The sequence below is a fragment of the Schistocerca americana genome, chromosome X, assembly GCF_021461395.2.
Source record: "Schistocerca americana isolate TAMUIC-IGC-003095 chromosome X, iqSchAmer2.1, whole genome shotgun sequence".
Classification (NCBI taxonomy): domain Eukaryota; kingdom Metazoa; phylum Arthropoda; class Insecta; order Orthoptera; family Acrididae; genus Schistocerca; species Schistocerca americana.
In genome coordinates this window covers 165,000,613-165,288,970 of record NC_060130.1, presented here as the reverse complement: position 1 = coordinate 165,288,970, position 288,358 = coordinate 165,000,613, and the positions used below count along the sequence as shown (strand labels likewise).

The 288,358-nt window shown below is 43.0% G+C and overlaps 1 protein-coding gene across 5 annotated transcripts; it reads left to right on the top strand.

The window, feature by feature from the left end:
- The first annotated feature begins 112,267 nt into the window (after positions 1 to 112,267).
- Positions 112,268 to 252,059, top strand: LOC124554669. Of its 5 annotated transcripts, XM_047128290.1 has the most exons (6): positions 112,268 to 112,480; positions 118,907 to 119,039; positions 136,283 to 136,455; positions 195,464 to 195,582; positions 251,725 to 251,812; positions 251,925 to 252,059. In XM_047128290.1, exons 2-5 carry the CDS (start codon positions 118,907 to 118,909, stop codon positions 251,747 to 251,749), a joined length of 450 nt encoding a protein of 149 aa, XP_046984246.1. In that variant the 5' UTR covers positions 112,268 to 112,480; the 3' UTR covers positions 251,750 to 251,812; positions 251,925 to 252,059. The 5 variants fall into 5 exon arrangements, 4 of the variants coding, with proteins under 4 accessions (XP_046984246.1, XP_046984244.1, XP_046984245.1 ...); XM_047128288.1 differs by lacking the exons at positions 251,725 to 251,812; positions 251,925 to 252,059 and adding an exon at positions 219,881 to 220,591; XM_047128289.1 differs by lacking the exons at positions 251,725 to 251,812; positions 251,925 to 252,059 and adding an exon at positions 195,694 to 196,320.
- The last annotated feature ends 36,299 nt before the right edge of the window (positions 252,060 to 288,358 follow it).

Genomic DNA, 288,358 nt, shown 5'->3' with positions numbered 1-288,358 from the left:
AAGCCTCTGTTTTTTGTGGAACACCTGGAGGATAAGTTTGGGGAAGTGGCGGGGTTGTCTAAAATGAGGAATGGGTCCATCCTCCTCAAGACGTCCTCCCCAGCCCAGTCACGAGCGTTGCTCTTGTGCGATAAGCTGGGTGACGTCCCTGTTACCGTCACTCCCCACAGTAGCTTAAATATGGTCCAGGGGATTATTTATCATCGTGACCTCTTGTTACAATCCGATGACGAGCTGAGAGCCGACTTGGAACGACGTGGCGTCCATTTTGTCCGTCGTGTGCATAGAGGGCCCAAGGCTAACAGGGTGGCCACCGGTGCCTTTATCTTGGCCTTCGAGGGTGATGTCTTGCCTGAGAAGGTCAAGGTAATGGTTTACCGTTGCGACGTGAAGCCATACGTCCCTCCCCCGATGCGGTGCTTCCAGTGCTGGAAGTTTGGGCATATGTCCTCCCGTTGCCCATCCAGCGCTACATGTCGAGATTGCGGACGCCCCTCTCATCCCGATTCTCCATGTGCGCCCCCGCCTGTATGTGTCAACTGTGGGGAGCACCACTCTCCATGCTCGCCGGATTGCCACGTTCTTCATAAGGAGCGGAAGATCATGGAATTTAAGACCCTGGACCGGCTTACTTATCGAGAGGCAAAACTGAAATATGAAACGTTGTATCCTGCTTCCCTTCGACCATCTTATGCTGCAGCCACGTTATCGTCGCCCACGCGAGCGACGGTTGTCGCCTCATCTGTGCCGCCTTCAGTGGGCCCTCGGGGTCGTGTATCTCTGTCTGCCCCCCCTCGTGCCTGGGGGCAAGCCTTCCTCTGTTGCCCCCTTAGCAGTTGGGGGCAAACCCTCCTCTGTCGCTCCCCCCAAGCTTACTTCGGAGTGACATCTGCTCCACAACCGGGAGGCTCGATTCCTCCCCCTCCTTCTCCGGCGGCGTTGCTTCCGCCGGTTCCTCTCTCGCGGAAGGGGTCCCTTGGGGCTCACCCTTCCTCCGTTTCTTCTCCTTCCCAGCCAGATGTCAGCCAGTGGCTGAAGGTTCCGCCACCTGCTGGTCGTAGGGCTTCTGCGTCGTCGTCAGCCTCCGACGCTCCTTCAGAGAAGCTCTCCCAGCCCTCTCACCCTAAGGGCAGACGCGAGAAGAAGGAACGGAATGTGTCCAAGAAGAAGGACGTTCCGGCGGTTTCAGCACCGCCTGCTGTCCATAGTCCTGGCTCCGGGGATGAGGTGGAGATCCTCGCCTCTGCCGCGGATCTCGCCCTCACGGAACCCTTGGGGGCCTCTCCTATGGACTCAGCTGACTCTCCCCCGGTGGCGGCAGTTGGCTCTGAAGCGCTGTCTGCCTCTTAGTCGCCTTCACGCCCTCCCAGTCCCTTCCTGCTTCCATTCTCCAGTGGAACTGCAGCGGTTATTTCCGCCACCTGCCTGAGCTCCGGATGCTTCTGCGTGATTCCCCTGTTCTCTGCATTGCTGTGCAGGAAACCTGGTTTCCAGCACTGCGGACCCCCGCCCTTCGCGGTTATCGGGGATACTATAAGAACCGTGCTGCCTGTCAACGAGCGTCAGGTGGGGTTTGCCTCTTTGTTCACCACTCTGTCTGTAGCTCGCCAGTACCCCTTCAGACGCCTTTAGAGGCAGTTGCTGCCAGGGTTGAGCTCTCGCCGGCTATTACTATTTGCTCTGTTTACATTTCTCCAGATGGGGAGCTCCCCCGACATGTCTTGGCTGCGCTGCTGGCTCAACTCCCGCCACCGTTGCTGCTTCTGGGTGATTTCAATGCCCATAACTCTCTATGGGGTGGGACTGTCTCAGATGACCGCGGTCGGGCCGTGGAGCATGTGTTGGCTCAGCTCGACCTTAGCCTCTTGAACACCGGTGCTCCCACGCATTTCAGTGTGGCCCATGGCTCGTTCTCGGCCATAGATCTCTCTATTTGCAGCCCTGGACTTGTCCCATCCCTCCACTGGAGAGTGCATCCTGACCTGTGTGGTAGTGACCATTTTCCCATCTATTTGTCACTACCCCAGTGTCATTCTTCTGGGCGCCTGCCCCGCTGGGCTCTCCACAGGGCTGACTGGCCAGCTTTTACTTCCGCTGCAACCATTGAGTCTCCCCCACAGGGTGACATTGACGAGGTGGTCCGTGTTTTAACCACGTCCATCATTTCAGCGGCCGAGGCTTCCATCCCCCGTTCTTCTGGCCTCCCTCGGAGGAAGGCTGTCCCCTGGTGGTCGCCGGAGATTGCTGAGGCTATTCGCGACCGTAGGCGGGCTCTCCACTGTCATAGGCGGCACCCGTCTCTGGAGACCCTCATCGCCTTTAAGAGGCTCCGTGCCTTCGCCCGTCGTCTTATTGCATGGCGTAAGCAGGAGTGCTGGGAGAGGTACGTCTCATCCCTGGGCTCCCGTGTCTCCCCCTCGCTCGTGTGGTCCCGGATCCGGCGGATTTATGGATCCCAGACCCCTATGGGTGTCCCTGGGCTCTTCTTGGATGGCGCTGTCTGCACGGACGCTGCCGCCATTGCTGAACGGCTAGCCGCGCACTTTGCTCAGAGCTCTGCGACTGCATCCTATCCCCCCGCCTTTCGCTCTGTAAAGGAGCGAGCCGAGCGGACGCCGTTCTCATTCCACACGCGTCATTCTGAACAATACAACGTTCCTTTCAGCGAGAGGGAATTCCTCGCTGCCCTCGCCGATTGCCCTGATACAGCACCAGGCCCAGACTGCATCGACGCGCAGATGCTGAAGCATCTCTCCAGGGACTGCCAGAGACACATTCTTGCGATATTTAATCGCATTTGGAGCGAAGGCGTGTTCCCGTCGCAATGGCGAGAGGGTGTTATTGTCCCCATCCTGAAGCCCGGTGTGGACCCACTGGCGGTGGACAGCTATCGTCCCATTACCCTCACCAACGTTTTGTGCAAATTGCTCGAACGTATGGTGGGGCGGCGTCTGTGTTGGGTCCTTGAGTCGCGCGGTCTCCTCGCTCCATCCCAGGGTGGCTTCCGTCGGGGCCGGTCTGCAGTGGACAATTTGGTGCAGCTGGAATCTGCTGTCCGTATGGCTTTTGCCCGACGTCAGCATCTTGTTGCTGTATTTTTCGATCTGCGGAAGGCGTATGACACTACATGGAGGCATCACATCCTCGCCACGTTGCATGGGTGGGGTCTTCATGGTCGGCTCCCGGCTTTTCTTCAAAGCTTTTTATTGCGCCGCTCTTTCCGGGTGCAAGTCGGTGCCACCACTAGTTCCTCTTACATACAGGAAAATGGGGTCCCGCAGGGCTCGGTGTTGAGCGTCTCCTTATTTTTAGTGGCCATTAATGGTTTGGCTGCAGCATTGGGGTCGTCGGTGTCTCCTTCTTTGTATGCCGACGACTTCTGCATCTCATTTAGCTCCACGACTACGGGAGTCGCCGAACGCAGGCTGCAAGTCGCCGTTCGCAAGGCAGCATCATGGGCTCTGACTCATGGTTTTCAGTTCTCTGCTGCCAAGACTCGGGTTATGCACTTCTGCAGGCGTCGGACGGTCCACCCTCATCCTGAACTTTACCTCGACGGCCACCTGCTTGAAGTGGTGGACACTTGCCGCTTCTTGGGACTCGTGTTTGATGCCCGGCTCACATGGGTTCCTCATATTACTCAGCTGAAGCAAAAATGCTGGCGGCACCTCAACGCCCTCCGCTGCCTTAGCCACACGTCTTGGGGTGCGGATCGCTGCACGCTTCTGCGATTGTACAGGGCCCTTGTGCAGTCTCGGCTTGATTATGGGAGCCTGGCCTATGGGTCTGCATCACCCTCAGTGTTGAAGTTGTTAGACCCCATACACCACTGTGGGGTCCGGCTTGCAACTGGCGCTTTTCGTACGAGCCCCGTGGATAGTCTACTGGTGGAGGCCGGGGTTCCCCCGCTGCGGATTCGCCGCCATCGACTGCTCGCCGACTATGCTGTCCACGTGCATTGCTCGCCAGGCCATCCCAATCGTCGCCTGCTTTTCCCTGACATGGACCTCCATCTGCCCGAACGGCGACCTCGGTCTGGGCTTTCCGTCGCTGTCCGTGTTCAGTCCCTGCTGTCGGAATTGGGTTCATTCCCTCTTCCGCCTCCCTTCCGGGTCTGTGCACCTATGCCTCCCTGGTGTTTGTCCCGGCCGTCCATCCGTCTGGACCTGGAACAGGGACCCAAGGACTTGGTTCCGCCTGTGGCCCTCCGTCGCCGTTTTCTTGCTCTCCTCGCCTCATTTTCGGACTGTGAGACTGTCTACACTGATGGTTCCCTGGTTGATGGTCGCACTGCCTACTCTTTTGCTGATGGTGCCCATGTTGAGCAGCGCTCCTTGCCGGCTGGCAGCAGTATTTTTACTGCAGAGCTGGTGGCCATATTGTGCGCTCTTGAGCATATGCGTTTCTGCTCAGGTCGGTCTGTCGTCATCTGCAGTGACTCCCTGAGCAGCCTTCAGGCCATCGACCGCTGCTATCCCTCCTCTCCTCTGGTGTCCTCCATTCAGGAGTCTGTTTCCGCCATTGCCCGTTCTGGTCGTTCGGTGGTCCTGGTTTGGACGCCCGGTCATGTTGGCATCCCAGGGAACGAACGTGTAGACAGGCTGGCCAAAGGGGCGATAGACGCCCCAGCTTTGGAGATCGGCCTTACGGCTCGCGACCAGCAGCTGGTGTTGCGCCGTAAGGTACTTGGGATGTGGGCTGCTGAGTGGCGTGGCGTGACAGCCCCGAATAAACTACGGGCTGTCAAGGGGACGACCGATGTGTGGCGTTCCTCCCTGCGAGCTTCTCGCAGGGACTCGGTAGTCTTGTGTCGGTTGCACATCGGCCATACCTACCTGACGCACGGCCATCTGTTACGTCAGGAGGATCCCCCCTTGTGTCAGTGTGGGTCCCGGCTGACGGTCGGCCACATTTTGCTGGAGTGTCCTCGACTGCGCACACTCCGGCAATCTTTTAATCTCCCGGGCACTTTGGCTTTGGTTTTATCCGACGATGCCTCCATGGCTGATACCGTTTTAAATTTTATCCGTGGTAGTCCGTTTTATGGTTCGATTTAGGGAGGTCCTGCGCCTTTCCCTTTCTGTGTCTATTGTCCTTGTGTCTGTTGCTGTTCTGGTGTGCCGTGAGATGGTTGACTCTTTCCCATTTTTGATCTCGTGGTCAGTCAACCAGTCTCCGGCCATCTTCCTTTCTTCTGTTTCTTTCTGTCTGGTGTTCCTCTGTCCTGTTCTTGTCTGTAGTGTTTGTTGCTGCATTTGTGTGCTTTTAGCGCCTGGGGGGACGTCTCCTCCCCCTTTGGTTTTTATCTGCTTCGTCGATTTTCGGCTCGCCTGATTTTGGAATGGGGGACTGATGACCTTCGCTGTTTAGTCCCCCTTAAACATACCAACAACCACCACCACCACTGCTGGCGCCCGATCAACCGGCCGATTGCTGGTGGCAGGAGCTGCTCCTGACCAACCCACGGATCAGGATCTTCTGCCTTCGGCTGAATGCCATTCCATGCTGTCGGTCGCAAGCTCTGAGCAGTCGTTGAGTTGACAGAGACCTTGGTCACATTCTTCCATTTTCTGTTCACCCTATGTCCATTATCCACAGGAATATCCGCGGTATTCGAGCCAATCGAGATGAATTGTCGATCCTCTTACGATCCTACTCGCCGGTCATCTTCTGTCATCAGGAAACAAAGCTGCATCCCCATGACAGCTTTGGTCTCCCTCATTTTCAGTCCATCCGATATGATCTCCCCTCTGTTGAAGGCACTCCAGCACATGGAGGACTCATGATTCTTCTCCATGAAACTCTCCATTATCACCCAATCCATTTAAACACTTCCTTCCAAGCTTTCGCCGTCCGTCTTTCCCTTTCCAGATACACGTTCTTCGTACTGTATACATTCCATCGTCCACACCAATGGCACGAGCTGATCTCCTTCATCTTCTTTGTCAGCTTCCACCCCCATATTTGCTGGTTGGGGACTTCAATGCCCACCACCCGCTTTGGGGATCTCCACATCCTTGTCCACGTGGCTCACTATTGCTAGACGTCTTCCAGCAAGCAGATCTAGTTTGCCTTAACACTGGGGTCCCTACATTTTTGTCTGCCTCCACGACAAGTTTATCTTATTTACTGTTCCGCTAGCTCGGCACTTCGGATGGTTCGCCCTTGATGATACACACTCGAGTGACCACTTTCCGTGTGTCCTTAGACTGCAGCCTCAACTGCCCTACATGCGCCCGCGACGCTGGAAGTTTGCCCAAGCTGATTGGACACTTTTTTCGTCTCTAGCGACATTCGATGACCGTCACTTTCCCAGCGTCGACGATGAGGTGTCACGTTACCGACGTTATTCTTACACCTGCGGAACATTCAATACCACGCACCTCCGAATTGCCCCGGCGCCCCCCAGTTCCTTGGTGGAACGAGGCATGCCGTGATGCAGTACGTGAGCGGCGACGTGCTCTCCGCGTTTTCCGCCACCATCCTACTTTGGCCAACTGTATCCGCTATAAGCAGTTCCGAGCGCGATGCCGTCGTGTCATCCGCGATAGCAAGAAGGCAAGCTGGAAATTCTTTATTAGCTCATTTAACACCTTCACTCCCTCCTCGGAAGTTTGGAGTCGGCTTCGACGGTTCTCAGGCGCGCCTAGTTTCTCCCCGGTCTCTGGGCTCACTGTCGCGCATGACACATTAGTGGACCCAGTCGCAATTTCTGACTCGTTGGGTCAGCACTTTGCTGAGATTTCGAGTTCTTCAAATCACCCGCCAGCGTTTCTCCCGAAGAAACGTGCAGCGGAAGTGCGACCTCTTGCTTTCTCCTCTCAAAATCGCGAAAGCTACAATACTGTTTTCTCCATGCGGGAACTACAACATGCACTCTCTTCTTCACGCTCCTCCGCCCCAGGACCGGATGGTATCCACGTCCAAATGTTGCTGCATTTATCAACCCATAGTCTGCGTTACCTCCTTCGCCTTTATAATCTAATTTGGACCGACAGTACTTCTCTCAGACGATGTCGGGAAGCTATCGTCGTTCCTGTTCCGAAACCTGGTAAGGACAAACATCTCCCCTCTAGCTATCGCCCCATTTGTCACGAGTAGTGTCTGTAAGGTTTTGGAGCGTATGGTGAATTACCGTTTAGCTTGGTGGCTGGAATCCCGCAGTCTTTTAACATTTGCCCAAGGCGGATTCCGAGAGCATCGTTCTGCAGTTAACCATCTTGTTGCTCTCTCCACTTATATCATAAACAATTTTCTTCGGAAACGGCAAACAGTAGCAATATTTTTTGATCTGGAGAGAGCATACGATACCTGAGGACAGGCATCCTCCACACACTATTATCTTGGGGCTTTCGAGGTCGGCTGCCCCTTTTTCTTCGCGAATTTATGGCAGAACGCATATTTAGGGTGCGGGTGAACACTACTCTCTCCCGTACTTTCTCCCAAGAAAACGGGGTACCCCAGGGCTCCGTGCTGATTGTTGTACTGTTTGCCATTGCCATAAATCCAATTATGGATTGTCTCCTTCCTGATGTCTCGGGCTCCCTCTTTGTGGACGATTTTGCGATCTACTACAGCTCTCAACGGACCAGTCTTCTTGAACGACGTCTTCAAGGATGTCTCGATCGCCTACACTCTTGGCGCATCGAAACCGGCTTCCGTTTTTCTCCCAGTAAGACCGTTTGTGTTAATTTTTGGCGACGTAAGGAGTTTCTTCCGCCCTCCTTACATCTAGGTCCTGTCAACCTTCCGTTTTCCGACGTCGCTAAATTCTTGGGTCTTATGTTTGACAGAAAACTGTGCTGGTCCTCCCACGTTTCCTATCTTTCGGCTCGCTGTCTGCGATCCCTTAACACCCTCCGTGTCCTGAATGGTACCTCCTGGGGAGCGGACCGAGTGGTCCTTCTCCGCCTCTATCGCGCCTTAGTGCGCTCGAAATTGGATTATGGAAGCATAGTCTACTCCTCTGCTCGGCCATCTATTCTTCGGCGTCTCGACTCTATCCACCACCGTGGATTACGTTTAGTGTCTGGAGCTTTTTACACCAGCTCTGTGGAAAGCCTTTATGCTGAGACTGCTGAACCTCCGCTATCCAATCGGCGGGCAGTCCTGAGTCGTTATGCTAGCCATCTGTCTTCCATGCCTGCTAATCCAGCCCATGACCTTTTTTTCGATGCCTCCTTTGATGTAGGGTATGCAGGCCGCCCCTCCTCCCTACCACCACCGGGAGTCCGCTTCCGTCAACTGCTCCATTCTCTTTCCTTCCGCTTTCCTAAAACCTTCTTGACAACTTGGGGTACAGCACCGCCTTGGCTCCGTCCCCGGATCTGCCTGCTCCGTGACCTTTGTCGATTTCCCAAGGATGGTACCCCTTCACTTGTTTATCGCCGGGCATTTGCTGCTCTATGTGCACAAATGACGGACGCCACATTTATTTACACCGACGGCTCGAAAACATCGTTAGGTGTAGGGAGTGCCTATATTGTTGGCGACACCCCAAATCACTTTCGGCTTCCCGACCAGTGTTCGGTTTATACTGCGGAGCTTTACGCTGTTCTCCAGGCTGTCCACTACATCCGCCGCCATCAGCGGATACAGTATGTTATCTGCTCAGATTCTCTCAGCTCTCTCCACAGTCTCCAAGCTCTTTATCCTGTGCACCCTCTGGTCCACCAGATTCAGGACTGTCTGCGCTTGCTCCACCTGGGGGGCATCTCGGTGGCGTTCCTCTGGCTCCCGGGACACGTTGGTATCTGTGCAAATGAGGCGGCCGATATTGCAGCCAAGGCTGCAGTCTCTCTTCCTCGGCCAGCTATTCAATCGATTCCCTTCGCCGATCTACAGAGCGTTTTATGTCGACGTGTTGTTCATTTATGGCACACGCATTGGTGGACACTTACCCATAATAAATTGTGGGACGTGAAAGCTCTTCCTTGTGCTTAGACCTCTTCCTCCCGAACGCGTCGTCGGGAGGAGGTAATTTTAACTAGACTCCGGATAGGGCACTGTCTTTTTGGCCATCGCCATATTTTAAGCGGCGATCCTCTCCCACTCTGTCCCCACTGCTCTCAGCTGTGGACGGTAAGACACCTTTTAATTGAGTGCCCCTATTTTAATCCGTTACGCTCCCGTCTACAGCTATCGCCTGATATATCGTCGATTTTAGCGGATGACACGCGCTCAGCCGACAGCATTCTCAAGTTTATTAGTGCCAGTGAAATGACGTCAGTCATTTGAAGCTTTTTTTGGGGACATCCAACCCCTTTCTGTAGTGGATTTTTAAGCCTTCCTTCTGCTTTTAGTTTCTCCAATTTTATTATTTTCGTTCCCATTGCTGCTGGTTTTCAATTTCGGTTTTTTACTGTTTTATAAATCACGGACCGGGCGCTAATGACCATAGCAGTTTTGCGCCCTAAAACCAAAACAAAAAAAATACCTCATAAAGTTGAGGGTATGGTTTACTGGTGTGACGTAAATCACTACATACTGTGTGTGTGTGTGTGTGTGTGTGTGTGTGTGTGTGTGTGTGTGTGTGTGTGTGTGTGTGTGTGCGTGTGTTTGGGGGAGGGGAGGGGAGGAGAGGATGGGGTTGCGGCGGCTTCAAGTGAGCGAAATCTGGCCACATGTCAGGTAGGTCTACGAATGAGCCGAAATGGAAAGATAGTAGACGACCACTTCATGTGTATTCCCTCTGTGTACATTCCTGCACCATTTACTGAGAGGATCACTCCCTAACTCTGATCACCGATCTTTCATCTGACAGGAAGAAAATGAGACTTAATAGTTGAAGATGGTGAAACGTTTAACATTCGGGAAGTCACGAACATGTCCAATCGCCATCTTCCTTTCCAAATGACAGCCATCTACTCCCAAAAAGTAGCATCTGCACCACCTCTCCCCTTGTCTCCCATCCAAACGATAGCCCCTGGCCCTACTGCCCAAACAACAAAAATCCCGCGCCCTAACGACAGCCATGAGCTGTAAGAGGCGCAGACATCAGGCCGCAGAATGGGCCACTCCTCATTTCCACCAGGCTTGTATCAGGATACGCCTCCAACAGAAACCAAATTTCAGAGGAGGAGGAGGAGCAAGAAGAAACAAAGAAAAGGTTGACCAGTCTCTGCTGCTCTGACTGCTCTGGGCTCCCATTGCAATTGAAATGGTGCAGGTTGATGAGGCAAAAGATGGTGCTAACCCAAACCAAATCATGATCAAAAATTCCATCCTCTCCACACTTCCCTTATACCCACACAGTAACATAGTCACATGGAGTTGTAATAACTATTATACCACCTTGTTGAAATGAAACGTTGATCTTGCTTTATCCAGCAGTTCGAGCGGTTCTTCAGGAAACCAGATTTTCTGTAACATAAGCACCCATTTTACGTGATCATAGAGCCTATTATAACACAGAACTGACCCTGAAAGTGTCTAGTGGAGTGTGTACAGTTGTCCTTGAGATACCTGTGGATGGAACTCGCCCTCAAGCCAGATCTGGCTAAAAATAGCAAAGAGAGGGTGCTTTAATGTTGTGTGTTCTAACTTTTGATCAAATATTCTGTTAAGCCTCGGAGCTGTATTTCGGAGCATTGTAAGTACGTCGAAGAGTTCCATACACTGTGTGTTGAAAGACAGTGTGACAGAATACCCACATTCAGCGGAGACAGAAGGCGTTGTCCTACTTGTCGAGCATCTGTTTTAAAGCAAGAAAAATGTCACGGGAAGTGGGTAGCTACAGACCAATCTGTTGTATCACAGGCAGTTGCAAATGTCAGCGAATGGCAAGCCAATGACTGTGCTGGTTCCCTTGAGACTAAGGCTCTATACTCTCACACTGTGAATTTCAGGAGGGCTGGTCAACTAGTCATCACCTACTCCGCATCGGGCCTACTAGCCGAAATGAGTAAAGCTTCCATGGCTCTCGTGATTTTCATCCAAAATTTTCTTACAGGAAAGCAGTTTCACAAGGCTCTTTCCTGAGCGTGACTTACTGATAGCAGTAAAGCGACTGGAACAGGCAGTGAGAAATCTATAGACCCACCATCCTGCGTTGACGACTTCAGCATGTCCTACAGTTCCTCCGACGCGAGAGCTTTCGAGCGAAATCTACACAGCTACTGAGTACAGCAGAAACCAGTAGCTAAATGCAGAGGACGCACAGTTAGTGGACCCCCCAGGGGGTCCACAACCCTTTTGTGGACACGTGCGTAGCGAGCACGGGACCCCGAGCTAATGTGGCCCTCCTTCCTTTCCGGGCTGCATACCTTCTCTTCCCTTTCCGCATCCCTCCCCGTCCCCCATCTTCGCCCCCCCCCCTCACCTCTGTCTCTTTCCTTCCCTTTCTCCCCCTCTGGGAGTATGGTTTGTGCCTACGTCCGGAGACGGACGCTCGAAACTGTTCCAAATTCCTTGCTTTTACACTTGCAAGTCCTCGTCCTTCCTCTGTCCTTCCCTTTTCCTTCCCTCTTCTCCTTGCCCTTTTCTCCGCTGCGGCGTTTGAGACCCCCCTTTTCTTTCCTTTCCCTTTCTCTTTTTTCCTCCCTGTGCGTGTCTGAAGGCCGACCCACGCACTTCCATGCGTAGCCGGTGACGGGGTAACGCGTAATTCCCCGCCCCGGGTAGACAGGTAGGACACGTACGTACCCCCTGGTAACGGCCAGGCCCAGGGAGGGGTGATTACCCGAGCTGATACCTTCCGAAAGTGCCAATTGGTCCCTCCGTCCGTTTGTCGGGAGGTGTGACCTGAGGTGTGAACGATCACCTAAGGCGGGTGTGCCCTCGGTGAGGGCCCCCACAAGGGAGGAGCGCGCCATCGGAGACGCCGGTAATCATGGGGGATTCTTCCGCAATGGTTTCCTCACCTTCCACTATGTCTGCTCACAAACGTAAGTTCACTGAGTCTCAGCCACAGACGGTTCTTCCATCGTTGCCACAGTTCCTTGTTGTTTCTCGGTCTGACGAAGGTCACGACTTTTCCACGGTCAACCCTTTCATTATTCAGAAAGGTGTCGACGCAATTGCGGGTCCTGTAAAGTCTTGTTCCAGATTACGGAATGGTACCCTGTTGTTAGAAACACACAGTGCCCTCCAGGCTCAAAAATTGCTGCGTACTTCTCTGCTCCACACCTTCCCTGTCCGGGTGGAACCGCACCGTACCTTAAATTCCTCGCGTGGAGTCGTTTATACACGCTCCCTCGATGGATTGTCTGACGAAGAAATTCAGCACTACCTGTCTGACCAGGGCGTCACCGCTGTTCATCGGGTTACGAAAAGGGTTGACTCGAACATCATTCCAACCTGCACTGTCTTCTTGACATTTGACAAAGTTCAACTCCCATCAAAAATCAAAGCAGGCTATGAGATAATTTCCGTTCGCCCGTATGTCCCAAACCCTACGCGTTGCTATCGATGTCACCGGTTCAATCACACCAGCCAGTCCTGTTCCAATCCGGCCAAATGTGTTGTGTGGCAAGGATGCCCATGAGGGTGCTTGTCCACCTCCATCCCCTCACTGCATCAACTGTATGGGTGACCACGCTGCTTCCTCTCGAGATTGCCCCGTTTTTAAGGATGAAAAGCTCATCCAGAAAATAAGAGTGAAGGAAAAGGTGTCGACCTTTGCTGCTCGAAAGTTACTCGCCAGTCGACAGTCCACCGTGCCTCAGAAAGGAAAATACAGCACTGCCCTTGCTTCTCCTCGGCCAACAAAGGAGGCGGCCACGCAGACTTGCGACCTCACATTTAGTACCACGGTCGTCAGATCGGCCAGCGCAAAGATCGCCCGTTCAACCTCACCACTTTCGCCTGCCCACTCTATGGCTCACCCTTCGTCGGGTTCTGCTAAATCTCGAGCCCAAAAGTCAGACGCCAAGTCTTCGAAAAAAGAGCATTCTCGTGAAGAGTTTTTACGTACTGCAACTTCACAACCATCGGTTCCTCCTTCATCTAAACATCATACCTCCAAGAAGGCTACAAAGAAACACAGTTCCTCTCCTTCTCCGCCAAGGCGTGTCCCAACTACAGCACCACCAGGCGGAAATCGCCCTCGGCAATCTTCTGTGTCGCCGAGGCGCACTGCTGGTGGCCGGTCAACTGGCCGATCGTTGGTGGCAGGAGCTGCTCCTGACCAACCTATGGATCAGGATCTTCTGCCTTCGACTGAATGCCATTCCATGCTGTCGGTCGCAAGCTCTGAGCAGTCGTTGACAGCACCCTTGGTCACGTTTCTCCATTTTCTGTTCACCCTATGTCCATTATCCACTGGAATATCCGCGGCATTCGCGCCAATCGGGATGAGTTGTCGATCCTCTTACGATCCTACTCGCCGGTCATCTTCTGTCTTCAGGAAACAAAGCTGCGTCCCCATGACCACTTTGTTCTCTCTCATTTTCAGTCCGTCCGATATGACCTCCCCTCTGTTGAAGGCACTCCAGCCCATGGAGGACTCGTGATCCTGCTCCATGATACTCTCCATTATCACCCAATCCCCTTAAACTGTTCCTTCCAAGCTGTCGCCGTCCGTCTTTCCCTTTCTGGATACACGTTCTCTCTATGTACGGTATACATTCCATCGTCTACACCACTGGCACGAGCTGATCTCCTTCATCTTCTTGATCAGCTTCCACCCCCCTATTTGCTGGTTGGGGACTTCAATGCCCACCACCCGCTTTGGGGATCTCCACATCCTTGTCCACGTGGCTCACTATTGCTAGACGTCTTCCACCTAGCGGATCTAGTCTGCCTCAACACTGGGGTCCCCACATTTTTGTCTGCCTCCACGGCAAATTTCTCATTTGGACCTTGCGGTCGGTACTGTTCCGCTAGCTCGGCGCTTCGAATGGTTCGCCCTTGATGATACACACTCGAGTGACCACTTTCCATGTGTTCTTCGACTGCAGCCTCAACTGCCATATATGCGCTCGCGACGCTGGAAGTTTGCCCAAGCCGATTGGACACTTTTTTCGTCTCTAGCGACATTCGATGACCGTCGCTTTCCCAGCGTCGACGATGAGGTCACACATTTTACCGACATTATTCTCACAGCTGCGGAACGTTCAATACCACGCACCTCCGAATTGCCCTGGCGCCCCCCAGTTCCTTGGTGGAACGAGGCATGCCGTGACGCAATACGTGAGCGGCGACGTGCTCTTCGCATTTTCCGTCACCATCCAACTTTGGCCAACTGTATCCGATATAAGCAGCTCCGTGCGCGATGCCGTCGCGTCATCCGCGATAGCAAGAAGGCAAGCTGGCAATTCTTTATTAGCTCATTTAACACCTTCACTCCCTCCTCGGAAGTTTGGAGTCGGCTTCGACGGCTCTCAGGCGCGCCTAGTTTCTCCCCGGTCTCTGGGCTCACTGTCGCGCATGATACCTTAGTGGACCCCGTCGCAATTTCTAACTCATTGGGTCAGCACTTTGCTGAGATTTCGAGCTCTTCAAATTACCCGCCAGCGTTTCTCCCGAAGAAACGTGCAGCGGAAGTGCGACATCTTGCTTTCTCCTCTCAAAATCGCGAAAGCTACAATACTGTTTTCTCCATGCGCGAACTCCAACATGCACTCTCTTCTTCTCGCTCCTCCGCCCCCAGGACCGGATGGTATCCATGTCCAAATGTTGCTGCATTTATCAACCCATAGCCTGCGTTACCTCCTTCGCCTTTATAATCGAATTTGGACCGACAGTACCTTTCCCAGGCGATGGCGGGAAGCTATTGTCGTCCCCGTTCCGAAACCTGGAATGGACAAACATCTCCCCTCTAGCTATCGCCCAATTTCTCTCACGAGTAGTGTCTGTAAGGTTTTGGAGCGTATGGTGAATTACCGTTTAGCTTGGTGGCTGGAATCTCGCAGTCTTTTAACACCAGCCCAATGCGGATTCCGACAACATCGTTCTGCCGTTGACCATCTTGTTGCTCTCTCCACTTATATCATGAACAATTTCCTCCGGAAACGCCAAACGGTAGCAATATTTTTTGATCTGGAGAGAGCATACGATACCTGTTGGAGGACAGGCATCCTCCGCACACTGTTCTCTTGGGGCTTTCGAGGCCGGCTGCCCCTTTTTCTTCGCGAATTTATGGCAGAGCGCACATTTAGGGTGTGGGTGAACACTACTCTCTCCCGTACTTTCTCCCAAGAAAACGGGGTACCCCAGGGCTCCGTGCTGAGTGTTGTACTGTTTGCCAACGCCATTAATCCAATTATGGATTGTCTCTTTCCTGATGTCTCGGGCTCCCTCTTTGTGGACGATTTTGCGATCTACTACAGCTCTCAACGGACCAGCCTTCTTGAAAGACGTCTTCAAGGATGTCTCGATCGCCTCCACTCGTGGAGCATCGAAACCGGCTTCCGTTTCTCACCCAGTAAGACCGTTTGTGTTAATTTTTGGCGACGTAAGGAGTTTCTTCCGCCCTCCTTACATCTAGGTCCTGTCAACCTTCCGTTTTCCGACGTCGCTAAATTCTTGGGTCTTATGTTTGACAGAAAACTGTGCTGGTCCTCCCACGTTTCCTATCTTTCGGCTCGCTGTCTGCGTTCCCTTAACGCCCTCCGTGTCCTGAATGGCACCTTTTGGGGAGCGGACCGAGTGGTCCTTCTCCGCCTCTATCGCGCCTTAGTGCGCTCGAAATTGGATTATGGAAGCATAGTCTACTCCTCTGCTCGGCCGTCTATTCTTCGGCGTCTCGACTCTATCCACCACCGTGGATTACGTTTAGTGTCTGGAGCTTTTTACACCAGCCCTGTGGAAAGCCTTTATGCTGAGACTGCTGAAACTCCGCTATCCAATCGGCGGGCAGTCCTTCTGAGTCGTTATGCTAGCCATCTGTCTTCCATGCCTGCTAATCCAGCCCATGACCTTTTTTTCGACGCCTCCTTTGATGTCGGGTATGCAGGCCGCTCCTCCTCCCTACTACCCCCGGGAGTCTGCTTCCGTCAACTGCTTCATTCTCTTTCCTTCCGCTTTCCTAAAACCTTCTTGACAACTTGGGGTACAGCACCGCCTTGGCTCCGTCCCCGGATCGACTTGCTCAGAGACCTATGTCAATTTCCCAAGGATGGTACCCCTACACTTGCTGCTCTATGTGCACAAATGACGGAAGCTACATTTATTTACACCGATGGCTCGAAAACATCGTTAGGTGTAGGGAGTGCCTATATTGTTGGCGACACCCCAAATCACTTTCGGCTTCCCGACCAGTGTTCGGTTTATACTGCGGAGCTTTACGCTATTCTCCAGGCTGTCCACTACATCCGCCGCCATCAGCGGATACAGTACGTAATCTGCTCAGATTCTCTCAGCTCTCTCCTAAGTCTCCAAGCTCTTTACCCTGTGCACCCTCTGGTCCACCGGATTCAGGACTGTCTGCGCTTGCTCCACCAGGGGGGCGTCTCAGTGGCGTTCCTCTGGCTCCCGGGACACGCTGGTATCTGTGGAAATGAGGCGGCCGATATAGCGGCCAAGGCTGCAGTCTCTCTTCCTCGGCCAGCTATTCAGTCTCTTCCGTTTACCGATCTACGGAGCGGTTTATGTCGCCAAGTTGCTCATTTATGGCATGCGCATTGGTCAACACTTCCCCATAATAAATTGCGGGAAGTGAAAGCCCTTCCTTGCGCATGGACCTCTTCCTCCCGAACGCGTCGTCGGGAGGAGGTAATTTTAGCTAGACTCCGGATAGGGCACTGTCTTTTTAGTCATCGACATCTTTTAAGCGGTGATCCTCCCCCATTCTGTCCCCACTGCTCTCAGCCGTGGACGGTCAGACACCTTTTAATTGAATGCCCCTATTTTAATCCGTTGCGCTCCCGTCTACAGCTATCGCCTGGTCTATCGTCGATTTTAGCAGATGACACGCGCTCAGCTGACCGCGTTCTACAGTTTATTAGTGACAGTGAAATGACGTCAGTCATTTGAAGCCTTTTTTTTGGGGGACAACCACCCCCTTTCTATAGTGGATTTTTAAGCATTCCTTCTGCCTTTAGTTTCTCAAATTTTATGACTTTGTTCCCATTGCTGCTGATTTTAAATTTCGTTTTTTTCCTGTTTTCTACGTCACGGGCTGGGCGCTAATGACCATAGAAGTTTTGCGCCCTAAAACCACAAACAAACAAAAAAAAAAAGAAGTTAGTGGAGTAGCAATTGACCCTCAAAATAAGAAAATGTAACGTATTGAGCATAAATAGACAAAGCCCGATTATTGTACGATTATACGATTGCGGAACAATCAGTTGCTGCAGTTACATCTATAAATATCTATTAATATAGGTATTGAGCGTTTTAAAATGGAACGACTACTTAAAATATTTCACAGATGTGGCAGATGCCAGACTGAGGTGCATTCGAAGAATCCTCAGGAAATGTAACCCATCCACCACGGTCGTAGCTTAAAAAAAGGCTCGTTGGACCAGTACTTGAATATTGCTCGTCAGTTTGGGATCAGCACCATATGGGACCCAATGAGGAAACAAAGAAGCTGCACAGAATAACAGGGTTCGTTATAAATGCATTTAGTAAGTGCGTAAGCCTCTCGGATATGCTCGGCCCATTCTAGTGACTGACGCTACAAGCATCACCGTCGGTATACTGTTAAAGTTCTGAGAGGGTATTTCCGTAATAGTAGTAGACTAATACTTTTCTGCCTCCTACACACACCTCGCGAAGAGACCATGAATGTGAGGTGAGATATTAAAGCTCACACAGGGTCTTACAAAGATCGTTCTTTCTGCGAACCATTCGCGACTGGAACAGCAGGAGGGTAAATTGACAGTGGTAAGCAAAATAACTTTCGCCATACCGTAAGGTGGCCTGCAGAATAGACGTACAATGTGGTTATAATTAAACTTTCGCTACTTAAGAGCCTCCAAGGAAAATCGAGAGGTCGTAGGATAACAACTTCATAAGGACATGAAGATAAATAACGAAAAGAACATTAAAAGAAATGTTTAATTTCCACACGAGAGGGTAACGTTAGTTAATTGTGTGCCATGTTTATTGCTAAATGCGACGGCCACGCATCCACGACAGCATGGGGCAGCACTAGAGATACCATTTAACAATTGTTCGCAGCAGTTTCCGCACGGTGGTCTAACTGACCTGACACAGCACGTGCACTGCTTGCAGATCGCCCATTGCGCCCGGCGTTCTCAGCTATGCCAACAGCAGCCCCCAGCAGGTCTGGGGGTTAGAACAGGCCCGAGGTATTCCAGCCTGTCCTAAGAGGCGACTAAAATCTGACCAGAAATCCTTGTCTTCCTTCCACTTCACTGACCCCTACTATATCTAGATTGAGCCTTTGCATTTCCCTTTTCAGATTTTCTAGTTTTCCTACCACGTTCAAAAAAAATGGCTCTGAGCACTATGGGACTCAACATCTGTGGTCATCAGTCCCCTAGAACTTAGAACTACGTAAACCTAACTAACCTAAGGACATCACACACATCCATGCCCGAGGCAGCATTCGAACCTGCGACCGTAGCAGTCGCGCGGTTCCGGACTGAGCGCCTAGAACCGCTAGACCACCGCGGCCGGCACCACGTTCAAGCTTCTGACATTCCACGCCCCGACTCGTAGAACGTTATCCTTTCGTTGATTATTCAATCTTTTTCTCATGGTAACCTCCCCCTTGGCAGTCCCCTCCCGGAGATCCGAATGGGGGACTATGGAGAGATCATCTTGACACTTCTTCAATTACAGGCCACATGTCCTGTGGATACACGTTACGTGTCTTTAATGCAGTGGTTTCCATTGCCTTCTGCATCCTCATGTCGTTGATCATTGCTGATTCTTCCGCCTTTAGGGGCAATTTCCCACCCCTAGGACAAGAGTGCCCTGAACCTCTATCCGCTCCTCCGCCCTCTTTGACAAGGCAGTTGGCAGAATGAGGCTGACTTATTATGCCGGAAGTCTTCGGCCGCCAATGCTGATTGTTTATCAAAATTTAGGCAGTGGCGGGGCTCAAACCCGGGACCGAAGACGTATTTGTTTATGAATCAAAGACGCTACCCATAGACCACCAGGTATTCCGGCCTGTCCTAAGAGGCGACTAAAAGGAGTCACATTTCGGCCTTTGTGATGGTCCCCTGTCGCGTTTGACCTCCATCTTGCTAAACTTTCCCGAAGAGCGAGCCAACTGGAGAAGGGCGCCTTACGCCGTGCACCATGTCCATCGTGAGTTGAGATCTTTAGACCACTTAATCCTCGTCGCAATTTAGTCCCACTCATTCTCCATCTCCTGGACGAAGACACCTTTCTGGGTGCGTTTTCCACCAAGTTATATGCCGTATCGCTTTCTCTGCCGACGATGACTATGGACTTCTTAGCACTACATATCCAGCATAGTAGCCAGTCCATTGTGCTGGGACCACCATGTACCCTGTTAGTTGTAGCCCCCTGACAACACAGGGATCGCTCTGATGATGCCTGCGCCTTGAACACCCACTACGTATGCCATGGAGTAGATGCCCATCTCCCTGGGGCATCAGGACTCCTGGAAATGGCGATCCTGCCAGGTGGCCTTGCTGAGAGTGCGTGGCTCCCATGGGGAAGGCAGTCTAATTTCAGTGCTAATAAATACAGCCCCAAATCGTTTCCCTCCCTGGCCACACCATGGTAGGATCGTCAGGATAAGGATGGCAGTGCAGCTTACTCGCAAGCCACAGTTTTTTGTGAAGCAGTTGGAGGACAACTGTGGGGAGGTGGGGGGGGGGGCTTGTCCAAAAAGCGCTCTGGGTCAGTCTTGATCATAACAGCATCCTCAGCCCAGTCACGGGCATTACTCGCTTGAGACAAGTTGGGGGATATTTCTGTTACCATCACGCCCCAAAAGAGCTTAAATATGGACCAGGATATAATATTCCCAGACATTATTTTGTAGTCTGACGACGTGCTGCGCACAAATTTAGAGGAGCAAGGTGTTCATTTCGTCTGGCGCGTCCATTGGGGTCAGAGGGACAATCATATTGCCACCAGTGCCTTAATCTTTGCCTGTGAGGGTGACACATTGCCCAAGAAAGTCAAGGTGATGGTCTACTGCTGTGACGTCAAACCATGTATCCCTCCCCCGACGCAGTGCCTTAAGTGCTGGAAGTTTGGCCATATGTCTTCCTGCTGTACTTCCAGCATCAAATGTCGAGATTGTGGACGTCCATCACATTCCAGTACTCAATGTGCCCCGCCTCCCATCTGTGTCAACTGCGGACAGCATCATTCACCTTGTGCACCAGATGGCAGGATTTTCCAGAAAGAGAGGAAAATCATGGGATATAAGACCCTGGACCGACTGACCTACACTTAGGCTAAGAGTAAATGTGAGCGCCTACATCCTGTGGCTATGACCTTTTACACTGCAGCTACATGAACAGTTGTCGCCCCATCAGTTCATTGCAATCATGTCCCCTCTGTCAGGAGCCTACACCTGCCTAATTGACGATGCGGGGCACATGCCTCACTGTTGCTCCCGTGCCACCTGCCACGAGAGCACTATTCCCCCCCCCCCCAAACCATTGGGATAGGTCACCATACCTGAGCTGGAGAAGCATAAGTCTTCTTTGGCTCCTCTCGCTAGGAGGGTCCCTTGGGTCACTCCCTTCCCAGGTTTCTCGTAGTGGGAAAGAAGACACCTGCCAGAGCCTAAAGAGCTCAAAATCAGCTGGTCATAGGGCTTCATGCTCATCCTCAGTCCCAAAGACTGATTCAGTGAAATCCTCGCAGCCTGAGAAACCCAAGGAGCAGCGAGAGAAATCCAAAAAGAAGGTTCCCAAGACCAAGGGAATTGGGGTTGCACCCACACCACCGCTACCTACAAGCTCCGCACCTGCAGATGAGGTGGAGATTCTGGCGTCCACTGAGGACATAGATCTGGATAGAGCCTGTTCAGGAAATAAGTCGGTAGCCCTAGGTGACCCTGAAGTGTAAACTGCCTCATTGAATGTTCCGTGCCTTCCCAGTCTGACGATGGCGTCATCCTCCAGTGGAATTGCTGTGGTTTTTTCCACCGCCTGTCTGAGCTATGGCAACTGTTAAGCTTTACACCTGCCCTCTGCATTGCGTCTAGGAAACCTTGTTCCCTGCAGTGCGGAACCCTGCCCTCTGTGGCTATAAGGGATATTAAAGGAACTGTAGCGACTATAATAGTGCGTCAGATGGGGTTTGAGTTGGTGTCCTAAACGGTGTCTGTAGTGACACTGTGCCCCTTCAAACCACTTTTGAAGCTGTAGCTGTGAGAATAAGGACGAGGAAGGAAATAACTGTCTGCAATGTATATCTTCCTCCAGATGGTGCAGTACCCCTGAATGTATTAGCTGCACTGATTGGTCAACCACCTAAACCTTTCCTACTTTTCAGAGCTTTTAACGCCCATAACCCTATGTGTTATGGCACTGTGCTTACTGGCCGAGGCAGAGATGTCGAAAATTTACTGTCACAACTCGACCTCTGTCTCTTAAATACTTGGGCCGCTACACATTTCAGTGTGGCTCATGGTAGTTGCTCGGCCTTTGATTTATCAATTTGCAGCGCAGGACTTGTTCCATCTATCCACAGGAGAGCACTTGACATGTGTGGTAGGGACCACTTCCCCATCTTCCTGTCACTGCTCTGGCGTCAGGCCCACGGTCACCTGGCCAGATAGGCTTTAAACAAGGCTTCTGTCACCGTTAAATCTCCACCACACAGTAACATCGATGGAAAAGTTGAGCAGGTAACAACACCAACAATCGTTTCTGTAGCAAAAACACGACCCCTCGCTCTTTAGGGTTCCCCATGGCGAAAGGCAGTCCCTTGGTTGTCGCCAAAAGTCGCTGAAGCAATTAAGGAGCGTCGGCGAGCTGTACAGCTGCAGAAGTGGCACCCTTCCCTGCAGCACTTCATAGCCTTTCAACGGCATCGTGCCCGCGTTCGCCGACTTACCAAACGATGGAAGCAGGAGTGTTGGGAGAGATAAATGTCGACCGCTGGGTGCCATACGTCGCCTCCCTAAGTCTGGCCAAAGATCAAACGTGTTCTCGGGTACCAGACCCCAACAGGTGTTCCCAGTGTCACTGTAATGGCGTGTTACCTACCGACGCAAATGCGATTGCCGAGCACTTTTATGAACAGTATGCTAGAGCCTCTGTGTCAGAATTAAGCCCCTGCCTTTCGCACTCTCAAACGGCGGCTGGGAGGGGAAAGTCTTCGTTCACAACACGCCACAGTGAATCCTATAACGCCCCATTTACAGAGTGGGAACTCCTAAGTGCCCCTGCTCATTGTCCCGACACAGCTCCTGGGACAGATCGGATCCAGTCAGGTGATTTAACATCTCTCATCTGACTACAAGCGACATCTCCTCGTCATCTTCAACCGGATCTGGTGTGATGGCGTCTTTCCATCCCAATGGTGGGGGAGTACCATCATTCCGGTGCTCAAACACGGTAAAAACCCGCTTGATGTGGGTACCTATCAGCATATAAGCCTCTCCAACTTTCTTTGTAAGCTGCTGGAATGTATGGTGTGTCGGCCTTTGGGTTGGGTCCTGGAGTCACGTGGCCTACTGGCCCCACTGAGTCTACCATCAGACAGCCTTTTCCAGACGGCAACACCTGATTGCCATCTATTTTGACTTGCATAAAGCATACGACACGACTTTGCGACATATCCTTGCCACAGTGTATGAGTGGGGCCTCCAGGGACTACTCCCGATTTTTATCCAAAACTTCCTGTCGCTCCATACTTTCCGTGTCCAAGTTGGTGACTCCCATGGTTCCATCCATATCCAGGAGAATAGTCCCGCAGGTCTCTGTATTGAGTGGGTCTCTTTTTAGTGTCCATTAACGGTCTAGTGGCATCTGTCAGGCTCTCCATCTCACCTTCTCCGTATGCAGACGACTTCTGCACTTCGTACTGCTGCTCCAGTACTGTTACTCAGTGGCGCCTCCTGAGAGCCATTCAGTCCAGTTTTCAGCCGCGAAGTCGTGTGTCATGCACTTCTGTCAGTGTTGTGCCATTCATCCGGAACCCGCACTTTACTTTCATGACAGTCCACTCACTGTAGTGGAGACATATCAGTTCCTAGGACTGGTTTTTGACCCTCGATTGACTTGGCTCCCTCATCTTCGTCAGCTTAAGCAGAAGTGCTGGCAGCACCTCAATGCCCTCTGTTGCCTGAGCAACACCAATTGGGGTGCAGATTGCTCTAAGCTGCTGCAGCTCTACAGAGCCCTTGTCCAATCCCGAATTGTCTATGGGACTGTGGTTTGTGGTTCGGCAGCGCCTTCAGCATTGCATTTACTCGACCTTGTGCACCACTCAGGGGTTAGATTAGTGACAGGAGCTTTTAGGACGAGTGTGGTGACCAGCGTACTGGTGGAGGCTGGTGTCCCTCCACTACAGATCAGACGTGCGCAACTGCTCGCCAGTTACGCAGCACGCATTCATAGTTCCCCTTAGCATCCGAATTACCGTCTGCTTTTCCCACCCACGGCAGTCCATCTCCCGCATGGGCTGCCTAGATTGAGGCTAACGATTGTGGTTCGCGTGTGGTCCCCTATCTCCTAACTGGAGTCCTTCCCTTTACCACCTCTACTTGCGGTCAATTCACGTACGCCTCCATGGTGTACGCCTCGGCCGCAGCTTCGTCTGGACATTTTGCATGGCCCTACGGACTCTGTTAACCCCGCCGCTCTCCGCTGTCACTTCCTCTCGATTGTTGACGTGTTACGGGGCTCTGACATTATTTACACCGAAAGCTCGATGGCTGATCGTCACGTAGGCTTCGCATATGTTCATGGAGGACATATGAGCAGCACTCCTTGCCAGTTAGCTGCAGTGTTTTCACTGCAGAACTGGCGGCCATATCTCGTGCTCTTCAGTACATCCGCTCATGCCGTGGCGAGGCATTTCTCCCGTGTACTGACTCATTGAGCAGCCTACAAGCTATCGACCAGTGCTACCCTCGCCACCCTCTGATAGCGTACATTCAGGAGTCCATCTATGCCCTGGGACAGTCCTGCCGTTTAATGGTGTTTGTGTAGACCCCACGACACGTCGGAATCCCCGGCAACGGACTTGCCGACAGGCTGGCCGTACATGCGACACATAAACCGCTTCTGGAGATAGGCATCTCCGAAGCTGACCTGCATTCTGTCTTACACCGAAGGGTTTTCCGGCTTTGGGAGACGGAGTGGCATAACAGCACGCACAACAAACTGCGTGTCATTAAGGAGACTATGAATGTGTGGAAGTCCTCCATGCTAGCGTCTCGTGTGGAGTCAGTTGTCCTCTGTCGGCTCCGCATTGGCCATACGTGGCTATCGCATGGTTACCTACTCCATTGCGAGGACCCATCACAGTGTCGCTGTGGCTCCCAAATGACACTGTTCACCTCTTGTTGGACTGCCCACTTTTAGCGGCTCTGTGGCAGCCCAGAGCTTCTCCCATCTATCCACTGGAGAGCACATGACGATCTATGTGGTAGTGACCACTTCCCCAACTTCCGGTCACTGCCTTGGCGTCAAGACCACAGGCGCCTGCTCAGGCTGGCTTTAAACAAGGCGGACTGGGAAACTTTCACCTCTTGTCACCGTTGAATCTCCCCCACACGGTAACATCAATGTGATGTTTGAGCAGGTGATTACAACTACCGTTTCTGCGGCAGAAAATGCGATCCCCCGCTGTTTATGGTGCCCTTGGCGGAAGGCAGTCCCTTGGTGGTCGCCCGAAGTCGCTGAAACAATTAAGGAGCTTCGCGCGAGCTCTACAGCGACATAAGCGGCACCCTTCTCTAATACACCTCATAGCCTTTTAACGGCTCCGTGCCCGCGTTCGCCATGTTATCAAACGACGAAAGCAGGAATGTTGGGAGATATATCTCTCATTTGGGGCCATACGTCACCTTTCCAAGTTGGGTCAAGATCAAATGTGTTCTCGGGTACTAGACCCTAACACATATTCCTGGTGTTAACATAAATGGTGTTATCTAGCGACGCAATCGCGATTGCCAAACACTTTGCTGAAAACTATGCTCGAGCCTCTGTATCTGAGAATTACCCCTCAGCCTTTGACACTCTCAAACGGCGGCTGGAAGGAAAGTGATTTCTTTCACTACATGCCACAGTGAATCCTTTAACGCCCCATTTACACAGTGGGAACTCGTCAGTGCCCTGGCACATTGCCCCGACACAGCTCCTGGGACACACCTAATCCACAGTCAGATGATTAATCATCTCTCATCTGACTATAAGCGACATCTTGTCATCTTCAGCCGGATGTGGGCAATATATTCAATTGTCTTTAATTCATTCTGTAAATTGTCTGAAGAAAGCGGAATATTGTGCTCGGTGTAGACACAAATCCCGGGTGATCAAAAAGTCGGTATAAATTTGAAAACTGAATAAATCACGGAATAATGTAGATAGAGAGGTACAAATTGATATACATGCTTGGAATGATATGGGGTTTTGTTAGAACCAAAAAAATACAAAAGTTCAAAAAATGTCCGACAGATGGCGCTTCATCTGATCAGAATAGCAATAATTAGCATAACAAAGTAAGACAAAGCAAAGACGATGATCTTTACAGGAAATGCTCAATATGTCCACCATCATTCCTAAACAATAGCTGTAGTCGAGGAATAATGTTATGAACAGCACTGTAAAGCATGTCTGGACTTATGGTGAGGCATTAGCGTCTGATGTTGTCTTTCAGCATCCCTAGAGGTGTCGGTCGATCACGATACACTTGCGACTTCAGGTAACCTCAAAGCCAATAATCGCACGGACTGAGGTCTGGGGACCTGGGAGGCGTGACGAAAGTGGCGGCTGAGCACACGATCATCACTGAACGACGAGAGCAAGAGATCTGTCGGACATTTTGTGAACTTTTTTTGGTTCTAATAAAATCCCATGTCATTCCATGCATGTCAATTTTTACCTCTCTATCTACATTATTCCATGGTTTATTAAGTTTTCAAATTTATACTGACTTTTTGATCACCCGGTATATTGCCCAAAATAATGGTTACGACCCAAATATCGTGAAACAGATCTATAACAAGAAAAAACACAAACATTACAACCTTAACTACACTAGGTTCCGTTGATAAAGATCACTCCATTAATTTTATTTCCATCCCGTTTATGGGCTAAGCCTTTTACAAAGTAGGGCGCATCATAGAGAGTCGTGGCTTTAAAGTAGCCTATTCCACTAACAGCAGCCTTAAAACGCATCTAATCAACTCTAACACTAACAATAAATTGTCACGATCAGGTGTTTACAAAATTACTCGTAGGGATGGTGTTCATTGCACTTTTAATGACAGTGAACTGCATTTTAATGGAATCATTCTCAGTTTCAATGAGTCAGTTAAGATCCATGTGTCATTTGATCGAAAGCCTGAATTACCACCGCACTTGGATACTCTAAAGGGCGCTTAATGCTTTAAATGTTTTTAAGTGTCTTGAGGGAGAGCTCTGGTGTGCCGGCCTGTGCTGCCTACAATAGTCTTAAGAATCATTTGTCAGGTCTTACCTACATTATTGGTGTATCGATTACGGTTCAGCCAACCACCATATCTGTACAATAGAAAAGCAGTACAACATAAGGAAATACGCATCAGACTGGCCACACGTTATTATTATCAAAGTGCTATCTGTACCCTTTGTGTCGGTACCAAGATGCTTCCCTTTTTCTCTCCAACGGCAGCTCCCGAAAGTACATGTCTTCAAAGTTAAATCGGCCAAAGAATCTTTACCTCCATCTTCACAGACGCTCCAGAAGAGCGACTATTCCTGAAGCGCCTGTGAGCCACAATGCGCTTGATGTTGACCGATTCCTTCGGAATCTCCTGTTTGGCGAGTTACCACATGTTTTCTATGGAGTTAATGTCTGGTGAATTTCCTAGGCAATTTTTTCAGCCAAGAATGCAGTAACAATTCTGGCCTTGTAGCACGGTAATAGCCAGGGAAACATTCATTGAGCTTACTTGTTGTTTCACTGTCTTCTTCTATGAGCAAAATATTAGAATTAACAGTAGAAAATCATTAATGATGAACTGTACTTTTCAGAAATGTTATACTTACTCCAGCGTGCAAAAGACGTATTTAGCTGTTTTCTAGCTCAATGCAGTCGTTTGTTTTTAATAGCGTTGGTGAGGCGTGGTTTTTTTACGCCGACGACCCATCAGATTCTCTTCGACCGATTCCCTCTGGCCTGTAGTTCTCGAAACTTTTCTACTCTTCCCGTTCATCATCGTAGTCAAACGCGCAAAACCCATTTTACGATTTTTGAGGCAGACGTCCCTCATTTTCCGATCTGTACGTGACGTGGTGATCATTTTCCTGCCATATTTTCCTGAATTATTTATGTTGAGAGGTTTTTGTCAATTTTAATTTGGTTGACGACAGACCTTGAAACCCCAACAATAGTTGTTATATCCATCCAGGAATGTCTGGAGTGCAGTAACAACGTTTACTTTTTATCTACATTTCTTGGAGAAATTTCGGAAGCCTTGCCCGTTCTAGAAGGAAGCAAATTTATCACGTCGAATAGTTAACAAAAATTTAAATCCATAGACAAAACTTAGCGAAAGTATTGTAATAAGAAGTATTACTTTGTTAGCTACGAAAACTAGTGAAAAACAAATAGACGATTTCAAAAACAATACAGCAAACCGTACATTCTAACGAAATGAGAGGAGATATCACATTATTGACAAATGACTCCAACGTTGCCGCTTGTCAAAACTAATAATAGTAACAGTAACAATATCAAAATAAAATAACCCTTTCATAATCATCTTGTTTCGTTCAAACTGCTGTTTTAAATTACAAATTAAATTCAGCACTCGCACTAATAGGCCACCTACTACTCCTGGTTTGATACAGATCTTCAGAATAAATTTTAAATTACTATCGTCCAAGAAGTTAAATGAAGCAAATTCTGATACGTTCTGGCAGATTAAAACTGTGTGCCCGACCGAGACTCGAACTCGGGACCTTTGCCTTTCGCGGGCAAGTGCTCTACCATCTGAGCTACCGAAGCACGACTCACGTCCGGTACTCACAACTTTACTTCCGCCAGTATCTCGTCTCCTACCTTCCAAACTTTACAGAAGCTCTCCTGGAGAGCGAAAGGCAAAGGTCCCGAGTTCGAGTCTCGGTCGGGCACACAGTTTTAATCTGGCAGGAAGTTTCATATCAGCGCACACTCCGCTGCAGAGTGAAAATTTCATTCTGAAAGCAAATTCTGTTTATCAGCGTACATTCTTTTGTATTTTGAACGAGTACCGAAATGACATTGGTTTACATATACTTATTCTAGTAAGGGGACTGCATTGGGTGTTACATTGTCAGTGTCCAAATGATTAACCCACCAACAGAAATTATATATTTGACATAGTTCTTTGTGATCCTCGCCAGTCACAAGATGATGAAATGTGTCCATTGGATTGTATTCCTCATGTGCTCACTCTCATATTGCCCTGCAAAGCGTCCAAAGCGTCCAAAGAACCTACACAGCAGAGAACCTTTTCCTGGATACTGATCCCGATTTTTTTTTTTCTTTACGGAAGTAGGGTAAACATGCCATTGTCGAAATTCGCGGTAACTAGGCGAAGGAGCCATAGCAAAGTAGGCTTGTGACTGGAATTAAATGACGTCGCGCAAGATTAGCATGTGGTCAGTTTAATCAATACTGAGATAAAACGGATTATCAAACAGTGGCGGGCTTCCAATAGGCCAAAAGAATGAATCAAGATCAATGTTTCTCGGTGTCGTTTAGGGCATATTCGCTACACCAACGCCTTGCTCCTAAGTGGTTTAAGTCATATCTACAGAATAGGAAGCAAAAAGTTTCTTTATATGGTTTAAATGGTTTAAGAAAGTTTCCCACTTCATCTAACTGGGGTGATATTACATTAGGTGTTCCATAGGGTTCGATCATGGGTCCCCCTTCTGTTCTTGATATATGTGAATCACCTCCCTTCTTATCTGAAACTAGAAGCTAAACTGACACTGTTTGCGGATGATACAGGCATTATTATTAATAATCCAGGGAAAGAAACTGCCATGGAAAATGATATAAATACCATCTTTGGAAAAGTTATTGATTGGTTTTCTACGAATGGGCTCGGTCTGAAGTTTGGAAAAACACAGTACATCCAATTTTCTACTGCAAGGAGTACAGTTTGTTCAATAAATATAACACATCAACAAAAGTCGATAGCCAGGGTAGAGCATACTAAGCTTTTGGGTGCACATATAGATGAGAATCTTAATTCCAAAATTCATTTTTTAGAACTCCTAAAGAGACTAGGTTCGGCTGCTTTTTCTATCAGAATAATTGCTAATTTTGATGATATAGAAATTAGCAAGCTAACATACTTTGCATACGTTTACTATCTGATGTCATACGGAATATTATTTTGGGGTAACTAAACACTTAGGCAAAAAGTATTCACTACTCAAAAAGGAAGTGATTGCAATAATGTGTGGGGCTCAAGGCCGCACATCTTGTAGGCATCTCTTTAAAAGGTTAGGAACTCTTACAAGAGCCAGTAGATTTACTCAGTAATGAAATTTGTTCTCAACAACGTGGACCAGTTTAAAAGCAGTAACATTCACGATTATAATACCAGAAGAAAGATAGACTACTATCCTCTACTTAACCTATCTTTGACACAGAAAGAGATAAAATACGCTGCTGTAATACTTTTCGATAAGTTACCAGGTGAAATAAAATGTCTGACAAACATCAGTAACAGTTTTAAAATTAAATTGAAACTATATCTGATAACTCCTATACCATAGATGAATTTTTGAATAGGAGTAGATAAATCTATAACTATGAGATGTATTTTGTGCTACCTAAGGGCATGGGGTGACAAAGACTTTAAGCTTTCTTAAAAATCCTTCATGTTTGCATTTCTTATGCACTTCACACATTCCACATCATAACGGTTACCGTGAGATTGATCAGTGGAACAAGTAACTAACGAACTAACTATATTACGAATATCCCCAAGAATGTGGCGTCAGTAAACAGTGAGCCATATTTTAAATGTGTTATTTGTAGGCTGAACTGAGGACATTATTTCCTCTATATTGAGCGATGATTGTACGAGTGTAGTACGGATTTTAAAAGATTGTGATGAATCAGTGCTCGAACAAAGCAGATCATCGACTGAGTAGCTCGCGCCTTCCTGTCTTTAATAACAGTAGTGAGCCATAAACTTGAGTGCGGACAGTTTCAGTGCTTTTATCCAAGTAAACTTCATTTCACGAAGTGTATCCAAGTAAACTTCATTTCACGAAGTAATGGTTTTTTTTGGGACTACTAAAATGCTGTGTGGACTTGGGCTTGGCCATTTACGGTCAAGTATAATTATTTATATTTATATTTTAATTTTTATGTACTACTTACTCTAAATTATTTATGACGTTAATTATCGAGAAACTAAACATTTTGTGTGTTTTAGGCTCACTCAGGCAAATTTTTAATCTGAGACAGTACGAAACCGATGGCTATCGGCATTCCCGGGTATAATCTCGCTGCAGAGATTTTACGAGGGAGGGCAGCCCTTCACATCCTCCAAAACAATGAAATCATATTTTGTATCAAAACTAATAAAATAGTTCATTGTAGAATTCCTTATTAGTAAGGAAACACCTCAGTGATCAGTACATAAAATGCGGACATTAATATTAACTAAACAGCTGATACAGTTAATTGAACCCTCAAATTTCATCACCTTGTCATTTGTATTTGGTTACTTTGTTCATTCAAACTGCTATAAAATACGTTTACTTTGTGGCGAATTCGTCATAAGTTACAAGAGAAAGTCAGAATGTGAAATTGTAACAGCACTAAAATAGATTAACGTAAACTAAAATATCTTCTTTCACTCAAGATGGCGTCATGCGTGTATTTCGCTAAGAAAATATAAGTTTTTAGTATGTTTATCACTGATATACTCCATAATATAAATGTTCTGACTGGTTTTTTGTGACAGTGAAGGGACATTTAGCAAAGCAAAATGTTGTTGAATTCTCTGTTCCAGGAGACATCTCATCAACACTTACGGACTTCAACAATGCAGCCAGCAGCGCCTAAAACTTCAACAACACAGCGGAGTTCATACCTACCATCCTCACTCCTCGAGTCTGCTTCAGAACGGTACTGCCAGTGTGATGAGATGTGGAAATCACTGCCGCTGAGTGATTCAGTGAAGAAATCACTCTGCCAGTGCAGTTCAATGTGGAAATCACTCTCACAGGATGATCCCTCTAAGTGTTCGCTATCCTCTCGTGGTGAGCCCACAAAGTGGTCACTGTCATCGCAGGCGGATCCCACAAAGTGGTCACTGTCATCGCAGGCGGATCCCACAAAGTGGTCACTGTCATCGCAGGCGGATCCCACAAAGTGGTCACTGTCATCGCAGGCGGATCCCACAAAGTGGTCACTGTCATCGCAGGCGGATCCCACAAAGTGGTCACTGTCATCGCAGGCGGATCCCACAAAGTGGTCACTGTCATCGCAGGCGGATCCCACAAAGTGGTCACTGTCGTCGAAGGGCAGTACAACAAAGTGGTCACTGTCGTCGAAGGGCAGTAGCACGAAGCGGTTGCATTCGACGCAGGATGACCCGTCGAAGTGGTTGCAGTCGATGCAGGATGACCCATCAAAGTGGTCAGTGTCGTCGTTGGCTAGTAGCACAAAACGGTCGCAGTCGATGCAGGGCGACCACTCGAAGTGGTCACATTCAACACAGGCCGACCCGTCGAAGTGTTCGGTGTCGTCACTGGCCAGTAGCACAAAGCGGTCACAGTCGATGCAGGGCGACCACTCGAAGCGGTCACAGTTGATGCAGGGCAACCACTCGAAGCGGAGCCACAGCATCAAACCAGTACCACATGTATCACTGCCACGGGTTCCAAATTCGAGTCTGCAGTCACAGACATCTGGACACAACACAGGTCTGAAACCAAAGCACAGTATTGTAGCTATACACCGCAGTGTTGCAACGACGACGACGACTGTGAGAACAGAGTACAAAGTGCAGGCCGTCACAGGACACCCAACCTCAAAGATTTCACCACAGCGACGGATGTAGCTGCTGCAGCATCTGTCAATTTTCAACGGTAACGAGTATGTTTGTATTGTTTACTAACTAATATTTCGGCTGTTTCTTCATGTTGTGTGTGTGTGTGTGTGTGTGTGTGTGTGTGTGTGTGTGTGTGTGTGTGTGTGTGTGTGTGTGTGTGAGAGAGAGAGAGAGAGCAGTTTGTTCCTTTCAGAGTTTGAAGGACGGAATCCGATCCATGGGAAACGTTAGATGGTGTGTATTGGCCTAAACTGAATTTTGTGATTAAACTTTCATAGTGTAGTCTAGAAAGTTTACCTTTAATATCAGAGCTAACTTGTTAAGGCAAATGTTATCACATATCATGTGACCTCTGTAGGCATGTCTGAATTACATTAAGAAAGATACATTTTGCTCCATAACTCCATGGTTATGAGAGCCTCAAGGATTTATAAAACACAAAACAAGAATACTTCGGACACACTTAAAAGAAAGTGTTAAACCAATTTTTGATCCACAACGCTGTCCGAGGTGGCCAAGCTGTTCTAGGCTCTACAGTCTGGAACAGCGCGACCGCTACGGTGCAGGTTCTAATCCTGCTTCGGGCATGGATGCGTTTGATGTCCTTAGGTTAGTTAAGTTTAAGTAGTTCTAAGTTCTAGGGGACTGATGACCTCAGATGTTAAGTCCCATAGTGCTCAGAGCCATTTGAACCATTTGATCCACAAGTGCTAAACCAAATCTTTGGGTGTGCGTATATATCAAAACTACCTTAAACATATTTTCGTTTACAAGGTAATAACCAACTTACCATAAGATGAGTAGCTGCGTAACTCACTGAGGTGTATGCTGTAATTCTTAATCTATTGGACTACGCATCATAAAATTTATAAGCATTTTGAACATTAGTTTACACTAAAAACATTGCAGCTCTCAAGAAACGCAAAAATCCGTTGTTAAAACACTCATGTTATGTCATTAATCATATGTTTTAATTGGTTCCTCTAACAAATTGATCAAGAGTATGAGGTTGTTACTAATAATTTCTTTAGGCTCGTCTTACAAACTAAGTATGCACCAAACCTGTCACCGAATTTGTTCATTTTCGTATAGTTGTAGTACGTTCTTCACTGTAGAAAATGCTGCTCTGAGACGATGTGCTTCAAGCATTTCCGAGAAGTAGAGATACAATATTTTACTAGCCTGTCGAATATCAGATGTGAACAGCTATCGAGCAGTAGCGTTTGGGTAACGGGCTGAGGTAGCAGCTTAGAATCCAAATGGCACTGCTTTAAAATTTCATAGTTTGCCCTTTTTACCTTAGAATCCTCCTCCAAACACTTCTGTCTCTAATATGACTGGCGATTTATTGACAAGAAGCAATAACAACGGTGGTGGTAGACGAGGATCAAAATGTAATGTGTTGATACATGCGAAGAAAGAGTTCAGAAGGTCATGTGACGTGTAAGGAGTATTAAGACACTGGCACCAAATTTCGCCGAAATTCTTCCCAAAGCTAACGTGGATATGTCACATGATAGGAAGGTCATCAAACTACTTCTTACCTGCATTTCACCCCTCTTTTGACTTCTGCGATTGAGGTCAGAACAGAGATGCCCAGCGTTGAAATCACGCTGTGTTGCTGTGGGTGGCCGAAGAAAATTTTTCAAACAGCCACTCAGAAGCGACACTAAAAGGCCTTAGGAGGTGGCATGAAAGTCGACAAACCAAACCATCCATTCTCTGTGGCGTTGGTTCCCACCAATTTCGTGGCAGAAAACGACAGTTCACAGTGCGATGAGCAATAGAACATTCTTGACAACCTATGACGCTGCTTATAACCCCTGGACGATTCTAACCTTTATAAGTATTTCGTGGGACTGCACATCCATTTAACATGATCTAACCCCTTTAGAGTGCACTGCGATCGCTGTTTTTACTCTCTTGGAAACTCTAGGAACCGTTCAACATTCCACGAAATACGAAAGTGATCTGAAGCAGCAGAGGAGGTATTTGTTTTCTCATCACTCCTATTCCGCGTGCTCCTGTGGCATTACAGAGCGAGGTGGCGCAGTGGTTTGCACACTGAACTCGCATTCGGGAGCACGACGGTTCAGTCCCGCGTCCGGCCATCCTGATTTAGGTTTTCCGTGATTTCCCTAAATCGGTTCAGGCAAATGCCGGGATGGCTCTTTGCAAGGGCACGACCGACTTCCTTACCCATTCTTTCCTGACCCGATGAGACAGATGACCTCGCTGTTTGGTTTCTTCCACCAAATTAACCAACGAACCAGTCAAATGTTCACAGGGTGCGCGATGTTGACACATGTGTGAATGGTATTGCAAAGGATCCTTCTAGGAGCCCTAGTTCGGCAAAACCCTCCGTTGCACCCACCCGCCTTCGCTGAACACCCTAAAAACGTATCTGTACAGAAAGAACCCACAAGAGTACAGTGTGTCTGCGGACAGGCTACGTTACTGCTTTCATCGCAACACTGTTGCTCTTATACCTGATAGGTCATCCGGAATAGGAAACTGTGGAAGGCATAGCTAGTCCGCAAGCACCTAAGATGTCGTCATGGATCCTGTCGGTACAGATATATTTTTAAAATTATCAATAAAAGGTGGGCGGATTCTTTTCTTTTGCTTGTGCCGTTTTTCCTGCGGATACGCAGGGTCGGCATGATTAATCGGATGTGGCAATGTTAGTTGAAAGGGTGGCCGGATGCACTCCCTGCTGCCACCCAGTATCTCCCGGGAAGGGATTAGTGTACCCAAACTGTCTGCGACTAGTGTAAGCCATGGAATAGTGCGAAAGTGTTCAGATGTATGCGAGCCATGAGGCGGGACGGCACACCTGCCCTCGTCGTTAATCCGCCGGGCGGATTCGATCCTAGTCCCGGAAGGAGTCATGGAAGGAGCGCGTTAGCGTGCTCGGCTAACCTGGAGGGTCAAAAGGTGGGTGGATGCCACCGAGGATTTTATCAAACTGATGGGTCTTGGAGGAGCTCTTCGCAGCTCTTCCGTATTCCTCCGTGTTTCCGCCGCAGGACGACACAAAAATAGCAGTGCTGAAAAAGCATAACAAGCCTTAGCTGTTTCGTATCCCGTTAAAATTTCGTTGAACGGTTTCTAACGGTCCTGTGTGTTCACAATCTGTACGCAAGAGTAAAAATTGAATTCAGGCTTCGCGTCAACGGGCACGATCACATTCGATGGTAATGCGGCACCACAGTGGCCTTACAGAAGGGTTGAAATGGCCGAGGGAGGCCGTGCCAAAGGTTGTGAATAAAGTCTTCCTGTTGGCCATCGCAATGCGAACTGTCTTTCCCGACCGCGATGTGTGTGGCAATCAGCGGACCAGGGAAAGAAGTGGTTACACTGACACCCTTTATGCCACCAACTACGGTCTTCCCGTGCCGATTCTGAACGGCGGTATGTCTGGAATGTTTCCCTGGCCCACACACAAACTCGTGATTTAAACGCTGGGCGTCGCGGTTCTGACCACCATCGCACAGCGTCAAAATAATAGGTGAAATGAAATGGGGTGTGACGACACTTCAGATTGTGTGTAAGGTCTTCGATGGCATTGGCAGGATTGTGGTGAAATTTGGTGCCAGTATAAGTTCACCTTACATGCCACATAATCTTCTGCGTCGTGGCCTTCTTTCATACGTCTCGACACATTGCTGCTTGAAGCGTTATCGTGCCGGACGGTGGCGTCACAGACGCCACGCGAACTTATCAAAGCACAACCAGAAGGAAAACGCACGCAGATGGCGGCTAAGCTCTGTGGAGTTTCTCCTGTACATCCACTCCCCTCTGGAAAGCAGTGACGAGGCGACCCTTCTCGCACTAGCGCTTGTGGGAAACAGAACTACAGAGGACGGCTTGCGTGGGCCACCTGGTGTATTGGGTTCAGTACAATGCCCGACCCACCCACTGTGACAATATCACCTCGCTTAGTCAAACCTGCGTAAAATCCTAGTACATCTTCAATCACCAGACTCATTACCTGGCGTTCTGGTCTTAGTTAATTTTGTACTTGTAGCGAGATATGTCTATCAACGAATTCTGTATTTCTTGACTACTTCGGAGTCTTACCTTTGTCTTATGCGGATATGTTACACCCTGTCTACACTCTGCATAACCCTCAGGCCCATGCCTTTCTAACTGAATCAACAGGTGAAACTTATTTTTCTCATTTACCGAAAAGTTGTCGAAAGATGAGTCTCACCTGCGTAGTGTAGAACAATAACCACTACCAGCCACCGTAGGTGGTTTTTTTTTTTTTTTTTTGTTTAACAAACGACCAGTTTTGGGCTTGTGTCCACATTCACATAGTGAGATTTTCACTCTGCAGCGAAGCGTGCGGTGATACGAAACTTCCTGGCACATTAAAACTGTGTGCCGGACCGAGAATCGAACTCGGAACCTTTGCCTTTCGCGGCCAAGTGCTCTACCAACTGAGCTACCCAAGCACGACTCACGCCCCGTCCTCAAAGCTTTACTTCTGCCAGTACCTCGTCTCCTACCTTCCAAACTTTACAGAAGCTCTCCTGTGAACCTTGCAGAACTAGCACTCCCGAAAGAAAGGATACTGCGGAGACATGGCTTAGCCACAGCCTAGGGGATGTTTCCAGAATGATTTTGGAAGGTAGGAGACGAAGTACTGGCGGAACTAAAGCTGTGAGGACGTGGCGTGAGTCGAGCTTGGGTAGCTCAGTTGGTAAAGCACTTGTCCGCGAAAGGCAAAGGTCCCGATTTAGTCTCGGTCCGGCACACAGTTTTAATCTGACAGCAAGTTTCACATTCACATAGTTTACATCCATTGTCACGGTACCATATTCAGTGCTGGAGGTCACTGTTTAAGTCAAAAACAAATAATGTGATGTCTAGATGCACACAGCTGAAACATTTGGAAGTGGCTAAGCGACAGGAGTTGTAAAATATTACAGTACTTAGATGTAGCTGATATATCAATATTATTTCCACAAGACAGGTCGCGTAGCCACCTCCAAGTGTTACATTTGTGTCTGCTTGGTCATCATGATATCGATTGCTTTTGTTTAAACACTGATCTCCAACACGAGTATGGGAATTTTTACATGAATGTAAACCACCTGAACATGAGCACAACCCAGAAACCTGTCGTGTTCTACATAAAATCGCCTTCTGTTGTTACTGGCAGCAGTTACTATTCTGCACCCTATAAAGGAGTAATCGGAGTTCAGCTGCATCCGTTATGGGCAAAATAGTCTGAAGCCCATTCCTATCATTCTCTGCCGCTTTCCATCTTTCTTTACCATCCTCTCTCCCGAAAATGTCCAGACCTTTCACAGCCCTATCTACCTCAACCTTTAAGCATCTGTTTTTCCCTTTTAGTCCTCACTATCTACCCAGCAGAAACACTGAAGGGACTCACTTACTTGCCCAATTCTCACACCCTGCGGTCAAACCTAAAAAACCTAACGTGCTTAACATCGTATCCCAGAGTTGGGGGATAAGGCGGGCGTCATCCCCAAGTACTGTTATCCAAGATGACTGCCATGTTGTCATAAAAGATCACGGCCTGTAGACTCGGCAACAGCGCATGGCGGCCGTGACGTCCGCTGATGATGCGAGTACTGTTAGCCAATATGGCGGCTTTTGGCGGGGAAGTACCATCACCCTGCCACGCCCCACCAGTGGGAAGCTAAAATTCCATCAGGCCAATGCAACACACCACAGCTACCTCCACTAACGTAAGAAAATGGCGGGAAAGGCCACTAGGACTATCTCCACTCACCTAAGCCACCTGACCACCTCTTCCTAGGAACTGGCGAGGAAAAGGACTCAGCCTGTGCTGGACATGTGTTTATTTACACACGTAGTACCACCATCATATGTGTTCACCATGGGGTCCAGAGTCCAACTGACCTAGTACACACTACTGCCAATAGAGGGCGCCATCGTCGCCCCCATGACGTAATCCAAGATGGCAGTCTTGGGGGGGGGGGGGGAGAGGGGGGAGATGGCAGGAAACACTCAGCCTGTTCTGGGCTGCTGGAGAGAGGAGTGTACATTCATTTTTAGAACAATTTATTTAGGGACGGATTTGACATAGCACATTTATTACACTGATACAAAACACTTGGCCTGACATGCTTGGTGTCACATTACACTGTCTGCAGACCTACAAACTACTCGACAAATAATGCAGTTCACTGATGTGCAGACAAAAAACTTCTAAATTGTTGGCCGCTGTGGCCGAGCGGGTCTAGGCGCTTTAGTCCAGAAGCATGGTGCTACTATAGCTGCGGGTTCGAATCCTGCCTTGGGCATGGATATGTGTGATGTTCTCAGGTTAGTTAGGTTTAAGTAGTTCTAAGTTCTAGCGTACTGATGACCTCAGATGTTAAGTCCCATAAAGATTAGAGCCATTTGAACTATCTGAAATCCTAAATTATCAAAATAACGCACGTAAACCAATCTGCAGACACGCTCACTTTTCGTGAACAGTCCAAATAATACGTAACCAGCCTACAGATCAGCTTGCAAATAATGCAACAGACACACAAACAAGATGTAAAAAGGCTCCAACGTGCACACGCTCTGCCCACCACCCCCTGTCCACTGGACTGCACAGGACGTTACCCCATACACTCCAAGAAGTTGGGATACACCGGCAGATGTGGCAGTCAGCTGCCAAGCTACGCACAGGTGCCCGTTCGGGTCTCGCAAGCATGAGGTGGTGGCATCCCTTTCAGAATTGACACGTGGGAAATTCCTATCAAAATGTGTGTTCACCTAGGCACCGTTCCTGACACGATTATGCATAGTGGCAGTGAAGGTCTAGCACCGAGAGAGATATTTGCATATCAGCTAAAAGGTTCAGAATGCTGTACTGACATCACAGGTCATACTATAGCGATCCTAATTGGATAGTCCGTTCATCACTGAATTTACCCAAACTGCAGCCGGTGTGAGAGCACCATCAACCATTGTTTTCTGCATATGAGACTCAGCGGCAAAAAAATATTTTTACTGATCGCCATATTAACTGACAGTTAAACCCTGAAAAAGAGCACTATGTATTGTCAAATACGGAAAGACTCTTACTAAATTACACTGCTCCGCCACTGAGGATGGGAGCAAAGACCTAATTGCCGAGTGACACACCCTCACAAACGCTGCAGCATTCCGTTCCATTGCTTCCCAGAATAGCACGGGCTGCTTTCTCTTCCTTGCAGTCCTAATGGGACATTCGAGATGAGTCTAGCCATGGATACGTGCTTGCCTGCCCAACGTGGCTGACGCATAGCCACGAAACGCTCGCGTGTACCTACACACCATCGCAAGCGCATCTAAAAAAGGTTCTCAAAGTTATATTCATGTCACATGACTATTAAAATAAGAACCAACTCGACAGCTCGCAAATTGTATAGTGTCCCAGAAATAGTTAACGTGCGCTTTTCTCGGAGCTTTCGTGATGTCTCAGCTTGTCTGCATGGAAATTGTTGCCCTAACAGAACCTGTTTATGGAAATAGCGCAGAATAACGTCGAATGCATTCTTCCTAGCGGTCCTAATGTGGCACCCTATTCGCGTCTTACCTTTCCTGCATTCAACGTACGCAAACGTTCTCACTGCTATGTAGAGACTCCTGTATCCCAACACAAAGCATGCCATGTGAATGGAGCATTATGATTGACTCGAATTTACCCGCCGAATTACTGATGGCGCCGGTGTGGAAGACATATCCACCTTTTCTTTCTTTCCGCAGACGAGACTTTCAGTGACAAACTATTTTTCACAGATTGCATTATTGTACCGACAAACCCTGCAAAGTGCCCCTCCATATTGTTAAATATGGAAAGACTCTCAATTTCACTGCTATCCCACTGAGGTCAGGAGCCTTAATATTAAAATGTGAAACTGATATCCAACCCAGAAATAAATCACCGCGTACCGCATTGGTGTAGTAAACATAAAATTTGTATCCTTCACTATACAAAATCACCCCTTCTACACCATTCATACATATACGGTGAAGACAGACCGCATAAGCACATGCACCAATGGTATACCTGCGGCACTAGATATTTCCTGTGAGATCGTGTAGTCATCCACTCCCAAAGCGTGACTGGAGCGCCCTCAGTGGATCAAAGTCACTCTCAGAACTGTTATGCAAAGACGGTCTCGTTTCCCCTCGGCACAAACGCCTTATTGTTTCTGGACCCGAACTGCTCGCTTGCTTGTTAGTCTTTATACACACATCTCCAGACTCTGGGGTCACAAGAACACATGTATTTTCACATGGTTTGCCATAATATTATACCATTTATGCGATACATCTCGATATCAAGCACATTGCAATATCCTATCGATCGCTCACGCAACATAACTCCGAAGATATAAACTGGAAATTATTTATCTACAAACCCGAACTTTAGCGAGGTGGAGTGTGCTGTAAACCACTGAGTAACTAGAAACTTCTCCTGTCTGTGAAGACCTTTACATGAGAACTCGAAAGAGAAAAAAAACAGAGGAAACAAATTTCCACTCGAGAATGATTTCGGTGATGTAACTAATTCCAAATCATTCTTATAATTTAGAAAGTGAATTAAGGTGTTTCTCATGTCTAAAGAACCAGCAAATGCCTCTTCCATCTGTCTTTCACCTGCTAGATGCACACACAATGTACGTTCTCTCAGCTAAATAAAGACGTGAAATGTGAAGAGTCAACCTAAGTATTTAGGTGAGAGGGAAAAACGGCCCAGCGCAAACACGTCCATTTTGAATCTTGTCAAATTTCCACTTGATCACGAAAGCTGTCAGACATATTAAGTATTAGTTCGCTATTCGGCCGTCCAGAGGAATACACAGTTAAGTCAACTACATTCCTGCATTGTAACAGGCCTCTCCATTTAGACAGTCCCTGCCGTTAGCGGGAAACATGAATCATTCCCACCACATGCCACGCATAGTCAGAATCATCCTACGAAATTGGTCTCATATTTGACCGCTATACTTGCATTTAAATGTTAGGATTGCGGTTTCAGCTGAATGACATTCGACAGTGAGCGAAGTATCGGAAATACGCCCTCCTGACGGCTATGTCTCTGGAAACAGAAATATCTGTACCATTCTTATGATTTAACATATGCCTCCCTTCGCCATCGCAGTATTCCACGTCAAATCTATACCTTCCTTACGACTGGACGTAGTCGTTTCCTTTTCACATGTCCGAACGCAAATACATACATTATGAGCCAGATACTCGAGGCGAACCTATCACACATCCCATACTACTAAGTATAATACTTCGTCAATAAGCGATTGCCGCCGATACCAAATAATACTGACCGAAAATCAGCAATGGGTGGACATGTCTAATAAGTTTTCTTGCGAGTGGTACCACTATGTCATAGAGGCGTAATAGTCTTACAAACAGCGAGATGTTAGAAAGCAACCATATTGCAATCACAAGCGGTCTAGGTTCTACAGGTGCGTAAAAGTATGCGTGCTAAGTTATACCCACTTCACAAATCGAGGTACGACATTACCTCTGAGTGTGGTGGTTTTTTGTTCAGACAAATAATATATCAGTGAATATAGATGGTGATCACTGGGGTATATAGTATCAGACCAACAGTGCACTTACACGTCGCTGACGGTGCAACCTTGTAATAAAATTACCCAATTCAGAAAGTGATTCAGCTAAGGAACGTGGTATGAAACCGGTATTTGCAACTCCCTCATGCCACTGCCACTAGATGTTTCTGCAGCATTTGTAACGCATTCTGTCTCGATGCCATGTCAGAGGTTCGGTCGGGTTCCCTGAGCTGGGGACTCGGAAGCGCCACTAGTCGTCAATACAGTAAGCTCTGAGCGTGCTTAAACAACCACCATAAGGCGTGACGGTGGAACGTTGTATGGTACAGAGCCTGGGGCTCTTGGCTTAACTGCCTGGGTCACGAGGATGGTATAAACCTCTATAAAAAGACCCTCAATCTCAAGATGTGCTGCACCCCGTGGAGATGCATGGCTGTTTAGGTAGAACAGTTGCTAGCGGGCGACCTTCGGGGAACCAGCGCGCCCCCCCCCCCCCCCACCCGGTTGTATTAGGCTTACCCAGGCAAGTGGGGCTCTGTCTGGGTGGACATTCCTTTCCCTAGCTGCTCGTGTGACCACCATGAAAAGAAATACGAATAGTGTGCAAGCACGAGTCTCTAAGAAAGGAAAGTTCAATGCTTTAAAGTATGACCCCCAATCGTTCCCTTCCCTGCCCACACCAGGGGAGGAACGGCGGTCTAAATTACCTGGTGAGACGTATTCTCCTCGATTTCTGGTTTGCAGTGGAACAGATGGGGACTCATTTCTGACTACAATGCCTCAGTTTTTTGTGGAAAATTTAGAGGACAAGTTTGTAGAAGTTGAGGGCATGTCTAAAATGAGGTCTGGAGCAGTCCTCATACAGACAGCATCCCCAACAGTCACGGGAATTGTATGCTTGTGAGAGGCTCGGTGATGTTGCAGTCTCCATTACGCCTTATAAGAGCCTCAATATGGTTCAGGGACTTATTTTTCATTGTGACCTGTTGTTGCAGTCTGATGACGAGCTCCGTGCAAATCTGGAACGCTGTGGAGTCCACTTAGTACGATGTGTCTTCAGGGGACCTAAAGATAGTAGGGTCGTCACCAGCGCCTTCATCTTGGCTTTAAAGGGTTACACCCTGCCCGAGAAGGACAAGGTGGTGATACATCGATGTGATGTTAAGCCTTACATCCCTCCTCCCATGCGCTGCTTTAAGTCCTGGAGGTTTGGGCATATGTTATCGAGATGTGACGCCAACCCTACCTGTCAGGATTGTGGACGTACCTCCCACCCCAATGTTCCATGTTCACCGCCCCCTGTTTGTGTTAACTGCGGACAGAAACATTCACCTTGCTTGTCAAACAGCGCGGTTTATCAAAAAGAATGGAAGATTATGGAGTACAAGACCTTGGACAGGCTCACTTACACAGAGGCTAAGCGCCAGTAGGACCGACTTCACCCAGTTCGCTTTTCATCGCCGTATGCTGCAGCAGCTTCGATGTCGCCGTCCCTGGCGATGTGTCCCCAAGCTCAGCCGCTTTTTGTGGGCCCTCCAGCCTGGTCATCTATTCCTTCTATTCCTGCCCCCCCCCCCTCCGGTAGTTGTGGAACACACTCTTCCATTGCTCCCCCCCATTTCCAACACCGGGAGTAACAATCCCTCCTCCTTTAGGGACTTCAGTCCCCACCTCTGAGCCTGAGAAGTGCCCACCTCCTCTGGCTCCCCTCACACAGAAGAGATCGCTTGGTGCCCTCCCTTCCATGGTTACTGCCCCTCCAGATGTCAGCCAGTGGCTGAAAAAGCCACCACCAGAGGACTGTAGGGCTTCCAGTTCCTCCTTGGTCCATGAGACTGGGTCAGAAAAGCCCACCCAGCCTGATAAACCGAAGGACAAATGGGACCCTACCAAAAAGAAAAAGCAAAAGGACATAGAGACAGAAAGAGTTCACCACTGCACCTGAAGATGATATGGAGCATCTAGCGTCCACTCAGAAGCTAGATGTTGCTCAACCCACAGCTCCTATGGAAGTTGATCAGGCTACTTCGCAATTGGTGGTGGTGAGCACTTCTAAGGCGTGACCTATTCCCCCCCCCCCCCCCCGCCCCTCCCCAGGTTCTTTCATGTCTTCAGTCAGATACCATTATCCTTCAATGGATTTGCCATGGTTTTTTCCACCACCTTGCTGAGCTGAAACAGCTTTTGTGCTGCTTCCCTACCACTTGTCTGGCCCTACAGGAAACCTGGTTTCCTGTTGAGTGGACCCCATCCCTCTGTGGCTACCAGGGTTTTTATAAGAACTGCATAGAATAAGACAGTGTGTCTGTGTTTGTTCTTGCCATTGTTCCTAGTGCCCCAGTGCCACTTCACACGGCTCTTGAGGCTGTGGCTGTTAGTCTGAGCAAGAATGGAGCTTACCATCTGTTCCCTCTACCTTTCCCTGGATGAGGTTGTCCCTCTTGCTGACTTAGCTGCCTTGTTCGCCCAGCTCCCCCTGCCATTCTTCCTTTTGGGGGGGACTTGAATGCCCACCACCCTTTATGGGGTGGTGCCCAGATCTCGGGCCAGGGTAGAAATGTTGAGGCTCTCTTGGCACAGCAGGACATTTGCCTTCTTAACACTTATGCTCCCACATATTTTAGCTTGACTCATGGCACACACTCGGCCATTGACCTCTCTCTAAGTAGCCCAGGTCTTCTTCCATACCTCAGTTGGAGGGTCCACGACGACCTCTGTGGTAGCGACCACTTTCCTATCTTGGTTTCTCTTCTTCAATCCCAACACACTGACCAGGTGCCACGATGGTCTCTTTGTGGAGCTGATTGGGCAGCCTACACCTCAGATACTATGGCCATTGCTCTGCTTCCTGGTGACATTGATTTTGCCGTGGACGAGGTCACTATGGCCATTGTCTCTGCTGCTGAGGCAACTGTCCCCTGTTCAAGTACCCTAAGGCGTAAGTCAGTCCCTTGGTGGACACCAGAGATTGCAGAAGCTATCCAGGACTGCCAGCGAGCCCTGCAACAACACCGGCGTCATCCTTCCCTAGATAATTTGGTTGCCTTTAAACGGCTGCGACCCTGGGCTAGGCGGTTAATCCGGCAGAGCAAACAGGACTGCTGGGAACGATATGTTGCCACCTTAGGTTCTCCCACCTCCCCATCTCAGGTGCGGTCGCGGGTTTGACGAATTTTTGGCTTTCGCCCTCATGGGTCTGTCCCTTGCCTTTCTCTTCGGGTACACTTTGTACTGACCCAGTCGCCATCGCCGAACAGCAGAGTACTTCGCTCGTATTTCCGCGACAGCAGGCTACAGCACAGAATTCCGCGCTATTAAAGAGCAGGCTGAGTGTACACAGTTGTCGTTTCGCACACACCGCTGGGAATGATACAACGCCCCGTTCAGTGAATGGGAGTTCCAAAGTGCCTTTACAGCTTGCCCCGATACCTCTCCAGGTCCAGACCGAATTCACAACCAGTTTCTTCGCCATCTCTTGGAGCAGTCAGGGTGAATTACTCGCCCTGTTTAACCGTATCTGGACAGAGGGCGTTTTCTCAACTCATTGGCAGGATAGTGTTACCATTCTGGTGCTGAAACCTGGTGCAGATTCGCTGTTGGTTGATAGCTATCGCCCTATCAGCCTTACCAACGTTATGTGCAAACTCCTTGAACGGATGGTGAGTCGGTGCCTCATGTGGATCCTTGAAGCTCGGGCCTCCTAGCCCAGCAACAGGGGGGGGCTTCCGTCAGAGCCGCTCAGCGATCGACAATTTAGTCTCGCTAGAGTCAGCTATACAACATCTAGTTGCTGTTTTCTTAAATCTTCGGAAGGCATACGATACCACCTGGCGTCGTCATATCCTTGCTACGCTGCACGAATGGGGCTTACAGGGTCCACTTCCGATTTTTCTACGGAATTTTCTCTCCAATCGCTCCTTTCTGGTTTGAATTGGCACATATTTTAGCTCTGTTCATATTCAGGAGAATGGTGTCCCACAGGGCTCGGTTCTCAGTGTTCCCCTCATTTTGGTGGCGATTAATGGTCTTGTGGCTGCAGTGGGCTCATCGGTCTGTTCCTCTCTATATGCCGATGATTTTTGTCTTTATTACAGTTCCCCAAGCATCAGTGTCGCTGAACGGCGGCTGCAGGGAGTTATCTTTAAGTCACATTTTTCGGCATCCAACCATGGTTTTCAGTTCTCGGCCTCCAAGAGCCGAGTGATGCATTCCTGTTGTCGTCGCACGGTCCACCTCCATCCAGAGCTCTACCTTGCCAATGAACTCCTTCGTACTGAGGAGACGGATCGCTTCCTTGGCATGCTGTTCGATGCTCAGCTCACTTGGACACCTCATCTTCGCGAACTTAAACAACGGTGCTGGCGGCACCTCAACATCCTTCGCCACCTCAGCCACACCATTTGGGGGGGCTGCACGAACAACACTACTACAGCTCTAGAAGGCCTTAGTCCAGTCCCGTCTAGACTACGGGAGCATGGTATACAACTCAGGAGCACCTTCAATGTTGCAGATCCCTGACCTGATTCTCCATTGTGGCGTCAGACTGGTGACAGGTGCCTTCAGCACTAGTCGAGTGACTAGCCTTCTTGTAGAAGCTGGAATCCCACCCCTACGATCACGCCGACAACAGTTGCTTGTGTCATACATCGTCTGCGTCCATGCCTCGCCCGACCACCCAAACCGCAGGCTCCTTTCTCCTCCTTATGCGCTCCCCTCCCCACGACGGCGGTCCAAGTCGGGTCTCCTGATCGCGGTCCACGTTCATTCCCTCCTCGCGTCACTAGTCCTTTCCCCTTCCTCCATCCTTCGTCCCTCCCTCGCTTGCGGCTTTTCTTGGATTTGTCCTGCGACTCCAAGTCCTCTGCTCCACCTGCCAGTCTTCGACAATTATTCCTGGCTCTTCTTGCCTCATTTCGCGATGCAGATGTAGTCTACACCGATGGTTCTGTGGTCGATGGACGTACTGGGTTTGCTTTCATCCACAGCGTCTATGTTGAGCAGCATTCCCTGCCTTGTGGGAGCGGTGTTTTCACTGCAGAGCTGGTTGCTCTTTATCGTGCACTCGCTCACCTTTCCTCCTGCCCTGGGAAGTCATTTGTCATATGCAGTAACTCCCTGAGTAGATTGCAAGCACTCAACCAGTTTTTTTGTTGGGACCCTTTGGTGCGCGGTATTAAAGATGCTGCTTTTGCTCTCGCCGAGTGTGGTCGTTCAGCGACGTCTGTGTGGACCCTGGGCCACATCGGCATTCCAGTTAATGACCGTATCGATTGGTTGGCCAAGCAGGCCACCACTTCGCCACCCCTGTAGCTTGGTCTCGTGGAAAGAGACCTCTGGTCAGCCCTACATTGCAATGTCCGTGATGTCTGGAGCACTGAATGATCTGTCTTGAACACGCCAAATAAGCTCTGCATGGTCAAGTCGTCCACGACCGTACAGAACTCATCCTTGAGGCGCACGCGTAGGGACTCAGTTGTTCTCAGCTGTCTCCAAATTGGACATAGGTGTTTGACCCACAGCTATCTCCTTCGTCGTGAGAACCCGCCCAAGTGTCACTGTGATGCAGGGCTGACAGTGGTCCATCTTCTGGTAGACTGCCCCCTTTTAGCCCCCTTGCGGCAGTCCTTTAGTTTACCAGCTGCACTTCCTTTAATTCTAGGTGATGATGTCTCTGTTGCTGACTCAGTTTTACGTTTTATCCATGCAGCTGAGTTTTATCACTTGCTCTAGTTTGGGTGCTCTCGCATGATTTCTCAGGCTACACCCACTCCAGCGACTTTTGTGACATGGATACCAAAATAGTGTCTTTAATGGTAAAAAGTTGTGTTGGTACCTCTATAAACGCTTTCCAGCTAGAGGATCTTCATTTGTAGTTGAGAGATTGACCTTTTACCTGATCCATCAACCACTATAGTCTGTTCTACTCTAGTCAACTATTTGCCCTGCTCCTTTTAAGTGTCCTCTATTTTGTGTTACTGCGGTGTTCATTTTAGCTCTGTACCCCTTGGTGTTCCCTCCCTCTGGGTGTAGAGGTTACGCTTTTACTGTATAGGCCTTTTACAAATGTCTGTTTGGAAATGGGGGCTGATGACCTCGATTTTAGCCCCCATCAAACCCCAAAACCAACCAACCAACCAACACAACTAGAAATTTTGTCTAAGTCATCTTGTATCCTCCTACAGTCCCTCAACGACACCTTCCCGTGCACCACAGCATCACCACCAAACAGTTCTAGATTGCTGCTGACCCTATTTGTCAGATCCTTCATAGGTATAGAAACAAATAGTACTGTCTCACTTCCCTTGGGCACTTACGACGATACTCCTCTCTCTGAACACTCGCAGTAGAGGACAACGTACTGGGTTGCATTATTTAACAGATGCCGAGTGCACATCGGCTTTCTTTCCGCTATCTTCCTACGGGGCTACATAAAGTGCCTAACGTTGGAGTTCCCGATAAAGCCCCTGCACAAGTATGCCTTCTCTGCATCTGCTGTAGGAACGTCTACCTGTCCACTCAGAGCGAACAGGATGAAGACGTGCATACTTCTTACGAGCCTCAGTGTAGGTTAGATGATCAAGGGACTTCTGCTCCTGTATTAAAACGAACAGGGGGGTGGGAAGGGGAGGCCCGACTGCTAGTCTCCACACGCCCCCCCCCCCCTCTCTCTCGAGCGACGCGAACGATTTAGCACCCGCCACGCGCCCTGCTGCGAGGGCAGACCACCACGTTGAATACAGTTGATGACTTGGCATCTTAGGTGTGCCATGCAACGGACCGGATTTTCAGACACCGCTACACCCTGAGGCTGACAGTAACCAGAAGTGCATTGCGCTGTTAAAGAACTGTTTCCCACTTCTCCTGCATCCGCACACAGTATTCACACACCCCATATATGCTAGCAAGATTAACTGAATAAGTAAACTATAAAAGCAGATGGAAACCTAGATACATGATTTGCTACCCATCTGACGTGCCAGCAGTGGACGTTGACGCTGTAATGAGGTGTGGGGCTGGCTATTCGAAAGAAATGACTACTGCGCTAAGGACTACCTGAACGTACAATTCATTGAAGAAAACTGTGGAGGAACTTCATACTGTGTTCAGCAGGTGCGTTTGACATAACTGAACATATCTTCATTCCTTACCCGCAAGAATTTGTTAGGATAATACAGTTTAAACTTAGATGTGTTCTCTTCACTCAGTAGTTTCACGATGATTTAAAGAAAGTAAAAAGTGGGGTGAGTGGCCACAATAGATAAAATTCCTCTGCACCCCGTTTGGTGCGTCCTTAAAGTCATGTCATACATTCTAAGCAACAATTTGCTTCGTTTACTTTAAGATAATTTATACTACATACAGGACCACCAGTTAGTGTGGATGGTGTTAGTCCTGTAGTGTTATTTGATGGATGTAAGAACATAATTGTGAGGTGGATCATATGTTGGTTTTCTACAACTTGGCGATAGAGCAGTGTATCAGTTGACTTTAGGTAAATGCGATCTCTGTATTTTATCGGTAATAGACTCTGTGATCTCAAGACCTTCGTTCTATTGTCTGCCACTGGAGTCCATTAAGTATCTCTGTGGTGCTTTCGCCCTTACTAAATGAACCTGCAACAATACGCACTTCTCTTCCTTGGTTTTTTCCCTACTTTTTCTTTTAAACAACGTTGGGGCTCACTGTTCTTTCTCAAGTGCTCAACGAACACTGTACCCCAAGCTACTGCAGCACCTACTTCCTTCCTTGTCCTGATATCCCGTCTGCTAATATACACCCTTCTCTTTCTCGTGGTGACGCCCATTGTTGAGCTAGCTATTTCCTTAGGTCTTTCGTCAACTTCTTCAGTCATTTACCTTAAATCACTTTTTGGCTGAAGTAATTTTGGCCCATTTGTGGACTGCACCTCCATTTTCAAATTTTTTCTGTAGTGTAGACCAACTGGCGATGAACGCCTTAAATGGCGCCTACTGCCTATTGTGTTGACGGCCCACTGTGCAAAATATCTGCATAGCCTTATATACGCACCTAAAAGCCAGTGCGTTAGCTAGTCCGATGCAATGAAGCCGTTATATATCCCGGCAGAGCCCCTTGACAACTCTTCGATCAACACTTCTAGTGCCTTAGCTAATAGCTCCTCAGTGTAGCGAAGAGTACATACCTATCTTCTGTGGAATCAGGACTCGTGATAACGGCCATCGCGCCAGATGGCCTTTGCTTCGGCTGGATGCCACCTATGGAGGCATCCCTAGATTTGAGTAGGTGGAATCAGGGTAGACATTTCGAAAGTGAAACGTACTTGATAGCACCAACATAATGGCCGTTCTCATTTTGCAGATTTCGAGATTCCAACGCAGGTAGTTAAAATCCTCCTGCTTTCCATACCCTAGCTAACCTATGGCAAGAGGGACAAGCCATGCGATTTGGAGCGAAATACTTTACTCAGTACCAGGTCTGCATCAGAACAGATTGTGATAAGTTTGCGACGACGAAACCGATACCTATTAAGGCTACCTCTTCTCCACAATCCCAAGCCCTTCGGACATGTGAACGGCTAAGTGACATACCAGTAATAACTGCTCCACATGGTGCAAGGAGCTGTCTCTCAGGGACCTGATACTTAGGCAGATGAGGAGCTACGTGCCAGTCTCGAGCAGAGAGGTGTACGTTTCGTCTGATACGTACCAAAAAGGCTCAAAACTAACAGTACGCGCATACAAGCGCTTTCATCGTAACTTCAGAAGGAAATGATCTCATATAAGACGTTTGTCATAGAGTACAGGTGTGACGTGAAACTTTATGCCCCGCCGCTCAAGCACTGTTTCCGACGTTTACGCTTTGCTACATTAGTCGCTCCACGATCTTTCCGACCGCGCCCACTTCGTGGTGACCCTGTGACTTCCAGACCGGCTCAGCCGCCGGCCAGTCCCATGGCGGACTAGACACTGCAACAACTGTGCAAATCATCGTAGGGCATGGCAAGGTCTCCTTCGCCGGCCACCCTCCTCACGTTTAAGCGACTGCATGCTAAGACTCACTGAATGCGGTACAAAGGAATGCTGGGAACTTTCTCTTCTCTCTGGGAATGTTTGCTTGTTCATCCCAGGTGTGGGCCAAGCTCTGTCTTCTGAACCACCAACGATCTAAAACTATTCCGCATCTTGTACTTCAGGGTGGTCTTTGTACCGATGTATCAGTTCTTGATGAACACCTTGCAACCCATTTCGCTACAATGTCAGCGCCCTCTACTTACCTGGCTACCTTTGTAAGGAAGAAATGACACGCTAGTCGTCCCCAAAGTTTCATCCGTCACCAAACTGAATTATGCACAGTGATTCGGCTACCCCTAGCACTGGGTTCTATTGCAGCCCACACCACCTTCAAATACCACACACAAGATTTGATATTCCCAGGCTCGTTATGCTCAAACTGTTAATCCTACAGAAAAAAGACAGGGCCATTTTGTATGAAATATAAAGTAACTGAATTTCCTCATTGCAGTCTCTTTTGACCTACGTAAGGATTATGACGCCCCCTTGAAATAGTCACATTCTATTGCCCTCCATGGCAAGGTTTTCCAAGGGTCCCTAACGATTTTTATTCGTAAATTTTTATCCATTCAGTTGTTCCAGCTTAGAGTTGGTGCTGCACTCGGCTCTCCATGTGTCGGCGAGAGAGATTCCCACAGAGCTCTGTGGTGTCACTCTCTCATCGCCATAAGTGAGCTAGTGACTTCTCCCCAGCCCCTGGTCACTACTGGGATGTATGTTAAGGACTGCACTTGTTACAGACTGCACTCAGTAACCTAGACTGAACGCCGGCTCCAAGACACCAACCACCAAGGGTCTCTGCTTGTACCCTTTCCTGCTTTCCAGGTCCCTCCTAAAAAAACTCGGATCTTGCATTTCTGCCATCGTATCACATGCAACTCTGCTTGGGTACCTAGAACTTCGACATTGTTCCACAAACCACTTTTTGGTATCCTTTTTCATAAAAAGTTGATTTAGCTGCCCCATACTCGTCAACAAAGGACAAATTGCATGTGGAGGCCTAACGCTCTGCTTCCTTGTTCGCTATTCCTGGAGTGTGGATCATGTTATTCTTCTCTTTACCACGCTCTGGTCTCGTCCTGACAGGATTATGAGTGTCAGGTGTATGGCTCGATGACAACTTCAACTCTGAAATTGTTAGACCCAGTCCATCACTCTAGATACCTACCTACTGGTGCTTTCTGGACTGGCAACTTCCCTCTTCAGTTCCTACGATACTTTCATGTTGGTCTGTCGCTGTTTGGTCCCCTCCCTCGAACCAACCAACCTCTTGGTTTCCTGTACAGTAGGCATTTAACACAATTCCTGGTCGTCCAGCGTATACCATTCTTTTTGCATACGAGAGCCATCAGTCCCTGCTATCTGCCCTAGAGTGGGATTACTAGTTGAGCTGCGCCTTACAGCCATCGGCCAGGACCACCGCCTCTCCTCCTTTACTCTCCGTGTTTTCTTGGGCATCTCTATTTGATTGGTACCAAAGCCACGAATTAGGACCGATATATTTAAAGGTCCTAAAGTTCCAGTCGCCCCCCTATGACATTGTCATGTGTTGTGCTCAGTTGAGGATTTTTGAGTGCTAGCATCTTGTACACAGACCACTTCAAAACCGTGGGCAAGATGGGATGTGTTTTTATATCTCCCGCCCGTCAGAAAAACATTCGTTGCCAGGAACATGTACTCTTTATGGGCGATTTTACAATCGTTAAGTGCTGTTCATTTTATTTAACGGAAATTCCTTGACCGCATTTTATTACATAGTGACTCAATGAGCCATATCCTGGCCATGTACTGATGTTACTCTTGTCACCCTGTGACCTGTGATGTTCATGACCACCTCTCTGAACTTTGAGGCAATTACCGGATTTGTGGGTTCTGTAAGACCTCTCTGTCAGAGGGAACAACTCATGGGCTCCTATAAAATCCGCATTGTCAGAGACAACCGCTGCACAGCGATCTTCATTCTGTTCCTCCCAGAAGGTATCCATCTTACGTCGCCTTCACATCTGTCATAGCAGTGTAAGCCCTAGATCTATCTTGTGTAGGGAGGGACCCGCCCCCACATTATGGCTGTGGAGCCTTATACACAGTAGCTCATATCCTGGTGGAATGGCCGCCTTATCTACCCCTCCATGCTAAGCATGGTCTTCCAAATTCTTTGCCTCTAATATTCACATATGATCCATGGACGGTTGAACTGGTTCACTGCTTTCTTCCTGAAAGTGGTTTTCATTATGTTACAGATCGTTTTTAGCTAATTTTGGGGCAAGGGCAGGGTGACTGCGGTAGGGGTGTCTCTCTCTTTATGCTGGATGTGGGGAGCCTGACTCTACTTTGTTGACACCTCACGCTTTCATCCTATTTTTTGTTTTTAGCTGTAGTTCATCTCACATTCTCCCCCACACCATCTCTCACTTTAGGAGTAGCACTCTGTTGAATAGTTGCTAAAGAGCAACACATTGATTATGAAGGATCAAGGGTGGGACAGCTGTGGGTGGGACGACTACCGTTGCATGTACGTCCTAGGGACCCCCACTTGGTGCCTCACCTATTTCTCTCATCTCGTTTTCATCATTTGTGGTCATACTGTTGCCAGTTACGTCTTAAGCATTCTCACTTCCACTGTTCTGAATCTCCCCAGTAGAAGGCATTCTTTTCTGCAACTGCCTTCGCCTTTCATCAGGTTAGCAGTGGTCAGAATTGGGGTAGTGTTTCTCTCGCCATGATAGAGACTTGCGCAGATTCCTCGTCTGCTCCGACCTATGTATCGGCCTGACCCATCATCTACTTCTGTTCATTTCCCATCTTTGACATCAGTGCCGCCTTCAGTGCGTATATTTTACCGCCAGAGGTGGTGGTGACTGGTCATTCTTTCATGAGTACATGTGTGGCGAGCACAGGGCCCTGAGCTATTTCAGCCTTCCCACCCCCCTTCCCACCCCCCTTCCCACCCCCCTGTTCGTGTTAATACAGGAGCAGAAGTCCCTTGATCATCTAACCTCCACTGAGGCTCGTAAGAGGTATGCACGTCTTCATCCTGTGTCAATGAGATCTAGCTATGCTGTAGTTAAATTTTCACCTGTTCCTCCCCTTCCTTAAGTCAGTCCCAAACTCCACTCCTCCCTCCTTCCCTGCAGTTCCCACACCCTCCCCTCCGGGTGCCGCTCCCCCTTGCCAGCTGGAGAAGTGTCCCTCTTCAGCATCTCTGTCAAGGACGCCCCTACAGGGATCCTCTCCCCTGCCCGGGGCACCTTCAAACTCACACGACGACCACGAGAACCAAGCTCAGTGGGCCCCAAGGTCGCCCACGCTTTTTCTGTTCCAAATCTTGCCACAGCTGGCTACTTTTTGCAGCACAGCCCTCCTCGATCTCGAAGAAGAAGAAGAAGAAACGTAAGTCCTGGGACAAGGAGCCTTTGGTATTGCCAGTGGTCCCATCCCCACCTTCGCAGCCTGACTCTGACCTGCTGTTAATGGATGTTGTCGCCTCCTCCTTGTCGGTGATGGATGGTGACTGATCGACATGACTGGCTTTAGCCTATTCACCCCTATTTGAATCGTTTTGTGGTTATCCAGTGGAATTGTAATGGATACTACCATCACCTTCCAGAGTTGAAAACCCTTATTTCGTTGTACTCTGCAGCTTGTGTGGTTCTACAGGAATCTCATTTTACTGATCACTCACCGACCTTCTATGGGTTCTGTGCTTTCTGTCGAAATCGGACTGGCCCGACTGTAGGCCTCAGGCGACTTTTGTACGTTGGTCTGTACACACATTGCTAGCAAATGGATTCATCTTCAAACTACATTGGAATCGGTTGGTATTAGGTTCCACCTGAACTCTGAGGTCACGCTTTGCAATCTTTATCTCCCTCCTGACAGGACTGTCTCATCTGCGTCCTTAACTGCCCTTCTTCAGCAACTTCCTCCTTCCTCCTCCCTTCTTCCTTCTCAGGGATTTTAATGATCATCCCTTGTGGGGCAATGCATTTCCATCTAGTCCACGTCTTCTCGTAAACCAGTTTCTTTCAGACCACGACTTGTGCCTTCTTAATGATGGCTCCCCTACTCATTTCAGTGCCAGTCATGGTACCTTTTCAGCTATTGATCTTTCTCTCTCTTCCCTCCCTCCTCCCTTCATTACACTGGTCGCCACATGACGACCTTTGCGATAGTGACCAATCCCCGTTGATTCTCACTCCCTTCCCGCTTCCCAATGGACATCTTACCTAGTTGGTCTTTCCAACGTGCCAGTTGGCCTCTATATACTGCACTGGTCGATTTTTGTCCCTCATTGTCAGGTTGTATTGATGACGTGCTACGTGTCGTGTCTGATGAGATTGTTCGCGCTGCTAGCCATGCTATCCCACCCTCATGTGGACCATTTCGCCGCCGGCAAGTCCCGTGGTGGAGTATGGCCATTGCCATTGCTATCTGCGATCGCTGTGGAGCTTTGCAACACCTTATGAGACACCCATCCTCTGCCAAACTTATTAGCTTTAAACGCCTTCACGCCAAGGCCCGTTACTTAATCAAACGTAACAAACTGGTGTGTTGGGAACGCTTTGTTTCTTATCTCGGTTCTACTGTCCCTGTTACGGGTATGGGCTACACTTCACTCTCTTCAAGGTTGCTATTGTCAGTCTATCCTCCTGGGCCTTGCCCTGCCAGATGGCCTTTTTGTGGTCCAGTTGATTCTTGCGGAACATCTTTCAAACCATTTTGCAACAGCATCATCCTTCTATCTGGCTGCTTTTCTTCACCAGAAACAGCTAGCCAATCTTCTGCCTTATGTTTCACCCCCTGTCAGTCAGAATCTTAAAACGAACCTTTTACTGAGTGGCAACTCCTTTTTGCACATTCTTTTTCTCATGATATGGTCCCTGGCCCAGACTCAATAATGAATTCTTTAAACATCTCAGTGCTCCACAACGACAATATCTTCTTCGGGTGCTTAACAGTATTTGGCTCCAGGCTGACTTCCCTTCTCAATGGTTCCCATCCTTAAGCGTGGTAAGAACCCCCTGTTTGTCGAAAGCTATCGGCCAATTAAGTCTGATAAACGTTGTTTGCTAGTTACTTGAATGGATGGTAACCCGTTGGCTCAATTGGGTCCTCAGATCTCGGGATCTATTGTCCCCTTACCAGTGTGGCTTCCAAGAGGGACAATCTCCAATCATTTACTTCACTTGGAATCCGCAGTTCGGCAGGCTTTTTCCCAGTGCCGTCATTTGGTTGCAGCATTTTTCGACCTACACAAGGCCTATGACATGGCTTAATGCCATAATGTTACTTACCCTTCATGGGTGGGGTCTTCGGGGCCCACTCCCGATTTTTATCCACCAGGTCCTGTTCCATTGGTCGTTCAGGGTTCGGGTTGGTACTGTTTCTGGTTCTCCATGGACCCAGGAGAACGGCATCCCACAGGGTTCTGTATTGAGTCTACTTTTACTGATTGCTATAGATGGACTTCTTGCCTCCGTCGGTTCTTTGGTCACCCCTGCTCTGTATGTGGATGATTTGTGCATTTGGGTTAGTTCCTCTTCGATGGCCTCTGCAGAGCGGCAGCTCTAGGGTGCTATATGGCATGCCTCTGCGTGTACCCTCTCACATGGGTGTCAATTCTCTCCTTTAAAATCGCGGGTGGTCCACTTCTGTCACTGTACTATGGCCCACCCCGATCTAGAGCTCTACCTCGATGCATAACGATTACCTGTGGTCCCACAGTTTAATTTCCTGGGTCTTCGTTTCGACAACAAGCTCACTTGGGTGCCCCACATCAGACTTCTGAAGATAGGATGTTTCTGTAAACTCAGTGTCCTTCGCTTCCTTGCCCACACCTCTTGGGGTGCTGGTTGTTCCACTCCTCTCCACCTTTACCGGGCTCTAGTGCTGCCTCGTTTGGACTATGGTTGTCAAGTTTGTTTGGCTGCTCCTTCCACATTGCACGTGCTGGATCCAGTCCACCATCATGGTATCAGTTTGGCCACCGGTGCCTTCCCTACTAGCCCTGTTGATAGTCTCCTGGTTGAAGCTGGGATCCCCCTCCCCCCTTTCTGTTCGGCGGCCCCAACTTCTAGTTTCTTATGCAATCGCTGTCCATTCCTCTCCCACTCATCCTTCCTATTCTATCCTGTTCCCAGACCAAAGACGTTGCCCACGTGATTCCCACCCCCAGGCGGGTTTACTTGTTGGGCTCTGCCTTGCGTCGCTTCGCCATGATTTTCAGCTTCCTTTTTGTCCTGTCTCCTACGTTCCCTCCCCAACAGCCCCCCCCTCCCCTTGGTTATTTCCTCGGCCCCAGATTTGGGTGGATCTCTTGCAGTGGTCTGAAAAATTCCATTCACCTGATATTCTGTGGTTTTTCCCACTGAATTTTATGGGAGTTTCGGGATGCTGTTTTTTTATACCAATGGCTCTAAATCTGTTTTCATGTGTGATAGGCCTTCACGTCCTCCGTTGGCATGGAAAATCATCTTCTACCAACTGCATGTGGGGTGTCTACTGTGGAATTGATGCCAATTTACTAGTCCCTTACTTTTATTAAACAGTCCTAACTCAACCACATTTTGTTATGTACGGACTCAATGAGTGGTCTTCAGGCTGTTGCCTGGTGTCTCTCGCGGCATCCCTTGGTCCCCGCGCTCCTTGACTGTCTCACTGATCATCATGATGCTGCTTGTTGTGTTGACTTCCTTTGGGTCCCTGGCCATGTGGGTATCCCAGGCAATGAGCTTGCTGATCGTTTGGCTGGAGGAGCAGTCACTTGCTCCCCTTCTGTCACCCCTCCTGCAGCGGATTTACGGCTTCATATCAAACTCCACTTTGCACAATCATGGGCCAACTCCTGGGAGGCTACATCCCTGTCTAATAAATTTGGTGAGATTAAGTGTGGCGTTCTTCCTTCACCCTCTCCCGAAAGGACTCGACCACCCTGTGTCATATCGGCATCGGCCATAGCAGGCTGACCTATGGTTTTCTTTTGTGTAATGAGCCACCCCCACTTTGTGGTTGTGGAGCCTTCCAGTCAGTAGCCCACATTTTGATGGAATGCCCCCTTCTTTTGGCTCTGTGTACTAAGTACAGACTTCCCCATACTTTACCCTTAATGTTGGCAGACGATTCCTGGATGGTTGACCTGGTTCTGTTTCCTCTGTGAAAGTGGTTTTTATTTTCAGTTCTAAGGTTTTTAATCTCCCTCTGGAGTAGGGGCAGGGTAATGACGGTTGGGGTGTCTCCCACTGTTTGGAGATTCCTGACTCCCCTCCCTGGACAAGATCCTCTGTTTTTTATCGCTTTCTTCATTCGGTTAGCTTCGTTTTACAATACGCTCTTCTACATTCTAGCTGTTGGACGCTTTTGAATAGCAGGTGGTCTTGGTTGTAATGCATCAGAGGTCGGATATTTCCTGCCTCTGGCATAGCCTTGGGCTTGCCCACCTGCTGACTTCCCTCCTTTTGTTTTCACCATTGACAATATGACTGCAATTTTACTTCTTTAGACTTTTACCTTTTATCGTTATGGCTCTTCTGAGATGTAAATCCTTTCTAATGGACCACCTTTGAAACAAGAGACTGATGACCTTGCTGTTTCGCCCCTTCAACCTCAATCAACCAACAGTGGTCGTTTCTGTATTGCACAAGGGTGTCTAGATGCCTCTGATCAGATAGCGCAGTATCTTACCATCTCGACGCTGCGGCTCATTCCGATTCACTCTCAGCTAGTTTTCATGCTGCAAACTGATGGAGTGTGGTGGCTTATGGCAGTACTGCAGACAACTACCACTAAGAGATGGAAAAACTTAGAGGCCATCCTGGTGCATTCGTTGTAATTAAAACCTAACTAACAAAAGGACATCACACACATCCATGCCAGAGGCAGGATTCGAACCTGCAACAGTAGCAGCCGCCAGATTCCGTACTGAAGCGCCTAGAACCGCTCCGTCACAGAGGCCGGCCGATTAAAACAGGGTTCTTCAGAAAGTGATCGCCCATAAACATTTAAAAACAGAGTTTTTCATCAACTGTGTAATTACTTTAATGTGTGCGTGTGCGAAGAGTGAAATATATATGTAAACGTATTATATGTGCGTGAAGGGCATCGAATACTTCCGAACAATCAGTTTTAAGATTGTACTTCATCCTTAACGGGTCGTAATATAGTAATATATATGCAGACGATTGTGCTGTTGAACATGTAGAACGTAATTTGACACTAATGTACACCTTGTCTACAGTGCCAATAACGCTACCATCGCAGCAGCTGCAGGTGACGCCGCTGCTCTTACAGTATGTAGCCATGTTCGTCTTGAGAGGTCGAGCTGTGATCACACCCTTTCCTCCAATTGGAAACATCGACTAACGCCATGAAACGGATGGTCGGCAGCCGCACAGCAGCTACCAATCTGAGGCTGGACTGGAGCTATTGCACTAATGTATTAAAAAATAGAATGTATGATGCAAAAAATACGAAATTTTAAAATGTGATTATATAAGGCTCCGGCTTTTCATATCAAGAGGAAAAGCAGACTGTTCACTGCAGAATATTTGGTCTAAGAGTGACAGCTTTATGAAAATTTTGTTCTTCAATTTTAGTTAAGCTAGTTTGTGTTTTAAAAACTTCACTGATTTAGATATTTTTATCGACTTTTATAACTGTTACTTCATAATATAAATTAAGCTAAGAAATATTTCATTGCAGGCAATGTATTTTATTATAGCTAGGCGGATTTTTAATGCCAATAAAACAGCTTAAAGACCTAGTTAAGTTGATTTGTATGAACCTGTTCTGGTGGTACATCACCTCACAGTAATGTATCTTGGTGCTAGGAAAGGAAACGTTGGGTTCTGGTGACGATGGCGTAATAGTGGGCAGCTGCCATGTAGCAGTCCTTCCTTCCTGTGGTTCTTGTCGCTGTTATTCTAAATCACTGACAGTTTCCCAGTAATTCCTGTTAATCTCATTAGACAAAAATCAATTATCAACTGCATACTCACAAGAGGCTTCAGGCTAATGACTAAAATTGTTCATCCATTAGACGACAATGTGTATCAAAGTGCGTTATTCCACAGCACAGTAGTACTAAGAGGCAAGTGAGAATCTGTCGTTTAGGTTACTCAGGTCTGTCCGAAATAAGAAATATTCACATATTCATATTTCGAAATCTGTGATGCAGTATTAAGAGTGGTTCCAATTAATCAGTAAGCTGTCGCCTTCCATAAGCACTCACGCCTACATCATCTACCTTTTATGAAGTTAGTCATATTTGCAGGCTGTCTAAAGTGTTATTTCCATCAACGGTGATACATATTAAACATAAACTGCCAGTAATATTTCCAAATATAGGCACTTTACAACAAAAGCCTAAACCATTGTTCCATTTACACTCTCGGCGTGCAAAAGTTCGTTACCTGTAGACAATCTTAGTTTTGAAAAATCTCTGGTTGGTGAAACACACGCTTGGAAAAACTTGCTGCTTCAGTCTCTGGATCTGGTGAGTTTTAGTTGCTAACAGAGCCAAAACAGTGCTACTAAAATTTGCCCTTACTACTGTGTACAGTACAAAGAGCTCACTAAAGAAGGGAGAAAGGCTCCATCGACGACACCCGTTCTCCTACCCCACATGTACAGATTATGGCAGGATTCTTGACAAAAATTTTACGCCCTTTGATATAAAAATATTATTCTGGAGGAGATGGGTGACTTGCTGTTGTCATGGTACCTTCACAATTTAACAGCAGTGGTTTTTTTTAAATCTCGATTAGAGCCCTCAAAGTAATAGTGCTGATATAGGCATTTCAGACGACTGAAAATTCCAGTTTGTGTCCATCAGGTATGTGACGTATTAGTACATGACACAAAAATAAGCCCTCGTTCACACAGATGCTAATAATTTGTTAAACAGGAAATGCAGGAGTACTTGTGTTACACATCGTGTCGCGACCCCTCTGCGGGTCTGGGGGTTAGAATAGGCCCCAGGTCTTCCTGCCTGTTGTAAGAGGCGAGTAAAAGGAGTCCATCCCACTCAAGAGGGTAGTTAGTGCCGGCGTCCGGAGACGGACGGTCCCACGACCTATATTTGTGGTCTTTTTGGTTTTTTACTTCTCATTTCTTCCTTCTTTGGTTGGTTCCTTTCTTTGTTCTTCTCCATCTCACTGTCTTCCTTACTCTTTCCCTTGCCGCCTTTCCCTTGCCGCCTTTCCCTTGCCGCCTTTCCCTTGCCGCCTTTCCCTTGCCGCCTTTCCCTTGCCGCCTTTCCCTTGCCGCCTTTCCCTTGCCGCCTTTCCCTTGCCGCCTGCTTCAGCGTTTGAGTCAGTCTGTCCTCTCTCTCTTCCTTTTCCTCTTCTTCCTTCCTCCCTGTGCGCGCCTGAAGGCCGACACACGCGTTCGCACGCGAAGCCAGTGACGTGTAATTCCCCGTCCTGGGTAGACAAGTAAGGCACGCACGTACCCCCTGGTAAAGGCCAGGACCAGGGAGGGGTGATTGCCTGAGCTGATACCTTCTGACCATGCCGATTGGTCCCTCCGTCTGTTTCTTGGGAGGTGTGACCTGAGGTGTAAACATTCACCTAAGGCGGGAGTGCCCTCTGAGAGGGTCCCCATGAGGAAGGAGCGCGCCATCGGAGACGCTGGCAATCATGAGGGATTCCTCCGCAATGGATTTCTCTTCTTCTCTCTCGACTTCTGCCCACAAACGGAAACTTGACCAGCCCCCAGTGACAAAAGTACTACCGCCTACCCCACAGTTCCTCGTCATTCCTCGATCTGAGGACGGAAAGGGTTTTTCCTCTGTCAACCCATTCGTTATCCAGAAGGGCGTAGATGCCATAGCCGGTACTGTTAAGTCTTGTACGAGGTTGCGTAATGGTACCTTGTTACTCGAAACTGAGAGCGCCTTTCAGGCACAGAAACTGCTTCGAGCCACACTCCTGTACACGTTCCCTGTCCGGTTGGAGGCTCCCCGCACTTTGAATTCGTCTCGTGGTGTGGTCTATACTCGATCACTTGACAGATTAACTGACGAGGAGATTAAGTCTTTCCTCGCTGAGCAGGGCGTGACGGCTGTCCATAGGGTCATGAAAAATGTCAACAATGACCTTGTACCGACCCGGACACTTTTTTTGACCTTTGAAAGTGTTAAGCTGCCATCGCGCATCAAAGCGGGCTACCAGGTTATTTCTGTTCGCCCCTATGTCCCGACACCTACGCGCTGCTACCAGTGTCAGCGTTTCAATCACACTCGATAGTCTTGTTCCAATGCGGCTAAATGTGTCACTTGTGGCAGGGATGCCGATGAGGGTGACTGTCCACCTCCGTCTCCTCCTTGTGTGAACTGTCAGGGTGACCATGCAGCATCCTCCCGCGACTGTCCCGTCTATAAGGAAGAACGCTGTATCCAAGAAATTCGGGTCAAAGAGAAAGTGTCCACCTCGGCTGCTCGCAAGCTATTGGCTAGTAGGAAGGCCACGCTGCTCCCAGCGGGGAAATACAGTACCGTCCTTGCCTCTCCTCGGACTACCAGGGAGGTGGCAACCCAGACATGCGATCTAACCTTCAGCACCACGGTCGTCCGTTCGGCCGGTTCTAAGATCGCGCGGTCGACGTCTCCTCTTCCTCCCATCACCCCACAGACACCAGCCCCTTCATCAGCTTCTGCTAAGACGAAGACCCAGAAGTCAGATGTACGGGCCTTCAAGAAGGAACCGTCCCGTGCAGACTTCCTATGTACCTCGACCTCCCAGCCATCGACCGGTACTTCCACCAAACTACCTTCCAAGAAGGCACATAGGAAGCACAGTTCTCCTTCTCCGCCACGGCGCATTTCTTCTCCTGCGCCACCCAGCGGTTGCCGCCCCAGACCGTCATCCGTTTCGCCTGGCCGCACCGCTGGTAGCCGAACATCTGGCCGTTCACCGGCGGAGGAAGCTCCCCCATCCCGGCCATCTTACCAAGATGGCCGATGAACCTATAGAACCAATGAACGATGACTGTCCACCTACTGATAGCGGCGGCAGTGCTCGCTCGAAGCCAGGCCCTCAGCGGCCTTCGAGGTGACCCCTTCTTTCATCTTCCTTTTCTTCTTACGATGGCACTTATTCACTGGAATATTCGCAGCATTCGCTCCAACTGTGAGGACTTACAGTTGCTGCCCCGCTTGCACCGTCCGTTCGTCGTAGCCCTCCAGGAAACGAAGCTACGCCCATGCGATCAAATTGCCTTGGCACACTACACCTCTGTGCGTTTTGACCTACCCTCTGTGGTAGGTATTCCGGCTCATGGAGGGGCTATGTTGCTGGTCCGGGATGATATTTACTACGATCCCAGCACGTTGCACACCGGCCTGCAGGCAGTTGTCATCCGAATTACTTTCCCCACTTTTACATTTTCCATTTGTACCGTTTACACTCCATCGTCGTCTGCCGTTACCAGGGCAGACATGATTCAACTTATTGCTCAGCTACCTGCACCATTTTTGTTAACTGGAGACTTGCCCACCATCCCCTTTGGGGCTCTCCGGCATCCTGCCCAAGGGGCTCCCTGTTAGAAGACCTTTTCAACCAGCTCAATCTTGTCTGCCTCAATACTGGCGACCCTACTTTTCTTTCGGACACATCTCACACCTATTCCCATTTAGACCTCTCTATATGTACTACCCAACTTGCACGCCGGTTTGAGTGGTATGCCCTTTCTGATACATATTCGAGCGACCACTTCCCGTGTGTTATCCATCTCCTGCAGCATACCCCCTCTCTGTGCTCATCTAGTTGGAACATCTCCAAAGAAGACTGGGGGCTCTTCTCTTCCAGGGCGACCTTTGAGGATCAAACCTTCACAAGCTGCGATCGTCAGGTCGCACACCTCACGGAAGTCATTCTCACTGCTGCTGAATATTCCATCCCTCACACCACTTCTTCTCCACGTCGCGTACCGGTCCCCTGGTGGACTGCAGCATGTAGAGACGCTTTACGTGCTCGTCGACCTGCTTTACGGACCTTTAAACGCCACCCTACAGTGGCGAATTGTATCACTTACAAACGATTACGTGCGCAGTGCCGTCTTATTATTAAAGAAAGCAAGAAAGCCAGCTGGGCTGCTCTAAGCACCTTCAACAGTTTTACTCCTTCTGTTATCTGGGGGTAGCCTGCGTCGTCTATCTGGCACTAAGGTCCACTCAACAGTTTGTGGCTTGACGGTCGCGAATGACGTCCTTTTGGCCCCTGAGGATGTCTCCAATGCCTTCGGCCGCTTTTTCGCAGAGGTTTCGAGCTCTGCTCATTACCACCCTGCCTTCCTCCCCCGAAAACAGGCAGAGGAGGCTAGGCCACCTAACTTCCGCTCCTCGAATCGTGAAAGTTATAATGCCCCATTCACCATGCGGGAACTCGAAAACGCACTTGGCCGGTCACGGTCCTCCGCTCCAGGGCCTGATTCTATTCATATTCAGATGCTGAAGAACCTTTCTCCTGCGGGTAAAGGTTTTCTTCTTCGTACTTACAATCGCATCTGGATTGAGGGACATGTTCCCGCATGCTGGCGCGAGTCTATTGTAGTCCCGACCCCTAAGCCGGGGAAGGACAAGCACTTGCCTTCCAGTTATCGACCCATCTCGCTTACCAGCTGTGTCTGTAAGGTGATGGAGCGAATGGTTCACTCTCGTTTGGTTTGGCTGCCCGAATCTCGGCGCCTACTTACCAATGTACAATGTGGATTTCGTAGGCCCCGCTCTGCTGTTGACCATCTGGTTACCTTGTCAACCTTCATTATGAATAACTTCTTGCGGAAGCGCCCGACCGCGGCTGTGTTCTTTGATTTGGAGAAGGCTTACAACACCTGTTGGAGGGCGGGCATTCTCCGCACCATGCATACATGGGGCCTTCGCGGTCGCCTCCCTCTTTCTATTCGTTCCTTTTTAATGGATCTACAGTTCAGGTTACGTGTGGGTTCTGTCCTGTCAGACACCTTTCGCCAGGAGAATGGGGTGCCACAGGGCTCAGCTTTGAGCGTCGCTCTCTTCGCCATAGCGATCAATCCAATAATGGATTGCCTCCCAGCTGATGTATCAGGCACCCTTTTCGTGGACGATTTCACCATCTATTGCAGCGCGCAGCGTACGTGTTTCCTGGAGCGCTGTCTTCAGCGTTCTCTTGACCGTCTTTACTTCTGGAGTGTCGCCAATGGCATCCGTTTTTCTGCCGAGAAGACGGTCTGTGTTAACTTCTGGGGCTACAAAGTGTTTCTCCCACCGTCCTTACGACTCGGTCCCGTTGCTCTCCCATTCGTGGAGACAACAAAATTTTTAGGTCTTACACTTGACAGGAAACTTAGCTGGTCTCCACATGTGTCATATTTGGCTGCCCGTTGTACCCGTTCTCTAAATGTCCTCCTTGTTCTCAGTGGTATGTCGTGGGGAGCGGATCGAACCGTCCTACTTCGCCTTTATCGGTCGATCGTCCGCTCCAAGCTGGATTACGGGAGCTTTGTATACTCCTCTGCACACCCATCCATCTTACGCCGCCTCAACTCCATACAACATCGGGGTTTACGACTTGCGATCGGAGCGTTTTATACTAGTCCCGTTGAGTCTTCATGCTGACGCTGGTGAATTGCCACTCACCTACCTGCGCGATATACTGCTTTGTCGGTATGCCTGTCGGCTACTGGCAATGCCCAACCACCCATCTTATCGTTCCTTTTTTGACGACTCTCTCGACCGTCAATACGGGTTGTACGTCTCTGCCCTGCTACCCCCTGGAGTTCGTTTTCGTCGCCTCCTTCAACACCTTAATTTTTCACTCCCTGCAACCTTTCGAGTGGGCGAGAGCCACACGCCACCTTGGCTCCAGGCTCAGGTTCGCGTTCACCTTGACCTCAGCTCGCTCCCAAAGGTTACCCCCGGTTCGGTCTACCACTCCCATTTTGTCGAACTTCGTTCGAAGTTCATTAATATGACCTTCATTAATACAGATGGCTCTAAGACAAATGACGGGGTCGGGTGTTCTTCTACTGTCGGGGCACAAAGTTTCAAATACCGGCTCCATGGCCATTGTTCGGTCTTCACAGCTGAGCTCTTTGCCCTCTACCAGGCTGTTCTTTACATCTGCCGCCACAGACATTCTGCTTATGTCATCTGCTCCGATTCCCTGAGCGCCATCCAGAGCCTCAGTGATCCGTACCCGGTTCACGCTTTCGTGCACCGGTTCCAACGCTCTCTTCAGCAGCTGGTGGACGTCGGTTCTCCGGTTAGCTTTATGTGGGTTCCTGGCCATGTCGGTATCCCTGGGAACGAAGCTGCAGATGCCTCCGACAGTTTTTTGTTGTCCCTTCGTAGCAGGGTCATTTGTCGGCGCATTTTATCGCTGTGGCATGCTGAATGGGCTGCACTTACAGACAACAAGCTTCGGGCCTTGAAACCTCTTCCCGCGGCTTGGACGTCCTCCTCACGCCCTTCTCGGCGGGAGGAGGTAGTTTTGGCCCGGTTACGAATTGGACACTGCCGGTTCAGCCATCGCCATCTGCTGACGGCTACGCCGGCGCCGTTCTGCCCATGTGGGCAATTGCTGACGGTCCGCCACATTTTTAACGTCCTGTCCGGATTTTAACACACTGCGTCTTGATCTTGGCCTGCCATGTACTCTAGATGCCATTTTAGTGGATGACCCACGAGCAGCTGCTCGCGTTCTTCATTTTATCAATTTGACAACCCTCTCTAAGGACATTTGATTATGCTGTTTTTTAATCCTATGCCTGTCAGTCTGTCTTTTATCGTGTTTTCCGTTTCGTTGCTGTTTTAAACTTGTGACTCGTGGTGCATTCCTAACCTAGTCTGGGCGCTAATGACCGTTGAAGTTGTGCGCCCTAAAACCACAAAAAAAATCGTGTTGCGACAAAAGGGACTTCACACAACTCAATTTATATTGTGTATTTTACGATCACATGTTTGCTTTACAGTGTCGAAAATTAACTGATCACTGACAGGACCACGACAGATAGTACAGATATAAAACTTCACTACTGCATTATTGCTGAGCCGACAATACGAGCCGGCCGCTGTGGCTGAGCTGTTCTAGGCGCTTCAGTCCGGAATCGCGCTGCTGCTACGATCGCAGGTTCGAATCCTGGCGTGGATGTGTGTGATGTCCTTAGGTTAGTTGGGTTTAAGTAGTTCTAAGTCTAGGGGACTGATGACCTCAGTTGTCAAGACCCGCAGTGCTTAGAGCTATTTGATTTTTTTGCCAATACGACCTTTGAGTTTACTTGGTATCAGGTTATACATCAATCGAGACACCGCCCACATGCGGCGCTCTGGTCTCCAGTACAAGAAATATCACTGTAGATCTAAATTACAGTGCCAGAGAAAGTGAAGCACCCAGAAGATATGATCAGATGCCAATGTAACTTTGCAGGCGTATATACCGTTGGCAAATATGTAAATGATTATACAGAACAGCCACCAGAATGCATTTGTGCTGTTAGTGTTAGTTCAAGAGCTGGTACGGTAGGTAAGTGGTGTGAGCAGTCAGATAAGTGATCACTGTGAACGCCAGTAAGATTCTGCGTACATTTCAGAGGCAGCGTTATCGGCACCAGAAAGTCTCTAACGGGCCTCACACTGGCTCCTTGGCTGGGCAGTCGAATGGTGCAATATCTAGATCTGTGCGGTATTCGGCTGTGACTGTGGCCAGATTTTGGACTGCATGGGGCAGTAGTACTCGTCATTAAGGTTCCTATTCGTTAAGAATGATCACAACAGAAGTTGCCGTATTTTGCACAAAGCGCGTCGTAACAGCTTACATCTGTGCTTGCCATCCAAGAGTAAGTAATGGACACCTTACATTATTACCTGTCATCCCGCATCATAGGTCGAAGATAAGCAGCAGCCATATTAAACAGTTAATACACATGCGTAGGCTGCCATTAACATCACGAGAAAGGCTACGCTTGGAGTGGTGCTATGACCAGGAAGCACACTGCGGCTGAATTGCGTCGCATTGTGTTCAGCGAGGAATGTTGTTTCTGCACTACAATGGTTGACCGTCGTGGGCGAGGTGTGGCGACGACCGGGTTGAGAAATCCCATTCTTCAAATGTTATGGGGAAGCCCATCGAGTGGGGGAGCTATTTGGCATGACTTCAGGTTATGGCTGGTAGTGACTGACGGAACTTTGATGGCACCAACTATACGTGAAGTACATCCTGCGTCCACATGTGTGAATTATTAAACTATATGAACAAAAACCGTAAATTAGTTACAAACTACAGCGTGCACACGCTTTATTCAACATGTAAGCGTCATTACAGGTATTCGGATTTAGGTAGACTTGTTCGATAGGCTGGCGATGATGTGGCGCAGATGAACAGCAAAATTCTACATGACCCGCTGAAGTGTCGAAACATCGATACTGTCGATGACCTCCTGAATGGCTGTTTTCAGATCAGCAATGGTTTTAGTGTTAGTGCTGTGCACCTTGTCTTTATTAAAGCCTCACAAAAAGGAGTCGAATGTGTTCAGATCCGGAGAATATTGCGGGCGAGCCACAATGTGGTCCCCAAAGTGCTCCTCCAGGATATCACACTCTCCTGCTTCTATGGGATCGAGCTACGTCTTGCATGAACCACACATTGTCGAAATAAGGGTCACTATGGATAATGGGGATGAAATCAACTTAAAAGACCACCACGTACCATTCGTTAGTCACCGTGCCATCAAGGAATATCACACCGATTATTCCGTGATTGGACATTGCACACCACACAGTCGCCGGTTGAGGGTGAAGAGACTTATCCATCGCGAAATACGGATTCTCTGTCTCCCAGCTACACCAATTATTGACAAACCGATCCAAATGAAAGTGGACTTCGTTGCTAAACCAAACCATACTAACTCCCATAATAGCCCACGACCAACCGTGCAGTTTGAATGTCCTAATGCAAACCGTTCAGATGTTATGACGATTTTATTTCATATAGTTCAATATTCGTCACCCTGTATTACCCTCGTGCTACAGTATAATGCTGCCATTTTTTCACAGGAAAATGCTCCTCCATCCAAGGCACGTGCCTCTCTGAACTGTGCATGTGTTGACATACTCATGTGCCCAGAAAGATACCCAAATATGTCCCTGATAGAACATGTGAGAGACCAGCATGGACGTAAACTCCATCCCTTTCATTGCGTTTCCTCCTTTCGTTCCGCGTACTTTTTTTTACGACCATGTATATGCAATAGAACAGCAGATCCCTTTAATAAATCCTCTAGAAGAGCATGTGAATGAGACCCAGCAAATAATTACTGACGTCTTGTGGATTTTTCTGTAGTTTTGGCATTTTTTTGTCTTACGTTTAAGCCCATGTTGAATTGATTTACACTCGACTTACGTACTTTAAAGGCATTCGACAGGAACACCTAGAGCACCGGTGTGTGACGTCTGATACTACGGCACTCGGATCCGCTAGTGTGTTGTACGCGAGCTCTATAACTTCATTCTCAATAGTGGTGTCCCAACAAAGTCATTGTTACTCTTAGCAGTAATAAAACTACCCTATGACTAAAATATACCTTGGCTATTTGAATTACTCAAAATACTCGTAATTTTCATATCAATTTACTCTTTCAGTTAGTCTTGTCAAGTCAGTAACATGTCAAGCGATAGCTGACCAACGCGGAAGTCCGGACTATAAGCCATATTTGGTTGGTTGGTTTGGGGAGCAAAGGGACCAAATTAGGAACAGGAATAACGCAGTTACCGAGAACCACAAAAATGTAGCAGTGGCTTTATAGAGTGCGTTAAGGGTATGTTCGTCATTCATTTATCTTGTGAATTTTAACGAAGGAAATATTTAAATATGCGTCAGTTAAAATTTCTTTACTTCATCCGCAATGCGTTTTGCCCATTACGTTATAATAATAAAAGCCTGATACTTTGCTGTTATCTGTGCTACATACAGAGCATGTTACAATTACAGTGATAGTGTTTGGTAGCCGTGAATAGAAAAATTCGTACGCTCTCATGAATCAGTACTATCCCTAAAAGAGAACCGCCCTAATACAGACACAAAAACACGGATCCGACTCCAAAACATGAATGTACACAGTGAACTTCGTAAGCTACGAACAAAATAAAGTTCCGAAGCAAGACAGGCTACTGTGCAGGAAGCCATATGCAGTGACAGGAATCCTGGGCTCAAAAATCCATTGCGAGCGAAACAAATGAATATTTTCAGTCCACATTCTATTCCAGCTTCTTACAATAAGCAGTCGTCTAAGAAGCAGTTTCAAAACGTGCAACAAGAAACGCAAAATGCTGACAATGTTTACGATATGTCATCCTCAAGCAAAACTGGCATTCAATCTATAAATATTCAAAGAACAAGTATCATCTACTCGTTATGAGTACAATAAATCCGCTGCTGATGCACTGTCAAAAGCAAAAAGTGCCTATGTTGACGAGCTTTTAGATGTCCAGTATGCTTACAACAGGGAGAACCCGAAGTGACAACAGAATCATCAAGCCAAGTGTGGTGTTGAGATTACATGCAGCGCCTGCGCAGTGTGTTATTAATTTAGCCGCCGACGTTTCATTTGAACGATGCCTCTAAGCTACCAGAAATTTCACATGAGAATTACGAAGTTGTAAGGCAATGACACAGATTGGGCAGACGATTCTAGAGTTCTCAGAGACTATCCATACCCCGCTGATTCATGACATCAAACTGCCACTGCATTGGGTTATATCCCAAACTTTATTTCTGCCAGCGACGAAAGTACACAACAGTGGATGAGTAGCATCAACACCCCTGCACCCCACGTGTCACACAGACCCATTATATGCCACTTAAGCACAGCAACATGCCCTGTGCGTGCATCTTTCTGCCAACGACTTAATTTCTTTCACAGCCGACTGTCACCCCGTTGTGGAGGCAAGAATCAAGTGTTACAGGCTACCACATCACTCACGTCCACTCCCTTCCCCTACCCACCACACCCACTGTGGATGCGTCTCAATTTATGACAATGAACGTAGATTTCTACCAACAGAGTGATACTGTAATAATGGTACAAACTTTCGGCGATGATGGAGAAAGGTAAATGTGACAATCTGAGGGTAAAGGACCCTGGTCCTGAAACGTCAGAGTCGAAAGTTATAAGCGAAAGTAGCTCTGATACCTTTGACATTGGACGTCTTTCACTGCAATCTCTTTGCTTTTCTTATTTTAGGAGGAGGTAGTACGAACCGAAACAAGAAAAAATTGTCTAAAGTGCATACCGTAAGAGCTATTGAAGACTTGTTTAGTGGAAGAGGTGTTTCACAGTATCAAGGATGAAAAAGTACTCATTGCCCTGACTTTAGAGCCTATTGTTACTGGCCCATTCTTAGGTGTCAGAAAGATTTTCGCTTATAAATTTCGACTGTCGTTTATGGACTAGGGTCCCTTACCTCAATTTGATACACTTACTCTTATCCATCATTTCTGAAAGTTTGTACCATCATCACGGAATCACTGTGTAGGTAAAAATAAGTTATGAGGCACCCACCGTGGATGTGGGGGGCGGGGAGGGAGGGGGGGGGGGAGGGGGGGAAATAGGGAATAGGCTTGAACACGATGGTGTAGTAGATCATAACACTTGTTTCACGCCTCTACAACGGGGTGATAGATAGCTGCGAAAGAAATTAAGTTGTTGGCACAAAGATAAAAGCAGAGAGCATTTCACTGCGATTGTCATCTAATGGGTCTGTGTTGAGTGAGGTACAGAGGTGTTGGTGCTGCTCACCCGAAGTTCAGCAATTCTTTCACAGGCAAACATTGTCTGCGTTATACTCTCAAGTAGTAGTAGTAGTAGTAGTAGTAGTGGTGGTGGTGGTGGTGGTGGTGGTGGTGGTGGTGGTGGGCTGGCTTTAAGAATGAGCTGCATACGGACAGTCTTGGCAAATTCTCCAGCCGACTTCCCACCTATGCTGTCTCCTTATAACTCGATAATTCGCGTCTGAATGTTTTGGTAAGTTAGAGGCATCGTTCATGTGAAAATGTCAAGATGTATTCGAGGAGTTCTGGCCCAAAGTATGTCATCAGTATCATAATCGATGAATCAAGAGTTTTCCACATACCCCCACCCCTGAACACACTACCAAAGACCAATTTTCACATGTATAAAATGGCGGGACATTCAAATGTTGGTGGGAAATTCCAAATTGACCAATTGAGCTGTTGTGGAAGTAGGGTTATTGTTGTCCTAAGTAAAACGGCGGGGGGAGGGGGGAGATTCAAGAAGATGCATTGTCACGCTGCTTGACTTGTAGTGCTAGGACAGAGTGTCTCGGACTTCGAATACTGGTGCAGTGTTGCTATGACGTCAGAATAGATGGCAGACCTGGAACAGTAGGGGGAGGAAATCCAAAAAAAATTTAATCTGATACGGTAGCAGGTATACGAAAACAGTAAGAACACAAAGGCTAGGGGGAAGGGATGAAAGTGGAAGCCACCTGATAGAATTTCCCACAGAGCATAATGTAATCATCGCCCGCACCTTGCTTAAGAATTACGAAAGAATATTATATATTTGGAACAGAGTTTTCGAAACCAGATTTCAAATTATAAGACATTTCCCGGTGCAGACGCAGACCTACAATAATTTATTGGTTACGAGCTGCAGTTTACAACTAAAGAGACAGTAAACGGTACAAATTAAGGAGATGGAACTTGAGTAAGTGTAGACCCACAGTTTTTCGATAATATTAAAGTTACCATAATGCAACGACCGTAATGCACGACAGAGGAAGGAATCCGCTAGAATACGAATGGATATCTTTGAGAGAAGAAGTGGTGAATGCAGCAGAGTATGTGAACGGGAAAAATATGCAGTAGAAATCGTTACATAAAACGTGGTATATTGAATTTGACAAGAGGGAAAAATATAAAAATGCAGGCCATGGGAAATAGAAATGTCTAAACATGAGATTGACAGTAAGTCCAAAATTGCTTCGCAATTTTGAACTTGGAAAACATAGGAGAATGAAAATGGGAAAGAAGAAAGAAAACTTTGCTCAAAGGAGAAGCAACTGTCAAGAACTCATTTGGCAAGCCAGAACTGAGCAAATAAGAGAAGGCTAGAAAGTGGAAGGAATATGTAGAGAGGAGAGGGGGAGGGGTTGTACAAACTAACATAAGCACAATGTTAGATTCCTGTGAAATGTCTGGACACGCAAGGCAATACTGATCCTACCACTTAGCTAAGTAGACACACTGAAGAACTGAGAAACTGTGTTTACAGCATTTGCATGTTTAGAGAAAGATTTTGACAATCTTAATTAAAACATTCTTTGAAGCTCTGGAGATGTCATCGATAAAACACAGGGCCACAAGATTATCTACAACTTGTACAGAAACCAAACTGCATTTCTAAGACTTCAATGACTTGAAAGGGAAGCAGTAATTGAGAAGGCAGAAAGAGAGAGGATATAAAATGAAGACGGTGAATAGCAAGAAAAGCGTTCTGAAAAAGAAAATTTGTTCACATCGAATATAAACTCTAATGGTTGCATACCCTTTTACTAAGGTATTTGTGTGGAGTGCGGTATTTGTATGGAGTGCAGCCTTGTAGGTAAGTGAAACGTGGACGATGAACAGTTCTGTCGAGAAGACAATGGACGCTTTCAAAACGTGGTGATCAATAAGAATGCTGAAGATTAGATATGAGGATCGTGTAACTAAAGAAGAGATACGGAATTAGAGGAAGAGGAAATTACGGAAAGACTTTGACTACAAGAGGGGTAAGTTGACAGGACATATTATGAGGCGTCAAAGAGTGAGGACAAAGGGTAGTATTCTGATAATAATCTGCTGTTGAAATGCTGTTCTACTATTTTATCTATTAATGTAAGCAGTGAATTTACTCTTCCATGCACTCCTCCACAAAAGATTTAAACCAAAACTGAAATCAGCTGAACACCAAATCTTTCAACCACTGTCTGACAACTACTGCATTCACTTTCAACTATCACTGGCTAGACACACACACACACACACACACACACACACACACACACACACACAAGAACAGAAATAAACAAACATTAGTTTTCAGCATATAATTCTTTAGGTTGGCAACATGTACATAAACAAACCAAACAGGAAGGGACATGAAGTGAACACACTGTAGTTACGACTTCAAATCAGTGTTTTCGGTAAAATGTCTACAGCTAGTGACAGAAGAAAAAAGAGCGAACACGAAAATGTGCTTATGTTCCATAATCTAAGTTTTAGTTCAACCTCCAGCAGGTGAGGGGAAACGCAGATGTCCGCCAAAAACTCGATTCACTGTAAGTAATCAGTTATTCACGTAAAAAAAAGATGTGAACTGTTTTATAATCTGCAAGTATCACATACCAAAACAAAACTGAATCATTCCAGATTCCACCGAAGATGCCTTAAAGTAAAAGGCGAAACGCGTCTTGAATCAATAAAGTGCACTAGATAAATAAAACCTTTGTTACTTACCAAAGGAAATAATCAATAGCTGTAGATACTTAGCAAATTACATCTTATGACATACCAGCAAATTAGTTTCGGTTTAACTTCTCATTCCACATGTTATTAAATGCTATTTAAAAAAATTCATCCATCCCTTCTGAAAAACTGTAGTTACATTATGGGAGGAAGGATATGCTCCCATTTTATCGATGGCAATCTAAATGGTGCAATGTATGCTGATTTCCTACGTAATGTTCTACTGATGTTACTACAAGATGTTTCACTGCATGACAGAATGGCGATGTACTTCCGGCATGATGGATGTCCGGCACATAGCTCGCGTGCGGTTGAAGCGGTATTGAATAGCATATTTCATGACAGGTGGATTGGTTGTCGAAGCCCGCACGTTCAACGGATCTGACGTCCCCGGATTTCTTTCTGTGGGGAAAGTTGAAGGATATTTGCTATCGTGATCCCCTGACAACATGCGTCAGCGCATTGTCAATGCATGTGCGAACATTAGGGAAGGCGAACTACTCGCTGTTGAGAGGAATGTCATTACACGTACTGCGAAATGCACTGAGATTGACGGACAGCATTTTGAGCATTTATTGCATTAATGTGGTATTTACAGGTAATCACGCTGTAACAGCATCCGTTCTCAGAAATAAGTTCACATGTATCACATTGGAACAACCGAAATAAAGTGTTCAAACGTACCTTCGTTCTGTATTCTAATTTAAAAAACCTACCTGTTACCAACTGTTCGTCTAAAATTGTGAGCCGTATGTTTGTGACTATACAATGCCACAAGTGTTTTTTTAAAAAAATTTTAATGTCATAAAATTGTTTAATGCCCGATGAACTTGTAAATAACAGAAAATATACATCGTTTATTATGAAGCAACATCTTATCTTAAATTTGTGCCTTTCAAGAATCAACAGCTGTATCATCATCATCGTCGTCATCATCTTCCAGATCAAACAACGGTGCACCATTTGTACACATACCATGGCACTTTCCGCAAACCATTGAACATATTATTCCTGCTTTTCGGAACCCACATCGTCCCCCACACCCAGTAGAACACCGGAAAAAGATGTCTTTCAGTATAGCTTCAGGTGCTATGTGTCTTTGGTAGTCAGTAAATGGAGCGATCCGTCCTCCCTTCGCTTCCATCCCCATTCACTCGGCAGTAGGGGGCTACTGAGCCACTGTTGTATCTGTAAGCAACCAAACATCAGTAAGTAACAAGAAATGCTATTGTAAAAATTACTGTATAAAAAGACAATTAACAAAATTAATTTACCTGTAAATAGACTATAAAAGAGTGCTGGTGTGCAGCTCCTATAGTTGGCAGTAGTGAGGCAAGGTCTGGTTTTGGCTTCGTTGACGCCTTTAAGAATGCTTCATATCGGGGCTTATTTAAATCTTGCTGATATTCATTTGCTTGATACGTTTCAAGAAAAATTTTCTCACCAGCCTCTGCTGTAATATTTAACACGTTCGCTGCGGCTGACGCTTATAAGCGTTTCCGCGATCAACACGCCAGAGCGGCTGACGCTCATAAGCGTTTCCGCGATCAACACGCCAGAGCGGCTGACGCTCATAAGCGTTGCCGCGATCAGCAAGCCAGTGCGGGTAACACTTATAAGCGGTGCGCTCGCTAGCTGAGTTCTCACTAGGGGAGGTCGCCAACTGGGACACGCCGATTTCGTCCGAATTGTTTCTAGAAAGAGGTGGGACTCCACATAACGTGCCCGAAATATTTCGCCTGAGTTGGCCATAGGAAAGGAGAACATGCTCTCGAAAGTTGTTCCGATAGCACTATAGGAGGCTATACCCTATTTAGCGCTCTGTTCGTCGTTATTGGCGTAGAGTAATGGTCAAGCGCATTGCTCACGAAACAGGCGACTTGGGATCAATCCCAGGTCCGTCCTGATTTTTTTTTTCTCATTTTTATTTTACTTCGTATCTTCAGAGTGTTCGGTTATTTACGGTAGATGTATATTTCTATCGTCAAGTCAAAAATCTAATTAAAAGATTACAAAGTGCCCCTGAATAACTCCAACAACAGCGAGAGGTATCATCAAGAGAAGATGCAATTAAAATACATTCGACCGTGCTGCATCAATTCAGTGCTCTTGTGGACACCCCTATGATCTAGTACGCTTGGTTTGCATCCAAACTATTAGAGGAAACACCTTAGTTTTAAAACTTGAATTAAGTGTGCTTTCCAATGAAGCATGTTGCAGAGAAATGTAACTGCTCAAACAATGCCTTCATAAAATGTGCCTAGAGTGAAACATATATGTTTCACATGTTTCTATGATATGTCACCATAAAAATGGCAAAACTTCTACTGTCGTAATGAATAAAAAGTAGCGCACGTAATCACAAGAATCTTTAAAATCTTTATTTTCATTAAAACTTTCGCCTAGTTATATAAATATACTACTTGAATGTATTTAAATTCTACGGTAAATAGTTGAAAAATCTGACGAAACCAAGGAAAATAAGAATGAAAACAATTGAAAAAAAATTAGGAAGCACCTGGGATTGATTCCAGGTCGACTATTTCGTGAGCAATGCGCTTGACCATAACGCTACGCCGTCAACATGTTCGCTGCGGCTGACGCATATAAGCGGCGCGTTCACTAGCAGAGTTCTCAGTTTAGTTTGTTCGGCTGTGCACTCGTGTTAGTTCAAGTAACCAACGACATATCACGTAACGTGTTCCTGTCTGCAGTTGTGTGTTTTCGTTTTTTGTCGTCTGTGTTGTGCATTGTTTGCAATGGCGGCGAATGAACCGACACCGGGGCCTTCGAACGCGAAAAAGTGTAGGAAGAGTGACCAATATACTGACCATGAGTTACTACGTGTGTTAGAAGATAGTGATGTAGAGTTCAGAGAGGACGAACCAGATGAGGGTGACTGGCATTTGGAGACTGCAGAAACAGACCACAGTGATGACAGTGTGGAAGCAGAACTGTCCAGTATGTTTCGTGACAGTTCGGAATCGGACGATACGGGCGACGATGATGAGGAAATCGCCGACGATAAAGAACCAGCGCTCGCAGAGGTAAGCAAACCAGGTGTTACGTGGCATGAAGAACCACATGGGATGCAGTATCACCCGTTTACGAAAGCAGAATGTTTGCTGATGAAGCCTGCTGGCAATACGCCAATGGATTTCTTTAGGCTACTGGTTACAGATGACATACTGCAGCTCATAGTTGACGAAACAAATGATAACGCACGGAATATATTTGCGAGCGCAAATACACAAGAGGGCTCTAGAATTAGTAATTGGAAACCCGTAAGTATAGAAGAAATACTTGTCTTCCTGGGGATTTCATTACATATGGGTAATGTCAAATGTGCCCGACTACAAGACTACTGGAAGAGGGATCCGCTGTTCGAAAATAAAGGAATAACGATGAGTATGAGCAGAGACAGATATTTGCTTATCTTACGCGCATTGCATTTTGCAAAAAATCCAGTCAGGCGAACCGAAACCAAATGATCGACTGTATGAGATACGCCCTATATTGAATTATTTCAACAACAAAATGTGTAATGTGTATTATCCAGGTAGGGATCTCTCTTTAGATGAATCAATGATTCTTTGGAGGGGACGATTGTCATTTAGACAATACATAAAAAACAAAAGAAATAAGTATGGCATCAAATTGTACATGCTAAATAACCCAGACGGCTTCATCAATAAATGCGCTGTGTACACGGGGATGCGTGGTGATATGGGGGGAAAAGGGCATGCTGAAAAGATAGTATTGCATTTGTTAGAAGAGAAGGTGAATGTTGGCCATCACAATTACGTGGACAATTTTTACAACAGCTTTGCCTTAGCTAAAACCCTGTTGAATGCAAAAACACATTGCACCGGGACACTAAGGGTAAATAGGAAAAATACCCCTAAAGACGTGGTATGCGCCAAGCTGGGGAAAGGGGACACCATAGCACGATATTCGGACGGGGTAATGATCGGCAAATGGAAGGATAGACGAGAGGTCTCCTATATTTCCACAGAATACCCCAATACAATGGAACGTGTGCAGAATGCACGCCAGCAAATAGTCGCGAAACCACTGCCAATTATCAGATATAATAGTTGTATGTCTGGGACCGATAGGCAGGACCAGATGTTGTCTTATTATTTATGTGAACGAAAGACAATCCGCTGGCCAAAGAAACTATTCTTCCATGTAGTTGACATGCTAATGTTCAATGCACATTACCTATATAATAAATACTCAGGGCATAATATGACTTTGTATGATTATAGAATACAAATAATAAAGGGACTACTTCCACCAATGGACGTTACAAAAGGTGTGCGTAACAAATGTAAAGACACACATGTTGTGCAAAAGCGGGACGCAACGGAAGGGACGAAGCAAGTTATGCGGAAGCGACGTAAAACGTGCGCGGCACGGGGCAAGCGTACGGATACACCATACGTGTGTATAACGTGTCCAAACCAACCTGGATTCTGTTTGAACTGCTGCACAATTACACATCCATAATGTAATGGGACGTCGTATCTACAGAGGAAGATCTGTTTGTGTTTGATTTGTAAAGTGTTTGTTTTATTTGATAGCCATGTAAATATAGTTACATTGGTTGCTCAGAATATGATGTTTCTGTACAGTACCGTATGTGGACTTATTTGTGGTTTGCTATAAAAACATCACCTCTACACCTTGAAAACTTATTTGTTACTAGCTGCAGTGCCCGGCGTTGCCCGGGTGTGTATTCATTCCTGTCTTATTTTAGTCCATCTGCTTCTTCTCTCTCTGTCCATCGCCTCCTGTTCTATCGCTATCTATTTTCCATTCATCTCAGTTCCGTTTTCACACAGGTCAATCTTCATGACATAATATTTCCTGTACTATGTGTCCCACAAGAATATAATTTTCCATGTTCCCCGGGAAGAATATTAGGAAACTGCAAAATGAGGTGCGAATGGAGTTGGTATTACAGACGTAATACATTACAACCACATGCATAGTGGGACGGATTTTCGTGCGTTTCATAGTTTTGACGTCATATCTCCTGTACTACGTGTCATACTATGATATAATTTCAAAGCTACATTTAGTGGTATATATGCATATCCTCTGCAAAATTCTTCGCGAATAGCTTTAGTAGTAATGACATAATAAATAGAAATCACAAACCTGATGTTGCGGTTATTCAAGAACAGAATTGTTTATGACGTCATATCTCCTGAACTATATATCGTAAGTAGTTTTTGCTACCATAGCAAATGATTCATTACCTTAGAGAAGATTTGTACCAAATTTGATTGAAATCGGTGTACTAGTTTAGGAGCAGATGTGGAATATCGTCACATGATGCGGCCGTTTTTGACGAATTACATTGTTCATGACGTCATATCTCCTGACGTATGTGTCGTATGTGGTTCTTACCCCTACAGTGATAGTTTTCCGATAATAGGAATATGTGTACCACGTTTCGTTGAAATCGGTCCAGTAGGAGGAGATGTGGAACATACATACATACATACACATACAGTCATTTTTATAATATGTATATATTTGTGATTGGGTTTCCATAGCACCACATTGCAGACGAGTCCTGTTTCTTTTTCTTCGTTTTATAAATCTTTTGGTGTTTTCCGACTAATTCTTTTTCAATGGAGTGGGTTTGTCACTTGTGTGAATTGCATTTTCTGTCCAGTTAGCAATACAATAAATAAATAAGGGGCTTTGTTAGAATTGTTTGCAATAAATGCATGTAACGCTTATAAGCGACAGACAGCAGGCAGCATTTATCACATGATCGGCATGCAGCTAAAGTGTACTTGTATTTCTATATCTAGCACCTCTTCCGCAGACGTTATATTCGTTGCCAATATTACGTTCGTGCACAACATGAATTTGTCGCAAAACTAGACATTAGTCTTGCGATCAAAATTTAGGCGTGTTCATAATTTGTATTCAGCCAGGTATGGATTACGAAATATAAATTCCAGCAGTATCTTATTATAACTTGAAACTGCTGACTTCCCTTGCAGAACAAAGTTTTATTCATCCATAAGAATTATGAAAAGATACAGTGGCGAGCTAAGTCGGTAACTATGTAAAGTTATTTCCTCGAAATAAAAATCATAGAAGGCCGTGCGGCTGCAAAGAGAAGTGATTGCAGCGCTCCTGGCAGCTAGCCCCGAACTGTTTTGACTGAGTGGAACGCTGCGCCTCTGGTAGCCAGCGTACGAACTCCAAACGAATCAGCTGGCGGCATCTAGTTTATTCGCCACAAACTTACAGGTTTCGCAGGGCTATGATTTCAGCTCTCAGCGCACGTGCGCTTACAAGCGTCCGCCTCGCGCGTTAGCGGCTCGCACTGGCGACCGCAGCGAACGTGTTAATAATCAATAACGCGTTTCGTGCTCTTACCACACCATCACATAAACTGCAACAGGTGATGACGTAATTATTCCATGAACCTTTTGATTCGTGAACCTATCTAAACCATTAAATGGCAGAATAAATAAGAGTGAGGCACAAACATACCTTATAAAGGTAGAGGGAACCACTCAACTAGCATAACACTGAAGTTGTTTTGCCTACTTACATAACAGAACGGGACAGAAAATGCCGTGTGTACATTGAAGTGCGAGCCATTCTCATGGTATTTTTCTTGTGTGCATGTGTGCTCTTTTATTTAAGAAATATTCCAAATTGTCTATGAAAAATATAATAAAACTTGTGTGAATTGTAAATTCAGATTAATGATATCAGCCAGTGGCTGAAACGAATCGGAGGAATTGTATTTTCATATGCTTTAGAAAAGGAGAGGAGTGAAGCTTCTCTCAATAAACTGAATCTCCCCTCTTGTCTCCATTAAACTGAGCAGACGTATTTTGTATAAGTATATAGGTAGTAGATATACATTGACACGCCAAAGAAACTGGTATAGGCAAGCATTTTAAAATACAGAGACATGCAAACAGGTAGAAGACGGCGCTGAGGTCTGCAGTAGTGAAACAAATCGGTTGTCACCCCACTCTCCATTGTTGCCAGATGTATCCAAGATGGCGGCTGTGACCTCATTTAAGGTGGCGGAATTTGGCGGGAAGACAGATCAACTGGGCTACTGCCACTAACCTAATCCCCCTCCCCTCCCCTCCTCCAGAAAAATCGCGGGAAGCTCAAATTCCAAGAGGATAATGCGTCACACCTCTACTAAACTAAGAAAATCGCAGGAAGATAGATCACTTTGGCTACCCCCACTAACCTAAGTCACCCGACCGCCACCTCTTCCTAGGAACTGGCGCCAACTTTAATTTTTGGCAGTAAGAAAAGTCAGTTCGCATAGCTCTCCTAAGCTAAGAAACCATCGCGAAAGAAACGACACTTGGACTAACATGAGTCACTCTACTGCCACCTCCTAATAGGGATTCGTGGGAAAAGGACACAGCATGCACTAGACTGCTGGTGAGAGGAAGCAGTGTACTTTATTTACATTTGGACAATTTATTTAGGGGTGGAGTATATTTATCACAGTGATACAGAACATACGCTTTGACATTCCACACAGCATACAGACCTCCAAACTACTACTAAAAAACTCATGTATAATGCTCTGTCAAAATAGCACATTGCACAGTGTACAGACATGCAAACCACTCATAAATAACGCAATACATTTCCGTCCAGAGAGTCAAACAACTCGTAGACTGTCAAAATAATAATCCATCTAAAAGACTCTGCACACATTCTTGCTAATCATCAACTGTCAAAATCATGCACCAGTCTTTATATAAACAATTTGAGCCACTACCAGCATCCAGTGTGCCCACAATGAGGTCCAGAGCCCAACTGCCCTAGTACGCAATACCACCACCAAAGGGCACTGTTGTCCATTCTGTGACGTACCCCAAGATGGCGGTCTGGGGTGGGGGACGATGGTGGGAAAAGGAACCTGCCTGTGCTGGACATGAGTCTTTATTTTGCAAGCAGTCTCTCCACCACTAGATCTAGAGTATAACTGACCTAGTACACAGAACTGCCATTAGAGGGTGCTGCCATCCCTCCTGTGACATAGTCCAAGATGGTGGCTCTGGAGGGGAAAATGGCACGAAAATGACTTAGCCTTCACTGTGCTGCTGGGAAGAGTAAGGAAGGAGTGTACTCTATGTATTTTGGAAATTTTTTTTTAGCAATGGAGTATATTTATCAAGCTGATACAAAACACACGCTCTGACATTCTTGGCATCACACCACACGCCCACAGATCTGTAAACTACTTCTAAATAATGCTGTGCAGACACGCAAATAATTCCTAATTTACCAAAATAATTTCAGTACAGACATGCAGACGTCTCCTAAACATTACAGTATACTGATGCGCAAAACCAAAATCGTAAACTGTCCAAATAGTTCATAGCATGGCCTACAGACCTGCTCGCAAAATAATGCAACAGATAGGCAATCAATGTGTGCAAGCACCCTCTGCCAACCCCCTGTCCGCTGAGCCGCACATGAGGCTTCAGGCAGCCCCAGTGAAGTGATGCAGCCGTCAGCTTTCATACCGTGCACAGCTGCCCCCCAAGCATGAGGCAGCGACATCCCTTTTATACTTCATACCTGAGAAATTCCTCTCAAAGTACGTGTTCACCTAGGCACCATTGTTGACGTGAGCAGACAGGAGTGAAGACCTATTTCCAAAGTGCAGATGCTCCAAGGTGGACTGCATGTCCATGTGTTCGCCGCTGCTGGTGTGAACCTTCCCTCTACATCCCTCTCGATAGGACATGCAATCATCCTCTCTTGTCATGCCTCAATACAAACCACAGTAACGTTACAATGCAATATATACACATTTTACACAACGTAAGCCAAAGTAACTTTCCAATACAATATATACACATTTTACACAGACACAGCAGTCATCTTTTATATCTGTACAGCACCTGAAAAAATTATGGTATGCATACACTCACACCGTCTATATGTCACGATGCTCTTCAGTCCTAAGGAAGCACTGTCAGCCTTTTCTTTCATCCTACAGACGTGACAGTCAGCGGCAATAAACTATTTTACACTGATCACCATATTGCACGGACAACTAAACCTCGCAAAGGGCCATACATATCGTCAAATACAGAAAGACTCTTACTCAATTACGCTGCTCTCCCAGTGATGACAGGAGCTTGAATATTAGAGTGTGAAACCGATCTCCAACCCAGCAATATATCACTGCTTACCATGTTGATGTAGTAAACATACAATTCGTATCTTCTGCCATACAAAATCATCCCTTTTACATCGGAAAGCCATCATTGAATCGAACTCACTCTCAGAACTGTTGTGCAAATACTGGCTCATTCTCGCCCACCCACTCCGCCCCCCCCTTTGCGGTACAAACGCATTACTGTTTCTGGTATGGACCTGCCTGCATGCCCGCGTTTCTACACCCATCTCCAGACTCTGGGTTTACAAGAATATATCTAATTTCGAATGGTTCGCACACAGCAGTATCCTACCGATCGCTCACACAACATAATTCCAAAGATATACTCATAGACTGGGAATTATTTCTATACAACCCAAAACTTGACCTAGGTGGAGCATGCTCTAGACCACAGAGTAACTAGAAACAAATAGACGAAAAATGATATTTCGACCCATGAATGCCGATCTCGGTTATGTAACAGATTCTAAATCATCCCTATAATTTACAAGGTCAACTAAGATGTTTATCATGTCCAGAGAACCGGCAAATGTGTATTCCGCATGCTAGATGCACACTCCACAATCGATCTTTTCTCAAGTAAATAAAGGGGCGAAATGTGCAGAAGCAGTCAACTGAACAATTTACATGGGAGGGAATAATGGTCCAGCACAAATGCACCACCATATTCATTCTCAAATTTCCACGTGATCACGAAAGCTATCCAACACATACTAAGTATTAGTTCGCTATTCGGTAGTCTAGAGGACAATACCTTAATTCATCTACATTCCTACACTCCAACGCCAGCCGGTGTGGCCAAGTGGTTCTAGGCACTACAGTCTGGAACCGCACAACAACTACTGTTGCAGCTTCGAACCCTGCCTCGGGCATGGATCTGTGTGATGTCCTTAGCTTAGTTAGGTTTAAGTAGTTCTAAGTTCTATGGGACTGATGACCTCATAAGTTGACTCCTCCATTTCTTGTCACAAGCGGTCTTGGTTCTACAGATGCATACAAGTATCAATGTTAAAAGCTATACCCGCTTTCCAAATCTGGGTACGACATTACCTCTGAATGAGGTGGTTTTTCCAGACAAATACCGAGACGCTGATTGTAGGAATGTGTATTATCAGTCCAGCACAATGGTTACACGTAGCCCATGATTCAACCTCGTGATAAAATCACTGAATTTTGAAAGTGATTCCGCTAAGGAACATGATATGTAAGCGGTATTTGCGACTCCCTCATGCCGCCCCAGCTTGATATTTCTATAGTACTTTTAAGGTATTCTGCCTCCATATCATGTCAGAGGTTCTGTGATATATCCACTGTGTTATAGGTACTTTCCAGGTATCGATTCTAGACTGCAGAACAATACTTTCGAGTTGATATCATGGTTGATTTACGTAAAAATGCGTCGAACTCCATCCGTCTGGAGCTCCATCACGTATAAAAATCATTCCTTTATTGATCTTATTAACCATCTGCTATTTCATCATGACACTTTGAAATCTGTTACTATACATCGATAAGGAGTGCTAAGCGTCTCGATATGGGCACATCTTGAGAAATCTCATGCACTTGGATGGGTGAGGACTCGGAAGCCTCCATTCATTCACGAGACGTGGAGCATAACGTTATACTTCTGCTGCGCTAGGTGCCTAGGTGAACACGTATTTTGAGAGGAATTTCTCAGCTATCAACTATGAAAGGGATGTCGCCGCATCACGCTGGGGGGGGGGGGGGGGGGGGAGGGGGGGGCGCAGTTGTGCGTGGTTTGACAGGTGACGGCTGCGCCACTTCGCTGGGGTGCCTGAAGCCTCATGTGGACATGGCGTGGCGGAGGGTGCTTGTGCACGTTGATTTGCATTATTTTGCAAGCAGTTCTGTAGGTTATGCTATCCATTATTTGGACAGTTTACGATTTAGCGTTTGCACATCAGTGTACTGCATTATTTTGGAGAAGTCTGCATGTCTGTACTGAAATTATTTTGGTAAATTAGGAATTATTTCCGTATCTGCAGAGCATTACTTAGAAGTAGTTTACAGATCTGTGGGCTGTGTGGCATGACCCCAAGCATGTCAGAGCATGTGTTTTGTATCAGAGTGATAAATATACTCCATTGCTAAAAAAAAATTCCAAATTACATCGAGTACACTCCTTCCTTACTCTTCCCAGCAGCACAGTGCAGGCCAAGTCATTTTCACGCCATTTTCCCCCTCCATACCGCCATCTTAGATTATGTCACAGGAGGGATGACAGCACCCTCTGATGGCAGTTCTGTGTAATAGATTAGTTATACTCTAGATCTCGTGATGGAGACACTGCTTGCAAAATAAAGATTCATCTCCAGTGCAGGCAGGTTCCTTTTCCCACCATTGTCCCCCACCCCAGACCACCATCTTGGGGTATGTCACAGAACAGACGACAGTGCCTTCTGGTGGCACTGCTGTGTACTAGGTCAGATGGACTCTGGTTCTCTTGGTGAAGGCACTGTTTCCCACCACTTTTCCTCTCTATCTTTGATTACGTCACTGAATGGATGACAGCGGTCTCTGGTGGTGGTACTGTATGCTAGGTCTAGACCTCGTGGTGAAGACACTGTTTGCCGCCATCTTCGATAATGGTACTTGATTCATCAGCTGACATCAAAGCTGCTATCTTGGATTATGTCATGGAATGGACGACAGTGCCCTCTGTTGGTGGTACTGTGTACTAGGTCAGTTGGGCTCTGGACCTCGTGGCGACCACACTGGATGGTGGTAGTGGTTCAAATTGTTTAAATAACGACTGGTGCATGATTTTGACAAATAGCGATTATCATGCATTTTTGCAGAGTTTTTTAGATGGATTATTATTTTGACAATTTACGAGTTGTCTGGCTCTCTGGACGCAAACATATTGCATTATTAACGAGTGGTTTGCATGTCCGTATGCTGTGCAATACATTATTTTGACAGTTTAAAATTAGCAAGCGTGTATGTAGAACATTATACATTAGTTCTTTGGGAGTAGTTTGCAGGTCTGTATGCTGTGTGGCATGTCAGAGCATGTGTTCTGTATCACTGTGATAAATATACTCCATCCCTAAATAAATTGTGCCAAAGTAAATAAAGTACACTCCTACCTCTCTCCAGCAGTCTAGTGCAGGCTGTGTCCTATTCCCACGAGTCCCTAGGAGGAGGTGGTGCTCGGTTGACTTAGGTTAGTCCAAGTGTACTTTCTTTCGCGGCATTATCTTAGCTTAATAGAGATACGCAAATTGACCTTTTTGAAATTCAAACTTGGCGCCAGTTTCTAGGAAGAGGTGGCGGTCAGATGACTCACGTTAGTGGAGGTAGCCAAAAGTAGTGGGACAACCTTCGCATCAAGACACGCTGCATTGTTGCCAAATTTATTCAAGACGGCGGTGAAGACGTCATCCAAGATGGCGGCATGTAGACTTGGCAACAGTGCATGACGTCATCCAAGATGGCAGCTCTTGGCTGGAAAATAGGCTAATTATGCTATGTCCACTAACCTAACCTCCAGAAAAAATTGCAGGAATTTTGAATTTTGGCGGGAAAATAGACCAGTTGGACTACATCCACTAACCTAACCCTCTAGAAGGAAAAATGGCGGGAAGTTTGAATTCCAACAGGATAATGCATGCGAAAACCATACTTATCTTTATTATTATTATTATTATTGATTATCATTCATTAACATTCATTATCATTTATTATCATTTAGTATTATTTATTATTATTGACCTGCCTCCACTAGAAAAATCCCTCCAAAATTAAATTCCAGCACGATAATGGCTGCAAAACCTAACTTTTATTTATTATTATTCATTATTATTCATTATCATTTATTAACATTCATTATCATTCATTGCCATTTATTATCATTCATTATCATTTATTATTATTTATTATTATAGGCCTACCTCCACTAGAAAATTGCGCCAAATTCAAATTCCAAAACGATAACGTCTCAAAAACTGAACTTCTATTTATTATTATCATTTATTATTTATTCAAGATGTTTGATTTTCTCGGTGAGAAAGCCAATTTCCTTACATCCATAACAAAAATCTATCACAAGTTCAAATCCCAACGCCATAATTGATCACATGTACGAGCTTTCTCCGTCACTTATCTTTTTTCATTGGTATCCTATCATAATCACGTCAAATAATAAACTGCACTTATAGTAACGTGATTCACATCCTTTGATTTTGCAGATGGGAAGCGACTGAAGACTTTATTTCAAGCAGTACGGTCATCACATGTTCTCTAACACAGTCAGCACACACATCTTTGATATCGCAGTGCAGTCACCACGACGTCCGCGCTCCAACTGAATTTGTTCAAATCCTCGCCACCCCCTGGCCAGCACGCAGAGACACTGCCTACGCCTGTCACGTGAGGCGGCCGGCCACTAGTGCGGGGGGGAAGCCCAGCGTTCGCTCCCACATCGTAAACATGTTTTCGCTGGACACGTTGGAACTTGCAGAGTTTGACATCACAGTGGCCCCTTGTCCGCTCACCACATGTATTTGTCGCCTCCGCACATTTCCCACCAAAATTGTCTGCCTCGGAGCTGAATCACACAATGGTCGACCGTTCACTGCCAAAGTTGTTTTCCTCGACATGTTCAAACCTGTCGATGCCAACCACTCACCGTCCACCACGTGTCCCTGTGCGAGCGAGAACGCAGTGCTACACTTTTGGCGGCAAAAGTCTGCTCGACAGTGTAATCTGCCATAACTACTGTAAATAACAGCACGTTTGGACCGCACTAGAACGCCCGCTAATTGACTCGCTCTTGCGAGCGCGTAATAACTGTACAATCGCTGCACTGCCATCCCACTTACGTCGAACACCCTAAATACACGCAACAGACATAGCCTTCTGTTAATACCTGGAAAATCACTCTTTATTTCATACATTACGGTCATGCAGGTGTGTCCCAACTGACTTCTCCATGCTCACACAGCGAAACTCCAGAGCGCAGCTGACGTACGAGCGGCCGGTTGAGCCCGCTCCATCAGCAGCTCCCTGGCCAGATGGCATCAAGCAACCAGCAGTGCCCGCACACCCCCACGACCAGCGCGCCAGGTAGGTGGCGAGCAGCGCCTCAGGGTCCACCCACAAACGATCAGCCGTGCTCGCCTCAGAGTCTGACTATGTAAACATCTTTCCGCGCCCACGAGCACTTAACGCTGGATAGGATGGAACCTGTCGACCGCATGCTGGACAAAGGATACGTTTGGCGCCAGAGTTTGATTGACAGTGGAATCCACCATGATCGTATAATAGCGCATTTGCTCGTCGCGAGAACGCTCGCTAATTCACTCTCACCACCTCGCTATATTAAATAATTGAATTTACAATTTCATGTACTTAAGCAAACGTGTTCAACTCCCTAATTCAACCAGACCGCCACCTGCTCCTTCTAGGAACCAGCGCCAAGTTTGAAATCTGCCAGTGAACAAAGCTCACTTGCGCTTCCGCCACCAACCTAAGAAAATTGTTTCAAACTAAGGCACCAGCACTCAACCTCTCCCTACAAGCTTCTGGTAAATGGACTCACCCTGCACTAGGTCCATGGATGGAGGAACGAATTTACTTAGCCGGCCGGAGTGGCCGTGCGGTTCTAGGCGCTACAGTCTGGAACCGAGCGACAGCTGCGGTCGCAGGTTCGAATCCTGCCTTGGGCATGGATGTGTGTGATGTCCTTAGGTTAGATAGGTTTAATTAGTTCTAAGTTCTAGGCGACTGATGACCTCAGACGTTAAGTCGCATAGCCATTTCGAATTTACTTTATTTAGGAGTGGAGTATGTGTATCACACCAAGATGTCCCACACCATACAGACCTGCAAAACACTCCTACATAACTCATTTATAATGTTCTAGACACACGCTTGCTAACTGTAAACAGTTAAAAACAACTCATAGCACAGCCTACAGACATGCGAACCGCTCGAAAATAATGCAAAACATTTACGTCCAAATAGCCAAACAACCGCCAATTTTCCGCAATAATTTCAGTGCATAGGCTGATGGAAGTAGGAACGACTGTACTTTATTTATTTGCGACATATCTTTCTGAAACTTTTGCTTCTCATAGGATTCGATATGTAAGGCTGACATAAGGCAGCTTCTGAACTCCAGTAGTGCACTACACGTGGCAACACAATCACACCCACCAAGCTATTCATTCCAATCCAGACCTCTAACTCCTCTACAGATAAATTTGTCCATTTATTTGTTGACTCACTCACAGTCTGACCAGATTGCAGTTTTTGCGCAAAAACCACTCAGACTGCGCTGTGCTGCTCGGGAAAGTAAGGAAGGGCTGCACTCTATTTATCTGGAGCCCTTTTATTTAGTCGTGGAGTATATTTGTCACAAAACACTCACACTGATCTGACTGTGGTCATCTGACACAGGTCACAAACATGTAAGCAACTCCTAATTTCACCACACAGTAGCAAACAGCTCTTGAATAATGCAGTACACAATATCAGCAGACAAGCTCTGTACTCTTAAACTCTCCTAATAATGCACCGCACAGTGCACAGACATGCTCGCAAAATAGTGCAACAGACGTGCCCAAACACCCTCAGCTGCCAAACCGACCGAAAGTATCTGCTCGGCCTCCCCCAAACATGACCTCAACACAGTCGCATTCGCACCTAACACCTGAGAAATTGATATCGCCTATGCGCCTTAGATTACGCTCCAAGGCAGATCTCGCGCGCGTGCGGTCGGTGGGGAAGGGGGTTCCAGAGGCTCCAGCCAAGTTCAGCTTCCGAGCGCTCGTGACAGCCGACACATGTGAAAGCTCAATTGTTCTTCTCATGTATACCGCAGGCGTCTCAGGTCTGGACCTGCCTTCACGTCTATTGTCAGAATAGCTGATAGCTCGATGACACACACGATTAACGCGGCCGGGAAAATAATTTACTACTCGCATGCAACCGAGGTGGTGACGGAAAACCAATCACTCTGATCTGCGCGGCAGACGCATGTAATCATTGAGAACACTCTATTTATTTCGAACAACTTATTTAACCATACAGTGTACATATCACGCTATCACAAAACACCAATCACCCCAGCGAAGTGGCGCAGCCGTCACCTGTCAAACCACGCACAACTGCCCCCCCCCCCCCCCCCCAGCGTGACGCGGCGACATCCCTTTCATACTTGATACCTGAGAAATTCCTCTCAAAATACGTGTTCACCTAGGCACCTAGCGCCGCAGAAGTATAACGTTATGCTCCACGTCTCGTGAATGAATGGAGGCTTCCGAGTCCTCACCCATCCAAGTGCATGAGATTTCTCGAGATGTGCCCATATCGAGGAGCTTAGCACTCCTTATCGATGTATAGTAACAGATTTCAAAGTGTCATGATGAAATAGCAGATGGTTAATAAGATCAATAAAGGAATGATTTTTATGCGTGATGGAGCTCCAGACGGATGGAGTTCGACGCATTTTTACGTAAATCAACCATGATATCAACTAGAAAGTATTGTTCTGCAGTCTAGGATCGATATCTGGAAGGTACCTATAACACAGTGAATATATCACAGAACCTCTGACATGATATGGAATCAGAATACGTTAAAAGTACTATAGAAATATCAAGCCGTGGCAGCATGAGGGAGTCGCAAATACCGCTTACATATCATGATCCTTAGCGGAATCACTTTCAAAATTCAGTGATTTTATCACGAGGTTGCATCATGGGCTACGCGTAACCGGAGTGCTGGACTGATAATACACATTCCTACAATCAGCGTCTCGGTATTTGTCTGGAAAAACCACCTCATTCAGAGATAATGTCGTACCCCGATTTGGAAAGCGGGTATAGCTTTTAACATTGATACTTGTATGCATCTGTAGAACCAAGACCACTTGTGACAACAAAGGGAAGAGTATGTCAAGTCGTAAGAATGGTACTGATGATTCTATTTCCAGAGCTATAGCCATCAACAGGGTGTATTTCGGACACTTCGCTCATTGTCAAATGTCGTTCAGCTGAGCTTGCAATCAAAACATTTAGTTGTAAGTGCAGGGATGAAATATATATTTGAACGATTTCTTAGGATGATTGATTCTACCTGTGCATGCTCGGCCTGCAATGTCAGTGACCTGTAAGGGGGTGATTTACGTTTCCATTTAACGGTAGGTGCTCTCAGAATGGAGAGACCTGTTGGAGTGCAGGCTGTTCAAATGGCTCAGCGCACTATGGGACTTAACTTATGAGGTCATCAGTCCCCTAGAACTTAGAACTACTTAAACCTAGCTAAGCTAAGGACATCACACAGATCCATGCCCGAGGCAGGGTTCGAACCTGCAACAGTAGTTGTCGTGCGGTTCCAGACTGTAGTGCCTAGAACCACTTGGCCACACCAGCCAGCGTTGGAGTGTAGGAATGTAGATGAATTAAGGTATTGTCCTCTAGACTACCGAATAACGAACTAATACTTAGTATGTGTTGGATAGCTTTCGTGATCACGTGGAAATTTGAGAATGAATATGGTGGTGCATTTGTGCTGGACCATTATTCCCTCCCATGTAAATTGTTCAGTTGACTGCTTCTGCACATTTCGCCCCTTTATTTACTTGAGAAAAGATAGATTGTGGAGTGTGCATCTAGCATGCGGAATACACATTTGCCGGTTCTCTGGACATGATAAACATCTTAGTTGACCTTGTAAATTATAGGGATGATTTAGAATCTGTTACATAACCGAGATCGGCATTCATGGGTCGAAATATCATTTTTCGTCTATTTGTTTCTAGTTACTCTGTGGTCTAGAGCATGCCCCACCTAGCTCAAGTTTTGGGTTGTATAGAAATAATTCCCAGTCTACGAGTATATCTTTGGAATTATGTTGTGTGAGCGATCGGTAGGATACTGCTGTGTGCGAACCATTCGAAATTAGATATATTCTTGTAAACCCAGAGTCTGGAGATGGGTGTAGAAACTCGGGCATGCAGGCAGGTCCATACCAGAAACAGTAATGCGTTTGTACCGAGCAGGGGGGGGGGGGGGGCGGAGTGGGTGGACGAGAATGAGCCAGTATTTGCACAACAGTTCTGAGAGTGAGTTCGATCCATTGATGGCTTTCCGATGGAAAAGGGATGATTTTGTATGGCAGAGGATACGAATTGTATGTTTACTACATCGACATGGTATGCAGTGATATATTGCTGGGTTGGAGATCGGTTTCACACTCTAATATTCAAGCTCCTGTCCTCACTGGGAGAGCAGTGTAATTGAGTAAGAGTCTTTCTATATTTGACGATATGTATGGCACTTTGTGAGGTTTAGTTGTTCGTGCAATATGGTGATCAGTGTAAAATAGTTTATTGCCGCTGACTGTCACGTCTGTAGGAAGAAAGAAAAAGCTGACAGTGCTTCCCTAGGACTGAAGAGCATCGTGACATATAGACAGTGTGAGTGTATGCATACCATAATTTTTTCAGGTGCTGTACAGATATAAAAGATGACTGCTGTGTTTGTGTAAAATGTGTATATATTGTATTGGAAAGTTACTTTGGCTTACGTTGTGTAAAATGTGTATACATTGCATTGTAAAGTTACTGTGGTTTGTATTGAGGCATAACAAGAGAGGATGATTGCATGTCCTATCGAGAGGGATGTATAGATTCAGCACATCAATAACTGTGAGGGTATGAAAGAGATTTTTTATGAGGAAAATTACGTGCACTATAGATAGTGAGATTTGTTCCAGAAGCACAGTCGTCAAGAGGAGACATTACATGTACATCGATCGGTTTCAGACTGTAGCAGCAATCGTAATATTTAATTGTAGTTACACTGGCAAATATGTTCCTGGCTTCCCATATTCTTGTGAGTCTCGTATGTATTTGATGCTCTGTAGACAACTTGGGGGTTTAAGTGCCAATGCACTTTAGCAATCTGTGGAAAATAATTTTACTGCTGAAAGTCCTGTCTGCAGAAAGAAAGAAAAAGTGGATGGATCATAATGCTCGATTCATTCACAAGACATTCTTTATACTGGCATATAGGAGTCTCTTCATAGTGGTGTGAACGTTTGCGTATGTTGAGAGCAGGAAGGGTAATACGTGATGGACTGGGTTATTATGCGCTATTTTTGTAAACAGGTTTTGTTTTTCCAGCCATACAAGACGAGACATCAGAAAAGCTCTTACAAAAGCGACCGTTCACTATTTCTGGGACACTATACAATTTTCGAGAGGTCGACTTGGCTCTTATTTTACATAGCCATGTGATATCAGTATGGCATTTAGAACATCGTTAGATGCACTTGCGCTGCTATATAGCTATGCGTGGCGATGCGTCAGGCACACATCATGCATGGCCCTTTAGAATTGCTAGGGGGAAAGCAGCTTGTGCTATTCTGGAACGGATTTCTGCAGCGTCACTTGGCAATTAGTTCCTCGCCGGACCGCAAGTAGAGGGCAGGTTCACACCAGCAGCGGCGAACACATGGACCTGCGGCCCACTTTGGAGCATCTGCACTTTGGAAATAAGTCTTCACTCCCGTCTGCTCACGTCAACAATGGTGCCTAGGTGAACACGTATTTCGAGAGGAATTACTCAGGTACCAAGTATAAAAGGGATGTCGCAGCCTCATGCTTGGGGGGCAGCTGTGTGCGATATGACAGCTGACAGCTGCATCACTTCACTGGGGCTGCCTGAAGCCTCATGTGCGGTCTAGTGGACAGGGGGTGGAAGAGGGTGCTTGCACACGTTGATGGCCTGTCTGTTGCATTATTTTGCGAGCAGGTCTGTAGGCTATGCTATGAACTATTTGGACAGTTTACGATTTTGTGTTTGCGCATCAGTATACTGTATTGTTTAGGAGAAGTCTGCATGCCTGTACTGAAATTATTTTGGTAAATGAGGAATTATTTGCATGTCTGCAGAGCATTATTTAGAAGTAGTTTACAGATCTGTGGGCTGTGTGGTGTGACCCCAAGAATGTCAGAGCATGTGTTTTGTATCAGAGTGATAAATATACTCCATTGCTAAAAAAAAATTTCCAAAATACATCGAGTACACTCCTTCCTTACTCTTACCAGCAGCGCAGTGCACGCCAAGTCATTTTCGTGCCATTTTCCCCTCCAGAGCCACCATCTTGGATTATGTCACAGGAGGGATGGCAGCACCCTCTAATGGCAGTTCTGTGTACTAGATCAGTTATACTCTACATCTCATGGTGGAGAGACTGCTTGCAAAATAAAGATTCATGTCCAGTGCAGGCAGGTTCCTTTTCCCACCATTGTCGCCCACCCCAGACCGCCATCTTGGGGTATGTCACAGAACAGACGACAGTGCCTTCTGGTGGCAGTACTGTGTACTAGGTCAGTTAGACTATAGATCTCTTGGTGAAGACACTGTTTCCCCCGTCATCTTGGATTACGTCACTGAACAGACGACAGCTGTCTCTGGTAGTCGTACTGTGTACTAGGTCTAGATCTTGTGGTGAACACACTATTTGTCACCATCTTAGATAACGGTAGTTGCATCATCAGCTGACATCATGGCTGCCATATTGTATTACGTCACAGAATGGACAACAGCGCCCTTTGGTGGTGATATTGTGTACTAGGGCATTTGGGTTCTATACCTTGTGGTGGGCACACTGGATAGTGGTAGTGCCTCAAATTGTTTATATAGACTAGTGCATGATTTTGACTGTTGATGACTAGCAAGAATGTGTGCAGGGTCTTTGAGATGGAGTAGTATTTTGACAATTTACGAGTTGTTTGACTCTCTGGAGGGAAATGTATTGCATTATTTATGAGTGGTTTGCATGTCTGTACACTGTGCAATGTGTTATTTTGACAGAGCATTATGCATGAGTTTTTAGGAGTAGTTTGGAGGTCTGTATGCTGTGTGGCATGTCAGAGTGTATGTTCTGTATCACTGTGATAAATATACTCCATCCCTAAATAAATTGCCCAAAAGTAAATAAAGTACACTCCTTCTTCTCTTCAGCAGTCTAGTGCAGGCTGTGTCCTTTTTCCATGAATCCCTAGTAGGAGATGGCGGTCGAGTGACTTATGTTAGTCCAAGTGTCGTTTCTTTTGCGACAGTTTCTTAGCTTAGTAGAGCTATGCGAATTGACTTTTCTTAATGCCAAAATTTAAACTAGGCGCCAGTTCCTGGGAAGAGGTGGCGGTTGGATGATTTAGGTTAGTGGTGGTAGCCGAAGTGACCTATCTTCCCAATATTTTCTTAGGTTAGTAGATGTGTGATTTATTACCCTGTTGGAATTTGAACTTCACGCCAGTTTTCTGGGGGAGGGGAGGGGAGGGGGATAAGGTTAGTAGAGGTAGCCCAATTGACCTATCTTTCCGCCAAAATCTGCTATCTTGGATGACATTACAGCTGCCATCTTGGATTATGTCATGCACTGTTGCCAAGTCTATATGCCGCCATCTTGGATGACGTCATCGCCGTCATCTTGGATACATCTCTCAACAGTGGAGAGTGCGGTCATGGCCGCTTTGTTCCACTACTGTCGGCAACATCTATATAAGACAAAAAGTGTCTGGTGCAGTTGTTGGATCGGTTACTGCTGCTACAGTGGCAGGTTTTTCAAGATATAAATGAATTTTTATGCCGTGTTATAGTCAGCACACTAGTGATGGGACGCAGCATCTCTGAGGTAGGATGAAGTGGAGAATTTCCCATACGACCAATTCACGAGTGTGCCATGAATATCAGGACACGGTAAAACGTCAAATCCTCATCATCGCTGCAGGCGGAAAAAGATCCTGCAAGAACGGACCAACGACGACTGAAGAGAATCATTCCACGTGACAGAATTGCAATCCTTCAGCAAACTGCTGCTGATTTCAATGCTGGGTCATCAACAAGTGTCAGGGGAACCATTCAACAGAGCATCATTGATATGGGTTTTCAGAGCCGAAACATTTTGCCTGGTCAGAAGAGTCTCGTTTCAAATTGTATTGAGCAAATGGACGTGTACGGGTATGGAAACATCCTCATGAATCTGTGTCTGCAGGGGACTGTTCAAGCTGGTGGAGGCTCTATAATGGTATGGGGCGTGTGCAGTTGGAGTGGTATGGGACCCCTGATACATGTAGAGATGATTCTGACAGGTGACATGCATATAAGCATCCTGTCTGATCAACTGAATCAGTTCATGTCCACTGTGCATTCCGAAGGAGTTTGGGCAATTCCAGCAGGACAAGCGACACCCCACACACCCAGAATTGCTACAGAGTGACTCCAGGACACTCTTCTGAGTTTAAATACATCTGCTGGCCACCAAACTCCTCAGACATCAAAATTATTGGGCATATCTGGGATGCCTTGCAACGTGGTGTTCAGAAAGATCTCTACCGCCTCATACTCTTGCGGATTTATGGACAGCCCTGCACGATTCATGGTCTCAGTTCCCTCCAGCACTACTTCAGAAAATAATCGAGTCCACGCCACGTCGTGTTGCGGCACTTCTGCGCGCTCGAGAAGGCCTTGCACAATACTAGGCAGGTGTACCAGTTTCTTTGGCTCTTCAGAGAATATTTCATCGATAATTAAATATGTTAAAAACGGTTTAAATTCTTGTTATCATTTATAACTAAAGGCTATCCTCGCAATTATGAAGTTGTACACGAATTCCGACTCTGTAATATTTGTTTCGGTAAGGCTAGGTGGAACCACGAGCTCAGCATATCATGTCAAATAGATACAATGTACCGAATGCAAACCGCTCTCAGCCACTGATTTCATTCTGCTATATGCAAAGCGTGTCCCTGAGATCATTTGTAGATCATTTAACAAAGACTTGCAATTATTTTGAGCTAGTGCAAATTATATATGGCCCGGCCACTGTCTCCGAACTGTGAATCTGCTGCTCTCGCTTCTGTCAGATACAGGCCCCACAAAAGTGATGGTGGTGTTAAATTACTATGCCTCGTAAATGGTAAAATTTCAGGAGCTAATTTTATTCTGAAATCATTGCGTTATTTTTAGATCCGTATGAGAGGCAGTAAGAAGAATGGGTGCCACCAGCAATTATGACCGTTGCCCCTTTGCTTAATGACAAAAGAACTAACTCCGTTAAAGACTGTTATTCTGGCGACCAACGTGGGACACGATACCAAAATTAGTATGTCTAATATACGTTGTATTTTCATTCTCGTGTATCCAAACTGTGGAAAGAAAAGTCAGATATGAAGCTATTGTTGTCCAGATAAGAATCTTGATGTCAGATGGACACATAACTGAAAGGAAAATCTATTATTAGCCTGACAATAAACTGTAAAGAAAAGGTAAAGAAGCACACTAGCACAGATAGCCCTAACTTAGCGTGTTCGACAACTTCTCAAAATTCGCGTGGTTAAGTATGGCTCAGTCTTTTAAAGTTTATGAACATCTATTTATTATCTTTAAATAGTAACTTATACAAAGCATCGTTAAAACTGCAGTTGTCCAACATGTGTTGAGAATGAAAACATGATCCACTCTCTAATTTCGACCTTTGATCATTTTCAAGCACATATCTTTAATATTGGTGTCAGCTAATAGACGTAACCATGTGCAGTAGTATATTGTTTTTGTGCTGCACATGGCAAATTACATGGACAGTAATAATAAAGAACAAAATAATAAAGCCTGCATGGATCGTGTTTTCACTCTCAAAGCACGTTGAGGCCGTGAACTCGCACAACAGTGAAATTTTAGATTGTCCAACATGGCCGTATGAAGCAATACACCGATAAGATATACTGCTAGTCATTCTTCTAACTTTCAAATGAGGGTCCATTAAGTCATATTAGATTATGTAACAGTGTTGTGTTGCATATGCATTTCAGTGTTCCATGGAGTCACTGATTAGCCTTTTTTTTTAATTCGCAAAACAGTACCGAAATTCAGTGATCCATTTTTAATAATAAGACGAAGCTCGGAAAACTGGTGAAAATGGAAATGGATCCAGACACACAAAAGCAAATTCCAGTCGGTGGTGGCAGTAAAGTCCAGCCGACTAAAGAAATGACAGATTCCGGTACTGAAGTGTCAGAATCTGGCGTCGTGAATGTAAGCGATTTGTTTGAAGAAGCGGGCATACAACGGCAAATTTGCGCGGAAGTTATGCCATCGACACAACCATTAACACCACTCGATGAGTTATTAGGCGAATAACTGCGAATTTTACTCGTATTCTAAAAGAACAGTCTGAGAAAATGGAAGACAGGTTAAGAGAACGATCAGATAAAATGAAAGAAAATTTTGCTCAAATTTACAAGCAGCAGTAAGATAAAATGAAAGAAAATTTGGTACGTCAATTTTCCAAGGTACAATTGGTAAGAACTACTAACAAATTAGATACCATGGTAAAAGACATTAAAACACAGATAACTATGACATTAAATGAGGTCACAACAGAAATTTCCAATTTAACCGATACATATCGTAAAATAGCAGGTATTGTTGGTTATGGAATGATGTGAAAAAGTTAAAAACCATACACAATGAAATAGAATATAACATATCAAATCTTACCCATGCAGTCAAAATATTGTCAGTCGAGCAAACTAAGAACTATCTCAGAGCCTGACAGCTCGAGGTGAAAAATTTAGCGAGACTTTTGACGAGTGGATTTCTAAGAAAAACACAGACATTACGAAAAAGGCGGAAAAAGAGATACATGCAGCGGTCCAGCCCGTTACTGATGAACTAGTATCAGAACCAAGAACCAGAGGCGGAAATGTTCGCACAGAATTTGGTCAAATAAGACAGGTTTTACCAGGTGAATTACCATAGTGGCGCAGAGAGGTTGACAACTAGGTAACAGACCTAAACCAACAGCTAAAACAAGTAAGTAACACACCGTGTAAAACAACATACACCCCCGCACACATGACACAAACGTACGAAAATGTTCCACGGTACAATCAGCGCATTTCGATCGATTTAGGACCTAGGAGCCCATGTGCAAGATGTAGCTATGATTCTGCGGCAGCGACACCCACATTGGCAGCTGTACTTCTAAAAGACAGTATTCTGAATCATCAGGAATTCTGTGTGTATATACCTGAGAAGAAATTTTCAATCTAGTGATTTTCATTCCTAGTTTTAAAAGGAATATTTGCTAAAAAGTCCAATGATTCAATTAGCAGTCTCGTACATGCAAGACAAATCTGCGTCGTGTACAGTGGCTGCACCAGAATCCTGTTCAACATTTGAATAATTTGAACAGGCATTCTTAAACAAGTGCGTCTGAGGAAAGAAGAGGCTAATAATGCAAAACAAGGGATTCTCAGGAAGTACTTCAAAATATATTTAGGAAAAACACGCAGCCTCATACATGCAAGGCAAATCCACGTTTTGGGCAGTGGCTGCATCAGTATCCTGTTCAACATTTGAACAATTTGAACAGGCATTCTTAAACAAATGTTTGTCGTCTCATATTCAAGTGCGTTTGAGGAGAGAAGTGTATAATCCTGGGGCGTATAATGCAATTTAGGGGAGTCTCAGGAAGTACTTCGAAACTTTTTTAGGAAAAACACGCTATTGGGATAATCCAATAGTGCATAAGGATGTAATTGGAATACTAAAAAGCAAATTGCCTATTAGTATTCGAGAAAATCTCACCCACGCAACTCATTTCTACCAGTTGTAGACTCTCTTGATTTAATTCAAGAAGACGCAAAACATTTGAATGGCAATGGTGGCGCGAACACACAGCATTCCACAAGTAAACACAATAATGAACGGAATCATACTGGTAGTATACTGCAGATTACAGAACTGACAACGAGCAAAATCATCATCATAAGATTTCTGGTTGCAAAAATAATCATAACCGGAATCAGCTTGTGTATCAGAATAATAGACACACCTATAATCAACGATACTGAAGGCAACAACATAGGAAACGGGATTCAGTCGCAACCAAATTTTTGGGGGCTACAATCGACAGACTATTTTCAACCACCTCTCGACTGGCAAAACGAGCAACAACATCACACTGAACCAGTACGTTTGATTGAGACAACGGATCAGCGACCTCAACCCACGAATCAGGCCCTAAACTAGAGGTGGTCCTATCCTGCTGCGGAATGGAATGGAGACGAAACAAATAATGCAGTGACCAACATGACTGGCTGCAAAAAAAAAAAAAAAAAAAAAAAAAATGGGGGGGGGGGGGATGGACATAAGAGACGAATTATGTAACTACTCTATGTCAACTGCAGAGTGTTATGAAGACAAGTGCAGGCATCAGTAAACGCTGTAGTGGGAGATATACTAACCACCATTGTTACTGACACAGTGGCTAAATTAAATGTTCTTGCCTCACATTTTTCAGTAAAGTATGTGAGGAAAAAAAAGGTTCCGACTTTGCAGTGCAAAATTCTGTTGTCTCAGGAGCCACTTCTTTACAGAAACACAAAGGGTTGAAAAGCAGGCACAAATTGACGCGTCGTTTGAAATCGGAGGGATAGAATGAACGTTTTTCATAGTTAAGGATTCACCTGTGTCCTACATACTCGATATGCAGTTTCTACGAAGGAGCGCTGCATCAGTTGACCTCCAGAGTGGAACACGCCATTTGAATGTTCGGGGGAAAGAAATAATTTTGAATTTTATACGCACTAAGGCACACCAAGGCAAATTTTGACTGAACGTAAAACTAAAGATAAAAGCCAGCAAGGGGCTGTAGGCAGTCTGATCTTGTTGAGTATGGAAATGGCAAATGCATGACAACTGATGTAAATTCACGTTTATCTGATACACATGAAATTCTCGCTAAGACACAAGAATCTCACTAAACTGCCTGAATTATTATTACTATTAACATTATTATTATTTGTAAATGTATTTTCCCATAGACTGGGAGTCATCAGAGGTTATGTATACAAGATGAATGTCATTCCCCATGAGACTTTTGGTTGACAAGCCTATTCCAGTCTGTGGGTGAAGGAGGAGGTATTGAAACAGGCAATACGCAATATGCTAACTTGTAACATCATAGAAACTTTGATGTCATCGTACAGCAGTCCATTCTTAGCACTCACTAAATCAGGAGGACGTGTGTGTTTAGTTTTGGATGCTTGCAACATAAATAATACCATGATACCAGTAACTACCAGACCAGGAGTGCTCAAAGAATAAATTCAGGGATTCAAAGGAGTAAAATACTTATGCACAATCGATCTGCGATTGTCGTTTTGGCAGGTTGCATTATCGGAAGAATCATGAAAGAATGTTCCATTCATTTTTTCTGGACTTTTTATCGGTTCAAAGTACTACCTTTTGGATTAAATGTTAGTCTTGGGGTGTTTATTGCAGCCCTTGACACCATTTTAGAGCATGATTTGTTACACAAATTACCAGTGTAGCTTGATGATTTACTGATCACTGTGCCTACATAGGAAGAGCATATTTTACTGTTCAAAGGAGAACTTATAAAACTTTGAGAATCAGATGTCACTGCCAACCTTGACAAATCTAAATTTGCCACAGAAGAAATAAAATTCTTAGGCCATGCCATATCTTCTTCTGGTATTACACCTGATCCAGAAAAAACATTGCCACGGAAGAAATAAAATTCTTAGGCCATGCCATATCTTCTTCTGGTGTCACACCTGATCCAGAAAGAATATGTGCGATAAAATCTTTCCTCCTACTACTACAAGAAAGACAATTAAAGGGATTTTATAGCCTCACATCATTATTCAGGAAATTTATTCCTAACCAGCTGCTGAACAATCAGGAACTACTAAATTTGTTGAAGAAAAATGTTCCCTGGGAATGGTCAGAAAAATGCCAGGAAGCTTTTGATAGCATCAAGAAGGTATTAGTATTTTCCAAAATACTTCACCATCCAGACATGAGTAAGAACTTTTATACTGTGTCAGATGCTTCCAGCTCAGAACTTGGCTCATGCCTCTTTCTAATAATAGAGAATGGATGGAAGACTGAGATACATATCACTTGCTTTGTGAACTGAGTGTTGTATGAGTGTGAAAGAGCTTACTCAGAAACAGAATTAGAGGCACTTGCTGCTGTGTGGTCGTTGCATAAATTCAATTATTACATCTATGGTTATCACATAAAAGTTTTCTGTGATCACAAAGCATTGAGTTTTTTGCTAACATGTAATTTGGTTCATCAAAGCTTAAATAGAGTGTGTCTCTTCTTCCAGGAATATGATTTTGAAATTGTTTATATTCAAGGTAGTGAAAATATCATAGCTGATGCACTTTCCAGGTTATCCCAAGAGCTATCTGCATTTGCTGAACTAGTAGAAGACATAAGTGATTGGAAAATGCACTTGATAAAAGCCACAGAACACCGCAAGTAGTATTGTAAGATGTGTAAAAACATGAGTGCTTTGCAGAATGCGGACCCCAGATGGAAAAAGGTAATTCATCACTCAATATCAGCACAACCACAAGAAACAGAAACTTTATAGGTTATACAATAATGTTTTGTTCCATCATATTAATGCGAAATCTGAATTTTGGCATGTTTGTATACTACACGACATGAAGAACACCCCATTTGATACATGCTCTTGGTGTGGGGGGCATGTGCAAATATAGAACAGTAAATAAAAAATAGCATTGTATTATTATCACTCAAATATGCACAGACGTGTACACCAATTGTTGAGGCCCTACTACATCTGTGAAAGAGCTAAGTCAATAAACATATCTACCAAGATACTGCTGCACCCCATTCTGACAACTAAACCTGGGGAAATAATGGCTAATGACATTGCTCGATCAACTCCAAATCAGGAATTTGATGAAATGGACAGGATCGTTCCTATCATTAATGTTGATGGGAAGAGAAGTTTTGTAGAGTTGTTGGTCATTAAAAAGGAGAGGATTGATACCTCTATAAATGGGGTATGAACCCATTAGCTTGTTTAGCTTACCTTTTTACATTAAGGTGTATGATGCACCTCAATGTAGAGGACATGTAGAGGACATATGGCGGTACACGATTTGCTCACGAAACATTTATGCTTATACACTACAAAACAAACAAAACCAACACCTACTGTCAAAAGCTTGAAAGAAGACTGTTTCCAACGATTTGATGCGCCCAAGGCTGTTCTGTTTGACAATGCCTCAAATTTTACTGCTAAAACCTGACGAACTTTCCTGAAGGAAAATGAAATTAAACAGATTTTAAATATCCCTCTTTTATCCAGAAACAAACCTGACTGAAAGGATTTTACAAAAATTTAACCAGTTTATACCTACATATACACCTAATTGAGAAACCAAAAGGGTAGAATTTGTCACTCTCTTTGAACAGATCATGAATGGTTTGCCACACCCTTCCACAGACAAGCTTGTGTTGTGCAAAGAACACCGAAATGAATGGGTAGATGCGCTTCTCAAATACAACCAATATCTTCTCAAGACAAGATACATCAAACAATAATTTCCTTAAACGCATGTGTGCAAAAAGGAAAAATGCTTATAACAGATGGTTAGCCTGCATTGAAAAATACTGTGCAGGAGATTTGTTCTACTTAAAAGTCATCCCAAACTATATATGGATAAACTTAATAAGAAGAAATGGCAGTTACTGTACAACGATCCATTCAAGCTCGTTAAAATTCTTGTTAGCATATCCCAACTCTAACAAGATCAAAGACTTGTACCATCACTGAGATCTAAAAAGATATATCGAGTAAAGTGGTATCTTCCTAAAATAAAGAAACTTGTCAATGACAATTTATTTTGTAAATCTTACATATGTATGCAGGGTGAACATTAACAATACCGACGAACTGCATTTCCTGACTGGAAATGTAGGAAAAAAAGGTCAGATGAACATGTGTCTCGAAATGCATCACTGCCACGACAGATGGTGCTGACGAATGAAAGTTCCTCTGACTGCGTGGCATATCTTCCTTGTATGTTGCATGCTATGTGACTGAGGCAGCATACTGCAAACAGCAAAATGGCCCAGTATTCATGTAGGGAACAGCCAAGATGGTGTTTGTGCATGGCTAAGCAGATGGACCCAGTCGAGAGATAGTATGGCTATACGGAAACAAGTACCCTCACAGACACTAACGATCACACAACATTTCAAGCTCTTTGTGGGCGTTTGTGTGATCATGTGCGGAAGGCAAAGGTCCCGATTTCGAGTCTCGGTCCAGCACACAGTTTTAATCTGCCATGAAGTTTCATATCAGCGCACACTCCGCTGCAGAGTGAAAATTTAAACATCTCCCAGGCTGTGACAAAGCCATATCTCCGCAATATCTTTTCTTCCAGGAGTGCTTGTTCTGCAAGGTTTGCAGAAGAGCTTCTGTGAAGTTTGGAAGGCAGGAGACGAGGTACTGGTGGAATTGAAGCTGTTAGGACGGGTCGTGAGTAGTGCTTGGAGAGCTCAGATGGTAGAGCACTTGCCTGCAGAAGGCAAAGGTCCCAAGTGTGAGTCTCAGTCCGGCACACAGTTTTAATCTGCCGGGAAGTTTCATCTGTTCAGGTTGATCGTTTATTCCTTTACTCAGCTTTTATATTACAGTGGGCATACAGCCCTCTGACCAAACATGCCGAGGTACCATGCCGGCACACTCTGAGCCACTGAAGTCAATGAAGAAGCGTTATGTGGTTCGTGTACTTCAACATACTTGCTCATGTTCTATTTATTAACGAACGTGGAATTGTCGTAGCAGCTTAAGGACGTGTTCGGTAGTTAAAAATTTAATGCGAATTGCATACTTACTGCTTCTTAAACCGAAATAGAACATATACAAGCTATGTTGAATCGTTATTGGCTGCTTTCGAAATTCCCATACTTAACTGTTCATTGCAAATATTTCGAATTTTCCTTTCTTACTCTGCTGCTGAGTGTCTATAAAATGCCTTTGAACTCATCACTCCACGTGGGGTAGCCGCGCGGTCTGAGGCGTCTTGTCACGGTCCAGGCGACTACTCTGTCGGAGTTTCAAGTCCTCCCTCGGTCATGGGTGTGTATGTTGTTCTTAGCGTAATTTAGCCTAAATTAGATTAAGTAGTGCATAAGCTTAGGGACCGATGACCTTAGTAGTTTGGTGCCATAAGACCTTACCACAAATGTTTTTGAACTAATCACGTAAATTACGAGTTGTCTCCCAAGGGCTGTTATGAGACTGAGCATTAAGTACACACGTTAGCCAGTAATCTCCTTAACCTAACTTCCAGACCGAAAAAAAGTATTTTGAGCATCAATGGCGTGGGACTGCAGTAGTCACATATTTACTTGCCATTTTTTGTGTTCATGACAACGTTTTTATTATTTCAGCTGGTATGTGCTGGAAACAAAAGCGATGAACCGTACTGCTGCTACACTATAAATTGACAAATCAGTCGTGAACCTGACATTGAACTGAGGATTTTCATCAAATATGATGAAATGAAATGTAGTGTGGGAAGGACCTCTCGTCGGGTAGAGCGGTCACCTGTTGTAAGTCTTTTTAGTTGACGCAACATTGGCGACTTGTGTGTTGATGGGGATGCGATGATGATATAGAATTGAGGTTTATACAAATCAGATTTCCAGGTTGAGATTGAATTAACGCATTTTCTCTCTTAACCTAAGGTTAAATACTTTATGCAATCGGCCCTAACATTGTCAATTTTCGTTAAACTATGTTAGATACAAGATATGACTTGTTCCTTTTTCTACAATTTCATTGCATTTATTTGTGTATGTATGTGTATCCATGGTGTCATAGGCAAACGTAAGCCATGTGACATTCGAATTTGCTGACATTCTGGCATTTAGATTTTTCTGTTTCATACTGATAGGAACTTTGTATGACACTATTGGCTGGTGTACAGAACCTGTGTCCTAACCTTTTCCATGGAAATAAATGTAGCATGTAGAGAATTAGGCCAAGACAAAAGTATCTGACCGAAATGTTCCACACCTGAAGAACTATAGATATGTGAACATTCAGATTCAAGGAAACAAACTGTATCCTATCGTTATAGTAGATACAAAAACCTCTGCAGTAAATTGTATCCTGTAAATAATTATTACAATCTGGTCTAATAACAAAAACGGTACTAGTTCCTTACAAAAATCAAAGTGGAGTGTGTAAATGCACAGACAGTGTAAATAAGAAATGCACTTAGCCTACAGAAAAAAATGCACAGCCAAGATATTTTAATATGACAACCTCTGTTACCGAAGTGAAACAAGTCAGGCTAGCGAAATTAAAAAATGTGAATATGTATTGAAAAAGTTACACACCTCTCCTCAGATGTGATGAATAGAAACGAATGACGAACTCGAAATCACAGTACCCTGTGAATCGGTAAGATGCAGCAACTACAGACATAAATTCTACAACATTTGCACTAACGCATATGTAGTAAAACTGTGAGAGACCGCTGGTGTAACTTACACCGCCAATACTGCTTTGTGCTACAGGAACTGGTAGTTAGAGTGCGGTGTTAAGTGTCTTTTTGAATTTAAACCACTTATCTGTACTCGAGTGACAATATATACAGGGCAATACACTCATTTACATGCAGAAATTAGTTTATTTTGAAGTGAAAACACTAAATAATCAACCGCTGAAGCAACAAAACGAACTGATTTAGTTTGAAAGATGTATTTTGTGAATCCACTGGCACGAGCCTACAGATCATGATCACATCATTATTTTACCTCATAAACAGTTTGACATTGATATTTGTGTTTGCAGATTAGTGATTTACAACCATTGTCATAAAACTGACACTACTGTTTCATCTTTTAATAATCAAACTCAGATGTCGATGGAGGGATTGGTAACAATAGTGTAGTATGCTTGTGTATCACTGATTGTCAGATGTCAATCCAAACTGTGACAGCTGATCCACTCATATGCTGGCACATTCCCAATGCCAACTGCCCGACTAGAGGGTGTGCGGCTCCTCAAACGTCAAACCAATAACAAACTCGCATGAAACCAAAATGTATCACCAATTAACTGTAAAACCATCAAGCGAAAGACCATTCAAAACTCTGTACATTTCCATAAACGAAGCAAAATTGAGTGAACTGTTCACCATTTGTTATAAAGTCAAATGAAAGAGCTCTTACATTATTCAATCAAGCAATATGTATGTTTATGTAAATTACTGTTTTCCTTTGCCACATGTATAGACGTAATTGTCACTGATTTGAGTACAAAAGTAATACCAAATATTTAAAAGTAAGCATACCCCACACAACTAATAATCAAACATTGCAATGAAAAAACAAATTTTTAACTCAACTCAAATTAATGAACATTTTCCAAAAGAAGCCTTCAAGATACGTCTAAAATAGCTTCAAGTTCTCAATAGGGCACTGAAGCATTACATCGAGAACATAATCTCTTTTCATGTATGACCCCCTTTATTTGAATTGTCGAATTTTTGTTCTAATTAATTATGTTACAATAACACTGTAGATGGAGTCAAAGTGTCATGAAAAACACGGCATTTGGAGCCTTGAAACTGTTACAGTAAACTATTTCCACCACCTGCTTGCCCATTATAATTTTAAATTTTTCTTTGTTTACTTCTCTGATTTTTATGTACAATTAAAATATCTATAACATCTTTTGGCCATCTCATCAGAAAAGTTAAACCATATAATATGCACAAAAAATAAAAAATAAAAGATAAAAAATGTTCAAATGTGTATGAAATCTTATGGGACTTAACTGCTAAGGTCATCAGTCCCTAAGCTTATGCACTACATAACCTAAATTATCCTAAGGACAAACACACACATCCATGCCCATGGGAGGACTCGAACCTCCACTGGGATCAGCCGCACAGTCAATGACTGCAGCGCCTTAGACTGCTCAGCTAATCCCGCACAGCAATAAAAGATCAATGCTGGAATCTTAGAATAATATAAGAAGTGACTGCCAACAATATTCTCTTAAATTTTCTGTTTTACTGATTCATATTGTCGAATTAGTTCCAATTAATAACAATGACATGATAGGAAACTGTCCCATGCAGAAATATTTAGACACACATAAGGGTTTGAAAACTTGTATAAACTAGTGGAAATTAATCAGACTTTCATGTATAAATTTTATCTGCATATGAACATAGCACCAATATGTCTACACTGACTGACAGTTTACTGAAGCACACTTGCAAATTTGTCTAGCACTTCGTCTCATATACATATGGCCATAAGATCCAGAAATTTGAAGCATAACTTGAAGCATGTCATCTCTTTTATGTATGGATTACTTCAAAGTATTTTTCTGTGTGAATGTGCTCTTTTATCAAAAACTATTTTACATTGCCTACAAAAAATATAATTAAAGTGTATGAACTGTAAATTCATATCAATGATATTAGGAGAAATCAGCCTATGGCTGAAAGGAATCAGAGGAATTGTATTTTCATATGCTTTAGGAAAATCGAGGAATGAAACTCCTCTCAACAAACTGAACATCCTCACTTTTCTCCCTCAAACTGAGCTGACTTATTTTATGTGTCTCCATAGTGGATATAGATTTCATTTATAATTAAATATCCTAAATACTGTTATATTCTTGTTGCAATTTATAATTAAAACTTCTCCCTGCAATTATTGGTTGTACACAAATTATGATTTTGTAATATTTGTTTCAGAAAAGCTAGCTGGAACTGCGAGCTCAGCAGATCATGCCAAAGAGACACAATGTGCTGAATGTAATTCTCTTCAGCCATTAATTCCTTTCTGGTATAAGCAAATCATGTCCCTCAGATTATTTGCAGATCATTTAACAGTGACTTGCGATTATTTTGAGCAAGCACAAGTTACCTATGATCTGACCACTGTCTCTGAACTGTGAATCTGTCGATCTAGCTTCTGTCAGATACAGGCTCCACAAAAGTGTGAAGCCACTGATACGAGTAAATACCAATTTGACTTTTACTAATTTCACTACGTTATACAAATACCAGAGACTAAAAAAAAACGCGTCAAATTATCTCTACAATTCATGAGTTTATAATGCCGTGCCGATGTTTTTCAACAGATAAAGGGACTCACATAAATATGAAATTTACAATTAGACATTTGTCGTACACACTTAGGAAAGGAACTGGCCCTCCTTTCACATACTTCTCTTTATATCTACAGGAACAACAATACTGCACCATAGATATAACTGAAAGTAAAACTTCCAGAAGCGTATATAAAACAAGGCGAATACGTATAATATTTAAGTTTCGCTATAACCAGAAATTGTAGACAACCAGTGTCGTCCCAAAAGCACATGACTAGCCCAGTCTGATGTAGAGAACATGCGCAGTAGCACGGCATCCTTCAAGAAGGTGACTGTTTAGGAGGCTGTGGCAGAGGACTATGCTCACTCCATAGATACACATACTCTATATATTATCTTGGAGACAGTACGTCCACAGTCTAACATAAGTCACAACACTCCATCTTGTCTTTCGTTACCTGCAATGATAGTAGCGCCCCAAGCAGCCAGCAAGTGACGCTTCTGAATACAGTATCAGATGAGTGCCAATCCTAATGTTTGTATTGGCTTGTAACATAGTTTTTACAAAAGACTGTTTATATAGTGTCACAGAAATCAACAATAACTAAAAAATTGCGCCAGATTTGTCTTTATTTAGTTTCCTAAGGACCCTAGGAGATATGAAACGGTGAATTACAGAATAGGTTATTTAAGATACTTGTGTAACATACAGACGTTTACTGAATAACGTCGTTTTCCTTTAATAAAAAAAAATTGCTAGTAGACACGAGAAGACCTGACCTTTTTTAGAAAGGCATCATACATTTATCCAACAAAGCAGAGTTTTGCTCACTACACTTTCAGCCACATCAGTGAATGTGTAGCCTAGGAAACATACATGGAATATAATACCTAAACTATTCAATGAATCGAATAAGCCACCACAGCTGTAGCTTAAGGGAAAACCACACAGAAATGATAATAAATCCTCAAAAGCATAAGGCTGTTACTCAACACAGGGGAAACAAATTCCACAGTTGTTGCTAAATCTAGATTTTCTGAAACAAATATTACAAAATCATAATTCGGCAAGAATCATTAACACATTCGCTTTTCAAGCAAAAGTAATCACATTTGCAAAAATTTTCATGTATTAGAAAGTCGAGTGAAGTGTAAGAAAGGGCGAATCATTGGACTCAGTGAAAAAATTTTAACTGTCAAGAAAAGTGGCTATGATAAGAAGAACACACAACAACACAAATACATGCTTCTCTTGCTTTCGACGGAATAAGCTACAAATATGGACAAATTCGAAAGTATTTCTTCATTAATGAGTTATAGCTTATGAAATTGAATCAGTGGTATTTGGCTGTTTTTGATATATTTCATAATTCAAGCCTCTCAGTAACTTAAAAACGCTTGAAACGCACAAATATTACAACTCTTCCGTTAATTGAGTAGAAAGTAGTTATAAACAAACGTTATCCTCACGACTCTGTGACTGTCTGTTTCAGCACTGCTTGGAGCGCTAGTGTCGTTCCAGCTGTCCTAGATCTTGGAGCTATCAAACAGTAAAACAGCTTTCGCTCTAGAGAGTGTCGTGACTGTATTTATTAGACTTTGGTATGTCCAGAGTCTAACATAACACTCGCGACACTCACTGCTGTAAAAATTGTTACTGTTTGACTGCTGCAGCGAAACTAGCATTCCAAACAGCGAGAAAGGGGAACGTCAGACGCATTGTAAACATGATGTTTGTTTTGTATCCCTTTCCTACGTGATTTACGGAATATTTGAATTATTTTATTGTCTCCAAGAGTTTGTGAAATATCAGAAGACATAGATGTTTCTAAAAATGATTCTAAATTAAGCACAAGTTGGGATAAAAATCATGAATCCAGTGGCAAGCTTCAACACATTCATGGAGAAACACTTTTGACGTTGGATAATGAAAGCTGAAATACAATAAATTTAGAGCAAACAGCTTATCTTCGTCTTTCCATCTTGCAGCACGTTTTTCCTTCAGTGGCATCCTAATCTGGCTTAACAACAAGTCAAAGGCATCTGTTTTTAAATATCGGGATCCTATAGTCTTCAAAATTTGTTTATCCTTCACTTGATACTTCTGATACAGTTTCTGTTGCTGTCTGTACTTAAAATGATGGGCACTTTCCTTGCCACGTAATAGTTTTGCACGAAGTCTAGCGATCTGCACATCCTGACACTTCACATGCTTTTGCGAGACAAAAATATCTGCACTTAATGTAACGACTTCATCGTCAAAGCAGATCTTTGTTGACGATTCAGATGAATCTGGCACTGACATATGGAGAGTTTAAATGGCTGCTTCTGCGCCATATGACTATTTTACAGCTTTAGATGAATAGTCGAACCTTTGTGGAAGTATCCTCCTTGTCATCAGTTGATGTTGCTTATTTGGGATGTCAAACAGTGGGGGTTCCGCATTCCACACCAGTTAATCATTGACTGCATTCATGAACAGGATTTATTCGAAGTGTAGCGAAAAAAACTTAGCATTATATGAAAAGGTAAATAGGGTCTTTTTTCTTAAGATCTTCTCGTCTGCTATTCACTAGCCATTTTCTGCTCCTAAAACTAAACATTAATCATTAACACACACGTAGTTTGCAAGCGAATCCTGACGATATAGTTTAGTAACATGGTGGTATTTACCTCTCAGGGTCCTTAGAAAACCCACAAAAAGACAGATGAGGTATCTCCTTATTCTTATTACTGAAGTTTATAGCGCCGCAGACGCTCCCGATTGCAAAAGGAAACCTAAATAAAAACCTACTATTCACTTTCACGGTCGCGCCAAACTCAACAGATTTACTTACTGGCCACTTGGCGCGCTGCTGGCGCAGTAGGCAACGGAACTGATGCGAAGTGTCGCACCTGTTGTTCTGTATTAAAGATTTACTATGGTTACATCTCTGGTTTGTTATTGTATTGATTCGCAGCCGACAGACGTTCTGGCTGTGTATTGATCTGTGTGTACAAACATTGTTTTGTCCACTGACAAGCAGTCGGTGTATTTACTGGTAGATTGTGTGTACCTGCGTTGTTTTCCGTGATCGTTTTCTGTAATCACGGTAAAGTTGTCGATGTAATTTTTATGTTTTAATTCCTTTTGTTCATTTAAGATTTTGTTCGGGTATTTGCGCATATGAATGTAAATTTATATTTTTTCCAGAAAATTTAGATGTTCCTTTGATATCTATGTTGAAGCTCCTCCCCGGTTTGGTATATGGAGAACTTTTCACAGTCGTTACAATTGACTTTATATATACCGGCATATGTTAGGACTGGTGGTTTTGTTTTTCTATATCGGATTTTGTGTTTTGATGTTGTGTGCGGTGCAAAACACAAACTGTACAGTGGTTTTCTTAAATATAGTGTTCAGCTTGTCAGGCATGACTTCTATATATGTTTGTGGTTTGTAGGTGAATTTTTGCTTGTTGTTTGTTTCTATTGCCAGTTTTATGTCATCATGTATTATGTTGTGTGCTGGCTATGTGTATTTTTGATATAGGTGGTCGATTATAGTGGGGTTAAAGTTTGCTTGTGTATCCTATGTATTTGAGAGTTGCTAGTTCTTTTTTTATTGCGAAATTTTATAATGAAAACTTTGTTAATCTGTTCATGATGGTGTGGAATTATGCATTTTTGTGTATTCTGGGAAGGCAAGAGTGTGAATCTATGATATTGTCTGTTGTAGTGCGTTTCCTATAAATTTCGAATACATAATCGTTGTGTAGGCCTGTATTTTTATATTAAGTCTAGGAATTTAATTGCTTTGTTATTTTCTAGTTGTAGGGTGAATTTCATGTTTGTGTGTAGATTTTTAGTATACCATGGATGTGTTCTATGTCTGTGTAGCAGTGTATCATCTACATAACAAAATGATTTTCTTAATAACCATGTTTGTGGGGCTGAATAATTTTTGTCCAGAGGTATTGAGTAAAGTGTTGGCGAAGTTACCTGCAGTACTACGCCCCACTGCGACTCCATCTTTCTGATTGTATAATTTGTTGTTAAATTCTAAATAGTTCTGGTTGAGTACCAGTTTTAGTAGTTCTGTTATTTCTTGTATTCCTGAGATTGGCAATTTTCAATATTGTAGTAGGTTGTTTTCTATGATATCAATTGCTTCATTTATTGGTATGTTGATATATTCATACTTATATACATATATACATATCCAGCAATCACAGGGCCCGCAGACCACATGCTCCTTCCACAAACTGCCTGCATTCTTTTCTGTTTTGTGCACTGTTCCTCCGGGTCGACAGAAGCGTCCGATCCCACGCGTCGGCTTTGACCCGTGACGTAAGGGTGTTGTGTGTGACGTCATGACGGCGTGGAGTTTGGTTTGAGAGTGGCTGTCTCCAGTTCTGTTTTATCTTATATAGCTGTAAAATAGTCCTATGGCGCAGAAGCAGCCATTTAAACTCTCCATATGTCAGTGCCAGATTCATCTGAATCGTCAACAAAGATCTGCTTTGACGATGAAGTAGTTAGATTAAGTGCAGATATTTTTGTCTCGCAAAAGCATGTGAAGTGTCAGGATGAGCAGATCGCTAGACTTCGTGCAAAACTACTTTTCTGATCTGTTCGTTCTATCTCGTGAGATTTTTTTTTTAAATTTAAAAACACTTATTACTTATTTTAATTATCTGTTTCCTCGAATTTCTGTTTTAGTTTATTATATTTATCTTTCTGATCTGTTCGTTCTATCCCGTGAGATTTTTTTTTTTAAAGACAAAAAACACTAATCAGCTACTGAAGCATCTTTATCTTCTATGGGTTGCACCGAGCGAGGTGGCGCAGTGGTTAGCACACTGGACTCGCATTCAGGAGGACGACGGTTCAATCCCGTCTCCGGCCATCCTGATTTAGGTTTTCCGTGATTTCCCTAAATCGTTTCAGGTGAATGCCGAGATGGTTCCTTTGAAAGGGCACGGCCGATTTCCTTCCCAATCCTTCCCTAACCCGAGCTTGCGCTCCGTCTCTAATGACCTCGTTGTCGACGGGACGTTAAACAGTAACCACCACCACCTTCTATGGGTTGCAGGGGTTACGACCCCTGGGGAGGTGGGTGGATATTCATGCATGGCTGTCTTCACTTACACGTTGTAGCTACACAAGGTGTCTAAATTTGTTTATATTTAGTTTGCCCCCTACCCAAAACACCCCATTTCCCGCGCTTGTCCCGTTAGTGTCATTAGGCTTCTTGTGGAAAGTGTGTGTGTTTGTTTTTGTTTCCGCCATATTTGTGACGTCATGGGTCAAAGCAGACGGGTGGGATCGGACGCTTCCGTATTTCCGTTCCTCCGGGTGTCTTCAGCACTGCCAGGTCAACCATCCAGCATTTCCTTGGTCTTCCTGTGGGGCATCTGGTGTTTGGTTTTCACTCAGATGCTTTCTTTACCTTTCTTCCTTCTGCCATCTGGGATACAAGCTAGCCCACTGTATTCTTTTGCTCTTCTGCTTCTGTAATATTGTTGGTTGTGGCATTGAGTGGTAGACTTCCTCATTCATGCTCCTTCTCCATTTCCCTTTATGTACAATTGGTCCCCATATTTTCCTCATTGCTCTTCTTTCAAATATTAATAGTTTTTCCTTTTTCCATGTTGTCATGTTCCAGGTTTCTGAACCGTACATGCCTGCAGGGCCTATTGCTGTGTTATAGATTCTTATCTTAGTATTCACTGGTACTGATTTTGAGTTGAGTGTCTCCCTGAATGGTTACATGTGTTTCATTCCAACAGCTGTTCTCTCCTTGATATCCATTTCTATACTTTTTTTGCTGGTAAACTAAGATTTCGTGTATTTGAACTGGTAAACTCCCTTGAACCGTCTTTCTAATTGCATTAGCTCCATTTTGTCTTGATCCATCTTTAGCCCAATATTCTGTGCACTGTTGTCACTTTTTGGTACATTTATTACAATTCATGGATTGACTCACTTAGCAGTACTGTATTATCTGCACATTGGAGGCAATTGAAGTTACCACCCATTTGTACTCTAGCCTGTTCCTGTTGCCTACAATTCCCTTATTACTTTTTTTAAGATGACATTGAACAGAACATATGAGAGAATATCCCCTTGTCTGATACCTTTCTCTATCTTGAACCTTTCTGACATGATTCTTAGAAACACAGTGCTGCCCTTGATCCAACCATACAAGATTGCACAGTTCTCAGTAGCTTCTCAGGGATTCTGTAATCATGCAGTAGGCCTACATTGTTAGGCTATTCCTATAGATACTATTGTACACACGGTGAAAATCGACGAATAGGCTATGGATATATTTATCATTTTCTCAAGTGTTTTTCAGACAGTTGTCTTAGGGTGGAAATGTGATATATTGTTGACTGTTTTGGTTTAATGCCAGCTTGGTATTCCTGTATGTTGTTCTTTATGAATGGTTGTAATTTTCCAAAGTTAATGACAGACACTACCTCGTAGGTTACATTAAGCATACTGACATCTCTATAGTTTCCACAGTCCATTTTCTTTCCCCTCATGTATAATAGGCATAGGGCCTATTATGACCAAATTCCATTCTTCTGCCAGTGTCTCATTCTTTCATTTCAACTGGACCGGTTGATATATTTCTAAGTGCAAGCTCTGACCTCCCACTTTGATTAATTCTCCAATTATCAGCCCCCACCCATGAGGCCGTGTTTTTTCTGACTGTTTTGATTGTGGTCTTCACACCTTCAGTCACTTCCCACTCTTCTTCACCTTTCCTTTCTTCTGTGGTGTCTGGAGGTAGCATCTCATCTGGGTCTGGACAATTCAAGAGTTCTGAGAAGTATTAGTGCCATCTGTCTACAATTCTTTCCTTGTCATTTATGAAGTTGCTGTTCTTATCTCTAATTGGACAGGCTGGACTCTGAAGTCCATGTTTGTGATTTTTTTATGTGTTGGAAAAATTGTCTTGAATTATTTTGTGGCTTTCTGCCGCAACTTGTGCTAATATACTGCTTAGCTGTATTCTCATCTCTGTTCTCAGGATTCACTTTGTCTGCTATCTGGCATCATGAAAATGTTTCCTTTTCTGCTGATTCTCCCTGTCAGCACTCCCACATCTTCCTTCTGACAAGTCTCGTAGAACCATCCTCTCCTCTTCATTCTCATCTTTCTTCCCAAAGTATTCTCCACTACTTTTAGTACTCTGGCCCTTTATTTCTTCCACTTTTCCTGTACATTCTCTCTTGCTTCTAGATTTTCTAGGGCCTCAAAATGGTATTTGATTTATATGGCATATTGAGCTTTAATTGTACTTTCTCACAGTTTCCCAACATTCAGAGCAGGTTCTATTGTCCCTTTCTTCTTCTTCCTATACATACAGATGTACATCAGTTTAAGTCTACATACATCAAGGAAAAGGCCTGATGCACAGTCGGCCTCTCTATATGACCTGATGATGAATCTGTGACAGCAGCTTTGGTCCATCAAGGTGTAATGTATCTGATTGGCCTTTGTCTCTTGCATGGTAAATACTTATGTTATGCAAATATTTTATTCTTTGGACTCCTGTTATAATTTTATATAGACGAGAGCCTTTGTCAGTGGGCAAATACAGTTGTGGATTTATTCTGACGTATGATGAGTGTAATCTGGCTGCTATCTTAAGAGCCATGGCATGTGATGTTTCTGGTTTTTGTATAAATTTTATATATGACAAGAGTCACTTGGCTTCAGCTAATCTAATTTACCACCATTTGATGTAACAAGGCCCACTTCTTCTGAAGAAGATATTTTTATAAATTTCGAAGCCTAGGTCAAGGGCTAAATAAACCCTTGGTTTGAAACTGGTTGGCTGATTGTTTTCAATGTCTTCAAATTTATACAGTTGCTGAATTGCAGCCATGTTTAAGATTTTACTCTCAGGTTCTTTGAGACAGCTAAGTTAATCATCCACCAACCATTCTTGTCATGCAGTCTGCGCCTTTCTATAGTTCTTTTCGTGCTTTTGTGTTAAAATCTCCCAGATTATTTTGGTATTTCTAGTCTGTGTGTTCTCAGTTATGTTTTCCAGTTGGTCGTCGAACTCTTCCTCATCTGTTTTATCTTCTGTCAGGGTTTGAACAAAGATAAGTGTGATTCTGACACTTGGTTTCCAAGTACTGTATAGGATATTCTTTTGGTAACAGCTTTAAATTATTGAACCAAATTTCCTACTTTGTCATTAATCACAAAACCAGTGCCGAATTTATGTTTATCTACACAACTCTCCATTAAATAGTACATAGGCAGCTGACTCTAGGTGGATTGTTGTTATGTAGGTGCATAGCACATAAGGATACAAATTCACTGTTTACGGGTATTTTTATATCTTTGGTATTGTTGGAATTTTTTATTGTATATATATTTTTGGTAAGTGTAGTATTTATTTAACATATTGTTCAATTTTCTGATGATAAGGTATGTTGGCCTATCTACACAATTGACTGTAGGACATATAGAAATTTGAGGTGTGTGGATCTTAGGTTATCCGTGTAATGGGGGGTGTTCTTGGGTTCATGGAGATGTATTTCGTTTTCTCAAAATCGGTGAGGATGTGTTCCAGGTCTTTATTACATTTTTGTTTTTGGCAGTATGTTTGTTAGTTGAGTTTTTGTTTATTTATGTGATATTGTCACATGCAAAAAATTCTGTATTTTATTTATGTAATCATTATGTTTCATTATGACAAGGCTGTTCGCTTTATCTACTTTAATTTCTGTTGCTTGATGTGTGATTAATAAAACTCCATCAACTTATTAACATATAATAAATTTTGGCAGCACCAGCCATAAAAATGTGCTAGGTTATAAGTACATCCAAACTGTAATGTAAAAATTGTAACACAATGTATACCTAATGAAAACATACAAAAGCTATGCACCAACAACTTATATGTTTTGCAGATACCTTGAAAATTCCCATAGTAATAAGAACAGCTGAATAAAATACTATCACAGCAGTGTTAGTGGTTAAAAGTCTTTGCAACATTGCTGCAGACCCATGAGAAATAAAAATATTGGTACTGGAGAAAAATAATAGTAGTAAGATGGACTTTCCACCATATCTCCAGAGTTGTCATTGACTGTCCACTCTGTATCTCTCAGTATGAGAGAAAACTAGGAGAAGGGATGAACTACTGGCATTACGTTCTGCCGCCTTTTTATTAAATAAATAACATTTTAATTATTAAATAATTTAGGCCACATGCCCTTGATTTTCATTTTATTTATTTATTTATTTTTTGTAAATGAAACCACTCAGATTAGAAAGGTATCGTAATCATTACATGTGTGATGTGAAATGAATCTTAGCACATAATGTCTACCCTCAATTTGACCTACCTACGTGAAATTCTCAGCTGCAGAATGCTTTGTTCTAATTTTTTGCAACTATTTGGTGCTGAACTATAGCATTTTGATTTATTGGATGTTTTCACAAGAGAACTTGAATGTGTGTTTCTTCATAGCTAATAAAATATTTTTCACACACTTTTATTCTAGATGCCGAAAGTAAAGGAGAGAAAGTTATGTAATAAACAGGATACACCGCTGTTGACAACAGACAAAACGAAAAATGGAAAAAAGGAAATGGAAAGGCAGATTGAAAATAAAAAAAATAAATTACATTCATTTGGTAAGTAAAATCCATATTCTTCTCACAAGCGACTGTAGTGAGACTAATGAAAGTGGATATTAACTGTATTAGCTGTACAACGAAAAGGGAAATTGTATTCATACTGCTTATTTCAACTAGTGCTGAAGTACATTGTCCAATCACATTAATGTGCCTGAATAACCAGTTTTTGCAGCACGGATGTGCAATAAGAGTCGATGAGGTTCTGGAAAGTACATACATGGATATGGAGTCAGATGACTCCAGTGCCTTAGCCAGCTCTACTAGATTTCTTTGTTGAGGATCTGTGGCATGAACAGCCCAATCGAGATGGTCCCACAGAATTCTTAATTGGGTTTAAATCCTGGGAGTTTGATGGCAGGGGAGTAAGTAAAACTAATCCTTGCTCTCTTTGAACCATGCACGTCCACTGGCAGCTCACTGTATTCACATGCTGGTAGATGCCCTGGTGCCAAGAAGAAAACAAACTGCATGTTGGGATGGACGTGGTCTCCAAGGATAGATGTATACTTTTGTTAAAGCAATGGGCCTTCCAGGATGGCAGAGATCACCCAGGGAATGCTGTAAAAACATTCCCCACACCATGATGCTACCCCTTGTATCCTCCGACGATTGTTGGAGGACCGTAAACACCAACAGCCATAGTGTGAAATGGAGCACAAAATGTGATTAATCTGAAAAGGCCACCTGTACCCATCCAAAGGACGTACAGTAGCGATATTGGCATCTAGATTCGAGCCTCTGTAGTGAATGAGCAGCATTCAGTGTGTGTGCATGAATCAGGCTCCTATTGCAGAGATCCACACACCGCATGAATGGACATTGAGGAGAGGCTGTTGGTAGTCCCGTGGTTCATCTGGGGGGGGGGGGGGGGGGGGGGTCAGTTGCATGTCTACACCTGTACACATCTCTGCAGCAGTCATTCACCCATGTTATCTGTGGTCCATGGTGCACCACAGTTGTCTCAGCACCAGTTTTGGATATGCCAGTTTGCAATGCAAGGTATACTTTAACCGCAGTGGTACATGAACAGTTCACAAACTTAACCATTTTGGAAATGCTTCCAGCCTTGGTCAAAAAGCCAGTGTTCATGCTCTTTTGGATGACAGATAATGTGCTCTGTTTCTGCATTATGACGACGACTGCACTGTTTTCCGTGTCCCCCAGACACACTTTGTGTGGCTTCAACTGCTAGTGCTACCACCTGCTCTCAGTGAGTGGTTATTGCTTGTTGCCATCAAACATTGGTCGTGGTCACATTAATGTGACTGGACCATGTATGATATTATGTAAATGGCACATAGATTATATACATTAATGTCTTTCACATTCAGTCAGGAACACACAAACTGTGGGTCTCTCTGAGTGAGCTGCCACTCCTTCCTAACCTATACCTCTAACAGTTCCAAAGCTATAATTAATGTTTTTAACATTTTCACTCTTATTGACACTACTGAAATTTCACCTGCTGAAGAGTAAGTACTGTCCAACCATCCTGTCTGTCTGTTATTTTTGTTACTGTGTCATTCTTTTAATATGTATTGCCATAGTTAAGCTGCTACAGATACATTTTTGTTTTGTTTTCTTCATTATTATATTGCATACAAGGTGAATTCGTTTCATTTATTTATTTCATTGTCTTAACACACGTAGGCGTACTGAATTGTGATTACAAAATTTTGATGAAATAATTGACAAAAACAGAAAGTCTGTTTATTTGAAAATAACTTATAGATATAGAAAAAAAAAACTTTTATCCAAGAACACAATGAGACTAAAAGTAGTAGTATGGAAAGGCAAATAGAAAGATAGTAGAAGAACCCTTCATGAACTGAACCATATGTTCCCCTACTTTGAAAAGTTGGTGCTGGACATGGAATCTTACACTGACGTCATGATTCTTAACCTTTCTTAATATATGGCTAAAACAGTACAAGCACCCATTGCAGGCTGCCTCTCTAATGGCTTCCAGGAGAAACAAAAAGTTTTAGTTTCAATATTTCTTATAATTATTGTCCGAACTTATAAATTTCGAATGCTGACATAAGATACCCATTAAGAGGCATAATATTGCATTAAAATTTTAACACTAGAAGGCAAGTATTGAAGTTATAAACGGTGTATATTGTCTTGAGGCAATGTAACAGCACGCAAATTACTGAGATTACATTCATCCAGTATTTGTGAATGAGAGCACTTAGCCAGTTCACATCCAACAAACTTTACACCAGAAACTTTTCTCACTGTCATTCCCCACCCATCCACACGAAGAGAAAAGGATGAAAGGAGAAACAAGTGTATCACTTAAGTTTTCACAGTTTATGCAGTAAAATGTCTGTGTCAGAAGTGACATTTTAATTTTTCTTTAGTATGGAGTATTTGCAACACTTTTTACAGACAGTATATCCACTTACACCACTGAACGTACCGGCATATGGCATCTCAAACATTGACATGCATGAAAAACTATATTTTCTTAAAATGGAGTACAAACTCCCCAGACAATATTCACACAGTTTTGATTTTAACTTTTTTTTTATTAGTCTTTGGATAAATAATATGAAACTAACAACCACACAGGATTAGCCGAGCGGCCTAAGGCACTGCAGTCATGGACTGCGTGGCTGGTCCCGGCGGAGGTTCGAGTCCTCCCTCGGGCATGGGTGTGTGTGTTTGTCCTTAGGATAATTTAGGATAAGTAGTGTGTAAGCTCAGGGACTGATGACCTTAGCAGTTAAGTCCCATAAGATTTCACACTCATTTGACCATTCTTTGAAACAACTAATAAAATTACCACAGTTAGGATTTTGTATCTTCATCAATAAAGCTTTTACATGATTGACGTCAAATATTTAACACATCAACTCATTTGTAAAGTAATTGTACATTTGAAGCTGTTTTACACGTGGAGTTTGATTCTTTATAGAGTGGTATATTGCTAAACAACTCTGCATTTCTATTACCATAACATGTCAAGAATTAAATCTTGACTTGTTTTACAGTCAGTTCAAATATACAAAGCAATAAATGCTTATAGTAATATTAAGCTTCACTTCACAGATTGTAGGGGTTTTAATGCTATGTAGTGTCTCCACGTTACCTTCTTTGTGTGCCTATTTGACATAGCAGTGGTGTCAGTGTCATTGCATGGTGCCACTCACCTGCTTTGATGTCCATGGTGATCAGTGAATGTGACAATGCGATTTTTGCTGTCCTGTTACTAGGACTTTCCGTATACTCTCTTTTAGACCTTCCTCATGACATGAATGCATGGGGAGAATGGCCCATTTTACCTTTTAGGGATACATTCTGCATGTTGCCAGTCCAGTATTTTCCACATAAAACTGTCTAATACACTTAAAAATAAAGGGTCATGAAGTTTTTTGTATGTTTTTATGCTGATTAGTGCATGGAACAATAAATTAGACACCTTTTGATTGTGAGATACCATTAAATGATGCATTCAATATAGCTATTTTTACCGTTATTACAATTGAATATTTATAAGCAGTTATACATTGGATAAGCGTTACTTGAAACTAAACTAAACTCTGAATAAGACTGCTGAGCATACATCATTATTATTGCAGTTGGTATAGTGTGAAATGTATTGTCATTCTGAATTAATGTAAATGTTGTGGAATAGATAAATAATTATAGTGTTCCATACATAAATTTTGACACTCCCAGGCAAGAAGTTCTAAAACATCAAGCGCTCCACTTCAGACTGAAAGATTCATTCATGCTGGCCAGTACATAGTAACTGGCAAGATGAAGTTGTAACCTGGACGTAGCAGGAATGAAATTGTTCGTGTGATGAAATACATTCACAATCCAATTGAAAGTATCATGTGTTGTTACCTATCATATAATCCATTGTGCTAGATCAAATTTTGAAGCCTGCGTCATTGAATTTGTGAATGTCACTTATATTTTGGAGAGAAGACTGATTGGACCAGTTCCTTATATCGTGCCTGTCTCCATTCTTGGGAAGTATAGTAGATTCTTCAAGTGTACGTGTGTGTGTGTGTGTGTGTGTGGGGGGGGGGGGGGGGGGGGAGTCCTTTGTCTTGATGTACAGGCATTCTGTAAATAACTTTGTAGGTCCATACTGTAGTATTTTTCCTCTAGCTTCAATCACCTCTATTGAAACACCATCTCCTGGAAAGTACATTCACAGAGGGTGGCAAACAAAGAGGATGAGGTAATGTGAAAAAGAAGGAGGTGATAGGATGAGGGGGTGGAAACTGTTGGGTGGGGCATGTGGAACAGTAAGTTACTGTAGACTGAGGCCTGGTTTGCTATCGTATTGTTTGACCCCTTAACAATCATGTAGAACCACTTGTTAGCTTTAGTTTTCCCATTCTTGTCTTCCCAAAAATTGTTAACCCAGTCTATCATTCAATGCACTTTTAATTTGACTTCCTTCTATTAGTTCGATGGATGTAAACTTCTGAGTATTAGTCTTCTGTCTGTATGCCATTTTTGTAGTTGCCAATGGTCAACAGCAACTTCTATGTCCTTTTGGGTGTCAACTAGCCATCATAGTTTGTTTTTTTGCATCCCATTTTCTTTGTACTGCTGTTGGTTCCAGTTGTTTGTTACCAAATTCTTTAGTAAAAGATTTTCCACGTCGTTTTTTTTTTAGTATTTTTTCTATTTTAAATTAGTCTTTCCCTCACTGTGATAGCTGCCTGATTCCATTTTTTTTCTTTCTTTCATTGTACTTGCATCATGTTTTGCTGTTTACATTAGCAGGAATCTTAGGTAAATAAGTTGGTGAAGGAGGAAGCAACTTTCTGAAACTTCATACAGTCTAACAATTTTATTTAATTATTAGATGTTGTTGAAAGTACAGCTGAAGAACTGGATGCCTTTTCCTCCATTTGAGCTATCTTTATTTTCATACTGCAGCTATTCTGTCCATCCAGTAGGCTGTAAGGTATCTGATCATTCTTCCATTTCATAGTAAACTTACACAGACTGCACTATCTGCTTTCAGTTGTCCTGGTGGTCTTATCTCCATCTCTATTTCTTTCTCTGCACCTATTTCCAAGCTTCATTGCCGTCATTTGACCCTGCGATATGATAATCAGGAATCAAAACATTCATATTAAATGTATTCTGTGCCATCTCTATGATTTTTTAGGCTCATTGTTGTAAATTATCAATGTTACAGATGATGACAGTAACCATTTGTTTAGTTGTAATTTAAGTCCTATCATGAAGCAGTGTCTTTGGGGTCTGAAACGAGTCGTGTTATTTATTAACAAGTAGAAGAATCCACTGTGGGCTACTTCTGTAAAGTGTACAACAACAGATTGTGACTAGTGTTAGTGTACTCACATTAGTGTCCTCTACATTTCATGTAGAGGCCTATGCAAACCTCTTATCTGTAACCACATCTGTAACTCTTTGATGGACATTAATGGATATTAATGTTTCATGTAGCACTTCAGTGCATTCAGAACAATTTTCATATACTGAAGTCCGAATTGGCGGCTATGAAGCTTCGTTGCGAATTTATGGGTGGATGTGCTTTAGTTTCAGCATAATCAAATATAAATTGATTAATTTCTGGATGAAAGAGTGGCATAAAACATTTTTGTTTCTTGTTGATGTTAAACGACTGTTGCTGAGAAAAAATTTCATACACAGTTTTTGTAACATTTTACATATGTATGCCATAATTTAAGGCTATCCGCAGATGGGCTCGTCAGTATCCATCCACACAAGCTTTTATATGCAACGTCATTGGTCCCATAATCCAAGATGGCAGAGACTAAGGGAGCAACAACACTGCCAGCACAGTCCAGTCAATGGGAAAGTAAAACAAGCAAACACAGAAGCAGAAGGACCATCAGTGTGGCAGGAAGAGTACGGAACAGGAAGGCAGAGGGGCGAGAACAGGGGGCACCCCAGAGGCGTGAGGCGGCTACAGCTCCACCGTTGACCCATCCTTATCCCCACACCATACAATGGTCATGACACAAGGTGGAAACCACCAGGGAAAGGAGGCACAAGAAAAAAGGAAACAAAATGGAACAAAAGACCAGACCAAACATAGGGAAAAAGGAAAGGGGAAAGCTGGCCAGCATGGAGGAATGGCTGAAGGCCACCCAAGTCAATGTCGATGCCAACCAAGGAACTTCAATTCTGGAAGGAAATTCAGGTACGTAAATATGGGAAGACAAATTCATGGATCAACCTGGTATGGCCAATACGAAAACAAGAAAGGATGGAAGATCACTGCGGGCAGGAGTACCCTTAGTCACACAAAATTTATTAGATGGCGTGGGCCCCGCTCAAGAGTTTGTCCATGACAGAATGAAAAGGAATTTGATGTAATGCCAGAAATCTGCCTCCGAGGATACCCACATAGCTAGGAATCCAAAGAAGATCAACAGAGCAAGCAGCATGGTCAAGATTGACTAGAAGGTCGTAAATGGCACAGACCAAAGGGGTGACAGGGAAAACAACGGCCCATAGCCTGATGGCCATTCACTGAGTCAAACACAACAAAACTCAGCTGAGGGAGGACAGTTTAATAAAGCAGAGGTCCGGGGAACAGCCATCAGTTCCACAGTAAATACCCCACACATGGCAGGCAAGAGACGTTCTGTGCCAAAAGAAGATGTAAAGGTACATCCCACATGACCGGCAGATTTAGAGCCATTGGTGTAAAAGACAACAGCATGCCAAAACTCCCAGAAGAGTGGGCGAAACAAACAACAGAATATCATTTGAGTGATGGAGGAATTTGGACGCCAGAAGAGATCTATCCGAATCTAGTGCCAAGAAACTAACAGAGGGGGGAGAGTGTTCAGGAGAGATTGTGAGGATCATGACAAAGGGGGAAGATGGAAATTGCAGCAAAAAGAAATGAGGCAGAACCCAACCAGTAAACCCACCTGAGAGCAGGCAGTGAGCAGGTCATGTACCAAAGCCACAAAAAGAATTTAATGGGAGAGTTGAGCAGGAAAAGAGTGGATAGTAATGGCACAGGAAACCTGGAGCTGGGACCATCAAACCAAAAGAGGGGAGGATCCCAGCATCAACTGGAAGCCTACCGACAGGGCTATTGCAAAAGGCATGGAGGGCCAAAGCTGTTTCACAGAGGAAGACCACACTGCAGTTCCTTCTCTAAATCCTCGCACAAACGAAAAAATGGCTGACATCGAAATAAGTGTCCAAGGAATAGAAAAGCAACTGGAATCACTCAATAGAGGAAAGTCCACTGGACCTGATGGGATACCAATTCGATTCTACACAGAGTACGCGAAAGAACTTGCCCCCCTTCTAACAGCCGTGTACCGCAAGTCTCTAGAGGAACGGAGGGTTCCAAATGATTGGAAAAGAGCACAGGTAGTCCCAGTCTTCAAGAAGGGTCGTCGAGCAGATGCGCAAAACTATAGACCTATATCTCTGACGTCGATCTCTTGTAGAATTTTAGAACATGTTTTTTGCCCGCGTATCATGTCATTTCTGGAAACCCAGAATCTACTATGTAGGAATCAACATGGATTCCAGAAACAGCGATCGTGTGAGACCCAACTCGCTTTATTTGTTCATGAGGCCCAGAAAATATTAGATACAGGCTCCCAGGTAGATGCTATTTTTCTTGACTTCCGGAAGGCGTTCGATACAGTTCCGCACTGTCGCCTGATAAACAAAGTAAGAGCCTACGGAATATCAGACCAGCTGTGTGGCTGGATTGAAGAGTTTTTAACAAACAGAACACAGCATGTTGTTATCAATGGAGAGACGTCTACAGACGTTAAAGTAACCTCTGGCGTGCCACAGGGGAGTGTTATGGGACCATTGCTTTTCACAATATATATAAATGACCTAGTAGATAGTGTCGGAAGTTCCATGCGGCTTTTCGCGGATGATGCTGTAGTATACAGAGAAGTTGCAGCATTAGAAAATTGTAGCAAAATGCAGGAAGATCTGCAGCGGATAGGCACTTGGTGCAGGGAGTGGCAACTGACCCTTAACATAGACAAATGTAATGTATTACGAATACATAGAAAGAAGGATCCTTTATTGTATGATTATATGATAGCGGAACAAACACTGGTAGCAGTTACTTCTGTAAAATATCTGGGAGTATGCGTGCCGAACGATTTGAAGTGGAATGATCATATAAAATTAATTGTTGGGAAGGCGGGTACCAGGTTGAGATTCATTGGGAGAGTGCTTAGAAAATGTAGTCCATCAACAAAGGAGGTGGCTTACAAAACACTCGTTCAACCTATACTTGAGTATTGCTCATCAGTGTGGGATCCGTACCAGATCGGTCTGACGGAGGAGATAGAGAAGATCCAAAGAAGAGCGGCGCGTTTCGTCACAGGGTTATTTGGTAACCGTGATAGCGTTACGGAGATGTTTAATAAACTCAAGTGGCAGACTCTGCAAGAGAGGCGCTCTGCATCGCGGTGTAGCTTGCTCGCCAGGTTTCGAGAGGGTGCGTTTCTGGATGAGGTATCGAATATATTGCTTCCCCCTACTTATTACCTCCCGAGGAGATCACGAATGTAAAATTAGAGAGATTAGAGCGAGCACGGAGGCTTTCAGACAGTCGTTCTTCCCGCGAACCATACGCGACTGGAACAGGAAAGGGAGGTAATGACAGTGGCACGTAAAGTGCCCTCCGCCACACACCGTTGGGTGGCTTGCGGAGTATCAATGTAGAATGTAGATGTAGATACCACAATGGTACTGTGGAAGGGGCAGCTGAGCCGTGAACTTGACAACCAATGTCCAGATGGGACAGAACTAAGGCCTGATAAAGGCAGAGAAATGTCATACGTTCTGCACCCCAAGAGATGTGGGCCAGGAAGTGAAGGACACAGAGTTTACAGAAACAGCCATTCTTGAAAAGGTGGATATGAGGCAACCAAGTAAGTTAATTGTCAAGAAGAAGACCCAAGGTACAGAAGTGGTGAACCACAGCCAGCTGTCACGTTAGAGCTCCAGATCAGGATTGACGGTAGTACGGCAAGAGAAATGCACCACTTGCAATTTAAGGGGACATAACTGAAATCTTGTGAGAGAGTCCACAGATGGCACACTGGAGCTGTCACTCCACAGCTGAGTGGGAACTAGCCTAGATACAAAAATTATCCGCAGACAGAATTATGACAAACCGAAGTTCACTTACTATGGAATATTTTGGAATGTCTTTCTCCTGGATTAGTGGAGAGCTGATAACAGTGCCAACCCAAACTGGTAACAACTGGTGGGACAGGAACGGCCAAATAATGATTGGGATAGGGCCCTGCAGGCTCACTCATGGAGTGTAACTAAGATGTGATTGCACCAAGCAATGTCATACGCCTTATGGAGATTGAAGAAAATTGCAACAAGATGGTGGAGCAGAGAAAAAGCTCTGCCGAACTGTGATTTTCAATTGAAGCAGATGATCGATCTGAAACCATCCATCCTGACAGCCATACTGGTCAGGAGACAAACGGTCTTGCTTGCTCTGTTTAATTAAGTAATGGGCACAGTGCAAATACGTTTAAAGGTTGTAAGTCCAGCAGTCAGGCATTGCATGGCTCAGTGGCAATCATGGATAGTGATGGTTGTGCTCCACCACCGGAATCAGCCAGCGGAAAAAGGGGCCAATCGAAAGGGGGACTGCAACGCCAGTGGTGCAAATACTCATATTGGATGCGTCACTGATGACTCCATCAATACAAATTGACAAAGAGAGGGTAAAAAAGACCTGGAGGTATAAAGAGGCCAATCAGCTTGATGGAAAGCCCAGTGGGATAAGCTTGCCATCGGGAGGCGGGGAGGGCATGACAGAATCAATAGGAAGTGGTCACTACCACAGAGGTCATCGTGTGGCAATAAGTGTAGTGAAAGGAGAAGGGGTGGGGAAGTGAGCAAAAGATTAATGGCTGAGAAAGTGCCATAAGCAGCATTAATGGTACACAGATTGGGGTCCACAAAAACTGATCTATGAGGAGGCCCTGGCTGATGAAAAGGCAGACCCCCAGTTATTTGTAATATTTTTAGGTTACTTCATATATTTATTTGAGGAGAAAAATGGGTGCAGTGAAAAATCCACTTTTCCCTAATTTGGATGCCAATTTTCTATTATTTCATATTAGAGATTTATATCACTTTACTGTTATCAGAGACCAGTATACCTGAAAAATTAAAAGCCTGTTTAATATGAACATTAGTGTTCACCAAAATTTATATCCAACAGTCCAGATATTCTTATAAATTGTAGGAGTGGTGACTAATGAAGATTTATTGTACTTTGGAATTCAAAATCATTTTCCTGTTCTGCTGTCAACCGGCAACCTGTTTAGATTCTTGCACCACGTAATAAAACTCCAGTGTAATCTTAAAAAGTGACCACCTTTCCAATATGTTTAAATGAGTTGCCACCATTTCCTTTTCAGCCAACCTAAGCAAGACCCACATTACCTAGTTTCACTGTAGTTGTAAAGACCCAGTAGAATGTACAGTGACCTTCAGTAACAAGCAGGCTGTACAGAGAATAGATAGTGCCTTCACTTAGAGTGAAAACCTCACATACTTCAGTGTCAAGAGATGCTTTTGCTTTAAGAATACTTTCTTGTATTAGTTATGAAAGGTCACGAGGGGAGCATATTTTAGCTAATACACACTCTGTTGTGTACGCTGATCAGCCAGAACACAATGACCACTGTTGTTCGATCATATAAACCTATCCAGGCAATAGCAGCATCAGCTTATGAGGAATGACTGTTAGTCCGGCACACAGTGCATGTAATATCAGTGAGTGTGCTGTCCCTTTGTAGAATGGGGAAGACGTGCAATGTGTCTGGGTTTGACTGAGGAAGGATTGTGATGGCCTGGAAGCTCAGCATGAACATTGTGGAAACTGCATGACTTGTCAGGTGTTTGAGGAGTGCTGTGGTGAGTGTCTTCAATACATGGCGAAACCAAGGTGAAACCACATCCAGACGTCGTGGGGTTGGGCAGCCACTCCTCGTTACAGATGTCAGGTACCATTGGTTGGGCAGACTGATAAAACAGGACAGGCAGCAAACTGTGACACAACGGACATCAGACTTGAATGCTGGGCAGAGTACAAGTGTGTCTGAACATACACTGCACTGGGCCTCCACAGCCAGTGAGCCATGCATGTGCCAATGTTAACACCACACCATCGGCAACTATGACTGAAAAGGACACATGACCATTGGCACTGGACATTGGCGTAGTGGAAGAGCATTGCATGGTCTGACGAATCCTGATACCTTCTTCATCATGCTGATGGAAGGATATGAATCCATTGTCTTCCAGGGAACAGCTCCTTTGACACCTGTACTGTGAGACACAGACAAGCTGGTGGCAGCTCAATTATGGTCTGGGGAACATTCACGTGGGCATCCATGGGCCCAGTGAAGCTCATGCAAGGCACCATGACAGCCAAGGAGTATTGTGCACTGGTTATGGACATACACCCCTTCGTAATGATCATGTTTCCCAGAGCAACGGCATTTTTCAACAAGATAATGCGCCATGTCACAAGGCCTAGAGTGTGATGGAGTGATTCAAGGAACACAGTGGTGAGTTTCAGTTGATGTTCTGCGCCCCCCCCCCCCCCCAACTCGTCAGATCTGAACCCACCAAACACACCTGGGATTTGATTGAACTTGGCATCAGTGGTCATTGCTCTCCTCTCAGAAATTTACAGGAATTAGGTGACTTGTTTGTGCAGATGTGGTACCAACTCCCTTTCGCAACCTACCAAAGTCTTCCATGCCATGACACATCACTGCTGTTATACTGCTGTTATGTGTGCCAAAGGTGGACATACTGGCTATTAGGTAGGTGATCATAATGTTGTGGCTGATCAGTATATCATGCAACTTTTATTTTTTGAGTGAGTCATTACTATTTTCGTTAAAAACACTGCCCAGAAGTGAGTGATTACAATAATGTGTAGAGTAAGTTGGAAACACGTATCACTACCTCTCAATATGTCCTTTCTTTCACATGCTTCATTTTATAGAATTTACTGTCTGACAACAATTTAAAGGTCTACATGCACAACACCAGACACAAGAACGACACCCACCATGAATTAAAACAAATTTAATTAAAGCAAATAAGTATTAAGCTGATGCCAAAATTTCCCCCAGGGGGCTCACAAGTTTGTGTGGCACATGTGGTTCCCCGAGCTATTGCAACCCTATCTTCCTTCCCAGGCTGCATACTCTTCCCCATGCCCCTCTCTCCTTTTCCTCACTTCTTTCCCTCTCTCAGTGTCCTTGTTACATTGGCACTGCTGCCCCTTGCAGCATTTTTGGTCTTACAGCCCCTTAAAGCATTTTGTCTCCATAGTGAGCCAACTGGGCAAGGATGCCTAATGTAGATGTGTTGATGTGTAGACTTACCACATTATCCGTCTTTGCCTCAACACTGTTGTCCGTTAACACTATGTGGCCAGCACGTTAGCTAGTTTGTGTGGTGACATTGTTATGTATCCTTTTGGTTGAGCCACAGAGAGCTCACATTTCTGATACCTGAACTGTTACCTCCCCGCATATTCTTAGGCGTGGTTGCTTGTCATTTTTGAGCAGGGGAACTCATGGCAGTGTCCACTGTGCCAGACGGCCCTTGCTGTGGCTGGGTGTCACCCATGGGTAGAGCTCCTGATTGGAGTGGGTGGTATAAGGGTGGGCACTTTGTGTATGAAGCAGAATGGATCCTTTAATGCTGCTTCTTATGACCCTGCTGCCTTCTCTTCCCTGACTACCCCTCTGGGAGGAGGGCCAGGCTCACCAGCTTGGTGTGAAACCCTTTCCCCATTACATGGTCTGCACCAGGCCTGACAGGGATACTTTCATCGACACCAAGCTGTTATTTTTCATGGAAACTATCAATGACAAATTTGGCAAAGTGGACGCTCTGAGTAAGATGTGGTCAGGTTTGCCATTAATCAAAACTACTTCTGCCACACAGTCTGCAGCCCTTCATGCCTGTGACCATCTTGATGGTATTTTGGTGTCCATTACTCATCACCATTCTTTGAGTATGGTTCAGGGTGTCATTTGTCATAGGGTCCTCATCCTTCAAACTAATGAATCTCAGGACCAGTCTGGAATGGCAGGTTATTCATTTTGCTCGGCATGTTCAGAAAAGCCATAAGGACAATGCCATTGATGCCAGTACCTTTATTGTGCCATTTGAGGGGGATACCTTCATGGAGAAGGTGGAGGTTGTGATTTATAGGTGTGATGTGAAGCTGTACGTTCCTCCCTCACAACCAGAGCTTGACCTCTTGTTTATGGATGTCACCCCGTACTTGTTGATGATGGAAGGTGACCTGGCAGCATGACCAACTTAGGTCAATTCATTTGCCACTTTGATCCCAGTTTCACACTTATTCCATGGAATTGTGATGGATACTACTGTCACCCTCCAGAGTTTCAGTCCCTTATTTCCTTTTACTCCACAGTGTGTGTCATTCTTCAGAAATCTCATTTTACAGATGCTCACTCAATGACTCTTCGTGAGTTCTGTGCTTTCTTTTGGAACTGGATTGATCCTTTGAAGGCTTCCGGTGGTGTTTGCATGTTGATCTGTATGGACGTTTTTGGTACATGGATCTTGCAGGCCACCTGCACCTGCTGCCCCGACTGCCCTCCTTCAGCAACTCACACCTCCTTTCCTCCTTGGTGGGGATTTTAATGCCAATCAGCCCTTGTGGGCTTTTATATGCAACGAACTTAATTTAGAGGAGGCGATGAGTTGCAGAAAGGCATAATTAAAATTAATGCTAGAAACATTCAGCTTTGGGTGTAAGGCCTTCAACAGAAGTAGAAAACACACGCATGACCACTGTTGTCTCAGGGTGTATTTTTACATGATTTTACATTTTAATGAGTTTTTTATTCTCTGCTGTCGATCCTTGCTCCTTCCATCTGTGCAAATAGTTAAGTTTTCCTATCCCTAGCCAGAACACAGTCCAACATACTTTTCCTGCAGTGTTGCCTACTTCATGGAATCCCCCCAAATGGCCCGATGATCAAATTACCAATATCTGGCTGCAACCCATCTTCCAAAATGACCTTTATTTCTTCAGATTTTGTCAGACCATAGTCCTCACCAAGGTAATCCTGCAAAACCATATAAATCAGACACAAACCACCTTGCACTACCCATTACCCATCCATAAAATTCTGCTCTGCAATCCCAAATTCCCACATTCCAGCTCCCATATTAAAACCCTTTCCCTCCAGGAATTAGAGCAGCAGTTATGACACCACCATAAAAGTGTCCAATTTATTCATTTCAAACTCCCACCTTGGACTACCACAATCCACCACCTCTACAAGATCCCCCATTAAACCTCCCCCACATCCTCTCTTAACCCCCAAACCCTGATTGTAGGTGTATTACATTTACCAGACCCTCAGAAACTCCCTTCCCACCCTACCAAGCCCAGAGTCTAAACAGACCTGCAACACAGGCAGGCACCTGTCCTCCAAAAGCCTCAGGCCCACTGCAGTTTCAGCCCTTTCCAAAGGCCTTACCTTTTTGCCCATTCCCAAATTCATTCATGCTGAGCTTGCAGAAGTCCTTCTGGTGCCCACAGTGCCACTAACCCCATAATTCAGTCTCAATCCAAAACCAATACTGAATCCTTCTTGACTCCATTTAGTCCTCCATCTAACAATGATCCCACCCTCATTGCCCCCAACTTGCCGACATTGCCCATGTTAACTTCCCAGAATTTTCTAACCTTGAACTTTGTCTCACTATCATTCCCCAAATCTCTCAACATGAAAACCAATCTCACATCCACAGAAAGAACCATGATCCGCCATCTAAATACTGATCCAGACCTTATAATCCTCCCTAATAACAAAGGCACCATCACTGTGGTTTTGAACCATAGGGGTTATCTGGTGGAGGGACCCTGCCAGCTATCAGATACATCCACCTGGAAACCCTGCCACCATGACTATTCCTCTATTCCAGAAATCCAGTAGGATCTCCAGAACCTCTTTAAATCTTTAGGTTCATCCCACATTTCTCCCCTGAGTCTCCCTGCCCCCCCCCCTCTCCCCCACCTTGCCTGTAACCTACCCTCCTATGTAAAAGACATAAACCATTTTCTCTATGAACTCTCCACAGTTCTTGTTTTTTGACCACCTGGCACCTGCTTGTCACTGCCAATGCCACCTCCCTCTACTCTACAGTATAACAACTTCGCCTCCCCCCCCCCCCCCCCTCCCCACACTCGAGCCCCCACACCAAATGATGAAAGGAAAAAGTCTATCACTTACTAAACTCTCACCATTCATGAAGTATACCATGAGACATGATGTTTTAATTTATCGGTTCTTTACTACTGACTCTGTTGTATGACACACAATTCAGGAGATAATATGTCATAAACATTGTGATGTGTGAAGAACTAGCTTTTGCCTCAAGTGGAGCACAACTTTCCAGGTACCATATTAATGCAGTTAATCCATTGTTTCATAATGAAAGGACATAGTGACTTCCAACTAAATTTATGCATAATTTCAAACTTTTCCTAAACCTTTTCTGACTTACATGCTTAAAGGCGAATATCTAATACATTAACTCATTTGTCAAGTAATCAGACATTTAAAGCTGTTCTATACATGGGAGTCTGAGAGTTCGATTCTTTAAAGAATCAGGGGTTTACTGGTCCTTTCTAACCATCCAGAGTTCCAAACCCCTCACCGTACTGAGATTCATTGATGACATCTTCATTGTCTGAAATTAAGGTAAGGACAGCTTATCCACATTCCACCAGAATCTCAATAGCTTCTCCCTCATTTGCTTCATCTGTTCATCCTAATCCCAACAAGCCACTTTCCTCAATGTCAGCTCCATTTCAAGGATGGCTACATCAATACCTCCATCCGCATCAAACATACCAACAACCAACAGTACCTCCACTTCGGCAGCTGTCACCCATTTCACACCAAGAAGGCCCTTCCATACAGGATAGCTACCTGTAGGCATCATATCTGTTGTGACAAGCTGCCCGTCTCCAAATATATTAAGAGTCTCACTGAGGTGAGGCCCTCAAACCAAAATTACCATCCTGATCTTGTCCAGAAACTGATCTCCCGGGCCTTGTCTCCCCAGTCACCTACCATCTGCCACATATCCATTGTCATGCCACAAAGGAGCACCTCTCTTGTGACTCAGTATCACCTGGAAATCTAGAACCTGAATCATATTCTCTGCCAAAGTTTAGAGTACCTCTCATTTTACCCTGAAATGAGAAATATCTTTCCCACTATTTGCCCCACTCCTCCCACCGTAATATTCTGCACTTGTCCAACCTACCCAATATCCTTGTCTGTCCGTACTCCATTCCTGCTTACAACCCATGTCTCATGGCTCATACACCTGCAATAGACCTAGATGCGAGATCTATCCCCTTCATGCTCCTACAACCACTTTCTACAGTCCTGTTACAGGAATCTCCTACCTCATCAAAGGCAGAGCCTTCTGTGAAAACAGCTGTGTGATCTACCAATTCAGCTGCACCCACTATGCCACATTCTATACAGGCACAACTAACAAGCTTTGTCTGCACAATCTGCTTCAGTTCAACGTCTGCTTCACAGCTTGTACGATCTGGATTCTTCCCAAGAGCACCAGCTTATCTGAATTGCACAGAAGGGAAAATCTCCCTGCAACATACCCTTAATTCCTGTAACCTCCCTGGCCTCAACATATGTTAGTGCCTGTCCCCCACTTGTCTATCCCTTTCCATGCTCTCACTCCAGTACTACACACTTTACATCCCTCCCCACAGCCAGCACAGCCTTCCAACACTGACATTGTTGACCTAGCAACTCTGTCCTGTTCCCCACCGTGCCCTTGGACAGTCCCATCACAGACAGCATTAGCATATTCCCCACCTCTTTCCTGCTATCCATGCCCCATGCCTCTTCTTTACCTTCACCACCCATGCCAGCCTACATTGATACTCACCCCTGATGCAGTAACAGTCATGCCTCAGCACCTGGAGATTACTGTGTGTGTGTGTGTGTGTGTGTGTGTGTGTGTGTGTGTGTGTGTATCTGAAATCTGGGTATTTCTAGTACTCTTTTCCATTGTGCCTATCTGTGACCCAAGACCACCTCTGTGTCGTAAATAGCAGTCTATCCTTTACACATTGTTGTTATTCCCTCCTGGACTTTCATTATTTAGTAACTTAATTTGTTTCTTTTCAGAGGAGCCTAATAATAAAAGAGGATCAGAGATTCAGAGACCAGAGGGACTATGCAGCATACAGGAAATGACTGTGGAACTGAAAGAGAGAACAAAAGAAGATGAGTTGATGCGTTCGTCACGGAAGGAAACCTCATCCACAAAAATTAGAAAAACATCAAAACTTAAAAAAGAGGTTTGTTTGACAGGTATTTTAATAAATTTGTGTGTGCCATGCAGCTTATCGAATGTGTGAGTTGAGGCAGATGCAGATGTGAGAAAATGCTTTAATCCATTATGATAGGATTCACACTCCTTACACGGTTTTGTGTGTTGCAGTGGAAATCCTAATGTATTGTAGTGCACAAATCATGTTCGGTCGTAAAAGTGCGAAGTTAGAAAGAGGATTGCAGCAGTGTCAGTCACAGGCAAGCATGGGTGTTGTTCTTCATGAAATAAAATGTAGTCATTGCAGTGTCGTGAGGGGCCTGTCTGGCACTGTGTTAAATAGTTATTGCTGCAGTACTCAAGTAGCAAGGCGTCACAAGCCTTTATACGCTGGTGGCTTAAAGTATGTGCCAAAAGGTGTAGCACAGGCCAAACATGTGCAGCACAGAAAAGTATGTATACACAAACCATTTGTACTAACTTCTGTCAGTACCACAGTTCTCACACCATGGGGCTGTATCGCATGGCCACTGTAAAGGATGCTGATGAGGACCACAATTTGCATATACACTGGATGAGCCCTCCCTGGAGCTGTTCAGTCCTGGAGCCAATGCGTTTGCAGAGTAGCAGCTGCGACCACCAGCAGGTGGGCAGTGGGCCACTGCCCACTACATCACGTCAGCCACGTTCAGACACTGTGGGGAGATGAGGCAAGGAACACACTGCTGCCACTCAAGGGACCTTGCAGGGGCTACTGAGCATGAACTATTACCACTGGCAGAGGAGATTTTGTCGTGATGCCATACTCCATCAGCAATCCTGGGCTTCAATAAGACCAAAGATAGCAGAATTCCTCATCCAAGTCTCCGCCGACCTCTACTGGGGTGCAGCAAGATGCAGTGATAAATAGAATTAAGGATTTGTAGACAATTTCTCCGGCACTACCTGGTGTCCATCCACCATATCCAGCTGCCATCACCTGTATATGTGGTGTCAGAGCACTGTGTTGTCTTTTCAGCATGACGTCCAAACCTACAGCCTATGTTGTGAGTCAAGAGATTTGATTGTGTATTGTGGAGAGTGTATTTGTCATGGAGAGAGCTTGACTACCATGCTATGTTGGGAGTTAGTTTGGTTAGAAGTGAGGTATTTGTGGATGTACCAGGCTTTAGAGGTAATGGTAAACAGGATTTGTTAGTACCTGTTAGATGTAAGCAGTACAATTTCGTGCTGTATTATTCAGCACCATGTACAGTCAGTAGCAGCGTTACATTTCATATGCAAACGTTACGGGCACATGGCTAGATAAAGACAGAAATGAAAATGGTTAATGATTAAATGTAAGAATTAAGTTGTTATGCTTTGTTCTGTTGTATTTATAATTGATTGGTTTTACAACATGAGTAAAGATACAGGCAATGATATGGCACCATGAGGGACGCAAGGAGTCTCACTGACAAAGACAGTGCATACGTTGTTGGAAAAGTTAGCACATTTAACAGCAGTTAATAGAGAGATGCATGGTCTGTTGGAAGCTCAATCACCACAGTGAGGTGTAGATCTGTCAGTTGCATGTCTAGTTGCACCTTTCTCTGCTAAATCGACCAAGCATGAGCAAGCATTTGTTGGTGTTCTTAAGAATTTGGCAGAGATGGAGAAAGGTTGGACTGATGTGGCACTTTTAATCGTAATTTTGTGTCAATGGTGTGTTGGAGCAAAATACAAGTGGCATCCCTGCACATGCCTGTGTGTTATGTGTAACTGCCAGAAGTTTCATTATTATATGTCTGTTAGTTATTGTTCCATGTTTGATTGAGTAGAATGTCATGTTGCACAGTTTGTGAGTTTTTAACATGGCAGACTTAGAGGAGCAATGTGTCTGCATTAAATTTTGTTGGAAACTCAAGAAAAGCTTTACAAAAAGACACCAAATGATGCAAGAAGCCTACGATGATGAGTGCTTAAGCCGTACATAATGTTACGAGTGGTGCACATGGTTTAAAAATGGCAGGACAGAAGTTAAAGCTGACCCCATTCAGGATGCTTTTCAATGGATTTGAACAAAAAGGTGGGTACCAATCAAAGACTTACTGTCCAAGAGATTGCAGAAGAAGGTAATATTAACATTTCAGTTGGATCATGTCATGAAATCCTGACACAGCATCTCTGACTGCATTGCGTTGCTGCCAAGTTCATCCCACAGGTCACAAGGAGAAAGACCATCACCTCACAATCTGTGAAGAGCTTTTGCAGTGCACAAATGAGAGCAAGGTGTACCTTAAGAGAATCATAACCGGTGATGAGACATGGGCCTAATGTTATGATGTTGAAGCCAAGATTCAATGTTCACAGTGGATCGAGAAAGGTTCTTCAAGACCCAAAACAGCTCACCAGGTCAGATCAAATGTCAAAGCCATGCTGATAGTTTTCTTTCACTTTGGAGGATTAGTTCATCATGAATTCATGCCACAGGGACAAACTGTTAATCAGTGGTACTATTGGGACGTGTTACGATGCCTACAAGAAAATGCGAGAAGAAAACAGCCTGAAATGTGACAAGACAATTCATGGCTCTTTCATCACAATAATGCACCCTCACATTCATCCCTACAGGTGCATGACTATTTCACAGAAAATGAAATCACTGTGCTGCCTCAACCTCCATACTCTCCAGACCTGACTGGCCCCTGTGGATTTCTTTTTATTTCCAAAACTGAAAACCCCATTGAAAGGATGAAGATTTGCAATGATAGATGAGATAAAAGAAAATTTGCAGACAGTGCTTTGCTCGATCCAGCAAGTGACATACCAAGTTCCAGAATTTTTTGAACAGACCTTGTACATAAGAGTTGAGGACGATGGAGTAGTGGCTGGAGTAATATTACAGGAGGCTGAGGAAAGGGTGCTTGATGCATTTTTAAGGGGTTTACCTTCAGAGTTGTCAAAAACAGTGCAAACAGGAATTCTGGTTTATTTGCATGTAGCTGTTGGATTAGCAGTAGAATGCAAGTAAACTGATTGTTGACCAGATTAGAAGGCAGGTGTGGAGTATTTTTAGCTAATATAAGGGCGTACAGGATGTGTGGAGGCAATGTCACCAGCTACAAAACAACGGAAGTAAAGGCAGGTGTCAGTATAACAATAGCAGTAGTTTCAGTGGTAGTGGATCAGGGAAAAAACAGATGTTAAATGCTACATGGAACCCAAAGTCCATATATGGGTGTTCACAGTAAAATTAAATGCTGTGAAGGCATATACAGATATGGATTGTGCAATGGAAGGGTTAGTGGGGGAGAAGAATTGCAGGATGTTGTGAGACACAGGGCACATTTGTCATTGCCAGTAGAGATGTGGTGAAGAGAAACAGTGGAACCCACCACAGTATAGAGTATGTGGATTGGGGATGTCGACCATTGGAGTCAGTAGAAATATGTTTCTAGAAGTGGTTCTGGAAGACTGGCCCAAGACAGCATTTTCTTCACTATGGGGACATCATCAGTTCAGGAGGAAGCATTTTGGATTAAAAAACACACCTGTCATGCTTCAGAGATTGTTGGATGGGGTCCTAAGAGATTTAAAAGAGTTTCAGTGTATGTTGTAGCAGGATGAAATTTGTGAGTGACATAGAGCAACACAGACAGTGCTTAAGGGAGGTATTCTTGAGATTTAGGGCCACTAATTTCACATTGAAATGTGATTTTGTGTTAGAAGAGGTGGTGTATCTTGGTCACATAATTAGTAAAGATGAGGTAAGATAGACCCGAGGTTAGTGAAGGCCATGCATGAATTTCCTATGACTGAATTGGTGAAGGAACTGCAATCATTTCTTGGAGTTGCAAATTAGTATAGGAGTTTTGTAAAAAGATTTGTGGATATTGCCAGACCATTAACACAATTAGAAGAAATGTTCAGAGTTTGTGTGCTTTCGCATTTGAGAAACTGAAAGAAGTTTTGATGGTAAGTGCAATTTTGGTGTTTCCTAATTTCAAGGAGTTTATTCTGTCATGTGATGTGTCCAACGGTGCACTTGGTTGTGTGTTGATTCAAGAAGTTGAGTGTGTGGAACATACAGTAGCCTACGCATTGATACATATGAATACAGTGGAAAAGAATTACTCCAAAACAGAAAAAGAAATATTTAATCTTATTTATGGAATCACTTACTTTGTGTTATATCTGTGGGAGGAAGTATAGAGTCATAACGGATCATCTAGTGTTGAAATGGTTGCTGGGTTTGAAGCATCCATCTAGTAGACTGATGCAATGGCTATACAGTTGAGTGAGATATATTATGATACAGATCTGGGGAAAATTGTGGAAATGAGGGTGAATAAAGTAAAAAAAGTGATGGTGTCACAGAAAGAAGGTAATGAACTTACGGAGTGGCAAGCAGTACAGAGGATGGATGACAGTTATAAACAGTTTTGTGAGAAATTGTAGTTTTGTGTACAAGAGTGCTGCAGTGGGCCATGTTGGCCTCCTTTTACTCTGAAAGGAATTATGAAAAAATTCATTATGGGGTATCAGGTTGTAGAAATTGTGTCACCAGTAAACATCGAGATCCAGTGATCTATAAGGATGACAATTTTACATATGGCATGACTGAAACGTTTTCAGGGGAGTCCAAAGCTTATTTCAGTTTGTAACTGGGAAAAAGAAGGAAGGAAAAGGAAGATGTGGAAGACGAGCGGGTAGATGCGAATGAGCAGAGGCGAGGGGTCTCTTATGTGTTAAGACCTAGAGGATAAGAGAAGGTGTATGGTTTCTTTTGTATAAGTGTAATGTATTGTTGTAGTCCAAGCGAAATGGATTGCTACAGTGTTTTGAGGGGGAGGAAAGGGTAATAGAAATCCCTTTGCTCTTGTTTGATGTGTATCCAATCAAATGGGGACTGCTGAAGAAGTTAGTCCATGTAAAGATGCAGCAGTTGTCGTTAATTTCGGAGAATAAAAGCAGGTATGCAGAAATGAAAGAAGCAGAATTGCAGATGTGCTATGGGGGAAGATCACAGTGTGTCCAAACAGCATTGTGAGGGAAGGCCAGAACATGTGTGCAATGAAATTATTGTTGGGACAGAAAAAGAGGGATAGATTGTATGAAAGAAGTACTCAGGCATGAGTTGCACTGCCAGTGGGTTGAGACATACTGGTTGTACTCCATTTATGATAAAATAGTAGCAATAGCCAGTTCCTTGAGTAGTGCAGCAGAAAGGATAGAGAGGAACAGGAGTTGATTAGTGATAAATGAGATCTCATGTGAAGTTGTGGAACCTACCCTCTGACTACTTACCACAATCTCAGGAATGACACAAAACTGAGCATTTCTCAGCCTCAGCTGTATTGCCAGAGGAGCCTGTAGAAGTGCTATCAGACATGAATTTGACTGTCCTAAATCAGACTTAGTGACCAGAGTTAATTCATTCCGTACATAAACTTATTAACAAGCATTTGGGATGAATCTTTGTGGAGATGCTTATGGAGCCTGTAGAGTGATACAATGACATGACTAGTACCAAAAGGGGACCACGTTCACTATTGTCATACCAAGTGCCAGAGTGACACTTACAGTGTTATGCGTAGTCTTTATTTTCGTGTACAAGAAGTGAAATGATGGACAGAACCAACTACTGTTTAAATGCCAATGGACTGGATTCCTAGATCATAGGAGGCAACAGAGGAAATTGTAAATGCAGGTTAAGCTGAGTGAGGATGGGCCTGAGGAGGCAAAGAAGAAACTGTTGGAGATTAGGATAAGTAGCACATAAGAAAATAATAGTGGTTAGACTAAAACTGAGCTGAAAGCAAAATAGATCCATATAGGCCAGCTACCAGAGAACTTGTTGCTTTAGAGCGTACAAATGGAAGATTGTTTTCAGGAGATCCAAGGGGCTGGATCTTGCTGTGGGAGAGGGTAATGAAGTGCGCCAGTCGTATTTGGTCATAAATGAACTAATTTAGAAAGAGAGAAGAGGATGACAGAAGCACCAGCCACAGGCGAAGACAGATGTTGTGCTTTATGAAATATAATGTAACAATTGCAGTGTTGTGAGACGGCCCTGCCTGATACTCTGTGGAAACAGTACAGCAGTAGTCAAGCAGTAAGGTGTGAGAAGCTTTACCATACTGGCAGCTGCTGTAAGTGTTTAATGGATGTGCCAAAAGGCGTAGCACAGGCCAAACATGCAGAGCACGGATGATTATATATACTCAAGCTATTTGTACTAAAATCACTTCTGTCAGTACCACAGTTCTACTACCATGGGGCTGTGTCACCTGACCACCATATGGGATGCTGATCTAGGACCGCAGTTCACGTGTACGTCTGGGCAACCTGCCCTAAAGCTGTTTGATCATGGAATTGCTGCTGCAGCGGACCAACGCTGGCCCAGGGTAGCAGCTACAACCACCAGCACTGGTGTCGGGGGTCACTGCCAACTAAGTCACTGGTCAGTCGCCTCCTGACACTGTGGGGAGGTGAGGAACATGCTGCCACAACACGAGGGCCCTTGCTGAGGCTGCTGATAACAAAGTAGCACCGCTGGCGGAGGAGGTTGTGTCACGAAGGCAACTGTCACCTGATGCCACGCTCCATCTGTAATCCTAGGAATAAACAACACCTGAGACAGCAGAATTCCTTGGCCAAGTTGTGGAATTCTGTACTGGGCAGTGGCAGGATACACTAATGAAGAGTATTAAATGTTTGTAGACTGTTTTTCTGGCACTTTCTACAATCTTTCCAAACATAGCCAGCTACCAACACTATTTCTGTATTTATTGTTCTATTTTTATTTGAAAATCATCCAAAGGCCCCTGCAATTTTTATGTTATGTTGAGGAACCTAATCTGGAGCTCGAGACGTTTCAGTTTGAGAACAGTGATGTACCTGGAGTTTCTCATGTAGAGACAGAATGTTGTTATAGTCTCGAGAAAGAAACAAAATGTGAAGTGCATAATCTTAAAAAACATCTTTGTTAAAAATGCTCCATCTAGGAGACTGCTCTGTAGAATTTAAGAGAAAGAAAGTTCTGTGGTATTGTGCCTCTGTTTTTTTTATGTGTCTCAGATACTAATTTAAGTCATTCATCAAACATAGATAACGAACACCCCCCCCCCCCCCCCCATGCACACACACACACACACACACACACACACACACACACACACACACACACACCGTTATGAGGCAGGCACATGGCCAATGTTACATGTGGTTACAAATAGCATTGCCTACACAGCAGTGGTGCTAGTTCTGCTGTCTCCATCGCAGCAGGGTTCTTGACGTTGCTATCAATCAGTGTAGCTATTTCACTGCAAATTCTTAGTTCTGAACATACACTGGTTTTGGATTCCATTGTTTCAAAAGGAGAAATTCACATATTGGTATGGAGAAAAACAACTGTGGACAACATCTTACACATCCAGGTACCCTGTGTGGTTTCACAATTCCATCATTGTTCCTCTCGTCTTCCACTATCTAGAAGGGGCTTTCAGTAAGTAACGCAACACTTTTTTTCAAAATATTCTCTGTTTGGAAATATTAGTTTATTCAATTACCAGTTTCAGCCACAGTGACCATCTTCAGATTGATCTAAAAAAGAGAATGTGCATGTTTATGAAAAAGTACGTAATAATAGGTTATAAACATTAAAAGTTGTATCATGATTCACATAGTCTAGGAATCTAACAAACATACCAGTCTTCAAGAAGTTAACAGAGTAAGCAATTAAAATATATGACCATAATTGGCATCATCATGTAGCTTACAAACATGATAAAATGCTCAACACTCAGGACCCATAATGTTGTGTTGTCAGCACAGTGTGCTTATTACTGCAGTACAAACAATTCAGGGATCTTGGCCACTAGGTGATTTTGACTGAAAGCAGTTTACAGTGACATAATACGAAGTTAGGAATATGATCTTAAAAATTCTGCATAAAACAAAGTAGGATACGTTAAAATGCAATTATTTAAAGAGCTAGATTTTAAACATGGATCCACAGTAAAACATTAGTTCACATTATAAAAACTAGCTCTAACCAGGTATCTGCGAAGTATACAGTGCACAGTGAAGTGAAATGAAAGCAGCATATCAAAACACAATAAAAGCTGTAGGCACAGCAGGCTTATCAAATCAGAGCCAAGACAATGTGGGTGCCACAGGGCCAGGGTACAAAGCGTATTGGCAGATAAAGAGCATCATGATGTGCAAGACCTGCAATAGCTGCTCATGCAATGAAAAGGAGGTGTTGGATGTCAATTCATTTTGTTAATTCAGAAGTTTAGTAGGGTAGCCTTTCCTGTTTCCATAAATGGCTACTTCTTCCATAAGGTTTAGTAGACAGCACTTCAGCGCCGTGTGTATGACTTATATGTTGTAATATGTATAGCTACAGTATACTTGTGTGCAGTCAGGTGTTGTCCAAATGCAGTTTCATGTTGTGGATTGTGTGTTCCCTAAACCTAATATTAAAATTCCTGCCTGTCCGCCCAACATAAAACATCTCACAATCATCACAACCTTTTTTTAAATAGATTCTCTAATTTTAAAATTTAACACATATGTCGCCCATCTTGTGTCTAAACTGCAGTTTCATAGTATTATTTAGTTGAAAACTGTTTTTGATGGTTCTGTTCTTTAATTGCTTCTGTAGCTGTTCAGAAATTTTTCCATAATATGTCATCCTGACAAAATTCTTGTTTAGAAAAGGAAACGTTCAGACTAGCTGCAATAAGTTTAATATTCTTTATTATGACAGCTGTTTTGGTTTTATTTCCATTCTTAAGTAACCTGCGAATACAACATTGGCGAAATGATCTGTAGATATGGTGATTGCCCGTGCATATAATTATACGTTGGAATAGTACTTTGGTATTTACATCTATAAGTTTAATAAGTCACAGCTGCAAAATACTAACATGAATTTTTTACAGACGAATGGAAAAACTGGTAGAGGCTGACCTCGGGGAAGATCAGTTTGGATTCCGTAGAAATGTTGGAACACGTGAGGCAATACTGACCCTATGACTTATTTTAGAAGCTAGATTAAGAAAAGGCAAACCTACGTTTCTAGCATTTGTAGACTTAGAGAAAGCTTTTGACAATGTTGACTGGAATACTCTCTTTCAAATTTGGAAGGTGGCAGGGGTAAAATACAGAGACCAAAAGGCTATTTACAATTTGTACAGAAACCAGATGGCAGTTATGAGTCGAGGGACATGAAAGGGAAGCAGTGGTTGGGAAGGGAGTGAGACAGGGTTGTAGCCTATCCCCGATGTTATTCAATCTGTATATTGATCAAGCAGGAAAGGAAACAAAAGAAAAGTTCAGAGTAGGTATTAAAATCCATGGAGAAGAAATAAAAACTTTGAGGTTCGCCGATGACATTGTAATTCTGTCAGAGACAGCAAAGGACTTGGAAGAGCAGTTGAATGGGATGGACAGTGTCTTGAAAGGAGGATATAAGATGAATGTCAACAAAAGCAAAACAAGGATAATGGAATGTAGTTGAATTAAATCGGGTGATGCTGAGGGAATTAAATTAGGAAATGAGACACTTAAAGTAGTAAAGGAGTTTTGCTATTTGGGGAGCAAAATAACTGATGATGGTCGAAGTAGAGATGATATAAAATGTAGACTGGCAATGGCAAGGAGCATTTCTGAAGAAGAGAAATTTGTTAACATCGAGTATAGATTTAAGTGTCAGGAAGTCGTTTCTGAAAGTATTTGTATGGAGTGTAGCCATGTATGGAAGTGAAACATGGACGATAAATAGTTTGGACAAGAAGAGAATAGAAGCTTTCAAAATGTGGTGCTACAGAAGAATGCTGAAGATTAGATGGGTAGATCACATAACTAATGAGGAGGTATTGAACAGAATTGGGGAGAAGAGGAGTTTGTGGCACAACTTGACAAGAAGAAGGGACCGGTTGGTAGGACATGTTCTGAGGCATCAAGGGATCACAAGTTTAGCATTGGAGGGCAGCGTGGAGGGTAAAAATCGTAGAGGGAGACCAAGAGATGAATACACTAAGCAGATTCAGAAGGATGTAGGTTGCAGTAAGTACTGGGAGATGAAGAAGCTTGCACAGGATAGAGTAGCATGGAGAGCTGCATCAAACCAGTGTCAGGACTGAAGAACACAACAACAACATTTACATCTAGTTTGATTTGACATCCATATTGCAGAAATAGTAAACTGTCATTATCTAGTTCATAGAGATTAGGTGACATGTAGTAATTACAAATGCGTGGAATATATTTTGTCACCTACTTAAAAGTTCGTTTACTATAAAGTACAATTTGACATTTAACTGACAGCTCACTTACTCTGATGCTATATGTTTACAAAGTATAGTTAGCTAAGCAACTAGTCTGGACCTGTCCTTTTCAAAACAGTAATTTTGCCCAGATGACTTATTATGTAAAAATTTCTCAACGGCTAGAAAAGCAATTACAGGACACAACCATCAGATGTAGTTTTCAAATAAGTAACACTCTGAAACTGCAGCTCAGACACAGGATAGTTGACAAAAGTAAAAAAGTTTTAAATTTGGGCATCTGTAAAATACATTCCGATGTCTGTGAGAAGTTTTACGTTGGACTGACAGGCAGGTATTTTAACACAGGGTTATGGAACACACCCATGCACAAAACAATACTGCATTTGGACAACATCTGACTGCGCACAAGCATACTGTAACCAACATACACTACAATATTTCAGTCATACACACTGTGCCATTGTGCCATCTATTGAACCTTGTGGAAGAAATATGCATTTACGGGAATAGGAATTGCCACTCTACTTAACTTCTGAATGAACAAAATGAATTTACACACAAAGCCTATTTTTCATTGTTTAACAGGCTGTTATAGGTCTGTCGTATTGTAATGTTGCTACCAAGTCTCTTAGCAAAAGTAATAAATAATCTTTTAGCAAAAGTAATGTCTTTTAGCAAAAGCAATGAATCTTGTAGCCGAAGTAACAATAGTAGTTGGAAAGCCGCCATGAAGTATCGCATTAGCAGCCACAGGCAGTTAAGCCGCAATGTGGTGACGTGGGTCAGAATAACAGACACATAAGAGGATTGCAAGACAAGGCTAGCCGTGCTCAATGGAAAACTGCACTGCACAGCAGTAATGACCATAGCGGGTGGACTGATGTTGCAACACCAGTGCAAGTATATTTTTACAGGCAAAGTGACTAGGTGCTAGGTTTTAGTGACTCATATGAACCTTGGAGTAATGTAAATGTCTGAATTTTGCGGCAGGGACACTTTTCATCACCGTTGTCTGGCTGCACCACCACGATGCCAGGACTATGCAAGACGATGATACGACTGGGCATCACCAGCATGGGTATGACACCGGGTTGCACATGTCTCAGCCAGCACTAAGTTCCTCATGGGATTTCATGCCAGCCAGCTGTTGAGATTTGTGGCCGCCAGCACTGAGGTCCCTCCCCAGGACTTACTACCACAGCGCCAGACTTCTGACAGAGAGCAGCCGGTTGAATCCTGATGCCGGCAGTCTTCCCTTGCCATTGCAAAAGACTCCACTCATCATTATGCTCTGTATCTGCTTATTTGGTTTCTGCCCTGATCCTTTGCTGCCCACATTTTATTCACTCTGATTCGATGAACCCGCTGTGTGCACAGCTGTTTTCTTTGATATGCTGCTTTCAGTTCACTTCGTTGTGTACTGTATACTTTGCAGACTTTATTTGGAGCTAGCTTTTATAATCTGAATTAATATTTTACTGTGGATCCATGTTTAAAATCTGACTGACCAACTGCATTTTAATATATCCTATTTTTTTATGCAGAATGTATAAGATCACATTCATGACTTTGTATTACACAATTGTAAACTGTTTTCTGTCAGCGAGACCTAGTGCACAAGCCCCCTCAGCGGTTTGTACTGTAGCGATAAGCACATTGTGCTAACCATGCCATGACATTTTGGGTCATGAGTGTTTACTATTTTATCATGTTCTTAATCTATGGGGTGATGCCTGTTATGTGACACTATATTTTATTTGCATACTCTGTTAACTTCATGAAGACAAGTATGTTTGTTAGCTTTCCAGACTGTGTGAACTGCAATACTCCTTGTAATGTTTATAGCCTGTTATGCGCTCTCATAAACATACTCACTCTTCTTTAGATCAATCTGAAGATGATCTTTATGAGTGACGAGGGGTAATTGAATAAACAAACATTTGCAATGAGAGACTGTTGTGGTTCTTACGTAATTTTATAACTTCGGACTGCTGTCACCTTCAGAGTGACCATTTCACCCCTCAACTTTATTTTATCTGATTTTAGTTAAACTTTTAAAAATTTTGTTTACAGCATCCTTAAACATCCCATATTGTCTCATGTATTTTCAGTAACTCCTGATAGATGGCAGTGTATGAACAAGTCTTCAAGATAGCACCTGCACCAGAGGTGCATTCCAAGCAAAGAACAGTTCTTGAATTTCTGTTTGCAGCAAACCAGATGATCACAAACTTTCACAGACATTTACAGAGTGGGATGTGTGGATAAAAGCATGGCAAGTGGCTCTGTGAAGTTTCTGTCATCAACAGAACAAGGAGGAAATCTATCGGATCTCCCATGTGCAGGCTGGCCCCACCAACTGGAAGGCATGCAGTGATACAGTGTGCAGACCCTGTTACTTGAGTATGTAATAAAATGGAACACCTGCAGCCATTGTTTTGATGTTATTTATTATATAGCTACCAGTTTCAGTGATTCAGTACACTTGATGTCATTAACAAATAACAATTGTGCAACTCAGGGCTTGACATGACACCCATGTTGTTGGTGCTGACACACTTGTCCACCAGTTAGTCTATTGCAAGGTTTGTGCACACTAGGTTCTTTGAAGCCTTACTGAGGAGCATAAAGAGGAAAGAAGGAACATATGTATTGAGTTGCTTGCTCATTATGACACTAATTGTGACAATTTCTCATCAGACATTGTCACAGGCAGTGAAACATGGCTTCACCACATTGAACCTGAAACAAAACTGCAATCAATGGAGTGGCACCACACATTGTCTCCTTCAAAAAAGTAGTTAGGAACAGTACCCTCAGCTGATAGTCATGGCTACAGTCTTGTGGGATGTTGTAGGAATTATTCTGTCCAATCTCCTCTCTTGTGGTCAAATGATCAACTCCAGTGTCTACTGTGAGACTCAAGGAACTGAAGAAATGATTGCAGCATGTTTGTGGCCGCTAAAATGTGAATGCAGTTCTCCTTCTCCATGATAACGCAAGGCCACGTGCAAGTCTGAGCATCCTCATCCATCCTACTACTTGGATTTTGCATCTTCTAACTTCCATCTCTTTGGCCCACTGAAGGACTGACTCCACAGCAAGCAGTAAAGAAATGATGGGGAAGTTATTGATGCATCAAGAACATAGTTGAGATGCAGACCAGTAGAGCAAACCATGGTGGCAAACAGGCTTCCACATGAAGGTAGTGTAAGGCCGCAGAATTCGAAGGAGATTAACTTGAAAAATAGGGTTTATAGCCAAACAATTGGGGGAATAATGTGGTGTATTTAAATTGTGAATAAAACAATCCTGCCCTGAGAAAAACATGAGTCCGATCACATACTGAAGCATCTTCATACTTTGTTAGAGCTTTGCCCGTTGTGCCACAAACTGTCAATCAGTATCAGAAATGATTTTAAGTTTCAGCTCAGACTGACACCATTTGCACATGTACTTTTTCTTGCAAAAGGGAGAAGCCTGTGAGCATCCCTTATATGCGTTTTGAAGATGGAAGAAGCCCAGAATGCTTTCAAAGTAGTTGAAACTCAAGAATTTTGAAAGGAGGGTATATACATAAGACATTCAGATAGAGGTTTCGAAACTAGATTTTAAACTGCCAGACAGGACAGGTAAAGGTTCTAACCATAATTAATTGGTAATGGACTACTAATTGAAACTAAATAACTACAGAAAGGTGGGACATTGAGCAGATGATGTATGGATATATTGAAAGAACCACTAGTTAGGACTTTGGAGGATCAGGCCACGGGTGACTGAAATGTGGAAAGGAAAACAATATCAGACAGCTTAGACAGATGAAACAGTGAGGGCAGCTGATGATCAAATGCGCAATAAGACCAGACCCAGTGGAAATCCTAATGATAGATTAGATTCAGTTGACAAAAACAGATAACACAAAAATGCAGCAAATGATGCAGGCAAAAGGGGATTTAAAAAATCAACAGTGTGTGGAAAATGACAAAGGAGGAATGATGAGATGCTAAAAGCTCCAAAAGCATGCATGATGGGAAAGATAGATGCTACCCGTACAAAAATCAAAGAAATTGTATGGTGAAAGAGAAGCAATTGTATAAATATAAAGAGCTTTAATGGCAATCCAGTATTAAGCAAAGAAAGGAATGCTGAAAGGTGAAAAGAAGATAGGAGACTACAGTAAGGAAACAGGTTCAAAGAAAGTATAATGGAAATACAAAAGGAAGTAAATAAAGATGAAATATGATGATGTGAGAAAAATTTGGGGATAGATGACAATGTCTCTGAGTTATTGAGATCTGTTTGGGGTCATCAGCATCATTTCCCAGCTCCAGTTTCCCAGGTGTGGTGTAAAAGTGGTCACCATCTCCACTTGTTTTAATTGATCTTCTGTTTCTGAAGGTGTTCCCTCTTCCACATCTGATTTCACTTGATTTATTCCTGGCTGGTCTTTCCTCGTCCATTCTCATAATATTCCTGTAATGCTGCAGTCTGCATTTCTTTATTACATAGCAGTCTGGAATTTGATGGTGGCTACATTCCTGTTGACCTCATTTTTGGTCTTGTCTTTTCTAGTTATTTAGCAGTTTTCTCCCCACCAGGAGAGCTGCAACTTACATAATTAGTATTATCTATGTGCTTTTATAGTTTAATTCTTAAATTAGTAATAGTTGGATGAATGAATGTGGGCATGCTGTGTACAGATTGAAGCTGGCTGCAGTTTGCGAACAGCTGAAGACTTCTTTGGCCCATGGTCAACCGTAGGCTGGCTGCCACCTAAAGTTTAGTGGCAGTGGATAATCTGGCACATCGCGTGGGACATGTCAGATGTCACTTGGTTTACCCACGGGCTGTGCTACCTGGCATCTTGTAGTGTACCCAATACAGGAGATCTGCACTCATCGCCAAGTGAGTGGAAAGTTGTACCACATAGCATTGCTAGAGGTGCAGAGTCAATATGGGGATTGAATATCTGGTTTTGCCCCTTCACCCTGTGAGTGGACAAGTGGCCACTCCTTCTGCAGAGTTCAAGCAGGTACATGGGGAGAGCATTGCTAGTTATCAGGAGCTCCAATGTTAGACATGTTATGGAGCCCCTTAGAAAATAGTGTCCAGAGCTGGAAGTAAGTGGGGCCTCATCTGAAATGTGCAGGCAGCCCTACATGTATCTGTCGAGGGTACAGGGTGCAGTCATCTGCAAGTTCTGGATCATGTCGGCACTGGTGATGCCTGTTGCTAGAGTTCTGAGGCCATCTTCAGTCGATACTGGCAGCTGATGTAAGTTGTGAAGGCTCTAGCCTTGTTTGTGGGGTGCAAGCAGAGATTATGATTTACATTATCGTACCCAAACTGATAGGTGTCCTTCGGTTTGGAGGCAAGTGAAGGGTTTGAAACATAGGCTCCATTGATTCTGTGACGATCTGGGCTGTAGATATCTGGGCATGTGTTATGGACTGTAGAATTGTAGGACTCCCCTTCATACAGCAGGGATGCACTACACAAAGGAACCAGCAAAGCTAGCAGAGTACTTGTAGAGTGCACATGGTTTTTTCCTTATGCTAGGCCATAGTTTGAAGTCCTCTGAATGCTTACCAATTAGATTAGACAAGATTCACTTGTTGTTCCATAGACCCAAAAAATGAGATGATTTTCGTGGGTGTGGAACATGTCAGAAGTATAACATAAAACATGTGAATATAATACTTACTACCCTGATCATTTGTCAGGAGATAGTCAAAATAGGATTATACACTGCAGTAAAATGGAACAGCTAATATTTACAGAAATAACACGCTGTCAGAATGAAACATTGTTATGCACTATTAATAAATTTATCATACACAAAATACCTAATCTTGACTGTTGTGACCAAGTGTTGTCAAAACTGAAATCTAACCAATATTTTTACTGAAGCTGGCATAACAGTCTCTGTTAAGATATTCATCTATGGATAATCAATTCACAGATAGTGGAACCAGATCACATATAAAGTAAAGACACTTTGCCTATCAAAATTTTAACAGTAAATTGCCAAATCACTTGTAACAAATTTCCTGAACTCAGTATTGTCCAGGAAATTGTCACACACAGATTTTCCTGGAACCAAGATGTGGATGAAACCATAGTAGAGAGCTCCAAAGTATTTAATGGTGCGTGGAACGTATATCAATCAGACAGATTAGATGCCATAGGAAGGGGACTGTTTATTGCAATTGACAAAAAATATTGTCTACTGAGGTCAAAATTGAGTCCGACTGTGAAGTTATCTGGATGTGAGTAACCATCTGCGAAGTTACACTATGTGATCAAAAGTATCTGAACACCTGGCTGAAAATGACTTACAAGTTCGTAGCACCCTGCATCGGTAATGCTGGAATTCAGTATGGTGTTGGCCCACCCTTAGCCTTGATGACAGCTTCCTCTCTTATAGGCATATGTTCAATCAGGTGCTGGAAGGTTTTGTGGGGAATGGCAGCCCATTCTTCACAGAGTGCTGCACTGAGGAGAGGTATTGACAGTGGTCGGTGAAGCCTGGCACGGAGTTGGCATTCCAAAACATCCAAAGGTGTTCTATAGGATTCAGGACAGGACTCTGTGCAGGCCAGACCATTACAGGGATGTTATTGTCATGTAACCACTCCGCCACAGGCCATGCATTATGAACAGGTGCTCGATCATGTTGAAAGATGCAATCACTATCCCCGAATTGCTCTTCAGTAGTGGGAAGCAAGAAGGTGCTTAAAACATCAGTGTAGGCCTGTGCTGTGATAGTGCCATGCAAAATAGCGAGGGTTGCAAACCCCCTCCATGAAAAATATGACCATGCCACAACACCACTGCCTCTGAATTTCACTGTTGGCACTACACAAGCTGGCAGAAGACGGTCACCAGGCATTCGCCATAACCACAACCTGCCATCAGATCGCCACATTGTGTATCGTGATTCGTCACTCCACATAATGTTTTTCCACTGTTCAATCATCCAATGTTTATGCTCCTCACACCAAGTGAGGCGTCATTTGGCATTTACTGGTGTGATGTGTGGCGTATGAGCAACCGCTCGACCAGGAAATCAAAATTTTCTCACCTCCCACATAACTGTCATAGTACTTGCAGTGGATCCTGATGCAGTTTGGAATTCCTGTATGATGGTCTGGATAGATGTCTGCCTATTACACATTAGGACCCTCTTCAACTGTCAGTGGTCTCTGTCAGTCAACAGACAAGGTTTGCCTGTTCGTTTTTGTGCTGTATGTGCCCCTTCATGTTTCCACTTCACTATCACATTGGAAACAGTGGACCTAGGGATGTTTAAGAGTGTGGAAATCTCATGTAAAGAAGTATGACAGAAGTGACACCCAATCACCTGACCACTTTGAAAGTCCGTGAGCTCTGCAGAGTGCCCCATTCTGCTCTCTCATGGTGTCTAATGACTACTGAGATCGTTGATACGGAGTACCGGCAGTAGGTGGCAGCACAATGCACGTAATATGAAAAACGTATGTTTTTGGGGGTGTTTAGACACTTCTGATCACATAGTGTACCTGGACACAACTAACTGGCTTAGGTGAACTCAAGTTAATCCGTGGAAGTTCTTACCAGCTACTCAATTTCACTGTAAGTCATAGAATAATTCAAGGAAAGTCCATATCCAGTTCTACAGAAGTACCCAGTTCAGTCGATGTTAGCTGCAGGAGACTTAAACCTCTATAATATAGACTGGCACACTTGGATTCATTGCCGGTGGTGTGGACAGATAAAACCTCCAGAGTATAGATTGGGCACTTGGATTCATTGCAAGTGGTATGTACACATTTTCTCAAAATTATTGAGCAGCTAGTTAGACAACCCACACACAATTGAAATATTTTATACCTTGTACAAACAGACCTGACTTTATCAGCAGCGTCAATATAGAGACAGGGATTAGTGTTAATGGTGTCAGAGTGACATTGGTTACTAATGTTTATAAATCTAGGAGAGTTGTTTGCTGGAAAGAGCAGATATGCAGTTGTTAGCATGCTATTTAGACAATGAATGGACATTAGTTCCAATATGGTGAATGTAGTGGAATTACAGGCAAAGTTTAAACTGACTGTAAATCCCACTCTAGTATGTGCCTGAGTAAGTGAATGAAAAAGACCCATTGTGGTTCTATAACAAAACTGTGGAAGCAGAAATTATTGCAGTCTCCATTCGAAAAAGCATGTGGAAATGTTAATAGAAATTCATATATCTGTGAAAAGATTGATGCCCAAAGCATGCATAATCTTGCACCGTCATACCTTAGCAAAAGATCTATCTGAGAACTTGAGAAAATTCTGACCATATGTAAAATCACTAAGCAGGTGGAAAGCCTCTATCGAGTTGGGCACCTACCAGTCTGGTGTGGCAACAGAAAGCAGCAAAAGGAAAACAAGTTTTAAATTTTTCATGTACAAATTCATTCATGCAGGAGGATTGTGTGGATACCCTTGGACAGACTCCCATATGGAGCACGTAGTTGTAGGCATCTCTGACGTAAAGAAACAACTGAAGGAGTTGAAAGCAAATAATTTCCCAGGCCCATATGGAATCCCAGTTCAGTTTTACGGATCCAAATGGAATACCAGTTTGGCTTTACAGAGAACTATATGGCATTGGCCCCTTACTTGGCTTGCATTTAATGTAAATCTCTTGTTCTGTTCAAAGTTCCAAGTGACTGAAAGAAGTGCAGATGACTCCTGTATGGTGAAAGAACAGACCCTGAAAATTACAGGCTAATATTCTTAACATTGTGTTGCAACAGAATTATTAAACATATTCTATGTTCGAATATCGTAAATGCCCATGAGGTAGAAAAGCTTCCATCTGCAAATTGGCACAAATTTAGAAAGCTTGACTCATTTGAAACTGGGTGTGCCTTTTTCTCACGTTACTGTGAAATGACCTTTACATTGTTACCCATGGAGAGTGAAATGAGACGTCAGAACAACAGTAGCTTTGTTCAATTAATTTGTTTATTCTGGGCCTCAGCTATAGTACAGCAGGAACAGCTTGGTGGAGTTGCAGTTGCCTCTCACGCAAAACAATAGATGTCCAGCATTGCTGACAGTGCAAAGAGTGGGACCAAGCATGGCTTCACTCGAATGCTGCTGTCAGCGATGTCTTCAGCTGCGACCGTGATGACAGCATGGCAGCGCAGCTGACTATAACAATGATCTTCCTCCAGTGAGTGGGCAACTTCCTCATGACTCAGGGCAGGCTGTCCTATCTTTTGGTTGAAGAGCGGACCCCGTTGTGCATTCCAGGATGTCGCTCTGAGTGTTACAGGCTCGTGATGTGGACTGTGATACTGAGATGAGAATCATTTAGTACACAAATGGCTAAGTAGATATACGCTCCTGACTATGTTCGTTTAGGGCTTAAGGCACATACTCTAAACACTTCCATGGAGGCAAGTGAGGAAAGGCTTCCATCCTTCCACTAGCATATTGCAGCGTCGGCTGCTGCTGTACTGCACCCAGCTTGCTCCACTTTACAATGCCAGTTGGTTGTATTTTGTTTTGCAATGCATAACACTGTCACCCACATGTGGCAGGATCTGTTGCAACTCACTTCACGCTGATGTATTTTTTGTCCGAACACAGTTGATACGCTACAATATCCTACAGACCATAGATGAATGGCAACAGGTAGATACAATAGTATGAGATTTCCAGAAAGAGTTTGATGCAAACTATTAATGAAGGTCTGAGCATATAGAATATGTTCCTTGATATATGTGAGTGGATTGAAAACTTAGTAAGTAATGGAACCCAGTATGTTGTCCTGGATGATTAGTGTTCATAGGAGATGAAGGTATCATCAATAGTGCCCCAGGGAAGTGTGATACAACTGCTTGTGGTATCTATGTATGTAAATGATGTGATGGGTAGGGTGAACAGCTATTTGCAGTGATTTAGTGTATGGGAAAGGATCATCGCTTAGTGACTCTAGGGATGTACAGAATGACTTGGACAGAATTTCCAGCAAATATTAGCTTGCTCTAAATGTATAAAATTCAAAATGCAGATGAACAGAAAAACAATTCCTTGATGTTAGAATACAGCATTAGTGGTGTGCTGCTAGACTGTCAGTTGATTAAATATCTAAGCATAATGTGGCAAAGTGATATGAAATGGAACTAGCGTGAAAGGTTGTTGTAGGAAAGGTGAGTGTTTGGCTTCAGTGTATTGGGAGAATTTTAAGAAAGTGTAACTCATTTGTAAAGGAGACCACATATGGAACATTGGTGCAACACATTCTTCGGTACTGCCTGAGTGCTTGGTAATACCACCAGATCAGATTAAGAAAAGACATCATAACAGTTCAGAGGCATACCACTAGGTTTATTACTAGTACGTTCGATCAACACAGATGTGTTACAGGGATGCTTCATGAACTCAAATGGGAATGTCTGGAGAGAAGATGGCATTGTTTCATGAAATGCTATTCGGAAAATTTAGATAACTGGCATTTGCAGCTGACTGCGGAATGATTCTACTGCTGCAAACAAATTTCATGTAGGGACTGCAAAGACAAAAGATAATTTAGGGCTTGTACAGTGGCATATAGGCCATAGTTTTCCCCTTGATCCATTCATGAGAGGAACAGGAAAGGAAATGACTCATTGGTACAACGTACTATCCAAAACGTTTTTGACAGTACATTCATTTTATGTTCATCCATCTTCAGAGATTTACATTGATTTATGCATCATGAACACTGTCTCTATACTTTCGACATTTTACAATTACAAAATTTTGCTATGTCATTAGTAAAGAAACAATAGTTGATGACACACAAATAAGTGTAAAATCAGAAGATAGGTTTCCAGGCATCTTAATCGTTATCATGTAAAAAGTAACGCCTATAACAGCAATTGTTTGCGGGTAATTCATTATAAATTACCTTCAGTTTCAAGAGTTTCTGTGTTGTAATACATCCGCAGTGGACATGAATTATTTACTAATGTTAATACAAAAAAGAATTTAAAAAAAAAAAACAGAAAGGCAGTAGGCAATCCCAGTTAACAAACAGTTAGGAGTAATTTGCGAATTTCATCCATGGGCCAGATTCAAACCAATGGAGAGACTTGTAGGAGCTGACCATGTGAAAGACCAGTTTGGGTTCTGGAAGAATGTAGCAACACAGAAGGTAATAATGATGTTGTGACTTATCTCAGAAGATAGGCTGAAGAAAGGCAAATTTACATTTATAGCATTTGTAGAATTAGATGATTCTTTTGACAATGCTGATGAGAAAATACTTATTGAAATTCTGCAGATAATAGAGATAAAATGCAGGGAGCAAAAGATTGTAGGTTTTAAAACAATGAGGCAGCTGTTATGAGTTGAAGGATTTGCAAGGGAAGCAGTAATTGCAGAGGGATGAGACACTGTTGTAGCCTATACCAATGATATGTGATCTGTGTCTTGGAAAGAGTTGCTAAGGGGAACATCAACAAATGTAAAACAAGAGTGCAGGAATGTAGTCATATTAAAACATCCAGTTATATGGGAAATAGAGGAGGAATTAAAATTCTTAAAGTGGTGCATCAGTTTTGCTATTTGAGCAGCAAAATAACTGATGGCCAAAGTAAATGTAAATACCACTTATGGATTAGGCCTTAGGTGTGTCCAACTGACCATTTTCTGCTTACATTGTCATGGGATGTGTGATTGGTGGTTATTGCCAATAGATGAATCCTGATATTTCTTCAGTCGAGCAACTCTCCATATGGCCTCATGAGGCTGAGTGGCCCCTGTTCCAGACCTTCCTGCCTCTGAAAAAAATCTGAGGTGGTACCAGGATTAGAACTGGGATCCTTCTGCACCAAGGACAGCAACAATAGCCAATCAGCTACAGAGGCTGTTGATGGGCAAATAAGAGTAAATGGCATTAACAAGAAAAGCATTTCTGAACAAGGTAAATTTCATAACATTAGTCTTAGGAAGCCTTTCCTAAAGGTATATGTCTGAAGTCCAACTTGGTAGAAAAGTGAAACTTGTTTGATAAAGTTCACACAAAAAGACGAGCTTTTTAAATGTGATGCTACAGGAAAATGCTGAAGATTAGGTGGCTGCATCAGATAGGAGTCTCTGAAGTGAGTTGAGCAGAAAATAAATTTAACCCTTCGGTGGCACGGCTTTCATACTTCCATGAGTGGGTGCGTTGCAGCTTTTGCACCGCAATTACTTTTACATTTTTAACCTAAGGAAAAATAATCATCCCATCAGTAATAAATAGGTAAAATGCATCAATTTCTTTTTCTGTAATTTCAGCACTTGCTTTTGGACTTGGCAAACCTTTTAGAATGTTCTTGGCACTGGTTTGAGGAGAAGAAGGTAGCGGTTCACTTATTTTCTTTATCTTTTCCTACATAAAATCAGTAATCCTCTGTGTGTTATCTCCCCTCTCCAATCAGGTGGTCATGTGTTTCCTCTGTTGATTTTCGGAGTCACTGCTGTGGTTTTCTTCTTCAATAAGTTCCTCTTCTGACTCAGATTCACATGAATCTGACAGTTATTGTAATTCGTCTTCTGACAATTCACGCAGTACTTTCTCATATTCTTCAGGACATATAAGTAGACGGTGCCTTTCAAATGCCTTCATTTTCTCCATTTCCACGCTTTTATGAGACCTAATGAAACACATGTTTTTGTGAAAGTAATATATTGTAGCAAATCAATATCCAAGAGTGTAAAACTTAATGAAAATGGCATATGGGAACTTTGATTTGATTCGAATATTCATTATATACTAATATAAAAGAAAGATTGCCTTGAGGCAAAAGAAAAACACAAGTGTAGAAAATACTTACATCACAAGGCATGTAGCGGCAAAAACACTGCAAACGCAACACTCGCGTTTCAAACAACAATAGCGACCAAACTGCTGAAAGCATGAATAGCGCAAATATAGTAAGTGGTAACATCCGTTGAGAACAACAAATACGTATCTGGACGTGGACGCAACTATAACACTATCTGTGATACTAACAGAAAACTAAATCTTGCGGCTATCTGCCGCAGGCGCGCCCACCGAAGGGTTAAGGTACAATTTGACTAAAAGAAGATAATGGTTGATAAGGAACATCCTGAGGTGTCAAGAAATTGCCAGTTTGATGGGGGGAGGTGGATATGTTAATATTGTAGAGGGACTACAAGATTTGACTACATTTAGCAAATTGGAATGGATGTATGTTGCAGTAGTTACGCAAGATGAACGAGGTACACAGTCGATGGACTGAAGACCACAACAGAACCATGACAAGGCAGTCTGCTTCTTTGATACACACATTAGTCTCACTATGTCATAAATTTGTTGTGATTTATCAATGAAATGTACCCATCTTGTGAAGTCTAAAACTTTGTTATTCATGTGCAAAATAGGTGAAACTAAAATTTGTTTGTGTGTAATATAGGACATCCCTGTTGCACAAATGTTGCAAGTTTACCATTTACCTTCCTTAACCCTTTGGCTGCTGCAGCCGTGCATCCATGTAGCAGGGTGGAACGCGCCGTTGAGACCGCCTAATCCTGGTACCTGTGCTAATGGCTTTCCTCACGGACCGTTGCCTGCGGCTGAGCTCGCCTCTTGGCCAAGCACACCCTGTGCTGAATATTTCTCGAGCGAGGGCGTCCGCGGCTGTCTCGCCTTCAGAGTGTGATCACTGACACACGAAGTATTCGATACTTTTTCCGTGACTGTGAATCTGCAGATGAATTACTGGACACACATGATGTGCATTGAAACTGCTTCATCTACATCTACATTTATACTCCGCAAGCCACCCAACGGTGTGTGGCAGAGGGCACTTTACGTGCCACTGTCATTACCTCCCTTTCCTGTTCCAGTCGCGTATGGTTCGCGGGAAGAACGACTGTCTGAAAGCCTCCGTGCGCGCTCTAATCTCTCTAATTTTACATTCGTGATCTCCTCGGGAGGTATAAGTAGGGGGAAGCAATATATTCGATACCTCATCCAGAAACGCACCCTCTCGAAACCTGGCGAGCAAGCTACACCGCGATGCAGAGTGCCTCTCTTCCAGAGTCTACCACTTGAGTTTGTTAAACATCTCCGTAACGCTATCACGGTTACCAAATAACCCTGTGACGAAACGCGCCGCTCTTCTTTGGATCTTTTCTATCTCCTCCGTCAACCCGATCTGGTATGGATCCCTCACTGATGAGCAATACTCAAGTATAGGTCGAACGAGCATTTTGTAAGCCACCTCCTTTGTTGATGGACTACATTTTCTAAGCACTCTCCCAATGAATCTCAACCTGGTACCCGCCTTACCAACAATTAATTTTATATGATCATTCCACTTCAAATCGTTCGGCACGCATACTCCCAGATATTTTACAGAAGTAACTGCTACCAGTGTTTGTTCCGCTATCATATAATCATACAATAAAGGATCCTTCTTTCTATGTATTCGCAATACATTACATTTGTCTATGTTAAGGGTCAGTTGCCACTCCCTGCACCAAGTGCCTATCCGCTGCAGATCTTCCTGCATTTCGCTACAATTTTCTAATGCTGCAACTTCTCTGTATACTACAGCATCATCCGCGAAAAGCCGCATGGAACTTCTGACACTATCTACTAGGTCATTTATATATATTGTGAAAAGCAATGGTCCCATAACACTCCCCTGTGGCACGCCAGAAGTTACTTTAACGTCTGTAGACGTCTCTCCATTGATAACAACACGCTGTGTTCTGTTTGCTAAAATCTCTTCAATCCAGCCACACAGCTGGTCTGATATTCCGTAGGCTCTTACTTTATCAGGCGACAGTGCGGAACTGTATCAAACGCCTTCCGGAAGTCAAGAAAAATAGCATCTACCTGGGAGCCTGTATCTAATATTTTCTGGGTCTCATGAACAAATGAAGCGAGTTGGGTCTCACACGGTTGCTGTTTCTGGAATCCATGTTGATTCCTACAGAGTAGATTCTGGGTTTCCAGAAATGACATAATACGCGAGCAAAAAACATGTTCTGAAATTCTACAACAGATCGATGTGAGAGATATAGGCCTATAGTTTTGCGCATCTGCTCGACGACCCTTCTTGAAAACTGGAACTACCTCGTCAGGTCCAGTGGACTTTCCTCTGTTGAGTGACTCCAGTTGCTTTTCTATTCCTTGGACACTTATTTCGATGTCAGCCATTTTTTCTTTTGTGCGAGGATTTAGAGAAGGAACTGCAGTGCGGTCTTCCTCTGTGAAACAGCTTTGGAAAAAGGTGTTTAGTATTTCACCTTTACTCGTGTCATCCTCTGTTTCAATGCCATCATCATCCCGGAGTGTCTGGATATGCTGTTTCAAGCCACTTACTGATTTAACGTAAGACCAGAACTTCCTAGGATTTTCTGTCAAGTCGGTACATAGAATTTTACTTTCGAATTCACTGAACGCTTCACGCATAACCCTCCTTACGCTAACTTTGACATCGTTCAGCTTCTGTTTGTCTGAGAGGTTTTGGCTGCGTTTAAACTTGGATTGAAGCTCTCTTTGCTTGCAAAGTAGTTTCCTAACTTTGTTGTTGTACCACGATGGGTTTTTCCCGTCCCTCACAGTTTTACTTGGCACGTACCTGTCTAAAACGCATTTGACGATTGCCTTGAACTTTTTCCATAAACACTCAACATTGTCAGTGTAGGAACAGAAATTTTCGTTTTGATCTGTTAGGTAGTCAGTTAAACCTTCCTCCCTTTTTTTTATATTCCTATTAACTTCCATATTCAGGGATGCTGCAACGTCCTCATGATCACTGATTCCCTGTTCTGCACATACAGAGTCGAAAAGTTCGGGTCTGTTTGTTATCAGTAGGTCCAAGATGTTATCTCCACGAATCGGTTCTCTGTTTAATTGCTCGAGGTAATTTTCAGATAGTACACTCAGTATAATGTCACTCGATGCTCTGTCCCTGCCACCCATCCTAAACATCTGAGTGTCCCAGTCTATATCTGGTAAATTGAAATCTCCACCTAAGACTATAACATGCTGAGAAAATTTATGTGAAATGTATTCCAAATTTTCTCTCAGTTGTTCTGCCACTAATGCTGCGGAGTCGGGAGGTCGGTGAAAGGAGCCAATTATTAACCTAGCTCGGTTGTTGAGTGTAACCTCCACCCATAATAATTCACAGGAACTATCCACTTCTACTTCACTACAGGATAAACTACTACTAACAGCGACGAGCACTCCACCACCGGTTGCATGCAATCTATCCTTTCTAAACACCGTCTCTACCTTTGTAAAAATTTCGACAGAATTTATCTCTGGCTTCAGCCAGCTTTCTGTACCTATAACAATTTCAGCTTCGGTGCTTTCTATCAGTGCTTGAAGTTCCAGTACTTTAGCAACGCAGCTTCAACAGTTTACAATTACAATACCGATTGCTGCTTGGTCCCCGCATGTCCTGACTTTGCCCCACACCTGTTGAGGCTGTTGCCCTTTCTGTACTTGCCCAAGGCCATCTAACCTAAAAAAACGCCCAGTCCACGCCACACAACCCCTGCTACCCGTGTAGCCGCTTGCTGCGTGTAGTGGACTCCTGACCTATCCAGCGGAACCCGAAACCCCACCACCCTATGGCGCAAGTCGAGGAATCTGCAGCCCACACGGTCGCAGAACCATCTCAGCTTCTGATTCAGCCCCTCCACTCGGCTCTGTACCAAAGGTCTGCAGTCAGTCCTGTCGACGATGCTGCAGATGGTGAGCTCTGCTTTCATCCCGCTAGCAAGGCTGGCAGTCTTCACCAAATCAGATAGCCGCCGGAAGCCAGAGAGGATTTCCTCCGATCCATAGCGACACACATCATTGGTGCCGACACGAGTGACCACCTGCAGATGGGTGCACCCCGTACCCTTCATAGCATCCGGAAAGACCCTTTCCACATCTGGAATGACTCCCCCCCGTATGCACACGGAGTGCACATTGGTTTTCTTCCCCTCTCTTGCTGCCATATTCCTAACGGGCCCCATTACACGCCTGACATTGGAGCTCCCAACTACCAGTAAGCCCACACTCTGCGACCGCCCGGATCTTGCAGACTGAGGGGCAACCTCGGGAACAGGACAAGCAGCCATGTCCGGCCGAAGATCAGTATCAGCCTGAGACAGAGCCTGAAACCGGTTCGTCAGACAAACTGGAGAGGCCTTCCGTTCAGCCCTCCGGAATATCTGTCGCTCCCTACCACACCTTGAGACGACCTCCCACTCTACCACAGGTGTGGGATCAGCCTCAATGCGGGCAGTATCCCGGGCAACCACAGTTGTAGTCTGATCGGGGGATGCGTGGGACGAGCTGGCCATCCCCAACAAACCCCCATCCGGACCCCCACAGTGATGCCCATTGGCAACAGCCTCAAGCTGTGTGACCGAAGCCAACACTGCCTGAAGCTGGGAGCGAAGGGATGCCAACTCAGCCTGCATCCGAACACAGCAGTTGCAGTCCCTAACCATGCTAAAAACTGTTGTGCAAAGAACGTCTGAACTAATCTACAGAGAGCGCAAACAAATCGACAAAATTTAAACGGTTATTAAAATACAAGATTGCCTAGTAAATGCAGTAATGCTGCTACTTGTGCACTGCTGACACACTGCTCGGCGGCGGAAGGAGACTACGCGATTTTACACTATTCAGGTACTAAAACGCGTTGCTACAACTCTCAAATACTATAATACGCCCGAAATTTATGAATTAAACAATGCAAGTACCAAAAACACGCAAAGAAATTAAGAATTAAACTATGTAACAAATGAGTGAGGTAGGAGTATACGACTTGCTGCTGCAGCTGCTTATCCAACGGCGGCAGGGAGCACACTGACTGTGACCAACCGACACTGGCGGTTCAAAACAAAAACAGAAGACAAACGACTACGCGAATGTACACTATTCAGGTACTAAAACGCGATGCTTATGTTGCTAAGAATCACTATAATAAACTATATGTAGAATTAATTATTGTTAGCTTTGCCGTCTTAAGCTTACTTAAATTAATAAAAAGGAATTTCACACGAGACGCGTTTCACTTTTATTTTTAGCATCTTCTGTGTTTACTGTTTTTCCTGCTTCATGTTTACATCCTTTGCGCACCAATGCTTTCCCTCTCTTCATTAGCGGAGGTTGACATGAAGCAGGAAAACCAGTGAACACAGCAGATGCTTTGTAAATAAAAGCGAAACGTGTCTAGTGTGAAATTCTTCTTCATTAATTCCAGTAAGATTAAGACGGCAAAGCTAACAATACTTAATTGTTAAAGCTGCTGCGGAAGACGGCCGTGCAAACAAACGTGTTGTTTGTTTAAATCAACTATGTAGCACTATGCTTGTTTTAATTTTATGCTTAACGTATGTCATAGATTTAATGGCACCTGAGAAATGCAGTTTGTGTTTTTGAGAGCGCAGTAACACTACTGAAAAATGCTTTTAAAGTCAGAAATAATAAGTGTTGGAGTCCCTTTTACAGCTTCTGAATATATTTTCCATCCTTCTTTTTGATCCAGGCTTTGGACGGGCACTGGAGAAGTTAAAAATATATTTTGTTGTTTTTATTTTATTTTGTATACAATTTTTGTATTTTTTATATTTATTTCCTTTTTGTTGTCCTTTACTTTTAGAAAGTTATTAATGTCGCTTCTTCTCTTGTGAGTGATTATACACGGTTAATATTTTTGGTTAGTGTGATAGGCCTCAAAACATGGCACTACACGTAGTGGTATGTTGCATGCTCTACATTTGTATCTCGTTTCTCGGCGCACTTTCTGCTTCGAGCATACTGTGCATCGACGCATTAGCGTAAGTTTCTTCGAGTTTTCCATCTCAGTGACCTTTGGAAAACGCTTCCCAGTAAATCTTAGAGGATTCTCGTCTTCAGAGCGCCTTCCTCTGCCAGCTTTCCTCCGTTCTTTTGTGTAAGTTTCAACAAGCTCTCTTACCAGACACAAATGAAGGTCCGCTAGTTGCACTTTTCGTCCTGTTACTACTCTGTGCATAGCATGGGCATTTAAAATACACAGATCCAGTACGTGGAAAAAGAACTTTTTGTTCCACTTAGTTTTTTGTATTGATTGAACTGAACTCAGCGACATGTCACAGGGGTCAACAGCACCCATACTCTTGTTGTAATCTGCAACACATTGTGGTTTCCTTAATCCTTCACCTATCTTTGTGTATGTCTTTTTGATCTCCACCATTTCTGCACTGTTACAGGTGGTCAGCATCCACACTTCTCTTTTGTCACACCATTTCATGGCAAGGATTGTGTCAGTGGATATAAAATGCATTTCTGCTCGTTTTAGTTTGTTTTCTAATTTTGGCATATTGCGTCAGTTTTTGCGAACAGTACCACATGCGTTTGTTCCATGGTTATGAAGCCAAAGGAACAGGTCTGGGCTTCAATACCAATTATCGACGTAGATCGTATGTCCCATTCCTAAAAATGGTTTCATCAATGTTGCTACTATGTCACCACTTTTCCCCAGATTGTGGAAGTCAATTGCATTATTTGTGCCCGTGGAAACATTGAAATCCAGGATATAACCCGTCCGGCAGTCGCATAGCACAGATGTTTTTATTCCAAACCTACTTCTTTTGGAGGGAATGTACTGTTTGAACGATAATCGCCTTTTGAACAGCAAGAGGCTTTCGTCAATGTAGAGCTTTTGATATGGATAAAATGTGCTGCGAAATTTTGCGCGAATTTTATCAACAATATACCTTAGTTTAAATAACCTGTCTCCTTCACTGCTGACAGAGTTAAAATTAACAGAAAACTGTCCCTGGGCGTAATTTCGCCGAAAACAGGAGTGTTCAAGAGTATGTCTGTGGACCAATGGTAACTGATTTTCAGCTTTTTCGCACGAGCCATTAGCATACAAACAGCGACGAAGGAATACAGTTTCTCTAAACCCGTTTCTTTCCATCTGGACAAACGAGAATGCTCTTATTTTGGCGTATTTTCTTTCGTTGTTGGTTTCATCTGCTACAATTTTCATCAATTCTTCCGTTAAAAATACTAGGAAATATGATAAAACACTTGGATCTGGCCCTAAACCACTGTTGTGTCCAAAAGCTGAAGCATCGAACGCATGCATAGATGGACGAAAATCACTTTTCTTTCAGTCAAATGTGTCGCTAAGGCGAGGTCTTTTCAATGACACTTCACTATCACTCTCAGACTGATAAGATTCTGAATGATATCCCTCCCTTGTTGACAGATGCGTTTTTCCTGCTGAAGTACACAGCACAGGACTGTTACTTCGAGATTCAGTCAAAGAATAATCACTACCATCACTGTCGAAAATTTCATTCTCACTGTCTCTTCTAGCGAGAATTTCTATGATTTCTTCGGCTGTACAACCATGACAGCGTGCCATTTTCTTCTCAGAACGGTAACGGTGTCCACAGTCAGTAAATGCGCAGACGAAAACTGCAACACAAGAACACAGCAGCAAACGCTCACGAGACTTCAACCGTGCCGGCAGAACGCTGATGAGCTACTAGGCGCTCGGCACGAATACACGGCTGGGCGCGTTAACGCGGCCAGAGGCCACGGCGGAAGAAGCGGCAGCCCATCTCAGTACGTCAGGAGCACACAGGTGCCACTTAAGCTGTCGGCACACAGGCCGTGCTGTCGAACGTTAACGTTGAACGTGCCCGGGTCAACGTGCTGCTGAACGCTCAGGAACGATGCGACTTGTGCATACGGTACGTGGGCCCCAACGTGGTATACGCGATCGCAACGCACTCCAGCGGCAGTTGAGGGATGTTTCTAGTTCGTAAATCGCACTGATTACTCAACGAGTCCGCGTAAAATTCCGACATTAGCTCTATTAAAACGCACATTTCCTCCATCGTCCACGAAAAGGAAAGTACCATGCCCAATCAATAAGGACACAGGTTTATAAAAGTTCCATTACAAACAGTGCGGTAGATTTGGAATACTTCTCCACATAAGATAAACATTATTTCATCATTCTCACATTTTAGTAAAACCCCAAGGTCAGTCTTAGTTGATCACTCTTCCTAACCAGTAGCAGAATCTTTGCAACATATGAATTACGAAGCATAAAAGAAAAAGGAGCAAAATATCTTTATACAAGTAGCGCAAGCTGTCCTGCAGATTAAGCCAATCGAACAAAGTCACCTCTCAGAAACAGGTGAACTTTTATTTACATAACATCAAATATTATAGCATATACTTATATTAAACTAATAATAAAGTATCAGAACCTAATAAAAACGCGAATGTTAGGAGAAAAAATTGGGAGTTTTAAGACGCGATCCACTGCCCCAACAAAAAATCAGTGCTGAATAGACACGCTATTCATTACGCTAAACAAACAACACGCTCTTTGTACTTACTCATATTGTATTACTATTGCTAAAAACGTTAATTGTAGATAATTATGTTACTAATTGAAATTTAATTATAACAAATTGTACCAAGAACAATGCGTTTTGAGTGGATCTTCAATGTGTCGCTGCCTTCAAATAGCCTACTCTCATAATACGCAAGTTACAATAATTCTTTTGCCACGAATATGATGTTTCTCGTTATTTTATTGGAACGAATCACACAACTAACGGCAGGTTTTCCAGTGATTCTCAATTTGCTGGTGCTCAGAAACGGCATATATACATATAGGCTTGAAATGAATGCCAATATGGCGCCTCACAACTCTGTACTGCTTTGTGCATGTGACGTAGGTGGCATTGTGCTATCTCATTAGTCAACGCTCAGACGCACGCTCAGAATATCTGACATGCCAGATATTGCTCTGCACGTTCGGGTAGACTCCGGAACGTGCTATTCCACACTACGACGTCGGAAACTCGTCACGTTCAACGTTCGGATGCACAGTCCGTGTGCCGACGGCTTAAGGCGGCGCCCGTAAACACGTTCAGAGTACCCGCTAGAAGGACTGATGGTGGGCGTAAATACGTTCAGAGCCCACAGGGACAGGTAGAAAGGCGCGCGTTAACACATCCAGAGTAGTTAAAGGGTTAATTGAATGTTTGTAGGTGGGTGTCAGTGCTTAGTAGGTCCCCTTATAACTGACTGGGTCAGTTATTTCAAAGGCAATAGGAAGGCAAGGACATAGCACCTTGAGTGGGACCATGCCTACTAAACCACTGACTACTACTTTACTTGATTGGTGACTACTTTACTTTACTTATAGGGGGTAAGTGGATATTTTTTGTGAACTCTCCTGTGTCTCTGTGGGTAATTCCCTAATGGTGGTCGGCGCAGTTTTGCCACATACCTTGCACACCTGTGAAATCATTTGTTTCTTCATTTTTATTAATGGACAAAAATAAAGTGGAATATAATGTACTAAAGACTAGATGAAAATTTGATTTCCACATAATTACTAATTGTTTTCTTTGTGAAATATTTTAAAACATTGCACTGGGCAGAAGGCACTTCACATTCTGCACATCAGCTGGATGTCTCACTTCAAAGAGAGAGAATGTGAAGAGCTGCACATCCTGTGATGATGCATTTAAAGGAAGTAAGAAGCAAGATTGGCTTTGTGCAAAAACCAAGTGTTGTCATGGATCACAACAAGAACCAGAAAACCCCCAATTCCTTAAAAAATCTAACTCCAAGGCACAGAACAGCTTCAAACATCTGATTACTTTTACGAATGAGTTAATGTGTTAATTTTTCCTATTAACATGCAAGTGAGGAAAAGTTTGAAATTATGCTTAAAGTTAGTTGGAAGTTGCTAAGTAGTCTCATTATAAAACACTGGATGAATATGGTCTTGGAAATTTGCACTCCATTTTAAGCAAAAGCTAGTTTCTCATCCATCAAAATGCACATGGAGTCATATCTCTTGAACTATGTGTTATACAATGATGAAATTAGACATGTACATTCAGTGATGTATTTGGACACTGTCTGCAAACACTGTGTTTGGAACAGTTGGTAGTAATGAAATAATAAATTACAACACATGCTGAAATTTTACAGTGTGAACGGTGGAAATGTAGTAAGTGATAAACTGTTTTTCTTCCATCATTTTGTGGAGGATGTTGCGAGAAAAGTTTCAAAAGGTTTCAATTGTACGTTAAGTTTTTTGGAAGTCTCAAAGTGCTTTCATTCCCCAAGAGTGGATGAATATAGTCCAGGTGTGTTGTCCACGCGATCAGTTACGGAGCCTCAGAAAAAAAACCACACACACACACACACACACACACATACTCACTTAGTTTCTAACTGTAATACTTGTCTTATTGTGTTAAATTTTTAATTTATGATTATACATCTTAATTAGTAGATTATGGCAGCATTTTAAATTTGATCAATATCTGAGCCAAGTATTAAAACTCAATTTTTGTAGCTCCTGGAAGCCATTAGATAGGCAACCTGCTGCTGGTTGTGGGTTCTGGAATAGTGGTTTAATGACATATGAGTAGATATGGGGGTGGGGTGGGGAGGGGTCAGTAGGAGTGACTCTCGGCTGCAAAGCTACCGAATGACCACAAGCAGACTGTAAAAATGTTATAAATAATTTTTCTTCGTTTATTGGATTTTGTATGCTTCAGTGCCTGTGTTCTGTATGTAGAAAAAAGAATTAGAATTTGTGATTCATCGTGCGGCAGAGTTGGTTGCATCCTCTCTACAACAAGGGTTATCTGGTGGATGTCCATCTCTGACACCAAAATTCTTTTTACTATAGCCAGGCAATTTCGAGAATTTTTGTCAAACACAAACAGGAAAGAACTAACAAGGAAACATGTCCAGTTTCGTCTACATCTGCTTGCTTCTGTACGCAGATACCTACACTATGTGATCAAAAGTATCCAGACACCCCCAAAAACGTACATTTTTCATAATAGGTGCATTGTGCTGGCGCCTACTGCCAGGTACTACATATCAGCGACCTCAGCAGTTATTAAGACATCGTGAGAGAGCAGATTGGGGAACTATGCGGAACTCATGGACACCGAACGTGGTCAGGTGATTGGGTGTCACTTGTGTCATATATCTATATGTTAGATTTCCACACTCCTAAACATCCCTAGGTCCACTGTTTCCAACGTGATAGTGAAATGGAAACATGAAGGGATATGTACTGCACAAAAGCGTACAGGCCGACCTCGTCTGTTGACTGACAGAGACCACCGACAGTTGAAGAGGGTTGTAATGTCTAATAGGCAGACATCTATCCAGACCATCACCCAAGAATTCAAAACTGCATCAGGATTCACTGCAAGTACTGTGACAGTAAGGTGGGAGGTGAGAAAATTTGGAATTCATGATCTGAGCAGATGCTCATAAGCCACACATCACACCAGTAAATGCCAAACGACCCCTTGTGTGGTGTAAGGAGCGTAAACATTAGAGGATTGAACAGTCGAAAAACATTGTGTGCAATGACGAATCGCGGTACACGATGTGGCGATCCAATGGCAGGGTGTTGGTAAGGCGAATACCCAGTGAATGTCTTCTGCGAGCGTTTGTAATGCGAAGAGTAAAATTCGGAGGTGTTGGTTGTATGGTGTGGTCATGTTTTTCATAGAGGTTGCTTGCACTACTTGTTGTGTCATGTGGCACTATAACAGCGCAAGCCTACATTGATGTTTTAAGCACCTTCTTGCTTCCCACTACTGAAGAGCAATTCGGGGATGGCATTGCATCTTTCAGCACAGTTGAGTACCTGTTTATAATGCACAGCCTGTGGTAGAGTGGTTACAAGACAATAACACCCCTGTAATGGACTGGTCTGCACAGAGTCCTGACCTGAATCCTATAGAACACCTTTGGATGTTTTGGAATTCTGACTTCGTGCCAGGCCTCACCGACCGCCGTCGATACCTCTCCTCAGTGCAGCACTCCTTGAAGGATGGGCTGTCAATCCCCAAGAAACCTTCCAGCACCTGATTGAGCGTATGCCTGCGAGATTGGAAGCTGTCATCAAGGCTAAGGGGTGGACCAACACCATACTGAATGCCAGCATTAACTATGGAGGGTGCCACGAACTTATAAGTCATTTTCAGCCAGGTGTCCAGATACAGATCACATAGTGTATGTATTGTTAATGGTCCAACTAATGTTTATTACCGTTTTAGCCTTATCACTTTTACTGTTCTGAATTTCCTGACTACAACACATTCTTTGCTCGTAACTGTCTTTGCCCTTCATCAGGTTCGTAGGCGTGAGATGCATGTGGCGTTTCCATTGCATTAATGAGCCCTTGGTGATTCCTCACGTACTCTGACCTACATACATTCCTGACCTGTATCTACGTCTACATAATACTCCACATGCCACTACACGGTCATGACAGAGGATATCCTGTATTACTACAAGTCATTTCCTGCACTGTTCCACTCACAAATAGAACAAGGGAAAAACAATTGTGTATATGCTTCCGTATGAGCCCTAATTTCTTGTATCTTATGTTTGTTGTACTTACACAGAATGTATGTTCGTGGCAGTAGAATCGTTCTGCGGTCTGCCTTAAATGCCAGTTCTCTAAATTTTCTCAATGCCATTCCTTGAAAAGAACGTCGCCCTTCCTCCACGGATTTCTATTTGAGTTCCCAAAGCATCTCTGTAACACTTGCCAGTTGTTTGCACCTACTGGTAACAAATCTAGCTGCCCATCTCTGAATTGCTTCGGTGTCTTCATTTTATCTGACCTGGTGATCCCAAACACTTGAGCAGTACTCGAGAATAGGTCACACTAGCGTCCTCTATGTGGTCTTCTTTACAGATGAACCACACTTCCCTAAAATTCTTCCAATAAACCGAAGTCGACCCTTCACCTCTGCTACCACAATCCTCGCATGGTCATTCCATTTCATATCACTTTTCAACTTTATGCCCAGATACTTAAACAGCATGACTGTGTCAAGCAGAACGCTACTAATGCTGTATCCAAACATTGCAGGTTTATTTTTCCCTACTCATCCACTTTAAATTAACATTTTTCTACAGTTTGAGCTAGCTGCCATTCATCACATCGACTAGAAATTTTGTCTAAGTCTTCTTTTGTATCCTCCTACCGTCACTCAACTTTGACACTTTCCCATACACCACAGTACCATCAGCAAACAACCACAGATTGCTGCTCACCCTGTCCACCAGATCGTTTATGTATACAGAAAATAAAAGTGGTTCTGTCACAGTTCCTTGTGGCAGTCCTAACGATACCCTTGTCTCTCATGAACACTGGCCATCAAGGACAAGGTACTGGGTCCTGTTACTTACGAAGTTTTCAAACTACTCACATATCTGGTAACGTATTCCTTATGCTCTTACCCTCATTAACAGTCTGCAGTTGCTCACAGTGTCAAATGCGTTCCGGAAATCTAGAAATATAGAATCTGCTTGTTGCCATTCATCCATAGTTCGCAGTGTATCATATAGGAAAGGATAAGCTGAGTTTTGCACAAGTAATGCTGTCTAAAACCGTGCTGATCTGTGGCCATAAGCTTCATGGCTTCAAGGAATTTTGTTATATTCTTACCAAAAATATGTTCAGGGACTCTACAGCAAATCGGTGTTAAGAATACTGGTCAGTAATTTTGCAGGTCTGTTCTTTTATCCTTCTTGTTTGAGTCACCTGCATTTTTTCCCTATCCCTCGCGGCTTCACGCTGGATGAAAGATTCATGATAAATGCAGTCTAAGTAAGGGGGCATTGCTGTAGAGCACTCATTATAAATCTGAATTGGGATTCCATCCAGACCTGGAAACTGATTTATTTTCAACTCTTTCAGTCATTTCTCTATGTCATATATGCTTATTAGTATGTCATCCATGTGGTCAAACGATTGTATATTTATACGACTCTCCTGGGTGAATGATTTCGTAAATGTGAAATTGAAAACTTCGCCTATCTTCAGCTGCCACACCAGACTGACCAACAAGTGAAACCCCACAGTTGCTTAGCGATTTTACATAGTACCAGAATTTTCCAGGCATCTCAACCAGATATTTTACTAAGATATGAGGGTGGTAGTTGTTGTATGCTTCACACACAGTTTTTTTCACAGGTGTGCAGATCCGTATATACACTACTGGCCATTAAAATTGCTACACTACAAAGATGAGATGCTACAGACGCTAAATGTAACGGACAGGAAGAATATGCTGTGATATGCAAATGATTAGCTTTTCAGAGCATTCAGATTGGCGCCGGTGGCGACACCTACAACTTGCTGACATGATGAAAGTTTCCAACCGATTTCTCATACACAAACAGCAATTGACTGTTGTTGCCTGGTGAAACATTGTTGTGATGCCTCGTGTAAGGGCCGGCTGGAGTGGCCGTGCGGTTCTAGGCGCTTCAGTCTGGAGCCGATCAACCGCTATGGTCGCAGGTTCGAATCCTGCCTCGGGCATGGATGTGTGTGATGTCCTTAGGTTAGTTAGGTTTAATTAGTTCAAAGTTCTAGGCGACTGATGACCTCAGATGTTAAGTCTCATAGTGCTCAGAGCCATTTGAACCTCGTGTAAGGAGGACAAATGTGTACCATCACGTTTCCGACTTTGATAAAGGTCGGATTGTAGCGTATCGCGATTGCGGTTTATTGTATCGCGACATTGCTGCTCGCGTTGGTCGAGATCCAATTACTGTTAGCAGAATATGGAATCGGTGGGTTCGGAGGGGTAATACAGAATGCCGTGCTGGATCCCAACAGCCACGTATCACTAGCAGTCGAGATGGCAGGCATCTTATCTGCATGGCTGTAAAGGATCGTGCAGCCACGTCTCGATCCCTGAGCAGATGGGGACGTTTGCAACACAACAACCATCTGCACCAACAATTTGACGACGTTTGCAGCAGCATCGACTATCAGTTCGGAGACCATGGCTGTGGTTACCCTTGAAGCTGCATCACAGACAGGAGCGCCTGTGATGGTGTTCTTAACGACAAACCTGGGTGCACGAATGGCGAAACGTAATTTTTTCGGATGAATCCAGGTTCTGTTTACGGCATCATGATGGTCGCATTTGTGTTTGGCGACATCGCGGTGAACACACATTTGAAGCGTGTATTCGCCATCGCCATACTGCCGTATCACCCGGCGTGATGGTATGGGGTGCCATTCATTACACGTCTCGGTCACCTCTTGTTCGCATTGACGGCACTTTGAACGGTGGACGCTACATTTCAGATGTGTTATGACCCGTGGCTCTACCCTTCATTTGATCCCTGCTAAACCCTGCATTTCAGCAGGATAATGCACGACCGCATGTTGCAGGTCCTGTAAAGGACTTTCTGGATACAGAAAATGTTCGACTGCTGCCCTGGCCAGCACATTCTCCAGATCTCTCACCAATTGAAAACGTCTGCTCAGTGGTGGCCGTGCAACTGGCTCATCACAATACGCCAGTCACTACACTTGATGAACTGTGGTAACGTGTTGAAGCTGCATGGGCAGCTGTACATGTAAACGCCATCCAAGCTCTGTTTGATTCAATGCCCAGGCGTATCATGGCTGTTGTTATGGCCAGAGGTGGTTGTTGTGGGTACTCATTTCTCTTGATCTATGCACCCAAATTGCGTGAAAATGTAATCGCATGTCAGTCCTAGTATAATATATTTGTCCATTGAATACCCGTTTATCATCTGCATTTCTTCTTGGTGTAGCAATTTTAATGGCCAGTAGTGTACTTCTCCATACATTGTTTCTAGGCTCTGGCATCGGTATTGCCACCAATAACTCGATTTTAATGCACTAATTTACTTTCACCATCAGAAAACTTTCCTGATGGATGTCACCAACTCCAGATGAACTATCCGTGGTCCAAGGGTTTTATGACCTCACTGTTTAATCCATTAACTCCAAACAACCATCAGAACGCTTACCTCTGGTCAGGAGCATTCAGAGCTGCAGTGACTCAAATATAGAAGAATAGTTGACCATGGGCTGGATAGATATGTACCTTTGAGAACAGTTCGTGGTATACAGTCAGTATAAAGAAACTACTACAGAAATAATGATTGGTGCGTAGTAGCTGTAATACAAGCTACAGGGCTTGTAACTTTCCTATCCCCCCTTTTTTCTTCGTTCTTCATTTCAAATTATTATTTGTGGCTGTCAAATTTTAGTGACACAAAGAATCTACTTCGTTTTGAAGAAGTCTAACTGTGTTACCTAAAACGAAATGTCCCTCTTTGCCTACTAATGAATTTTAAAGATCCTCCAATTAAGATTTAAAAATGTTGATTTGAAACTTACATCATTTTACTTTGATTATGCAAATAACACACTTGCTAACAATGCCTAGACCCAACCATGCCTACATTAACAATTAAATTTCCACCTCCACACTGAAGTTTGCCCACTTCTGTATGACTTTCCCAGAAAAATTCTATTACTGTAACAGTCCATGGGGGTATTCGTAACTGTTCAACTAATAATGTACTGACAGTGAATGCTACTAGCTGAGAACGTCAATACTGCTTGATTCACTGATTTTGTGTGTAGTTACTGACATCCTCCACAAATAAACAGGATAATTACTCATTGTTGCCGTACCAATTGATGCAAAACATCTAGGCTCATATTTCATCACATCAGGAAACTGCTTAAATAATTTTTGTGCAACCCTAACAATGACTCCTTGCATGACAGTGAATGACTTTAATGATTAGGGTAGTTGAACGTAAAACGACGAGACACAGAAAGTTTGAGAGAACCAGTGAAGCGTGAGGGGTACAATTTCCTATGTCATGCCACTGTCGATAGTAGTACTATTTACCAGCTGTAGATTGAGAGATGCTGAATGAAATGCATTTGGCAGTCAAGGGGGCGATGTGTGCAGCGTTCAGTAACCAACATAGCACAATGAAATGCATTTGGCAGTCAAGGGGGCGATGTGTGCAGCGTTCAGTAACCAACATAGCACAATCTCATTGAAAGATTTCCTAAACCCAAAGAAATTCTGATTGTGTATAAAGGCTGTCAGTGGCATGAAAGTTTGTGTCCAGACACTCATGGATGACCCAGGAACTGAAGCTGACAGTAGCAGAGCAAAAACAGAAATGATGAATTTCATCTTCAAATGTTCCATTGGGAAAAATGAGTGATATAGGCTGAAGAGCCAAAACATTATGACCACCTTCTCAATAGCATGTTTGTTCACCTTTGGTATGCAATACAGTAGTGAGTCTTTGTGGCATGGATTCAAGTCCTTCATAGGTTTTGAGGGTATGTGGCACAAAACGTATATGCATAGGCCACACAATTCCCATAGACCTTGACTATCCATTGTAGAGGATAGTGGTAATGCAGCCATATAGGGTTAGTAATTATAAATAACAATATTATGAAAAGGATACGTTGCTACTCACCACATGAATGTGGTGATGAGTTACAGACAGAGACAATGGGAAGATTGCTAATCACGAAAGTGTTTGGCCAAAAGACTTCCTTTGGAAATAAAAAAAGTCACGCACACACACACACACACACACACACACACACACACACACACATACACACACAGATGACTACCCTTGGAAGCAGCCATCTGATTTACAAAGGAGATGTGCTGCACTTCAGTGACTGCCTCACAGCCTGTGCCATCTGGATACTTCGTACCAACACCAGTTTTTCTGAATTGCACTGGTGGGAACTCTCCTTACAACGTATCCTTTGTTCATGTAACCCACCTCCCCAGCTTCAACCTTCACAGTTATGCCCTCCTTGACCTACCTGTCCCCTTCCGTGCTCCCTCTCCAGCTCTACACACATCTTCTATTCTGGCAATGCACCTGCAAGTCTTTTCCCCTTTCTCCTGTCTCCTCTCCCTTTCCACTCCCGCCACCCACAGAGGCTCAGCATTTGTTTGCTGAGTATGGGCTTGGCGACTCTATGGTTCCCGAGCCAGGGACTGGTAAGCGCCACCAGTCTTCTGTCACCATAAGCTCTTGGCATGCTTCAGCAACCACTGGGTGGTGTGGCAGTGGAACGTTGTGTGTCTCAGGAAACAGGGCTCTTGGCTTAACTGCCCATGTCGCGAGGACGGAATAAACCTCTATAAAAAGCCCTCACTCTCAAGGTGTGAGTCTAACAAGAGGGCTCATGCAGGCAGTCCTCCTGATTCAGTCAGTAGTAACAGAATGCAAGCCGCTTCAGAGAAAGTGTTTCTTATAGTTAAAGGAAAAGAGGGGAGTTTTGAAAAAATTTCGCCATTTTACATGCAAAAAGCCTTAGAAGGCGTTACTGGCACCTTAAAATCCGTCAAGCGGTTGCGAAATGGGACCCTGTTGGTTGAAACATCTAGCTCCCAACAGGTCAAGAAGCTTCAGAAAGCTCAATGCGTCAGGGAGTATGTGATAGAAACTGAATTGCACAACACCTTGAACTACAGCAAATGTTTTGTGACTTGCAAGTAACTAGGTGACATTCCCAGAGAAGACCTGAAGCGAAATTGTCCCAAGAAGGGGTTGTCGACATGAAACACATTGCGAAATGGATGGATGGCAATCTCGTAAAATCAGACTCGTTTATCCTCACATTTAACAGCACCAAACTACCAGAGCATGTGAAGGCAGGTTTCCTACACCTCATTGTACGACCTTGTTACTCAAATCCAACGTGGTGTTTTAAATGCCAGCATGTTGGGCACACTACTCTCAGCTGTGAAGGAGAAGCCATTTGTGGGAAATTTGGTAAAGTCGCCCAGGAGGGAGTTGGTTGCTCCTCTCCTCAAAAGTGTGTTGACTGCTTTGGGAATCACCCTGCGTGGAGCAGAGACTTCAGAGTTTTCCTTGAGTAGTGGAAGATCCAGGAGATCAAAACGACAAAGTTCAACCCATATGGTGAAGCCAAGAACCCACATTCGCTGCCTCCTTATCTTCCATTCTAAACAGCCAATCCTGAAAACTGATGCTGCTACACAAACAGAGGTTGCTAATGCCAGCGCTAGCACCTGCATTTGTCAGTGCACATATGCTGCTGCAGTTCCTTTAAAACCTGCCCCTCCCCCTCTTACTTCAGAAAAGGTTGTGGTTTCTGACATCATGAACCTTCCTGCCCCTCCACAGGTCAAGTCTTGTGCACCGCCCAGCACTGCTACACGCCCTATCACGCTTGAGGTTGTGGCTCCGAAGCCACCTGAGACCAAAAAATCGAACTCAAAGACCTCACCTGCTGAAGGAAACAGGAGGTACACAGTCTGATGATGTCAGTGTCATTCTATCTGACGTCTCTCTCGAATCTTCCTCAGAGACAATCACAAGTGCCAACTCCAGGGGATCTGAGGGGATCCGGGGCCCCTCAAAAATTCATTTGGTGGGGCATAGCCTCCCAATAATTTAAGAAAATTATTAGTTAAATTATACTTTTTAAAATCACAAAATTATGTTGGAATTGTTTATTTTCCTTGTTTGACGATAGTTACCTTTTAAAATACATTCAGCAATGAGTTACAGCAAACAATTATTACTGTAGTAACCAGGTTAACTGAAAACGAGTAATGTGAATGACGGTGTTACGGTGCTGCGGGCACACTTAGAATTTGTCCCAATGCGCGAACCTTCAGGTAAAGTTTGGCGTCAGTGGGCCATCGCTGTGGCCGCAGCGACATCAAAAGATCTGGAGCAGAAGTGCCTGGAACCCTCCACCTCGCATCGCCTTGATGCTTTGAGACTTCACGACGACGCGACTATGTAAAGCCAACCCTGCTGTCGCAGTCATTCAGTGTGGATAGTTTCGTTGAGTGCATGCTGCAGATGTGTTTAGTGTTCCGACTTTAGTGTCTAGTGGACTATTTTATATGACTATATTTTATTCATTTACTGTAGTCTCGTAGTGTATTGTGAATTAAGTTTGCAATGGATAAATTTGCTACCAAAAAGGCGCGCTTGGAAGTTGAAGTCAGCCTCCAACAATTATTGTGTCATCAATTGCTTCATCATCTTCAGGCGACAACCATTCACAGCCGAAACCTGGACAATCCGGTAAGGGAGGATTATTTCAGAAGTCTTGGTTGATCAAATTACGTGGCTAGAATATGAAGCATCTAACGAAAAAGTTTTTTGCAAAACCTGCGAAGAGGCAGATGTTAAAAATCTATTACAATTTTCTTCACAGAAAGACGTTGCATTTACTTCCGTATTATTTTCTAAGTGGAAAAAGGCTTTGCAAAAATTCCGTCTTCATGGAAATACGTTTACGCGTAAAGAAGGTGTTCTGAAGCTAAATTCTGTCACTAACTGAAGTGTGGCCTCCCAATTGAATGAACTGTTAGATAGTGATATGAAGAAAGGTCGGTTAGCTCTTGAGACAACTTTTACTACCGTGCAGTTTCTATGCCGACAAGGACTAGCAATTAGGAGGCACAAAGATGTAAACTCAAATATTTTTCAATTGTTGGAACTCCGAAAGAATGACATAGCTGAGTTTAACGATTGGTTACGGCGTTCAGGGTATAAGTGGATGTTCCACGATATTCAAAACGATAACATTGATCTACTAGGAAAGTCTGTGTTGAGAAAGGTATTGGCTTCAATCAAGAAGACTGAACATTTTTCTATCGTGGTTGACGAAACAAGTGATTCTTCGATTCATGAACAAGTCTCATTTTGTATTCATACTGTTGATTAATTAATCATCAACAAAGGCTTTATTGGCTTATATGGGACCCCCAACACTGAATCACAAACTATTTAGTATTTTAAAAGACATTTTTCTTCGTCTTGATTTGTCAATGGATCACTTAAGAGGACAGTGCTATGATGGTGCCTCGAATATGAGAGGTAAGTTCAAAGGAATAAAAAAGTTAGTTTGAAATACAGAACCAAAAGCACGTTATGTGCGCTGCACTGCTCACAGTTTAGACTTGACAGTTGCAGACAGTCTCTGCCATCTTACGTCTATGGGGAATATTATGGCTTTGGCTTTAGCCAAGGACTTTGAAGAACTTTTAGAGTTTTTTGAAACATTTTTTTCAGAGGACATAACAGAGGCAGTTTACAAATGGGTTGTGTTGGGTTGGGTTGTTTGGGGAAGGAGACCATACAGCGAGGTCATTGGTCTCATCGGATTAGGGAAGGATGGGGAAGGAAGTCGGCCATGCCCTTTGAAAGGAACCATCCCGGCATTTACCTGGAGTGATTTTGGGAAATCACGGAAAACGTAAATCGGGATGGCTGGACACGGGATTGAACGGTCGTCCTCCCGAATGCGAGTCCAGTGTCTAACCACTGCGCCACCTCGCTCGGTGGTTACAAATGTGCAGGCTTCCTTGAGTCAATGTTGTAATTCAAGACTTATTTCTTTTCACGTCTTTATTGCCATGCATTGAACCCAGTAGAGGATGTCAATGAAAAAATTCTGTGTCCTCGTTTAAGTGTTGCTGATCTGGGAAAAATATTCGAGGGCTTGAGTTGTACATTGAATGAAGGTGTGATAGTTTTGAACACTTTTGGGGATTGTGTTTAATAGAAAAACCTTCACAAGTTGATGATCCTTTGCTTCCTTGGAATTGACGTGCACCAAAGAAGTATGAAAACAATAAAGTTAGCTCACCACACACTTTCCAACTCCAAAGGAATACTACAAAGTTATTTACATTGAAGATTGTGAAATGGTGCAATCTTGCATTACTGAGCGGTTTGCTTCAACTGGACACTCACATCATTTCATTTGAACGCTTGCTTTTAATAAGCAGATGTGAAACAAATTTGGAAAAATCATCTGAGTTTCTCAAAAATGACCTAAACATTGAGAGACTGCCCTTACACGTTAGCTAATATCGCTAATAAAAACGACTGGTCTTAAAAACATGCTTGATGTAAGAAAGTACATTACACGAGAGCCTGCATTTCGAGAAATGTTATGTGAAGTAGTGAAGTGCATTAAGCTGCTCCAAGTCGTTCGAATCACGACAGCAACGGCAGAATGGTCATTTAGCGCCCTTAGACGTCTGAAGTCATATCTCCAATCAACAATGGGACAGAAGCGATTGTACAACTTGGCTGTTCTTAATGCCCACCGAGATGTTTATGATGAATTTGATATCTGACCCGTCATCAACGACTTCATATGCAGTATTCCAGTCTGGCGGTCGACATTTGCACCTTTCTAAAGACACTCTAGCCCTAATAATGGCATTTAGAGCAATATTAAAAATCTTTAGAAAATAGAGAATTAAATACAACATAATGTTAAATTTTCAGTTACGAAATATTGATACTAGTTGAGTACAGTATTACTATAGTACTGTATAGTTATTTTCAAATACTTAAATATTTTAGTGTGTAAGACCCAATTAAAACCCGCTATTTACATACTTTTCAACTGAAAGTATTAGGCATACTGTATTAACTGTATTAAAGCACTAACTTATAGATATTGTTTTTATTTAATGAACCCTAAGCCTTATGCAAAAGTAAGCTTAAATTAGCTATTTCACTTATTAATCAAAGTTCTATTACTATGTGACAGCAATATTTTATGTTTTATCCTTTTAATGATAGTTTATGATTTATTTAAATATAATTTCAGTCTTTTCAGAGCTATATATTCACTGTCTGTAATAGTTTATAAGAATGATTATTACTGTAAATTAAATTAGCTTCTTACGAAAATACTGTGCGTGTTTATGTTTTGTTTCTTTTTTGGAAGCCAAAAAATGTGTTAGGTTTTCGAGTTTCCTGGAGTGTTGAGTTATCGAGAGTCCAGTTTTCGGGGTTCTAATGTTGAACATATGACTCTAAAATGCTTAAAACAACTTTAAAACTCACTATTTTTTATCTAAAACATAGAAAATTTCCCAGGGCAGGACCCCCAGTATGCCCCATCCCCTCCCCAATATTTTTTATAATTCGGCTCCCCTGCAGGTGATGGAGGTTGATGTCGCACTGGGGCAATCATCTCGGCCTAAAACTGCGTCTCCGCCCATTGTGGACTCCCCTCCCTGGCAGAAAATCAAGATGAGGGTACTACCACCACAGCAACGGCCCCTGTGCTTGTGTTTACAGGAAACTCATTTAAAAGTATCTGATGCTCCTATACTATGGGGCTATATGCTATATCGCTTGGATGACCTGACTGGGTAAAGGGCCATAGGAGGGGTCGCCATTTTTGTCTATACTGGGCACCACTCTTCTACTCTCCCCTGGATACTGACCTGCAAGCAGTTCCAGTTGAAATTCATGCACGTCAGAGGCTTACAGTTTGCCCTCTTTATTTAACTTCACTGGATGCAGTAGACTCTGAGGCTCTCAGAGATCGTATGGAACAACTCCCTTAACCAGTTCTCCTCCTTGTAGACCTCAATGCCCATCGTTTCCTGTGGGGCTCAACCTCTACTTGCCCTCGGGGTCAAGTTTTACAGAGCCTTCTGACATCTCAAGAGCTGTGCGTCCTAAACACTAGTACACAGACTCATTTCTGTGACGCTCCTGGGTCAGTCTCGGCCATCGACCTATCTCTCTGCTCTCCAGCCCTCACCAACTCTATTCAATGGGATGCCATTGACGACCTTCGTCCCAGCAACCACTTCTCCATCTGCATTCACCTACTGAATGGTGTGTTGTTGGAACAGAAGCCATCAACATGGATGACTGGCAGGGATAACTGGATGCTGTTCAGCCAGTTGGCTGTGTTTGAACACCGTGACAACGTCCAGGAATGTGATCCATCATGCTGCTGACCTATCCATACAAAAGTCTTTCATCCCTCTTAAGAGGCGACCTGTACCTTGATGGACAGACGAGTGCCATTCAGCCATCTGAGACAGGCGTGCAGCTCTATGACGGATCAAGTGCCACCCAAAAGCGAACAATGTCACCGCCTTTCGAACTGCGAGAGCCAAGGCTCACAGTGTCATTAAAGAGAGCAAAAGAAACGGTTATGGCAAGAGTTCCTGGACTCTTTGAACCGTTCCACTTGCTCCACGAAAGCATGGGAAGCCATCTGGAGGATTTATAGTAAACACAGCTGATTACCGATAGCATCAGTGCTGAAACAGGAGTGCCTGAAGACAACACCAGAGACATTGTTCAGATGCTGGCTGAGCATTTTGCACAAACTACTGCCCATGCAAGCCAGGATCCAGTGTTTCATAGCTACCATACGACTGTAGAGAGGGAAAAATTGAACTTTAGGTCCAACAGTTCTGAGGGCTACCTCTCCTCTTCCTCCATGTGGGAACTCGAATCGGCACTGACTGAAATTTATGACACTGTATCCGGTCACAACCACATCCGGTACTGCCTGCTTTGACATTTGCCAGCGCCGTCAAAGGAAATCCTCCTCGAATGTTTTAATCTAATATGGCAGACAGGCAACTTCCCCAACTCATGAAGTGAGTCAATTCTGATACCTCTCCTCAAACCAGGAAAGGACTGCTCACGTCCCAGTAGTTATCGGAACATTGCCTTAACAAGCTGTGTAGGAAAGACTGTGGAGCGAAAGGTTAACTGTCATCTGGTCTGGTTGTTAGAGACCATTCAACTTTTAGCTGCTCTCAGTGTGGGTTCTGAAGACTTCGGTCCACTGCTGACAGTCTGACGCTCCTAGAGGCGACTATTCAGCAGGTTTTCCTCTGGAAGCATCACTGTATTGGCATTTTCTTCAATATAAGTAACGCATACAATACTACTTGGAGACACTGTATTCTCGTACAGCTGCATCAGTGGGGCTTCATGGCCACCTCCCAATCTTCATAAGGTCTTTCTTGCCTCAGCAGTTTTTTAGGACCAAGTTGGTGACACACTGTCTGATTGATTTGAGCAGAAGAATGGTGTCCCACAGCACAGTGTTTTAAGTGTTACCCTCTGTGCCATAGCTATCAACAGTATCATGTCTACGGTAAGGAGTCCCGTACAGTGCTCCTTATCTGTGTAAGATTTTGCTGTTTTGTGTTTCCCCTCCAGTGTTGCAATGGCGAACCGTCAGTTGCAACTTCCAGTGCGGAGGTTAAAGGAGTGGGCTGCTAGGACGGGTTTTCTGCAGATAAGTGTTTGTGTGTTCATTTTAATCATTCTCATTGTCTTCTTAATTTGCCTGCCTTGAATATGGGGGACAACATCCTACATTTTAGTCATATAGTGCGGTTTCTAGGCCTCATTTTTGACTCCAGATTCTCAAGATTGTCACACCTGTGAGACCTGAAGGCACTGAACATCATCAAGTGCGTTAGCCAAGGGTCTTGGGGAGCGGACAGGGTGGATTTCCTCCAGTTTTATTGGGCTTTTGTGCGTTCATGGCTGGACTACGTGAACGGTGTATGGGTCAGTGAGGCCCTCATATTTACAAAATGGCTCTGAGCACTATGGGACTTAACTTCTGACGTCATCAGTCCCTCAGAACTACTTAAACCTAACTAACCTAAGGACATCACACACATCCATGCCCTTGGCAGGATTCGAACCTGCAACCGTAGCAGTCGGGTGGCTCCAGACTGAAGTGCCTAGAACCGCTCGGCCACCCCAGCAAGCTCTTATTTACAGGTCATTGATGCTGTCCACCATGAAGGAATTCAGCTGGTCATGGCCGCTTATTGGATCAGTCCTGTACTCAGCCTCTGTGCTGAGGTGGGGGAACTGCCACTTGCCATCCAACACCAGTTCCTCATGGCGAGTCAGGTGTGTAAGTTCCTCACAGTTCCAACTTCATTCGCACACCATACTGTTGGTTGCCTGCCTCTGGAGTGCCTTTTTCCAACCGTCCATGAGCCACAATGCCATTTGGGCAAGAATATCCAGGATGCCCTCCTCCAACTATGACTGGGGAAGGAGCTGTCTTTCTGCTGGGTACCAGGGCACATGGGAATTGTGGGGAAGGGTGGATCGAACAGCCAAGGAGGTGTGTCATGATCCTCAGTTATTTCAGTGTGCTATCCCTCTGCATGCTCTCACCTTGCTGTTGAGGTATAAAGTCGTGTGGCAATGGGAAGACGAGTGGCTGGAAGTGACTGAGAACAACCTCTGTGTAGTAAATCCCATAACTCGGCAGTGGAGTACTTTCTCCCAGCCACAGGACGAGATCCTTCTTACTCATCTTCACACAGGCCACAGCCCCATAATGCATGGGTTCTTACTTCAGCAAGAACACCCTCCAATGTGTGGTGCCTGTGGCGTGCATATCACGGTGCGCCACATTTTGTTGGACTGAATTTTATGTGCTGACTAATGGACTGCAGCAGATTTGCCAGCGGATCTGCAGTCTCTTTTTTGTAGTGATCAAATGAATGTGGTTCGAGTTTTAAAGTTTTGTGATTTGTCCAAAAATTTTAACAAGATTCTAGGGAAATGTTTTCAATATGTCAACAAGGTGGTTGGCTGACTCAAGGTTTTTGTAAGTGGTCAGCCACTCACATCTCCCTGTGCTTTTCTCTTAGCTCGTCTGTGTTTGCTTTTAATTTCTTGATTAGCTATCTTCCTCCTAACTGGTTTTAGTGCATGCGAGAGTGCATGTGAGATAGAGTGACTGTGTGGTCATTTCGAGTGCATGCATGTACAACAATTTTAGTTCATCACCACATTTGTTAGTTTTAATAAGGGCGCTGATGACCTAGCCATTGGGCACCCATACGATCCAAACACACACACACACACACACACACACACACACACACACACACACACACACACACACACACACGCACCACTACTAGAACAGGCTCCTAATTCTGCATCTAGTGGCCCTATCCTGTCTCCAACTCATCCATGTCCCTGCACACTCTCAAAGGCAGCACACCACCTTCCCTCATCCATACCCTGTTATCCCTCCCCCTCCTACCCTATGCCTTCTCCTTACCCCCACCACCCACCCAGCATTGCTGTTAAAATCAGATGTAGCTGCAGTCTGCAGTCAGGTCACAACTGTTGGAGATAGTTGCTGTGTGTGTGTGTGTGTGTGTGTGTGTGTGTGTGTGTGTGTTTTGCAAATGTCCTATCACATTAATGTGACCATTGGGTAAGTTTCATATCCAGTAACCACTCTGACTGTAGGTGGCAGCACCAGCAGTGGAAAATGTATGAAGCATGGCAGGGTGTCGAGAAAAACCATGCAGTCGTTGTCAGAATGAGGAAACAGAGTGATTTATCAGATGTGGAAAAGTGTATGATCATTGGCTTTTGGGCCAAGGGTGGAACCATTTCTAAAATGGCTAAGTTTGTAAACTGTTCACATGCCACCTTACTTAAAGTATATCAAGCATGTCTAGATTCAAAGGCAACTGTGGTGCACAACAGACCATAGATGATGGCTGAACAATGGCTATGGAAATGTGTATGGGCGAATAGACATGCAGCTGTTGAGCAACTGACCGGCAGATGAACCAAGGGGCTACCAACAGTTACTTCTTAATGACCATTCAGCAAACCTTGCTGCATATAGACCTCCACAGCAGGTGTGTGGCTCATTCATGCTTGATAATGACTGGTCATCGGCTACGAAGGCCAGAATTTGCATACCAGTACCTCAACTAGAAGTCCACTAAATGGTGACAGGTGGCCTTTTCAGATGAATCACGTTTTATGCTCCGTAAGCTAGATGGCTGTTAGAATGTACAACATGAAATGTCTGAATGCAAACACCCTGCAAGAATCGTCAGAATAGGAAAATTTTCTTGGCATTCTCAGAGTGACCATGTCAACCCCTAAATTCAGTTTGCTTTTCCTTGGCACGATGGCAACACCAGCAGGACAGAGCGATGTGTCGCACAGCTTGCAGTGTATACACATCATTCAAAGAGCATCAGAATCTCTCTCTTCCCTTATCCCAACACGTGCATATTCCCATACCTCAACTGTTCCATACTTTTTTCACAGGTTTTTTACGTATTTGTTTGCGCGTGTTTTTACATATTTGCACCTATTTGTGCGTATTCTTGCATATTTTTGCACATCTTTACGTATTTGTGTATGACTGTGTGTATTTTCACACGCCTTTTTCTGTTATCCAGCCTCCCTCACAACCACATAATGCCTTCAGTTTCCCATTTCCTACGTCATTACCCCGTTTCTTCAACGTCATCCCTTCCACAATGAACAGCAGATCGATCTTTCTGTATCGCTTCAGAAAAATTCCCTTTCCCTGGTTAAAACCCAGTCCCAAACCCTGTTCCTTAAATGATGCCTGAACCATATTATCCTCCCCCCTCCCCATCAAACGGCCTAACCATACAAATTCCTTTCTCTTGATGCCAGCTCTTCTTTCATAATGACATTTACATTTTCAGAGTCCACCAGTTCTTGTCCTTCACAAACCTGGTGCTACAGAAACATATCTCCATGGCACAGGCATCCCAGAACCACCTCTACTACCTCCACAAGATAGTGGTACTGTGCAGTCCCTACTATGTACACCATATCTCTGAAACTGAATCCCTTTCTCTATAGCACCTGGAAGAGCATTCCAGACACCAACTTCATAAGTTATCCAACCTGCTGACATCCTGCTGCCGCTTTGAGCACCACTATCCAACTCATGTCCTACCACAGTGTTCCTCATCGTCAACCCCTCATAGCATCCAGAAACTGACTAGCTGACCTCTTCAGCTTCCCACGTCCCCCAAATCTCCCTACCAACACTCCACTAAATCTGGAGCCAGAAAAATTCTGGAAAGCTGTTGATAACCCTTCCACCAAAATCTGAAGCCCCAAGGAAGTTTCAGTCCTATCCAGAGGCCTCACTTTCAGCCTACACCCAAATTTAACCACATAGAACTTGTCAAAGACATACTGTCATTCTCCTAATCCTTGCAATGGAAACACTCCCTCCAGCGAAACCAAGCCTAATCCCAATATTGGATCTTGTCTGTCTTAGTTCAAGCCACCATCCAATCATGATCCTCCCTCCACCCTTCCACCTATCACCCCCTGGTCATTTTCCACAAATTCCTTACATCCAATCTGGTCTCACCACCCTTCCCCAATCCCTTCCTAAGAACACTAGCCTTTCAGTTGAAGAAATGACAGCTATACACATCCTCAAAACAGATCCTCACCTAATCATCCTATCTGCAGACACAGGTTCCCCCACTGTCACTATTAATCACAGTGACTACCTGGCAGAAGATCTCTCCCAATCGTATGACTCCTCCACATTTAAACTCTGCCATGTTGATTCCATCCCAAAAATTCAAAAATGGCTCTGAGCACTACGGGACTTAACTGCTGAGGTCATCAGTCCCCTAGCACTTAGAACCTAAGTCCCCTAGAACCTAACTAACCTAAGGACATCACACACATCCATGCCCGAGGCAGGATTTGAACCTGCGACTGTAGTGGTCGCCCGGTTCCAGACTGTAGCGCCTAGAACCGCTAGGCCACTCCGGCCAGCCCCATCCCAGAAATTCAACATAACCTGCAACCTGTACTTAAAGCCTTAGATCCTTGACAGAACCTCTCCCATGAATCCATTTTCCTTTTCACCTCTATGATAGCCCACACACTCGCTTTCTACAAGCTACCTAAAACCAACCAAACCAACATTCCTGGACACCGCAACAATAGGTGGTTACTGTGCTCCCACTGAAAGAATTTTGGTCTTCATTTATCAGCACCTACAACCAAGTGTCAAAAATCTAGCCCCCAAGGGCAAAGATACCAACCAAATCTTTCACTGACTCTCCACCATCCCCACTCTTTTACTTCATGGACACTTACTCATCACTGTTGACACCACTTCCCTATACACGAATATCCCTCATGCCCATGATCTTACAACTATTGGACATTACTCCCCCACTTACTTTCAGAACCCAAACCCACTACCTCATTCCTGATACACCTTAGTACCTTTATACTAACATACAATTACGTTTCCTTTGAAGGAAAGGTATACAAACAAATTTGTGGCACAGCCATGGGCACCCACATGGCACCATCCTATGTGAACCTGTTTATGAGCCATCTAGAGGAAATCTTCCTAGTCTCCCAAAACCCCAAAACCCTAGTGTGGTTCAGGTTCATTGATGATATATTCATGATCTGGACTCAAGGTCAAGACACCATATCCTCATTCCTTCGCAACCTCAATCCCTTCTCTCCCAGCTTCTTCACCAGTCCTCCTAAACCCTGTGTGCCACATTCCTGGATGTTGCCCTCCTCCTCTCTGATAGCTCCATCCACACCTTTGTGCACATTAAACCCACCAGCCTCCAACAGTACTTGCACTTCGACCACTTCACACAAAAACATCCCTCCCATACAGCCTGGCCACCTGGGGGCAGCATATCTGCAGTAACAAGAACACCGTTGCCCAGTACGCTGTAGGTCTCACAAAGGCTTTCACAGACAGGCACTCTACCCCAGACCCAGTTTTCAAACAGATTTCCCATTCCATATCCCCATGCACCTTCATTCTTCCCCCACCCCAAAGAACCAGCTACAAAGGAGTGCTCCCTTTCTCAATCAGTACGACCCCAGACTGGAACATCTAAACCACATTCTTTGTCAGGGCTTTGATTGTGTATGTGCCCTGGAATGAGAGACATCCTACCCAAGATTCTTCCCATCACTCCCAAAGTGATGTTCCGTGCTCACCAACTCTATGACATCCTAGTCGATCCCTATGCCACTCCCAATCCCAGCCCCTTGCCACAGGGATGATATCCTTGTGGAAGACCCAGGTGAAAGACTTACCCAATCACCCACTAAGCACTTCCTGTTCCAGTCTTGTCACAGGCTTGTCCTCCACCATCAAGGGCTGAGCCACCCAAAAGCAGCCACGCCCTATACCAGCTCAGCTGCAATCGTTGCACACATTTTCGTTTTGCTATGATTACAAACCAGCTGTCCACCAGAATTAATGGCCACTGCCAGACTGTGTCCAAGAGCAAAGTGGACCACCCTATGGCCAAGATGCAGCTGAAAATAACACGCTTGATTTCAATGGCTGCTCCACAAACTGGGCCATCTGTATCCTCCTGTCCACCACCTGCTTTCCTGAACTGCACAGATGATAGTTACCCTTAAAACACATTCTTTGCTTCTGAGAGTAGCCTGGCCGCAACGTACAATAACTTAAGGTCCAACACCTTCCACCCAATAGTTTCTGCCCCCTCTGTCCTATCACCTACTCTCAGTTTACTTCCTCTCACCCTTACTGTGCATCACTCTCTGCCAGCACACCCAGCAGTCTTTTTCCCTCTCTGCTCCTTTCCTTTTCCATTCCCCCCCCCCCCCCCCCCCCGTCCCCCCCCTCTCCCCCCCAATGAATTTTAATCCCTGCTTGCTCCACCAGACAGCACTCTTCTCTTCCCTTTTTCCCTCTCTACTCCGTTTGTTTTCCATTCCCCCCCCCCCCCCCCAAAGAATTCTAATCTCTTCTTGCTCCACCAGACGGCACTCTTCTCTCCCACCATTCATACCCTGCTATCCCTCTCCTTCATGGCTTCACTCCAGATTCCTGCTTTCATTCAATACAACAGTTGCAGTGTGGCCAGAGTGGTTAGAGATAGTGGTCTTGTGTGCTTGAGGTATGCCTGCTTGTGCAAATATGTGGGTGTGTGTGTTTTCTTTTTTTTCTGAAGAAGGCTTTGACTGAAACCTCAGTGTTTAACAGTTCTTTCAGTATGCCTGTCTGCAACTCAATGTGTCATCTTTATGGTGAGGAGCACTGTATCTGTACTTTTCATAATACAGTTTTTATCCCATCCTGGAGTTTCTATTGTTTGTAATTATAAATAAAATAATCTCTGGCTGCAGCAATGATTTTAAAAAGTTATTAGGTGATCGATTTTGGAACAGCCAATCCCTTCTTGAGATGTATCCTAGGTATACATTTAATCAGTGTTAGGTATTATTTTTCAGATCACAGCTGGATGTCAGCCACATAGATAGTGTGAAAGCTCCACTTCCACCTCCATACCACCACACAACATTATACCTCATAGACTGGCAAGAGACTCGGCGTGTACACTTCTAAGCTGCTATTATCTAACACTTCAAATGAAGCATTTTAACTTTACATAGACCACTATTAACTGTCTATACAGGGTGAACATCCATAAAACTGACAAACTCCAGGAACAGATTCCTGAGTGGAAATGGTGGAAAAAGTTCTTATGAACATGCATCCAGAAATGAGACAGTGTGTGCAACAAGAACTAATCATCCTGGAGCATGGTACAGTGCATCCACCTCACAACAGATGTTCAAAGTGGCCTTCGTGGGATGCTATGCACACATTCACCTGTTGCATCATACTTTGGCATTCACCATGCTTATGGGCCACTTGCCTCGAGCTTGTACTAGGGTTCATTTGTCTCAGTACCCTGCACAACACGGTCCTCCAAATATGGTGTATGCATGATCCACAGCCTCCCTGCGTGTTTGATCTGTCTGAAAGTGCCCATGGTCACATAAATGCCCAAACAGGGCTTGAAGTGTTGAGTGCTATTGACAAGGGATTTCAAATTGATTCTGTATTTCTAGATTTCCAGAAGGCTTTTGACATTGTACAACACAAGCGTCTTGTAGTGAAATTGCATGCTAATGGAATATTGTCTCAGTTATGTAACTGGATTCATGATTTCCTGTCTGAGAGGTCACAGTTTGTAGTAATTAATGCAAAGTCAAAGAGTAAAACAGAAATGACTTCTGGTGTTCCCCAAGGTAGTGTTATAGGCTCTTTGCTGTTCCTTATCTATATAAATGATTTAGGAGAGAATGTGAGCAGCTGTCTTAGGTTGTTTCCAGATGACGTTGCAATTTATCGACTAGTAAATCCATCAGAAGGTCAACACAAATTGCAAAACGATTTAGAAAAGATATCTGTTTGGTGCAAAAATTGGAAATTGACCCTACATAATGAAAAGTGTGAGGTCATCGACATGAGTGCTAAAAGGAATCCATTAAACTTTGGTTACACAATAAATCAGTCAGATTTAAAGCTCATGAATTCAACTAAATACCTAGGAATTACAATTACGGTTAACTTAAATTGTAAGGAACACACAGAAAACGTTGTAGGAAAGGCTAAACAAAGGATGTGTGGTATTAGCAAGACACTCAGATAATGTAACAGAGCTACTAAAGAGACTGCCTACACTACACTTGTCTGTCCTCTTTAAGAATACTGCTGCACGATTTGGGCTCCTTACCAGATAGGATGGACAGAGTACATTGAGAAACTTCAAGGAAAATAAGCATGTTTTGTATTATCACGAAATAGGGAGACAGTGTCACTGAAATGATACGGGATTTGGGGTGGACATCATTAAAACAAATGCATTTTTCATTGTAGTGGAATCTTCTCATGACATTTCAATCACAAACTTTCTCCTCTGAATGCAAAAATGTTTTGTGGATACAAACCTACATAGGGAGAAATGATCATTATAATAAAATAAGGAAAATCAGAGCTCGCATGGAAAGATATAGGGGTTTTTTTTTTGCGTGCTGTACGGGACTGGAATAGTGGAGAATTATTGTGAAAGTGGTTTGATGAACCCTCTGCCAGGCACTTAAATGTGATTTATCCGGTGTCTGTGAGGGTACTTGTTTTACTTCAGGGTACTGCTTCTTGACAGTTTCCATCTGCTTCGCCATACTGAAACATCATCTTGGCTTCTCTACATGAATAATTGACCATTCTGCTCCTTACAGTATGTAGTGTAAATCACACAACCTGCAACACACAAGGAACACGTCATGTGGCCAGAGGTACTCCCATTCATCCACACCATCTACCGTGCCAACAATGTATTTCTGCACACATGTTAATAGCACCTGTTTTCCTCCATTTAGTCAGGAATCCATCCCTGTTTGTCAGCTTTATTAAGGTTCACCCTGTATACTGTCAATGTTAAAAGCTATCTGATACATATATCATTGGAGATAGTAAGAATGAATATTCCTTTACTCATGTAAGTTGTAGGAGTGGCTAATGAGGTATTCTTTTACTTTGTGTTTAAATATTTGTGGGTTTTAAATTTCCTGCCTGATATCCTCCTGGAGACTTTTGCCCCAGAGTATAATATTCCATTTTGAATCTTAGAGGGATACATCTAGTCCTTATAAAAATTATTTCTACTTCAGGTATTGCAGTTGTAAACAGCTGTGTTCATTCTAAGTTCACTCTTGTTATTAACCACAAACACGATTAGGGAGTGTATGTATTGTCATGTAAGTGGAAGAATCCATCGGTCCCTGAAGAGGCTTCTACAAGGTGTCCAGTTACCAACATTACATTGTATTCTTACTATGTGCCTCTGTAGAGTAAATAGTATTTTTTTCACCTTAGCTGCAATGTCCCTCGAGATTATAGCATGTGACAGTACTGAAAATGTGCTAACAATTCTGTTTGCAGGTCAACACATTGGGAGAGATTTCAGAGTGCAAAGCAGGCGAACTGAGCTTCTTCATTTAACTTATCCACATATTGTTGCCACCACGGTTTATTATCCATGTGGGTACCGATGAACTTCACTCTTGAAGTCTCTCCCAGTGTGTGTCCATTGATCTTTGCTTCTGGTATCTGTGTTCACTGTGTACTCAGACGTGTTTGAACCTCATACAAATACACTTGTCCAGAATTAAAACAATCAACATCTTTCTTATGTGCTGCAAGAACTTTGCATATATACTTCGTTTTTTTAGGTCTACTCTTGTACTTGTGTCAAAATTTGGTACTGTGTGATATTTAGTGCTGTAAATCACATTAATAAATATTTGTGCCTGAATGGCAGTTTATTTTAAATCCCTTATTCAGTCTTATTCAATATTTGGATTCTGTTGTAATTCATGAAGTTTCCTCAAGGAAAGGCATATACTGTCTGTTTTCAGGCATGCAGCCAATAATTATTATTCCCCCCTTCTGCTATCTAGGCTGAAACCATTCCAGCCAATGCCAAGACAAGTCATTAATTGATTTGTCAACTATACTATCATAGAAAGAAATAATGACGTGTCAACTCTGTGCCCAAAAGCTGACTATTCCTTTGGTCTATGAGGACATGCTGAAAAGTAATGCCTCTGAACTTTTCACGTGAAAATACATTAACGTTTTTAAGCAAATCAATTGCTATTAACCCTCTACATCTTTAGTCTTCATATCTACATATTTATTTCTCAACAGTCATTCTTGCAACAAACATATTTCTCCCACTGAGAGACCAATTTGTTGGTACCGTCACTATAGAATGTTTCACTTTGTTGGTAGAGCCACAACCTCACCTCTGCTTGCACTGCTTCCATCATCATCAAAGTGAAGTCATTGAAGGTGTTCTTTAAGTTTTGGAAAATTGGATAGAGCAGTCAAGTTAGGACGATCAATAACAGTGAACCCAAGGTCTTGGATTGTTGTAGATGTTGCATTGCTTGTGTGTGTTCTGGCACTTTTATGCTGAAGGAGAGTGTGCTCCATGTGTGGATGAACTAGTCAAAACTCGATTACAGCTCACTGTTTCCCATGTAGCAACAGTTAACGTTCCACACTGCTGTCTTACACATTACAATTTGGAGCCCTTCTAGTCATAGAAGGCTGCAAATATGTAGAAATGCTGAATAAAGATGTAGAGTGTTAACAACAATCATTTTATTTAAGAAAGCTTTTAGAGTTTCAGATAAAAAATTCAGAGTCATTTCTTTTCTGTACATTTATTTTTCTTGCATTTATTGTCTCCATTTTCTTCTTCTGTTCTTCAGAAGAAAGTGATGTAAACACCTTTTCATCTCATTTGTGGCACATTTTTGCTAATTTTTCAGTAAAAAAATTAATGTTCAGTACTTATCATAAGCAATCTTTTTCATTTGCAGATTTGTTAATTATAACTTTTCTTCCAGGTTGATGAACTTATAGAAAAAGAAATACAAAAATGCTGTCTTACAGGAATTTCAATAATCGAGCAAAGTCTGGCAGAACTAAATGATGCTATTGCCAAAATGGGAGATTACAAAAAACAGTAAGTTATATACCTATACTGAAATCAAAGATATTGGTTCATTTGTGTTCTTACTTCTATGTTATTTACCTATGATAACTGAATTTGTGCCAGAATAGAATTCAATTACAGATATGTTTATCGTGAGCTGTTGCTTTAACCAATGAAATGGCCTGGGCACACCTCCATTTCAGTGTATCTGATGTTTCCCTCTTACAACTTCAAAACCCAGAGGTTTATTCAGTATCTGTGTGGGAATAGCGTCATTAACAAAACAGGTTTGTTGGTGCAGCTGTACTGTACTGCAGACCGAGGGGTGTAAATATTAATGGAAAAATAAATATATTTGTTTGAAGGATTTGTTCCTCTACTCCTACAGTCCATTAGCTATGACTATTTAATAATGTTATTGGTGAAATTAAACACCATACATATTTCGAGGTTAATTGCTTTAGAAATTTCATTGAGGATGGACTGTATGTAGAAGTAATCCTTCATTTGAGGTACACCACATCTTATGCAGCTCTTGCGTAGTATGTTCAGTCCATGCTAGTGACTAGATGCTTACATGCAACCATAACAAAACAGTGTACTTATGTTGCAAAAACATGTAATTTTAAATTATTAGTATGTGTCTGTTGGATTATTCATTAACTGATCACATTCCCATGACCAAGGCATACAGTAACAATGTGAACTAGCTGTTACAATCTAAAAAAGTAATAACTGTTGTTAAATTGCAATAAATGTTGTGTTTAAGTGCCAGATGATGAATCCAAAACTCTGGAGTTTGATTCTTAGCCAGTCCTAAGATTTTAATCCATCATCCATCACTTCTTTCACCTCCAGCAATGTTTGTTGAAGTGAAAAATAAGTTGCACTCTAGTTTAGAATCCAAAATCAACTGTAGGTCCCCCTATAACAGATCAGGTAAGTCAGGTTAGAGGAAGGCAATGGCATACCACCCCCAATAAGACCATACCTAGTAAATTACACTGAAATCTCTAACCACACTATCTCTGTTTTCATTTTTATGCTTTTTATTTCAAGTGATATCCCTCTTGAAATTCTAACTTTCAAAGTGCAAGGATGCCTGAGTCACAGGTTAACTCAAAGTCCACTGATCAGTAATGCTTATGCTCATGCAGGGAAGTCATGATAGGAACCAATGGCCAGGTGAAACATGTAAATATAGAGGCTAAACAATGTGTTAGACTGGATTCCACCATAGCAGATACGTGTGAACCAATTGGTGATTCTGAATTGGTAACATGATTCAGGACTTGTTTGCCACAAAAAATGGGCACATGGAAATGCCTTGGTTTCGTTTGCTCATTTCGTTCTCAATTGTCACTCCTAGCAGCCACAGCTCAGCCCACTGCTGTTGTTGTGTGGCTGAGCATCCTATGAAACAGCCACGTCAACATAAGTCATTTTATCAGAGCTGCCACCGCAGATATTTATTGGCAGTGTAGGATCCTATTCCAAAATACCTCCCCAGCTGCTCCCGGACCAGAGAATTTCCACAGTTCTCTCCAGTCTGGCTCCACTGTAACTACAATTTTCATTCATAAATGAGTTGAATCTAAACTGTTTCCTGAGTTGTTTCGACGAACTGGTTCCATGTCTGTCCTGAAGAGATAAATGCCTGTAATTTAGCCTCTACAGTTTATGGGTGGTTAACTATAACGTTGTAATAGCTTGTAGCAATGAACCTACCTATCTACCAGACTACTAGAATGTACCATTCTTATCTTACCAACAGAGCTTCACCACCTAAAAGAATCCTGAGATATATTTAACATCTACTGTGGCTGAAAGAGATTATTGTATGCTGTTAGTAGGATTGTAAGAGACTACTGCAAACCTGTTCCACTTATCATGAACTGAAAATATGTGGGGCATGTAGGAATTCAGCCTCCTCTTGTTAGGACTCATCCACTCCTTCTGCCTCTACCAATTTGTGGTCTATAAAAGCACTCTTTTGTTTCACCAACTGCGACATGGTCGCGTATACAAACAGTGATCCAATACTGTCAAATGTTTTTTATTCCAGTCTTTGATCACAGTATCAATTCTTTAGACGATGACCAGTTTCAGTCTGTAATGACCATCCTGAGATCTTTTTTACATCATGTCCTAAAGTGATAAGGCCATAATGGCATCATCAAAACACATAAATATAATCATCATAGCATCGTCATATAGATCTAAAATAGGGTGTAGAATAGGCCGCATCATCCACACAGTCATTATTGCAACTCGCAACTCACTTTAGGACATGGTGTAAAAAAGATCTGAGGATGGTCACTACGGACTGAAACCGGTCATTGTCTAAAGAATTCATATTGTGATCAAAGACTGGAATAAAAAACATTTGCACTCTTTTGTTCAAACCAGCCTCCAGTTTGATGACTGATTTACATTTACTTGTGAATATCTAAGCTAAAATTATCACAAATACCACTACTTCAGAGAAAAAAAGTGTGTGCTTTCTCCATTATGTCAAACATTAAGTGGCTAATGTCTTCTCTGCTGCTAGCTAACTTCTACCTGGCAACTCCAATATTTGTCAGTTTGTGTCACAACATAACTGTTTACAGTTGTCATTGCTACTTGTCACACAACTAACAGGATAATTCAATCATTCAATCTAGATAATCAGATGGATTATTGATGAAATTGTTAGTAATACACTATTTTAATTTTGTTTTCAATTTATAGATATTTTCAGTTTCTTGTTTCTGTATTGAAGATGTTTGCACTGGAATAGTGAACTTTGCTGTTAGTTCTAGACAGGGAGGCAAAGCCTGAATGTTATTTTTCTATGTTCTGTTCTGTTGTGTTTGTATAAATCCCATGCAACTTATTTTCATCAGTAGCAACAAATACCAATCAGAAGTGGATGGATTGGCTAGAATTCCAAGATTTTTGAGATATGATGAACATGTGGTTCCTGGATCTGCCACCCGATCACATTGTGCAAATTCCACAGAATTTCTTTGAAACAAATGCTTGAAATTTCAGGTGGTTGCTGCAGGTTACTGCTGACAAGTAGCACCTCCCAGTGTCCACACTGTAGCACTTTTCTTATGGAGGCCCCACGCAGAAGTAATGCGTGTGTGGCAGAGTTGCTTTCAAGTGCGTGGTAGTAGGGTTTCCAGAGCCCGTACTGCAAACAGAGCAGTGGCCTTTCGCATGTGCACTGGGTTCTGCTGCAGTGTCACTGTGACCATGAGCCAAAACAAAGTTGGTTACTAGGTGGGCCCTTGAATAAATTCTGGTCAAATATTGAAATTATAATAGCTGCAGATGGGGGGTTCTAGACTGTACTTAATTGGATAGTTGATAGTGATCCACCAGGAGAATGAAACTGAGGATATAATCATTCTCTTCTCATACATCACACGGCATTCTGTGCTAAGGTAATGGTCTGCAATTGCTAATTCATGTGGTTGGGACAGTTGAGTAAGATGACAATGAACATCATACCAGTCTTGCACCACGTTACATGCTAGGCCAGTAAATTGTAATGGTACTGAGGACAGTGAAGGGAGGGAGGGGGATCACTGTTGGAGGTGGGTGGGACTTTAGGTAACAGAGGCAGCCAAATGTTGTCAAATTTGTTTATTGCTAACCATAAACAGATGTAGTGCAGCATGCTTGCAATTAGTGAATGTGAGAGTCCTTTGTGCTGAAGTGGTGTAAAACTCTGTCTAGACACATAAAGGCAAGATATATGCAGGGTGCAAAAAGCAGCAGTTGACACCACAACAGTAAAGTGTAAGGCCCTGGAATGAATACTGAAACAATCTGTTAAATTTTGGCTACATGATAAATCACAATTTAAAGATTGTCAACTAAACCAAACACCTAGAGATTAGTTACAAACTATGTAAATTGGAAGCATCGCATAGATAATGTGCTGGGCCATTGTTGTTGTTAAATAGCAAGACAATGTCCCTCCAGAGAAAAAGCGCACTCAGCATCAAAAATTCCAGAAGTCAATGATGAGTAAGCAGTAAAGTTTCACCACTTCATAATATCAGAGAAGAAACACTCTCTCTCTCTCTCTCTCTCTCTCTCTCTCTCTCTCTCTCTCTATATATATATATATATATATATATATATATATATATATATATATATATATATATATATATATATATAACATTTGTGAAAGCTTCTTGAGCTCAGTTCAGACTCAAAAATCCAGCCTCAGGTAATTCTATGGGTCATGAAAGACTTCTTGCTTGACTACTGTAAAACATACTTTAAATGAGGATAGGCCATGTGTAGCTAAACTTTGTCATGTGGCCCTCTCCTGTATTGAGTATTTTTATAAATTGTTTCTAGAATTGTGTGAAATAGCAATTTTTGAACATAGAGTTTTGTATTGACTTTCAACGAACTAGGAAACACACATGACTGATTTTCAAGAGAGACGTTGAACTCATTTTGGAAGAAATGCCCTGCATTTTTTTTTTTTTTTTTTGTACCCTGTTTTTACTTATTTACCCACAAAAATGTGAGATTGCTTTATAAATACAGTCACTTCTTTCTATCTTGTGATGCATGCATCTAAACTCTCCTAACTATTAATTTTGTGTAGTTTTTTTTTCTTTTTTTGCAACATCTCTCAATATAAATCAGTATGGATGGTATGACTATAAGGAAAAAATCCAGCTAGAAGTGCTCCTCTATCCACAAAGTTAAATATACTCAGTTTTTCATAATTACTTTGAGTTTTGTAATTTCTTTATTGTTGTGTGTCATCCCACTGGTTGTCTCACGCTCCCAATTGGTATCAAGACCTACACAGGTTTCACTATCGATCATTGTAGCCCCAGTGTTCTATCACAGTACACACTAGGTACAGATGGGATTTGGAATCAACGTGACCATTTTCAACTTGCATTTAAGTGTAGCAGTAGTGCATGCAAGGTCTGATGAATTGTACCTTATCTTGCAGACAATAGAGGAAATGGCAGAGCTGCGTGTTATAAAAAAAAAATAATTTCCCTTCCATTTTTGGTTATATTTGTCTTTATCCTTGAGTTAAACCACATGCATCAATGTAAATTAACTAAATAGGTTGCACTGCAGACAAAATATTTCTATACATGCATAACTGAAATCTCCAGTTACTGCTTTTTACTACACTGTAATTATATACTATATCTCAGATACCTATAAGGAAAAAATCCAGCTAGAAGTGCTCCTCTATCCACAAAGTTAAATATACTCAGTTTTTCATAATTACTTTGAGTTTTGTAATTTCTTTATTGTTGTGTGTCATCCCACTGGTTGTCTCACGCTCCCAATTGGTATCAAGACCTACACAGGTTTCACTATCGATCAATGCAAAACATTGGTGTATTTTTCATTTCTCTTTTGCTATGTACCACCTGGCTTGCATTTATGAATTAGATTTTTGTCTTACCTTCAGGAGACCCTGTGTTTAAAACTTTCCCACTTCCTTTTACAAGAGGAAATCTATTTCTATAAATTTGTGAGAGTTTCACATTATTATTATTATTATTATTATTATTATTATTTCTTCTTTCTTTGCTAAATGAAAAGCTGAATGTAGGAATAGCTATATAAGGTGAAGTGAAATATAGTATACCCATGATGATCCAGACTGCAGAGATAACAGAAAAATATAGGTTATCATAAAATATACATTTTTACCAAAAATTGCTGTTTACTGCGTTCACAAAACATGCTACACATCACATGAAAAGCCCTTTGTATTACTTATATGTTACTTGCCAGATACTGACAACTTATTTACAAAACTAAATGTGTTGCACAATATTTCGTGTCATTCACCTTCAGCTTACTTTTGAGAGCTACACATCCAGTTTTTTCTTTTTCTACTTTTTTGATCACCTCATGTTTGCTGTCTTTCTCTATTGAACACACTTGTTCACTATATCCACATGACTCATCTTAGGGTTGCCATAATCCAAGGATGAAAATCAAGAACAAAATTCGGTGATTATAAAGATGTGGTTGAAACACGGGTATCATAACACTACATACCAGTACCATTACTGCTACAAAAGGGGCTCAATATGGCGCCCCTCTGTGTCCACAAGAGCCTGTAAGTGCAGGATTGCATTCTGCACAGCAGAACAAAGCATGTCCGTAGGTATGCGAGCTACCTCTCTTGATATGCTGTGCTTCAGATCAGCACATGTGAATGTTCCCTGTGCTTCAGATAGCCCCAAAACTAGAAATCACAGAGTGTGAGATCGGGTATTTGTGCCGGCCAAACATTTGGAAACAATCAGCTAATAATTCGATTGTTTCCAAATATTTTTCGGAGAAGCAAGTGAACTTCATGAGCGATGTGCGGTGGACCGCCATCTTGCACAAAAGTGGTAGAATTCAATGCATCTCTCTCCTGTAGGGTGGATATGACATGCTGCTGAAGGATATCGCAGAATTGCTGGCCAGCTACACTGCATATCTTTGGTCCTTGACTGTGCAAAACAGAATGGGCCCATGATGAACGTAGCTGTGAACCCACACCATACAGTGACATATTCGCCATAGAGAGGAACTTCATACATAGTGACCGGAGGTGAAGATCCCCACACTCAGCAATTGTGTGAGTTCACCTCACCCATCAGAGAAAAATGAGCTTCGTCTGCCCATAGGATGGTCCAGGGCCAGCCCTCATAAACTCCAATCCTTGTGGGAAAGTGAAGAGTGAAGTCAACACGTCGTTGTGCATCCTGTGGTGCAAGCTGCTGTATGATATGGATCTTGTATGTACGAACAGCATTTGAGAATGGTTCAAAGAACCTTCCGTACAGTGGGCCACGGGATGTTCAACTGTCGTGACACAGCACTCCACAGCTTGATGATTGGGAATTGCGTGCATCATTGTCTGTCATAGCAATAGCGAATTCATCAACCACCTGTGGTGCCACCAGTCATCACCGTCCTTTCAGAGCGACACCCAATTCTCCAGCTGATTTGAACTTCTTCATCATGCTCCACACAGCAGGTGGAGAAAGAAGACCCTTGTTTAATCCTTTCAGTCAGTGATATTGTCAAAATGGAGCTGCAGCATTACTGTTGTTTTGATAGTAGAGCTTCACCAATAATACCCTGCTCCTTTTGTCCAAGCTCATGTTGACATGTCAAAAAGTGCACTGTGACTGGTCAGGTGTGTGAGACTGTGAATCACGATAACCGATCATGGCACCTGGTGGCCATAATTGGAACTGGACAGTGGCACTGTGACAGATGGAAATCACACACCTCATACTCTTGAAATTAATGCTGCTAAGCTCGGTACTCATACAGTAAATAGTTTCCATGCTATAATGTGTTATATAGGGAAAGTTTAATTACAACGACCCGGTATTGTGAATTGCATCTAGCACATTCAGGAGTTACTGGAAACTGAGGATAGCTGAGCCTTCTTGCACTAGTTGTTTCATAAAATTTGATAGATAATGTTGTTTTGCAGCTGCTATGTTATTTTTGTCCATTGACTATACTAATGACGTAATGTAAGGCACCTCACAAAAGTTGTTGTTATCTTCTCCAATATGACAAGGTGCATTGTCCAGTTAATCAGCAACTCTCTTAGGTAAATAAATATAGTACTTTTACACTCAGGATAATATTTATTTTGACTTTTCCTATGTTTTACAAGTGATTTTGGCTGTTTAAGCCATTACCGTGATTAACTATATAGAAACACACATTATATTACCAATTCGAAATGGGAACATAATGATGTGAAAATAAATTAACAGGACTTTCCTAGAGGAGCTGCCATATGCTGAAAAATGACAGTGTATTCACATTTTGTTTTTCCATTTGATTTGGTTTACAAATTTAGCTGTTTGTGTTTTGACAGTTAATTGGTGCACATACGACAGGAAAAGTGCAAAGATAAAACATTGACCAGAGAATAAAAACGAGGGGTGTTGAGATGCCTTGTATTTTGTAACTCAGTTTGTTACTGAAGTGTATGTGGTTGATTTTCATATGAATAAAAATTCTGGCTTCTTCTGGAATTTTACTATGGATGTTTGGAAAGTAAGGTTGGATCAGTTGCAGAATGGAAACCACAGTGAAAATCAAAAAGTTCTTATTTGGAAGAGTTAGCCATACCCTCCAGCTACCTCTCTAAATAGTTGCCGCTTGACTTAGACATTTGTTGTAGAGTTGTAAAAACTTCCCAGTATCCTCATCACAGAAATCAGCCGCCTGCACTTTCCACCAGTTCTCTATGCTGGTCTGCCTTTTGTTGTTTGTGCCAACATGTTGTCTTCATAGGCAGTGGTTCATGTGAGCAGAGATGAACATCAGAGTGAGCTAATTAGGGGCTGTATTGCGGGCGATCAAACATTTCCCATCGAAAATGCTGCAGGAGCTTCATTGCCCCTGCAGAATGCAGCTGAGAATTGTCTTGAAGAAAGAAATGCATGACATTTATGTTTTGTGGGCTGCATAGCCTCAGGCGAAATCTCTCACCAGATCCACATACTTGGCGAGAGACTCTGTTGTTTCAGGAATTTCTGTGATCATTTTGCACTCTGAACTAAAAAGAGCAATGTGAAGCAATTGACAGGCACACTAAAGACACTGTCCAACACATCTGTGCAAAGATGTATATCTTTCCGTGCGAGCTCTGATTTCCCTTATTCTGTTATGATGATAGTTTCTCCCTATGTAGGTCAGTGTCAACAAAATATTTCCTCATTGAGTGGAGAAAGTTGGTGTTTAAAATTTTGTGAGATGATTCAACCTCAACGAAAAATGCCTCTGTTTTGATGTCCACCCGAAATCCTGTATCATATCAGCGACACACGCTCCCTTATTTCGTGATAATACAAAATGTGCTGCTCATCTTTGAACTTTCTCGATGTACTCCGTCAATCCCATATGGTAAGGATTCCACAAGGTGCAGCAGTATTTTAAAAGAGGATGGGTAAGCATAGTGTAGGCAGTCTCTTTAGTAGATCTGTTACATTTTCTAAGCGTTCGGCCAATAAAATGCATTCTTTGTTTTGCCCTACCCGCAACATTTTCTGTGTTCCTTCCAATTTAAGTTGTTTGTAATTGTAATTCCTAGGTATTTAGTTGAATTTACTGACTTTATATTTGATTGGAGTGTGCGCTGATATGAAACTCCCTGGCAGATTAAAACTGTGTGCCGGACTGAGACTCGAAAACGGGACCTTTGCCTTTTGCGGGCAAGTGCTCTACCAACTGAGCTACCCAAGCATGACTCATGCCCCATCCTCACAGCTTTACTTCTTCCAGTACCTCATCTCCTACCTTTCATACTTCACAGAAGCCCTTCTGCGAACCTTGCAGAACTAGCACTCCTAAAAGAAAGGATATTGCGAAGACATGGCTTAGCCAGATTCCTTTTAGCACTCATGTGGATGGCCTCACATTTTTCATAATTTAGAATCAACTGCCAATTTTCGCACCATATCTTTTCTAAATCGTTTTGCAATTTGTTTTGATCTTCTGATGGCTTTACTAGACGATAAACGACAACGTCATCTGTAAACAACCTAAGACAGCTGCTCAGATTGTCTCCCATATCATTTATATAGATAAGGAACAGCAGAGGGCGTGTAACACTACCTTGGGGAATGCCAGAAATCACTTCTGTTTTACTCGATGGCTATCCATCGATTACTACGAACTGTGATCTTTCAGACAGGAAATAACGAATGCAGTCACGCAACTGAGGTAATATTCCACAAGCACACAATTTCACTATGAGCCGCTTGTGTGGTATAGTGTCAAAAGCCTTGTGGAAATTCCTTGACGGTAGCACTCAACACTTTGTGTGTGTGTGTGTGTGTGTGTGTGTGTGTGTGTGTGTGTGTGTGTGTGTGTAAAGAGCTAGTTGTGTTTCACAAGAACTATATTTTCTAAATTCGAGTTGATTGTATGTCGATAGACCATGGTTTTTTGAGGTTATTCATAATGTTCTATCATAATATTACTCCTATTACATTTTGTGAATAATGGCTTGACCTGTGCAACTTTCCAGTCTTTGGGTAGGGATCTTTCGTCAAGCGAGCACTTGTATATGATTGTTAAGTATGGGACTATTGCATCAGCATAGCCTGAAAGGAACCTAATTGGTAAACTGGAAGACATGAATTTATTAAGTTGCAAGTTGCTCCACGACTCCAAGGATATCTACTGCTAAGTTACTCATGTTGGCATACCTTCCAACCTTTCCCTGCAAGATCAATTTTGCAGTTAGTCTGCTCCATTTACACATGTAATTTCCATGCAGCCACTAAGGCTGCTGACAAATTATGCTTCTCAGAAATCTTACCTGTGTGCGATAGATTTTTTGCTTTCACTTTTGGCATTTTATTTCTTGTGTGACGAAACTATAGAGTGATACAAAATGACCAACAGATTGACATGAAAAATTTCTTATAGTTAGTTACTCTGACAAGTGGCGAACTTTCACCCAATAACACATTTGATACAAAGTGCATTTCTCTTTAAACCTAACGAGAAGATTTTTGTACATATCATTAGGTAACAAAACTGCTAAACCATTGCTTTGTTGCAAATTTCAGCTTCTAACAGGGGAAAATCTGTACTGTACAGGTTGTTATGTTACCAATTCACAGGCAAGAGTTTTGGGAAAGGACAGAAGTGGTCAAACTGGCAACATGTGAACATAAAATTTTAATTTTTGTTTATTTTTTTGCTTCATTCAATATATATTCACATGTCAAACACTGACAGATGTAATTAGCTTCCCCAACCTCTGCTTCCTGCCAGAATGGTGACCCTGTGCAGCAGCTGTTGCTTCTTTGGGGTGTGCCTTTACTCTAATCTGAAGGTACACACCAGCAATACGTCGTATTAACTGTGACTCATGCATGTCTTCACAGTCAGTGGCAGAGACTAGCGTATGGACATTGCCAAATCACTGGCTTGTTTACTAAAGAAACAACATACAGTATTAATAAACCTGTCAAAAAGGGTTCGAGTTTTAAGCAAATCTCCCTAGAGTGAAATGAAACCATATTTCTGTATGCTTTACTATTTTAAACATTGCTACAGATGTGTGATGCAAACTACCTTTCTCAAACTTCATAGTAAAGGCAGCTGGTTTTGCCACAGGAGTCTTGCAGTAAGTGTGATCATTTGGGTACATGTAGGGAACATTAATAAGTTCCTTCCACTCAGCATATCTTAACATTTGCGTAATCTCTCTCACAGCATATCTTGCTACATAATATTTTCCTGGCCTTGACTGTGTAATGTTGAATCAAGTGCCTCAGAGTAACTAGGTGGCAACAAAAACATGTCAGCTAGTGTTGATATACATAGTGTTCATGCGAAAAAAAGTTAAAATTATACCGATAAAAACAGCGTGTGCACGAATTGTAATGATGAAATCAGAAAGTTAAATGATCGTGTAAGTAGTCTGCAACTAACCATTAATATTCTGATGAGCGAACTAAAAAAACTTATATCTGGAAAGTATTAACCGACAGCAAACTTGCCTCACAATAACCTCGAAATTCTGGGCAAAGTGAAAAACAAAGTGCCACATTCTCAACGAAGCTTATTATATGAATCTAATATCATGTTTACAAGCAGTTTCAGTGTGCAATCAGCTGTGCAAGATAAGAAACATTTTGCATGTGATAAAACTAATTTCCGAGCTGAATATGAAACTACAAACACGCGGAGTGATACACCCAAAAGATTGCCTAACAACTCAATTACTGTTATGAAAGAAAATGAATCTGAAAGACATGAACACTTGCGTGTTTGTCCAGCGCTGATACTAAATTTTTTAGCTATAACGTCAGTGGCCTTTCTAAATATCCAAAGAAACCTAAACAAAGAAAAGCAGTTGTGATTGCAGACAGTCATGATCGTGGATTTGCTCACCTTCTGAGCGGTCAGTCCAGTAGACAAACAATCGCTTATATAAAGCCAGGTGCTTCTATGTCGGAAGTTTGCAAGGATGTACGATCCACAGACGTTGCTGACTTATCCTCTGAAGATTTTGTTGTGCAATTTGGTGGGTCAAATGACGTGTAGAATAACGAAACTCACAAAGCAAAACAAGAACTAAAAAGGTGCTTAGGACAGTTGACATACACAAATGGTTTAGTGCTGAACATCCCACATCGGCATGACTTACTACCATCTTGGTCATGCATGAATAAAGAAATAATCAATGCCAACCAACAAATTTCATTACTTTGCAAACATTTCAAAAATGTAGAACTCGTAAATGTTAACAATATTGTGCGCAGAATCCATGCGTTATATGGATTGCACGTTAACAACATGGGAAAAAAACTGCTTGTCGGAAAAATTAAAGAGATTATGAACTAGAGGCATCAAACACTCAAAAGCAAAATCATCCTGGATTGCCCCCCCCCCCCCCCCCCCCATTTTCGAAGGAAACAATGCCAGCAATACCTCACTTACCAACATCAACAACAACAACAAAAGAAGAAACAAGGTGCCTCCAATATTTAGACACAGCAACAACAATGAATGCAGTAACCGCTCCACCAATTGCAGACCCAGCTCTAACACCAGCAGCAATGTTATCAACAGTAGGATCAGCAGCAGAATCAACAACTGGAACAGGGGAGCCAGACACAGAAGAAAATTCTGCTGCAGATGATAATAGAAGAATAAGTGCAGTTAGGAAAGGAAAAGCAGTACTTCCAGCACACCTGAATGATTTTTTATTGACAAGATAAAGGTAAGTGATCAATTAAATATGCCAAAGTCTGACAATAAGCCAAAGTCTAACAAATCTTTTAATTTCATACTGATTCATCAAAATGTCCAATCATTGCTAAACAAATTAAGTGAACTTGAAATTTTATGTACTGATGAGCTAAGAAACACTTCTTTAATGTAACTGAACACTGGCTGCCTAAAGATGCAATGTCAGTCACAAAAGTTGCAGACTTCAATCTTTCATCATCATTCTCTAGAATTGCATCCAGTCATGGAGGGTCATGTATATTTGTTAAAACTGGTATTGATTATTGTAACATAAAACCCATTGAACTGTTAGTTCAACAAAACAGTAATCATTTGTGGAGATTTTAATTTTGATTTTTAAGAAATCTCAAAAGACATGCGAAGCTTAATGCCCATACTGGAAACATATAACATAAAAGCCACCATAGATTCTCCTACAAGGGTTACACCAACAATTGGCTCAACAATCGATCAGATATTAATAAACACAAATGTAAACCACAATTTCTGTCCTGGAAATCTTAATACTGGCTTCAGTGATCACTATGCACAGTTTATTGCTTTACACACCCCATGTGAAACAAATGAGAAAGAGGAACTTGTAAAAGAAACAAGAAAATTCACTAACAAACAAATAAACGTTTTTATACAGAGACTAAGTGAAGAAACCTGGTATGAAGTGTATACTTGTGAAAATACCAACAAAAAGTTTGAAAAATTCATGGAAATCTTCATGTCATACTTTGAAGCTGCATTTCCATTAAAAAAAAAACTGTCAACCTAACTTCCAAAAGAACAAATGGATTACATCAGGTATTAGAACCTCTTGTGCAGAGAAAGGAAGATTACACCATATAGCATAGACACAGAACATGCCTCATGAATTTCATTTGTACTTGAAAAATTACAAGAGGATCCTCAAAAATGTTGTAAGGAAAGCTAAAACGATGGCAAATGACAAATACATTGAAAATTAAAAAAACTAATCTAAAGCTGTATGGGAAGTTATAAAAAAATCAAACAACTGAAACTAAACTATATAAAAATATAAACTTATATTATGAAGGAAAAATGATTTCTTTCCCAACAAAAATTGCAGGGACCTTCAACAAATATTTTACAAACATAAGAGAACAGTTGGTGAGTGGACTGGAAGAACACAACAAAATATCACCTCCATCATCCAATAGTGTGAGAAATGTGTGTACTTCATTGCTCCTTTCACTCACAAATACTGAAGAAATTTTATCAGTTATAAAAACTGTGAAAACAGGGTACTCATGTGGGATTGATGGAATACCAGATGCAATTATTAAAAAAACGCTTTCTTGCCTTAGATGAACCCTTGACACACTTGTGCAACAGCTCACTGGCATCAGGAATCTTCCTTTCCTGCTTAAAAACAGCAAGTTTGAAACCACTGCTCGAAAAAGGAAATCCAGGATGTGTTTCAAATAATAGACCAATAGCCCTACTGCCTGTATTTTCAAGAATTTTAGAAATTTTTTTTATAAGAGATTGTCTGATTTCCTAAATGAAAATAAAATTCTCTCTCCCTCACAGTATGGTTTCAGGAAAGGCTATTCAACTGAAAGTGTAATATTTGAATTTATTAATGAAATCTATACTATACTGGATGCAAGTGAGTTTGTGATGGGCATATGTCTTGATTTATCCAAAGCTTTTGACATCATTGACCATAATGGCCTACTACAGAAGCTTGACCTATTAGGAATTAGAGGTATATCCAATGAGTGGCTCAGGACATACCCATGGGGTCGCAAACAAGTGGTTGAAGTGCAATATACTGACCATAACAAAATCAGCAACTACTATTCAGGATGTGAAAATGTGAAATATGTCGTCCCTCAAGGATCAGTATTAGGACCCATTCTGTTTCTCCTCCATGTCATTGTTCTTACGTACAACAAGTATTGCCAAACTATCCTCCAATTTGCAAACGATACAAGCTTCCTTATTAGTGATAAAACAGAAGAAAAACTAAAAGACTCCGCTATCCAAACAATGAACAGTGTAGAACAGTGGTTCAGCTATAACAAGCTAATTATAAACAAAGAAAAGACAGTAGCACTGAACTTCTATAATCTAAAAGGAAGACACAACCCAAACACAGAAATAGAACTAAGAGACAGAGTTCTTGAAAGTGTTGACAGCACAAAATTTCTGTGAGTCTGGCTCCAGAACAACACAAAACGGGAGGTACACATTGAATATTTGCAAAGAAAACTAACCAAAACCTGCTACATGGTAAGGATCTTAAAAACTTGTTGCAGCAAAGCCAGCTTGTTAAATGTATACTACTCCTATGTGCATTCTGTAATTAAATATGGCATAATCTTCTGGGGCAATGCAACAACAAATATTAAACTTTTCAGGATGCAAAAGAGAATATTAAGAATTACTGAAAGGGTAAACAATACGAAATCATGCAGACCAATATTCAAAAAACTGTCGGGTCTTCCTCTTTCTTGCATTTTTATCTGTTAAACATCAGCTCTCACCAAACAATACATTGATAGGCACCCAGATATCTTATTAAAAAATGAAGATATACATGCATACAATACCAGGTAAAAATCTGACCTTCATATGAAACAGGTGAGAACATCACTGTGTCAAAAAGACACTCTACATACTAGGATAAAAATTTACAATAATCTGCCTAACCATATTAAATAAGTAAGTAAGCTCAGTAGTTTTAAGGCTGAACTAAAGGCATATTTAATTGATCATTGCTTTTACAGTCTGACAGAGTACCTAGAAACCGTACAACAAAACTAGAGATGCATTATGAATATTCTACTTTGTATGTTGCCTCTAATGTTTGTTGTATATATGATTATTTGCCAAATTACTTCAATATCTTCTCGTTAGGAATGCAATACAAACTGTATTTTATCTTGTAAAGACCAAACCATGTCCAATATCCTTGTATATATTCTATACATGTAGGATTTGAAGGATTAAATAAATAAATAAATAAATAGTATTTTCACCATCATGAGGGAGCTTATCACTACACTTCCTATGGCACATGAATTCATGAACACATCATCTATATTTCTTGTCACTTATAGTAACATTGTTCTTGGGCAACATTTTTCTCAGAGCAGATTGGAACTGTAATGCAGTGGGTTTATTGTACCAACTAAATCTAGATCTGATGCAAGGGACAAAAGTTCTAGAAGGTCTTGTGACAGTTTTTATGTTAAAAAATACTTTAGAGTTTCAGTATTCCGAAATAGGGGCTTGTAACACCATTTTTAAACGTCGAAAATCCCAGCACAAATGTTTTTGTGGATGTACTAATGCACACAAACCATTAGTACTTAATGTTTGAAGGAAGTTTCCTGCATGACAAAGAAATTCAATCCAATAATTTACATTTTCAGTTCTCATTGGTTGTGAAATGAACATTCCTAGAGTTTATCAATAATTCTGATGAATTCTATAGTGGCAGAGGGGTCCTGAAAATCTGGGTGCTAGGAACACTAATTCAATGGCATCAGCAACACTGGAGCTCATTGCCTGGGCTGCTAAAGAGAAGTTAATTTTCTTATTGTAGAAAATCATATGTGAACCAGAGAATGAATTGGCAAATTTTAAAGATTCACATTCTTGCAGATAATGTAACTTCAAAATAAAGTCCCATTTCACATCTCCAGCTTCACAGTTAGTAATTTCCTTTTCAGCTAAAGTATTACGAATTAATTTGCTTAAGGTATGGATCAAGAATTGCATGAACATTACTGTAATTGGCAGGATGCTCGAGATAAGGGGAAAAATTTTCCACATTCAGTGAGCACCCAAGATTGTTCAGTGTCGGAATGTTGACAGCAGCACCATCACATGTCACTAACCTTACAAGAACACCTACAAAAAATAGCTTCGGTATACAAACTCCTACAATTTCAGTCATTACATCTGATGACAGTTTTCACAAAGAAATATGCAATTGGGCACTTAAACATTTCCGTATATGACACTGTCTGAAAAACTAAAGCTTCAGTAGCCAGTTTTTCTGCATCTATATTCATAGTGTTGTCCAAATCAACGTAGCCTGCATACACTTTTATGTTGCTCCACACAAGCTGCTTCCTAATTGACATACTATCAAAAATAAGTGCACACACTTTAAGATATAGTTTGTCAATGATAATATGTTTTATTTAGTTGAAAACGTCTTTTAGATAGCTACGTTCACAATTTACTGATACCACCCAACCATGAAGAATACTGTTGCGGGGCAAAAGAAACACAGGGCATAAAAATCTGTATGCAGTGCGCAGTGAGGGTAAATTTTTTGGTCAGTTCACTGTATCGCCTGGATTGCTTCTTCGCCCCACTGTTTTTCAGTTGCGTGACAAAGTCTAAGGAAAAGCCACCAAAATGTTCCTGAAACACACTTTCCAAGTTGTCATTTACACAGTTTCTTTTCTTTCAGCACTGTTATCAATTCTGCCATTGTTTCCATCTTTTTTTCACCCCGCTTCAGTTTAATCAGCAATAGTCTCTCTTTTCCTAAGGGTCACAGTTCTCTGACGCACTACAGTCTGAACACTGGCAACACAGTTCTCATGGTTGTCATCGGATTCACACACCGTAACTGTCGTTTGGATCTCATTTATTTCTTGAAACAAAATTAAAAGAACCCACCAGCAACAATTACAAGTTACTACTAGAAATTCAAGAAGATACATTAAGAGCATTGTGTATTTTTGTTGCTAGTTAAATACATGGTTTTACCACAGGCTAACGTTGTGTTAGACTGTGGTTTTACTTCAGAAAACCCCGAATGATTTTCACTTGCGAATAGCCTGTAAAACTGAATAAACTGGGTATAGCGTCATCATTCAGCAGCTATGTATCAGCTCCTAGTCGAAACTTGCAGGTGTCTTTTGTAAAATAAGAGCTACAAATGACATTACGTTTCGATGGAGTCCAGTATTCCCTTCGTACTTCTGCCACCTATTTCATTAAAAGTTCTAGACGCGAGAGAGGAAAACTGAAAAGATTTTAGATATCTTTTTACATTATTTGAATTTCTCGAACACTATTTCCATTCTCATGTATTAAAGCTTATGTAACTTACAGGTGGAATTGAATACCACTTCCTGTTGGCCGTCGGTTACTGCATCCGTATGCAACACAACTCCGGATCATGTTTGTTAAAAAAAAAGAAACAATGACTTTAAAGTCACAAGCAGAAGAACGACAAGAATTACTACCGTTCCCTTGCAACATGGGGCTCCATCAAACAGCTTCACGGTTTTCTAGGCAAAAACGCCTTAGTATTGAACTCTGTCGTCGATAGTATTTCCATTGCTATCGCGCAGAAAAGGCATTGATTGTGTCTTGCCTGTACAATAGGTTTATAAACGACCAGAATCTCTTTGGATTTCGTGCCATGTTTGGAGGCAAAGTTTCGTTGTGCAAACTATTATCAGCATCTCGCACTGAAGTCCGCACTAAATTTCGAAATTCGAGCTTCTGTACCAGACCGCCAATCTTGGAAATTCTGCTTTCGTTTGAATTTGGCTTTTTTTCCGCAGTGTTCTGACCCGTTTTGTGTACCAAGGGGGATCAGCTCCGTCGTTTGTTAATTTATTTCATATAAATATCTCAGTTGCTGTCGACACTATTTCTTTGAATTCAAACTACATCTGGTCTACACTTACATTGTTAATTTCGAAGGAGTGGAGATTCTCTCAGGAAGGCGTCAAGTGAATTTTTATCTACTTTTTTGAAAATGTGTATTTTCCGCTTATTTTTGGAGCATATGAGGGTTACAATATTCAGTCTCGCTATGACAACCCTGTGATCACTAATCCCTGTAACCGTTTTAATGCTCGTTGTTAGTTCAGGATTATTTGTTGCTAAGAGGTCAAATGTGTTTACACAACCGTTGATTATTCGCGTGGGCTCATGAACTAACTGCTCGAAATAATTTTTAGAGTTTGCATTTAGCACAATTATGGATGATGTTTTATGCTTACCTGCGGAATTAACATCTATTTTCGCCAACATATCAACGGTAAATTAAAATTCATCACCAACTGTAATTGCGTGAGTCTTCCTGCTAATGCATGTAATAAACAGAGGCATCCACAATGAGGGGCAAGAGAGGGCACCTACAGATTTAATATTGGTGAGCACTACGGGAAATATGAGGACTATTCAAAAAACTCCGGAACTTTGTCTACTAAGTTTTTCTATGCTTACCTTTTACTTGTCGTGCATGGCTCCGTCGAAATACTCTCCTCTACAATTGATACACCATCCCAGCGCCGTTCCCACTTCCGGAAGCAGTTGTTGTGGTACGCCTCTTGCAGGATCGCGTGAAGCGCCCTCTGCGAATTTTCTTTTATCTCGTCTGTCGTTGCAAATCTTCGTTCTTTCGACGAGGTTTTCAACTTTGAAAATGAAAAAAAAGGCCGCAGGGGCCAGGTCTGGAGAGTACAGAGGGTGAGGTAGCACAGTGATTTCGTTTCTTGTGCAATAGTTACGAACCAACAGATATGAATGTGTGGCTGCGTTATCGTGATGCAAGAGCCATGAATTGTCTCGCCACATTTCAGGCCGTTTCCTTCTCATATTTTCTCGCAGACTTCACAATAGTACCATCGATTAATAGTATGTTCCTGTGGAACGAAATCATGATGAACTAATTCGTAAACCTCAACACTATCAACATGGCTTTGACATTTGATCTGACCCGACAACCTTTTTTTTGGGTCTTGGAGAACTTTTCCCGACCCATTGTGAAGACTGAACTTTGGTCTCAACATCGAAACTGTAGACCCACGTCTCATCACCAGTTATGATTCTCTTAAGGAACATCTAGTTTTCACTTGCGCGATCCAAAAGCTCTTCACGAATTGCGAGGCGGATGTCTTTCTGGTCTTGACTTGTGAGTTGTGGGATGAACTATTTGTAACACCGTGTACGGTTTAAGCACTCATCACCATAGGCTTCCTGCATCATTTGGTGAGTCACAGTAAAGGTTTTCTTGAGTTTCACCCAAAATTTAATGTAAACGCGTTGCTCCTCTAACTCTGCCACCTCGAAATTCCCAAACTGTGGGACAACGTTCTACTCAATACAGCACTGAACAATAATTAACAGGAATACAACAATGAAACTTCCGCAGTTACACATTAAACACAGGCATTGTAGGGATTCCAACTGCAATTCGCTCCAACACACCACTGGCGTGAAATTACGAATTTTTCGGAATTTTTTGAACAGATCTCGTACAGTTAATTTAGCAGTCACTTCTTGTTTGGGCATTTTTGGTTGTCACGTTGTCTGTGGGAAATTTTACCAGTTGCTTGGTGCGATGGGAGTTTCAGCGCTCTCTGCAGTCAATCTTTACGGAACAGTGTTGAGATAGTATCCTCAGTCTTTTCTCTGTCACACAACACTTACTGACATGCGGAAAGGGACTAGTCTAGCACCATGGCGTGAAGGTTTCTAGCACGATGTACCAAGGAGATAACTATCAATCATTTGAGATACAATATGTTTTATGTACTTCTCAGATTTAATCCGTGAGGGCGACACAGTTTCAGACCAACCGAAACAGTTACATCAAGAGTGTAAATTTTAAAATTTTGCCCCTCTTGTGAAATTTTCTGCAGACGCTCATGGTAATAAAGATATAAGTTTGTTATTCCTTTGAGGCATGTGGTCTTTTGGATTTTCCAATACTGAGTGATTTCAGTTTGTGACCATCCGTTCAGTTTGCGCAGAAAAAACTAGTTAGGCTTTCTTTACTAGCTTTATGTCCAGTAGCAGGCTCTTCAGCCAGAGAGGCAAACGTTTGTGTGAGCATTTCCTCCCATTTCAGTTTTGTTAGCATTGTAAATCTGCTCTGAGAGAAAGTTGTTCTGCTCAGTTTAACTGATGAATTTATCACAAAAATCTTCAGCTTTGCCTTTGTCAGCGGTAACAATATTTGGGATGTTTGAATAGTCAGCCATCCTGAAAATACATGAAATTTCTTGTCAGTCTTCATAGTTTCATGAAACCCTCCTGATTTATCTATTTCCATCGTATCTGCTGTGGGAACTCCTCCTGCTCTCTTCTTCTGGAACCACAATTGCAGTGTTACATCAAGTTCTGTGTAAGTTTCAGACAGTTAAGCTTAGACAGTCCTGCTTTACTGTCAGCTTTGGTTGCAAAATTTAAGAGCTTTTATTTAGTTGTCATCAAGTATCTAACTGTTAGTATGCCTATCCCACAATCCTGAGAAAGTATTTCTGCACTGTTTACCATTTGTAACTTATCAGTAACTTAATCAGAAAAAATGGTTTAAATGGCTCTGAGCACTATGGGACTTAACTGCTGAGGTTATCAGTCCCCTAGAACTTAGAACTACTTAAACCTAACTAACCTAAGGACATGACACACATCCATGCCCGAGGCAGGATTCGAACCTGCGACCTTAGCGGTCGCGCGGTTCCGGACTGTAGCGCCTAGAACTGCTCGGTCACACCGGCTGGCACTTAATCTGATTGGAATCCACATGATCCCACTGTGTGCAGCGATAGCCAAATATAGACAGTGGAGAAAAGAACAGCAATCGATCGCGAAATCCGTTATTTTATTGCAGCAGATCTAGATTTCAACTATTACATAGTCATCTTCAGTGCCAAAAACTACAAAACTGGAGAATCAGTAACAAATATAAGCTAGTTGACAAAAGCACTCCGTCTTCAGGCCACGAGTGACCTACCAGCACCATCCGACCGCCGTGTCATCCTCAGTGGTGGATGCGGATAGGAGGGGCGTGGGGTCAGCACACCACTCTCCCGGTCGTTATGATGGTATTCTTGACCGAATCGGTCGAATAGCTCCTCAATTGGCATCACGAGGCTGAGTGCACCCCGGAAAATGGCAACAGCACATGGCGGCGTGGATGGTCACCCATTCAAGTGCCGACTACGTTCGACAGCACTTAACGTCGGGGTCTCGCGGTTCTAGGCGCGCAGTCCGGAACCGTGTGACTGCTACGGTCGCAGGTTCGAATCCTGCCTCGGGCATGGATGTGTGTGATGTCCTTAGGTTAGTTAGGTTTGAGTAGTTCTAAGTTCTAGGGGACTGATGACCACAGCTGTTAAGTCCCATAGTGCTCAGAGCCAGCCATTTTGAACTTAACGTCGGTGATCTCACGGGAACTGGTGTATCCACTGCGGCAAGGCCGTTGCCATAAGCTAGTTGATGACACAGTTAAATACCATATAACGACAGGTGACATAAGTCCAAAGTGTCACGTAGTAAGCAATATTGGTTGATGTGATTCCGTAGATTTTCCCGGCGTCTTATATGATTACGCTCTTCACGGGTATGCTGCCAGATATAATCGTCTTCAGTACACGATATGTCGGCGATCCATCTGGCCGCCAGCTTCAGGTGCGATCGCTGAGACACCATAACGCCGGTACTGAGTGAACATTAGAAGCGGCGGCTCCTTTATACCCCGAGTCTACGCCACTGTGCCTGCACGAGAAGCCGAAGAGCTGCCCCCTGCGAAGCGAAGAATTGCAGCGCCGACGGCGGTAGACACTGTCGAAAGTGATAAATCGCAAATTAAAATGTAGCGGGTCGAAAACCAGACCGTTGTTGTTTTATATCAGATAAAATAGGGTTCCACACCTCCTTAAAGGAAAACTTCTGTCACTATTAAAAATGTCATCGGATAATCGTATTTCGATGACTTCCTTGAGTACATAGTCCCAGTAACGAGAAGCCGGAGCAACAGTTCGCGTCTCTTTAAACGACCAATGTGTGGAACATCAGCGTCGCATGCGTTTGCTCCAGCCTGAAAAATCTGCCGTCATCGAACATTGTCTCAACGAAGGACATAACATGTCGTTTAAAGAGACGCAAATTGTTGCTCTGCCTTCTCGTTACTGGGATTGTGTACTCAAGGAATCCATCGAAATACGATTATCCGATGACATTATTATTAGAGACAGAAGTTTTCCTTTAAGCAAGATATGTAACCCTATTTGGTATGATATAAAACAACAACGGGCTGGTTTCCGACCCGCTACGTTTTAATTTGCGATTTATCACTTTCGCCAGTGTCTACCGCCATCGGCGCTGCAATTCTTCGATTCGCAGGGGGCAGCTCTTCTGCTTCTCGTGCAGGCACGGCGGCCTGGACCTGGGGTATAAAGGAGCCGCCGTTTCTGATGTTCATTCAGTGCCGGCGTGATGGTGTCTCAGCAGTCGCACCTGAAGATGGCGGTCAGATGGATCGCCGAAATATCGTGTACTGAAGACGAACATATTTGGCAGCATACCCGTGAAGAGCATAATAAATTTTGGTTGATGTAGAGCAGAGGTGGTCAACTGGTCGATTGCAACAGACTATTCGATCGCGGCTGTTAGTTCAACCGACTGTGGAAAGGCAAAAAGAAGTAAGTTTAATATACCTAATGATAATAGTTACACGTAAAAAGTACATAGAGCATACTGCACAATGTAATCACCAACTGCTGTGCAAATAATCTTGTGTATCATTTTTCAGTACCCGTTCCGTGACGTTATTTATCCTCTCTTCCACGCAGTACCTCTCCTTTGCTTGCGGCACACATTAGAAGTAGGCGGGAAGCATTTGGGACGGGGGTGGGGCTGGTTTCAATCCGTCAGATGACGACAGGGACTAGCGGAGTTATGACATCAGCGACTTCCCGTGTAAATCAGGATCAGACTCTTCATCATGCCACATACACTATGGGTAAGTGGTTGAAGAGAACCACTGAACGAACTTCAAATGAAGAAAGAAATACTTTTCATCAGATAAAGTAAGACAATATTTTCAGTATTATTTTACTCGGTGGATCAGGTGAATTACCTACCTACTAAGTCAAATGGGGTGATTTCAGACGGTTTTGAGATTATTTTCGCCTTAACTTTCACAGTTTTTGTTGTATTACCTATGTTTGTTTCAGAAGTAGTGGTGTATATGTATAACGAAATAACCTTTCACAGCCCACCATCTTGTAGAAACCTCTGTTATTTTATAACTTTACACCAAAATCTTGACAAACTTCTACAGCAATTGCCACTTTACCCTAGGCCACCGATGTAGTTGACAACTCCAGCTACAATACTTTTTCACTGGCCACAACAATTGAAAATTTCCATTTCATTATACTGTGTGAACTTTCAACAGTCAGACTGTTCATCAGATAATTAGTAGGTTAACAATCGTGCCAACATACAAGTCGTGGAACCCGGGAAATGCAGTCTCGTGCTTAAAATAAGCAGTGCATGAAGGTAACAGCAACAATTTGGTGCTATGCAGTGGGAGTGAGAAGATAAGCCATACTGTCCGAAATCCCCCCTGTGTTCTAAATCGTCCTTTTTGACCAAAAGTGCAAAGAAATAAAAACTTAGAAATAATTCTCACTCGCAAAGTTTTTGCCATCATTACTAAATTAAATTTAATGCACAGTTAGTGGTAGTATATCTCTACTTTTATTATTATACAAATTATCTTACTGACATTTTATTTTTGTAGATCCTCGAAAAATGTGATCCAAAGAAATCAAAAACTTATCACTCTCACCAAGGACGGGAACTGGACTATTTCTTTACTGTGGTGAAAGAAGACTGTTGCTGCTTAATATGCAATACATCTGTGGCCATACTAAAAAAAGGAAATTTAGAGCAACATTTGAACACAATTCATAGTAAATATCAGACAGACTCTTCACACCTGCCAGGTTAGCCGAGGGACTCGGGTAGACGTGCCTTCCCCATTTAGATTGACGACCAGGGCCGGTGTGCCAGCCAGCCTGGATGTGGTTTTTAGGCGGTTTTCCACATCACACTAGGTGAATACTGGACTGGTACCCATGTTTCGCCTCAGTTTCATGACTCGCAGATATTTGATAATGTTTGTACTATTTCATGACTTACACTAGACGCAGACAGCTGGGGTACACTACTTCCATCCCGGGAGTATGTGGTGGCGACAGGAAGGGCATCTGGCCATCCTCTGACACTAACATTGCCAAATCCATAGTAACAGGGCCCACCCCACATTGAAGTGGGACAAAGGCCCAAGAAAATGATGATGATGATCAGACAGACTCTTCACATAGCAGCAAAATAAAGAAGAGTAAATTGCAAGCATTGGAATCGCCATTATCAGTCGAAGAAAATATGTTTTTTAGGCATATTGAGCAATGTAAGTCTGCAACTGAAGCTTCTTTCCAAGTTAGTAACAGAATTGCACTGAAGTGCAAACTTTTTTCTGATGGAGAATACACCAAGGAAATTTTTTGAAGAAGTGTCAGCTTCGCTGTTTGTTAACTTCAGAAATAAAAATTAAATTAAAAAACTGTTCATGGTTTACAACTGTCTTGAAATACTGTGATGTGCCATATCGAAACGATGAGTGAATTCATAAACAAACAACTATGAAGAGATATCGTCCACTGCATTGTTTTTTCTCTACAACTTGATGATCCAACAGATACCACTGCTACCGCGACATTATTTATATTTAATCGGATGGTCCTTGAAGATTTGTCAAAGAAAGAACAAGTACTAAAAATGATTTCCTTCAATGGAAAAACTCGTGGCCTTGATATATTCACGGAATTCAAAGCATATATTAGCAAGATTAAGCTACCTTTATAGAAACTCTTACAATGACAGGTATTCATAGTGTTTTTATTGCTCTTTGTCACAGAGAAGAAGACTTTTCAGACTTCATTAGCTGCAACTGCATTACTCGTCAATAAGTACAGGCTAGTAATAGACCAAACAAATACATGTAATGGATATTTGTTTCAGGATTGTAAATTCTATAAAAGGAAAATCTCTCCAAATGCGGCTCTTTAAACAGCAGTTAGATGTGAAGGAACCAGATTTGGCATTGCACACTGACGTGAGGTGGCTGAGTCAAAACAAGTTTTTGCAAAGGTTTCGAGATCTATTGGACAAAATAATAATATTTCGTGAAGAGAGAAGTGATTATTATCCGCAACTACGAAATTTAGACTGCCGTGATTTAGCATTTCCAGCAGATTTTACCAGGAAACTGAGCACATTAAATCTGGAATCACAAGGCAAGAATAAAACATGAGCAGAAATGATGAGGTCTACTGCGGCATTCCAAAGTCAAACAGCGCCTATGATAGTTGACATCAAGAAAAAAAACTTTCAGCAATTTGTAAACATCAAAGATCATACGGAAAAACATCCCACCTACAGTTTCATTCCTAACAAGTACATGGCAGAAATTAAGGCAACGGTATCAGACTTTGAAATTTGCTTCAGAGAATAGAAAAAAATTGAGAAGTTGGTGGAATTCACCAGTTATCCGTTTAATAATTCCGTTTATTATAGTGACATCTATAAAATGGCTAAAAATTGGCAGTTATCTTTCAAATTGACCACATGATACTGCAAAGGAAATTATTACTCTGCACTGTGATATATTTCTAAAAACATTTCCGTCCTTTGCTCTAGATTTCTGGACATTGGTTTCCAACAAGGAATATCCACATTTGAAGAAATGTATTGAACAACTGATGTTCCTGTTTCGGTTCAACATATTTAAGTGAATCAGCATTTTCCTATGTAAAACCAACAAAAAGTAAACACTGTTATTACTTCACAGATGCTCATACATTGGATTCTTTAAGGTTGGCAATATCCAGCTAGAAATGTGATTTGATAATCTAGCGGAAGATGCTCAGATACAGTGCTCACGCTACTATTAACAAGACGTTAGTAAGAACAGTTTTCAGTTTTATGTTTTCTCTCTTAATAAAATAAAAAATACTACATAACTATACACTGAGCTATACTGTTTCATTTAAAATTTCAAAAAATATGTAAGTGGTAGATGGAACTACGTTTTTTCAGTAAACAGCAGCTCATGGGTGTAGAGCTTACAGGATTCTAAGGTGAACTGAAGCCATTGCTAACATGGTTGACAAGAGAGAAAATGTGATGTCAAAACAGTGGCATGCCCTCTATCAAGGTGCCTGTGAATAGTTAAATAATAGTAAAGCAACATAATTTTAAAAAAATTGACTTGTGCTGAACAGTAAAACCACAAGTAATGATTAAACCATGGAAAACAAATCACATGCATGGAGCCATAAGCAGTGATGTACCTATAGCTTTCAAAAGGGGGAGGGAGGTGTCCATCACCGGGCTTTAGGAAGGTAAAGTATATTTTGTCCATAACTTCGTTCACACTGTAAACAGATGCTGTTGTTTACCCTCAATAAAATCAGTCAACTGGAAATTAAAAAAAAATCGCATAAGCACATCAGAATCCACATCACATGCAAGTGAAGGTGCAGGTAAGAATCAAGAATTTTATTCATCATAGATCATTTTACAATGATATTGGCTTCATCATACAGGATGTACTAGTACACACAGAATAATAAAATAAACTATTGTCAGTACATTGTAGAATACATTTTAAGAATGACAGTGTACAAAATTACGCCAGGAAAGCTTCTAAAATTTAATGCAATAAGCTATACTATAGTATAATATAGTATTGTATTGTTTTTGTGTACACTATGAAATTACACACGATTAACCACAGCACACAATAATATGTTCAACTACAGACAACTTTTAAATGCTAATATCGTCCTCAGGCATCTCAAAGAATTCTTTAATGTCATAGAATGGATGATCTGACAGACAGCTGTACCACTTAATTTAAAAAATATATATCCATAGACTGAACATGAATTGGCAGTTTATTGAACATTTTGAGTGGGTTTACTTTGTGGGAATGTCGTGTTCTTGCTAATCCTTGGCACGGTGTGTCTAAATTACCCTTAGCCCTGATGTTGTGATCATGTATTTCCCCTCTGGCAATAAATTCTGAAATATTATTTTTAATATATTATATTATTATTTAATAATAATTATAATAATTATATTTAATAATAATTATATATTATTTAATATATTATATTATTTTTAATGTAGAGTACAGACACATAGCTGCATAAATTTATAATTGTGAGTATTCTGAGTCTGGAAAAAAGAGGACAACAGTGCTCCCTATGACCTCTTCTACATATTATGTGTAAGACTTTTTTTGTAATTTCAAGATGTTCTTGATGTGAGGGGAGTACCCCCATGAGTACCATATGAAATATTTGACTGGAATGGCCCAAAGTATGTCACCCTAAGGTGCTCCAAGCTGACTACCTCCCTTAGTTTCAAGATGAGGTATGCCACCCAAGATATTTTTTTCACATATGTGATTGACATGTTCCTCCCAATAGAGTTTTGAGTCAATGTGAATACCTAAGAGTTTTACTGACTTTTTGCCTACTTCATTTGATATCCCTATTTAAAGTTGTTGGGTTTTATCAGGATTGCACAGGAGCTTATTGGCTGCAAACCAGTCCATAGCCTTATCAAGTCTTTCTTTTGAAAGGCTATTCAGATCTGAAATGTTCTGATGTGGGGTAAGTAGTGTTGTATCATCAGCAAAACACTTGATGGGGTGGGCTATGTTTTTAGGTAATTCATTATTAGCTACAATGAAGGAGAAGGGTCCAAGGATAGACCCTTGTGGTTCACCTGCGCTGATTTCCATTACGGAAGAATTTACATTTCTCACTGAAGTGAATTGTTTTCAGCTACTTAAATAAGAATTTATCACAGCTAAAGTGCTCCCTCTCACCCCATAAAACTCTAGTTTCCCCAGTAGTACGTCAACAGGAATGCAATCGAAAGCTTTGCTTAGGGCACATAATACCAGTTAGAACATGTTACTGTTTTCAAAAGCTGCTAAAGTTTTGTCAACGATTTCCAAGATTGCCCCTGCTGTGTGTTTCTCCTTGCGAAAACCAAGCTGATTGTTACACAGGATATTGTGTTTTTCAAAGAAGCTGCTTATATGTGTGTGTATCAGTGCTTCAAATATCTTTGAGAATATTGGGACAATGGAGACTGGTCTTTAGCTTTGGGGAAGATGTTTGTCCCCTTTTTTAAAAACTGGGACAACTTTTGACACATTAAGTGCATCAGGAAAAACTCCAGATTCTACACATTTATTAAAAATAAAAGCTAATGGTTTGTCAATTGAGTGTATTGTCTTTTTAATTATGTTATTTCATAACAAATAACAGTCCATACTTTTAGAACCTGAAAATTTGTATACAGCTTTTATAACATCAGCAGGTGTGCCAGATCTCCGTTGAAATACCGGGTTAACAGGCAGTGGTGTTCTGACACGGTCCATTGCAGATGAATTTGTTGTTTTAATACTGTTACTTATTTCTTTAACTGAGTTTAAAAAGCACTGATCTAATGCCTCAGGTTCAAGCAGAGCTGTTTCTGTACATTTTGGTGTATTCTCTTTTTTCACTATTTGCCATGCTGACTTGCATTTACCAGGAGTCCTTTCTATATTGTTTTCCACTGCTTGCTTTTTTGCCCAAAGAAGTTTTGCTGTGTAGACCTTTTTGGATTTCAGATATGACCTATGAATGTTCACTCTCTGTTCTGCTCCTTGGTTAGCGGTTTGCTTTTGCATCTGCTACAGCATATGTGTGTTTCCTCTAATTTCTGCTAGCTCTTGTGTAAACCAATTCAGACTTTTCTTTTTCATATAATTTGGATATCTAATTTTTTTTACTGGTCAGCAAGAATACCATAAATCTGTGTACTTTTTAAAGAAGTTATCAAAGATAATTTCAGCTTCCCATTTTCCAGATTGACAATTATATATACAGTCCCAATCTGCACTTCCTAATCTATCAACAAAACTACATATATAATCTCCCTTTTGCCCTCATAGCATTACTACTTTAGGTTCTTCAATTTTAGGCCTCTTACAGGGTGTAAGGAGTAGTGGTTCATGATCTGCAAGTCCACTTCCTGCAAGTCTGACTGTAAAATCTTCCCTATGGAAATTTGCAACAATATTGTCTATGCAGGCATTCTTACATGTGTCACGGTTATTTGTACAATAGAGATCTAATGATTTTAGCATATTCAAAAATGTCTTAGCAACTGGCCTGTATGTGTTTGCCATTACTTTGTTGAAATCACCACAGATAGCAATTCTTGTCTTACTCTTCAATATCTTTTTAACTATGAATTCACATTTTCCAATAAACAAATTTACATCACCATCTCGTGACCTATATAGACTAACTAGCACTAAAAAGCACTAATTGATCTAAGCACCTTCTGATAAAAAATATGTATGTAATAAGGTACTTATGGATGACAAAAGCAACAAATCTAAAATTGTAAGTATTTATATGTTATTAAATTATATAATTAATTGTATTATATAAGAAAATATTACAATATTATTACAGTACGATTTGTTTATATTTAAGTTTGTGACATGTCATCATTTGGGTATAACTTTAGGTTATAAGTTAATGTAATTTAATAAATAACAAAAAAGGCTTTACTTTAAAGTATTTAACCTTTTACATCTTATTGCCAACTTATTTATAATTTGTTTGGAATAGAGTTGCACTGCCAGATCGAAATGAACACTCATTAGAGCAAGAGCAGTAAGGCTGTCATCTTCCATTTTCTTTCTGATTTAAGTTTTTAGCCGCAGTAGGCAGTGGGGTGTGAGTAAAATGATGAGAAGCTTTTTTATCAAAGAGAAAAATGTTCATTGCACTAATCAATAGTTTCTATTGCAGTGGCAGGTTTTTGGTCCAAAGTTTTCCAGTGATATCGGATACTCACACAGAATTACTGTGCTTGCATTTTCACACACAAATATTCGTGCTATCTTTTTAAAAATTCCTTTGGCCTGGAGTCATACTAGTTTTCTCAGGGAAAAGAATGTGAATCTCTTCAATCGTTTCGTCATCTGGTTTAAAACGAGTATTGAGTTCTGTAATCACATGTTCAATAAAAGGCTAGAGAACGATTCGGCGGTGATACATTTTGGCAGTTTGTCCTGGGTTTGTCTGCCGGCCAAGCGGTTCTAGGCGCTACAGTCTGGAACCGCGCGACCGCTGCGGTCGCAGGTTCGAATCCTGCCTCGGGCATGGATGTGTGTGATGTCCTTACGTTAGTTAGGTTTAAGTAGTTCTAAGTTCTAGGGGACTGATGACCACAGCAGTTCAGTCCTATAGTGCTCAGAGCCATTTGAACAATTTTTTTTGAACCTGGGTTTGTCTTCCAGTCAATCTTGGAGCAACTGTCACTTGGACCTTTCTGTTTTGCCTGTTCGCAAATGATTGAGAAATGACTTTCATTCCGAATGTTTTGCAAAGTAGTTTTTATTGTTTTCGCTTAGCTTCAAGTGTTGGTGAAGTTCACAATGACCTCATTAATTGCTCTGTGAGAAAACCTTTCTTAATATAGCTAACGACACAGTAAACTGGCTGTTTTCTAAGGTGTTCTGCAGTTGGTCTGCTTGAGTGGCGACATCTGTACTAGCAGCGTCTTGAAGTGTCTCAAGTATTGCGTGTAATATTGGAAGCATTTCTGCAAACCCTTCAACAGCCAAATGATTTTCAGTCCACTGCATCTCAAAAAGGGAGGTAAGCGTCGAATGAGAAGAGTTAATTGTTCTGCAGTTTTCTTCAAAATGTTGTCTCTAAGTTGATGAATTGCGCTTTTGGGTATCATTCTGCAAGTATTGTTGTCACACTATAACAAGCCGCTCATCACTGCAGCGCCATCAAAGCCTTGCCCAATAAATTTATTCATATACAAGTTATAAGATTTGAGGTGCGTTGTAATCGTTGTTGCCAGTGATTGAGCAGAAACATCTTCTATGTAGATAAATTCAAGAAAATCCCCCTGGTGATCGATTTTTCAGATGAGGAATCTACATATCATAAGCGAAACACTAGTTCCTCTCATCGTGTCATGTCTCCTATTTCATCAGCCAGTACAGTAAAAAAACTGCTTCTTTGCCCGTTTTAAGGACTTCTGATTGAATAGCATTACCACAAATTTCAATAATTTCATTTTGAATTCCTGAAGAGGTATCCTGAGTATTGGGACAATCTGTGGGTCACCCCACTCTGCATGTTGCCAGATTTATTCAAAATGGTGGATCCAAGATGACAGCTAAAGATGTGGCAATGTCGCAGTGATGTCATGGAGCGAATTTCAAATTTTGGCGGGAAAAGAGGTTATTTGAGCTCCCTCCACTAACCTAACTCAACCCCCTCCCTTCTCCTGCCTCCTCCCCTCCTCTCCATTCTCCATCAGGAAATTGGTGGGGAAAGGACTCAGTCTGTGCTGGGCTGTCGGATACAATGGATATAAGTATTTTTTATGCATTGTTTATCTAAACAATTTGAGTTGTCATTGGCAGTATCTCCTCCAATGTGTTCACCTTGAGGTCTGGAGTCCGACTGACTTAGTTCACAACACCATCACCAGAGGGAGCTGTTGGCCATTCCTCCCTCCCTCCCCTCCCTTCCTTTCCTGTAACATAATCCATGTGTCTAGCTGCTGGAGTGGGAGGACACATATAATTGCTTACTGTGTGTACTATGTGTTCAATGGATGAGATGTCTGTGCTGGAGAAGGATGAGTTCAATGGGTATGTTAGCTGTAGTCATACAGCTGAGTGTGTCTGTAGCCACCTACACAATGTTTGGAAAAGAATTATATTTCATGAATGCATGACGGAGATGAATACCCTTCATCAAATAATGAAGAAGTAGTAGGATAGGGCTAAGTTACAGTTCATAACTCATGCTGATAAATGTGTGTTCTGTAACTGCAGATCATTCGATGAAAATCCAGTCAGTCTTCTGAAGTGCAAGAGGCAAGACATTCACCCTGGAGTCTCCACATCTACTGGTAGAGGCCATGTACTGAAACGTGGTAACTGCAGGGCGGCTGCACTAAGTGCTCCCTGTTCCATTGGAAATATCCTCAGCCTTCCTCTTCTCACCCCTGGTGCACGGATACCTCTAGTCATTGATCACAAACTGTTTCAGGAATTAGTACATCTGGTGTTTAAGCAATGTGCAGAATATTCTCACGTACTGTACATAACTTGAAGATGCCAAAGGAACTAAATGTACCACTGCACAAAGAGAGAGAGAGCTATGCAGATGACACAAGAATATTTAAACAATTTGTGATGTAATTACGCGTATTATTGCGAGGAATACCACCACCGTCGCACTTGAATACGGACTGTAAAAAAAAAAAAAAAAAAAAGATCGCAGCACACTTGTGAAGCCATCCCTGAGACACTTTGTGCCCTTTTGTGGGAAATGCCACAGCAGCATCTGCTTCAGAAGTTACTAAACCCAATCGAATATGTCTCTAAATACATTTTCAAAAAGATCGCTGCACAGTAGTTTGCTTCAGTTTTGCGATGTACACAGCCACACTTGAGCACAGACTCTAAAAAGATAGCTGCACACTTGTGAAACCTGCCTGAGACACCTCACATGCTTTTGTGGGAATTAGATCCTAAAACCGATATCAACTGAAACATACTATTTTACACATCAAAGCGACGATATTTGGAAGTCGAAATAAATATCTCTATGTAACTCTAAAAACTGGACACTCACCACTTTTCCAGTTTTCGCTGCTTGTTTGAAGGCACTGCCAGAGAGAGAAATTTCAGAGTCCTACAGCTACTGTGGTGTTCATGACTTTTCTGAAATGTTGAGTGGTCTTAGCTTATGTTTTCTGCTGGAGTCAGGGACGTTATTTTCCTTTTTCCTCACTTCTTGAAGCACACACTGGTGTTTAAGTACAGATGGGAAAACCAGAACAAAATGGCTCTGAGCACTATGGGGCTCAACTTCTGAGGTCATTAGTCCCCTAGAACTTAGAACTACTTAAACCTAACTAACCTAAGGACATCACACACATCCATGCCCGAGGCAGGATTCCAACCTGCGACCATAGCGGTCTCGCGGTTCCAGACTGCAGCACCTAGAACCACACGGCCACTTCGGCCGGCAAAACCAGAACAGTTACCAGTTCATGACATATTTCGAATCCCACAACAGATCATGGAAAAAATACGAACAGAATTCGAAGCAGTGTCCTAAAGACGAGAAAAATGGCTGATATTTTCGGTGAATTTTCGATGCCCTACAGTTCTGGTCTAGAGATACTCTAAAGCCACCAAACCAAAGGTGGATGGTCTGCTTGGACTTATCTCTGAACGGTCAAACAAAGAAGACTCTCTGAGGTCATGAAACTTTCCATAGATACCTAGCCCCTCTTTTGTTCAAACCAATCTGTAGAGGCTCCTGTGCCCTGCACAAAGGATGTCTTGTGACTCTTACATCGTGGGACTGCCCGTGAATTGAGCATTCTGATTGGTTCCTGCTGAATTCACCAGCCAAACTGCTGCTGCTGCCGGTGTGGGAGCACTGTCTGCCATTTTCTGTAGACGGACAAATTACGAGACTTTGAGCAGCAAAACTGTTTTGTGAAGATCAAGAAAACATACAGCAATCATATTGCACTGACAGTTAAACCCTGCAAAAGTGGTCTAGAGATCTTGGAATATGCAAAATATCGCCAAAAACACTTCCTCAATTACACTGCTCTGCTCCTGTTGAGGAAAGCTTGAATTTTTTGGAGTGAAACCGCTCTCTAACCGGGCTATATCACCACAAACGATTGTATCACCATACAGTATCGATGTAGTAAACACAATTCGTATCCTGCACCATAAAAAATTGTCACTTCTGCAGCCTGCATGCAGCTATCGACCACCAAACGCTCGTACATATACCGCGAATACAGACAGATCCCAAAAACATAAGCATATTCATCGTATATGTAGTTGCAGCACTAGTTATTTCCCACAAGGTTGTTCGGCCATCCACCGCGGTCAACTGTCACAAGATAACTGCCTGCCGCACACGCTGGTCTCATGCGCAATCAGAGCTCCCTCCACAGATAGTGGTCACTCTCTGAACTAGTGTACACTTGCTGGGCTAGTTACTCTGGTCAAAGGCATTATTGTTTCCAGCCCTGACTTGCTTACTTGCTTGCTGCCATGCTTTCAACAGCCGTCTGCAGACTATGGGATTAGAAGAACATATGTAGTTTCCCATGGTTTGCCAGAATATCATACAATTTTTGCGATAGTTCTCGATATTAGCCACACAGCAATATGCTACCGATCGCTTGCACAGTGTAATTACGAAGATAAAGAGTGAAAATTATATCTCTGGAAACCCAAAACTTTAGCGATGTGGTACATGCTGCAAAGCACTAAGTAACTAGAAACTTAGCTCATCTGTGAAGCTCCTTACGTGGAAACTCGAAAAAATAGATGAGACTGGTAATTCCCCTTGTATTTTTTAACGAATATCTATGTCAATGATATAACAGATTTCAAATCATCCTTGTACTTTACAAAATCAACTAAGGCGCTTCTCGTGTCTGGAGAAGCGGCATATGTTTCTTCCACCTGTTTTTCACGCTCTAGAGGCACACAGCACGCACCACAACTGATGTTCTCTCAACCAAATAAAGAAGCATTCAACCAGCCAATCTACATGGGAAGGAATAATTTTCCAGTGCAAACACATGTCCATACTGGATCTTCTCAGATTTCCGTGGAGAACATTTGTGACCATGAAGGCTGCCCAACACATACTGAGTATTGGTTTACTATTCACCTGCCTAGAGGGCGACACAGGTCAGGTGCATTCTTGTACTCCAACCTCTCCAGTCTGGGAAGCTCCCACCGTAAGCCAAAAATGTCAATAAATCTGGCCATTGGCTAACTTGGCCACAGGCCCCCAGCACCCAGTCAGACTCGTCCTAGGAAACCAGCCACATATCAATCATTGTACTTACAATTAAACGTTAACGACTGCAGCCTCAATCTGAAGACATTCAACAATGAGCGAAGTATCGAAAATACTGCTTTATGACGACAGTGGCTGTGTAAATACAATTATCCATATTCTTCCTATGACTGGAGATAATTTTCAGCGTAAAAGAATGTTTCATTCCCTTACAGCTATCGATGTGTTGAAATCACTGTTTTCCATATAAAATCCATACCTTCCTTACTACATAGTCAATTTCTTTGCACATGTCGGAACACTGACCACAGCCCACATACTTTATAAGCCTGCTAATCACAATGAATCTCTCACACACACCCTACTAAGTATAATACTTCGCCAGTAACTGAATGCTGGTGACACCAAACAATACTGAGCGAAAATGCGTGATGAATGGACATGTCTCATTTGTTTTTCTTGCGAGTGCTACGTGTGTGTCTTACGAAGAGAGATGTAATCGTCGTATAAGCGACCAGCTGTTAAAATCACAATTGTAATGGTTATGTTACTGCCACCCTTCATAAAAAGTGGTCTTGGTTCTACCAGCATATACAAGTATCACTAACAATATCCGTGTTAAAAACTATACAAGCTTTATAAATCGAGATATGGCACTGCCTCTGAATGAAGTGGTTTTCCACACAAGTATCGTGACATGGAATACAGACAGTGATTGCTGGGGTGTTTATTAACAGACCAAAGGAGCGGGTGCATGTCGCCAGCGGTGTAAGCTTGTAATAAAATCACCGAATTCAGAAAGTAATTCGGCTAAGGAATGTTGTATAAAGCAGGTATTTGCAACTCCCTCATGCCGCCGCTACATATTTCTCACGCTAAAAAACAGTATTTGTAACACAGTCTATCCCGATGCCTTATCAGAGGTTCTGTGATATACCCACTGCACATTATAGGCAAGGTGATGATGGTTGATTGAGAATGAATACATACGATAGATGGTGTGCTATCACTTTAAAAAATGCAACGGTGGATGGAGGTCATAAAAAATGTACAAAATCCTATGACCAATACACAGACCTATAGTGTTACGCTTTCTGGTAGAAATGCTGTCTGTGATGTGGAATCCTGTCTTTCCGTTCAACAACATACCTGCATTTGTTTGTATGGAGATATGTTTTAATGGTTACGGTCACTAGTGCATCATATTGATGGCACTCTCATATCTCGAAACGAGACACCTTTTTTTGAAACTATCTGTTTTAGTAAAACTCTAACATAGTTTTTTAGACAGTCCCTTTGTATCTTGTAACTGTTCCTCAGTCTCTGCCCCCCATCCCCCCCTTCCTGCAGCTTTTTCCATGTGGTCGTACCAATTTAAGTTGGAACGAACAGAAGTTGGTGAGCACTATATCTACCATCTTCTGCAACCCATATAGAAACAGGGTGAACTGAGTTAATGCGACAGTACCATGTTTTGACCACTCGGTGGACATGGGAACATGTCATAGCTCTGCTAACTGTTTGCAATGTGTAAGGCCATTGCCAAACAATGCTTTCTCCTGCAACACGAGGTAGCAGTGGAAAAAGACAGTACAAGCAGTTATAGGAACTGGGAGAAGGATGAGGATTTTGCCACTGCATTGCAATGTGTGTCCAACCTACACAGAGGTACAGCAGTCTGAAGGAGATATGTGTGTCTCACAGTGCACTCATGTCTATCACCCAAACATTCTCTCTATCGTCGTTATTGTGTACCATCCAACCGAAAAGAAAATCATGAACTATAAAAACTCCACTATCATCTGGTAGAGAACTCGATAAGATATTACCACATCCCTCTCTTCTGATATACATCGAAAACAAAAATCATCTGTGTGCTGGCATTGAGCATATGTGGCGGTCCTATTAAATATACAGGTATTGATCCCCTGTATGAGAAACATACCTCACAGACTATCAGTTGCAAGAGATGGTCCTTGTTTTGTTATTTGATACATTGTTTCTTTTTTTTTTTTTGCTGCTGTAAAAAATCGAAGCAGTGTATGACCACAGATTTGCACACCACCATGCATTTTGTTTTTTTCCGCCATGACTTTGAGGTCTGTGTCAGGTTCTGAACTGAAATTAACACGATTTCATTCACTGGCTCTGACTGATAGCTGGATATTTCATGGTGTGAATTATGCTGCTGCTCCCATATCACACACACAGGATGATAAAAATAAAAGACAGTGGAAACATATGGAAGCTGGAAGAGTTTTGCAGCATTGTGGAGCATTTCCAAACAGCTGTCCAAAGATGGCTGACAACTTCTACATTTAAACTCATCTTTCACAGTGATGGGATAGCTGATGTCTCGGTGTACTGTCTCAATTGATTCCTCATACTGCAGTAACTGTTTCAGTGGTAGTCATCCACCAAGACTGTTTCTCTGTCTCAAACAATCGCTGTCAGTCAATCATTTTATGGTAATCAACAGCATACCGGGGGACAGATTGGATGGAAAAGACACCATCGATGTACTGTAATATGCATCACACTTGATAATGCTATCAGTTTTGGCAATTTTACTAGTTTTTAAGTAATTTCAATGCCGACCAGTGACACAGCTGCATGCTTCCCAATTTCTGTATCATCGCTAAACTACTCCTCTACTACCTTGTGAGTACCATATATTAGATTGCGTATGTAGATAGATGACTGTGAAGTATGTCCTTCATTGTTAATTCTCGAACATATGCACCAAAGTATACCGGACAGTGTCCTATGCCGATCTATATACTTGTACCACTTTGATCATAAAGTATAATTTATTATTACGATTGCCCATCTCTTCCTATATGGATGGCAGCCACAGAGCATTCTCACACCCTTAGGACAAAGTTACAGATTAAAAGACCATCTTGCATTGTCTTTCACCAACCCTCATTACAACACCGCCAACAATTTAATTTGCAGCTGACCAAAAGTAGACTGCTTCATTCTATGTCTTGTGAAGGAACAGAGTGAGCCAAGTCCTTAACTGCTGTTCAGCAAAGACTGTTCTGCACCCATCCAAGTGCACAAAATCTCTCCAGGTGTGTGGATGTTAAGGAAATTAGCACCCCTTATCAGCGTGTAGTAGATATGAAAACATTGTGATGATATAACAGACAGTTAAGAAGAAGAAAACGTGTGGTTTTATGCATGATGAAGCTTCAGACAGATGGAGTTTGAAGCATATTACGTATATCAACTGCTTTCAATTCTAAAGTATTGTGCTAGTGTGTGAGTTCACTACCAAGAAGGTATTGTTAAGAGACAGAAATGAGCGAAGAACATCAACACATGCACTCTAATGCAGGACATAAATGTCCAGCATCTGACATACATTCACCCCACAAGTATTCTATCTCAGTCACTATGGTGACCAGCTGTAAGAAGATAAAACTACTTCCTTCCATACTAAAGAAAAAAACACATACAGTCTTTGTCATACAAGCATGGTATAACTTTCCGGAGGTGTATAGCGTTCACTGTTTACATCCGATCACAGTTGAGAAATTATGCTATGATTGTATCAGTCCTGTATGAAATGATCGTCATTGATGGAGAATGCCTGCATAGCAGCAGCGTTGACATGTGCAATTGCACACCAGGCTACCACCAACTCCATAAACAGGACATCCATCAGGCAGATGTATACACGAGGACTGCAGTACCTCCAAAACACCTGCCACTAACTTAGAATCACCATAGTTATGAAACTGAAGCCTTGATTCTATAACCCAAGATGTGGCAGGGAAGTGGAGTACGTCACATAGGTCTTCGGTTATCTAGAGGAGGGTGCCGAAACAGAATGGACATGTTTTATCATAATCCCACCTGAGTTTGAAGTCCTCTGATGACTGATAGGTTTGCTGTTAAGGAACACAGGTAGGTAGTGTTTTAAGTCAGCCGTACACAGAACACGCAATTGTATAGGAGTCGAATGCATGTTATGGCACAAAACTGATACACCCCGATAAAACAAATGAAAAACGGTTAAATTGACCCGTTTCAACATCTCCCTCTCTCTATAGAATACTTCATCGGTCTACCGCGTTACAAGCACCTCTCAACCGATCACTCCATCACTTTCTATCATCCTTTAAGGTAGATGCAAGTCAGTGTAGAGGCAGAAGGCTCTCTTTCTTCCAGAAATACATCAAAGAGTAGTCAACTCACATGTGTCACTATTACCTCAATAGACATACAGTAAAATGTTGCCATACAATAACTGTTTGTTAGCTGACACTGCACGGTTGTGATTGGCGGAGAGTACGGTGACGCTCATTGTAAATACTGTTTGTTGTGCTTTAAAACATCTAATCAGTCCTGCAGAGGATCAGACATGCTATTCATTCTACAGTCTTATATTGCAGTCCCACAGCGCGTAATGCAACGCTCTTTAGCTAAGGATAACTAAGAACATTTTATAAAAATCTGTAAGGTGGTTGCCGATAACTTTGGGGTCACATTTGGGCTTGTGATCCGGCATATTACTCTACATTTGGTGGTGAATCACGTTAAATATTCTATTCCAGCCGTCGTATCGCTGTCGAAGAAAAAACAAACTTTTTTCCCTAGTTCTTGGTGTTTCCATGTAAACTTTTTCTCGTATTCTTCTTCTTGCTTTCACATACAAGAACTGTCCTGCACCTAGCAAAAGATATGCAAGTACTCTAGCATTTCGGAGTATTTGCCCTCAGTTAATACGTACTTTTCTGTCAATTTTTTCGCAATTTTATGTCACTTGTGGTCATGCGATCATGTCATCACTTATAGCCACGTATTCTAAAGCTGCTTGTAAGTGTACGTAGTACAGCACTCAACATCTATCGAAAATACACTATTTTTTCTGGTGGACAGTATAGAATAGCACTGTACTCAAATACATTCAATCACATATTTTACAGATGCAGTGCATTTGCTCTCCTTTCTGTGTGTCTGTGCGTGTGTCATGGATGGCCCATGGAGAAAGGCGGTGTGGCTTCAGGTCTGCTGTTGAATTCACGTGGCGTGGTTCGTGTGCCACAGAGAGGGAATGTCTGAGGTATTGCGTGCACAACATGAAGTGTGGTTAGGATTAATGCATGCCCAAGCCTGCCACTACTTCTCAGGCTCTGCCGGTGTTGTGTGACGTGGCAGCCAATGCGTGTTACCACCCAGCAAACGGCTGGCTGCTATGTGTCCTTAGCTAAAGAGTGTTGTATTACCTGCTGTGGGACAGCAATATACACTTACAGATGTATTGCATCTTTGACCCTGTGCAGGACTGATTGGGTGTTTTGAGCCATAACAAGCAGTATTTACAATATGCTTTTCTGTACTTTCCGCCCATCACAAACCTGCAGTGTCAGCTAACAAATAGTAGCTGTTTGAAAACATTGTACAGTATTTCTATTCAGGTAATAGTGATACTTGCGAGTTGACTGCTGTCTTTGATGCTTCCCTGGAAAAAAGAGAACCATCTGCCTGTAAATTGATTTGTATCTGCGTTAAAAGGTGACAGAAAGTTGATGGAATGGTTTTTTGAGATGGGCTTGTAATGAGGTATGATTGAATGGTAGACTGTGATGCATTCTAGAAAGAGGGAGATGTTGCTGCAGGTCCTTTAACCATTTTTCTCTTTGTTCTGTCTGGGTGTATCAACTGTGTGGCATACCCTGCATTGAACTCGAATACAACTGTGTGTTCTGTGTGTGGGTGACTTAGAGCATTATCTACCTGCGATCGTTAACAGCAAACCTCTCAGTCACCAGAGGACTTACAACTCATGTGTGATGATGATGAAACATGTCTGTCCTGTTTCTGCGCCTTCCTCTGGACAAACAAAGATACGTACCCCATTCCCCTGCCACGTCTTGGGTCATAAAATCGAGGCTTCAGTTACATAATTATAATGATTCTAAGTTAGTGGCAGGCGTTTGTGAGGTACTGCAATCCTTGTGTAAACATCTACTTGGCAGATGTCCTGTTTACGGAATTAGTGATAGTATGGCATGCAATTGCACATGTGAAACACTGCTGTTATGAGTTTGTCTGTTTCCTTGTAAGAGCCATTCTGCATTGCTGACGACCATTTTATATAGTACTGATGCGAGCATACTATAATTTCTTAACCATGATCGGATGTGAACAGTGGACGCTGGAATGCTATATTGTGGTTTTATGACCAACAGTCTATGTGTTTTATCTTTGCCATACAAGGAAGTAGTTTTATCTTCTTAAAGTCTGTCACCATAGTGAGTGGGATAAAAAGCTTGTGGTGTGGGTGTACGTCATAGAACAGATACTGCAGCTGATTTGTGTAAAATGCTTCAAACTGTGCCCATCTTGAGCTTCATCATACATAAAACCACGTGTTGTGTTCTTCCTAAGCGTCTGTTATATCATCACAACATATTCATGTCTACTATACACTGATAAGGGGTGCTAACCTCCTCAACATTCACGCATCTGGAGAGATTTTGTGCACTTCGATGGGTGCAGAACAGTCTTTGCTGAACAGCAGTTAAGGACTCGGCTCACTCTGTTCCTTCACAAGATGTGGAATGTAGCAGTCTATTTCTGGCCAGTTGCAAATTAAATTGGTGACAGCGTTGCAGCGAGGGTTGGTCAAAGACAGTGAGAGGTGATCTTTTAATCTCTAACGTTATCCTAAAGATGCGAGAATGCTCTGTGACTCCCATATGTATAGGGACACAAAGTGTTTTTTTTTTTTGTGGAGAATGAAGTAGTTTTATCTTTTTGAAGTTTGTCTCCATAATGAACAATCATAAACGTAAATTACGCCCTATGATCGAAGTGCTAGAAATGTATAGATCGGCATAATATGCTGTCTGGTATACTTTGGTATATATGTTCTAAAATTAACAATGAATGGACGTACTGCACAGTCATCTGTCTACATTCGCAATCTAGTGTATGGTATTTGCAAAGTAGTGGAGGGATGGTTGAGTCATGAAACAGAAACTGGGAAGTTCACTGTCATGTCAAAAAAGTTCTAGTTTAACAACAAGGGATATCCATGCACCAGGAATGAGAAGAGGAAGTGTGTGGGTATTTCCAACACGACAGGGAGCACTTAGCGCATCTACCCTGCAGCTACCGCACTCCGGCACATTGCTTCTACCAGCACACGTAGACACCCTTGCCTTTCAGAAGACTGACTGGACTTGTATCAAATAATTTGCAGTTACAGAACATACATTTATCAGCACGAGTTGTGAAGTGTGACTTAGCCCCATCCTGCTGCATCTTCATTATCTGATGAAGCGTATTTGTCTTCTTCATAAATTCACCAAATGTAATTCCTTTCCAAACATTGTGCAGGTGGTAACAGACACAGTACAGCACATGCATGATTTCAGCTTATATACCCATCGAACTCCTCTGTCTTCAGCACAGACATCTCATCCATTGAACACATATTACACACAGTAAACAATTATGTCTGCCCTCCCAGTTCAGCAGCTCGACACAGACAGAGATTTTCCCACTAATTTTTCCCCAGACCACCATCTTGGATTATGTTACGAGAAGTGAGGGGAGGGGAGGGGAAAGAGCCAACAGTGCCCTCTGGTGGTGGTTTTTGAACTAAGTCAGTTCGACTCTGGACCTCAAGGTGAACACATTGGAGGAGCTACTGTCAATGACAACTCAAATTGTTTAAATAAACAACGCATAAAAAGTAAAGACTTATGTCCATTCTATCTGGCAACCCAGCACAGACAGTCCTTTTCCCACCAATTTCCAGTTGGGGGAATGGAGGGAAGGGGAGGAGGCAGAGGAGGGGAGGGTGTGGGGTTGGGTTTGTGGAGGTAAGCCAATTGACCTATTTTCCCGCCAAAATTTGAAATTCGCGCCATGACGTCACTGCAATGTTGCCACATCTATGGCTACTATCTTGGATCCATTATCTTGAATAAACTTGGCAACAATGCAGAGTGAGGTGACACACTGCTACTGTGGATATTTTGTGCAAAGGAGTGGTTCTTAAATGCTTCATCACTGGATCGAGCACAAACACAAAGTAATGCTCTAAAATTACCATCATTATCTGCGGGTTCATTTATTCCCACATCTCCAGAATCATGGGATCCTCCCAGGGCAATTACCTGTTTTCCATGCGGAAGAATTGTTTCCACTATAGCTTTTAACCTTCTTCTGTTTCTTCAGCTATTTTACTATTTTCCACACTGATGGACTCAGTAACATTAAGTGCTTTGCCGTTTGCAACGTTTACAAAACTTGCTCCCTGCTTGGCACTAATTTATAATTTTTCGTATCTGCATGGTGATAAAACCTCTTTAAGGCTTTCTTCCAGTTAGTAAACGGCTTTCTAACAAAGTTCTGAGTCCCTGATGGACACGACCACCTTGCATTTTACCAAGCAAAACACATACTTAGCCGGCCTGAATGGCCGTGTGGTTCTAGGCGCTACAGTCTGGAGCCAAGCGACCGCTACAGTCGCAGGTTCGAATCCTGCCTCAGGCATGGATGTGTGTGATGTCCTTAGGTTAGTTAGGTTTAAGTAGTTCTAAGTTCTAGGCGACTGATGGCCTCAGAAGTTAAGTCACATAGTGCTCGGAGCCATTTAAACCATTTTTGAACACATACTTAGAAAAATGCTCCCTGCATGACATCTGAATACACAAGTCATGAGTGCCTAGTATTCCGATGACGTTGAGAATAAAGCTTGTCCTTGCCAGAGATTTGAAATGTGAAGGTATCTGATGGGTACCAAGGCTCTTTTAGTGCTCTCAGCTTTTCCTCATCATTGATTGGAGGATGACCAACATACGTCCCAGTATTATAAACCATTGACACAGAAACGGATAAATCCACCCTGGCAGTAAAAGAAAGTTAAGAATTAATATTAAACACTAGAATAACATGCATCCATTTTTGCAACTTTATCCTACTAATGCTGTAAATTCCCAGACCTCAAAACAGGCATTTTAGAGAGAATGTACTTTGAGAACTAACACGAAATCAATACTCTACAAGCAATATTGCTGACATATTGTGTGATCCATTTTTACTTACTCCTTTAGCTGAAGGGTGGGATGAGCGCCACACTACTTTTTACCCTAGTCACAGCATCCACTGTTTACTCGAAAGGTTTTACTGGCAAGCACCAAGCACACATAAATAGTCAGGCAATATTGCAAATAAAAATAAATAATCGATAAAACCCCTGTAACAAATTTGAAAAAATAGATGGACAGATGTACTCTAGTACAATATGGAAATTGATTAAAACTGAGATACTGTATTGTCTAAAAACAAACTAACTCAAATCTCTAAATGGCCTTAACGTAAGATTATTACAAGCATGTCTGTTCCTCAAGCTAAATGTTCGAAAGTGCAGTGAGTGCTGTGAAGTCGTGTAAGATGTCGAACTATGTGGCAGAGTCCGCCATACATTCCAATTCCACTAACCCACTTGCAATCTCAAAGTCCAAATTTCAACGAAATGGAACCGGAATCCTCCCTCAGTTATCTGCATTACTATTCGTAAACGCTCATTACGATATACAACCCAACATATGAAAGCAGTGTGATAACGACACCGTCCAACGTTGGAAGAGCACGGCTGAACTGCTCAGGAAAACCAAATCCTACTCGCGTCAAAACGTTATGCAAACTGCGAGTCAGCATTGTACATCTCCAGTGTATGCTGACAAACCAAAAGACCCATAGGTGCTCCAGGGTTGCCTATTTCAAAGCTCGGAATCCAGACCACATCTGTCATTTTCACGACTTGTTTCTGAACTGTTAAAATTATCATCATCAACAATTATGTGGATTTCATTTCCCGTAAAGCATATCACTGTGAGCGTCTTCTCACACTGATTACTCTCACCTTGCAAATCAATCTAATATGAATATCATAAAAGTTTTCAACAAAAACATTGTTGATGATCATTCCATGTGGCAACGGCCATTTGAGTGGTGCCGTCATACACTAATCTAGAATGAATAGCAATGAAGAAATATATGCATATAAATGACCGTGCCACATCAAAAAGGAAGACACTCTGCTATTCGATATTGTGACACACATAGTTCATAGGTAACATACATCATATCTGAATTATGGCCGATTTACAAAAAGCACTGTTTCACTCCACAACCATCATACATAATTTGACACATAATTATCATTTAAAATTAATAATAATTATATTTGGAAAATGGTTAAAGGCTGTACTACAGGTCCAGCCAAACAACGCTCCACGTTTTAGAGTGCTCTGGCCATGCCCCTGTCCAGCGCTCCGAGCGCAGGAGCGAGTAGGGCTGACGGGAGAGGAGAAAGATGAAAATAAAGGTTGCAGTTGGAAGCCACCAGAGAGAAACAGTCGCTTTTTCACACGCGAAGCAATTTGCTGACAATAGCACTCTCGTTAAAAAAGATTTACGTTTTCCATTAGGAATATTATTGCGTATACGCACTTGTCCACAAATATGATAAGATGCTCTTGTCTTCTGATGAACGACAGTGAATGATGGCTGAACTGAAGACATTAGAAAAAAATCTCAGTTATCTGTTAGCAGAATGTGACAAAATTTTTGTTGTCAACATCACCAATTACTTGAAGTCAATAAGAACCTCGAAGCAAGAGGATAATCATTCGATAACAGATATGGCAGACCAGTTTGATGCTATCAAACAAAAGGTAGTCATATGGAAAAAGCAGCTTTACATTCATGACATGGAACATTTCCCTTAACTTATATTAGTCAGTTGTGGACCAGACATGTAATACGATTTCCCATGTCTGTTGTAGACTTCACAGATCTGAAATGTGCGATATGCGATGACGTCGCAACTATTAAATGATCAGAGTCCTGGTACTTTTTCTACTTTATGACCACGTACTAGAGCAACGCTCACCCAGCTATTCTCAAAGAGCTTCTAGGAGAATACACGACTGAAGTCAGTTTTCGATTTATTTGTCAACTTGCTCTCTTGTTCGGCTGCTAATGTACCTCATTACTTTCAGCTTGAGCTGATCGATGTACAGTGTAACACCCTACTCAGCGACAAGTTTGTTTAATCCAGGAGTTTACTAGACTTTTATAAAATGTTACACCAGGAGCAATATCCTAGACTGCACGGACGGTCCGCTGAAGTTTGTTTAATGTTTCCTTCAACACGTGTGGGAACTTTTTTTCTGTTATGAAACTGAGATAGTTCCGCCAGCATTTGAGATTCTTGGGCTTAACAGATTTTAATCTGTGTAATTCCATGCGTTTTGACTTTATCACTAGCCACATTTACCGACGATGTATTACATATTCTAAAGTATAAAATGTATAAATTAATAAACATCAGAACGTAAAGTTAAATGCCTGTTTGTAAAACTTTTTGTAGTTTTGCTTACCGTATTGGCTAATATTTAATCGTGTAATAAAAGATACTGCTTTCATAGGAAAATAAAAAGTTGGAAGTAAATACCCATGATTGAATCGTGCTTATAAAAGTATGCCGCAATATTCACCTCTTAGACGTAGTTTTGCAAACACATCTTCCAAAGTTTCCCGTGTGTGCAGCCTTCAGCTTATGGGCGTCTGAGTCACGCACCTGGTCGGAATAGCAGAGTGGTGGGAGCCCGGGGTGCCTAGCAGGTTTAGCTGCGCTCGCAGCTCGTAGAATGGAACACCAGCTGGTGTCATGCTACGTGTTTCTGTGAATTACTTTGAGCTCTGGTTCATTTTAATCGTATTAAGTAACATAATATTTACTCTCATATCTTTTGAGTTTCATAAAAACCAAGTTATTAGGCATTTACGGTATCTAAGTGCTAGAATTTGGCTTATCAGGGAAGGATGTAGCTGTATTCATTAGACAATAGTTTAACTTCAAATGTTTGTCAAGTGGCAGTTATAAAAAGCTGTGTTACTCATGAACTAGAAGTCATACAGCTGTGCAATGCTATAATGAACGCGTGAATTCAAGATGCACATCTTCTGATGTGTCATGAATGGTTTTGCGAGAGTACTGGCTTCAGTTATAATACTGCTTCTTTGTACACAACTTCGTAATTTTTTAGCTATGCAAGCCAACGCTGTGGCTGTGATAGACAGCCATCCCGCGATTCCTCTTTCTTGGAAGGCACCGGATGTTTGCCGCTCAAGCGGGACTGTCTGCTGTGCCTGTTCTGGCTGTCTCCACCGACTGGCCCCCTCTCAAGCTGGGTTGGCTGTTGTCCCTTTTCTGACTTTCCTCACCAACTTGGCCAGCCGTTCTGGCCATGCTGACCAGCCGTCCTGACGTCTTACAGTGAATGTCACTGCAATGTGAAACATTGTTGTTTCTGCTCATCATTCCAATCATAGCAGGTGTCAGAACATATCACCAGCTTCAGGACTGAGGAATATCTTCCCCCACCCACACAACATTCACAACTCTAAAGGTTCTTACCCCTTCCATCTCTGCATAGCGCACAGCTGTGTCATCTCTCAAGAAAAGTTGGACTGATTATCGTCTAACTTGCCTGTAACTTTTTCACTGATAGTTTTCAGACACCAGACAGTAAGCATTCTTTTCTAGAGCTTCTGACATAGAAAGCACAGAGCTGCTTCAACACAGTCCAGTGTTGACACAACGAATCTTCCATATTACTCTTTATAAAATCGGTATCACACTGTACAGTCTCAGTGGTTGTAGTTTCCAAATTACCACTAAAAAGAGATTCAAAGAAAACCCATTCTTTCTCTTATACTTTTGTATTGGGCTAAGAAAAGGTTACTTTAGAAAAATTATAAAACCTTTTTCTGATGATTGAAAAACTTTGTAAGTTGAGAATGACTCTAGTAATACATGTGCCTATAAACTATTAAAATTTCATTAACACCACACCAATCCTTATCAGGAGTTTCGAAGTGAGTAGCCACATTCATAGACACCCAAAACCCACACTGCTCTTGCTACAATCGTACATAAAAATAGTTGTTGAATGTAAAAACCAAATTTTCTCATGCATAAATAAACAAGAAAAATATTTCTCTAACTCATTCGCTTGTAATTAAAGACTAAACTCCAATGTCCGTACCCATAATATAACAATCCATCTTCTTATCACAACCAAATTACAATCACAAAACAAACTACTCTGCACAATACTCGAAAAACTAATCATTACAACTTGAAATACCTATAAACAACAGATCAGATGAGAAGGTAATGGAGAAATAAGCTTTTTTCTTACAGAATTACGGTTCAAAATGAAATAAACCTTCAGTGGTAAATAAGAGACCTACTTTTGTATGCTTCATTATCGGGTTTTCTGGATTGGCTGATTCATGACGCCCGAAACTTTCGCCGTTAATTGTTGATTGCCCAAAGGAAGCTACAGATCCGACTGCCTTCAGTCAATGGTGTGCATAGCGATGAGGTGGGAGGGGATGCGGGAGGGGTGGGGGTAGGGGGGGAAGAGAAACTCCAATTAAGAGCACAGCTATCGTTTGTTGCACCACAACTCCATGGTTTGTTGCTATTTCCACCAACTGTGGCACATGACTACTAAATTGGGACATGGGGTTTCACAAAGTGGATATTCGGGTAACATTCGCGTTTTCTGCACAAGATAAGGGGGTGGCTGGAAGAGTGTCTGGACCACCAGAACCCCACCTACTTTATAAACGTTCATGACCATAAATATAACTCATTCAATGACAGTATGTACAGGACAGTCTGTCATATGTTTTTGCATTTCAGAGCAATGGAATAAGATCCATTTACAGTTCCATGTAACACGAAAAGTGCAATGTTAAATTAATGTAGCAAAATATTTACAATTTAAAGCAATGACAATAGTACAATAAAACATGGTGTGTCTCCTCTGGGCATAAACTAAGGCATCCATAAAATCCATGTTGCTCCAACAATGAGGCTCGAACCAGGTGAGAGAGGTAGAATAGTCGTCAAATGGCATCAGCCTATGTGATGTAATCACCTCCCACCATGACTATCCTGTTGCAAACCTTCCTAGCAAACATGTTTCCAAACAGCTGTAGCAAGGCGACGATAAATTTCCCGACATGGGTTCCTGTTCAAAATATTAGTTACCTACTCCCCTCTCTGAGCCCTAGAAATTTATAATGGGAAGCCCCAAAAAAACACTGACAAAGTTTATGGGCAGGTTCCTTACACCAAAAAAAGTCGTAAATAAGGGATCTAAAGCACATAGCTTAAAAGATATGAGAACTTTTTCATCTGGGTAATATGAAACACATCTCTACTATTGCAAGCTCTTTAATTTTCATATTTTGGGGAGAGATCGTATGGACCAAAACAATGAAAAAAGTCCAGTAATTGTTGGGTCTAAAATGTATACCTTAAGAGCTATGAGCACTTGTTCAGTAGATGTGTTTCACACTAACAAAAATGAACAGGTGCTCATAGCTCTTAAGATATGTATTTTAAAACCCATTCTTGCTAGATTTTTTTTACATATTTCTGTGTAAGGGAACTGTTCATAAAGTTTGCTGCTGTGTTTTTTGGATATCACACACGCACGCACGCACACACACACACACACACACACACACACACACACACACACACACACACACACACACACACACACACATATATATATATATATATATATATATATATATATATATATATATATATATATATATATATATATATATATATATGCAGTTATTAGCGTATTTTGTAAATATTTGAAGTACATAGGTCACTAATTATTTGAGTATTTTCCTAACAAAATTTGCCTTTATAGATTCTATACATATTTTATCATTTAAAAATATGGAGTAAATTGGTCAAGAACTTCTCGAGATATTTGCTAACAACATACCCCCTTTATACATTAAATACATATTAAAACATTTGGCCTATATCCATAGAACGTTTCGAGATCTTTGCTAACAACGTTTACCCCTAAATATATGTGGCCAATTTCTGTCCAAACATTTATTAGAAATCTGAAGTAAATTGGTGAAAAGTTTTTTAGATTTTTGCTAGCAATATTTCTCTTTTTTATATAAACATACACACCACATAAAATGCAGCACACAGACAGAAGCATCCAAATCAGCTGAAATTTTCAGCATGTGTTTGTGGTAGTGAGGGATGTACAGGATTAACATTTCAGTGCAGGTACACATTATGGCTGCCAGTAGTATCACCTGCTAGCGCTATACAAAGGGGGAACAGACAACTGTGCGGACATACTGGAGTTGTTCTTTCGTGTTGTTGTTTTGAGTAAGCAGCTTCAGTATGCCTTGCAGAAGACAGCGAGTGTCTTTCGAACATGTTTTGGAGTTCTACCAAGGAAGAATGGTTCAGAGAAGTCAGTGATCGTGTCGGTCGGAACCAACCAACTGTGATGCAGATCTGTAATTGCTGGATACAGGAGGAAATCACGGACTGACGGGACTGATTGCACCCACCTCATTGCACCACTAGGCACCTAGGCACGTTGGTAGGCATATAGTGCACCAGACATTGATGTATCACTCTGCCACATCATTATCATATCACAACAAATTCAGTCTGTTGCACAACAAGCAGTGTCCATGTGTACCATGCAATGTCGTTTGCAGCAGAGGGGGCTGTCCACAAGGCATCCATTGCTGCATTTACCACTGAATCAGTGCCAGAGGTATGTGTGCCTGCAATGATACGATGAACCACAGACATGGACAACTGAATGGGTTTTTTTTTTTTTTGCGAATCCCTATTCTCTCCGAATTAGAGTCTGGAGACATTGTCGAACTGTTGCCTTCTGCGTTGCCATACTGGTCCTGCACCCAATATTAAGGTTTGGGGTAGTACTGAATTCCACTCTCACCACGCCCTAGTACACATTGCCACTACACTACACTAAACAACCAGCTTTCTATCTCTGAAATGTGGAAGCCTGTTGTCCTCTTCGGAGCTTGCTGACCACCACATTGCAACAGGATAATGGGTGACCACATGTGACATGCAGTGTTCAGGTCTTCTTCATTGCCCACTGGATTGCACCGCTACCTCAGCCTCCCCATTCTCCTGATCTCTCGCCCATCGAAAACGTTTTTTGATGATTTAGAGCTACTGGCCTGGGATATACCATCCGCTGCTACACTGGGTCAGCTTTGGAAATATGTGGAAGCAGCATGGACTGCTATACCCCAACTACACATTCAGAGCCTGTTTGATTGAATGCCAAGGCATGTAGCGGCGGTTATAAACAGAAATGATGGTAACATTCAGTGCTAATTTCATCATCTTTCTCACTTGACATTGGGCTGGATTTTCAGTCATGTAATCTTTGTACAATGTGTTATCTCCCAAATCAGTTTGCTTGTGATACCTCCAGCCCTTCTTGTTGTTGCACTTTGGATGGCCAGCAGTGTGTCTGGAGTGTGTGTGTGTGTGTGTGTGTGTGTGTGTGTGTGTGTGTAACTGTGTAGTGCTGATGTTTGCTTTTATGATACATTGTCAACTATCTTATATTTGTTCCTGATTATCCTGTTTTGCAATGCAATTTTCGACACTGAAGATGACGATGTTATAGTTGAAATCTAGATCTTCTGTAATAAAATGACGGTTTTTGTGATCGATTGATGTTCTTTTCATTTTCTTTACCAGTAACTCTTTTTTTTTTCAAGTCACACATTTGCGTTATCTCCCAGTGCAAGTGAACCATATCTAACTTCAGCAACAAGTAGTAATATGTGATACAAATTCACTGTCGGTCACTTACCCATTGTAGCTAATTTTCTTGATCGTATTTAACAGGTTGTTTCAGTTTTAAACAGGCAAAGAACAAGAGTGCTGCAAGGGACATGTAGATGATTTTCTTTAACTGAAGTCTTCAAGTCATTTGTAAAATATTGACTTTTAGCTCCCAAGGAAAAGGCTAGGCAGCTATATAGACAGGAAATCACCTGTATACATGTTACAGGGTTAGGGTCTTGCTTTTACCTGAAAATAAATTAACAAAATTTGGAAAAATATTTCAGCTCTGTCCAACAGTCCGATTGGGTCCTGCATCGTCTTACTGAGGTAAATCATGACACATGCATGTTCTAATCAATGTAATTACCACAGAAAATTTCAGCCTGTAATTTTCATATTTTCAAAATTGATCCTCTGTACATGCATATTGCACAAACTGGATAATTTGCACCTGGTAATTGGGAGCTTGTTGTAGTCATAAAAGTCATTCAAACTATAGAGGTCAGTACAAAAAATAGCAGATATTATTACAAACTTGTGACAGAGAAGTCTAACAGTTCGATTATTGCTGACTGACTTCTATGTGTTTCACCGCCCATTAGGTGATGTGCAACACCATTGTAGAATGCCGTCTTCTAGATCTCTTTCCGTTTTATTCGCCTTTACTCTTCCCTTTTGTGTTGTCCTCAGACACTTTTTTTCTGTTCTGCTGTCCTCTTAATCAGTTGGCATTGGCAGATCAGCCACACTGTTTTACTTATGTTTCACCTCCCTTATTCATATTAAGGCGAGTTGGAACGCCCTATCCTAACAATGTTAAATTTAGTATCTTGGCTACCCTGTATTTAGGAGTCATTGACATGAAACTTTTACAGGACTTTAAACTGTATGTTCTGAGTCTACAGAACTACAATAATTGCATTTCAGCCATTGATTTTGGAAATACAATTTTTTAATTACACAGTTAAAATTTTCTGTGCTTTTTTGTATGTTATCATAAATAATTTTAATTATACATAACATTATGTTCTTTTAGTTCAGTAGACTCAGGATATGTATGTAACTACTCCATGAAAATCTGAATACTCTACTCGAGGTGGTTTCTGAGATTTAGGGAAAAATGCAACAGAAAATGTAAATTTTCGGGAATAGCTTCTAAAGTTTCAAAAGACTGTAACTCAATATATGCTTAATTTTTTAATTTTAGTCTCTCAGAAGCACCCTGCACCGTACTGTATATTATCCTCTTGATCTTTTTGCAAATTTTTTCTTCTTTTTCGACTCCTTAGTGGCCAACTGTGCTGCACAATCTGCTTTATCAATGCGAACCTTGTCCATGCATTCAAGTTCTCTGATGCAGTTTGCTCCAGGATTAATTCCCATACGCTGTAGCATTTTCACCCTACCAATGTTGCCATCACTAAAAGCAATAACAGCTTTACTGACCCCCAGTTTAGTGTCTTCATTCCAACAAAAACATTTTTATAGGCGAGTCCATATAAGATTACTGGGCGACTCATTGAGATTTTGAGTCTGAACATGCAGATACTTCTTCAATAATTCAGGAATTATCAGCTCTCAGAAAATAGGTATTTCGAACCCATGACTGCTGCTGGGATGGAATGTTTATGGCTGTATGAACTGTCTGAGTACTGGGCATTGCGGTAATTGGACCATGGATCAGGTCCAGGAGGGTAAAAGTGGTGTACTGGTTTTTCATCAATTGACAGTTTGTGGAAGAAGGTAGTCCATACTGCCTGCTTCATATTCAACAAATCCTCAGCATTATTTCTAATGTCCATCTATCAATCTTTTGTCTGTCAGCCTGCCTCTTATGGTTTTACCATCAGAAAGTTTCCTGTCCATCAGACTTCGTTTCAACTTCCTCAACACGGTGCCCATTAGTTTCTGGACAACACCAGCACATTCCAGTTTTGTGATAATCTTCTCAACATAAGGCTGAGCGGCATCTACACTGTTATATGCTTTTGAGTCTCACCTAAGAACTTAGTGCAACAAACTCCCCTTTCATTCACAGATCGACTAAAAATTTCAATAACTACAGAGACCTCTGTAACACCACTTGTTCCTACAAAATTTCTGTCACAGATATGCCCTTCTTCATCCCCTGAGTTACACTTATAACAGTGTTTGGTTAAAATCTGGAACTCTATTACCTTTCCAGTATCCACGCCGTCACTGTAGCAACAGAATTCTTAAAACTATAGCGTCACTTCTGCCAAGTACCATCAAAAGCTATTGGTATGTCAGTCATACCATCATTTATTTCAACAGCTTCGTATGCAGCACCCTTCATTGACTCACATGAAACAGATTCCACAGCAGCTCCAATAAATCCTGCAAACTGGTAGATTTTACAAGGTGGGCATGGCGTATTCATCATGGCACACATTCTTTCTGCTGCAGTGTGTTCTTTGCCAGTAGCTTGCAATCCTCGCAACCCATAAAACCACCTAACATTTGCTTCAAAATATCTATCTTAGACTTATAATAATTCCAAAATGAATGCATATATTTACAACTGGCACAATTAATGATAAGTTTCCTGGCTAGTCCATTTGATACCTCACTGGCTTCATGTAAAGTAACTGGCCCTCCACATATTTTCCAACACACACATCACCTAACACCCTTTTAGGTTGTGTAAACCTATCAGAATAGAGCCTAACCTACTATTTACATAACTTTATTTTTGAGAAAACTGTGTCTCACAACGTTTTATTTTAATCTTCAAAAAGCTAATACTCACGAGTTTGCCTGTATTTCATTGTCTGTAATTTCACACACTACATGTTGAACACAGTGTTTCCCTTTATTCGAACTCTATTACCAGGAAACTCATGTTTCTTAAAAATACTTCGTTTTGGTGTCATACTTTACTTTTTGAGAGATTTATCAATCTATTCGTCACTTTTCCTCAGAAAAACGTTATCATTTCGACATACAACATGTGTTTATACTATTAAACGAAGCAATACTGTTTTTGACAGTGCTACCAGTACAAACACGTAATTTAATCTTTATGACACAGAAATCCACAGCCTTCTACATAAAAAAAATTACCAATCTTACTAGATCTTGAAGTAATGCCCATAAAAATGATATCATTTTCAATTTGTGTGTATTATATTTAAAATATAAAATAAAATATTTCGCATGTGAGTTTATAAGTGATATATATATATATATATATATATATATATATATATATATATATATATATATATATATGCAATACAAAATTGAAATCTCAATTGTGCACTGTTTGAGAAAAGGATAACATTTTAAAGGAAGTTGAGGGGAGTTAGAACACTAAAAAAATTCCACATTTTCGGATTTTATAAATTTATATATATATATATATATATATATATATATATATATATATATATATATATATATATATATATATATATATATATATATAAATTTATAAAATCCGAAAATGTGGAATTTTTTTAGTGTTCTAACTCCCCTCAACTTCCTTTAAAATGTTATCCTTTTCTCAAACAGTGCACAATTGAGATTTCAATTTTGTATTATACTCAACACTGAATATGAGTACCTTAGAGAAACAGTACTATGAAAAGGATAAATTGCTATGCACTGTATACAGAAGACACTGAGTCGCATATAGCCACAATGAAAAGACTGCTATACATCTTAGCTTTTGACCAAAAGACCTTCTTCTGACGTAGAAAACACTTGCACATTGGCACAAGCACAACTTGCACATAGACGACCACTAACCCATGTCAGTTATGTGTTCCTTTTTTATAGGAACCATTTCTGGAAGTAAACAAGACATTTAATTACTGCAAGTTTTCTGTGTAAAGTCGGTATCTTGATTTTAAATGCATATTTTTGTTACAGGTGTCCTGAAGATGAAAATAAATAAAATAAAAGGAGGAGCATTTGAAGTGAAATACACAACTTGTTATAATTTAAGAGAGCCCTCAGAGTAAGCATACAACAAAAGTCATTGATAGTTATAGTGACAATATTATTTTCCTACATTGCATTTTTTGTGTGTAAGAACTAGTACCAAATTATTATTTCGTTTTCTCTTACAGGATACCTGTAGTGTCACGTAGTCAACTTCGTCCCCTTCGCCAAAAGTATGGCTTTACTGACATAAATCTAAATTCCACTGTCATCACAGATCAAAAAGCTCAGCCATCTGAAGTGTTTCACAGTAGTAAAAAGTTTGTGTTATGTGCTATTAATATTCATAAACTATTGATGTTTTAATGCTTTTTAAAAATATCAGTTCTGAAATAACTATATGCCAGATGTCAGACTCATCAGGTACCTTTAAGCTGCAGCCATACTTCATGCTTTATTGACTTAAATGTTTTTTATAATTCACTAGTGAAACTGAATTTAGCAGATACTTTCTTTTGGAAGTGAAAGACATCATAAATCTTATCAGATGTTCCTTTTTCAAAAGATTTAAATTAATTCCAGTCTTCATAAAAATGAGTGTAACAACACACATTTGGTTAAAAATTATAAGAGTATCCATAACACTATTCTATTGGCAACAGCCACACACTCTGTCACAACTGTAAATTTTACAATTTTTACATGTTTAGGTAGCCAAAACGGTGCTATATTCAAAGATGTTTTATTATCCTGTTACTTTAAACGGTGCTATATTCAAAGATGTTTTATTATCCTGTTACTTTTTCGTGCTATAAGCATATTTTGGCTCTATGGCCATTATCGATCTCTTTCCATAGTAAACTGTCAACGCTGTCACTGTCTGGGACCTGCTGCTGCTGTGTATCATGGATGTAGTGCAGACAAACAGACACGTACGTCACCTTTCCAGTTCCACACAAGAACCGCATGTAATGGATATCAACTTCACAACTGATGAACAAAAATTACGTCATAAGGGCGTTTAATATGATTTACAACCAAAACTGAACATGAAAAAAAGATGCAACACTGTTGACTTAGCTATCAACTGAAGCTGTCAAAAAAAAATATTAAACAGTATTAACGAATAATGCTCAGCAATGAATTCCACAGCAGTGACATTACACATGTAAAATTTTGTCTGTGCTACATCTACAAAATGAAGCAGTAGAAGGTGCAAGAACCCACCACTCGTATTGAACCTTGCATGAAATCATACATCTTCAGTTATGCGATAGTTATTCATTTATTTATCAGTATCAACGTTTCCTGGAATTGAAAATTACTGAAAGCTAGTATTTATGACCTATGGACTCCTCCTAATATCTGAGTAGCAAAAGGCGATTTCTGTTAGCAAATATTTCGTAATAATTATTACTTGATTTGCACCACAATAAATGTACTTTCCCTATGTATCTCTTTGCTGATGTCGTGAGCAATTTCTACATTACATTAACACTTGTTCCATAGGCCATGAATATGACGTTTTCAAATGATGAGAGTCCATTTCCACACAATAATTTTTTGAAAGACATTATTTACAATTTCCTCAGCTCATTCTTGTTTGTTGGGTATGATTATTGTACTCGTATCATCAGCAAAAACAACTAGCTTTGCATCTTCATGAATATAGAGTGGCAAACCATTAATATATATTAAGAACAATAAGGGACCCAAGACTGAACCCCATGCAACACCATTCTTGACACCTCCCTTGTTAGAGGTCTCTGCTGATTTTTACAGACTATCTGTACTGTTAATTTCAACCTTTTGCATTTTTCTGGTTAAATATGAATTAAAGCATTTGTGCACCATCCCACTCAGTTGCCCTGGTTCCCTCTTAATAATATTCCAAATTGTTTTAATTTTATTATCAGAAGTGCTTATCTCAGACATAATGTACACACTTCTGAACTTTTAAGTAACTTTTCTTAATACAGTTCAGTAGTTTTTATAATGTTTCACTGTTTCTGGATTATTACTCCTTCTAGCTGTAAGATACACTTCCTTTTTCTTTTTAGTAGACATTTTTATCCCTTTAGTAAGCCATTGATTTTTTGACAGTTTCTTATAATTATATTTCACTGTTTACTTAGGGTTACTATTTTCAGATATATTCACAAAAGTATCACGAAATAGGTTAAATTTTAAAGTAGCCTCAGGTTCCCTGTACACCTCAGCCCAATCCAACTGTTGCAAGCTTTCCCTGAAATTTGCAATTCTTAAATCATTAATTGAACACACTATTTTGGAGGAATGTATTGAATTACTCTTTGAGTTATGTCATATACTGTAACTAGCTGTGCATCACGATCAGACAGACCATTCTTAATGGAAAATTTGTCTTGGTCTTAAAAACATTATCTATCAGTGTGCTGCTTTCCTGTACCACCCAAGTAGGAAAATCAATGACTGATGTCAAAGTGAAAGAACCAAGTAATATTTCAAGGTCAAGCTTTCTAATGGACTTTTTTAGTAAATCTGCATTGATATCACCACAAACTATAATTTGCTTCTCTCTGTCTGACAGATAGCACAACAAAAAATCCAAGTTTTTCAAAAATAGCTGAATATTTCCCAATGGGGGACTATACACAGCTACAATTGTAGAGGTACCATTATTTAGTTTAAGCTCACACATACATGCTTCTATATGTTGTTCCTCACAGAATTTTTTAGTTTCTAAATTTTTCACACTATGATAAATCTTAACATTGGCATCTCATCCCATTGGCTCTGAAAGTGCCAGATGGCCAACCACTTCTCCTAACCAGCATGGGAACCTACCACTCACTCCTTACTCTATACATACTGCAGCTCTAATACATTTACTTCACACATGTGAAATAGCAAAACTGCAAATAAAATAAAATGCTCTCTTATCCGAAAACAGGGTACCTTACAAAGGTATCAGACAGTTACTGCATTAACAATGTGCTATGAAAATAGCCTGATAATGAGCATGGAACCAAAATAAATTTGTAGCACAAAAAAATAACATTGTAATAAAAAGTCTTTAAATGTAGCAGCGTTTTGGCTCATTATGTGTTTCTGAAAATATTACTGGAATGCCAGAAACTGTATGCTTCAACTTTCTGTAAATATTTTATTGTTTTTGTTATTATTTTATTTTTATTATTTTCAGTGTAATCATTTGTTGAGTTTATACTTTCATGTTGATATGCAGTGAGAGTTAAATGTATTATGAATTAATTTGCAGTAAACCTATATAAGACAGCAACAATATCATTAATTTCGCCTCCCACAGAATAATATCACATGAAACATAAATGAGTGAAATGATCTAAACTACGTGAATGTACTGACTCCTCTATCCCCAAAGTTGGCAATTAATCTTATGGCAATTGTCACAAAACCTAAATATTTTAACAGATCTAGTAATTTTTTTTCAATTTAAGTTTAATCTACATACACAGCTAAGAACTTACAATTTTATTACTTCTTGGTATACTAGGTTAATGTGAGGTGGAATGTTTTTGACAGTACAATACTGGCTCTGGACGTACAGCATTTTTTAAAGTTCAATGCTCACCCATTTGTGCAAAACTGTTCAGTAAGTTTCAGCAAAACGCCATTTACTATTTCCTCTCTTGATATGTCTTTGCTCAGCTCCACAACAACGATTGTATCATCTGCAGACAGGACTAATTTTACCTCCTGATTCAAATAAAATGGCAGATCATTAATGTAAAGCAAAAACAGCAGTGGGCCAATGATCGAACCTTCTGGGAGCCCATTGTAATTTCTCCTCAAGATGATGGCATGGCATCCCTCTTCATGTTTTTTGCACAGCCAAGGACAACTTTCTGCATTCTGTTTTTTAAATAAGACCTAAACCAGGCACATGTGAATTATGTATTCCATAAAAACTTAACTTCACTAATAGAATGTTGTGACTGATACAATCAAATGCCTTTGATAAGTCCCAGAAGATACCAGTTGGTGATGCCTTTCATTTAAGATTTTATCGTGTGTCCAGTGAACATATAATTAGCTGACTCAGTAGAATAACTGTAATGAAATAATAGAGAGGGCGGCAGCTTCATGTTATACTGGCAGAGCAGTGCAGTAGGCGGTGGTGTCTTTGGGCAGAGTCTGTTGATCAAATTATAGGCAGGTTTAACTGGTACATTTGTCGATTATATACAAACATCAGTAAGTGGAATTCCACACAGTTGACTTCCATAAGCAGCTCTATGTGAATGTAGAGATGGTGGCACAGATAGGCTGCAACAACTCCAGGAAAAAAATGCTATATTTATGTACTGCATTCTGCCCCATAGTAATGTTGTTACATTTTAAGGAAAACATTTTTACCAATGTAAAATAGAAGTGAATACAATGGTGACTGATGTTAAAGTGGTAAAACTCGTTACAGTCAAAGCAGAAGTAATGTAAACCACTTTGTGTAGCTTGATATTGATATTTACACAAATGCTGCTCATATTGTATCAAAGAAGTACATTATGTATAAATGTATCTAGAAATACTGCACATCCAGTTCTAAAACAAACATAAGATCCAAATAGATTTTGATTTAAAGTACATTATTTCCAGTTTAATAAATAATGGAACAAAATGCTATTAAAGCTAATTAGTGAGCATAATGATAGCTAGTTGCTGAGCTAAGCAAGTGCTTATATGAGATAAGATGTCCTCCCATCCAAACTAATATAGGGGTGCAGGCCATTATGGTACTAATTAATGTTATAAATAGGAAACTATTAGATAAACTACTTAAATGCATAAAAATTCAATTCTGGAAGCTCACAGAACACATAATCGTAAATAGTATTTCAGGTGAATAGCTGTGTATATTAAAATTCAGTAAAAGCAGTCTTGGTTGCAACATATGTTTATTTTGATTGGCATCCAGTTTTGGTGTATAATTTAGACCATCGTCAGGCTGTAAGCACTCTGATGTTGGCTGTTGGCAGTGGACAGAGAAAGATCCATAATAACACAGATGTGAACTGATTTTTAGATCTTTGTGCTTTACATGTGACATTCATGCCATATCCATTCGTCTTCAGTGCTCGCCTTTTTTGGTCAACTGCAACAGATCTTAAAATGGTTCCCAAAAATGGGAAACTCTCATTGTTACCAGCCCATTGTGTAGTGTCCCATATAGAGATGCTTGATGGTGAAAAGTCTCAACACCTTTCAACAAATCCATATGTGTAACCTCTCACATGGATGGAACATCCTCATGTGTGAGGACTTCGTAAGCACACCATGGGTACCTGAAATCAGATAGGCAGCGAAATTTGACCTATCAGTCGCACCACTCTGCTCCAGAGCGACATTCCTGCCAAATATAACCTCTGATCATCTGCCAGTCTCTCCCACAGTCTGCACATTCAGTCTTGTATACACCAGATCGCTGGCAGGAAAGATTAAGCCCAGATTATCTGTGGCTGAAAATACCACTTTTTATTGTATTTTTTTAACTGGAACAATTCAGCCACTAATTTTTCCATAACAGGCTAGACAAACTTATTGTGAGTACTATCATCAGCCCTAGAAACACTTAACTTTACTTCTCTTAACTGTGTTATTGTAGATGTTACTGATGTAATTGTGTGGGTAATTGTTGTCTTTCTCAATATATTTTATTATGTTCAACTCGGATTTTTATTCTGTATTAGAAAGTGGGGCTCTAATTAACACCTTAAATCTAGAATGGAAAAAGACCTACTTATGTTGGCTTGGGTGGTTTGAGGTGTAGTTGATAATTTTATCAGTACATCTGTTTTTTTACTATAGCTAGCAAAGGTATGGTTATCATGGTTACCACCACAAATACTGGTGGTTAAGTCTACAAAATTATGGATCTGTTTGAATTCATTTCACAAGTAAACCCAATTTTCATATGTAAGTCATAAACCTGTTGACAATCATTTTGGTGTCATTGTCATCACTTTTCACAAGGAGCGATGTATCATTTTCATACATAAGGTAAAATATAAGTCTGTTTGCCACTTCTGGACTATCTTGAAACAATTTGTTTTCCAATAAATTGATAAAAATACCTTCTATGAAACCTGATAGTAGGCTACCCGTACTTAAACCATCTTCTTGTAAGAATAGTTCTCCTTTGAATTTAAAGTAGTTGTAATCTAAATTAGTGTAAGCACCTCAAGAAATTCTCTTACTTCATCATTAGACTGTATGTTTTGCATTAGAAAGTGTTATTTAATAATCTTTGTAGTTTCATTTATCGAAATATTAGTGTATAAATTGGTAACGTCTAACGAGATCAATTTCGTGTCGTTAGTGTTGTAACCGCAGGAACAAGCCAAGTCTAATTGCAGTACCTTAAGAATAGTACGTAGGACGAAGTTAAAACTGTAGCGCTGGACGCCAGGCGTGGCAGAAGGGTCAGCCGAGGCGGCACTCGAGCTGCAGGGCAGCTGGGTGCTTTGATAAGAAAGTAAACAGCCGGTAGATACAAACGAAGGTCTGTGCAGGGACTCACGATAAGCATTCAATTAAGAATATCAACAGTAAGCATTCCTGGCTAGAGAGAGAGGTCTGGGAGTGGAGAGAGAAAGAAAGAGGGCCCTTGGTGGGGACCGCACTACGTCATGAGGAGCCAATGAAGGGCTCAGGACGCAGTGCGTGACCATATAGGGAGAGGCGCCTCTGCCCCTCCACTCAGCCTCTGAAGAACAATAGCAACAACAATGTTTTAACGATACCAAATAAGGGCACGTTGCCTTCGACGCTACGTCAGGCCAAGCGCTGGCGGGGTCGAAGGGGAAACGCTAACAAAACCCGAGAGCACGCCGCTCTGGGGGCTTGTCTTGTCGTGTCGGGTCTTGTCTGGTGAGGGCGAAGAGTTAGATAGCAGCAGCCGACTTGGGCTGGGGAACGGGCTGTAGGCAGGCAGCCGGAGATGGTCGCTGGAGAGCGTCAGGGCGTAGCCGCGGGACTCTAACGTAGGGTGTTAGGAAACATTGCAGACCTTCTAGTAGGCAGTCGGAACGGTGGAGTCAGTCACCGTCTCTGTATTAGACTTGGCCTTCCTGTGAGTGCAACCACCGTCAGATAGGGCGATTTGTATTCACTTAGAATAAACTGCAATTTATTAAAGTTATCACGACTTTAATTTCTATCACCTTCCTAGCCTTGTGAACACCAGGGATTTTTACATCTTAGCCAGATCAAAAGTCTCCCTCTCATTACGGTCAACCGGCTAAAATCCCATCCACGAACCGTGTCGCCCAATCCCTCGCACATCTTTTTTTTTTTTTTTTGTCAACTCTCAGCCATTTTCCATTGAATATTGTTGGCGGAATAAAACGTGATTTTTATAAAAATCAAAGCATTTACTAGATACCTTATGAAAGGGTCCACCTCTACTCTTCACTATTGGGCAAATTGCATATGTTCCTGATAGACCTTTGCCTGAGCTGTAAGTATGTGAGTGCGTGGCTTCGTTGCCTGTAGGTGATAAGTTCCTTTTGGCGAGAAAAATTTTGTTGCAGTTTTTCAGTTTTCCAGTAATTCTTTGTGTTTCTACAGTTACATCTTTATTTATGTCAGTAATGTTATTCCCATCGAACAGCTCTTTTTATTTATATATTCAGTTTCATCTATTACAGGCCCTTTGGTTAGGAGCCGAGTGGATGGTGTCAACCAAAGGCTTCGTCGACTCTGTGATGGTCTTGGCTGCAGGTTTATAGACCTGCGTTATCATGCGGCTATGTGTAGGACACCTCTTGACAGGCCAGGTGTGCACTATACAAAGGAAGCAGGTTGGCAGCAGCAGTGGAGTTGGCACTGCAGGAGGAGAGTGCGATATTGTCCATGAGAGAGCGGGGACTAGCCCCGAGGGTAACGTACACTCGAAATAAGGAAGCTGTAAAAAACGTGAGAGAAAGTAAAGAGTTGAAATGTTTCAATTGTGGGCTGAGAGGTCACATAGCGAGCAAGTGTAGGAAAAGCAGGCCAGAGCATAGAATACGAGCCATGACAGGTAAAGAATTTACGAACTTTTGCTATGGGTGTGACAAGCCGGGACACACAGACATGGAATGCAGGGTGCGGTTAAGGAAAGTTCACCCGATAGATGTAAGGGAATTCAGAGGGAATCATAGAGAAACCGATGGAGGGTTATGAGAGTGGAGATGTCCACAGTGTAATTTACCAGGGAACTGCGGAGTTCCGTGCACAAGAGTAAAAGATGTTGCATGCTTTAAGTGTAAGCGGCAGGGCCACTACGCGAAAGACTGCCACGAAGGGCCCTGGCACGCCTGGAGAAAAGGCAGGGTGCCAGTATCGAGCAAAACAGGAAAGGTAGTACAGGGAAACTAAGAGGCGGCAAGGCCGCGCAGTCGGGCCTTGTTGCAATAGGTAAACCCACAGTGAGGGTAATCGACTGTGCAACAGAAAACGACGTGGTAATGTTGTACTGCGTAGAACTAAAGAAGTACTTAAAGTTGCTAATAGACACAGGAGCACAATTGTGTTTGTTAAAGAGGACGAGCATTCCGGTAAAGAGTAGGCTGGGAATCAATGAAACAGAAAAGCTTCGGTTAAAAGGTGTAACGAGTGAAGCCGTTAGCACAATAGGCACGGTACAAATAAACTTAAGTATAGACGGATCTGAAGAGGTGAAACAGAAATTTCACGTGTACGGTAGAGGTTTAGACATTCCGTACGACGGATTGATAGGGAGAAATTTCTTAACACAGCATAGAGTCAAGCTGGACTATGCGGGTAAAGTAATAAGACTAAAAGGGCGAGATATACCCTTAGTAGTAGAGGAAGAACCAAAGGGACAAGAGATAGAAGCAGATTCAGAAATAGGCGGGGAGATAGGGCCCCGGGAAGAAAGAATAATGTTGTTGAAAGTGGACGGAAAGGTACCACGGGGAATCGAAAGAGAAATGGTCATACCGAGGCAGGAGATTGCACAAGGGGTACATGTACCAGAGTCCTTAGTAAAAGTGCGAAATGGGAAATGTATTGTAAGTGCATTAAACGTGTCAGAGAACAGAGTTCGACTAGGAAATGTCAGATTGGTAACGGAAGAGTTAGAAAGAATAGCGAAAGTACGCGAAGTAAAATGTAGCACTGAAGCAGTAGGTAAGACGGAAAGTCGTGCTAGTGTGTTGCGAAGGCAACTCAGAATGGATCATTTGAATGTCGAAGAAAAGAGCGCTCTAGCAGAGGTCTGCACGGAGTACGGAGATGTATTTCATCTACCGGGGGACAAACTGTCCTATACTTCTGCAGTGAAACATAGAATACCGATTGCGCCGGAACACGCGGGGAAGGTAGTGAACGCTAGACCGTACAGAATCCCTGAAGCGCAAAAAGAAGTGCTAAAAGAGCAAATAGAACAGATGCTCAAGGATGACATAATTGTCGAAAGCAAGAGCGCATGGAACGCACCGTTACTGTTAGTTCCAAAGAAGTTGGATGCAAGTGGCAAGCAGAAATGGAGAATAGTAGTGGACTACCGACAATTAAATGACATCACGGTAGGCGATGCATTTCCACTGCCGAATATCTCCGATATCCTGGATCAATTAGGGCAAGCCAAGTACTTCTCGACGCTTGACCTCGCAAGCGGGTACCATCAAATATTGACGGACGAGAAGGACAGAGAGAAAACGGCATTCAGCTCAAACTATCAACATTACGAATACAAAAGAATGCCGATGGGACTGAAAGGAGCCCCAGGATGTTTCCAGAGACTAATGAACACAGTATTGGCAGGTTTACAAGGTGTTAAATGTTTTGTCTATTTGGACGACATAGTATGTTATGGGAAAAACCTGCAGGAGCATAACGAAAAACTCCGGGAAATATTTGACAGGTTGCGAGAGCACAATTTGAAGTTGCAACCGGACAAGTGTGAATTTCTGAGGAAGGAGGTAATCTTCCTAGGTCATTGTATCACGGACAAGGGAATATCACCGGACATGGCAAAGGTGGAGAAGGTGAAGTTCTTCCCACAGCCGAGAACAACAAAAGAACTAAAAGGGTTTCTAGGATTGATAGGGTACTATCGACGTTTCATTGCGAATTTCAGCAAAATTGCGAAACCTCTCCATGAGCTCTTAAAGAAAGGAGTAGAGTACCAATGGGGAGAACGACAGAAGAATGCGTTCGAGGAACTGAAAGAGAAATTAGTGAATCCTCCGTTACTTCAGTATCCTGACTTTACAAAATCGTTTATAATCACAACGGATGCGAGTAACGCAGCGTTGGGAGCCGTGTTATCGCAAGGGAAAAAGATTGGCGAAGACTTGCCGATTGCATATGCATCCAGAGCACTGAACAAAGCAGAACTGAACTATAGTACAACGGAAAAAGAGTTGTTGGCTATAGTGTACGCGGTAAAACAGTTTAGACCATACGTGTATGGGCGAAAATTCACAGTGGTGACAGACCATAAGCCACTAACATGGATATTTAGTGTGAAGGATCCGAGTTCGAGGCTCCTAAAGTGGAGACTGAAGCTCGAAGAGTACGACTACGAGGTAGTATATAAGCCAGGAAGGCTAAACAGTAATGCGGACGCGTTAAGCCGGATAAGGCAGGAAGGAAAGGGAGAGATAAGTTCAAAGCGAAATGTGGAGGCAGAAAGAACCTCCGTAGCACAAGAAAAGGCGGAACAGAGTTCCGTAAACGTGCGGCAAGCGCAAGTGTCAGGTGAGATAGACCAGGAAACAAATAGTAATGAGGAAATTAGCCCCGAAGAAAAGGAAAGTATATTAAAGGAGATGCACGATAATCCCTTGGGAGGGCACCAGGGAATGCATAGGACATTCGAGAGGATAAAAGCGTACAAGCAGTGGCGCGGAATGAAGCGGGACATTGAAGATTATATTAGGAAGTGTCCATCATGTCAAAAGAACAAAAACACACAAATGAAAACAAGGATGCCTTTAGAAATTACAGACACAGCTGAAACAGTATTTGAAAAATGCGCAATGGATATAGTGGGTCCACTAGATGTATCTAGTACAGGAAAAAAGTACATGTTAACATTCCAAGACGATCTGAGTAAATTCACAGTAGCAGTCCCTATTGACAAGCAAGACGCTGAAACTGTAGCAGAAGCATTTGTAGAAAATATAGTATTAAGGTATGGGATTCCATCCGTTTTGTTAACAGATCAAGGATCAAATTTTCTGAGCGATTTGTTTAAAAGTGTATGTAAATTGTTGAAGGTAAAACGTATAAATACTACAGCGTACCACCCTGAGTCAAATGGTGCTCTAGAAAGGAGCCATAGAACAATTGTAGAATATCTCAGACACTTTGTAACAGGAGATCAAAGTTCATGGGACAAATGGGTGCCGTATGCAATTTTTGTGTTCAACACTACACCACACAGTAGCACAGGTTATACACCATTCGAGTTAATGTACGGAAGAAAGGTTAACATACCAGGAGTACTGCAGCAACAAACACCGCAGGTAAGTTACGATTATGATTCGTATGTAAATAAGCTAAGAGCACGAATGCAGGAAGCCCATAGAGTGGCTTGGGATTCTATTATAAGGAGTAAGGTAATCAGTAAAGGACAGTATGATTTGAAACAGAATCCAAAAGAATTTAATGTAGGGGACAAGGTGTTATTACACGACGAATCAGTGAGACGTGGAAGATCTCGGAAACTAGATTCGCAATGGAGAGGTCCATTTGAAGTGTTAAAAGTGGAAGGTCCTAACGTAGTCATAAGAGTTAAGAGAAACAAGGAAACAAAAGTACGTGCCAACAGGCTGAAACAGTTCTTTTAAAATTTCAGGTATGGCATTCAAGTGGCAAGTGGTGCAACTCATCATAGTGGTAGCATCAGGATACGAAACGAGCGAATTCAAAGTAACCTCAATACCAAGTTCATCAGGACTGTATTACGATCACGTAGCACAACTAGAGATATACAGTACCACATGGAGAATAGTCACATATGTTAACTTAGATGTAATAACAGAAAGATTTCAAAAAGCAGAGAGGTACGGTAAGGCAGCGGTACAGAGGTGCCGTGACACATTGAAACAATTAAACGTTGGATTAATAGAATGTAGAGTATTAGATCAGCAAGTTACACATCACGTAGAAAAGATTACAGGGTTACAGCAACTCGTACAGCAACTCACAAAACACGAAACCAGAAGAAAGAGAGGAGTATTCAACTTCGTCGGACAGGTAAGTAAGATACTGTTCGGGACATTGGACGAAGCAGACGCAGCGTACTATAAGGAAAGAATAGATGCTATGGAAAAGAACTCCGAAGGGTTGCTGAGGTTAACTAAGGAACAAGTGGCAGTGGTAAGGGCCACATTAGCAGGAGTAAACAGAACAGTATATACACTAGAATCAAACGAACACATTCTAAGAACAGGCATGCAGAGACTAGAAAGGTTCATGAAGGAATACGTAAAGGAGACAGATATAGGTTTCAAACGAGTAGCAACTTTTGCCACTGTAACGGAACAAGTATTACAATTAGCGGCAGTGTTTGGCCAAATCGAAGAAGAGTACGAGCAAATGATAAATGCCATTGTAAATGCTCAAAAGGGAATACTTCAGCCTCACATCATTAATCCAGTGCAAATTGTGAAGTATCTAAGTTTAATCCGAGACGAATTAAAAGACGTGAAGTTTCCTGTTCCTCTAGCGGAGTCATCAGGCTACCTCTTGTTAAGAATAATCGATCTAGATGTTTTCATTTCCGGTAGCATACTAGGGTACGTAATTAATATCCCTTTAATAGACAATAATAATTTCAATTTGTACAGAGTTCTTCCATTACCAAAGGAGATCCCAAATATGAAAGGGAGGTACATATACATACAGCCAGAGAAAGAATTTCTACTGATAGATGAATCCAAAAGGCAGTACGCGAAACTTTCTGCGGATGATTTAAAATGTAAAGAATTGAGTAAGAACAAAAAACTGTGCAGACAGTCATTCGCATTGCTATCGACATTCGACCATGAGGAATGCGAAGCCAAATTATTACAACCGGTAAGAGAAATTCCGGAAGATTATGTGCGAAAAATAGTCGCACTGAATCAGAGCCTTTGGACCCATCTAAACAGTAACGAATGGCTATATGTAGCTCCTAAGGAAGAAGGACTGACAGTATTATGTGGAAAAGAACCCCCGAAGGATTTATTAATGAAAGGGGTAGGAAAGATAAGTTTTTATAGCAAATGTAAAGGGTATGGAACGAGAGTGTTCATACAAACAGATAGAGTAATTCATAGTAACGTAACAAAGAAAGATATAATACCTCAAATTAATTTAGAATTTGACTGTTGTGTAGTAAACGAAGAAAAGAAGAATGTCTCAATGTTAACGCTAGATTTACCATTAGAGCAGGTAGTAACACAATTAGACGACTTGAAAGTCGCTGGGAAAAGGTTGGACGATGTCCAGCGGATGGCCGAAAGGCAGGAGGAGGAACTAAAATACTCCAGATACTTTACCCATTACTCAGTAACTACATACATAGCTATAGCAATAGTCATTGTTATTGTAATAACATGTTGTTGTAAAAATTGTAAATGCTGTAAGGAATGCTTCAAAAGTTTATGGAAGTACTTTGACGATAATAACTGCTGTGGTAAAGTATGTATAAGAAATACTATAGCAAATCAATATCCAGAGACTAGCTTAAGCAGAAGGCAAGATAATAAAGACACTGAAGAGGTAGTAATGTACGAAAGATGTGGGAAAAACCACGAAGATTCAGTTCTGTTCAGAAACAGGCGTTAAGTCAAATCAAAAGGTAAAATATATTAGAGGTGTCTTATGAAAAGGTGTAATCAATTTTAGTGTTTTGTCCATTTTGGAAACTGTATGTATTTGTTGAATGAAAATGGTATTTTGTATCAATGTTTAAAAATGTACCTTGATTGTAATTGTATCAATGACTTGGAAAAAAAAAGTGTACCTTGATAAATGTATGTTTGATAAATAACTGTTGTATCAATGATTTGAAGAAAAAAAAAGTGTATCTTGATAAATGTATGTATAAAATGATTATGTCTCACAAAGAACTTAATGTAATTAAGTGTATATGAAAGAAAAAGAAACATATGAAGTGTTGATGTAACAAAGAAAATGTAATCAAATAAAATGAGAGAATCACAATTGACGGTACTCTGAGGAGTAACGCCAATTTCCCTGGCGGGGGAGGTGTTGTAACCGCAGGAACAAGCCAAGTCTAATTGCAGTACCTTAAGAATAGTACGTAGGACGAAGTTAAAACTGTAGCGCTGGACGCCAGGCGTGGCAGAAGGGTCAGCCGAGGCGGCACTCGAGCTGCAGGGCAGCTGGGTGCTTTGATAAGAAAGTAAACAGCCGGTAGATACAAACGAAGGTCTGTGCAGGGACTCACGATAAGCATTCAATTAAGAATATCAACAGTAAGCATTCCTGGCTAGAGAGAGAGGTCTGGGAGTGGAGAGAGAAAGAAAGAGGGCCCTTGGTGGGGACCGCACTACGTCATGAGGAGCCAATGAAGGGCTCAGGACGCAGTGCGTGACCATATAGGGAGAGGCGCCTCTGCCCCTCCACTCAGCCTCTGAAGAACAATAGCAACAACAATGTTTTAACGATACCAAATAAGGGCACGTTGCCTTCGACGCTACGTCAGGCCAAGCGCTGGCGGGGTCGAAGGGGAAACGCTAACAAAACCCGAGAGCACGCCGCTCTGGGGGCTTGTCTTGTCGTGTCGGGTCTTGTCTGGTGAGGGCGAAGAGTTAGATAGCAGCAGCCGACTTGGGCTGGGGAACGGGCTGTAGGCAGGCAGCCGGAGATGGTCGCTGGAGAGCGTCAGGGCGTAGCCGCGGGACTCTAACGTAGGGTGTTAGGAAACATTGCAGACCTTCTAGTAGGCAGTCGGAACGGTGGAGTCAGTCACCGTCTCTGTATTAGACTTGGCCTTCCTGTGAGTGCAACCCCATAGTAATGTTGTTACATTTTAAGGAAAACATTTTTACCAATGTAAAATAGAAGTGAATACAATGGTGACTGATGTTAAAGTGGTAAAACTCGTTACAGTCAAAGCAGAAGTAATGTAAACCACTTTGTGTAGCTTGATATTGATATTTACACAAATGCTGCTCATATTGTATCAAAGAAGTACATTATGTATAAATGTATCTAGAAATACTGCACATCCAGTTCTAAAACAAACATAAGATCCAAATAGATTTTGATTTAAAGTACATTATTTCCAGTTTAATAAATAATGGAACAAAATGCTATTAAAGCTAATTAGTGAGCATAATGATAGCTAGTTGCTGAGCTAAGCAAGTGCTTATATGAGATAAGATGTCCTCCCATCCAAACTAATATAGGGGTGCAGGCCATTATGGTACTAATTAATGTTATAAATAGGAAACTATTAGATAAACTACTTAAATGCATAAAAATTCAATTCTGGAAGCTCACAGAACACATAATCGTAAATAGTATTTCAGGTGAATAGCTGTGTATATTAAAATTCAGTAAAAGCAGTCTTGGTTGCAACATATGTTTATTTTGATTGGCATCCAGTTTTGGTGTATAATTTAGACCATCGTCAGGCTGTAAGCACTCTGATGTTGGCTGTTGGCAGTGGACAGAGAAAGATCCATAATAACACAGATGTGAACTGATTTTTAGATCTTTGTGCTTTACATGTGACATTCATGCCATATCCATTCGTCTTCAGTGCTCGCCTTTTTTGGTCAACTGCAACAGATCTTAAAATGGTTCCCAAAAATGGGAAACTCTCATTGTTACCAGCCCATTGTGTAGTGTCCCATATAGAGATGCTTGATGGTGAAAAGTCTCAACACCTTTCAACAAATCCATATGTGTAACCTCTCACATGGATGGAACATCCTCATGTGTGAGGACTTCGTAAGCACACCATGGGTACCTGAAATCAGATAGGCAGCGAAATTTGACCTATCAGTCGCACCACTCTGCTCCAGAGCGACATTCCTGCCAAATATAACCTCTGATCATCTGCCAGTCTCTCCCACAGTCTGCACATTCAGTCTTGTATACACCAGATCGCTGGCAGGAAAGATTAAGCCCAGATTATCTGTGGCTGAAAATACCACTTTTTATTGTATTTTTTTAACTGGAACAATTCAGCCACTAATTTTTCCATAACAGGCTAGACAAACTTATTGTGAGTACTATCATCAGCCCTAGAAACACTTAACTTTACTTCTCTTAACTGTGTTATTGTAGATGTTACTGATGTAATTGTGTGGGTAATTGTTGTCTTTCTCAATATATTTTATTATGTTCAACTCGGATTTTTATTCTGTATTAGAAAGTGGGGCTCTAATTAACACCTTAAATCTAGAATGGAAAAAGACCTACTTATGTTGGCTTGGGTGGTTTGAGGTGTAGTTGATAATTTTATCAGTACATCTGTTTTTTTACTATAGCTAGCAAAGGTATGGTTATCATGGTTACCACCACAAATACTGGTGGTTAAGTCTACAAAATTATGGATCTGTTTGAATTCATTTCACAAGTAAACCCAATTTTCATATGTAAGTCATAAACCTGTTGACAATCATTTTGGTGTCATTGTCATCACTTTTCACAAGGAGCGATGTATCATTTTCATACATAAGGTAAAATATAAGTCTGTTTGCCACTTCTGGACTATCTTGAAACAATTTGTTTTCCAATAAATTGATAAAAATACCTTCTATGAAACCTGATAGTAGGCTACCCGTACTTAAACCATCTTCTTGTAAGAATAGTTCTCCTTTGAATTTAAAGTAGTTGTAATCTAAATTAGTGTAAGCACCTCAAGAAATTCTCTTACTTCATCATTAGACTGTATGTTTTGCATTAGAAAGTGTTATTTAATAATCTTTGTAGTTTCATTTATCGAAATATTAGTGTATAAATTGGTAACGTCTAACGAGATCAATTTCGTGTCGTTAGTGTTGTAACCGCAGGAACAAGCCAAGTCTAATTGCAGTACCTTAAGAATAGTACGTAGGACGAAGTTAAAACTGTAGCGCTGGACGCCAGGCGTGGCAGAAGGGTCAGCCGAGGCGGCACTCGAGCTGCAGGGCAGCTGGGTGCTTTGATAAGAAAGTAAACAGCCGGTAGATACAAACGAAGGTCTGTGCAGGGACTCACGATAAGCATTCAATTAAGAATATCAACAGTAAGCATTCCTGGCTAGAGAGAGAGGTCTGGGAGTGGAGAGAGAAAGAAAGAGGGCCCTTGGTGGGGACCGCACTACGTCATGAGGAGCCAATGAAGGGCTCAGGACGCAGTGCGTGACCATATAGGGAGAGGCGCCTCTGCCCCTCCACTCAGCCTCTGAAGAACAATAGCAACAACAATGTTTTAACGATACCAAATAAGGGCACGTTGCCTTCGACGCTACGTCAGGCCAAGCGCTGGCGGGGTCGAAGGGGAAACGCTAACAAAACCCGAGAGCACGCCGCTCTGGGGGCTTGTCTTGTCGTGTCGGGTCTTGTCTGGTGAGGGCGAAGAGTTAGATAGCAGCAGCCGACTTGGGCTGGGGAACGGGCTGTAGGCAGGCAGCCGGAGATGGTCGCTGGAGAGCGTCAGGGCGTAGCCGCGGGACTCTAACGTAGGGTGTTAGGAAACATTGCAGACCTTCTAGTAGGCAGTCGGAACGGTGGAGTCAGTCACCGTCTCTGTATTAGACTTGGCCTTCCTGTGAGTGCAACCACCGTCAGATAGGGCGATTTGTATTCACTTAGAATAAACTGCAATTTATTAAAGTTATCACGACTTTAATTTCTATCACCTTCCTAGCCTTGTGAACACCAGGGATTTTTACATCTTAGCCAGATCAAAAGTCTCCCTCTCATTACGGTCAACCGGCTAAAATCCCATCCACGAACCGTGTCGCCCAATCCCTCGCACATCTTTTTTTTTTTTTTTTGTCAACTCTCAGCCATTTTCCATTGAATATTGTTGGCGGAATAAAACGTGATTTTTATAAAAATCAAAGCATTTACTAGATACCTTATGAAAGGGTCCACCTCTACTCTTCACTATTGGGCAAATTGCATATGTTCCTGATAGACCTTTGCCTGAGCTGTAAGTATGTGAGTGCGTGGCTTCGTTGCCTGTAGGTGATAAGTTCCTTTTGGCGAGAAAAATTTTGTTGCAGTTTTTCAGTTTTCCAGTAATTCTTTGTGTTTCTACAGTTACATCTTTATTTATGTCAGTAATGTTATTCCCATCGAACAGCTCTTTTTATTTATATATTCAGTTTCATCTATTACAGGCCCTTTGGTTAGGAGCCGAGTGGATGGTGTCAACCAAAGGCTTCGTCGACTCTGTGATGGTCTTGGCTGCAGGTTTATAGACCTGCGTTATCATGCGGCTATGTGTAGGACACCTCTTGACAGGCCAGGTGTGCACTATACAAAGGAAGCAGGTTCTCGGGTAGCAGAGTACTTGTGGAGTGCACATGAGAGGCTTTTAGGCTAGGCAGTAGTTTCAGGTTCTCTGATGAACACTCGCTAATCGATATGCAACAGGGGAAGCGTTCAGAATAAAAACACTTCGACTGACATAATTTTATCAGTAAACTGTCGAAGAATTTGTAACACAGTTGCCGAATTTACTGTCCTCCAGGAAAATTCTCGCCCTCGAATTGGGACCGAGAGCTAGCTAAATCCCGAAGTGGAAAGCTCTGAGATATTTAGCGAGTCGTGGAACGTATATAGGAAAGACAGATTTGAGATCGTAGGAAAGGGAGTCTTCATTGGAATTGACAAAAACATTGTATCTAATGAGGTCAAAGTTGAATGTCAAATGGCTCTGAGAACTATGGGACTCAACATCTGAGGTCATGAGTCCCCTAGAACTTACAACTACTGAAACCTAACTAACCTAAGGACATCACACACATCCATGCCCGAGGCAGGATTCGAACCTTCGACCGTAATGGCGGGCGGTTCCAGACTAAACCGCCTATAACCGCACGGTCACAACGGCCGTCAAAGTTGAATGTGACATTGAAGTTATCTAGTTGCGTATATCAGTTGTAGGTGGAACGAAGTTAACTGTTGGATGTTTTTACCGGCCACTTGATTCTGCTGTGACAGTTATAGAGTCATTTAAAGAAACTCTAGGGTCAATATCGCGTAAATCCCAGATCATGCAGTCCTAGTTGGAGACGACTTTAGCCTATCGAGTTATAGACAGGGATGTCTATGGATTCATTGTGGGGCCTACAGACAGTCATGTGAAATACTTTCGAACGCATTTTATGAGAACTGTCTTGCACAGCTGGCTCGGCAGCCCACACACAATAGAAATGTCTTAGGCCTTGTAGCTACAATTACGCCGGACCTTATGTAGAAACGGGGATTAGCAATCACGGTGTCATTACGAGGCGTGTTTTTTTAGGTAAGTACCATTTTGAAATTAAAAATAGATGTCCTAAGATATCTCAATAATTTTATTTTTACATAAAAGCCTGTACCTTAAACTACTTTTCTACATAATTTCCGTCAATATTGAGGCACTTGTCATGACGTTGTACCAGTTTTTCAATACCCTTCTCATAGAAGTCTGCCGCCTGACTTGTTAACCACTGCTTCATCACTGTTTTGACTTCGTCAGCGTCTTGAAGACGCTGACCGTCCAGGTGTTTCTTGAAGTGCAGGAACAGATGGTAGTCACTGGGCGCAACATCGGGGCTGTACGGAGGATGATCTAGACTTTCCCATCGAAAGGATGTGATGAGATATTTGGTCTGATTCGCCACATGCGGACGGTCATTGTCTTGCAGCAAAACGATGCCCTTGCTCAACTCCCATGGACTGTTGCTTTGATTCTGGTGTGACGTAGGCCACCCATGTTTCATCGCCCGTAACAATTTGGCTTAAGAAATCATCACTGTCGTTATGGCACCACTCAAGGAAAGTCAATGCACTGTCTAAACGATTGATTTTGTGTACATCCGTCAACATTTTCGGTACCCAACGTGCGCACAATTTTCGGTAATTCAAGTGCTCTGTCACAATGCCATACAGAACACTACAAGAAACATTGGGAAAATCATCCCGCAAGGAGGAAATCGTTAAGCGTCTGTTTTCTCTCACCTTATTGTCCACTTCCTGCACCAAACTTTCATTAACGACCCAAGGATGTCCACTCCGTTGTTCATCATGCACATTTGTGCGGCCATCTTTAAATGCTCTCGCCCACTTTCTTACCATTCCATCACTCCTTATGTTTTCTCCGTAAACTGCACAGATCTCTCGATGAATATCGATCGCATATAGCCCTTTAGCACTAAGAAATCTTATAACAGCCCGTACTTCACAGTAGGGGGGAATCGCGATTATCGGAGGCATTTTAAACACTCAGTACACAACGCAAACAAGGAAGAATCAAACTGTAATGGCGTCAGTGCGTAGATTTCATACTTAAATAATTCAATGAAGGATGCAGAGACTCTTAGCACTGAAACCTTAGAGTATAGGTTAAACAAATTGACGCAAATCCAAGCGGAATTTGAATCGCCCTAGTGCCAACTCGAAATGGAGGATGATTTAACTGATCAAAGTGTTGGCAGGACGGATTTTGAGAAGTCATGTAAAATCATTGAATGTACAATGGCACGTTTAATGAAGAGGCACGCTCAAGAGTCTGAGCCTGCTCATTCGAATCCGTCAGGCAGCGTTAGCAGTCTGAAATTACCCTCCATCAATTTGCCAATCTCTGAAGGGGATTACCTCCAATGAACTAGTAAAATTTTCGTTAAATTTTTTGAGTCATGACGTTTCCCCCAGTGTCAATAATATGCTGTACAATCTAATGTCGTTCTGAGTAGTGGTTCTATGGCTACAGGGTTTTCATACTGTAACTTTAAACACCCCGTATGTTTGCAATGAAAACTTGAATTATTAGTGCAATAAGAAATAAGGTGTTTTTCGTGTAACTGATAATAGACGTGTGTTAATTAGCGTAAATCTGATGAATTTTATCTTTAAGTGACGTTTGTATTCGAACTGATAGCAAAAAATTCTAAAAAATAATGATGGAAAGAATGCCCCAACAAGCAGTTCTCATCTCGAACAGATTAATTTCTTATTTTCATCTCAATGTATTTTATGCTTCATGGAAATGCTTTTGAACCTGCACCTGTGTTTAAAAATGTGCGTCGGCTGAAAATCGAACCTGGGCTGTCCACCGTGAAGAAGAGAATTTTACTACAGCGGCACGTGGCCCATTAAAATTGACCTAGCATTAGCGAATTCAAGATGCTCATAAAGCTCCAAAGTCAATAATTCCCAGAATTTTTGGGAGTTGTATTGACTTTCTTTGGCTGATTCATATTTCAGTTCTGAACTTCACGGACCATAATATAAAGAAATTACGAAAGTCCTTTGGTCGTGTTGGCTCCATGTTAGTAACTTTACTGGATGCCCGGAAGCCCAAAATCACTGATGTACGAGGTGCGTTCAAGTTCTAAGGCCTCCTATTTTTTTTCTCCGGACTGGAAAGAGATAGAAACATGCACATTGTTTCAAAATGAGGCCGTGTTCATTGTCAATACGTCCCAGAGATGGCAGCACCGTACAGCAGATGGAATTTTACCGCCAGCGACGAGAATGAGAACTGTTTTAAATACTTAAAATGGTGACTTTTCCTTACTTGAACAGCGTGCAATCATTCGTTTTCTGAATTTGCGTGGTGTGAAACCAATTGAAATTCATCGACAGTTGAAGGAGACATGTGGTGATGGAGTTATGCATGTGCCGAAAGTGCGTTCGTGAAAGGAATGCTGGGAACTCTCTCTCTTCTCTATGGGAATGTTTGCCTGTTCATCCCAGGTGTGGGCCAAGCTCTGTTGTCTTCTGAACCACCAACGATCGACAACTATTCCTCATCTTTTACTTCAGGGTGGTCTTTGTACCGATGCATTAGTTCTTGATGAACACCTTGCGACCCATTTCACTACAATGTCAGCGCCCTCTACTTACCTGGCTACCTTTGTAAGGAAGAAATGACACGCTAGACGTCCCCCAGTTTCACCCGTCACCAAACTGAATTATACACGGTGATTCAGCTACCCCTACCACTGGGTTCTATTGCAGCCCACAACACCTTCAAATGCCACACACAAGATTTGATATTCCCTCGCTCGTTATGCTCAAACTGTTAGTCTTACAGAAAAAAGAACAGGGTCATTTTGTATGAATTTAATGTAGTTGGATTTCCTCATTGCAGTCTCTTTTGACCTATGTAAGGCTTATGACGCCACTTGAAATAGTCACATTTTATTTCCCTCCATGACAGGGTTTTTCAAGGTTCCCTACTAATTTTTATTCATAAATTTTTATCCATTTAGTTGTTCCAGCTTAGAGTTGGTGCTGCACTCGTTTCTCAATGTGTCGACGAGAGATAATGCCTCAGAGCTCTGTGGTGTCACTCTTACTCATCCCCATAAATGAGCTAGTGACTTCTGCCCAGCCCCTGACCACTCCTGGGCCGTTTTCCAAAGACTGCACTTGTTACAGCCTGCACTCAGTACCCTAGACTGAACGCCGGCTCCAAGACACCAACCGCAAGGGCCTCTGCTTGGACCCTCGGATCTTGCAGTTCTGCCATCGTATCACACGCAACTCTGCTTGGGTACCTAGAACTTCGACATTGTTCCACAGACCCGTTTTTTGGCATCCTTTTTGATAAAATGTTGACTTAGCTGCCCCATATTCGTCAACTAAGGACAAATTGCATGTGGAAGCTTATCACTCTCTGTTACATTGCTCGCAATTACTGGGGTGTGCATCATGTCATTCTTATCTTTACCGGTCTCTGGTCTCGTCCTGACAGGATTATGATTGTCAGGTGTATGGCTCGATGACACCTTCAACTCTGAAATTGTTAGACCCAGTCCATCATCACTCTCGGTACCTACCTACTGGTGTATTCTGGACTGACAACTTCTCTCTTCAGTTCCGATGATACTACCTGTTGGTCTGTTGCTGTTTGGTCCCCTCCCTCGAACCAAACAACCTCTTGGTTTCCTATACAGTAGGCATTAGACACAATTCCTGGTCATCCAGTGTATACCATTCTTTTTGCATATGAGAGCCATCAGCCCCTGCTATCTGCCCTAGACTGGGGTTACTGGTTGAACTGCACTTTACAGCCATCTGCCAGGACCACCGCCTCTCCTCCTTTACTCCCCGTGTTTTCTCGGGCATCCCTATTTGATTGGTACCAAAGCCACGAATTAGGACCGATCTATTTCAAGGTCCTAAAGTTCCAGTCCCCCCCCCCCTCCCCCATGACATTTTGGCATGTGTTGCGCTCAGTTCAGGATTTTGAGTGCTAGCATCTTGTATACAGTCCACTTCAAAACTGTGGACAGGATGGTATTTTCTTATACTTCCCGCCAATCAGAAACAACATTCGTTGTCAGGAATATGTACTCTTTATGGCCGATTTTACAATCGTTAACAGTGCTGTTCATATTATTAAACGGAATTTCTTTGACCGCATTTTATTACATAATGACTCAATGAGCCATATCTTGGCCATGTACTGATGTTACTCTTGTCACCCTTTGACCTGTGCTGTTCATGACCACCTTTCTGAACTTTCACGTGTGCCTGCTCGGTTGCATTTCTGAGAGTCCTGCATCCTGGGTATCTCAGGGGATGTACTGGCCGACCGTTTGGCTAGATACGCAATTACCGGATTTCTGGGTTCAGTAAGACCTCTGCTCTGTCAGAGAGGTATTATCATCTCATGAGCTACTATAAACTCCGCACTGTCAGAGAGACAACCGCTGCACAGCGATCTTCATTCTGTTCCTCCCAGAAGGTATCCATCATCCTATGTCGCCTTCACATCTGTCATAGCAGCCTAAGCCGTAGTTATATCTTGTGTAAGGATCCACCCCCACATTATGGCTTTGGAGACTTATACACAGTAGCTCCTATCCTGGTGGAATGCCGGCCTTATCTACCCCTCCATGCTAAGGATGGTCTTCCAAATTCTTTGCCTCTAATATTCAAAGATGATTCATGGACGTTTGAACTGGTTCTCCACTTTCTCCCTGAAAGTGGTTTTCATTATCTGATAGAACGTTTTTAGCTAATTTTGGGGCAAGGGCAGGGTGACTGCAGTTGGGGCGTGTCTTGCTTTATGCTGGGTCTGGGGTACCCTGACCCTACTTTGTTGACCACCTCACTCTTCCATCCTTCTAGTTTCTTTTGTTTTTAGCTGTAGTTGGTCTCACTTTCTCCCCCACCTCACCTCCCATTTTAGGAGTAGCACTCTGTTGAATAGTTGGTGCTCTTTAACACATTGATTATGAAGGTTCAAGGGTGGGACAGCTGTGGGTGGGACGACTACCGTTGCATGTACGTCCTAGGGACCCCCACCTGGTGCCTCACCTATTTCTCTCATCTCGTTTTCATCATTTGTGGTCATACCGTTGCCAGTTACGTTTGAAGCCTTCTCATTTCCACTGTTCTGAATCTCCCCAGTAGAAGGCATTCTTTCCTGCAACTGCCTTCGCCTTTCATCAGGTTAGCAGTGCTCAGAATCGGGTTGGTGTTTCTCTCTCCATGGTGGAGACCTGTGCAGATTCCTCACCTGCTCCGACCTATGTCTCAGCTTGACCCACGTACTTCTGTTTATTTCCCATCTTTGGCATCAGTGCCGCCTTCAGTGCCTATATTTTACCACCAGAGGTGGTGATGACATTGGACACTGTCTTCTGGAACGAGGTCAACGTTCTAACCCATTTCAGAATAGTGCCACTGGTTTCAGATGGGGTTTTGGGGAGGCTAATCTTTCGGGGTTCTTATTGTCTACAAAACAATTCTCTCTCAGATGCTGCTTTATAAATGGGTGTGTTCACATCCTCATAGTCAGTCGTTGTCTAGTAACTGTTTCTCTACTGTATGCAGTATGCAATACTGTAAAATATGTTGATGTTCGTCGCCATTTAGCATTTTCTTAATCCCGGAGGGGGATCACACCCTAACCATACAATACACACCCCTATCCTAAAACACTTCTTTCGTACTTCACTATTGTCACTACACGTGATGGCAGGTCACGTTCTCCAGAAATTCGTCAAACCCAAACCCTTTCTGCGGATTGACGCAGGGTACAGTGTGATTTTTCATTCCAAATCAGTTGTTTTCAATTAAACACTGCCCATTGGCGTCCCCCTTTACACCACCGCAACCATCGCTTAGTACTGAATACTGAAATTAGTGGCTCACGAGGAGTGGCTCCACCCTTCTACTTCATTCTTTTTAACTCTAAATGCATAGTCACTGCACTAGCTGGTCTTCTGATAGCATGATGGAATGCACGAATGACTCCTTTTGTTCATGTACTAAATTTTTCTCAACCACTCTCCGCGATTCTCGACGGTCACTGCTCGTCAGTAGTCTACATTAAGTCTGTCTGTGGTTGGTTTAGCGGTAGTTGTTCCTTCGTGTTCCCATATCACATCACCAACGATCGACTTGGACAACTTCAGAAGGGTTTTAATGTCTCTGATGGATTTCTGGATTTGTTACATAAGTGACAACCAGTCCATGTTCGAAGTCAGTGAGGTGTTCTGACGAATCCATTCTACTGTTAATGCTTGTCTACTCGGAACACATTACTGCTTGAATCCTTTTGTACAGATGGCACTGCCTCGCACCACGTACAGTGGTCATTCCCCCCCCCCCCCCCCCCCCCCCCCCGCAGGGGCTCACGGTTCTTTCATATGTGTGTGGTGAGCACGGGCCCCCAAGCAATTGCAGCCCTCCTTTTCCTGGGCTGCATCTCCTTTCCCTTCCCCTCGTTTCCTGTCCTTACTCCTTCTCCTCCGCCATCCCCTCTCCCTCTCTTGGTGTCCTTGTTTATGTTGGCCCTGCTATCCTCCTGGTTATGTTGGCTTTGGGATTTGGTTTTGTTGAGTAATTACCTTATCCTTTTGGCATTCTCTGGTCCCCCTCTGGGGTTTGACCTCCGTTACTAAATTTCTATTCCGCAGTGTGAGCCATTTGGGGAAGAGTACCTTACCAAGTGTCTCCGGCATGTGTCCTCCTAGTCTCTTCCATCTTTTCCTTCACGCTGTTGTCTGATGCTTGGGTACATAGCAAGCATGATAGCCAGAGTGTGTAGTGGGGTCGCTATCTACCCTTTTGGCTGAGTCCCCTGAAAACGCAGGAATCACACTTCTGATGACTGAGCTGTGACCTCCCCACGTAAGCCTAGGAGTGGTTGCTGGTCATCCTGGAGCATTGAAACTCCCGGCAATGGCCACCGTGCCAGACAGCCCTTGTTGTGCCTGGGTGGCGCCCGTGGGGAGAGCCCCCGATCTGAGTGTCTGGTATCAGGGTAGATGCTATACAAATGAAATGCATAAGGGTGCAGAACTCTGGCCATTCTTATACAGTCGTCTCTTTGAATGGAAATGATTCTTTTGGTGCTGCTTCTTCTGCCCCTTTGGTCTTCTCTTCCATGGCCAGCCCTGGGAGGAGGGGTCAAGCTCGTCAGCTAGGGGCGAAACCTTTCCCCCACTATCTGGTTTGCACCAGGACTCATGGGAGACTTTCACCACTACCAAAACTTCATTTTTTGTGGAACACATTGAAGATAACTTTGGTGAAATGAACTCTCTGAGCAAGATGCGGTCGGATTTGTTGTTCATCAAAACTTTCATCTGACCAGTCTGCGGCCCTTCATGCCTGTGACCATCTTGGCGCAATTCCTGTGTCCATTACCCCCCCCCCCCCCACCAGTCTTTGAATATGGTTGAAGTGTAATTCTCCACAGGGTCCTCATAATTCAAACTGATAATGAACTTAGGGACAATATCGGATGGCAGAGTGTTCACTTCCTAGTGCCCAAAGGACAATCGTATTGACAGTGGTGTCTTTATTCTGGCCTTTGAAGGGGATACCCTCCCTGAGAAGGTCAAGATTATGGTTTATCAATGTGATGAGAAGCTGTACATCCCACTACTTACGAGACGTTTTAAGTGCTTGCGTTTTGGACATTCTTCCCACTGTTCACAGACCCCTCTCTGTGGTGACTATGGACGTCCACTCCATGAGGGGGGTTCCTGTGTTCCCACTCCTGTGTGTGTGTTAATTGTCATGGCAATCATTCACAACGTTCACTAGACTGCCCGGCTTATAGTAAGGAAAAGAAGATACAGGAGCAGAAGTCCCTTGATCATCTAACCTACACTGAGGCTCGTAAGACTTATGCACGTCTTCATCCTGTGTCAATGATGTCTAGCTATGCTTTAGTTACATCTTCACTCATTCCTCCCTTCCTTACCCAAGTCCCAAACCCCTCTCCTCTCCCCCTCCTCCGCAGTTCCCACACCCTCCCCTTTGGGTGCCGCTCTCCCTTCCCAGCCGGAGAAGTGTCCCACTTCTTCAGCATCTGCCAGTCAAGTGCGCCTCTCCCAGGACCCCCCTTCCTGGCATCTCCCAGGCCAAAGGTCTGCTGCCACACGATGACCAAACGAACCACAGTCTGTGGGCCCCAGGTGGCCCACTCTCTTTCTGTTTAAGATCTTGCTGCAGCTGGCTCCTTTTTGCAGCACAGCCCTCCTCGATCTCAAACAGGAAAGAAGAAGAAACGTAAGTCCTGGGACAAGGAGCCTCTGGTGTCGCCAGTAGTCCTGTCCCCACCTTTGCAACCTGACTCTGACCTGGTGTTCACGGATGTCGCCCCCTCCTAGTTGGTGATGGATGGTGACCCAGCGGCATGACTGGCTTTATCCTGTTCACCCCCTGTTTGAATCATCGTTCTGACCCCTTTTTGTCTGGGGGTTAGAATAGGCCTGAGGTATTCCTGCCTGTCGTATGAGGCGCCTAAGAGGAGTTTCACACGTTTTGGCCCTTATGTGGTGGTCCCCTGTAGGGTTTGACTTCCATTCTTCAAAATTTTCCCGAAGTGCGAGCCAGTTGGGGAAGGGCGCCTAACAAGGTGCATCGTGTCCATTGTGCATTGAGATCTTTAGCCCACTTTCTCGTCGTCACATTGCAGTCCTGCCCATTCTCTATCTCTTGGATCAGGACACCTTCCTGGGTACGTTTTCCACCATGCACTATTCAGTGTCGATTTCTGCGTCTAAGATGAATGTGGAAATCTTTGCACCTGATATCCAGCACAGTAGCCACCAGTCCGTTGTGGTGGGGCCGCCATGTACCCTATTGGTTGTAGCCCCCTGACCATACAGGGATCACTCTGCTGATGCCTGCGCCATTAACTCCCCATATATGCCAAGGGGTAGAGGCCCATCCCCATAGGGCATCAGGACTCCTGGCAATGGCCATCCTGCCAGTTGGCCTTATAGCTGCGGCTGGGTGGCTCCCGTGGGGAGAGCTCCTCGTCAGAGTGGGTGGCATCATTAGGTCGGATGATACACGATGAAGCATAGTCCTTCAATGTACTCACCCCAGTACCTTATATGTTCAAGAGCTCGTGGGGAATCTTTCATGACAATGAAGCCTCAGTTTTTTGTTGAGCTTTTAGAGGACAAATTTTGAGACAGATTTTCCAAAATGCGCTCTGGGTCAGTCTTGATCAAAACCGCTTCCTCTGCCCAGTTATGGACGTTACTCGCTTGTGACAAGCTGGGGAATGTTTCTGTAACCATCATGCCCAATAAAATCTTAAATATAGTCCACAGTATCATATTTCACAGGGACCTTCTTTTGGAGTCTGACGATAGGCTTTGCACCAATTTAGAGTGGCGAAGGGTACATTTTGTCCGGCATGTCCACCGGGGTCCGAGGGATAATCAGGTTGCTACTGGTGTCTTCATCTTATCCTTCGAGGCTGATACATTGCCAGAGAAGGTCAAGGTGGTGTAAAGCCCTATATCACTTCTCCGATACGGTGTATTAAGTGCTGGAAGTTCGGCCATATGTCGTGCCACTGTACCTTCCAGCGCCACTTTTGGGTGCCCATTACATCCCAATACTCCATGTACCCCATCTCCCATCTGTGTCAACTGCAGAGAGCATCATTCGCTTTGCTCGCCTGACTGCAGGAACCTCCAGAAAGAAAGAGTACAAGAGCCTGGACCGACTGACCTATACTGAGGCTAAGAGAAAATTTGAATGCCTGCATCCTGTGCATATGATATCGTCTTACGCCGTCGCTATTACAGTTCTGGCACCATCAGCTCCGCCAACTCAGGTAACCGCTCAGAGCTGGAAGACTACCCCTGCCCCCTTGATGGTGGGGGGCATTTCCCTCCCTGTTGCTCCTGCATCACCTACTTCAGGAGCAACACCCCCTCCAACTTCTAAGCCAGAGAAGCGTAGGTCTTCTTTGGTTTCTCTCGCTAGGAAGGGGTCCCTTGGCTCACTCCCTTCCAAGGTTTCTTCTAGTGGGAAAGACGACACCCATCAGTGGTTGAAGAGCCCAAAAGCAGCTGGTCGTAGGGCTCCACGCTCATCCTCAGTGCCAGAGACTGAGCCAGTGAAGTCCTCCCAGCCAGGGAAACTCAAGGAGCAGCGAGAGAAATCCAAAAAGAAAACCCCTAAGACCAAGGAAATTGCCGTGACACCCACACCACCACTAGCTACAAGCTCTGCGGCTGAGGATGGGGAGGAGATTTTGGCGTCCACTGACGACCTAGATCTCACCAGACCCTCAGACACAATGGATATAGACTGCTCAGGCAATAAATCGGTGGCAGCAGGTGACTCTGAGGCATAAACTGCCTCATTGAATGTTCCATGCCTTCTCAGTCTCACGACGTCATTCTCCTGTGGAATTGCGGCGGTTTTTTCCACCGCCTGGCTGAGCTACGGCAACTGCTAAGCTTTACACCTGCTATCTGCATTACCCTCCAGGAAACCTGGTTCCCAGCAATGCAGACCACTGCCCCCCGTGGCTATAAGGGATATTACAGGAACCGAAGTGACTATAATCATGTGTCAGGTGGAGTTTGCGTTTATGTCCTAAACTCAGTCTGTAGTGAACATGTGCCCCTTCAAACCCCTCTTGGAGCTGTGGCTGTCAGAATAAGGTCGACACACTAAATAACTGTCTGCAATGTATATCTTCCTCCAGATGGTACAGTACCCTTGAATGTATTAGCTGCACTGATTGATCAACTCCCTAAACCTTTCCTCCTTCTGTTAGATTTTAATGCCCATAACCCCTTGTGGGTTGGTGCCATGCTTACTGGCCGAGGCAGAGATGTCGAAACTTTACTGACGGAATTCGACCTCTGTCTCTCAAATACTGGGGCCGCCACACTTTTCAGTGTGGCTCATGGTAGTTACTTGGCCATTCCTTTATCAATTTCCAGCCCAGGACTTCTCCCATCTGTCCACTGGAGAGCACATGACGACCAGTGTGATAGTGACCACTTCCCCATCTTCCTGTCACCAGCATCAGGCACACTGACGCCTGCCCAGATGGGCTTTGAACAAGGTGGGCTGGGGAACTTTCACCTCTGCTGTCACTGCTGAGTCTCCCCAACACGGTAACATTGATGTGATGGTTGAGCAGGTGACTAGCACAATTGTTTCTGCAGCAGAAAACGTGATCCCTTGCTCTTTAGGGTGCCCGAGGCGTAAGGCAGTCCCTTGGTGGTCGCCATAAGTCTCTGAAGCAATTAAGGAGCTTCGATGAGCTCTACAGCGGCATAAGCGGCAACCTTCCCTTGAGCACCTCATAGCCTTTAAATGGCTCTGTGCGCATGTTCACTACCTTATCAAACAACGGAAGAAGGACTCTTGGGAGAGATATGTCTTCCTGATTGGGTGTCACACGTCACCTTCCCAAGTCTGGGCAAAGATCAACGTCTTTTTGGGTACCAGGCTCCAACAGCTGTCCCCGATGTTACCATAAATGGCTAGTAATGTACTGACGCAAATGCTATTGCCTAGCACTTTGCTGAGCACTTTGCTCGAGCCTCTGTGTCGGAGAATTACCCCCCAGCCTTTCACACATTCAAACGGCAGCTAGAAGGGAACGTCCTCTCATTCATTACATGCTGCAGTGAAGCCTATAACGCCCCATTTACAGAGTGGGAACTGCTCAGTGCCCTTGCACATTGCCCCGACACAGCTCATGGGCCTGATCAGATTGGGGCTAACAATTGCGGTTCGCGTGCAGTCCCTTCTCTCCGGACTGGAGTCCTTCCCTTTACCACCTGTACTTGCGGTCTGTTCACGCACGCCTCCATGGTGTCGCCCCGGCTGCAGCTTCGTCTGGACCTTTTGCATGGCCCTACGGACTCCGTTAACCCTGCCACTCTCCACTGTCACTTCTCTCGATTCTTGACGTGTTCCGGGGCTCTGAAGCGGTTTAAACCGACGGCTCAATGACTGATGGTCCCATAGGCTTCGCATATGTTCATGGAGTTTTTTCACTGCAGAGCTGGCGACCATTTCTCGTGCTCTTGAGTACATCCGCTCATGCCCTGGCGAGTCATCTCTCCCGTGTACTCACTCATTGAGCAGCCTACAAGCTACCGACCACTGCTACCCTTGCCACCCTCTGGTAGCGTCCATTCAGGGGTCCATCTATGCCCTGGAACAGTCCCGCCGTTCCGTGGTGTTTGTGTGGACCCCAGGACGCGTTGGAATCCCCGCAACGAACTTGCCGAGAGGCTGGCCAAACAGGCGAAGCGGAAACCGCTTCTGGAGATAGGTATCTCCGAAGCTGACCTGTGTTCTGTCTTACACCGCAGGGTTTTCCAGCTTTGGGAGATGGAATGGCATAACAGCATGCACAACAAACTGCGTGTCATTAAGGAGACTATGAATTTGGGGAAGTCTTCCGTGCAAGCCTCTCGCAGGGTGTCAGTTGTCCTCTACTGGCTCTGCATTGGCCATATGTGGCTAACGCATGGTTACCTACTCCGTCGCGAGGACCCACCTCAGTGTTGCTGTGGCTCCCAAATGACAGTCGTCCAGCTCTTGATGGACTGCCCACTTTTAGCCGATCTGCAGCATACTTTTTACTTTCCCAGCACCCTGCCTTCGGTGTTGAGCGACAATGCCTCCACAGCAGCTTTAGTTTTACGTTTTATCAATGAGAGTGGGTTTTATACTTCTATGCAGGTTTTAGCGCATATCCTTTGTCCCTCTGTGTCCTCCATCCAAGTGCTTACAGGGTGGAGGTTTATTGTGTAGCAGAGTGGCTGGCTTTCTCTTTTTATTCTCGTAGTTGGCCAGCCACCTGTAATCTGCTTTCATGTTTTACTCTCTTCTGTTTCTAGCGTCTCTCTGTTGTTTTCTTGTCCTCTTTTGTTCCTTTTAGTGTTCTTTGCCTTCCCTTCGTTCATGTGACTTTTCCTTTCTTTCCATTTTGTGTTATATGTTTCGTCTGTTTTATTCTCACGCTTTTAGCATTGTTTTATTAGGAACAAGGGACCAATGACCTCGTAGTTTGGTCCCTTCTCCCGCCTTTAAACCAACCAACCATCATTCTGTGATTATCCAATGGAGTCGCAATGGATATTACTATCACCTTCCGGAGTTGAAATCCCTCATTTCGTTTTACTCTGCAGCTTGTGTGGTTCTACATGAATATCATTTTACTGATGATAACTCACTGACCTTCCATGGGTTCTATGCTTTCTGCCGAAATCAGGCTGGCCTCCTGTGGGCTTCTGGTGGTGTTTGTGCGTTGGTCCATACGGACATTGCTAGCACGTGGATTCCTCTTCAAACCACATTGGAAGCAGTTGCTGTTAGGGTCGACCTGGACTCTGGGGTGACAGTTTGCTTATCTGCCTCCTGACAGGACTCTGCCTTAACTGCCCTTCTTCAGCAACTTCCTCCTCCCTTCCTCCTTCCCAGGGATTTTAATGCTCATCATCCCTTGTGGGGCAGTGCATTTCCATCTAGTTGATATCTTCTCATAGACCAGTTTCTTGCAGACCACGACTTGTTCCACCTTAATGATGGCTCTGCTACCCATTTCAGTGCCAGTCATGGTACCTTTTCTGCCATTGATCTTCTGCTTTCTTCTCTCTCCCTCCTCCCTTCATTACACTGGTCGCCACACCCGACGACCTTTGTGATAGTGACCAATTCCCGTTGATTCTCTAGCTCCCTTCCCGCTTCCCGATGGACAGGTTACCTCGTTGGTCTTTCCAACGCGCCAATTGTCCTCTATATACTGCACAGGTCGTTTTTTCTCCCTCTTTGTAGGGTTGTATTGATGACTAAGTCCCATAGTGCTCAGAGCCATTTTGTATTGATGACGCCCTATGTGACGTGTCTGATGAGATTGTTCGCGCTGCTAGGCTTGCTACCCCACACTCATCTGGACGTTTTCGCCGACAGCAAGTCCCGTGGTGAAGTACGGCCATTGCCATTGCCAGCCGTGATCGCCGTCGAGCTTTGCAACACCTCAAGAGGCGTCCATCCACTGCCAGTCTTATTACCTTCAAACGCCTTCGCGCCAAAGCCCGTTACTTAATCAAATGGAGGAAACTGGTGTGTTGGGAACGCTTTGTTTCTTCCCTCGGTTCTGCTGTCCCTATGTTACAGGTATGGGCTTCACTTCACTCTCTTCAAGTTTGACACTGGCAGTCTACCCTCCTCGGCCTTGCCCTCCCAGATGGCCTTTGAACAGACCCATTGATTCTTGCAGAACATCTTACGACCTATTTTGCAACAGCATCAGCATCAACCTCCTATCCGGCAGCTTTCCATCACCAGAAAGAGCGGGCTGAAGCTTCTGCCCTATGTTTTATCCCTTGTCAGTCAGAATCTTACAACGAACCTTTTACTGGATGGGAACTTCTTTCTGCACTTTCTTCTTCTCATGATACGGCCTCTGGCCCAGACTCCATAACCTCCATAACCGATTGCTTCAACGTCTCAGTACTCCACAACGACGAATCTTCCCCGAGTGCTTAACCGTATGTGGCTCCTGGCTGACTTCACTTCTCAATGGAGGGATAGCATCGTGGTTCCCGTCCTTAATCCTGGTAAGAAAGCCCTGTTTGTCGAAAGCTATCGGCTAATCTCTCTGACAAACGTTGTTTGCAAGTTACTTGAATGGATGGTGGCCTGACCGCTCAACTGGGTCCTCGAATCTCAGTATCTATTGTCCCCTTACCAGTGTGGCTGCCGAGAGGGATGGTCTCTGATCGATGATTTACTTCAGTTGGAATCCGCAGTTTGGAAGGCTTTTTCTCAAACCCACCATTTGGTTGCAGTATTTTTCGACCTTCACAAGGCCTATGACATGGCTTGGCGCCATCTTATCTTACTTACACTTCATGGGTGGGGTCTTCGGGGTCCACTCCTGATTTTTATCCACCAGTTCCTGTTCCATCGGTCGTTCAGGGTTCAAGTTGGTACTGTTTTTAGTTCTCCATGGACCCAGGAGAATGGCATCCCACAAGGATCCATATTGAGTGTACTTCTTTTCCTCATTGCTATAGATGGACTTGTGGCCTCCATCGGTCCTTTGGACACCCCTGCACTGTATGTGGATGATATCTGCATTTGGGCTATGGGTCAAATGGCTCTGAGCACTATGGGACTTAACTTCTAAGCTCATCAGTCCCCTAGAACTTAGAACTACTTAAACCTAACTTACCTGAGGACATCACACACATCCATGCCCAAGGCAGGATTCGAAACTGCGACCATAGCGGTTGCGCGGTTCCAGACTGTAGCGCCTAGAACCGCTCGGCCACACCGGCCGGCGCATTTGGGTTAGTTCCTCTTCGATGGTCTCTGCAGAGCGGCAGCTCCAGGGTGCTATATGGGATGCCTCTGTATGGACCCTCTCACACGGGTTTCAATTCTCTCCTTTAATATCGCAGGTGGTCCACTTCTGTTGCTGTAGTACGGTCAACCCCAATCTGGAGATCTACCTCGATGCACAACAATTACCTGTGGTCCCACAGTTTTGTTTCCTGGGTCTTCTTTTCGACAACAAGCTAACTTGGCTGCCTCATACCCGACTTCTGAAGATAGGATGTTTCCGTAAACTCAGTGTTCTTTGCTTCCTTGCCCATACCCCTTGGGGTGCGGATAGTTCCACTCTTCTCCACCTTTATCGGGCTTTAGTGCTGTCTCACTTGGACTATGGTTGCCCAGTTTATGGTTCAGCTGTTCCTTCCACACTGCACCTCCTGGATCCGGTCCACCATCGTGGTCTCCATTTGGCCACCGGTGCCTTCGCTACTAGTCCCGTTGATAGTCTCCTGGTTGAAGCTGGGATCCCAGCTTCTGGTTTCTTATGCAGTCGCTGTCCATTCCTCTCCCACTCATCCTTCCTATTCTATCTTGTTCCCAGACCAAGGACGTCGACCACCTGATTCCTGCCCTCGGGCAGGCCCTGCCTTGCGTCTGTTCGCCGTGATTTGCAGCTTCCTTCTTTGTCCTGTCTCCCATGTTCCCTTCCCAACACCCCCCCTCCCCTTCGTTAGTTCCTCAGGCCCAGAATCAGATGGATCTCCACCGAGGTCCAAAAGATTCTGTTCCCCTGATGGTGTTCCATTGTTTTTCCGCCGAATTTTGTGGGAGTTTTGCGATGCTGTTGTTTTTTACATCAGTGGCTCTAAATCTGTTGAACGTGTGGGAAATGCCTTAACGTCCTCTGTTGGCATGGAAAATCATCTCCTGCCAACGGCATGTGGGGTATTTACTGTGGAATTGATGCCAATTTCCCAAGCCCTTACCATTATTAAACAGTCCCAACTCAAATGCGTTTTGTTATGTATGGCCTCAATCAGTGGCCTTCAGGTTATTACCCTGTGTTGCTCCCGCCATCCCTTGGTCTTGGCCAACCATGACCGTCTCGTTGATCTTCGCTGTGCTGCTTGTTCCTTTGAGTTCCTTTGGGTCCCTGGCCATGTGGGTATCCCAGGTAATGAACTTGCTTATCGTTTGGCTGGGTGAGCAGTCACTTATCCCCACCCCTTCTCTGTCACCCCTCCTGTGGCGGATTTACGGCTTCATATCAAATTCCACTTCGCACAATGATGGGTCAGCTCTTGGGAGGCTACTTCCCTGTCTAATAAACTTCATGCAATTAAGGGGACACCTGCTCCATGGCATTCTTCCTTCCACCTCTCCCGAAAGGACTTGACCACCCTGTGTCACCTCTGCATCAGCCATACCAGGCTGACCCATGATTTTTTTTGCGTAATGATCCACCCCCACTTTGTGGTTGTGGAGCCTTCCAGTCAGTAGCCCACATTTCGGTGGAATGCCCCCTTCTTTTGGCTCTGTGTACTAGGTACAGACATCCCCGCACTTTACCTTTAATACTGACAGACGATTTCCAGATTGTTGAACTGGTTCTCAGTTTCCTCTGTGAAAGTGGTTTTTATTTTCAGTTCTGAGGTTTTTAATCTCCCTCTGGATTGGGGCAGGGCGGTGACAGTTGGAGTGTCTCCCACTGTAAGCTGTGTTTGGAGATTCCTGACTCCCCTCCCTGGCCAAGATCCTCTTTTCTCTCCATTTTACTCTGTTTTTATCGTTTATTAGATTTGATTATTTTCCTTTTACAATACGCACTTTTACATTCTATTGGTTGAACCCTTTTGAATAGTGGGTGGTCTTGCCTGTACTGCATCAGAGGTGGT

Coding starts and splice junctions, on each gene's coding strand:
- LOC124554669 (XM_047128288.1), top strand. CDS start 118,907: ATGCCGAAAGTAAAGGAGAGAAAGTTATGTAATAAACAGGATACACCG. Junction 136,456..195,463: donor CATCAAAACTTAAAAAAGAG/GTTTGTTTGACA, acceptor CTTTTCTTCCAG/GTTGATGAACTTATAGAAAA. Junction 195,583..219,880: donor ATGGGAGATTACAAAAAACA/GTAAGTTATATA, acceptor TTATTTTTGTAG/ATCCTCGAAAAATGTGATCC.